Source organism: Desmodus rotundus, chromosome 6, assembly GCF_022682495.2.
Source record: "Desmodus rotundus isolate HL8 chromosome 6, HLdesRot8A.1, whole genome shotgun sequence".
Lineage (NCBI taxonomy): Eukaryota > Metazoa > Chordata > Mammalia > Chiroptera > Phyllostomidae > Desmodus > Desmodus rotundus.
This window is the reverse complement of record NC_071392.1, coordinates 81272669-81561026: the sequence shown is the minus strand read 5'-3', so window position 1 is coordinate 81561026 and position 288358 is coordinate 81272669. Positions and strand designations below refer to the sequence as shown.

The following is a 288358-nucleotide window of genomic DNA, read 5'->3' as shown; positions in this document are numbered from 1 at the left end:
GAAGAGCATCTTACTCCCCTCCAACACACACACACTTATCATGTAGCTCGTTCAAGTCTCCCGACCCTCAGTTCAAGTGTCAGTTTTACTGACCAGTATTTCTTTAGAGTCTAGCTGCATTTTCAGGTCCCCTTACATGCTCCCATGAAAATACAGTGATGCTTTCCCCAGGCTAGTTTTCCATGAAAAGCATTGATTTGCATCTTTGTCTCCTCTAGAAAGACTCCAGAGACTCTCTGTGTCTTATTCAACTTATATCCCCAGTGCCTGGAGCCTAGTAGGTGTCCAATAAATACCTTTAAGTGAATGAGTCAGTTTGTTTTATTAAATGTTGTAAAGTGTCCAAAAAAAGGAAAACACATTGTTCCCTTTAATAATTCAGAGCCATTTCAACCAAAGGCCTGAGCCAAATGGTAAATTATAGAAACCAGAGAAGCAAGCAAAGACTCTGCCTTCATTAATGTCTGCTACAGCTGGATGCAGCAAGAGTGAATTCATGGCCAAAAGGAACCTCTTTCCAAAGGGAAAACATATTTTAAAGAGGGATGCCTGGTGAAGGGTAGTGGGAACAATGCACATTTAATGATTTTAGTTTACTTTTTTCTTTGCGTGATTGGCCCCTGAAGACAGAATTTGGAGCTTGGAGCAGAGACTATCAGTTTGATGGACGTTTTCTCCCCTTAGGGAGCACAGAGGGGTTTTGGACATGAGAGGCAGCGGAATGGGCCTTACGGAATAGAACAGCCCCTATGTGGCCTTGGCCACAGGGATTTGTGCTATAATCATTTATTAAAATAATGAAGTTTTACATCGGAAAAGAACCCCCAAGACATAAAAATCCAAGTGCTGCATCTGCATCCGAGCAGTTGTACCCCCAGATGGTTTCTGACCCTGCGAACACAATTCTTTCCGGCGAAAACATTTCAGTCCACACTCCATGCTTGAGAGTGTTCTGAACTATGAAGCCACAGCAGCAAGGGCAACCAAGTCCCTTCCTTCTTTGAAATTACAGAGTGCTGTGTGCTCTGCCTCCTCTGGGTGCTCTCACATAGTAGGTCTGCAATGGAATTACGTGATTCCAGGGCCACCCCAAGTTGGGAACCCCTGTGTCACGGAACTGGACGTGCATACTAGTGACTGCAGGTGACATCATTTTTAACAAAATAAAGTGCTGGTGTTTGAACAGTTACTTTCTCTCTCAGATGATTTAAACCTCCACAGACACTAAAATGGTGATGGTCAGTGAAGTAGCATTGGAAGAGGAGCTAAGGAAAGAATTCCTATGCATTGTTGGTAGCAGTTCTATTCTACAGATGAAAACCTGGGTGAACACCGGCTGGTGATGTGAGAAGCTGTTGCTTTTGTATCGCCTTTGCATTTAATGGATAGTACATGTAATTTTTTAAAAGATTTTATTTATTTAGAGAGATAGAAAGGGAGAGAAAAACAGAAGGAGAGAAATATTGATGTGAGAGAGAAACCGATGGGTTGCCTCTAGTACGCACCCCGACCAGGGACTGAACCGGCAACCCAGGCGTGTGCCCTGACTGGGAATCACACTGGAGACCTTTTGCTTTGCGGTACAATGCCCACTGAGCCATACGGTCAGGGCAGTATATACACGACTTTGATCATCCCCCATCGTACCCAAATAGTCAGACATACAGATGACTGGCATCTAGTTCAGTAGCGAAATTTTAGTGTCTGATCCATCAGGGCATAATGGTATGCCGAGTTTTGTATGTGTTCCTCTCTCTGCCTTATTTAAAGAGCCATTAAATCATTAACTCATTAAGGGACATATAAATCATACCAATGATGTCATGCTTTTTCCCGCATATGTGAGTGCCTTTATCCTTGGCTGACTGGCAATCAATCTCTCTCTCTCTCTCTGTTTCTCTCTCACACACACACACACACATAAACTGTGCATGCACACACAGAGACTCACAAATAACCTCTCTTTAGATTTTTGTTGGACTCTTTTCTCTCTTTGTAAAACAATCAGGATGACAACTGAAAAGAGAATTTGAAAAAAAAATATTTTTCTTCCTTTTCTCTTCTCTGGCCGCCTCCCAACAAACTCAGCTATGCAGCTCTGGGCTCTGTCTGACACATCTTAACTACTGACATTTAGCAGATGCTTCTCCAAGAAATGGGGGAGGGCAAAGGCGAAGCCAGGGTGTGATATAAGTAATTAGATGAATGATTTCTCAATTAAGATGTTCTCACAGTGTCCCCCTTCTGCCAGCTAACCTGCAACAGAAAAGCTGTCTTTTGGGAAGGGCAGGTTGAATAAAAAGATGTGTTGGTTTCGGTCTACAACAAGATGAAGTCAGAAAGTTAAAAAAATATACAAGTCTAGTTTTCATACCAAACAATAAGCAGATAAATCCAAGCCTTAATCTCTCTAAGATCACTGGACTGGCAAAACCAGACTGATAGAGACAGTTTCGCTTTGACATTCCTTCCGGACTGGTAGCCCATTGCCACGGCTGACTTGATCGTGCAATTCTCCCCATTAACTTTAATAATAATTCGCCTTCTCCTCTCTCTATGCGTCTTGCACATCGGTTTCTCTCTGGTGGAGGACAAAGAAGTCTAGGTTTTGTTGCTCAGCTCAAAAGTCGAATTTATCCAGTTCATCTAAGAGTAGCTGCACATGTTTGTAGGTTCCTGTCTGCATTCCCTCGGACTATAAATGTGTGGTATTTTGAGTTCCTTTTGGACAAGTTGCAATGTCTACTGTTTCCCTCATTAATTCATGAGTTAAATAAAAGTCTCTGACAAATGTTTATTGTGCATCTGTGTATGAGTCATATTTTTGTCCCTTTTAAAGAATTATCCTTTTCTATCCTTTCAAAGAATGCCCCCCTTTGGCTTATTATTTTAGTACTTTCTGTCACTTGCCCCAGGGTTCTAGTGCACAGAATCTCTCTCTTTTGTTTTTTCAACAAAGAATCTACTTGAGAAAACAAACTATAATGAGAAGGTTATTTTGAGGCTTTAAGGGTAGAATAAATAAAAAATATTTCAATGCAATAATGAAATGCTCTTTTTGAAAGTACCGTATAATAGTGCCTATTGCTAATAAATGGAATTGCGTGGTATTAAGAGAACTGTCATTGAAGCTCTGGTGATACTCCTCCCTATAGCAGATATAACCACCAAAAGCAAAGACTTTTCTAAGGCAATAATTTGGAGCGTTAACTGTAAGTAGTAGTACAGGCAGGACAAAAAAGTCTCATTTTTAATGACTTCTTCAGCATTGCTTATCAGTGTCCAAAATGTTCTCTCATTATAACATTACCTCATGACAGAACTGTTGTGATGCCCATGATTGCAGCTGATTTTATGCTCATTTTTTGGTAGGTTTTGGTCCCGTTGCTTCACAAGTCATCTCTCTCCAAAGCCCGTCTGCGGGCTGAGTCCCAGATGCTGTCATGCCTCGTGGTTTTGTGTTGATTCTCCTAGTCCCACAGCCTGATTTGTCCTGACCTTGTCCTAACATTTGTGCTCTCTTCCATTCGCAGTCCCAAAGTCTCATAACTATTGTCTGTAATGAATATAATTCCAGCAATCTGGCAGAGCCGCACTGGAAAATGTTGAGGAGTTTGGCTCTGCTGCGCGAAGGCATGAGAGACCTCTCTGCCTTGGTTGTGGAAGGTCAAAATATCTCACAGGACAGATGGGGCCCCCTGCCTTGCAACTGAGGGCTCAGGCAGGCATGGAGCCCATGTAATTCAACATTAATGGAGGCTTGCACCTCTTAATTGATAGAATTTTCAGGGACACTATTTAACGAGAATAGTAAGACCCATAGTAATGCACTTTCCTAATGTCAGTTTAATCATGCGACCCCTGTGACTGTCAGAATTCTAAGACACCCCCACCCCACATTCTCACTGCTGGGGTACGTGCCCTGTGTAATTCTCTCCTCTTTAGCAGGGGGTTGGGGACAGGATATCAATCCAGTGGTTAGGTCACTAGTCAATTGACTGAGTTAATCAGAAGGGAGTTTGTCTTAGGGGCCTGAACTAGCCGGTGACCCCTTTAAAAGCAGGTCAGAATCCTTGTCCTGGTGCTTTGGAAGCAAACAAGCAAACACGTGGTGAGGGACCTGTGGATGAGGTGCCTGTGTCTAAGACAGGACAGCAGCCTCTAGGAGCTGAGAGTGCCCCCCACTGCCGGCCAGCCAAGAAGCAGGAAGCCCCGTAAGAATATGAATTCTGCAGACAAGCTGAAGGAGCTCAGGGGAGCCCCTCCCACTCCAGATGAGCAGCATCGTGCCAATGCTTTGACATCAGCCTCCTGAGACCCTGACCAAAGACACTTTCGCCATGCTCAGCCCTCTGACCCACCGAGACGGTGGGATAATAAATGGGTGTTGTTTCAAGCCACTGCACTTTTGGTGATTTGTTACTTAGCAATAGAAAATGAAGGCAACCACTCTTCAACACGGGGCATTCCAGACCCTGAAGGACATGCTTATAGAAACAGGTTTCTTCAGAAAACAGTGAAAAAGGGACCCTTCAAGAGAGTCCACAGTAAGTCAATTCAACAGAGCGGAGTGGAGCCAGCCAAAGGGCGGCCTGGTGAATGTGAGCACAGGCCTGCTGTCCAGCAGGGCTCAGTGAGCTTTCCCTAAAGCAGGGCTTCTCCTGCAAAATTTGCAGAGGGACTATTTCCCTCCCCCCAGCCCCCAATCTGTTGTGTCCACCCGATCCTTTTGCAAAATGCGATGAACATAAATAAGTAGAAAAAATAACACTTTTTAAAAGGACATACAAAATAAAAGCCTTGTTTTTTTATTATCCAACACACATAAAATTCCCGTCAAGCTGCCCTGAAATTTTCCATATGCTTATTCTCCATTTTGGTCCTTGTCACACCGCCGACGAGTTACAAAGAGCAGACCAGCAGCTGCTTGTGAGCCACGTTCTGAGGATTGCGGCTGTAAGAGACGTCACAGGCTCCAGCGCCTTCTGCGTCTGTGCCTGGAATGGATATCCAGTGTTCAGCAGAGATAACGGGAGACGTCCAGAGAGGGCTGTGCCTAAAAATAGAGGGGCGTTTTCCAGTTGTGGAGCTGATTGGTCATTTTTAAGTTTGGTGTGGAACCTCCCCTGAACTTGTGATCGAGCATACACATCGCAGCTCCTGCTCCACTGTTTAAAAGCCAGTTACTGCCCTGGCCGGGTGGCTCCGTTGGTTGGAGCGTCGTGCCCTACACCAGAAGGTCATGGGTTTGATTCTAGTCAGGGCACATACCTAGGTTGCAGGTTTGATCCCTGGTTGGGACATGTACAGGAAGCAGCTGGTCGATGTTTCTCTCTCACATGGATGCCTCTCTCTCTCCCCCTTCCTGTCTCTCTAAAATCAATAAAACATATCTTTGGGTGAGGGTTAAAAAATAAACAAACAAATAAATAAAACTGGTTACTTTTGAGTGCTAGACCGCATTTCTGCTATTTAAAAACATGACAATAATATTAGGAATCTGTCTCCTGTGGCTGTGAAGACGAATGAGGTAATGCGCATGGATGTGTTTTACCAACTGTGAAGCACTCTACACGTGTACGAATGACTGGTATTGCTGTTCCTGAATTCTCCCTCGATTAACTCATTCCAGCACGTTCTGCACAGATGATGGAAGATGAGAAAAATCTGACCGTGTTCTGAACAAGATGATTTCACTGCTGCTCTCTGTTCCTGGGAATGACTGGGAGCCGATGTGTGTGTGTAAATCGCAGAAAGTGAAAGGATTGCTTTGTTACATCAGTTCCAGGCCCCTCTGTGCATCGTGTTAGGAACATAGGCAGGGACCATGATCATGGATTCCCGCCCTCTGATCGTGGCCTGCAGGCCCTCGTTGTTCTCAGGGCTGTGTGAGGTAGGACCCCCACCGTACCATCTAGTACCATCTGTGGGCACTGTGGCATCAGAACAGCACGACTTCCAGAAATGGAATTGGGGACAAGGACAGCAACCCCGGCCTTACCGCAGGAACCGCAGCCCCAGAAAGGAGCATTGCTCCGGGAGACTGCCCAGCAATGCAGTTTTTTACACATAAAAAGAACAATAATATTAGAGTCCTGGAAGTGTTTTGGCTTTGCTCTCATGAGGTTAAAATAGTCCCCTCTGTGGTTTTCTCCTACCTTCTCCTTTAAAAGAATCATTTTAAGATAGAATTATCATAAAATAGATTTGTTGTCTGATGGTCTCATTCCATTTTGGAATTAAAGGGCAACAGAAATTTTGTGGCCTCCTGGCTTTTTGCCCCTTGATAGAAAACAAGGTATTCCTTTAAATATGTTTCCCAGTTCACTGTTCCACGGCATTTACTTTTTATTTTTATAGTAGAACTACAAAAAACATCCATAGAAAGAGGAGGCAGAGTCTCTTGTGACTAATACACCATGAGTCACTCTGCATATTCATAGGGCCTGAGGATTGTACCACTGGCTTACCCAAACATTGTCTTACAGAATCGCTCTGAAAACGGAGTGCGTTTGGGGTGCTGGGGAGACCAAGACCTAGTATCTTTTACCGAATGAGAAAGCACACTCCTTAGACACAGGGGCTGCAATTCGTGGGTGGTCTACAGTTCCCCAAACAGGCATAACAGACACGTTCCTCTGCAAAGACCAAAGGAATATTCCCTATTGGTCCATCTGCCGAGCTTCAGCTGCTGACAGTGACCTCAATTAAGAACATACCTGCAAGGAAATATCCTTCCAAATTACAATCTAATAGCCAATGGATCCTGTAATAGGATTAAGTGTGAACAGAACCCATAAAAATGTCAAAATAGTGAAACTATTAAGGATAAGAACGATGAGCAATGGCGTTTTAAGGTAAGTGTTGGTATTCATTGTGGAGAGGGAGAAGAAAGAACTCAGAGATTCCCTGGGTTTTCTCAACTCTGTACAACTCAAATCAGAGTTTCTCTTCCGGTCCTAATTCCTATTCTTCTATTTTACTCAGGATTTAAAGGTACTGGAGTGAATTAAGGGGCAACTGTAATTAGAGGTGTAATTTTAGCTCTGGCTCTCAATGCTCAGGTCAACAAGGGCTCTTTGCCCTGTTCCTGAGATGCATTCATTTGGATCCTGGGACACTATTCAAACTCTATTCCTGTCTTTATAGTAATATTAACAATCAGGACATACCCTTACCAAGCACTTTCTGTAGGGCTTAGAAAGGTCTTCCAAACAATACTTCTTGTTAATATGTGATGTCGCTGCCACTGTGAACTTGGGACTGGGCGGAGTAAGGAGACGAGGATACCCAAGATTCTAGCCACACCCTTAAGGAGGCTACAACTTCAGTTCACCATCCATGGGGCTGAATCGGCGGTGAGCAAGTGAAACCAATAACAGGGTTTTACAACGTGGAATCAGGAACACACCAAGGGGGTAAGAAAAGTTACAACACAGAATAGAAACAAATTTAAAATTAAGAAAGATAGCTGGTTTTGACAGGGTGGCCTGAGAATTCAGGTGGAAGTATTATTATTATTACTTAAATATTTTACTTATTTATTTTTAGAGAGAGGGGAAGGGAGGGAGAAAAACAGGGAGAGAAGCATCAATGTGCGGTTGCCTCTTGCTCACCCCCTACTGCGGACCTGGCCTGCAACCCAGGCGTGTGCCCTGACTGGGAATCGATCCTGTGACCTTTTGGTTCACAGGCTGGAACTCAATCCACTGAGCCACACCAGCCAACTGGAAGTATTATTTTAATTATATTGTCTGTCCTGGCTCTCCACCCCTCTATTCAATAACCCTGTACCTGTTTTCTGGCCCGAAGGCTTCCCGGGTCAGCAGCACATAAGTGGATTCAAGCATATAGGAGGAACAGTCAGTAAAAACTAGTGATTGTGGACAGAAACCTGGTTGGAATTATCTGCACATAACGTCTTTATCCAGGCCTGCTTCCTCAGGTTCAGTCTCTGTAAACGCATCCTCTCCATTTCGTGGGATTCGGAAGGTTCCAGCGATTCATTGACTTCCTAGCCCCGAGTCCCTCTGCTTTTGTAGACACTGCTCTCTGACTCCTGGCCTGGCCTGAGTCGCGTGCCTCCGTTCTCAGGTTGGCCCCCCGCCGGCTTTCATGTCCCTGGCTCCGATTTCCTTGTTTTAATTTTTTTGTGCCCTGTGACTACGCTCCTGACTCTTTTCATCTGTGTTGCATGAACAAGTCCAGCTGGTCCTCCTGTTAGCACTTCATGCTGACACCTCTCTGTGGTCTCACCTGCAGCTGGATAAAAATGTCAATAGACTTTCCCTGTTGTAGTGCCAGTGGGACGGCAGCTACTTAGTGATTAGACATTTTTGCTAATCATGTTGTTGGGACAGTAGAAATAAAGTGTACAAATCTCTGCAGGAGAAAAGCAGTTTGAAGGAACTGAGGCATTTGTTTATTGAGTGGAAGAAATGAAATAATTAGGAAGAAATGTTTGGATTATGTATGGAAATGCATTAGTATAAAACCATTGATGCCAAAAAGAATTTAAATGCTGTGAAAGGCCTTAAAACCACGAAGTATAATGCGTCCTGGCTGGGTAGTTCTGTTGGTTGGAGCATCATTCACTACACCGAAAGATTGCAGGTTCGATTCCAGGTCAGGGCACATACCTTGGCTGTGGGTTTGATCCTTAGTTGGGGTGCATACAGGAAGCAACTGATCGATGTCTGTCTCTCTCTCTCTCTCAAATTAATAAACATATCCTCAGATGAGGATTAAAACAACAACAACAATAAAACCAATAAATATGATGAATTATTGAAAAGACAACGTCACTGAAGACAGAAGACGAGCTGAAGCCCCTGTGAGCCCAGTAAGCGGTGTGATAGATTTTCTCTGTGCTTCGTATTTCAGTTGGGAGTGAACATAAGGAGGAGCCAGACTGGAAAGTCCTCCTGATTATAAAAAAGGCCTGTTATTATTATAGCATGCAGCTCCTGTTGTATTTCCCAAGGCCCAAATGTAATCATGCCCATTCTTCCTTCATTAAAACGTGTTGTTGTCTCATCTCCAAAGATTCTGGACAGAGAGTAATAAGAAAAATAATAAGCCCGGCTTCGATGTTTGTAAAAACAAACACATTTAAATGTCCAGAGAAAACATGATATATGTCCAATAATTTTCCCTTTAAAATTTCCTGAAGCATCTTCTGTTCCTCGGGGTTGTTTTGGCTAAAGTCTTAAACATGTATTTGTACTATAGCATAAAAGAAGAAACAAAATTACATACCTTTGATCTTACAGCACCTGATTTGACTATTGCACATACTGTCAAACCTATTCGTACGTTTTTATGTAACTGAAATTTCAAGAACATAAACATTTTAGGCCTTTAAAATTTATAATTATATTTTAAATATTTTCCATACAGTTATGTACTGTTGCAAGTCTTCGTAATATAATTTTTAATGAATGTATTAACCAGTTATATATATTGTATTCATAGTCATTGGCTTATTTTTCAAATTTTTACTATCACATACAACATTACAATGAATATCTTCATATCAATTAATTATTTTCCTCAGATTAGTTCCAGGGATTCCCGTGCATTATATAATCAGAAGGCCATTAAAATCATAATGGCTTTTGTAGTTGTTGTAATTGTGCTACTTACGGTCCTCAAGAATTCAGGCATTTATTCATTGACTTTTCATTTTACCCAACATTTATAAAAGGTGATGTGTCAACCACAAAGAAGTCAATATAGGAGGGGGGACTCCCAAGCCCCCAGAATTTATTTATAAAAAAACTGTGTTCTTACACGTTTAAACTCCAGTCACCCTCGAAGCACACTCTCCATTTGACGCAGTACACCTGGGAGATGTTGTTTCCATCACTCTAAACAGGTTTCGAGCTTGTCGATTTTGATGCCTTTTAGTGCTTCTGACATTTTTTGTTTCACCTCTTCCCCATCAGCAAACTGTTTCCCTTTGAGGACTTTTTTCATCCAGGGAAACAAAAAGTAGTTGCTCAGGGCAAGATCTGGTGAACAGGGAGGGTGGGGCACGGGAGTCATGCCAGTTTTGGTCAAAAACTGTTGAAAACTCAGCATGGGGTGGGCAGGTGCACTCATAAATCACTCAACGTGAAATGGGCAAACACACTGAGAGAATTTTCAAAAAAATTCACTGGAGCTGGGCACAGCCTCTCACAACAACGCCAGCTGGTACACTGGTATAGATGGTTTTCTAGAATATGTACCTAGTAGGGAAAGCTTGTACTATAAGGGGCCTACCCTCTAGAAGATAATTCCTTTTTCTTGGGGTCTCCCCATCATGATAGGTACAAGATAAAATTTAATGGGGAGTTAAATAAACCAATAATATTAACAACACACTGTGATAATACAATAGTACAATCACAGAAGTATCTACCAAGGACTGCAGTTGTATAACCAACTCTGCTCGGAGTAATCAGAGAGATCTCTTCCAAGGATGTAGCACCTGTAGCAGCCCCTAAGGATGAGAAGGGGCATTTCTGGGTAAAAAGTTGGAGGAAACATATACCTGAGGAATGCATCGCCTTTGCAGTGGTTTTAATTTTGATGGATAGAAAATAAAACCTGACTCCTCACATGACACATTTTTGTCTCGCACCTGCTACGATGCTTGTTTGTTTTTCCTATATCACCCTTTACAAATATTTGGTGAACGGAATAGTCAATGAGGAAATGTACACATTTCGAAGGACAGTAACTTAGTATAACATCATCATCATCATCTGCAACAAAGAGCCGTTACATTAAACATTGAACTGTCGCAAACTGTTCTTAGTTGACCTTTCCAGCTTGATCTTCTAGACTGGTCTCCCTTGACCTCGTGTTCCATTTACAACACACCCTTCGCTCTTCCCTGACCACCGCTCTGCACCTTGTAAATGCATGCGGTGTGATACCATGCGTTAGTGGGAAACAGCACAAATCTCTCTGTCTAATGCAAAAAGGGATAATGCTGACAGAGAAAAATATAATGAATTCACGGATTCATGGTCCATACCATTTGTGTAAATTAAATAGTATTTGGAGATTACTTTTTATCACAAGGGAAGATTAAGGAAGATTTTCCTAAACAGAAATGAAGCAAAGGGATGACACCATGACCTTCATTGCTAGTAAAGCTGCCTAAGGACGTGCTGACTCTAGCGACTCATGCCCAGGTTTGAGTTACCTTTCATTAGCAGGAGACATCTTACGGTTCTTTAAAGTCAGATGTTAATTGGGAGGAAACGAGTTAGATGCAAATGATTTTGTACAGATCAACCTAAAAGTTATTTTAAAAAGTTATATGAAAAAGTGATGTAAAAAAGATAAACTTGAAAGTTATACCTTTCCCCCCGTACGATGAACCACTTTGGATGTAGTTAAGTAATCTTATTCTAGCGAAGAAATCACTGTGTGGAAACTAACTCTTGAAAACAGCTGTTTAATTTTGTGTCGTAAATCATTTAAAAAATAATTTAGTTAGGAATTTTGTTTGTTCGTTTGTTTTAATTCAACATTCTTTTCCACTCATTTTGCTCTTCTTCAAGATGACCATTCACAGTATACTAGTCTGAGGCACAGGTGACACCTTGCATGTGTGATTGGCACCTGAGGTGAAGGAGGGGTCAGTCTTGTGGGACGGAACCCTTACCATGTGGATTCTGATATTCTCTCTGGGTAGATATCAGTTTTGACATGAAATGCTGTTGGCCCTGTGGGATTGGTGTTTTATTACACTGTGTGTAGGACCCATTTCTGTTGTTTCCATGTGGATGGCCAGCAGATCAATTGATTAACTAGGCACTGCTTCTTGTCTGCCAGGTATCTGTGAACCTGCCTCATCTCCACTCACACAGGAGTCTGAGAGTGCCTTACTCTTAGGTCAGCCAGTCTTCCTATCCGTGCAGTGATACCCAATCTCTTCTCTATTCTCACTGTGTTATTATAAATATGTGTGTGTGTGTATGCAATTCTTCCCTCTTTATTCTTTTTCTGGTTACCTTAGCTATTGAGGTCCTTTGTGCACCCCTGAACATTTGATGCTCCATGGTCAGTTTTCACAAAACCTCTTGAGATTTTCACTGGACTTGTATATGACCCCCGGTGGCATTTAGGAGTGCCCCGAGAGCCGGTCTGTCCTGTCATCTATGAGCTCACATCATGAATGAGGATTAAATACAGCTACTTTTCCAAAAGGAAAGTTGATTCCATCTTTCCATCTCCGCAGAGTTTCATACATAGACATTTTCTCCCTTCTCACATGGTTGTCAACCCTAGAGCATGCCAAGCTGTGCCTTCTTGCTGTATTCTCCATAAATATGACCGTATCTGTGCCTGTCTGTCTAGCTGTCTGTCTATCTATCTATCTATCTATCTATCTATCTATCTATCTATCTATCTATCATCTATCTATCCATCCTTCTATGTAAAGTAGTTTTGTTCTGCTCTTAGATAGATTTGAAGAAACTACCACCATCACAATACCACGTTTTCTTAGGCATTAATATATGCTATCTTTCCTTCCATTTAAGTATTTTTAATGCTCTTCAGTAAAGTTTTGTAATTTTTTAAAAGGGCTTTATTTATTTTTAGAGAGAGGGGGAGGGAGGGAGAAAGAGAGGAAGAGCAACATCAATGAGGGGCGTTGCCTCTCTAGTGCCCCCTAGTGGGGACTTGGCCGGCAACCCAGACATGTGCCCTGACTGGGAATCGAAGCAGCGACCCTTTGGTTTGCAGCCTGTGCTCAATCCACTGAGCTACACCAGCCAGGGCAGGCTTGGTAATTTTAATATGTATGTCTTGAACGTCCTTTGTTGGATTTATTCCTAGATAGTTCATAATTTTTATTGCTATTATAAGTGATGGTATACTTTGATTGGGTAAGTTGTTGCTTTCTTACTGTTGGTGGCTGGTGACAGATATGAGTCGATATGTGTATATTTTGATCTCACTTCTAGCAGCTTTGCTCGGAGTCTATCGATTCTCTCCAGGTAATTTTACATTGCCTACGAAGCAAGTAACATATGAGATAATAACACATATTTATTCTTTTCCAACCTTTAAGTCCTTAATTTATTTTACTTACTTTAGGCTTGGATTTCTAATACAGTGTTAAATAAAGATAGTAAAAGTGGAAGTCCTTGTCTTGTTCCTAAATCTAAAGGGAATAATTCCAGTGTTTACCTATTTATAATTGTGCATATTGTAGGAGGTTTTGTTGTTATCTTGTATCAAGTTAAGTTAGTTTCCTTCTAATTTTAGCTTATTAAGTGGATCTTGAGTTTTATTAAAAATGTTTTTTTATCTGTTGAGATGAGTATATGACTTTTTCTACAATCTGTTAATGCAGTGAACTACATTTATACATTTTTAATATTAAAATATTGTTGCATTCCTGGGGTGTATCAAAATTGTTTATGGTGCATTTTTGAGAGTATTGTTAATATTTTATTTAGGATTCTTGCCATCATGAGGAAAATGGGCTACAATGTTCCTTATATTTATTTTATTTAATCTAGTTTGGGGTTGTATCAGTCAGGGTACATTGTGCTGTGCCACAGTAAAAACACACCCAAAATTTAAGTGACTGAAACATCACAGTTCTATTTATTGCTCATGCTACATGCTCATTTCACATCAGTCACATGGGGACTCGGTGACAGATCTTTCACCATCTGGAACATCACCAGTCACCAGGGAGACAGGGACACACCAAAGGATGTGCTACGTATTAAAGACTTTCTTTCTAGAAGTCACTGAAATCATAGCTGCTCATATTTCCTTCTCCAGCACCAAGTTAAATGGCCAGGGCTCTCCCTGGAGGTTTGGGCAATGGCAGCCTCGGGTTTGCAGATGGGGGATGATGACTCGAAGACTGGCTTATAGCTCTAGGGACCACCATTGGCCACACTTCTGATAAAAAACCAGCTAGCTTTCTTCCCTACCCCTGACATCAATTCCACAATCCAGGACCCCTAGGGAATATGGTGGTTTTATACAGTATCTTTTTTTTTATTTACTGAATTCATTGGGGTGCCATTGGTTGATAAAATTATATAGCTTTCAGGTGTACAATTCTATAATATGTCATCTGTGTATTGCAGTGTGTGTTCAGCACCCCAAGTCAAGTATCCTTCCATCGACGTTTATCCCCCCTTTATTCTTTTCTACCTCCCCCCACCCTTCCTTCCCTGTGTTAATCACCACACTGTTGTCTGTGTTTGAGGAGTTTGTTAGTTTTGTGCAGTATCTTGATACTGGGTCTGTTTGTGGCTCTTCCCGATTTGAGGGGCTTTGAACCTCCCCCAAATCCAGTGCACACTAATGGGCAGATAACTTTAGTAAACACTTTGGCAGAGGAAGGACTGGAGTCACAGAGCACACACTAGTTGGCCCCAGAACACAGAGATTTATCTGTAGCGATTCTGAAAAGCTTTCTGAAAGATGTTAAAGATTGCCCTCAAAAGAATGAGTTTTGAATAGGTGCTGTTTCTTCTTTCTGGCTAGCTCACTTGTCTGGGGTTCTCCCTGGATCCACGCTGATTTCTCTCTCTTCATTCTCCTCCTTGGTGGCTGTGTCTGATTTGAACATGAGCAAGATGGTTTTGGAACCTGAACAACTGTCTCAGCTCATTTCTTGCCTACGGATGACTGGGAATCCCAGGATCTTTTTAAGTATCCAACAGTCATGGTCTAACGTAGTCCAATATTGATTTTTTGACAGCACAATTTTCTAAAACATATTTTTGCCTTATCTATTTTATTGCGGTCAGCCCTTTGGGCAAGTACCACACCCACGTTTCTTTGGAGTCACAATTTTCACTTTGGGTAATGTTTTGCTCTCTCTTCTCCTTGCCTCTCTCTCTTTTTCTACTTACCTATGGATACCTAGAGCCTGCAGGAAGCCTCAGATTGCCTGCGAAGTTACTGTCATTGGCCCTTTGACCAAGTCTTTAGCTACCACATAATAAGGATGCTCATTCCTCTAGTCTGTAATAAAAATTGCCCTCATGGTCTATAACCACGAAGCCAGTACCAGGTGTTTCAGTTTATTTTACAGCACGTATGCCGAGGTACCTGTAGCCTCATCAGTCAGCGGGAGCCTGATTTTTGCCATGTGTGATATTATGGTTTATGATAAGAAATATATATTTGGTTTTCATCCACAGCCCAAGAGAGGTTTGAGAGCCTCTGGGCTGGTGAACTGTGGAGGTGCTGGGAGGTGGCCTGCTAGGGCCCGGCCGCTTTGTGCCCTTTCCCCATGTCCTGACGTAGGCGTGCCTCCCATCGGGCTGCTCCCGAGCTGTGTCCTTTCGTAACAAACCAGCGATCTAGCGAGTAAAATGTTCCCGTGAGTTCCGTGAGCTGCTCTGACAAATCCATCGAACCAGAGGAGGGGTTCATGGAAACCGCCCACGTCTCCACGGACATGAATGGAGGGAGAGCACAGCGTTATGACCCACTGTGAAAAAGGAATTTGTATTCCCTTTTAAGGTTGAACATTCACGTATCCTGCGTCCCAGCATTTCTGTTCTTACCAATCTGCTGGAGAGAACGTTAGCGTGTGTGTACGAGGGTACGTGTACACGGGCCCTGTGCATAGTGGCAAACACCTGGGAAAAACGTCAATCGAGAGGACACGAATATGTGTGATATAGTCACCCCTAGGAATATTATGCAGGGTTGAAATTAATAAGCCCCATTTGCATAGAGCAGCACAGATGAATTTTAATTATATTATGCTGAACAAAAAGGCAAGCCTTAGAAGAAACATATAATGTCCTTTATGTAAAGTTCCAACTCTAGCAATAATATATATAATATATATAATATATAATTATGATATAAAAAGTTTCAAAGGTGATAAACTCAAAATTTGGTTGAAGGTTATAGGAGAAGATATGTTGTGAAAAGAGCATATAAGTACATATAAATTATTGATAATATTTTAGTTCTTAGTTGGGCAATGTATTCATAGGTGTTCATTATTAATAAATAAAAAAATACCAATAAATTCAGACATCTATGCATGGACTGTTGATGATACACATGGAGAAAGGGCTGTACTGATCTTAGTGTGTGCATCTATGTTAAACATGTAATGACATATGTAATTTCAATATCAAATGCTATGAGGCTTAAACCAGCAGGATCCTGCCCAGCTCTCCTCACATCCTCATCTGCTGTGCAGCTACCCAGAAGCGGCACCCAATTCTCCTTGCTGGAAGTCTTTTACTCAATATCCATCTTCTTTCCTGCTTTCAAAATGGTGTGACAATCTCTCACTCTTTGGCCTTGAAGGTTGTTCTTATGGGACTTTTTCGAAAAGTCCCTCTGCTATCCTTTCACCGGGGTTTTTGGAAGAAAGTAAAGCAATCCTCCTCTATCTCTAATCTGATTTTCGACCATATAAACCTAAATAATATTCAGGTAGCCCCGATCTAGTCCCTGCCTTGAGGGAGCTTGGGATATATCCTCCAGAGACTTTTCTGGTCATATGTATGTATGTTAAATATAAATAATAGCATAAATGACAGAATAATCTTGTATCTCTAGGTTTTTTAAATTCTATAAGAAAAAAAAGAGAGCCAATGTCTTATCTGAAGCATTTTGCAAATATTGAGAATAGATTTCAAATTCTATCAGATTTGAGGGTTGTGTTAAAATAAGTACAAAAATACTAAGTAAATCATAGGGAAATATAAAGCTACACTTGAAAAAGAAGAAAGAAATAATAAACCACCTGGTTCAACTATGGCGAGCATTGGCTGAGTCACGATGTCATCAATCATGGATATTTATGAATAATGTCACATGGACTATATTTGGATGTGATACAATCATATTTTTATATGTAACAATATTTGATATAGGCATATTTAAAAAATAATCATATATTTTAACTGGCTAGTGTGAATGTAGATGTAGTAGTGGTTGATATGAAAGAAAGAAACTCCATTCTTCATTATAGGAGGTGAATGGAAAATAAGACCTAGTCATGTGAGTTATTTGAAAATAAGGAGATACATACTAGAAGGTCTTAAAAGTCTTTTCGAGATGTAGAATAAATGAGCAGGTGAGGAAAGCAGGAGAAATTGAAACTCCTTTTAGTAAGTCCTATATTTATAAGTTTATTTTATTAAAATCTTCACTATTCTCTGGCAATGGCTTGAGAGCTGGTCTTTTAGAGATTTTACAGTTTAGCTCTCAGATGACCCCTTTGTCACGGTTCTGAAAAACTCTCAGTCCCCCAACACATAGTCCAGAGTGCCCAGACCTTTACTTCCTGGGTGCATGCACCCAGTTTCAGCAGCTATTTACTGACCACCTGGGAATGAGTAGCACTGCAAAGTGTACATTCTGAGAGTGCATACAAGCTAGATATGAGATGTGGATATGAAATATAGAAATGATCGTGAGTAAACTTCAAGCAAAGTTAGACATACCGGCTTACCACGAATAGGCAAAAATACACAATGGATATACAGAAATAGAATGTTAAAGCCTAATGAAACAGCTAAATGTTATAAAATGTAGTGTTTGGCTAACATTTTGTGTGCAGCTGTGTAAACTGTATATAACTCGTATAGATGAATGTACAAAGACCCTAAAGAGAAGTTCAAAAATCATAAAGGACTTACATATATTATATATAATATGTATATATACATATACGTACAGATTGATCAAAACATTCATATATGCTGATGTTTATACATACATGCATCTGTACATATGCATTTCTACAAGGCCCACATACCACATGCAAACAGATGAATATTTTATATGCATTGCTAGTCAGTATAATGAAAAAATATAGTTACATAATCACAGAGAAATATGTAGATTTGTAGACAGTTATTTTTGACTCACACAATACATTGCATTGAATATACTATGTATAAATGCCAAGAAGTTAACAGACACGAACGCAGGAACATATACACCCAAAACCACACACACAACTTAGGTACAGAAATGGAAAATAGCTAATGTATTAAAATATGAATATTCATGGGTTTGGAATGAAAACTAAGCATGAGTAATTAATGAAGAATAAAATGAGGAAATATCTATACATAAGAGCAATAGAGTAGGAGGGAATAAAATTAGAATGATGTTCAAATAGTAACAGTAATTTGTTAAAATAATTAAGGTAACATTAGAAATTAGAAGTCTTCTGTGTAGAAAATAATCATCATCTCTAGACATATTAATGTATTCCATTTTCTCTACTTCTGTTCAGCTTACAAAAATGTGTGACTCTTTCCCATCCAACCTGGGTACTTGTGAAGTAGCAGTCATCACTTCAAGAATATTTGATATCAGAAAAGTGTGTTCCAGCACTGGGATTTCCTTCAAAAGAATTAACAGTGCAGAACTTAGAAACACTGAAGTGTGAATTTTCAGCACCAGAGGTTTCGCCTAGTATGTAAGGCCTACAGTAGAAATAATCAGAAATCTCCAGAGAGCACATTTCATTGTTGTTACTTACAGTGAATTCTCACTGACTCTTGTTAACATACTGTTTTTGTCTCCTTTTGCTCTCTTGGAAAAAAAATATCTGCCATCCTTTGAAATATGGGCATTTCCCAGCAGGCAAGATTTGGCTTACAAACCCATACAAACAGTACTGTCCCATAGTTTTACAATAACAAATGTTTTTTGTCTCTTAATCATAATATTTGAGGAGAAATTGACCTTACTATGTGACTTTTAAACTTAGCATAAAAAATTTCATGAAGTATTGGGGCCCTCAAGTGTCTGGACCACTTTCTTAAACACTTTCGGAGAGAGAATAGCAATGAACCCGGCCCCCATGTTATGAATCATAATGCTTTCTCCCCAAGAATAGTATTACAACTGCAGTTAGTTGTTGTTTAAATTAAACTAATACGTGCATTTCAGACAGAACAGCAGCTTTCAGGGGGGAAGAATGTCAATCGCTGACAGTCTTTTGTGGAGGTTATTTTGGTCATCGTAATATTTTAGGTGCTACTGGCATTCAGTAGAGCTGAGGATATTTGGCTGTTAGATAGACATGTATATAACTTCAAAAAATCTCTCTGAGGGAACAGAAATTGGCTTCATGTAAATAGGGGAAATTTTATAAGGTGTGTTCTCTATTTAGAAAAATAGCATCGTTGACAGAAATACAACTTACTGTGTTTGGTTCATTAACTCACACTCCTGTATCACTGTACATTTTAAATTCGTGAATTTGGTGATTCCATCTACAACTGCAAATCTCTGACCACTATGTGTTCCAGGGTAGTTCATTTTAACTATTTACATTGTGAAATACAAATTATTTTATTCTAAATGACTTTCCTTTGGAAAGATTCCCATTCCCAAAAGAGGATATTAGCTTTCAAAGGATTTTAAAAATCACTTTATTAAGACCCACAAAATATATTTACATACATGACTTAATAACAAAAATTGTACAAATATAGTTGATTACTTTTGGAGGATAATAGGAAACCAATTCATTGTCTCAAAGATGATAAATGAAGCAAAATTAAATATTTATCTTCCTTCTCTGTATGACTGCTTCATCTAGTAATCAAATAGTGGATTTGGGTAAACATCTTTTCTAACAAGTATTTCAATTGGTAAATAAAACAAAGTATCCAATTATGGTGTCACTATTTTGCAACTTCAATGAATTACTGGAGCTAAGCATTGAAACGCAGTATCTGCTAATGCCATAAACACAGAACAATCAGACATTATGTGTTTCTTGATGAAGAAACAAAGGAACTCAACACGTATCGTCCTGCCAAAGAGACTGAACGTGAGAATGAGCAAGCCTCCGTATCTCACTGCCAAATTCTCAGAAACTTGGAGGATGAGAACATGCGGAAGTGCACCATGATTCAACGCAATCTTAATTAAAAACTCAGTAGAACTTTCCTAGGAGTCCACCTGATTATTACAGTATTTATATGTAAATTCAAAGGATAAGGAAAAACAATTCTTTTTTTAAAAAACAAAGTTGGAAAATTTATACTATCTGAGTTCAAGATTTACAATAAGACTAGAACATTCAACATACATGCACTAATAAAATAGAGTTGATATTTGAAGAGTAAAATCTCTCATAGACTTTCAATTTGTGCACAAAGTTTGCAATGGGGCAAAACTGTCTTTTCAGCAAGTCATGCTGTAAGTACTGGGTATCCATAAAGAAATGTGAAAGAGCATTGTATAACATATATACCATGTAGGAAAAAGTACTCAAACAGATCATGGACATACATGTAAAATCTAAAACTATCAAATTTCTAGAAATAAACATAGAGAGGAAATCTTTGCTCTCTTGAATTCAAAAGCACAAATCATTAAAAATTGGATAAACTAGACTTCAACAAAATTAGAACCTCTAAATTTCCAAAAGCATTGTTAAGCAATTGAATTTAAGTCACAGACTGGGAGAAAAATATCCATAACAGTTATATCTGACTCGTATCCAGAATATGTAAAGAAGTTTTGCAATTCAATAAGGAGAATACAGATACTCAACAACAACAAAAACCTGGACAAAGATTTTCCCAAATGCTGTAAAGATACAAATAGCTAAACACAAAAGAGGCTTACGGCCTTTAGAATGAGACAATTGCAAGTTCCAGCCACAATATGATTGCACACTCAGTAGAAAGGCCCTGATTTAAAAGGCTGATGGTGTCAAGTCTTGAAGAGGACCTGGTGCTTGTGACACTCCAACTTTTCTGGTGGCAAATTTCTGGTGCAAAGCACTACAGCCATGGTGCAAAGCAGTTGACAGTTTGTTATAAAATAGAGCGTATAGTTAACATGCTATCTGTAGAATCCTATTCCCAGATATCTGCCCAAGTGAAACAAAAGCATATAACCAATCAAAGACTTGAACGCAAATATTCATCACCTTTTATGTGAATTGACCCAAACTAGAAGCAAACCAACTTTGCACGAGCAAGTAAATAATAAATAAATTTTAGTATATCCATACAATCTATTATTATTCAATAGTGGATAACAGGGTACCAGTGAAATACTATATTCCTTGGCCATAAAAAGGAAGAAAATTTTACTTTTTGCAACAGTATAGATGGATCTGGAGAACATTGTACTAAGTGAAATAAGCCAGTCAGAGAAAGACAAGTACCGTGTGATTTCACTCATATGTGGAATTTAATGAACAAACTGAAGTGACAAGCAAAAGAGAGACAGACTCAGAGTGAGAGAGCAGGCTGGCAGCTCTGCGGAGAGGGGTGGGTGGAGGTGGAAGAAGGTATGGGGGAATAAATGGTAATGGAATACATACGTACATACATACATACATACATACAGAATGAAACAAATTACCAATACATACATTACTTAGCTGAGTCTCAAAAACTAGGACCAATGAAAGAAGCTAGGCACAAAAAGAGTTCAAATTGTTCCCATTTATATGAAATAATTGAAAAGCCAAAACTCATTTACAGTGATAGGAGGCTGGTTAGCGATTCCGAAGGGTGTGGGTGGGGACGGGGGAGAAAGGAGAGACATGTTGGAACCTCAGTACATTTGATTTTAAAATAATGGAGCTTTAAAACCATGAAGGCAGAAAATGCTTCAGCACTTTTATCTGGCTGTAACCGATAACTTTTGATTGTAGAGCTCCTTTAAAAAATAATAATAACTAATGATGGTGGATTGTTTAATATTTATCAGATACTGAGCTATGTGACTTGTATCCCTTTATTTTGTCCTCATAATTACCTTTTGGGTTTGGTACTATTGTTCGCAATGTACAATTAAGGAAACTGTGGCCCATCAATATTAAATATTGTAGCTTGGCCAACTTCCCTTAGTTAGTAATCATAAGAGCCAGTAGTCAGCTTTATATCTGTGTGGTCGCAGAGAGCCTAATTTTAGTTAATTGCCATCTTCTTGGTCTTCTGAATCTTAGCATTAAGTGTCTACAGTTTATTTTCTTGCACAGGCCTTAAAGAAGCACGCTGGGGTTGGTACAGTTCTTATTTTTTTCTACACACTCATTCAGTAAAAGATTCTGTGAGGGGGTTAAGAAATCCCAGAAAGGAAAAGAGAATATACAAAAAAGTAACTATATAAGGATGCTGGATACATAAGTTATTTTATGTATTTCTATACTTTTTACATTTATAGCAATATTGCTACATAAATTCTATAGTTTGTTTTTAAAAGCACCACACGGTGGACCCCACAAAATCTAAAATTATCTTCTGGAGGGCGGGCCCCTTGTAGTGCAGGCTTCCCCTGCTAGGCGAGTGTTCTAGGAACCCATCTGCATCAGTGCACCAGCTGGTGTTTTTGTGAGAGGCTGCATTCAGCCTCAGTGAATTCATTTGGAAGACGCTTGCAACATGTTTGCCCGTTTCATGATGGGTGATTTACGAGTGCACCTGTCCACCAGCAGTTTTTGACCCCAAACGGCATGACCCCCCATGCCCCACCCTGCTTATTCACATGCTCTCGCCCCGAACTGTGGATGAAAAAGTCCTCAAAGGGAAACATTTTGCCAACGTGGAAGAGGTGAAACAAAAAACGGCAGCCAGGAGGAGTCACTTACCACTTAAAGGTAGCTCAGCGACCACACTGTGTTTGCGAATGGGGATAACCACGTACCAGAGCTTCCTGTTGTGGACTTGCCTTCATATGCTCAATCCACAGTCAACTGTATCTTTAAAATACCACTCCAAACTCACCTCCTTCCAAAAGATTTTTTTTTCAGTTAACCTCTTCCTTCTGAATACTTTATTCCACATGACTCAGGATTTAAGAAATCATTCTTAATTTACATGGTAACTTTTTGCCAGACTTTTGCCTATTGGTATCACTGTTTCATGTTCCCAAGAAAGCCGTGCTGACATCTGTCACTATTAACTATTCTGCTAGTATCCAATAAGCAATTAACTCAATCATTGCTACATAGCATCTATCTTTTCTCTCTCTCTCTCTCTCTCTCCACCTGTCCAATCTATCTATCTTGTTTGGAAGGAGTGGGTACAGCATTTTGTCTCTGTGTCCCTGAAGTGTATAAAATGAAATTGCATGTTTTGCCAACCTCGGACTATGCCCAGAGAGTTTGATTCCTTCTGCCGCATTGTCTAATTTTCTTGTGTTTCTTTTGTCACCTCTCAATCTCTGATGGATGGTTGAGTATTGCTTTCTTAAATCTCAATTCACAACAGAAAGTATTGCTTCACTTCACTGCCAAAGACCTCAATATCTTAATGCCATTATAAATGTTTCATAGCTACCTCTGTGTACATAGTCCTACTCCTTATCTTATTTTAGTAACCTCCAAAATGTCTGCATGGTCCTCTTTGGGGCAATTTTTCTCCAATTTTCAATTTTCTTTCCTACTGTCTACCTACATATTATGAGATGTTTTTCCCCCGGAAAATTGCTTCTGTGTGGAAGATCTTGCTATTTTGGGCAATATGGTCAGAAAGTACAAACTGCAATCTGGTCCTTTCTAAGGGGAGATCTAATTACCCAGCTGGTACTGAAGAATACAAACATTTTTACTCTGGACAGTATTTATCTGTTTTTTGCAAGGACATCACTTTAAAGAGCTACTTGCTCAGCTAATCTGTAACTGTCATGAAAATGTAATTTTTCCCTCCTCCAAACCAATAGCAGGCACCTGATAAGACTGCCATGTGCTCCCATGCCTGCAAGTCTAGCTGTTTCCATGGAAACATAGAACCCCCCCCCTGTGCAAGGTCCCCAGCATCCCGTCACATTGTCCTTTCCTCTGTGCTGCTTTATCTCTCCACTCCTCCAGCACTCTGGGTGAGATCACAGTGCTTCGCAGCAACTCTGTAAGAAACTTCTTCTCCATTCTTGCCCTTGTCAGTGACTCATTCTTGTGGCTGGGTCTTAACTCAGAAGCGTACCCTTCTTATTACTGAGTGCAGTGCCTTAGGCTTAAGGGACACTCAAAGTGTATTTCTTGAATTGCATTGGTCTTATTGTCTTAGACAGTTTTACTTTTGCGATCATCTAAAACCTGCTCATTAGGTGCTTCCTCAGCAGGATAATTGGAAAAATAGAAAGAGCCTGCTGACTGAAGACAGGGTTTAAGTCACCAGTTTCTATATTTCTAAACTAAACATGAATTTTCAGTCCTCTCTCATATCTTGACAGAGTTAAAGCATATAAAATTTAGAAATGAAGAAAAGCGCATTAATATTATTGAGCAACTGCTACCAGATTTTCAATTTCCTGGGAACTCAACGTTTATAACATTTCCACTTAGTTTTTCTTTACAGCTTGCATTTCTTTGCAGAGACCACCTTTTTTTGTTAATTTGTCTCAAATATGCTTATAATTTCTCATTTAAACATTTTCATGATGGCTGCTATAAAATCCTCGTTAATAAATCTATCATCTCTGTCACCTACATGGGATCCAAGGATTAAAAACTTAGGAGGTATAGCACGTGCAATTTATAATTACTTACTTAATTCTACAATCTCCTTAAATATCCATGCTAGCATAGAATTTGTGATCATGCATTTGTGAGTGGTTGGGGTTAACAATTTTAGGGAAAAAGTAGTGAATATAAAACTTAGGACCTTAATGTAAGGAAAAAGATGGACAGGCTGAGAAGATGTCCTTTAAAACTTTTTGAAAAATGTACCGATGGCAGACTCTATCAGGTGAAACTGGAACATTTAGGAAGGCGTACCTTAAATTGGAGCCACACCAACATATAAGAATAATATGATCTCACCTTTAACAGGAACCTAATCGGCAAAACAAACAAACAAGCAAAGTATAACCAAAGACACTGAAATTGGGAACAGGCTGACAGTGACCAGAGGGGAGAGGGGAGGGAATTCAGGGGAAAAGCATGAAGGGTTTGTAGGAACAATTATAAAGGGCACGGGGACAATAACGGGGGGGGCGTGGAAATGGGAGGGAGGTGGGGAGGGCTCGGGTTTGGGCTGGGGTGGAGTGGGGAGGCAGAGAATTGAACTCGAACAACAATAAAATTAAAAAAAAAAAGAATAATAAGCGCTAACGTGAAGTGTCAAATAGCAGCACACAGGAATGAAATACTATTGGCCGAAGGTGACCAGGGTTGAAACATTGCGAACCTCCGTCTTTGGGACACAAGGCACGAAACATTGTATTGTACTTATAATGACAAGTGAACATAACTTGAGAGCTGCAACCCGACTGTGTTAGTGGAGATCCCGTTGGGAGTTTCGCCTGTACTTACTGTACAATGACAAGGCCCCGCCTCCCCTTCCTGGTCAGTGTGCTGTCAGAGACCCACTGGAGGGGTCGCACACTCTGTTCAGGGGGAACCAGGCCATTGTCCCTGAGCGCTATCAGCAGGCCTACACGGAGAGGCTGCGCTTTCATTCCATCCTGGGTAATGAGGGGTCCTTCTCCTCCTTCGCGGGAGGGGTATCGGAGGAGACCTAGAGGAGAGTCAAGACTTTCATCACCGCTCAGCAGCAACGAGGACACGCCCATGGTGTTACTGGAGGTCAGGTAGTGGGGACTAATGAGGCATGTCCTCCTAGGCAGATTGGCATTAGTGGAAACCTCGGGCGGAGGCGGAACTCCGACCCCCAACCAGAAATAAGGAGACCCTTGACCTCAGGCCCTCAGACGTCAACAGAGGCTGAGGGGGAAACCTGGACTTCCATTTCCACCTGGCAGGCACGAGGGGGCGCCTGCCTTCCGCCACAGGTGCACTGTTAGCGGAAGCACGCTAAAACAGGAGCTTTCTATCAAATCCAGGGCCTTATAACATAGTGCCCAAAATGTCCAAGTATCAGCTAAAAACCATTTGCTATACCAAGGACTGGGACCATCTCAAACTGAACGAGAAAAAAATGGAGATGACAGAGATGTTAGGTTTATTAATGAGGATTTTATAGCAGCCATCATAAAAATGTTTCAACAAGAAATTATAAGCATATTTGAAATATATTTTTAAAAAGGTGGTCTCTGCAAAGAAATGCAAGCTGTGAAGAAAAACTAAGTGGGAATTTTATAAATAAAAATGTCTAAAATGAAAAACTGACCATACCAAGTGTTGACAAGTAGAGGACCTGGAACTCTGGGTCACACACTGTTTTGGGGCATATCGAATGGCAAAACCACTTTAGACAAATAAAATCAAAACATATATGCATACAAAGATTTGAACTAGGAGCTTTATTTACACCAGCTAATACTGAAAACAACTAGAAATGTTCATCGACACATGGACGCATAAATAAATTGTGTCGTTTCCACACGGCAGAACACGCTCGGCAATGACAATGAGCTGTTGCTGTACTGGACCACAGCGTGGATGAAAGTTAAGATAACTTTCTGGAGTGAAAGCAGCTTGACAGAAATAGACAACCTACAGTTTCCGTTTATATACAATCTAGAAAATACACCTTAATATACGATGACAGAAAACAGATGCACGGCTGTCTGGCGGGCGGAGGTGGGGGGATGGGAAGATACGGCTGGACGGATTAAAAAGCGGCACAGAGAGAGGCTCTGGGCGCGCGCGTGAAGTGCTCCGCGGAGTGTGCTGTCTGCCTAGGAAGGAGGAGGCGGTTGTCTGTCTGTCACTGACTACAGCGCCGGCTCGCGCGCAAGTCCTTTGCAAGGGACGCTTTTTGGGTCATTCCTGAAAGTGGACCAGACGGGCTGATCCCCGGGCTCCCTGTGGCTCTCTCGATGTCCGTGTGACCTCCCGGCCCACCGCGGGGATGTGGCGGCCGCATCCGACTGCTGTGGCTTGCGAGGTCTGCCAGGCCTTAGTGAGACAGAGCCCTGGGATACAGGGAAGCTGACTGCTACAGAAACTGCCTCTGGTTTCACGAAGTCTCTGTATCATTCGAATCCTCCTCCCATAAAGCTTCAGAGATCGCACCAGTTCCGGATGTCATTTAGCAGTTCTGCTCTGCGACTGCTCTTCTCCTGCGTACGCTGAAACTTTCTCAGGTTCAGCACGGCTCCCAGCCCCGCAGGAATTTGTTGGCCGGCGAGGTCTGCTGCAAGATTGTAAAATTGTCTCACGCTAGGATGTGTTGTTGGGGGTGGCTACACACTCCAAAAGTCTTGGTCGGTGGAAATCGGTGATGCCTGACCTCGGTGACCAAACACGGATTGTGCCTGATGGTGTGTGGGACCTGGAAGTGTATCGACTTAGAGAAAATTCGAAAAGCCTTTCCGACCTCAGAGGACCTCGCAACGTTGGCACCCGACCGTGGCGCGGTTGCCGAAAGCCTTGGCTTGTTGAAGGACATTTTCACCTGGAAAACAGCATGTAGAGCAAGAGATCGCGGATCTGCAAGTGGCAACATTATAGAAAGCGCCTGCTTGGTGAGCTCACTGTCTTGCAACAGGAAATCCCAGAGCAGGGGGGGAAGCGCCTGGAGCCGCTGGGCCTGCACCGCGTGAGCTGCGCCCCACAGCAGCACAAGGTGTCAGGGAGAAAACTGAGCAGCTTCGAGAACTGCACACTCGGTTCGGGTACCAGAGAATCTCAGGACCGTCGGAAAAAAGAACAAAGAATTAAGAAAATTACTACTGCAGAAGGATGGCACAGACATCCGTCCATCACAGAAAGCTTAAGAAGTCTTTGACATGTATTCCGAAGTTCTTGTTGTCCTCTGATTGTGCAGCCAGTTCTAACGCCCAAGTTCACGTGCGAGGCCTGCTGGGTTGGACTCAGGAGCGGCAGCATCGCCTGAGCGCGGGGCTTGCAGGCTGCAGCGCGCCGTGCAGACCCCGTGTCCGCATTAGTTTCGGCGTCAGTACGGTGACTTACCCGGAGCTGAGGACCCCCTGGTCCCGAAGGAAGGGTGAAAAGGCCCAGGTCAGGAACAGAGCGGGTCAAACTCCCGCGCTGGTTAGTGGGACAGCGCCTTTGAATATAGACCCACTTCAATCTAGCTTGAGTCAAACTTTAAAAATAAATGTTAAAAAGAGGGATATGAGGAAACTTTGAGGGGTGATGGACATATCCACTGTGTTGATTATGGTGATGGTTTCATGGCTGTTTACATATATCAAAACATTACATTGGAAGCTTTAAATATATGCAGTCGATATGTCCATATAACTTAATAAAGCTATAGATTTATGTCTATTAAAAGTCCCAGTTTTTCAACTCAATTGCCTAAGTTTTGATGATGTCAATTTCTATTCTCTCCTTCATCTAGCTTTGTTAAAAGATGTCTGGAGGGACAGTAATTTGGAAGGATTCCGTTGTGTAGATACTTGGAGCCAAACAAAGAAAGCTGATTTTGTTTTCATTCTAGTGGTTACCTTCCATTTCTAATCCAATGCCCCACTTACGTGTAACACTTTGCCGAAGCGAAAAGTTCAAAAAGGAAAGTATGACATAATCTTAAAAGTTGAAAGGCAAGCTCACTACAGAAATACCGTAGGGCTGCAGAGAATTTCCAAATAAAGAGCAGTATTTTTTAATCAGGTAAAATACAATTTTTATTCTTAATTTTATTGTGAAATGTGTATTATTGCCAGGCAGGTTAATTCCTGCTTTTATTATTCACAATGTTTTAATTCCTGTGGTAGGAATTTCCTCTCAGCTTTCCTCCCTTCTTCTCCTGCAAACTTCTTTGTACACGGTCCTTGCCCTGTGACCCCCTCTTTGTCGCGCTGTGTGGTTGTCCTGAGTCAGCCTTCTGCACTCTCCTTTATACCGACTCTTTCAGACAAATGTTCTACAATCATGAGTTCTCCTTCTGCCTTCCTCTTCCTGTTAATGGGAAATTGTATTTAGGACGTATTATAGATGATTGGCAAATGATTAACATTCGAACAGGACTAAAATGTGTGCAAGAAATGTAAGTCTTCTCGCCTTGGGCTTCGATTCTGCCCGCTGGTATTTGTGCCTTACTATCGTCCCCCAAATAAGCCAGGAGCGTGTACCTACCAGGACACGTGTGTGTGTGTGTGTGTCTGAATACAAATATTCCTCTTTATAACACACATCTAGCATACCATACATAATGTTCGGTACACTGCACTTTTCATTTAGAAGTCTATGTAAGCCTTCCTCATAGCATAATGAGTAGGTTACAAAATTCAATCTGATAAAATTCAAGATTGCTTTATTTAGGGGGTTAATGAAATAACTAGGGTGAGACTATACATATTAGCTTTGAGGAAACAAGAGCCTAATCTTCCCTGGTTCAGTTTTACCCCCGCCCTGATGGCAGTTTTCTGCTTCCATTTAAATCTCTAAGGGAAAATTCTGGCCCCTGATGCTGGCTAAATTATTCAGTAAAATGGCAGGGATGCCAGCCATCCGTTTGTCTCTTACTCTGTCAAACTGGTCCAGAGGGGTAGGTACTGACCCTCAGCTTCCCAAATCGGAATCACCTGCCACTTCTGTACCTACACTCTGTTCTCACATCTTCCTTCCTCAAATAAGGGCTCCAGCCCACCTACATTTGGGCTGGCTCGAAGCCAATCACAGCTAATGACGTTATATCCAAATTATGTTTTCCTCGGTCTGTTTAGTATTGTCATTGCTATTCCTAGGTTATCGGGGTTGTTATTGGCTATCAGTAAATACAGATACACCTCATTTTTTTGATGGTCCCATAGTCTAGATGCGGCACGGGCAGTCGGCCAGATAAATTTATGTCACATTCCAGACAACATTTCTGAGGCTGATCAATAATGTAGATGCTTTATAATGGTGCCAAGTTCTTCAGGGCAGGTCTGGGCTCTTACTATGCCATGTGTATCGTGGCCGGAAATTTATGGATGGGCTTCTGGAGTATTTAATTTAGAGCATCTACAGTCTGCATTTTGTCAATAGCCACAATTATTTTCCTTCATCTCCCGGTTCCTATCTAGGCTGGTTTTTCTCTGGGCTTGTCACACAGCTGCCATCTTTGGACCTGTCCTCCACCGCCACCCTCTCGAATTGGATTTATTTCTTCCCGCATTCATCTTCTCTGCCTCTTCCGGTGTGGTAAATGCATCCTCTAGGGTCTTCTAGGCAAGATTCATGGGAAGGTGATTTGATAAATACCTCAATGTCTAAGAGGATCTTTATTCTGTCCTTACACTTCATTAGTAGTTTGACTAGATATAGGAATCTAGGTTGAAAGTTTTCTCCCAGAATAGCTAAAATATGGGCCTCGTCTTTGTTGTCAAATGCGGTCAACGGGCAGGTTTATTTTATATTTTTGTTGTCTTTTTAATTCCACTTTTATTTTTATCCAAGCATTACCTGTGCTATAATGATTTAAAATGTATAATTTTCCAAGTCTCATAAAAAAAAGAGTATTTCCCTACCCCATTCCTGCCCTACCCACCCGATTCCAACTCTTTACAGTCGACTACTTTCAATTCTGTTAGTCCTTTCTTCTCCTGGTTTTTATAGACGCGTTCCCTGCCCTGGGTGGTCTCAGGCTTCTTTTGTGTCCACAGGGACCATGGAGAGCAGCTCAGTTAGGACTGCTACCATCATTAGAAGCATGTCAGGCCTTGCCAAGGGAGTGAACTTCAATAACTCCTAATTAAAGAACGAGTTTCCACCTAGATCTTAGCTGGTGAAGAAATACAAGAGGCAAAGTAACACAAGCAGGCCTATACTGATTTATTTAAACACACAGGGAACTGTGCTAGAGAAACAGACTGGAGCATGCTAGAAATAATCAAATTTGCATGCTTAGAGTTTCATCTTTATTAAAACAACAGCAGCAATAACAGAAAGCTCCCCTCTCCCCCATTACTCCTTGCATCTTCTCCTCTTTGATGTCACTGCTGCTCGATGGTCTCATGGTCCTGCTCACTTTCATGACTAAATTAGGTTCATTAATGTCCTTTCTCGTGTTATTATTTCTTTGGATTTTTTTTTTTTTGGCGTGTGCTAACTGGTTTTCTTCCAAGCTTGTGCAGCCCAAATATATTTCTATAATCTAAATTATGCAAAGAACCAATTGTTTGTCTTCTGTGGTGGCCTATATACAGTGGTTGGTTTTAAATTACCTTATATATTTTCCCACTGCTTTTGTGTGTGTGAGCAAATCTTTCCCTCCTCAGTTGTTCTACGGACAATTTTACCAAACCACCATTTAATTACCCAACGCTTACACTAATATTTCTTATTTTTCAGGTTTTATTTATCTCTTCATGTCTTAATATGAAAAAAGAGAATTTAGACTCCTGCTCCCCATCTTCGGAATACAGTTAATAGACCCTTTAGTTAAATCAATATTTACTGTTTATATTTGAGTAACATACAGCCTTCAGCTTTCTCTGGTCAGCTATGTTAGTTCCCAGTCCTAGATCTTTTAATTTTTCATTTCTATTTTTACCTTCTAAAAGGACAGGGAGCTTATGCAAGGCAGCAGAGCCACGCCAGTGATGGGGACTCGCCCTTTCCCAGGCGATTCTGCCTGAAACCATCACAGGAGCCGGTGAGGGGCTCCGCGGTGGCGGGCTGCTGCGTCCGCATCTCGTGGGAGTGCTGCGCTGCTGCAGGTCAGAGGGCGGCAGGGTGTGGGGGGGGGGGGGAGGAAAAGCTGAACGAGAAGCAGATGACACAAAGACAAACCAGAACCCAGGAGGAAGAAGACTAACCTGACTCTAATTACCTCCTCGCTCCATGATCCACCCTCGGCAGGAAGCCGGTACTTCTTGCAGCGTGCTGCGGCTGCCGCTGGCCCAGGGCTTAGTATGAAAGAAAAATCTGCCAGAAGCTAGTGGTCCTGAGGCCCCGCTACCAAGAGGAGCCAGCACATCAGTGACCACATTTGTGAGCCGCACGTGGTGCTCTCCACTGATCAACTCTAACCTGGGACAGCCGAAGAAAGGGGACTCTGGGAACCAGATCCAACTAAAACAACACACTCAGAGAGACCAACACAGACAGAGGGACATTGAATCCATGAAATGAAACAGTGTTGTAAAAAAGAATTTATTTTTAAAAAACTTTGGAAAAATAAAAGTACGGTGGCAAAATTTTATAATTCAATAGAATATTTCTAAATATCTATACATATCCTTCCAATAGAATGGAATCATAGGACAGAGAGAAGAAAAATGAGCAAGGAAAACTAAGATACTCATAGTACCAAACTAAGATATCCAAACACGTGGGATCCACAGGAGAGAAGAGAGAAAATTAGGAGGAGAACATTCTTTGATGTGCAGACAAGGAGGAGGCATCGATGGCTCTGATGTTCAAGGCCTGACTTAATTCCTCTGCAGAGAGAGGGAACTTTGAGTATGAGGAATGTGAAAAATCACAGTAACACAACACAAACATTCCCAGTTAGTCTAACCTCGTGAAAGTCCAAAGAGCCGAACCTTACGCCTGTTTCTCTCTTAGGTCACACGATATTCTGATCTGTAGAATAGACGCTTCCCCTTAAAACAGACACCATCTGTCAGAGTCACAGTATGAGGGGTTCCGGGAACATAGGACGAAGCTACAGAAATAAGGAAAACATGGGCAGTCTCGGGTGGAGAGCTATGCAGGGGCCCGTGTGTAAGCCAGTTAGGACCCTCTCTGATCAACCTTTGCTTTTGATCTTCGTAGTACATTCTTATGAACGAGCTGCTCTTTAGTAACCTCAGGATGTCTGAGGCTTCCTGTCACCTGCTGAGTTCCATGTATGTCACAGCAATCACTCATCTTTTGATTCTGGTGTTCTTGGAGGATATTCTTATTAGACGGTGTTTTTTTCAGGCTGACTTCCCAGTTTGTCTCCTCCCGAAGGCCCCTTGGGGCCCCGTCACCCACCTGCCCTCTCCCAGTCCTTAGAGCATGTGATGATCAGTCTTCAGAAATTGACCCCTTGACTCCTTGCTAGAAATTTATGTGAACTTTTGGTATTGAGTTATGAGTCAATATGTAGGATATAATCTTATAAGTTTCTCATCTGCATTCTTATGGAATGCTACTTATGTTGATGGCTAACAAATCCTGGCTCCTTGGCCAATAGAGACTATATCCTGGGAAATGAGAAGGGAAATGAGACAAATAATGACATTTAATTCATCTGTCATAAAATTAAATGTATCCAAGTTAAAGACTTTTAAATCATTCCTTTACTGATTATTGTTGTAAAATTTCCCTTTGTTTTATAAAATGATAAAAATAGTAGTTGGTTGTTATTTTTTGAAGTGATCTTATTTGGTCAAATACAAACTCCACTGACAAAAGAGAAAAATAAATTAGCCACCATATATCATATTTCAAATATCAAATTCAAAGCCCTGGAGACAACTAATCCACCTCACTATGACAGGAAGAGGCACTTCTCCCAGCATGATATATATTTTCAAGCTGACTGTATTTCTTTCCAAATCCACAGATTAATTCTAAGTATAAATCAAAGCCTGAAATGTAATTGATTAGAGGGTATGTATAGAGCAACCAGGATTTGGATGAAACCTCATTTTTGTAGCTTGAAAAATTCTGTAGAAGTTTCTATCTTGATTAACAGGTTATACTTTGTCTCACTAGTGGCATGTGTGACAGGTTGGGAAAGCCACACAGAAATCCAGCTGTTAGAGTCTGGCCCTGCCTCTCTGCCAGTCTTACGCTGTGACAACCTTGACTGTCTTCACGAAGCAGCACCAGCATGGGACTGCTTTCGTGAATATACCGAGCTCCGTCCCCCTTCAGGCCTGCCCAGTGCCTTCACTGTGCTTGAACCAATTTTTTTTTTTTGTCAAAACTGTTCACTCAATTTTTAGCAGTTTGCCTGTTTCATGCTAGGCATGGCATAAGTGTTTCTTAAGTGAATAAATGAATTTGTGGCATCATCAATATACAAGCTAGACAGCTGATTAGAGGAAAAGGAAGGTTGGAGTTTCAGTAGGGTAAAATAGGAAGGGATAAAGCAATAGGATGATTTCCCCCCGGTAAATAAAGCTACGAGGCATTGTTTACTTGCCTAAGATAGATATTGCTATTCATAGGTAATTCGAAGATATCCTGCAGATGGACTATTTCTTGCCTATTTACATATTCTGCCCAGAACCTTTTTAGCACGTTGGAATTTCGTTTAAGAATTCCAGTTTTCGAGCAATGATTTTCCAAGCCCACAGTTTCTGCTAACACACGTTATAAATACTTTAATGCCAAGTTCTAATCCTGAGCTAGATGACAATTTTACATCTCTAATTCTGAGTCACACGGCGGCATTTCACACGCCTGTGTGGAGGCAGTGGGTGTCCAAGCTGTTGAGCTTACTGATCCCTCAGCATTTATCTTCTTATGGAAATTTTGAGAAGCATAAAAACACTGATAAAGGCTAACCTTTAGGTCTAGCACGGCGATTCTAACCCCAGCTCTCACAGTCATTCATGGGAAAGATTATGGGATGAATTGCTAAAGGCTTTAAGAAGATTTGAAACTTGACAAGTCCTTAATTTCCGCCCCCTAGTTTCATGATAAGAAAGACAAGAGGGCACTTTTCTAGGAAAAATGTCACAGCACCCATAACATGCCAACACTTTAATTAGAACAATATTTCAAGTGTTAGTGGATAAGGCTACTAAATAAAGCAGAAGGATAAGCTGGTAGAGGTGAGCAAGTCCTTGAAGGCACTTGAAATTCTATGGAGAAATGTATGATATACATCATAGAAGAGAATGATTTAATATGTATCCCTAGGTCTTGGTATAATCAAATGCTGTCTTATTTTTCTCACTAGTGGACTTTTCTGTTGGGTTTTCAATGATTTTATTGACAATGCATTACATTTTTTTACAGAGAGTGAATTGTTTGGCTTATTTCTGTTTGCATCACCTCTTTCTCCATTGAATCTATGACCGAAGTTAGATCCAGTCTGCACACATGCCGGAGGTATGCCATTCGCTCCACCCGGGATGCCTTTGCCTTCTTCCCTGCTGCTCCTTCACCAGTCTTGCATTTTTTTAAAATCCTCACCCCAGGATATGTTTACTGGTTTTGGAGAGAGAGGGGGAACGAGAGAAAAAGAAGCATCAATGTGAGAGAGAAACATCAATCAGTTGCCTCCCATAAGCATCCGGAAAGGGGATCTAACCAGCAACCTTTTCATGTACGTACAACGTTCCAACCAACTGAGCCACCAGCCAGGGCAGTCTTGCACATGCTTTGGGACTCGGCTTAAATCTCCCCTACAAAGTCTTTTCATGTTACTCAAATTGCCCTCCCTCGAAACGCTGTGAACCCCCAGGTTTCTTCCTGTTTAACCACTTGATGAATTGTACCTCTGCTTTTTTCTGAGTTTCTACCAGGAAGCTGTAAGTCTCTATACTGTCGTAGCGAGAAGCCTGAACTCCAGGCTCAAAATATACTTGCATTGTTGTCATCTTTGCAAAACATCTAGCTCTGGGACCTTGGAAAAGTCGGTCAGCTTCTCTATGCATTAATTTTTCACCTGTTAAATAGAAATGATTACAGTGACTGTTTAATGGGCTCACCATCCGATAAAATGAGGAGGCCCTGCACGTAAAGCACTTGGTACAGTGCGTGGCCAAGTGAATATTCCAAAATGTTTTTATTATTATTATTTTCCATGATAACAGGAATTGTGTTTTACACACTAGTTCAACAAAGGCCTACAGACATTGAGTAAAGAAATAAAATATTTATTTTTTCTCTTCCTATTCACTAGCCAGGAAAAAATAATTTTACACAACAAAAAAGAAACTAATAGAAAAGCGAACAAAACCATTAAACCATTTCTTCTAATCCTAGTGCACATGAGAATAAGGCGGATAATACCTTTACGGAGGGAAAGATGCTCAAGTGAAATAGATGCACTTCGCATTAATATCATTGCAATAAAGGTCATTATCACTCAAATTTATCCAGGTAGCAGAGGTCTGTTTTTAGGTTATTACAGGGCAATATCTGTGTCTGGTTTGATTTCTAAAATATCATGTATACCGACATTCAAATATACAATTAGCATTTTAAAGGGTTCAATATTTTAGATTTTCCATCTTCTGCTCTTGTTGCACGAGAATCTGCCTGTTCATGACACGTGAGAAATCCCGAAGTTCCGAGTCATTACCTTAGAGGTTGTTTGTGAACCGGTGACTGCTCTCCCAGTTTGGACTCCACTGTGCAAGAATCATACTTACTTGGGAGGAAAGTTGTTTCCCAGCCAAACAGAAACAAAAGGAAAGTAACATTTCCTATAACTTTCTTTTTTGTCAGTATTTTAGATTTCCTATTTCTCATTGCATTCAGTCTCAAGTTCAATACCTGGCTTTCAAGCCAGAATGATAATGAAAAGTATTATACTTTGCATTTAAATACTGGTTTGCAACGTACAATGGGGTTTTCACAGTAGTCAATCCATTTTCTCCAGGCATTTCCGGTCTGTATGGAGATAAAGCAGCCGAGACCGCAAACCTGATGTGTATTGGGGGCCCTGCCAAAATTGCTTTGGATGTAACACAACGTGGCACAACCACACTATGAAAATGTTGAAGAGAGTAGGCTGTTCACTATAACGAAGGGTGTTCTGGAGCGGAAGGCCCGCAGAAGGAACGTCTCAATAGCATAATCTGGGGAACGATTGTGCTTCTCTTGAGCAATTGAACCGTAGGGTCATTGTGTAGTATGGAAGTGACCGGACGTCCTTCTATGCGTTAACTGGTAAAATTATTAAATGCAATTTTGTTGACAACCAGCAGCAAGGAATAGGGCTTCCATTACCCTCATTCTCAGTTACCTTACGTTTCTCTGTGCTTTTTTCTCATCTACTTCACATTTATGGTATCTTGCCATATTTTATGTGTCACCATAAGCTACCTTATATCCTTTTTTAAAGAGGCAGGGCGTAGATCATTCAAGGGTTTTCATATGCAATATTCTATTTGGTTCTCACATCAGCCGGGCAAGAAAAGCATATTGCTAACCCAATTTTAACTCTCCACCCATGTAGCTCGCTATATTCCCCCCAAACAGACATGTTCTGCAAAGTTTGGGATCTGTCTGCAGCTCTGGATCCTGCTTTGTATAACAGATACCAAATGTGGGCTTACGCAAGCAGGCGGCTCAAAATCCCTGCCAGGAGCTTGTCTCTCCAGTGCCGACTAATTTCTGTGTCTAAGAGCCATGTGTTCGTTGTGGATGATAAGCTTGTTGCGCAAACACAGGCTAACCACACTGAGGAAGTCTGGCATTAGCTCTGCACAAACCCAGCAAAGAGGATATTTGCCAAAAGGAAGGAGAAAAATTCCTGCCAATCTAGCCATGAATGAAATGTTTTGAGGCGTCTGTAGACTTTTGCATACTAAATAGAGGAAACATACATCACTAAAGCTGCTCTGAAATGTGTCCCATCAAATTTGTTGCACTGAGAAATCCTAGATTCCGGGCTTGGGAAGTGGTCTAGACTTGTTCTGAGAGACAGGTGCACAAAAACACAGGTAGATACAAAATCACTAAAAAGTCAGAACGTCTTACTGTATTAATACTGCTCCCGATATTTATGTTCACAGAGAAATAATGACACTATTTTGCTATGTACTAAATGTGATCTGTGTGGATGTAATTCCAGAAGCCTAAAAAATTCCAAAATTTCAGGTCAATTTTCTCCTCCTACATGAGGAAGGGAGGGAGGGGGAGGAAGGGAGAAAGTCTGTGGAAAAGCACAAACCACCAAGTGAATGATGCCATCAGAATCACGCTGTTCTACTTTTACTTTTTGTTTTAACTTTGGAAAAATTCTACCTCTTTATTTTCACAAAAATTTATCTTCACATTGCTGAAATAGAAAGATGAAGCTAGGCGACATAAGTGTGACCCAGTTAGAGGCACAGAGTTTAGAGTCAGAAGGACAGGTGGGGATTCCTTACTGGACCATCTCACCTGGTGCAGGACGTGGAAGGGAAGCTGCGTTTGCCATCGCAAATATGCCGTTTGGGATGTTGATTTTAAGCTAGTTGTTTAGGAACAGAAGACTGAGAAAAAAGCCTTTGACCTCCTCACAGCTAAATACCTAAAAGGAATTTAGATAGAGGACATACTCCGGGAAGGGCGATACCTTAGCAGTGTAATGTAAAGTGGTGGGAGGGACTGTGAAACCCAGCAAGGCCATTTGCTGAAAGTCCTCTCTGTCCCTTTGTTGAAGATGGCCCAGCAAATGTTTGTCCATCACACATTAGCTTTTCCATCTCCGTCTGAACTGCCTTCCTGCCCTTTGAAGTCCCAAACTGCAGCGGGGCTTTCTCCTTAGCTCCAGATAGCATGTAAATCTCAACTGCCCCACACCTCCTCAGTTCTCGCTTCTTAAGGCACCCCTGAATGAACTCCTGTAATCAGTCTTGGATATTTTCTCCTGTCCATCTGTCTCATGTTAATTTGCTTATCTAGCCCAGCTAGAAGAACTGAGAAGGTGGGAGGAAAAATTATTTATTGCACCCTGACCGACTCCCAGGGCCGCATCTTTAACATGTATCGTCACCAGGTCCCTGCTGGAAAACCCCAGACATGGAGGCTCCGCACAGGGCGACCAGCGCCACCATGAGGAAGGGGGCTTGTTCTACAGGACACCGTCATTCATAGCCTGTTTTTCACACGCATACAAGTTTTTACTCCTGTCACTTCCACACATTCTTGCTTTTGGAGCATCAAAGCACAGGCATATTCTTTCCGTTGTATGACAATCCTTCAAATAAATGGAAGAGATTTAGCAACTGTGCTACTGTGGTCCTAAGATGAACCCACGTGTTCTTCCTCATCTGTTCCACAGGTGGTATGGGTTCCAGAACTTTCAGCAGGCTGGCCACTCTCCTCTGAAGAGAACCCACCTGTTCATGTTTCCCCTAAACTCTACTTCTCCAGGTAGGGGTGGGTCAGGCCAGGCTTCAGGGGGACTGTGACACTTCTATTGGCATGGCCTAAGGCTGCATTGTTTTCAAATGGCTTTCCTCAACATGATTTGCTTGTGTGAGAATTAGAGTTGCAAAAACTCTCTAAAATGTCTAAAAACTTTCCATATAGATGTTTCTAGCCCATTATAGTTATTTGTTTTTTACCAAATACCGATGCCAAGATTTCATCCTCAATCAAACACGATTTCTCAGAACTGGGTGTAAACCAACCCCCAACATGCTTAACTTTGAGCTACAGATAAATTACCGAAGTTCTGTAGATATGTTTTATTTTGAATTGTCTGTGTGTGTCCAAATAAGTCTGTGTAACTGGGGAATCTGAAACCGGTTTGTTATTCCCGCATGGTAGCGATAGTCACCCCAAGCTGTAAAATGTGCATAACAAGGATATTGAGCAAGGATATTGATATGAAAAAGTTTTCTTTTCCTTTTTCCTCATTATTATCTTTTGAACTTGCTCTAGTAAGTATCCCTCTTTCGGGTCCTTGAGAACTCCATCGGTAGCTTCTATAGCTTTCCTGTCATTTTCAGTTAATACACATTCTGTTTAAAACCCCCTTCATCCTGCTTCTTAAATGTCATCTTCCCTCCCACTAGTGCCAGGTCGGCCTTGACCCAGGGACTTGGAGAGGGCAGCATGCTTCAGTCCTTGGGAGGGGAAGGGACAGGAGAGGTGGGGCTGCATAAGGCTTGGTCTGGTTTGGGACACCGATTATCCTCCTGTGTCTGTGCCTAACTTCTCTGGTACTGAAGGCTGTGATAGGGAATAATTAGAGGGGGCGTGAGGCCACTTACCTGATTTCCCGTGCTTGTCATCTCTCCCCTTAACATAGACTGCCATCCAAGGGCCCTGGGACACAAGTGTCTACGTGCTGAATTTTTCACGGGACACTGTACAATTCCTACATGTCATTTGGGAGACCTCTGTCTTGCCGGACCCACTTCACCATGACTTCCCACGATTGGCAGAAAATCCCATGACCTCTTCGCTGTGCGCATGCCCTTAGCTGGCGGGCTGTCTTCTTGGTTGTGTTTACAGTATGGTAACTCACTACCCAGTTGACCCTTAGAAATGTCATATACCCTTCATGTGCCAAAGAGCAAGCAAGCAGGCCATCCCATGCTGCTCTCTCCAATTACCTTCTAAGCCCTGTGTCTAAGGCAGTTCACCAGGAATGCTGCCTGACTGGTCTACCTGGAGAATGAAAGGCTAGTTTCACCTGCTTGTTGACACCTCCAATCTTGATGAGTGATTTTTTGAAATCTCTTTTCCTTGCGTTTGGGAAGGGAAAAGACTTCCTCACCCCATTTTCCATTGGAAAATGAGAGAATTGTGTCTTAATGCAAGTACTGCAGTTATTGAAAGGGCTGTGAACTCATGCTTTCTCCTTTGATTCTCTTTGGTTGTCCACGTGCATAGTGGAGGAAGTTGGTTGGAAGAATGGAGGTTATTTCAATTCTGTGTATGTGCGTTTTTAGGCTGTGTCTTCCTTAATCATGGAACTTTCTCTTTGGGATGTAGAATGCCTGTCTTTAATCATCTGTTAGTTCTTATTCATTCCAGGGATATGGAAATGGGATAATAGAAACCAACCAAACCTTCCTGCTTCCCTGCTCCTAAGAATCTCTCATTGCATTTCTTAAAGAAATATAAGTTGACAGTGATTCTGATTCTATGGTTTTGAGTGTGTCCTAGCACTATATAAGGGTGCTTGCACTCTCCACCCCATACTTGTGAGGAAACCTAAGAATGAATAAGTCGAGCCATTTATGCTCTGTATCCCATGCTTTGGGGATGTAGCTACAGGGCAGCTGCACTCCCTGCAGTCTCCTCTGCTGTATCCAGAGAGTACAGACTTTTTCTGTGCTAGAATTCTCTCAGTATTTCAAAGACTACTATTGGTGGGACATATTTAGGCTGTCTAACCCCGCATTATTCATACTGATTTTATTTTGCTTAATTTCTAAGACCTTATATGGGCATAAAACCTCCTCTTTAATTAAAAAAAGTTAAGATTCAATTTTTTATTGTTGTTCAAGTACAGTTGTCTCCATTTTCACCCCTCCCACCCCCCCACCCCCCCATTCCCTGCCTCCCACCCTCGAACCTACACCCTCTGGCTTTGTACATGTGTCCTTTATACATGTTCCTTGAAGGTCCTTCCCCTACTATCCCCAATTATCCCTCTTCCCCCTCCTCTCTGGTTACTGTCAGTTTGTTCTTTATTTCAATGTCTCTGGTTGTATTTGGCTTGTTTGTTTGTTTTGTTGATTAGATTCCACTTATCCTAAGAATCCTGAAACACTAATTCAAAAGAACCTATGCACCCCAATGCTCAAAGCAACACAATTTACAATAGCCAAGTGCCAGAAGCAACCAATTGTATTTTTGAATAGTCACAACCAACAGTAAATTCCTGATTCCATTATTATTTATTTTATTCATTTTTTCATAGATTGCATCCCTCCTACTCACTGCCACATTCCCCACAAATGGCAGTATGGGAGGAGGGCATATATGTGAACATTTGCTGGGCTGTGCCGTATAAATAACAATTTAGCAGTGTGGAGTGTTCTTGTTCACCCTGAAAAGTCGGCAGACTCCTCCTTATTTTCCTCTGACATCTGGCACTGTGGGGGAAAGTTCTGATCCTTACTCAGAGCTCTCTGGTATTGCTCCTCTGGTAAGAGAGTCCTTCTCTGTTTAGACCTTAACAATTCTAAAACTATTGACTATTCGGAATAAAAAAGACAACATAGCCAGAGATACAGAAGAAGTCATAGGTTTAGTTGTACCTAAAAATATTATATGCAACTCTGTTACAGCCCATAGGAAGACCTAAAGAATATTCTCTTAGGAAATTATCATTTAGCAAAATTGACCCAGGAGGCTTAAATAGGTCAATTTCATACAAGAGATTGGAAAGGAGATTACAGTTAGGATACCATGCCAAGGGAGACTCCCTGCCAGGACTATCTCTTCCTTGTACAATGTGGAAGGTACTACTCAGAATCACGGCTGCAATAAGGTCAATGCTTATATACAGAGAGGCTCTTTGAAATGGACCACGCAGGACTGCAGAAACCTGGTATTCATTTGTGAGCCTTAGCTGCAGAGACATGTGAATGCAGGAAGCAACTGAGATAACCAAAGTTCAAAGTATTTTAATCCCCATATTTAAGTGAAAAACCAAGAAAATAAACTAAGTGTTCCCCTTTCTGGAATTTTGAAGGAAAAGGAGAAAACTAGGAGTGTTTACAGTTTGGAATTAGAGAGAAATTATTACATGCTGTTGTTTCCTCTAAGAGTTTTCCCTAGATTATTTTAAGCTAAATGATATTAAATTCAATTGTTTTAATAAATATTGTCAATTTCTAGGTGATTTTGCACATTCCCCAAAGTAGTTACTTCTTTCTTTTTTTAAAAAAAGATTTTATTTAGAGAGAGGGTAAGGGAGGGAGAAAGAGAGGGAACGAAACATCAGTGTGTGGTTGCCTCTCACGTGGTCCCCATTGGGGACTTGGCTGGCAACCCAAGTATGTGCCCTGACTGGGAATCGAACCGGCGACCCTTTGGTTCCTAGCCCGCACTCAATCCACTGAGCTCAATACACTAAGCCAGGGCAGTAGCCATTCCTTGAGGACATAACAATGCCATTTCACTTTAAAAAGTTGCACAGAAGGATAACAAAACAGACAGTGTGGATTTTGGATTTGTAGAGCTATGCTTTTCCAGGTTCTGCTAAATGAAGGTATGTGGTAGAGAAGGCCAGGGCATTCCTCAACTGTCCTTTCATGGGGAAATAATCTGACCTCAGTTGCTACTTTTGCAATCCAACCTTTAAGTTAATCATGAAATACTTGGCATGATCCCAAGCAGGCTACTGAATCATTTCTGCCTGGACACACCTGCAGAAGCACCCTAGTTCTGAGCCACCTGGGGCCCCACTAGCAGCCCAGAAGAGATCCGGGCTCCGGTGTGTGCGGAGAATGTAATGCTGGTTTGCTCAGGGAGCACCCTGCCGGCAGGGCTGTTTGCAGTTTTACCCACGCCAACCTCCTGTTTTTCTCATAAACCTGTATCTCAGGTATCAACACAGAAAATGTGGTGGAAAACAGATACCACTTACAGGAGTAAAACATTTGCAAAGTACCCAGGAATTAATTTAGCAAAAAAACTGCAGGACTTATTTACAAGTCAGCCCACCAAAAATAGCAGAGGAATTAAGGTAACTTGGTTGCATGTAATAACAGAAATGACTTTAAAAGGGAAACCTTACTACCCTAAAGATAACATTTAGACTCAGATTTGTATGTACATTTATGTGATCCTAATCTAAATATGCACAGGCTTTGGGGGAGGGCTTTTTGAAAAATGATGTTAAATATTATGATGACATGTAAGTGAATAAAAATAATAAAAAAAATTTTGAGCAATAAGAAGAATGAAGAGGGACATATTCTACTAAACATTCCCATATATTGCAACCAGTAAAATCACATGATTTAAAAGACAGGTTTGTGGAGCAAATGTGCAGGAAAAAAATCACTGTACATTATGCGGGGCCCTTAGTCACACTTTCCACCTAGAAACATACCGATTAACTCGGGGAAATTCTCCTGAACTTTTTTGTTAATAATTTTATCACCTTCACTTTTTTTTCTACTTGCCTTAGAAGTGCTTGTAGCCATATGTTGGGTCTCCTGGACCCTTCCTCTCACTTCCTTATATTTTCTCTCTTTTCCTACCCAGACTTTTTTCCTCACTCTGATTCCTAGGTGATCACCTCAATTTTATTTCCCATACCTTCTACTGACTTTTGAATATCTGCTATGATGCTTTTATTTTTAGAGAGCTACAATCTGATTTTGTCAATCTTCTTCAATGTTTGTAAAGCATTTTCTTATTTTATAGTTGCAAAATCTTTTTGCCTCTTTTATGATGTTAATTGTGGCTTCTTTCCCCCAGATTTCTGGTCTTGGATCTGGTTAACCACCTTAACCAACTGACGGAATTCAGCATCATCCAGTATTCTCATTGTCGGGCTCTTCTAACGTGAGCGCAGAGTAACATCACTGATAGAGTGGAGCTAGTTTTAGAAAATACAAGAGAGAGAGAAACATGCTAAAGAACATTATGATGAAACAGTCGGTCAAGTCCAGAACATAGGATGCTCTATTTACAAGGCAACAGACCTGGACTCCTCAAAATTCAAAATATCACGAAAAACAAAAGACAGAGGGACTATTCTATAGTAAAGGGTCTAAAAAATCTGCAAAAAAAATGTAATTCATGAAATTTGATTGCATCATGGAATAAAAATGAGGCATCAATAAAAGTCACTTGTGAGATAATGTGGAAGGTAAATGATAAAAAACGTTAGTAATTTTCTTCGATGTGAAAATGATAATTTATAGGAAAGTCCTCATTTTTAGGAGCTATATGCTGAATTATTCAGGAGTGAAATTTCATTATTCAGTGGGAGCAGAAATGTGATAAAATATTTATTGCACTCTTCATTCAGCTTATCTTTAGGTTTGACGTTTTTAAGATAGAAGTTGAGGAAAGGTGTTTTTTTTTTTTCCCTGTAGAGTCTTTTGTCTAAGTACCCCTTTTGTTCTGCTTTCTGTCTCTGATTTTGTAGGATTTCCTCAGATGGCAGGTGATCCTTGGTTGTCTGCTCAGTCACGTTTAAGAGCAGAACTGGATCAAAATGTGGGTTCTGTGCTAGGAATGTAGGTGGGACTTGTTTACGGTGGTTTAACTGTTATATTACCTGTCTGGGCTGACAGTTTTTTGTTTGTTTGTTTTTGTGGGGTTTTTTTACCTTGTTGTAAACATTGTTATATATCTCCTCATGGGCTGTTCAGAGTCTCTAGCACATAGTTTCTCAACAATCTCTTATCCAGAGTGTTAAGGCTTCAGTGCTTAGGGGCTGATAGGGAAAAAAGGAGCCAGGAATCTCAACATTCATTACATAAATTTACACTTAGTTCTCCATTTTCGCTTTGTCATGGACCTCAACTATCTGTACCCCACCCCACTGGGGCAGAGACCCTCCAATTACCCTCTTCAGAGCACAGATCTTAAAGGTAAGGAAGCCATGGCTATCTGGTTGGGGAAGAGGGGAGCAGCTGAGGGGGGGAACAGACTTTGATCAAAGCCTCTGGCTTCAGTTCCTCTTCACTTCTGGTCCCGGGTGGCTGGCTTTGTCAATCCCTCTGCCCGTCAGGGATTCCCTGTTGCCAGTTTAGGATTCCGCTTTCTGTCTGGTATTTGCAAAATCAGTTACCGCTCACTCATCTGCTTTCTTCTTCCAAATGTTTGCTGCATTTGCCTCTTTTCCAGCTATTTCTGTTCTGCTAGATTTCAGGTCGGTTTTCTTCCCCACCCCTTCACTCTCAGCTTAGTAGAATTTTGTGGGTAGGCCTGAGTGTATATGTGTGTATAACCAATTATTTGTGACCAACTTTCCCAAGAATGTATATTGATAAAGGAAAGCACTGAAGATCCATTGCTACAAAAACAATGTATCTTTTTAGTTTTAAAAGCATGCATTCAGTAATCCCAGTTTTATGATATTAGCTTATATAATCATCAAAGAGTATGGAAAGGACCCAGATCAAAATTATATGGATAAAAAGTACTTGGGTAGGACTTCAATTGAATTTTTGTTTGTTTCTCTTGCTTACACCTGTGGCTCATTTTTGTAATGATGGATATTAATTTTTTTAATTTAAACTATGCATAAAAGCTACATCATAGAAAATAACAAAAAGCCCACATATTTTGACTATATTTTTAGTAGGTGACCAGAATGCCAGAATCTAAAAAAATTACTAACAATATGAAATGGAGTTCATATAATTTCAAATAATGTTCCCAGTTTTAACTCTTTGTATGCTGCTTTTGAATGACGAGTTCCTCCCTTGCTAGGGGATGTAGGCTGTGACCACAACAGAGAACTCCAAATCCTCGGTAACCGCACTCTGAGGAAGAAATCCCCTCCCCCACCACGACAACAGCCCGCAGGTCTGCTCTCACTAGGAAAGCAAGTTCACTGTCTGTTGCTTCATGGGCAAAAAGCTTTTTGTCTTATGCAAACTGCCAGGTAGATGAGATGAAAGCAGTGGCAGCTTAAGCCCGTCAGGCATAGCAATCTGCTTTTGAATATATCTCCATCCATAATGAATTCGACAACAGGCTTGGAAGGAGGCAGGAAATCGTGAGACTTTGTTTTAAAAGCTTGCGGAGAGCCTCATGACACCCGGTTCTGCTCTCTGCTTGTCTGCCAACAAGAGGCCAGTCCCAGGGGGCTGAGAAAGCCCTGTTCATTTGCCCTCTCTCTTGAACAGAGGCAGGCCGACAGGACAAGCAGCTTCAAGGACTGGCTACTGTATTTCATTATTTCAAATCTACATCAGAATCTGATAATTATATGACCTTTGGTGAAATGCAAATTTTCGAGAGGAAAAGGTGCCAGAAAATTGAACTTTGAGGGAGCTGGGAGTATAGATTGTGTAGACCTGTGTCAAGAACTACCTTGCTTCTTACCCCATGGCCCTTCAAAGTTAAGGTCAGGTGTACCTCGGATCTCCTTTTTCAGGCAATCTGATCTTCAATGAGGGAGGAAAACTCTGACTCAGAGACTATTCAATTTAGCGTCAATGTCCATTTTTTTTTCCTTCCAGAATTTTCTGCTGAATCCTCTTAACTAGCTAGTCTTTCAGTTTCCATTCTCCTCCTGTGGTTCCCAACCCAGACCAGTATTTTTTTATACTCTGAAAGCCTTGAAGATGTAAACCCATTCCCTCTACTTGTTACCCTCTCCTAGCTGCCTGCTTTGAACATAATTCTAGAGCTATGTTGCTCACTGAACTACTGCTACCAGTGACTTTCCAATCCAGTCCAGAGTCCTAGTTCTTTTTGTACATCCTATGTAAATCCTCCGTTGTAAACTCAAAAGAGAGAAAGCGAGCATCTTTTCTTCTTAAGGCAAATACTCTGGAATAATCCTTATTGTGCTTGAATTTCTTTCCATCCCTGGTTTCTGAATCACTCACATCTTAGAGGGTGGTCTTTGTAGTCTGTGTCTAATCTCTCTTCAGTCTGGAGTAGGATGAAGGCTACAAACGGAACCCGCTGCAGATGGGCTCCATGCAGATCCCTGAGACCTCAACTCCATTAAGTTTCCAGATAAGCTATTCCCCCCAGCTTATTCTCAAGGGATATTTTCCACCCCTTTACTTTCAGCCCACACTGCCTTTGATTTTAAGTGCATCTCTTATAGACAGGATATAGTTTGTTCTTGCTTTTTAAAAAAATTCAGTTGAACAGTCTCTTTTTGATTAGAATATTTAGGTCAGTTACATTTAGTATTACTTGTAGTATTATTGTAGTTATATTTCTATTTAATTCTGCTACTTTGCTATTTGTTTGATTCGTCTGCGTAGAACATCCTAAATGTACTTAGCAAGGACACAAGATACAAGGTCAATATAAAAATAAGTAGGTCCATATTATATACTTTAAGGAATAAGTTGCATTATTAACACAGCTCATTGCTTTTATAAATTTAAACACTTAGTAATAATTAAAGCTTTGCTTCTTAGTTTTCAAAAAAATGTTTAAATCCATAGTAGTCAGGGAAATAAAAATATAGGTGACCTCACTTCTGGCAGCTTGATGAAGCTGTGTGATTCTTTTCTGTAGAGGAAACGCATCCAACAAAAAAATATTACTAAAAAGCACCATCGGAGGACCCGGGAAAATGGTCAAAGATGGACAACAGTGCGAGGAGTATTTGCTCATTTTTAAAAATGAACCCACAACTTGGCATTATGTAACCCTGTGATTTGTGACCTCTTTGCCTTGGGGTGTTCTCTTCACTCCCAGCTTGAGCTGCAGGAGGCACACTCCATTCCTGACGAAGCCAGTGGAGTGGCTACTGTAAGAGGGTCGATTTTCGAAGCTGAGATACCAGCTACTCCACATTTCTGGCTGACTGATAAATTACATACTCAGTTAGGAGATCCCACAGAGCCCTCCAAATCCCCAAAAGTCTAGGGAATCTTACGGACTTTCTATGTTATTGAATCTATTTCTTATCCAGGCAGTAGAGATAGATACTATAAATAGCTTCAGGCATCTGAACTATAAAGTCACAGGGAGAAAGGAAGAAAAAAACAAGATAGAAATAGCTACACAGGAGACAGACTTCACAGGTTGAATTAAGTCAAGTTAATGGTCTATTACCGCAATGACAAAAAAAAAATTCGCAGAAAAACAAAACAGTACTTAAGAGCCAGTGGAATACATTATATACATTTACTTGTAGTTTCAATCAAAAATTACTAGGTATGCAAAGAAATGGCGATCTCTGACCCATACATCAGATTTGGAGGGAAGCACTGCATCCCTCACAACATAGGGGAGTAATATCTTCCTGCATTACTTGGAAGGAATTAAATGTAAAAAAATTTTTTTGGTTCTCTTTTCTCAAATTATTTCTGTTTCCTCCGAGTATTTATTTTTCTTGTTTGCTCAGCTTAGTCTTTCTAGTCCATGTTATCGACTTTACTACACCGGTTCACATTTCTTCTTTATCCAATCACGTTCAAGAATGAGGCAATGCAGTACTGACCTTGGGCTCTCCCACAGAAATGCTGCTCTTCGCGCTCAACCCCGCCGCCCTCGTTGAGGCGGAAGTTCATAAGAGTCTTTCTGGACTTCAGATGCATGATAATAGTCAGTGCTGTGGTCTGAATGTTTGTGTGCCCCCAAAATTAGCATATTGGGATCCGAATGCCCAATGTGATGGTGTTGGGAAGTGGGGCCTTTGGAGGTGATTATATCATGAGGACATAGCCCTCGTAAGTGGGATTAGAGCCCTTGGAAGAGGCCCAAGAATGTTCCCATGTCCCTTCTGTCACTTGGACACAGTGAGAAGTCTGCAAGCTGCAACCCTGAAGAAGACCTTCACCAGCATTGGACCACGCTGGCACCCTGACCTTGGACTTCCAGCCTCCAGAACCGTGAGAAACAAAGTTCTGCTGTTTATAAGCCACCTGAGTCTGCTGTGGTCTCTGGTTATTGTAGCCTGAATGGATGAAGACAGTCGTGTAATAGTTAAATGATGAGCGCAGCTGGAAATTCTTTTTTTCTAGACTCTCAGATAACAGAGAAATTGAAGTATTAAAGACCAGGGACTCTCACACCTGACATGGATCCTCAGAATCAATCTGTTCTCTTTTGAAGGATATTTCAGTTTTGTTGGGAATGAAGGAAGTTTTCCTGCAAAACAGGTTATTGTTAAATGACCAAACTAAAATACTATAAGGTATTTAGACAATTTGTAATTTGTCAGTTTTGAAAAGGAAATGAATTTTCCAGTAAATCAACCAATGAATTTTTTCTAACTGTATCCCATGAACACTTTTTGCAGTGTATGCATGTTTAATACAGTTAAATTTTTTAAATGGAGGAAGTATCTAGGCAAGTAATTCTTTAAAACTGTTTTGCAGAATAGTAATCCCAGGAGATAATCCTTGAAAGGAAAAGTTCCCCAAGCAATTTACTTTGTTTTCCTCTGCGGACTCACAGCGCGTACTAACACACTCCACGAAGTCGTTAGTAAACAAACTCACATCACTTTTATACTCCATTCCGAACAGTTTGCCGAGATAATCATTTCACATTAAAACCCATGAATATGTTTTAAGACCTTGATATTGAACAGAACATATTTTAGGAAATGCAGATCTAAATTCACACTCTATCCTAGTAAATTAGAAATCTGTGGAACTATGAAAGAAAGCATAGTTATTAATTATAGTATATTTTTGCCAAACACAAGTCATGTGGGAAAGATTATCGCAGCCTCGAGCCAAAACTTTTTGTATTCACACCCTGAATGACTCAGGACCTTACTCCCATCATTGAAAAAAAAAGGGGGGGGGACACTATTTAAGTAATATTTGAAAATCCTCAGAAGAAAACAATTTCTTGCTAAAATACATAAGCAAATGGACCTTTATCTCCTTAGGAGATAAACATTTCACTGTCAAAGTAGCTGTCTGAAGTTTTTCCATTTCGGAAATCACAGACATCTTTCATTAAAACATGTGTCTCGGTAAACATGTCTAAAAAAGCGTTAACAGTGAAAAAAACGCCGAGTGCTCTAACGAGATATAGGACATGGAGCAGGATGGTTGGGAAAAATCTCGCTTGAGTAGATCCTGGCAATTCCAGTCTCAGTACAGGAAGAGGGTCTCTAGAGCTGGAAATAAAATTAAAATCAAAATGTCCACACATGTCTGCACTTATTTCTAAGCAACAACACTGCTATTTTCAAAAGAAATATTACCTGGAATTCTAATCTTTAAAACTGATCAAATGTGTGCGAGGCTGATTGGGGTCCAGTGCCTTCCAGGCTCCCTGAGCCCCACTAGCTCCTGCTTCTCCCAGGTAATGATTCAACCGAATCATCTAGAGAAACCTATTAAAAGTGTAGAATTCTGTACCTCTTGGGAAATGGCCCTAGGAGTCTGAAGGAAAACCCTGATAGTGTTAGTGTCACTTAATCTAATTTCAGAAATCGCCTTGGGCTCAAGCATTTCCAGTATTTGGAAACCCACCTTCATAAATAATATAATTCTAAGATGTGTCTTTTAGCGCTATCTCGTATCCCGCCCAGTTGTGTGTCTCCCCGCCCCTCCCCTGGTGGTTTGCCGAGGGAGGCCTTCCTTTAAATGCCAGACTTCTAGCTTTTCAAGGCCGATTGTTCTGTGCCTCCATGCTGTCATTGTGGCTAACACTTGTGATTCACTAAGAAAAAAAGAAGGTAATCAATAGCTATGCTGAGACCTACCAGATTCTAGCCTCACCTTCAAACCAGCTTTTGCTAGCCCCTCTGCCAGAGCCAAGTTTAATCACTACTCTTTTTCTATTTTGTCCTGTTATAATTTATGGGCTACATGTTTTGTTTTCAGACTGATGGGCTGAAGTGCTTGATATTCCCATCAGACCCGGGGCATTCTTGAATATGGAGACAGACTTTCTATTTCTTTTATGTTTTCCAGAGCACAGATTGGAAAAATAGCTATCCTGATTAATTGACCTCACATCACAATTAACCCGGTATCTTAAGTGGTTCCATTAACATGAAGGAGATCACATAGTGGGAACCACAGGACTAGAAAGCTTTAAGTTCCAAGGAAATAGTTTTTAAATGGAATGTTCCTGAAAAAGTTCCTGTTAATTAATTTGGAACATCAAATTCTTCCAAGAGCACTAGGGGATTCAACTCGGTAGAAAATCCTTGTGAAAAGTAACCAAGTCCTTCTGTTTTATTTTTATTATTTCGCATTTTTATTTATCAGGATTTTGTTAAAGCAAAACCCATCTTTTCGTGGCAACGTGAAGGAAATAAACAGAAAAAAAAGGGACTAGCAATGGACTGTTCTTTCTGGTAATAGCATAATGAGATTAGTGATTTTCTTTTTGTTTTCTTTTAAATGAGGGCATTTTGATTCTGGACAAAAAGATTCTTCATGACACTAATTGTCTCCTCAGCAGGAGAAGATAAATTACTTTCATAAGTGTGTGTGTGTGTGTTTAATTGTTCCTGATTGTCACGCCCCAGTAAAGACTTAAAAACCACAAGTAAAGTCTTGAAAACAATTCCAGTAAATAATTAGGAAGTGCCTCTGTTTGCCTGGCAAGGAACAAGTTTTTCCAGAGCACCTAGAGACTGCAGATGAAGATGAATTAAAAATCTGAAATTTGCCCTGGCCGGTGTGGCTCAGTTTGGTCGTCATCCCTCAGTTCCATTCCTGGTCAGGGCGCAGACCTAGGCTGTGGGTTCAGTCCCCAGTCAGGGAAACCAACTGATATGTCTCTCTCACATCAATGTTACCCTGATAAATTTAGTGTTTTTTTTTAATCTGATGTTTTACCATTTTTTTTTGTTTTCAGTGTTTTATATTTCCAAGATCGAAGTTCTCTTTTGATGAAATGATTGAACATTGGTGTTCTATTCCGTTCATTTTGTTTGCACTTTTTCCATGTCCATTCATTTCCGAACACTCAGTTTTGTTGCTAGCAGTCCTTTTTGAACTTTCCAGGCAGACTTGTGCAGCTCTGTCTCACAGGTGCACAGATCTGTAAATGCTTCCAGCAAAGCATTTCATATCATATTGTGATAATTTGGCTTTCCCCGAACAACCAAAACAAAGATCATTGAATAACTTATTTTTTTTGAGAATTATTGGAGTATGCAATTGACCCTGGGTTGAACGGCCGAAGCCCACTTACAGGCTGATTTTTCAGTAAGTTACAGTGAGCCCGCCACATCCCCGGGTTGCGCATGCGCAGATTCACGCAGTCGTTGTACGTCGCACAGGAAGAAAAGAGGCCCTTTATCTTCAGACATCTGGTCTTCCTGAAAGTTTGGACACCACATTCATACCCAATCTACTTTCCATGTGGTGTCACTGGGAAGAGGGGAAGTGGGCACAGTGGCTCCAGAGCAGGGGGCCCATCAGTCTCCCCTATTTTGTGTGATTCTTACATTTAAGTTGCTATGAATATTGAGTGAGGTTCCCTGATAGCACAACCCCATGGGACCTGAATACTTCTCCCTTGTCTTGTCTTCCTTTTCTCTGAAGCATTTCCATCCTTAATACTGCGGTGGGATGTAATGACCAGGATTTCACACCAATTCCTGCTAGTGAGTCCTACTCACTGTTGGCGTGTAAGCTAACCCACATCCAAATCTGTCACGTCTCCTATAAAAGCCTTAACTAGAAACAGCTGCTGTTTGTTGAATGCTTTAGGCTTTTGAAACAAACAGAAAAGGAACACAGGATTAAGACAAAAAAAAAACATAACCACTAAAATGTGGTGCTTAACAGATGGGAGAGGTGTGGTATTTTAGCCATCAGCTGTTAGATGCTTCAGAAATTCGAGGTTGCTCAACTTTGAGAACCTCAGAAAGAACCAAATAAGATCATTCACATATACAATATTTTACTTGGGCTATAATATTAAGTATCATTTTCAAGTAAAGCTATTAGGCAGCATCCACTGTGTCTGGCAAAAACCGCAGAGCTCATGATATCTTTATTAAACCAGTAACAAAAATATCTAGAAAAGGAACACCAAGATTATGAAAATGTTCAGGTACCTAGCATCAGTTTAAGAAACAGAATTTATGTCTCACAATTACAGTGGATCTTATTTTTATGTGAATGTGTAGATTCTTAGAAATTTTAGAGTTCTTCTCAAGGCAGGATTTAGATATGAATGCCGAGTAAAAAAGAAACCAATTTTTAAAAAGACTCACCATAGTGACACTCCAGTAATAATGAACACCCCCAGCGCTCAGATTTTGGCTTCTAAACAATATATTCCAGTAAAAGACACAAGAGTTTCTTAGAGTAATGGATGATTTTAGGACTGGGGCAAGGAAATATAAGGTGAGCCCAGAAATTCTTGAAATGCCAGAAAGTAAGAAAATGCTTAAACAAAACGAACAAAAATGGGGCATGTCCAATTGACACAGCAGCCGGCTTCAAAGTGTTTCCCATGGCTCAAGCCGAAACGATTTGAGTAGCAGAATAAGTGAGTACTGTGTTTTATTCCAAAGAATAAAATAAATATTCACGAGTCCAGACTGATATAAATAAACAATAGAATGAATGACTGACTGACTGAATGAATGAGGAGCAGAGAAAGAACTAATTATCCTTAAGATGAATTGTAAATAATAGTTCATTTATCTCCTCCTGAGTGTGGACTGATCTTAGTGACTCGCTTACAAAGAATAGTGTATGAAAAGAAGTCAAAAACAGTGGAGAAAGCTGACAGATATCAGTCACCTTCACCAAGCAACCAAGTCAGCACAGTCGGTGGTTAAGCATGGTGCTGTCTCACAGCCTCTGATTTCATGCAGTGAGAGGACCCCTCACCTCTGCGGTTTTCTTCCTTCAAATCCATAACCTCGGTCTAATCATGAGAGAGCATCAAGCAGATCAAAATTGAGGCTTTTCTACCAAATACTAGGAGGACTCTTCTAAAGTGTCAAAGTCACACTAAACAAGAAAAGATAAATTTGCACAGAGGAGACTCAGGGACATGTCGAATAAATGCAAAGTGGTATTGTAGATTCCATCCCGGAACATTAAGGGGACACTAGTGGAAAAGTTGGGGAAACCCAATTAGTTCTGTGGTTTAAAAGCATTGGAACAATGTTAAGATTTGAGTTTTGACGGATGTTAACAATAGAATAAGCTGGGTGAAGGATATCATGGAATTGTCTCTATTATCTTTGTAACGTTCTGTTAAATAAAGTTATTTCAAAATAAACAGTTTTTTAAAGGCTTAAGATGGTATTGTTATACAGATTACATTTTGGTTTCTATATTAGAATAAGTGCTGTTCCCATTATGCAGTCACTTTTATTCCTACTTGCCCCATGTGCGGAAAGACATGTATTCCAAGGACAAGGCTGATGCTCACAGTCTTGAAAAAGTTCACAAGTGTAATTAGGTCTACAAAGGTAGAACCAATAACCACAGTCAATAGTTCTCAGTTCTTGCTGTTCATCAAGCACCCAGGGTGCTTAAAAAAATAGTGAGGCTGAGGCCACATCCTCAGATTCCATTGTTCTGAGGTGAAACCAAGTTATCAACATTATTTTAAGGTCCTCATAGGAGATTTTATTAAGTTGTCAGGCTTGAGACCTAATGTATGTAATCTATTGAGGCATTTAGGAATTGGGTTCCCCAAAAGGGGAATGAATAAAAAAGATAAATGAGAGCTTAAATCCCTAAGAAAGCTATTAGTTCATTTCCAGGAGGAAAAAAAGCCAAGTACAGTTGTCCTACTGATAGACTAATTATTCGTGTATCAATTATAGGGTAGATACGTGAAGTATCAGGAATATCAGAATTGAATATGCAATTGTCTTCATAGACCGATGCTGATTTTTCTACTTTGAATGGGATATAAGGAAAGCAGGAGAGGTGAATCAAGGCAGGGTGGGGGAGCTGCACGAAAATAAGAATCTGTCACTTATTTTGCCCGAGGATCCCTTATTAGCCTTATCGGATCAAAGCAGCAGTCCTTCCTTATGGCTGGTGTCCTTTCAATTAGTATGCAAAGATTGCATTGTTATTGGTAAGTGACTTTCATAGAATACTAGCTGCTATGAATACTAATTGCGAGTGATGGAAAAGCGTTAGTGTCAGAAAGAATTTGCACTTGAGTTCTTGTTATTTCCAGCGGACATGAGGGCAACTCTGAATACCAAGGACAAGAGAGACAACTGTGTTTTCCCTGTATTTGACAATTCAGAATTTATTCATTGGTCAACAGGGACTGGAAACCCTTACAGCTCATGAAGTACTTTGGTTTCTACCACTGATCTGATGACTTGATATTAGAACTTGGTGATAGAGTATTTTTTAATGTATTTTGATTTACTGTCCTGCATGCATTTTATAACTATCCAATGAATATTTTTGAGCACCTGCTATGTGCCAGGCCCTATTCTAAGTTTATGGGGTTCAGCAATGCACTGAATAGACAAATTATTTGTTATTGTGGGTTCTGATAATCAGTAGTTATTTACATTTATAAACCAAATCAAAAATGAGAATATTTAATTCACACAATGGTTATCAATAATTTCAGAGATACTGTCTAAACTTTTGCAATGATCTTTCTGTATAAAGGATTTCTTATAGAATGTTGATCAATTTGCTCATTCATTAATTCATTCATTCCTTTATGAATAATTTGTGTTTATTAAATATTTATGGAGCTGCTACCAGTGGAATGAAAGCTTTGGGAGAGCCTGGAGTATGGTATATTTTTCCTTCTATACCAGTGCTTGTCAAAATGTCCTATATATCGCACGATGCTGAGTAAACATGAAAGTATTTGTGAACAAAATAAAGGGGCTATACAATAAACCTGACAAGCCTGGGGTGGGGGCGGGGCACGTGGCAGGCCCGAAATGCTCAATGACCTGAAGTAACCACACAACATGGTCTGATCACAAATTCCTAGCTGGGCAGGTCACAGCATGTAGCCATGTCCCAGAGTCCTGACTGCAGCTTCCTCAGCTAAGGTCAAACTCAACCGTAAGTGAGCCCTGTCCTTTGTCCTTATGCATCCAGGATAACATACCTTTGAAATGTCAGAGTAACTCTGTTTTCCAGACTGCTCGGAGGCACAACCGGGGCAGCAGAGCGCCAACCACAGAGGCCCTCGTTGTCCTGACCCCGCATACTACCTCTCCGTGCTGTAATGCTTCATTATTAGCTCTCCTGTACCCACCAATGTGAAGGGAGTATGTGTTTCTCCAGTTTGCTTTTTATCCTAGAGATTTTCCTGCTTTGCTTTCTCCATCCTGCCTCCTTAAACTACCACCAACGGATTTCAGGACCCTCCCTTACATTTCCTCCTTTGATTCTAAATGCATAAAAGGAACAATTGCCATTCTCTGGAGCTTTCTCTCAAACTGCTGAGATCTGCCTTCTGGGCATGTCCTCAAAAGTTGGGCTTGAAGAAACTCATAAAACTGTTCTACAGTTTTGGATGTTCTTTCATCAATAGATTGAATATTTAGTAAATGCTGGATTAACAAATCTGAAGGCAGGGCCCCAGTCTCTGTTACATGTTTGGGTTTCTTGTCTTAGCTCATTATTCTTTGCCTTGTTTTTAATAGTTGTTTGAATTTTTTTGTCTCATATTTTTTGTGAGTAGTCATATTTCCCTTCAATTATATATATATTTTCTGCAGTAGTATCTCCAAACACCCTTCCAAGGAATTTGCCCCAATCCTGTGAATTATGAAACACATTGAAATTGTTTTACTGGGAATTTAATAAATCAACTACTTATAGTCTATATTATATAGTCTAATAATATATTATGATGTGTTTTGATTTGTTTATTATTGTCATTTTTTCCTGAGATTTTATTAAAAATCATTTTTTCAATTGGGTTGAAATTAATATTTCTTACAGGTATGTGCAGAAATATAGTATGAAACACCCTGTAGTATAAGAGGTTACCGTTTTAATGACTGGCTTTTTTTTCAGAATCTAAAGATGAGGAATGCTGTCTTTGGCCTTTGATGAAGAGGTAAAGGAAAGCAGCACTTAGCATAACTTTAAATTATAGTATCATTGCCCTGGTTTTGTTCCTTAAACAGTACAGCCACGTACAATTAATTTTTTTAAGAAGATGTTATTTATTTTTAGAGAGAGGGGAAGGGAAGGAGAAAGAGAGGGAGAGATACATTGTCTGGTTGCCTCTCGCACGCCCCCTACTGGGGACCTGGCATGCAACACAGGCATGTGCCCTGACTGGGAATCGAATGAGCAACCTTTTGGTTCCCAGGTTAGTGTTCAGTCCACTGAGCCACACCACCCAGGGCTTAATTTTTAATTATAGCTAAAGGGTTTGCTATCAGACTAAAGAAAAATGCTTAAAATGTGAGGTTATCCCATGATAGATGATGACATTTATTTGAAAAACCTGGGTGCAATTTTCATCCAGGAACACAGGCCTGTAGGAAATGGAGCTTTCCTTCACAGAGTGGACAAAGTCAGGTCCACTTTCAGAGTGTGGAAGAAAGGCGGAATTAGATATTTCTTATTATTTCCATAATTTATAGAAAAATTTTGAGGGAGGCACTTAACAGTCCCGGCTACTTTTGTTTGAAGTAAACTTTTTCAGATGGACATTGTAAGTGCCTTTGAGAAACGAATTTACTCAACAAGCTGTTGAGGCTCACTTGTCATTCTATCCAAACATGACTTGTATGTTTAATTATGTAATTTTTCTAGGACATTATGCTTCTGAATTACTGGTAAAGACTGGGCATTTGACGTTATTTGGGTGAAATTATATGCCGTATTCCTTACAAAAGTGGTAGAGACGATTCTGTCATAAATGGTGTCCCAAACTCTGCAACCTGACTGTGAATGGTGAACTGACTAGCTAAGCAGCTGCAGTCACAAAAGTAACTCATGAAACAAGGACCTCGGAGTCGTGAAGTATGAATTGCATGAGAGCAGCCACGAGTGCGGCTGAGTAGCCCTTGTCGGTTAGACCTCGTGCGCAGATGGCTCCTCCCGCTTGCCCTTGGCCTGGCACACTTGACCGTCCCCAGTTTCAGCCAGAAAGGAAAGAACTCCCAGAAGGCAACCAGGCACAGTCCCTTTATCGGTGACAAAACAGCACCAGTGTTAGCCCTTGGGTCAGCAACCTCTGAACTTGAGTTCTGGCTAAGAAAGAATTCAGAGCCAACACTCAAACTATAGGAGAACGTTTATTTGGAAAGTCACAGAGGTAGAAAATGTGAGTCATGGAAGAAATGGGCCCAGGAAACGAGTTACAGAGGCAAAAATGGGCCCTTGGAGCTTAGGAGCGAGAGGTACAGGCCTTGAAAGATGACAGTGAGAGGAATGTTGTAGGTACACTGCAGAAAAGGGGTGAGGCTGACATGGCCCCCGGTGAAAATGAGTTTGACAGCCCTGCTGTATGGGGACCCTGTCTGAAAGGCTTTTATCTGGAATCTCAGAGGAGCATCTCAATAGAGTATGCATCAGCTTTCCAGGTGTGCCTCCTCGGGTTCTGGTCTCCACTGATTGGTTGGGGATCATTATTCAATGCAGCTGGTCTTAATGTTAGCTGTGGTGTTGCTTCTCCTGATTCTGCAGCTTCTCTGGACCGAATGCGAAAACACAGCTGAGGCCCAGAGGTCATCTTCAGAGGTTAACGCTTAAGGGAGTGGTCGTGCAAGGACTTGTAGTTTGCCTGTTGCTAGGCACCCAGGGCTCTCCATCCTGGTGAGCCTCTGTACCTGGCCCATCCTCCCCACTCTGCTTATGCCTACCTACCTATCTACGACACCTTGATTCAGAGCTGAAATACGAAGGTGCCATGGCTATGGAGTAGTTCATATAGTGAATAATTTTGAGGGAAACTGCACATCATAGGGAATAGATATATTCTGACAACACTAAATGCCAGTCAGGACGTGGAAAAATTGGGTTACTCATGTGTTACTGATGGGAATCAAAAAATGGTATAACCATGCTGGAAAACAGATTGGCACTTTCTTTTTCTTTTTAAAAAGATTTTATTTATTTATTTTTAGAGAGAGGGAAACGGAGGGAGAAAGAGAGGGAGAGAAACATCAATATGTGGTCGCCTCTTGTGAGCCTCCAGGTGGGGACTGCCTGAAACCCAGGCATGTGCCCCGACTGGGAATCCAATCCACAACCCTTTGGTTCACAGGCCAGCACTCAATCCACTGAGCCACACCAGCCAGGGCCAGATAGGAAATTTCTTAAAAACCAAACATTTATGTACCATCCAGCCCAGCAATTATACTTCTGAGCATTTATCCCCAGGACAACAAAGACAAGTTCACACAAAATTCTGTACTATGTGAGTGTTTATAGCAGCTTTGTAATCACCCCAAAATGGAAGCAACCCAGAAGTTCTTTAACAGGGGAATGGTTAAACTGTAGTGTATCCATACTATGGGATATTACTCAGCAGTATATTGAATAAACAATTCAGACACACAGAAACTTGGGTGAATCCCCAGAGACTAAAAATATCCAACCCCAAAAGGTTATATGCTGTGAAATATTATCAAATGCTTTTTTTCTGCATCACATAATCATGAGAATTTTTTCTTTTTCAGCTTGTTAATATGATGGACTATATTGAGTGATTTTCAAATATTGAATCAGCCTTTCATCCCTGGAATAAAGCACAATTAATTACAGTGAATAATTCTTCCATATTTAATGAATGTTATTAACTCATATGTTGCCAAAAATTTTTGCATCTAGATTCATGATGGATATTGGTCTGCAGCCTTTTTCTCTTTTTTTATGTTTTTTTTTCTGGTTTTAGAAGTAAGACTTCAGAGAATGTGCTGGAAAGTGCTCCCATTTCTTCTTGTTTGTAGTAGAGATTGCATATAATTGGTGTTAATTCATATTTAAATATTTTGCTGAATTTTCCAGGGAAAACATCTGGGCCTGGAGATTTTCCTTTTTCTTTTTGAATATTTAAAAATTATGACTTCAATTCCTTAATATGAAGATAAAAATTATCTCTTTCATATTGAGTGAGTTGTTATTTTTGTTTCTAGGAGGTGATTATTTCATCTAAGTTATCAAATTTATATGAGAGGGACCTCAAAAAATGGAATTTATTTATAAAAATTGTGTATTTATTCTAACATGTTTAAATATCAGTCACCTTCAAAGTACTCTCCATCTGATGCAGTACACCTATGGAGGTGTTTTTTTTCACAGCTCAAAACAGTTTCTTAACTTGTTGATTTTGATGCCTTTCAGTGCTTCTGCCATTTTTTTGTTTCACCTCTTCCACATCGGCAAAACTTCCCTTTGAGGACTTTTTTGCATAGGGAAACAAAAGAAAGTCATTCAAGGAGAGATCGGGTGAATAGAGAAGGTGGGGCACAGGGGTCAAGCCACTTTTGGTCAAGAACTGCTGAACATTCAGTGTGGTGCAGGCAGGTGCGCTCGTAAATCACTCATCATGAAATGGGCAAATGTGTTGATCGAGTCCACAAAAAAAATTCACTGAAGCCAAACACAGCCTCTCACAACAACGCCAGCTGGTATACTGATACAGATGGGTTCCTAGAACACTCACCTAGCGGGGGAAGCCTGTTCTACAAGGGGCCCGCCCTCCAGAAGATAATTTCGGTTTTCTTTGGGTCCCTCCTTGTATGTGTAGTATTGTTTATTGCCTTCCCCAATTATCCTTTGAATGTCTGCAGGATCTCTAGTGATATATCTATCCTGTTTAATTCTTAATATTGGCCATTTACATCTTTTGTCTTTTTTTGGTCCATCTTGCTAAAGATTTGCCTGCTTTATCAATGTTTTCATACAAACTATTCGTTTCAATAGTTTGCTCTGTTGGGTGGGGGTAAATGCTCATTTGTGGGGTTTTATTGTAAATTGTCAAATTTCTAACAAAATTTACTAACAAGCTCACCAGTAGCCTGGAAATAATTAATGTTTTTGTTCGGACTAGATATTATTTTTTTACATAAAAATGGAACCTCTATTGTTTTAACTGGTTTTTTATTAAGAATGAGAATGAAAAATTTTATATATTTAATGGCCTTTAATTTACATTTTTGTTTTTGGAGAGTTGCCTTTCTTTTGCCAATCTTTTGTAAAGCTCAACTTACTGTTATTGATTGTCAAATTCTATTCATATATTAAGGATATATATGTGACAAAGAGTTTACTGTTCGGTTTTAGATTTGTTTAAGAAGTTCTGTGTAACATAGATTTATTTTTTTAATCCTCATCTGAGGATATGTTCATTGATTTTAGAGAAAGGGGAAGGGAGGAAGAGAGAGGGAGAGAAACATTGATGTTAGAGGGAAACATCTATCGGTTGCTTCTCCCACGCACCCCGACCAGACCAAACCTGCAATCTAGGCATGCTGCTCTGGCTGGGCATTGAACCTGCGACCTTCTGTTTATGGAATGATGCTCCAAGCAACTGAGCCACATGGGCCAGGGCAGATTTAAAAATAATTCCCACAAACGAACATGAAAATCTTTTCCTTTACGACTTGTGCCTTGGATATTGAAGCCTCAAGTTAAAAGCATCTTTCTCAGATATGTGAGATGACAAGAGGCAGTGGGTAATAATAGTCAGCCACTCCACAGGGCATTCTATAACTGGCAGTGTTTGCAAAGACGCTTTCTTGAGATGAAATGGACATTATAATGTGATTTTAGCCTCAAACCTTTGATCAGTTATAACCAAACGGAATAAGACAAAAAATAAACCAGACACACTATTATGTTTGATTCAGAAAGGAACATATTGAAATGGACACCTTTTCCCCCGACAGTGGGTCAGAAATAGCAGAAACAGGAGGTATGAGAAATCCAAGAATATTAGCTATGTCTTCTCACAGATGATTCGGCATCTCAATAATGTAAGAGACTTCCCCAAACTTAGATAAATATTTCCAAACACTCTAAAATGTTAAGATTATTGCTTCTTACTTCAGAAAAGAGAATAAATTCACCCCTGCTTTCCTACGAGAACTAGTTCTGTTGCCTCTCTAGTACAGCAACTCCAAAGTCTCAAATATGAATTTATTACTGATTTCTTCTAATGGCTTTTATTGTTCTAGTCAACATTTCAAAACAATCGATATGATTTTTTAGATCACTAGTAAATATTTTAGGAAAATTTGGATGATAGTTCACTCGTTTCATTTTATTCATTGTTTATTCATTTATGATTTATGTTGAGCTTCTTTATCTTTTGTTTTAGGGAAAATATGTTAATCTTACATGATTGCAGTTGTAATGATGAATGGGTATTTCAAAATACTCACATAAATAACCACGGAGACTTTGCTTAAATTTTTCTATAGATTCCTTTTAAGATTGTTCACAGAAAACAACATCAGAAACAAATATTTCATTTCTTTTAAACACTATATTTCTGGCACAAGCCAGAGAGTTGAAGCCACCATGGTTAAATGGTTACATTTTAGATGTTTCTGAAAATCAAACAGTCAAAAGAAAGAATGTTAACTATGTCAGCAAATAACATAGTCAATCACTCCCTATTCAAGGCAGAAATCTTGACTACTGTAATAATCTCTTCGCTGGTCTCTCTGTGTCTACCACCACCCATTGGGTACACACTATAAGAGTGGTACTTAAAAATTTCAATCTGCCCTGGCTGGTGTGGCTCAGTGGATAGAGCATTGGCCTGTGAACCAAAGGGTCACTGGTTTGATTCCCAGTCAGGGCACATGCCTGGATTGTGGGCCAGGTCCCCAGTAGGAGGTGCACAAGAGGCAATCACACATTGATGTTTCTTTCCCTCTCTTTCTCCCTCCCTTCCCCTCTGTCTAAAAACAAAATAAATAAAACTTGGTGTAAAGTTGGAAATCTTTAACATGGTCTCACCAAGGTCTCCATTGACAGGGACCTCCATAAACTGTCTCCCAGACTTCTATCCTCTTACTCTCCTTTAGACACACAGGTCCCACGATGGAGAGACCCAGGTGCCTCTTTCCTGTGCAGTCCTGGTGTGGAGTCAGGCACAGAATTCCCGCTCAGCAAGGATTAGCCGAGTGACTGATCTTATGAAGAAATGGAAGCGTTAATAATAACTGCCTCCTACTTCATTTGGCCAACTTATCAAAGTAGACCATAGTTCTAAAAAACAATGGATGCTTAACAGTTCTCCCATTCCTACTTAGTCTCTGTCCTGATATTTCTGCCTCTTTTAAATTCATCGTGTAAGAACTGGAGTCCTAAATTACTTGTTAAAACATTTTTTGGAAAGTATGGATGTTCATTCTGCTTCTGCTTTCATGAGTATCCCTTGCTTATCACTTAGGGACACAGCAGGTAACAGACAGACAGTCCATTAAAAATAGGTACTTTGAGGAAATTTTAACAAAGATAGTGCGCCTAAAAATGAAGGCAGTATTTAGAAAATTTAACAGAGAATAGTGCAAGACCCCAGGGCTAGTAATGGAGAAGAGTCATTACCACCCATCAGCCTGACTGCCTAGGGAAGGGGCGAGTTGTGGCATCTTGAAAGACCTCGTGAACAGGTCTCTTGTAGAAGGACACAGTCAAGTTATGGTGGACCAAAAGAAAGTTAGACCAGCAAAATAAATATGGTGACCTCATTCTCCTTCTCTCATTTGCCATCCTGCAAAGTCCCCTGGTGGACTCCAGCTAGAAACTAGGGGGCAAAGGAGCAGGTTACGGCTGTGCCCATAGATCAGCTTGCCAGAACTGACAGATCAGGACTGAGAAGATAATGCATTGGGAGGGGCTAAAGAAAAGTATCTGGCATAACTTCAACATGTTGTCAGGGGCCTTGGAGTTAGGACTTGGCTGAATGAGTAGTGATAAAGTCCCATTCTTACTGTGCTCCCTGTACGAGGCTAACCTCTTACTAGGCAGGTCTCCATCCATCATTCCCCTCAACCCTCTGCTCTAACTATGTGTCATTTGTTAATGAGATCACCTTGGATGCTTTGCTACTGTCCTTAGTGCTGATCTATCTCTTCATCTGCATGTTCCATGCAGGTCTGACTTTAGTTTGAATTGAAAAATTGTTTCTGACTCCTGAGGCAGTGAGTGGAAGATATATGATTAGAGCTCTTGGGAACGAATAAGGGAAAATAGAAAACCACAGTCTCAGCTTTCATAGTCAATAATTTAGTTTGAAAACCCCAAGCAGCTTCACCAGAGTTTATCCTAGAATATGTGTAGAGATGACTATGATTTTTTTACACTCTTCCTCTTACCAAAACAACAACAAAAAAAACCCGAAAAGATTTTAATAGTAGCAAGTAGAACAGATCTTGGTGATTCTTTAACTAGTTTGAAAAACAAAGATAGTCATTGAATGGGTATGCTATTTTGAAATCCGTTATGAAAATTAAATCATTGGATCCTATAGCCGGCCCAACAAGCACCATTTGGGGATGGCATAGCCAACTGGTGTGTACCGACATTCTGCTTACCTGTGACAAAATCCTGAAATCCTCGCCTGAGGGTAGCCCCTCAATGTTAACTTATGAACTTGAACTTAGTAGGGAGGGATTGTCCAATATCCTCTCCTGTAAGCACATGTGAAATCTATCATCTATTCATTTTCTACAGCCTGAATACGCTCTTTTCAAATGTGAAAGAACAATTTATTTTCTTACGGGCAATAAAACTGGCAAAGTTCAAATAGTTTAACTTCGTAAATAACATATACGCTTGTGTTCTTTATCTGAAAAAGGGTATGATAATGGCTACTTCTGAGAGTAGGTATAGGGATTGACTTGAGTTAGACCGTAAAATAACATGTCAAGTTCACTGTAATAGTCAGTAGCCATTTTCTTCCACTAATGTCATCACTGTTCTGTTTGCAGACAAATGTCAGAGTATCTGACAATCTTAATAAAAGTTCCAAACATCCTAATAACTGTAAGAAACTTGGGGGGCGGGTTAAGGGCAGAGAAGCTGTTCTGCCTTATCAACAGCTTCCAACTCCAAACAGCTGCACTTGGGGGTTGGTATAGGAAGCATAGTTAATTATATCAGGTCAGCCAGGGTTATCCAAGCCTGGACCCAAGAAACCAGGTCAAGCTGCTTCTATATACTTCCTGCTTGTGATAAACCGCTTTCAGGGTCTGAGTTCTGGCTGTGACCTTGAGCAATGACTTGGTCTCACAGAGGCTCCAATTCCTCATTTTATAATGGGTATAATAACAACTTCTCATATGGTTGTGCCCAGATCTAAGTAATTAAGTGCCTGGCATAAAAAAATGAGTTAGAGCCACATAAGACGCCACTCCTCTTATTACTGTGATATATGTGATTATTTAGAAAAAACTAAACTAGGGAATTTGAGCCATGCCACTAAAGGAAACGATGATTCATTCTGGGTGTTTCAAAGCCAACGCTCTGTTCTGAGGAAGCGGTGCTGGGTGTCCAGAAGCCTCACATCTTCCCGTGAAGTATTGGGCGGGTTAATGGGTTACTTAGGGCTCTGCAAAGTACAGCCGGGAAAGCCCCGTAACCTTCATTCGCTATCACAGTTTTCCGCTATGATAAGTGTTATAAACACACAGATTTTATTGAGTACCTTCTTTGTTAGGCACTGTGCTAGGAACTTTTCAAACTATATAGTTACTTCTAATCTTCAAAACATTGCTTACATAGATATATATATATATAAAATTTATAGCAATACCATGTATATATATAAATGGCTTATCTTTACATATGAAGGAATTAAATGATTTTCTCAAGGTCAAATAACTAGTAAGTGGGGAAACAATGTTAGAGAGAGACAATGGTGACCCACTGTCTCAGGTGGCCATCTGCAGACGTTGTCTTTGTACTTACAAAGCTTACAGTCTCCAGGCAGAGACAAAAATGGATACAAATAACCCTGCACCCATAAATAAAAAGACCATTGTGAAAAATGCCGTGGGAACTTGCTGGAGGATCTGATGTACTCAGAAAAGTCAGGGCCACATTCCTGAAATGGCCTGACAGTGAAAGGATTGTTAGGAATTAACCAGGTAACAAAGGGCGAGGAGAGCTTTCCAGGAAAACATGGGGTGAGTTGGCAAATGCTATTTCAATCAACTCGGAGATTCAAAGGATCGACGTTTACCGTAAGCCCGAGCGAATGAGTATGACAGAATGAACCGGGCGGAGTTGGCGCCCTCGCCTTGGCAAGGACACCGCCATCTCTAAGCCCACTCGCCGTGGTGCTTCTGGGCCTGTGTACACTTGAGAACATTTGGTGTTAGTTTGCGTGTGTTTTGCTCTGCTTCTCTTTGTTTGGAATAGGGAAATGAACTCCCGATCAATATGTCAAAGTTGATTATTTGGGGAAAGCACACACAAGCAAGGAAAGCTTCCGTACTCACCTCACCCACCAAGTACTTCTAGGAACCTGAGCAAATCCGGAACCCCTCTGTCCAATACTTTAAATATTGAAACCTGGAGAGTAGAGGAGATACAGAGGGTCCTCGGGGCAGTTTTCACCTGGCAGATAGGAGAAGTGAAATCAAAGCTTCAAGGGTAGAGCCAGAGCTCCCGCTAATTTGCACTGAAATTAGGGCTTTGTCATATAGGAAACTTGCACTAAGTCGTATTTTTTCTTAAAGAGGACTCAGGAGTCCTGACTGCCAAGATGTCTACAGATGTTTCTAAAACATGATGAATCGTTTCAAAAAGAATCTTATTGTTGAACTTTTGGACTAGTTGAATGCTTCATTTAGGAGCACAGTTTGGCAGAAAGACATCCAAGGTCATGGCGTGTAATTGCTGTCATCTTCCGACTATTTTGGGGATCTGGCACCATTTCTCCCTGCTGCATTTGGAAGTTGGAATGGCTTTGCGCACATGCATCAGCGACACTTAAGCAACACTCTTCGGGTCTGTGGACTATTTTCCACTGGTACGTGACCTCATTCCTTGTATTTGTGAATCACTTTCCACCACATTCCTTTCATAAATAAAATGCATGTAAATTATACAGACTTGTATCAATATATGTCATTTATAGCATTTATGTATATATATCTAATCCAGTTTACATATACGTTGGATTATCTTTAAAGATGCTATCAAAAAGTATACTCATACAATTTATAGAATATTAATTGCTTTGTTTAAGAATATACAGTCCTCCATTATTCTAGTGTGTACGTTTCCTTTATTAAATAATCTCACTATGTGTTTTGAAATTCAAATGCATTTAAGGAACGGTCTTTTAATAAAGGATTTTAAAAGACTAGTACTCTCCACTATGTGTTTCTTTTGAATGAACATTCTATTTCTTACTTTTAAATAAAAAGAAAACAATGGAAACAAGAAAGATAATGGGTTCCGTTGTCCTGACAGGTTTGTAGGAATTACAGCTACTGTAAGCTTATAATCCCAGTTTGCCAGTTACATAAAGTACTTCACCTGCGCGTGTGCTAGCAACACGGTTGTATTTGCTTCCTAACAGATAGGTGCACACTGAGCATAAGCTTCGGTTCCCTTTTTCATCGTATCTGAAACTTTCCATAATTTGATTTTCCTTCAGTTCTCCCAATCTTGTGATAACGTTGAGTTTCTCACACACTCTGCTCAACAGAGGGCTTGGCAGGCTTTAACTTCCTGATACGGGCCTGAGAGTTAATTACTGCATGCTCCCCTTTGGGGATCGTGCTCACTCCTGTCTCCACAAGGCCTGGTTTAAAACAGCGTGTCGGTGTGTTTGGAGCTCTTCTCCGGGTGACGGAGGGTCGGGTCCAGGACACCGTGAACGGCTGTGTGACCACAGAGGAAACTGAGGCGTGTTGCTCAGAAATGATTACATACAGACACCATCATTACACAGAATTCTTTTTTCACTTAAAGCTGTAATTCTGTCCTTTGTCCATACTTTGGCTGTGGTATTTTGTTTAGATATTTAAAACACATGTGACATGAAAAGTGGTTAATTTTTATTTATTTATGTTTTTGCTTCCTGGAGTGACAGCGTGAACTAAAATGAAAACGACAAGCTTTAATGAAACAGCAACGTTTGTGTTTGCCTCGCAAAACATTTATAAAAGTTACTTTTAAAACAACGTTAGTTAAGGAACTTTGCAAAAGTACTAAAAAGAGATGAGGAAAGTAAACATAGCAATCGTAAAAATAAAATGCAAAGACCTTGGAAAAAAAAGAAGTGCTATTACATATTTATTGTTATTCCTTTGAAAGAACTTAGAGATAAGTCGTTACTGCCTCTCCCCAGGATGTCAAATTTTTATTGCTCCTGTTTTATTCTTAATTTTATTCTTTATAGTATTTTTCTGTGTAAGTGCAAAGTTGCTCAGATTATATCTTTTACGTAGGCTAAATTACATCCAATAAGGTTGAGAAAAAAATAAAATGGTGTTATTCAGGCATTTAATATCTAGTCCTTACATGACCCCTTGTCCTTTTTTTTTAAGTAACAAGGTGAAATAGTGAGAATCCCAAGAAAAGCAAACATAATATTGTTACTAATCTTACTTGTTTTGCAGAATGGGACACCCATGCCTGACTTCTTGTTTATTAATTCGAGATCCCAGACATTCTGACCCTTTGAATATCTGTTGCACATTCAGAGTAAATACCACTCCTACGTCTGCCTATCACCCATAAGGCATAAAGAGCTATCGACCTCAAAAGAATGTCTAAGAGGGGTTTCAAAGGAATGTGCTGAGAAATCCTTACTTCTTTCATCTCAGCTTTCTAGACGGTAATGTTGATATTACGAGAGTTGATACTATATTGTAGAGTTGCATAGTGTTTGTTCAGGGGTCCTCATAATGAAGGTATGTATTTGTAGATGTGTTTTCTAGGTGTCGTGATGGATTTCTCAAGTCCAGGCATGTTTTCGCCCCATGACTCCATATAATCACTGTCATGCAGTAGAATATTTTTTTTCAAGATCACTTAGCTGAGCTCCAAATGCTGGGCGTAATAGGAAGGTTATATATACACAGCAGTGGAATTGAATAGAAGAAGACATTTGCCCATGGTACACCCAATAAGGGGTTAATATCCAAAACATATATGGAACTTATACAGCCTAACAGCAAAAAAAAAAAATTGATTAAAAATAATCCGATTAAAAAATGGCAGAAGACCTCAATAGACATTTCTCCAAAGAGGACATACAGATGGGCAATACACATATGAACGGATGCTTAACACCACTAATCATCAGAAAAATGCAAATTAAAACCACAATGAGATATCACCTAACACCTGTCAGAATGGCCACCATCAATAAATCAACGAACAACAAGTGTTGGAGAGGATGTGGAGAAAGGGGAACCGTGGTGCATTGTTGGTGGGAATGCAAATTGGTGCAGCCACTGTGGAAAACAGTATGGAATTTCCTCAAAAAATTAAAAATAGGATATTCATTTTTCATTTGACAAAACCTCTAAAGTTGTGCACAATTCCAGTACAGATATAGTTTAAGGATTCAGATAACTACTGGGTATACTGTTCAAATAGAGAAGATGGTGCCTTTTTTTTTTTTTTTTGCAGTTTTTCATGACTTACTATATGAGTGTGTGTTTAGGAAGCCAAAGAGCTGGTTTTCCCCAATGTCACCTGTTTAATAAATATCTATGTTACACGACATACCACATTCTGCTCCTTCCATTTCTTTTGGTTGAGAAAGAGTGATACATGTTATAAAATGGAAAATTCTTCCTTTATGATGGGCAGATGTTTTTCCTGTCCCATTATTTGCAACCACCTAGTCAGAAATAGCATTTGACAATTCATCAGCACAAGATTCAATTCAAATTCTAAAAAATGAAATGAGAACATCTCACTGGAACAATAAGAAACTAATGAGAATTGATAGAAAACTCCATTTTTTCCTTCATTTTTTTCCCCAGAAATGATTTTGGTTCAGATAAAGGACAACGATTCACAAGGGTGGATTGTGGCATGAAAGGAGAAATTTAGGAAGTGAATAAACATTGAAATATGTCACAAAATTTGGGGAAAAAAGTTAGAATTTACTGGAAAAAAAGTCTCTTCCACTGCATGCATTTGTATCTAAAGAGTACTAGAAATCTTTCAAATGTTCAGTGTTTATGATTTTTCTGTTAAAACATAAGCACCTCTTAGGATTGCAAGCCCAGTATCAACTAAAATTGTAACGATATTTGCTCACTAAGAAGTCAGGCTAGTATAGGCTGAAGAAAATGTTCTCAGGATGTGGGCAGTTCAGTGGGCATCAAAGGTGGAAAGACAATTGCTGTGGAGGAAATGTAGGGCACTCTGAACCAGTCTATCTCTTTTGTAATTTCTTGGGGAAGCTTGCAACCTCATACGACACTGAAAGTCACCGATATTTAATGTGCGGGAGGCTGTATTGGACCCAAACTGAAAAGGGCAGTTTATAAAATGCAGTGCTGGCACAACTTTTACTTTGGTTTTCAGAACGAAAAACCTTCTGAAGGTCATTCTTTCCTTCCAGAACGATTATTTTTTATTCGACAAAAATCAGTTAATTGGGAGACGAGCGAGCCAAGCTGTGTGCCAACGAATCGGTCGCAATCTCATCAGGCAATCAGATGAGAGATCAACACAGCTGTTGGAACCGGAACATCCGGGAAGGTTCTAGTCAGAGGCCGGGCAGAAGAGCAGGGAGCAAAAAGCATGGTCGTCCCATGGGGTGACGTTGGCAAAGATTTATTAATATATTCTTTCAGGAGATACTTAAAATCAAACGCCATGTTTTCAAAGAGGATGAAACAGTCGAGTAGTAACGTGGGTAGGATTTTGGACTTTCTCACACCTCTTCCTGCAAAACCCAATTCTCTTTTCTTTGAAAAGTGGACACGTAAAATCGCATTGTGTACTCTGAAGCAACATATACCATATTGCATGTGAAGATTTTGTGTATAATATATTTATTTGCATACAGAAATATGTATTTCTATTATACATTTTGTTACTTTATTTATAGAATATGTATAGGAAGCATACAGCATACTCCAGGAAGATACATTGAATATGCACACAGTTCATGCTGCAGCGTGCACCCTTTTAAGAGAAGCATATTGGAGAGGCATGGTATTGTATATACATGCTGAAAATACACTTTTCACAATTCATCCAGCCTTGGGTGCTTCCTCACTCTGCTTGTGACATCAGTGCTGTGGTTGTTGGAAGGGGTTTTATCGAACTGGGGAGAGGGCAACTGTCAATGAACTAAGGAGGGGAAAATAACAGTAGATCGTGTCTCCACCTGTACGTTGTCCTCAGTTTGAACCCCCATCCCTCCCAGTGTCAGATCTGACAAGAAAGCAGTGAGTGGGCAAAGAGCAGGAGCAGGTGGGACTTCCAGCTTCCGCATCCACACTGGCAAGCTTACGTCGCGTGACTTGTTTATTACTTGGATTTTACTTTTTATTATTACTTTTGCAAAGACTTTATTTTTTTAGAGCACTTTTAGGTTCACAGCAAAATGGAGCTAATGGGACAGAGAGTTGCCGTATACCCCCTGGTCCCCGACACAAGCACAGCCGCCCCCTTCTGTCAACACCCCACCTTTGAGTGGGATGTGTGTTCCAATGGATGTGTCTACTTCGACACATCATTTTTCACCCAACATCCATAGTTGACATTAGGGTTCATTCGTGGTGTTGTGCATTCTATGCATTTTGCCAAATGTAAAATGACTTATGACATATTGTCCTCACGCTTGGGATTGGCCATTGAATTAATGATGAACCAGTAAAAGGATAACCATTTCTTTTTTTTTTTTAAGGAATGACCTGGCTTTATCATATTTTGAATTGCTTCCTCTTCAAGACCATTCTGTGATATTTACATTATTGCTATGAGAAGAAATTCTTGACAGATATTCACCTTTCCAGTGAAAACAAAGGACATGAATGATACGGTTTCTGAACGATATGGTGTCATGGTTTTCAAAGGACAAAGGTCAGCTCCAATAGAGACTGACCACATCAATGCGACCATTTTAATGGCCAACGACTGCAATCTCAATTGACCAGACTCTGTGAAAGTCATGACTGGACAGTAAGGTGCTGGGAACAAGGGGCAGCGTGTCTGTTCTGGTGAATCTGGGTGTGTAGGTGGGGCCTGTGTTCCCGGTCTATGAAGTACAGACACACCAGCCTGGGTGGATGGCAGTGTGTCTGATACCTGACTGGCGAGCAGGACCTTTTTTGAACAGGTGAGCAATTTGCATTGATATTCCAACAGTGAGGCAGGATTATTTTTTCACTCATACAAAGCAAGCTCTAGAATCCCCGGAAACTGACCAGGGTTTCTCAACTTCAACACTACTGACATTTTGAGCCAAATAATTTTTTGTTTGGGCATGGGGGGGGCGGTTACCCTGTGCATTGCAAGATTTTTAGCTGCATCTCTGGCCTCTATCCACCAGATGCCAATAGCTCCCCCACCGATTACGATGACCAAAAACTTCTCCACATATTGTTAAACATCCCCCGGGGGGCAAAACCATCCCTGGTTGAGAGCCACTGAGACAAATCCAGCAGTAGTTAATGCAAACCATTGACTACAGTCTCCGTATCTTTCTAATCATCTACAGTGTTCAGTATTTTTCCATTTTTTGATTCAGTTTGACAAAGCTTCCCTGATGTGCCAGTCTATCTTCAGTTCCTTTCTTGAATCCTTGATGGTTTCTCTTTCAATAAGGCTGTGGTTGCTATGGCAAAGGGCAGACATAAAAGGAACAAAAGAAAGTTGCAACAGCAATGGAGAGGAACAGGCAAGTTGACTCAAAGTGAGTGGGATTGTTACGTAGAAGAGACTCAAATCCGGAAGCCACAATCCTTGAATCCAATGAGTTCATTCGACTAAAGCTGAATCCACGTCATCAGAGTACAAGTCAATAAGTGAAGTATTCAGCCAATCAACTGTTTTGTTTACAGGGAACCACACAGTCCATTAATATGAGGTTCCTTCCACTCAATTTATTCATCTATTTGAAGAAAGAAAATAAAAATAAACATGGATTTAAAACATAAAAGTTTACATTGATGTAATTGTAGTGTAAAGGAATCCATCTGAATGGAGGCTATATGTTTATACAAGAAAGATTTGGGGAGAAAAATGACTGGTTATTCAAGGAGGAAGTTGTTGTTCTAACGGGTAAGTTAAGTACAAATACTGTGGGCAATTTGCTTCTTCCTGACTGTGTAACATTGTGCTTTTGTTGGACTCTCAAAATTGTTGACATGCCACCGATGAGGCAAGTCACACAAAGTAACTGAAGTGCTAAGGTCTAATACTGACAAATTCATCGTCCACCTCACATAGGCCTTACTGGTCAAGATAAAATTCCTAAGTCTAAAAGGCAAAATATGAAATTTGAAAAGGCATTTAGAACTTTTATTTCTATCGATTGGGCCATCATTTAGAAAGTCCGACTGGAAGATGACAGCAAATATAGTAAAACAAGAGAGGAATAAAGATAGCTAGTTAAATGTGAATAACAGAATCATACATTTATTTGGGGTATGAAATGAAAAGTCTACGTGGACGAGATTCTTTAAAGCCACTACTCGGGTCTTAGTTCCGGACACGACCTTGTTATGGTCTAGAACTAGAGAAATGCAACCACCTACATCTTGTCTCAGATTCTTCTGGGCTCCCCTGGCCTCTGTTTAAGTTATCTTCTTTATCTTCTACATAGTCACAAGGATTACTACGCTTCTACTGATAGGATTTTGCAGTTAAAAAATTTTAGGGAGAATTGACAATTTGAGGAATGGGGAACATGTGGTTTCAGTAAATGATTTTGAATTAGTTTTTTTTTTCTTTATTGGATCATAGGATGGTTATAAACAGCCTTAGAGGACTGTGAAGATTGGCTTTCAGAAGGCATTGAGGAGAAAGTCTTAATCTCTCCGCACTGACCCAGATGTCCCTGGGGGCCAGGTGAGTATGTTAATCCTATTCAGAATTCCAAATGAAAAAAGCAACATCTTCTTCCTGCTGACAAAGGCCAGGAATTCATGTTTTACAAGTTAGCATTTCCTAAGTGGGTCAGGCAGATTCATGTTGAAACAGAATGCCCTTTCAACCTTCCACTTTCTTAGCTCAAAATTCGTCCGGCCTTGGTGAACTTTCTCCAACTGGAATGACTATTATTGAACTTGATGAAACCTCAATTTAATAAAATCACTTTGGCTTCTCAAGTATGTTTATGTATTAGGGAGGCTAGTCTATCAGTCTATGAAAATAAGAGGGTAGTTGGGAGAAAACTGCATTGGAGAAACCATTTCTCATTAAGGATCATACGTAAACTACATCTTTATAGGCTTGTATCCCCCCAAAGAATGCAAATCACACAATGTACAGGGGTGAAATGCCCCTTTTCTTGGCTGTCTCTGGTTGGATTTAGTGAAAATCCTCTATAATCTGTCCTTACACAGTGTAGAACAATATAAAAGCAAATCCTGTAACAAGAAAAATAATGATGTGATCTAGTTCGGGTTTTGTTTGTCTGCTTGCTTTTGAAGGGGGCAAAGGGTGAGGTAAAAAAATAAGCATTTATTACATTGCAATCCTCCAAGTAAAACCATAACAAAAAAATAATATATGCTTAGCACTCCGGAGATTGTTCCTACACCCGTTTTTCCTTTTTCCTTCCCCATTGTACTATGTGTCTATTTCTTGAAGTCTCCGTGTGAGCTTCTAACCGTGGCCTTTCATCCTCACGTAAACACGGAACAACCACAGAAAGGAGCGAGGTTATTCTTCTTCTTGTGCAGAGACGGATGAAATTGTAGATTCGGAAGCCCTTCTCAAGAGACTGAGAAAATGCAGATCATTCCTTAAATCCACAATTCCAACGTGTCGCCTTCATGGTCGCCTGCTCCTGCACTGACAGGGTGTCTAAGGTGCCCGTTCCCCAGACCGGAGCCTAGGCACAATACGAGTGTCGCTGTCGGGCTTCTCAATCGCACGTCCACGATAAGACTATAAAGTGCAACGGCAGAGAGTTTGCAACGAGCTCTTTTACTCCTTTTCTTCTTCCCACGCTCCCCTTGACCACATTCCTTCGTCCCAAAGAGGTTTTACCTCGTCGCGCCGATGTTCTTGTAATGACACATGAGAAGGTGTTTAAAGGTCTTCTTGAAGGTGGCGTTGCAAAGTGCATAGCAGGCAGGGTTGATAGTGCTGTTGATGTAACAAAGCCAGTAGCCAATGGTCCACACTGTGTTGGGGATGCAGGGTGCGCAGAAGGTGTTAATAAGCACCATGACGTTGTATGGGGCCCACGTGATGATGAAAGCCAGCAGAATAGCCAGGATCGTCCTGGTCACTTTCTTTTCCCTGGAGGGGGGAGGTTTCTTTTTTGCAGGCTGCTTGGTCATCTTCACAATCTTGCGAGCGACGATGTTCTGTTTCTCATCTCCATTCTGACCCGACGGGCCAACTAGCTCCACGGTGGTATTGGTCGGGGTACCCGAGTCCCCTTTTTGGATCTTGGTGACAATTTTGATGCATGTTTGCTTCGAGTTCTCCTCTTTGGAATGGCCCAGGGAAGTGGAGACCGTGTTTTCATCCTGGGTTATTTCATCATCTCTCAGGTTAGAGGCCACAGCACTGACGGAGGTGGAGTCGTTGGAGCTTTCTTTCTCCTCCCCCTGGACACAGTTCTCGGTCCCAGCATCTCTGAGGGCCTTGCCATTCTGGATCTTGTTGTGCCCCAGGCCGTCATCGCTGCCGGGCGTGTTGTTGTTGTTCGGCTTCACTATCCGCCCTTGGACCAGACTTGGAGACACGGGGTCTTGGTTGGCCACAGGCTCCTTTTTGTCTTTCTTGATCCTGCTCTTGCTGGCTCGGGAAATGTGCCAGTATAAGACGGTCATGATGACCACTGGCAGGTAGAAGGCTGCAATGGCAGTGCCAAAGGTGACAGCAGCGTTGGAAAAAAACTGAATGTAGCATTCCCCGTCCTCCACCGTTCTCACGCCTACAATGAACTGCCAGAAGAGAATGGCCGGAGCCCAGAGGATGAAGGAGAGGACCCAGGCTGCTGCAATCATCATACCTGCCATTTTCGTGGTCCGCTTGACAGGGTAGGTGAGCGGTTTTGTGACACAGAAGTACCTGTCAAAGCTGATGATGAGCAGATTCATCACTGAGGCGTTGCTGACCACATAGTCCAGGGCGAGCCAGAGGTCACACACTACAGGTCCCAAAGGCCAGTAGCCAATCACAGTGTAGAGGGTATACAAGTTCATGGAGAAAACACCAATGATGAGGTCGGCACAGGCCAAGCTGAACAAAAAGTAATTGTTGACTGTCTGCAGGTGGCGGTTGACTTTGATGGAGACCATGACCAGAATGTTCCCGATAATGGTCACCAGACTGAGGGATCCAGCCACAAGGACAATAAACACCACTTCAAATGTCTTATACGGGCTGGTCAGAGCCAGGCCACTGTTAGAGGAGTTTGTCGAGTTATTCATTTTGTGTTCTGTAATCAGTAGCCAAGGAGTCAAATAAACATTTAAACCTGCAGGGAAGAAGAACAAAATTAACGCGTGTAATTTAAACAGTGCTTTCAAATATGTCAGACTTCTTCCTCTGGAAGCACATTGGCCCAGACCTTCCTTCCTTCTCCTCCACGGGTATTGTACCTACCTGCCCCAATTAAAAGGCTAATAAGGATGATTCAAAAGATCCTTTCAGGCTGGTAATCTGTCTAAAGTCTGATAACGTTTGGAATGTGACCACGTCTTGATAAGAATATGCGTCTGCCTATCCATTTATCCATCTGTCTATCTACAGTCTATTATCAAGCAAGTACTGAGCATAATTTTGATGATTTGAACTTAATAAACCAAAATTATACATAAGACCTTCCAAAGCATCAAGAAGTTTCTGATACAAACAAATAAATAAACCAACGGGAAGACAGAATTATGGGAAACATCCTAAGACATAGTACTGAGTTGTGACTTTCAGTCAGTAACACCTTTTCACCTGGAAGCTCCAAGTCTTTCCTAATACTAATCACAATAATACAGTGACATAACACTTTCTTAGCCAATACACTTCACACAAGGAGTATTATTTTGCCTGACGTCTGTTTTACACTTGTAGCCAGTATCATATATGAGCATTTCCAACATTCCACATCTTTTTTAAAATATATTTTATTGATTATGCTATTGCAGTTTTTCCATTTTTTTCTCCCTTTGTATCCCTCCGTCCTATATCCCCCTCCCACCATCATTCCCCCACCTTAGTGCATGTCCATGGGTCATACATGTAAGTCCTTTGCCATCTCCATTTCCCATACTATTCCACCTCCCCCTGTCTATTTCGTATATACCATTTATGCTTCTTATTCCCTTTCCTTTTCCCCCATTCTCCCTCCACCCCCTCCCTGCTGATAACCCTCTATGTGATCTCCATTTCTGTGACTCTGTTCCTGTTCTAGTTGTTCGCTTTTTTTTTTTTTAGGTTTGGTTGTTGATTGTTGTGAGTTTGTTGTCATTTTACTGTTCATATTTTTGATCTTTTTCTTAGATAAGCCCCTTTAATATTTCATGTAATAAGGGCTTGGTAGTGATGAACTCCTTTAAATTTACCTCATCTGGGAAGCACTTTATCTGCCCTTCCATTCTAAATGATAGCTTTGCTGGATAGAGTAATCCTGGCTGTAGGTCCTTGCCTTTCATGACTTTGAATACTTCTTTCCAGCCCCTTCTTGCACTTAAGGTTTCTTTGGAGAAATCAGCTGGTAGTCTTATGGGTACTCCTTTGTAGGTAACTGTCTCCTTTTCTCTTGTTGCTTTTAAGATTCTCTCCTTATCTTTAATCTTGGGTAATGTAATTATGATGTGCCTTGGTGTGTGTTTCCTTGGGTCCAACTTCTTTGGGATTCTCTGAGCTTCCTGGACTTCCTGGAAGTCTATTTCCCTTGCCAGATTGGGGAAGTTCTCTTTCATTATTTGTTCAAGTTTTTGATTTCTTGCTCTTCCTCTTTTCCTTCTGGCACTCCTATGATTTAGGTATTGGAATGTTTAAAGTTGTCCAAGAGGTTCCTAAGCCTCTCCTCATTTATTTGAATTCTTGTTTCTTCTTTCTGTTCTGGTCGAATGTTTATTTCTTCCTTCTGATACAAGGTGTTTACTTGAGTCCCGGTTTCCTTCCCGTCACTGTTGGTTCCCTGTGCATTTTCCTTTATTTCACTTTGCATAGCCTTCAGTTCTTCCTCTGTTTTGTGACCATACTCAACCACTTCTGTGAGCATCTTGACTACCAGTGTTTTAAACTCTGCATCTGATAGGTTGGCTATCTCTTAACCACTTCATTGCACTTTTTCTGGAGCTTTGATTTGTTCTTTCACTTGGGCCACATTTTTTCATCTCAGCATGCCTGTTATGTAGTAGGGGGTGGAGCCTTAGGTGTTCACCAGGGTGGGGCAACCCACTTAGCTGTGTTGTGGTGCTGTATGTGGGGGAGGGGTTCGAGAGGGAACAATGCTGCTTGCTCAACTCTCTGCCAATTTTCAGTCACTTCCCCAGCTACCCACAAGCAAATTGGGCCCTTCTGGTTCCCAGGTGGGTAGTTTTGTGTACATTCTAGGACCCTGTGGGTCTATCCAACAAACTCTCCTCTGAGACTCAGAGTTTCTCCCACTGCCACAACCCCCACAGGTTTTTTTTCAGTCAGAGGTTTTGAGGCTTTATTTTCCTGTGCTAGAACCCTGGGTTGTATGGCCTGTCTCACTCCCCAGTTGTTTCTCCCGGTTTATCCACATGCAAATGTGGGATCATTGGGTCCTGCAGCCGCTGCCTTGCTGCCAGTCTTCTCTGCCCTGGCTGCCCATCTCTGCCCCAGCTGCCCGCCTCTGCCCCTCCTACTGGTCTGGATGAATGCTTCTTCTTTAAGTCCTTGGTTGTCGGTCTTCCATACAATTTGATTTTCTGGCAGTTCTGGTTATTTTTTGTTTTTAAGTTTGTCATCCTTCTTTTGGTTGTGCAAGGAGGCAAAGTGTATCTATCTACATCTCCATCTTGGCCAGAAGTCCCTGAAGTCCCAACATTCCACGTCTTGCAAAGGAAATTATTTATTAAATGTATATTGATATGATTGTATCAATTTTTTCAATGTTTTATTTTCAAATCACTATCAAGTTATTGTTTTACTGTTATCCCTGTTGGTAATCAGCCTTTATATTCGTTTAGCAGAAGAAGGAACTGAAGCCTAAAAAGGTTAAGGAATTTTCACACACATGAAATCAATGATAGAGATAAGACTGTGGCCCTCGGTTTGTTCAATCATTCTTTCATTCATTTTTGCCTTCCCCTACCTATTGAGCACCTTCTCTGTATTGTGATATATGCCGGGTGTCCAGTGGGGATTGTAAGACGAAGTTCCTGTCTGGGAGAGGCATATGTGCTGGTGTCAGTGATTGATTGGTTGAGCAGCAATTATTCAATAAAATAGAAAAAAAATGAAGAAGCCATCATGTAAGAAAAAACAGCAAAATTATAATTATGTTTATAAAAGTTTTCCTCTATGATAGCTTAATTAGAAAACGGGTCTTGAGACAGAAGGCTAAACATTCCAATATTGTCATTCAATATGATTTCAACTGAGTATTTTTACTGCTCCATGCTGTCCAAGAAACATGTTCAGATATAAAACCCAGATTATTTTCTTAAGGTATTTTCTTTTCTTTTTTAAAAAAGATTTTATTTATTTACTTTTAGAGAGGGAGAAGGAGAGGGAGAGAAACATCAATAATGTGTGGTTGCCTCTCGCACGCCCCCTACTGGGGACCTGGCCCACAACTCAGGCATGTGCCCTGACTGGGAATCAAACTGATGGCCTTTTGGTTCGCAGGCCCATGCTCAATCCACTGAGCTGCATCAGCCAGGGCAAAATCCAGATTATTTTCATAAATATAATGCAGGTAATTATAGAAGAACAATAGTTAGTGAACAATACAAATGGAATTTTTATATAACTATAGGACGTTCATAGGACTACCTCAAATGTCAAGAATTACACTTCTTAACACATGTACAGAAACACTGGCATTTGTTCTTACTTAATTTTTTAAAAACTAAGTAGACCATCAAGACTATTTTTACACACATTTTACAGCAAAAATCTGGCTTCAAAATAAGTCATAATTCACTGAGCAACTCTTTCTTAACTCATACATCTAAAATGGTAAAGAAAGATTAAATACATATGTATGCAAGAATGTTATTTATTATTCCTATTTCAGGAATATACCCATGCTTTCAAAATATATTCTAGCAAACTGCAGACATTATGCTGCCTGACAATTTAATTTTTACTTTGGCTTGATGCTTGTGTTTGGTTGATCTTTGGGAAAAACGTATATTGTGGTTTATTTGCGTTGGAAGTTATTCCAGAGTGAGGAGTGGCCTCCAGATATAGCTTGTTCTAGCCGCACATAATATTTTCCCCAGAAGTGCCTATAAAGTCCACTGAAATAAGAAAGAGCTCATTATTTTTGATAAATGGTAAAGCCTGGAAATTCATTTTTCATTTTAGTACCAGAAGTATGGAATTGAGACACAGTAGAGTTCTTTTTCTGGGTGATGTAATGGCCTATTATTTTATGAATTTCTATTTACTTTGTGTCTGTAGCTTAGCTGTGAGTAAATTCTACCTTTCTTCTCTTGCTAGCTAAGTGGGGAAAAATTACATCACACCCTACCAACCGTCAAAGCTGCCTTAAAATATTGGCATTTAAAGGAGGTATAATACCAATCAGTCTGAGACTATTAAGTGTCTGAGTGAGGGTATACAGGCTGTGTCTTGTAGTTTGTGAAGGAAATCTTGAAATAGTAAGGCAACACGGATGGCGTAACTTCCCTACAGACTAGAGAAGAAAAGTGTTGTCCAACTCTTACCCTGTGGTAATGGCATTTAGTACGTATCGGTCAAATAAAGAGGCAAAGAGTACATGATGATCTCCAATTCTGACTTTTTTTTGGTCAGAATTTTGAAGTTGTTAAAACTTTGTTCTCTTCCTCTCTTCCAGACCAATAGAAAGAATTATTAATCCTTCCTCTCAAAAAGAAGCAATTATTAAACCTGAGTGTGCTTCCTGCTGCCCAACCTTGTTGCGTTTAAGTAAACACATAGTCGCCATTTTTAGATAATACCACCAAGTCTGCCGACAATTGGGTGATTGTTCATGAGGGAAAATACATGTTGGAGACATAAGAAAGAAAGCTAAGGGTTCATCAGATGAGCTTTGACATAGTTCTGGAGACACGCACCTGAAAGAAAAACTAGCCCAAGTTGACAAAATTGATGTGAGTTGTGAGTACCAGAAAGTAAGTATTGAGAAATTATTAGCATTTCAACATTCAGAAATCTCTATTAATTCACATTCCACTAACTACAAATGATATAAGATGCAGGTGGGGCAGTGATTTTCCCTTGAAATCCATGTAGAAAATAATTTGCTAAGCACCTTCCTAGCACAAATAACATTTAAACAAACGGTTTATTCTGCTTAGAAATGCAGTGATCTTCAAACATCTACCAAAAAACATTTGCCCTGGCTGGGCAGCTGACCCGGCTAGAGCGTGGTCCCGATACGCCAAGGCTGCGGGTTGGATCTCTGGTCAGGGCACATTCAAGATCTCTCTCTCTCTCTCTCTCTCTCTCTCTCCCCTCTTCCCCCTTTTCACTCTAAAATTAATAAATAAAAAATTTCAAAAAACAACTTAATATCTTAGAGTGGTTTGGTCTTAATAAATAAGATCCCCACGTATAGTAAGTACTACATAATTATTGCAAATTTTTGCCTAGAAAATATAAAAATAAAAATTGGGAAACAATATTTGTGAGGCACATGATAGAAAGTGACCTAATGTCCCCAGACTCCCTGAGTCAGAATCTGTACGTCATGTTAGGATACACTTCTGAAGCCTCTTGTCTCCCACCTCGTTTAAAATCTGGTCCGTTCTGAATTGTCCCACGCTCATATGCCACAACTCGACCGTCGGCCCAGTCCTCACCCATCACGTAAGCATTCCCCAGGCAGCGCCAACTCTGTGAAACCTGCTTGTTTGCTCTTGGCTGGCTGTTCTTCTTTCCCACCTCTGCTTCCATGGCACAACTCTTATTTTATTCTGCTCTGTTGCTCTTAGTCGCTTGTTTGTTTGGGTTAGGGTTATTGGAATGTCAAGTGTAAAGCCAAGTTAATCATACTTCTCAGACTATAGCCAACATCCTCATCAGTGTCTGCAAGGTTTTTATTTTTATTTATTTTATCAATATATTCTTTCTTTCCTTTTTAATTCTCACATCTCATTGTCCCTTCTGTCCTTTAGAACTTGCTGGAATTGCTTAGACTATTTTCTTTGGCTAGATCTACAACTCTGGAAAATACAAGGTTTTTGTTTTCTTATGAGCTTAATTTACTAAACAATACCGTGTTCTAGCTTTTCTTTTTCACTTTTCACTTAGTACCATGTTTTTTGTCATTCTGTCCATTTCAATCATAGTGCTTCTTATTCCATAGTGAGCAAATGATGACATTGTTCTTACACATTTCTCTAGTAATGGACATGGAGGTTATTTCAAACTCCTTGAAATGGGGCCGGAATGAAAATTTTCACGTTGTGTCACGGACTTGCCTATGAACTTCCCTATCGTATGTGCCCGGGAGTGAGAGCGCTGGATGGAACAAGGTGTGACTGTAAGCTTTCTTCTGACAGCTGCCACATTGTTTTCCCGGAGCGCGGCGGCAGACCCTACCCTGGTCAAGTCGGCCAGTCCCGTTTCTCAATAACCTTCAAACAGCTGTTATGCATCTTCCTGACGTCTGCCAAACCGAGAGAAGTAAAGTGTAGCTTTTGGTTTTAATTTGTATTTTTCTGATTGCTAGCGAGGCTGGGCACTTTTTCCATATAGTTAGTAGCCTGTCAGGCTTCCATCGTTGTAGATCCCCTATGCGTATCTTTGACACACAGGACACGGTTAATACGCCCGTTTATATGTTTTCATCCTTCACTAGAAAACAGTGAAGTTTGACTTCTTGGTCTCTGTTGATCTACCACCCATCTCACAGGCTGAAATGTATCTGGTGCTCAAAAATGTTCCTTAATATTATGAATTCAACCCCTATTTACCTGATTACTGGAACTGTTTCAAGAGCACTTTACTGTAACAACACTCACCTGTGGTTGTTAGTTATACAATTGTTTATTCATGCAATTTACTTGAACAAAATCATTTCGCTAATTCAATCATTATTCCAATGATTCCTCACTAGCTAAGGCAACTTAGGATCAAAATTATGATTTGTTTATAAGCTTGCTTGTCTTCTTCATTAGAAAACCTCATGAACAGTTTTTGGAATTAAATTATATGTATATGTATTTCACAACATGTTAATTTTAATAAACTTTGATTGAAAAATGCCAGACATTTATTTTCTCAGTGTTCTGCTTGTCACTTTAATACATTTATTCTTTGCATTCATTTTAATAAAACAGAGCTAAAACATATTTCAGTTTTATAAAGCTTTCTGGTGACTTTCTCTGGAGAAGAATGTGTAAATATCACATGTATGTGAAAAAATAAAACCAGTTTGATCTCTTATTTTATAGATTAAGAAACCGTGATTTTCCCATGGCCTTCCGGTTCTCGCCGTCACGTGTACTAATGGTGGTGGTTATTCTAAAACTTGAACATAACAAAGAGCTGCGTGATTCTCACTCCACCCCTTTTATGGCGTTTATTTGTTAATTTGTTGTCTCTCCCTCCTCTTCCTTTCTCTTGTTTCCCATGAGCATACCTTACCTTTTCCACAAAAAAAAAACACATCTAAAAGAAAACACAATCTCAGGGCTCACACACGTGTTAACTCACTTAACGCTGACAACTCTTTAAAATACATTCTGTTCTGAAGAAGGAAGCTGAGGCCATAAGACCAGATTAAGCACATTCTCCTCGGTTTCAAGGCTAGTGAATAAATATCTGCAACTAAAACCAACACCCTTACCGTTCAGCAGGGTCCTTTTTGTCTCCTTTCCCAATCTGAGGACTGTATTTTATCCAGTAACATGGAAACTTGTTAGGCATCTGTGCAATAATGAACTACACCCAGAGACAGATTCCTTTTGAGGGACCTGGAATTCTTACCCTGGTAGAACATAGTAAATGTTTATAACGTTAACAGAGCTGCTATCGTATCCTCTAAGTTTTTGGTTATAATATCCACTCATTTCTATTAACGCTATCTGTAAAAATGGAAAGCATTTCACTTAGAGGCAAGCACAGTGTGAGGGCGATGGCATTCCTCTCTCCCCACGTGATGCACAGACTGTGTGGAGACTGTGCCTCTCCTGGTTAAAGGAAAAGTTTCCTGTTGTCAACCTCTTGCCACCTCTGCTGTTTACATTTCTCTGAAAGTCATTACCTCTGGTGTGGCACCACAGGGCCTTATTCAAACAATAACTGTGGCATCGTTGATGAAACACAGGACCCGCAGAAGGCGCAACATCTTGCTGTGGCCAGTGTGTAATTGTCGGTTTGGTATTTGACAATGTTAGTTTATGACTCAGTCCTGAAAGTACTATGGAAACTTATGAGAAAAAAACTCTCTGCCCTTTGCTTTCCGCTACTTGAGTTCCTATATGTAGCGGCGAGGACTGTATCATGGTTTAATAGCATCCTTGCAAAGTTGTGGCTACTAATCTCTATTCCAAATTATTAGCTGTGGGGGTCTGATCATGTCACTTAACTTCCATTAACCTTAATTTTCTTTTTTTCTCAAATAGGAATAATAATAGCTCTATTTTTGCTTCTAGAGGTAAGGATGAAAGTGAGATGATGTCTCTGAACCATGATTTATAAATGTTAAGCATTGAATAAATGTTAATATTCACACATGTTAAATGTCTATAAATAAATTGCCTTTCTTAACAGTTAACAGAAAATTGTGTGTGCATGCGTGTGTATGAAGTAGATTCAGAGTAAGGAGGTGTGGGGTGTAGCAGCAGAGGTGATACTATTGTAAATTATCAATGGTATTGAACTGTGAATGATAATATTGATAATAATTAAATGTATTCAGCGTGACAACTCTTCACAACAACTCCTGAGGTGATTTACATTATTGTTATATACTTTTTTACAAGCTTTGAACTGAAAACCTAAGAATTAAGTTATTTGAGACTCGAACCCTGCGTGCCTGACACCAGATGCTGCTACAAGTATGTATTGTTTGTCTGAGGGGCAGTGGTACCGAGCAGCAAGTGTGTGCCTCAAATATTCACCCCCCTGACTTGCCGTGACTAAGCCCTTTGCTCCAACGTCAGGTTGGGTCCATGGTTTAGACGACACAGGATCGTTGTGTCCAAGCTAAAATTGTGACTTTCGGCAGCAGGTAGTCACAATAAGATACAGAGTTAGTAAGTGGTGTTCTACACATGAAAATATATAACAATATAAACATTTCTCTAAAGCAATCATCATAAAAAATACATCACCCTGTGAATTGATATATAACCTCTCACAGAAGTATTCATATCAATTACATAGAAGTTCTAAACATTTACAGTAACATTTTTATAAAGTTATAGAGAGGATACTAATTAAAATAATTAAAAAATAAATTTAGATATGTATTTAGATACATAATGGAAATGAAATAAAATAAATGGGATTTTCTCTGAGGCAGGATGCCTGGTATATCATGATCACTTCATAGGTGCATCTACAACATAATAAGCTCATAAACATGTATCAATACATGAATAACCTAAGTGATAGAATCTTTCTGCACATGAATTTACTGAAGTCTCACAATAACCCTGAAAAGAAGTATCTTCTTCAGGTTTATGGATGACGAGGATCGAAGAGCTGGCAAGTAGCATCTAATTCTAGGACCAGGTCCCTTCACTACAGCAAACCATGACACAAAACCGGATCTATTTAAAAAACCATTTTTTGGAGGATAAGAAAAGTCAGGAAAAAAAAAAGGAATCTGATTGATAACCCCTAGAACCCACAGAGAGAAGATACGTAATTGTACAACAAAATCTCAGAACAAGTCATCAAGAGGGATTCCCATAAAGTTGAATTTATGATTGTTTTATTTATTTACCTTTTGTTTTTAAAAGGCAATCTTGGTGTATATACTTTTTACAGCCTTTTGACTTCTGCTGTTCCTTGTACACAGTACCGAAAATGGCATGGTCTTCTGGGTGTTCTGCGTCTGCCTCTCTCAGACCTTCATCTCTAAGAAGCAGCCCAAACACTAGGGATCAAATTACCAGTCTTTCCCGGGTTGCCTGAAATTCCAGCTGATAGAACAACGCCCATGTGAGCTTTTCAAACTGTACCCATAAGGGCCGAACACCACACTCTGTCCTGAGATACTTAAAAGTTTACTTCAACAATATTATGTCTAGCTATCTAGCTTTCAGTATAAACTACAACTATCAGAGAACATGTAAAATGGGGTTGACACAGCAAAATCTCAGACTGTCATTGGACACGAGATGATACCCACTCGGGAGCTAGCAGGTTGAGAGTCTAGGAGCCTGACCCTTCATCTCTTCTCCACCTCGAGAGTGAGCTGGGGTCAGTGTGCGTGGTATCGTCGCCAGTTAGAGAGCAAATGAAGCTTCTGTATTTTTAATTTTACACCGTGGAAGAGATGACCACGGAGGTATACAGTCTGTATTCTGGTTTAGAGTTCCTAAACATTCAAATCATCCCTCTAATTGACATACAGCTTTGCTACCAGTATTTACTAGGCTTTGAGAGTGTTCTTCCATCAAGGATGAGTTACGCCTGCCATCAGTGATGCTGGAGAGAAGAGGAAAGAAAGCAAAGAGGCTTGGGGAGAGACAGCTTAAGGAAGTCTTGGGGAACCAAGGCCCCTGCTCTGAAGAAAGGTTTCAGCCTACAGTTTTGGCATTGTTGCAGATGATAACACGGTTTGCTTGTATTTGATGACCCATATGAGTGACTTCCACTTTTACTCACAGATCCCACAGGCTTCTGGCCTGGGGCTGGGAAGAGAGTGCAGCTCTGACAGCTGACAGTAGTGGGAGTCCATCCTGTCGCTTTGACAACATCAGGTGGAAATGGAGTCAATTTCCACTAACAACACCTAATGAATCCCCGGACGTACGGGGACACACAGAGCTTTTCCATGAGCTCCTGAATCTCATCCAAGGGCAGCTGTGGTGGGTGGGGGTGGGGGGGGGGCACAGGGAGCAGGAGAGAAACTGCTTGAAAATCAGGGCTTTTTCTGTTACTTCCTTCATCCTAAAACATCCTTTTGGACTTCTTTCTGTGCCTTCAAGGGCTGTGGAAGATGGAAATAAAGGAGGAAGGACTGACCAAATAAAATGGTGTACAATCTTGCCCACAGGAAGCTGATAATCTAAAGGAGACACTCGTTGCTAGGAAATTCCCAGCTTCTCAAGACAACTCTGGACTAATATGATGCCAAGTGCCAAGGAAGAATCCAGAGAGGAAGGCAGGTCAGATTGGGGTGGAATAGATGTAGAAGGGTTCCTAATACATCTATCTCCCTTCTCTGTCTCTTTTCTCCTTCCTCCCAACATGTTCTTGCATGTGACGTATGTGTGTGTCTATCCGTCTATCTGTCTATCTATAGATAGATGTAGATGTAGATATAGATATATAGATATAGACATAGTCCCCAAATGGAATTATCTTCTGGAGGGCAGGCCCCTTGTGGTACAACTGCCCCCACTAGGTGAGTGTTCTAGGAACCCATTTGTGTCAGTGTTCCAGCTGGCGTTGTTGTGAGAGGCTGTGTTCATCTTCAGTGAATTTTTTTAAGACTCTTTCAATGTGTTTGCCCATTTCATGATGGGTGATTTACGAGTGCACCTGCCCACATCGCGCTGACTGTTCAGCAGTTTTTGACCCAAAACGGCATGAATCCTGTGCCCCACCCTCCCTATTTACCCACTCTTGCCCCAAGTGGCTTTTTTGTGTTTCCCCAGATTAAAAAACTCCTCGAAAGGAAACATTTTGCTGACCTGGAACAGTTGAAACAAAAAAAGGCAGAAGCACTAAATGTCATCAGAGTGAAGAGTTCAAAAACTGTTTTGAGCAATGGAAAAAAAGTCTTGATAAGTGTATCGTATCACATGGAAAGTACTTTGAAGGTGACTGAAGTTTAAACATGTAAGGATAAATACAAAACTTTTTATAAACAAATTCTGGTTTGGGGAGGTCTCCCCCTCTCTGTATACTCTGTTTTCAAGCTTCTGAGTTAGAATTTGTTCTCAGGAAAATCTCATATACTGATGGTGGGCGTCTTACTCTAGTACATCGAGCCTGACAACCTGTAGGTGCAGAAACACAGAATGAGACCTAGCTATTGAGTCAGCTCCACTGAGTTCTTAATTATATCTGAAAAGATGTGGCCAAGCTACTGTGGAGGCAACGGGGAGTTTTTCTCATGTAGGAAACGGCAGCGCAGTCCTGCAGGCGTTACCAGATATGCATGCAAAGTATCTGAGAAAAGAAAGCCACAGTAACAACATATCACATCGATCAAGCTGCCCCCATAAGGTTGATGTGCTTTACTGTGAGTTATACTTTTTGTAAAAGGAGAAAAAATATGAAAGCAAATGGTAGATAGAGTGAAAGTGGCTGAAACAGTGATTTGTCCCCCACATTAATACAGATAAAAGAGAATTTATGCCCTGGTCAGGTTGCTCAGTTAGTTGGAGCATTGTCCAGGGCACCAAAAGGTTGTGGGTTTGATTCCTGGTCAGGGCACATGGCTAGGCTGCAGGTTCAATCCCCAGCTGGGGTGTGTGTGGAGGCAACTGATGGATGTTTCTCGATCAATGTTTCTCTCTCACATCAATGTTTCTCTCCCCCTCCTTCTGTCTCTCTAAAATCAATAAACATATTCTATGGTGAAGATTAAAAAGTGAGAGAGAGAAAATCCATGCACTTTTCCACGTGAAGACCTTAATGAATTGCTAAGCCCTGATTACGATGTAAATGTGTTTGCAGTATTGGCTGCCCATCATTACGAAACTGACCCTCGCTGACCCTCAACAAACTTCCTCCCCACGCCCACCATGTCCTAAACACCACTTCCTGGAGAAAAAAAATCATGACTAGGAGGGAAAGAGACCTCAAGATGATTTAACTGGCATTTTTGTCTTTTTCTCCACGTCCGTGGTGCATTTTAGTTGCTACTTTTCCACACACTGCATCTCACGCCCGAAAGGAAAAGAAGTCTGGACAATTATAAACAAAGCACAATCTGGAATAAACCATTTTTTTGACGTTTAAGAATGAAATGCATTTGAGCAAGCATCACAGGGCGCTTCCTTTCCTGTATCGGAATTCTGACGGAGCTCTGATGTTGATGGTGAATATAATCTGCCCCACGGTGCCGACTGGCTAGGGAGCTCTGACCACAGAGAGCAAAGCCAGGACAAGCCCTGTGTCTAAAGGTGGGGAGTACCTGAGGGAGCGGGGGGCGGCCCGGGTGGAGGGGGCACAGGGTGGAAAATTGGGATAACTGTAATAGCATAAACAATAAAATATTGTTTTTTAAAAAGATTGTTATGTCTTCACGGGGAAGAGACATGGAAGGAAATTGAAAGCCGAGCTTGGAGAAGTGCTGAAAGCTGATATGATTAGGCAGCTGTATTTGAGTTGATGTCTGCGTCTTTCTTACTGTCTTGAGAAGTTGGAAATTGGAAGAGTCGGCTTTTTTTAAAATATATTTTGTTTTATTTCTTCCTCAAGCCAGCAGGCTGCTGGTTTAATAACTCTAAATTAGTTAATTCATTGCTTTGAATTAAACATGTGAATCAAATTTGCAGAGGGATTGAGGCTTGTTATGACTCTGAGAGAAAATTCTGGAATAAAAGCTGTTGTTCTAGAGAAACTGAGCAATTGCAAAGAATGCATCCCTTTAGGAGTCCTTTTCAATGGTGCACGTGCCTTCCAGTGGGAGCGGAGACAGAGCACAAGGCCACATGGGACTTTGGGGAGTAGATCCAGGACACTTCTGAAGAGAGGGATGAAGATCATCTGAGACCCAGAGATAAGCCAAAAAGAGTAAGTTAATATTATTCCTCCAAAGAGTAGACTGGAATAGTTAAGACTACATGGGACCAGAAGTTGTAAAAAGATTAGGAAGTGCCCGTAAAAGTGAAATTCCTGCTTCTGAGTATAAAGAAAATACAAGGTCAGAGAACACATTTATAACGGATAAGTAAAGAAAAGGACACTTAGTTGTACTTAAGAATCTATGTTTATTTGACGCATGTCTCTACTCAAAGTTGCGTGGCTTATGGAAAGGAAACATTAATCAATGCGTGTGTTGCTCTTGTCATAACATACACCTATGAAAAGTGAAGGTAAGTGGGTCGTGTTTTATAGACATAATATTCTGGGTTATCACTTCTTAAAACAAATGCACCCGTAAGGATAGGCTGAACAGACACCATCATTCTTCCAGGAACAATTCCTAGAATGTAGGTATAGAAAGGCCTTCACCTGCATGAGGCTAAATCTTGGCTCCTCTGACTTTTCAATGACAGAAACGACACAGGCCTCATGTACTTATGATTCATACCAGATCCAATGAGACTGTAAAAACAAAATAGTGATGAAGTGTGGAGAGTAATAGGCGGCAACTATTTTTATTGTCTCCAATTGAAAGACAAAATGATTGTTTCCTTGGTGCCTGATTGCAGCCTATTTCTAGAACCGTGCAAAATGACCACAGCATTACCCCACGAAAACTTGAAACACGAGAGCACGGAGAAGATTAAAGTCTTTACTAAATGATCTGATGGCAGTTGCGATGAGGGAACATAAAAAGCTGCATCAACTCAGCAAAGATTTTTGTATCTAGAGCACTAATTTAGAGTTAAAATAAAGCAAGTTGGTTGGAAAGAATGATGAGCTTAATGCGGTAAATTTGGAAGGCCGGTTCTCCTACCTGCTTGAGATACAACTTTCTTGGTGATAACCACTGGGGAAGCACGGCGTAATTTAGTATGTGTAATATATGCCATTGCATGCTACCCCGACCCTCTCTTCCTCCACCCCTTCCCCTTTCCTATCCCAACACCGTTGCTCCAAACCTAATTAAATATTTCAACAGTCCACCTCCTCCTCACCTTCGGACTCTCCAAACACGTTGGAAATCAGATCTCTGACTCAGACTGAGCAAGAATTAAACCCCCTCATCTTCCTCTTTCCTTAGGAGGGAGGCTCCACATTGACTAGATCCCAATGGGAAAGGCAAAGAAATAATGCTTCTCTTCCTGAATTATTCCCTGTTGGCTACTAAATATCCCCAGCACAGTTCAGATGCTCCACCATGTCATCTAGTAAGAAGTAGCTAAACTTTGAGCAGTTCACATTCTAGATGTATTTCAATACAATGTCTTTACTTAAACAAAGCATGGTAAGTGAAGCCTTTCAAATAGATAGACTGCAAGTGGATTGGGAGTTGAGCACAAATTTGCTAGGCAGCACGGTTTTTTTCCTTCAAGCACAGCTGTACCATCAGCAAATCAGTTTTAGTTTGTGTTATCTGCAGGGACAGGAATGTGCATAGCTAGACCTCTGAGAACTCGTTAGGGTAGGATTCTATAAATAATTAAGTAATCTACCAAACAATGAAAAATGAAAAGAAATAGGAAGCTGAGAGAATTCGCCCTGGATCCCTTCACCTAATCATTTCTGTGTGCAAGTATGTGCCAAGTGTGTTAGCTGAGGAAGCAGGGATGATTATCACACTGAATGGGAGAAGAAGAATGTCACTGTTCATACAAAGATAGCAATCTGCAGAAAATTTCTCATGAAGAATCCCTTCCACTTGAGGGAGAGAACAGCAAAGGCCCAGTGGGCTTCAGAGCCGTCTATGAGACTCACCAGCAGACCGTCCACCTTGCTCCATAAGGGTGGTCTAGGTCTACTTTCTGTAATCTTGACACACAGATAACTCTGACGGGTCCCTGGATGTAACGGATAAAGCGTTGGAGTTAAACCTGAGACTGAAACCTTTCTCTGCTACTTTCTAGTTGTGTGAAGTTAAATCAGTTGGCCCATTTTCTACATCTAAAAAATTGTGGAAAATAAATTTTTTAATATACACAATACACAAGGCCCCTCGTAACAGGTGCTCATTAAGTAGTCACTATTATTAACTTCATTATCATTTGGCAAATGGTTTCAACCAGTAAGTAGAAGATTAAAATTCAAAAAAGGAAGAAAGAAAAGGGAATCAAGCACACACTCTGTATTCCTCCCAAGAAAACAGGGAAGTAATTTGAAGCAATTTTTATTTTGTATGGATTTATTCTATACCACTTTTCTTATCTGCTTCCATTCATCTTAAGGATTCAGAACATCCCACGATATTCTATGATATCCTGATTCTTAGGCTGGGATGCTAAGAATTTTCAATCTAAACCTCAAAAAAAACTTCTATCCAAAAATTAGTAACTAATTTTCTTCCTAACCACAAGGTCAAAAGGTTACAGACAAGTAAACTTCCATTTAAAATTCCTACTGTACATCTAAGAAAGATTATGTAGTGGTTCTATACTTATATTTTAACTGAAATATCAGTATACTTTGGTGGAGTATATCAACTTTTAGAGGGACTAAGAACAATTTCTGTCCTACATAAACTTAGAACAAACAATGAAACTGAGGGACCCAACTGTTAATAGAAGTACAGCAAAATTCCATTCTGTGTCAAATTGTGAATGCTCAGAGGAACATGGTCCCATTGTCCATGAAATGAACGTGATTCCCTTTTACCATATCACTCCAAGTGAAGTTTTCAAAGAAACAACTATTTTTTAATTTTATCCTGGCAGTTCTGCTAATTGGAAGTAAATGCCTTATGACAACAACAGACAATATGGAGCACTCTTTATGCCAGACTCTAGTTTTCCTGAGTGAGCCGTTGGAGGCTTTTTCTTGCTTGCCCATGCTCGTTTCTCTTCACCTCTCCAATCTATTTATGCAAATCCTTGTCTTTTCCGTATTTATTCACTCTCTTTCTCACTCCTCCTGTTTTCAGTGAGGGTACTGTGTAGGAGGTGACATAGCTTGTCTGGGGAACCAGGACAAGAGGCCAATTTCTCAGTCTCTAATGTCATGTTGCTCTTTGGCCCTGACTGGCTAGAGGTAAGGGACTGAACTTTATGACATGGTTGGACTACAACACATTTATCTGGAAATACAGTCCCACAGACAGCAGGCATAGCCTTGCCGTTGAGAATCTTGGGGTCAGGACCAGGGTACAGCTGACCTTCAGTAGTAAGAAAAGGGATTTGGACCTGATGTACTGATAGTCCTTTGGGGGTCAGATGGCCCCCACAACCTGCTGAGCAGGCTTCTCCAAGTCTCAACCTAAGCCTGGATATGAGGTCTATGCATCTCTCGATCACTCTTCACTCTGGTTTATGTGTGGCTACTGGGATGGGAACACTTAGCCAAAATGTTCCCAGGACAGACTTATTTGTAGGCCGCCTCTTAGGCTCTGTTCTTCTTGATAAAACATCCTCAGCTCTGTGTCTGTGTTGAGAAATGTAACTTGTGAGCCGCCTGCTTCTGACTCTTCCCTTGTTTGGTTGCCTTCAAAGCCTACTGTAAAGCAGGGAAGTGATAGCTTGACTCCCTTTGCTCCATGTTATGGTTTCTTTCTGGTGCTGTTATTAAAACAACAAATGACAGTGTGCACACAGCAGTAAGTCACAGTGGTGCGGCCCTGATTCCGGAGAGAGCGGCTGGACTACAGAAGCAGGGACGAGAGGCAGGGTAGGGGCAGGGACAGCAAGGCGGGGTGGGCAACTTTTCATTATGTTTGGCCCAATGCCCAGTATACCCTCACATTTCCAAACTGTGTTTTAAAAATAAAGATAAGAAGTCACTTGAATAAAGCTTTAATTTCTGTTTAGATATAATTCCAAGTTTTATAACCAAGTTTTTAACACCCAACCTACAGCTAGCATTATCTGCACATTCCTTCTCATATAAAAACAAACTTTAAAATGGCTAAAGAGACTCAGTGGATTTACAGAACCCAAACAATATTTTCACCCATTGAGCTTAAATGAATTAGAAAGTTAAGAATTACTTTCAATAAATGGAAATAAGCTGGAAATTTTCTAATATAAAAGCCCACGAGTATGAAATCATCAAGTGTGGTTTTGTACATGCTCAGAGATAGGATGGGGAATGAGCAACAAGGTAGACAGACAGTCCCCTGTTTTGTAACTTTAGGGTAAAACAAAGTAGGGAAAAAAGATAATTTGAAGGAAAAATAGGTAAATAGGTTACAGAAAGCCTTTAAAAATATGTAGCTTAGTAAGAACTACTTAAGCTGAAGAGGCAAAAACCCTGGTGAGTGACCTAAATATTTGAAAGCAGTAAACATCATTGGTGAGGCAAGAGCTTAAGAGAGCAGGAAAAAGTGGTATCTGAGGGACGTAGGGGTGCGACGGCCCCAGAGGTAATCTTGCAAACAAGATAATCTTGCAGAGTGTGTTAAGGATGAGATTCAGTTAGTTTTGGAGATGTGAAGGAACAGGGTGCTTAGGGAACTTCCTAAATGCCATTTGCTGAGTATGAGGAAGGCAGGGTGTGGCAAAGGGCTGAAGGAGGGATGGAGATTAAGAATTCCATGGCAGTGAAGGAACTGTAATAAACTATCAACATCGCCAGCCAAGCTGGCCTCAAGAGTCATCTCATAGACTAGGATTTTTTAAAAATCCTCACCCAAGGATGTATTCACTGAGTTTGGAGAGAGAGGAAGGGAGAGATAGAGAGAGAGAGAGACATTGATGTGAGAGAGAAACACAGATCAGTTGCCTCCTGTATGTGACCCAAATGGGGATTGAACCTGCAACCTTTTGGTGCACAGGATGACGCTTCAACCAACTGAGCCAGCCAGCCTGGGCTCATAGACCAGGATCTTTAAGTGGATCTCAATCCAAATCAACCCTCCTCATTGCCTGAATCATTGTCCCTCTGTGGATTCAGTCCTGGCTTGACCCAATGTTCCAAACAGTAGTTATTTGAGTATCTTCCTTTTGACAACCCCAAACTCCAGTCTGGGTACATAAACTCACTCCAAATTTTTAGTAAGTTTCTAAATTCTCCAAGAATATGTTTTCTCACTGTAGTGATAACACCTGCCCAGCAGATCTATTTCAAGAGTTAAAATGAGACAATAATCAGAGAGGGATTTAAACCAAGCCTCCCAGGCCAGGCTCGTCAGCAATTATTCATGAACTTAAGTTACAGTGTGAAGTTATCTCTGGCTAGGGTGGGAGCAGAAGTGGAAAGAAAATTACTTTCGCAGTTTGCAAAATTGTCAAAGGTACAATAGCCCTGTTTGAACTGTTGTTTGACTACTTTCTGTTATTTAGAAAGTACATTCTTGAATTTCTTAGGCTCATGGGAACCCCATAGATTTCTTCTCTTTATCTCATCAACAATTTTCATGAAGCCAAAACCTCTCACATTCAAATAATCACCATTTATTACTGGACTCAGTACAAGTTTATGATAAATTTGCTAATAAGTGTTTCCTGTTCACTAACATTAATCGCAAATGAATCAACCCCACGTTGCCAGACAGTGGCAGTGGGCATATCAGGAAGGGAGCAGGTGCTAGGTGTTCTTTTTACATATCCTGTTACATAAAACAGCATCAGACTCTAAGTGTCCAGAGCAAAACGCATCCTTGTATGACTGCTGTTTAACTGCTAATACATTTTGGAAGGATGAGAAATGGTAAGTGGCATTATAAATGATGACTCAGATGCTTTGCGCATCTAGGCTATTTGGTGAAAAACAAATAAATGAAAAAGAAAGGAGCTTATGAATGTAAAATAATGTTCATGGGACAATTTCATGACTAAATGAAACAACGCTACCCTATGAAACAAGCCTCAGCTTCCAAATTATCAATTTATCAAAGTGAAGGTTTCCCTCTAATATTAGGATGTGATACTGTGTGACATCAGCAGCTGAATGAGTCATGCAAATCACCTAATTAATCTCCTTGAGCTGACCAGTGGCGGGTCCTACTGTTTTTCCTCTTGAGCCACTGTATATGTGTTTTTTTTAAAATTTTTAATCCTCATTAGAGGATATATTCATTAATTATTAGAGAGGGGAAAGGAGAGAGAGAAACATCGATGTGAGAGAGAAACAGAGATTGGTCCACGCCCCAACCAGGGATCACACCAGCACCCTAGGTAGGTGCCCTGACCCTGAATCGAGCCAGAGACCTTTCCGATACCAAGTGATGCTCCAGCTAACTGAGCCAGGCTGGCCAGGGCTCGTGTCTTCTTTGTTTAGTTCAGGAACTTGGGGTCGCTATCTGGGAGGGGTTTTTATTTTGACTTTGTTTCAACTCCCAAACAAAATGGTGTCTTCTTCGGGCTTTCGAGCTGAGTGGTAGACGCATCCCACTCTACCCGCTCCGTTGCCCAAGCAGATCTGTTTGCTGGGCAACCACCGTGCTGGTCGGCAGTCACGCAAGAGCGGGGTCTGCGATGTGCGATTATCTGCATCTCATCCAGGAGATGGTATTTAACCTCCCCGAGTCTGATTGCTGTCCTCTGGCAGTGAGGACATGTGACTCCAACGTCTCTTTTAGCTCCAAAAGCGTTCCAGGATTCTAATTTTAATTCTCGTAGGCTCCACATAATGCTGATTAAGATGCCCTCATTGACTTCGGCCTTAGATCTTCCTATTTTCCTAACTGCTCCCTCTCTTTTGAATTTATACTCTTCACGTTTGCCGGTCCCACTGAAGAAGGAAGAATTGCAAGAAGGAATTTCTGGAGAGGGTGTGTTTGAGAGGTGAGCAATTTGCAAAGGGTATAAGGAAGGGTATTTTGATGATTTCCATTGGAGGCCCAGAATCTAAACAAAATTACAAAATCGGATGAGAGTAAATTGGCTCTTATATTAGTTTTTGTTGTTGTTATAGAGCAGAATTCTATGCCAGGGATTTTGTATGAAGTCTCAATTAAGCATGGTGTGTTTTTCTTTTTTCTTTTTTATTTCAAAAGTACATGAGATTTATCTCTTTTTTTTTCTTGCCCCTCAGACCCCTGGGTGTCAAAGGTCCTGGGGGACACTGTCCTCACAGGTGATTGGAGCCCAGTGCTGAACATCATGGGAGGTGAGATTTATTTATGATGTATTTTGCTCTGTCTTTGGACATTAAAGAAGTAAAATTCATTGTGAATTTTCTTTCTGATCTTTCAATTAGAACATTAGAAAGCAAACTGGGAAAAAACCCCAGGATTTTGGATCATTTCTACCTGACCAAGAAGAGCTGCTATCCTCCTCACCTGACCATTCAACGGATAGTCTTCTTTTAGTTGCCTTCAAAGTGAGGCACGAGGTTAACTATGTCCCATTGTCAAAGCCCCTACAGTATAGTGGGAAGCACTGGGGAACTTTGCTGGTGTTGAAATCGTGTCATGTATCTTCCTGTATACATATAGGAGCAGGCAATGACTACGCTCACCTATGTAGACACACAAACTTTAAATGTTTTAGATTGCGTGGTATACATCGAGTCACTGTCTCCCTGGGGCCAGACGAGGGATGGGCGGGGGGAAGGGGGCTGGGTGTCAGTGCAGTGTGCGCATGCTGTGGCTGGGGGGCCCTGCACAGGCGGCGACCTGGGGCAGCTGCTCAGCTCCAGCTGAGGTGGGAATGCAGATGCGGAGCTGGCAGATACTTGGAATTGTAAAGGCACATTGGAAATCCGGAGTTTTATGGGTATTCTCCCAATTTTTAAATCTTGGCTCAACGTGATACTACACTGACAAGTGAGCGGAACACATCTGTGTATGGGCGGATTTGGCCAGCGGGCCCCCACTTTTACGACTTTTGGCATTTACTATCTTAAAACAATTTCAAATAAAGATAAACATGGACATTTTTCTATGACATTAGGTAAGCTTCTAATGCATCATTTTAATGGGACTTTAGATTTCGTTTTGGGGCCATACTATGATTTCATTAAACAGGCCTATATCTGTGATACAGGTCCTTTCCAGTTTTTCACTGTAACAGACAATGGTATAATGAATGTCCTTTCATACGTGAAACAGTAATTTATATGGAGTATATTATAGAATAAAGTATAAACAAATTCAATATTTATTTTTCCAAATGGTTAAAAAAATACCCCCAAGAACATTTATTGAACAATACTTACACTTTCTTACAAATTTGAAAATCTAAGTCTATCATCTATTAAATATTTTTGTTAACATAGGTCTATTTTGAGCTTTCCATTTTAATTTATTGTTTTATCCTTGTACCAGTAACATTATTTTCCCTATTGTAATTTTATAATATATTCAGAAGCTCTAATTATACATCCCATTTATTACTGTGCTGTTTTTAATTATCTTCAATTTACTTCATCCTATTTTAATATAAACTTCAGAATATTTTGTGAACCCCTTTATCCTCATGGAATTTTTCTTGAACTGTTAAAAATTAACTCAGGAAAAATTAGTTAAGTGTCTAGTAACAAGTCTTCCCATACAGAAATGTTTTCCACTCATTCAGATTTTCTCTTTTGTCCTTCTATGATGCCTTACAGTTTTCTTTATACCTAGCTAACATGGAATTTTTATAGACCTGTGTTTGTGTATTTATATTTGTATATTATCTCACAAGATTGACCTTACTTATTTCTAGTTGCACAACAAATAGAATCTGTCACTATATTTCTAATTATGATATATGCCTATATCCATAATTCATATAGACTATACAGGAAATGTTAATAAAATAAAATTATTAATTTGCATTTGGCCACCTCTACATAGTGTATATAAGATACAATCATATATGAAAGCTATTATTTAACATCTGGCCACTTTCCATGTACAAATAATTAGTATATTAGTTAAAATTATTCTTATTGATTTACTCTAAACTATGCTCCAAATGTATCCTGTGTAGAACTGAAAGTTTTCCAAAATAATGAAGACGGCTGATCAATCCACAAAGCCCTCCTTCCCAATTAAAACAGCGCTCTCTCTGTATAAGTTAGCTGAGATTATACAGGATCTAGTCTCACTCATAAGTTGTCGTCTTATCACTCAATTTAAGATACTTATAAATAAAAATTCGTATCTAAAATATTTCATATAACCCATGTTTTGTGTGCATCCTACATGGGATTATTATACCCATTACTATACCCATGGTATGTAATCATTATACCTACGTATAACACGCATCCTTATTTTTCCCACAAAAATTTGGGCAAAAAAAGTGCACATTATACATGACAAAATGCGGCATTTGTTTAATCACGTATAACTTGTAAAATAACCTACTGCTTATGACAATGATTTGAATAAAGACAAGAAAGCTAAATGTGTCTGTTTGTCGCAAAGGAGCAGAAGGCACATTGGTGACTATTGCAGAGTCACATAAATACCTCTGTACTAAATAAGGAATTGATGCAGCTTATCTAGTGTGGCCCAGACAGGTTGAAATAGTATTTTTAAGCCAAAGATATAATACTGATAAGATTAAAATGCAATAACAACTTGAAAATAACTTTGTTACATAAAATAACCACTAAAGGTCGGTAAGTGCAGACACGAAATACATTACCGACTCTTCTGAATCACCATTGATGGTTGAGCTCTGACACTTTGACTATAAAAAGGACAGCTTTATTTTTGTTTTAGAATGTCTCCTCATTCTGCGCAAGGTCTGTCACTCTGTGATGGGGAGGTCAGGGAAGGGGTTGGTGCCTGCAGCAGGTACACCAGGGGGCCAGAGAGAGCACTTGGAATAGCAAGGTCCTGATTTCCCCTTTCATTATTGAGCCTTCTGTGTGGACATGGCATTGCAATGGCCACACGGAAGCAAGCAACCTTTAAAGAAAACAGTGGAAACATGGTCCCAAGTTTAATCTTCACGTGAGGTTATATCTATTGACTTTAGAGAGAGGAAGAGGGAGGGAGAAAGAGAGAGAGAAACATTGATGTGAGAGACAGGTTACCTCCTGCATGTTCAAGTCCCAACGAGGGATCAAACCCACAACCTAAATATGTACCCAGACTGAGAATCGAACCCACAACCTTTTGGTAGATGGAACAATGCTCCAACGAACCGAGGCACCCAGCAAGGGGCGGTCACACTGTTTTGTAGCACTCTGTGTATGTGCTAACTGCGTGAATTTTTCACTTTTCAGGTGGTGGCTGTGACTTCTATGTGGACTTATGTTGTGAGTGCTTTCTTCATTCGGAAAAAGAAATCAGGTGTGGAAAGCCTCTGGGATCTGCATTTTTCTCCTTCAGACTTATTGCCCTCTGCTTTGGGATTGTGCTTCCTTCATCCTAGAACTTTAAAATAAGAATTCCATGTATGATTTATGTGAAGCTGTTCTTCATTGGTGAAATAGGATCAATGCCTTGCATCCACCTCATTTCCATGTTTTTCTTAGAGTGGGTTTATTTAGGTGACAAACAGAAGCTTTGGGCTGGAGTTGGCTGCTTTCCCATGGACGGTCATCCCTAGCACTTCTCCATACGTCTCCAAGGGGCTTTGGCTTCCTCTCTTGTGGCCCTCCATTACTCTCCAGTCCCCTCAGGGAGCTAGGGCTGACAGGAGCTAACATTTTTTAATATATACAAAGAATAGGCCCACTGTCATGGGTGGTACTACTGCTATCATTTTTTTAGAGATAAGAAAACTAAGGCACATAAAGGTTAAGTAAGTTTTTCAGTGCCAGCTAGTGGTGGTGTTTAAACTTGAAACCAAGTTTAACAGCAAAGCTTCTGTTCCTGCTTATTTCAACTTCCCACTTGTTGGAGCATGGTGTGCCTCTCTCTCTCTGTTTCTCTCTCTCTCTCTGTGTCTCTGACTCTCAATTCACTTATAACTTACATCCGTAAATAAAAACATTACACAGTAAACCAGGCACACTATAAGCTCATCAATATCTCTCATAACTGTGATGGTTGATTTTACATGTCAACTTGGTTAGGCCATAATACCCAGTTCTTTAATCAAATACAAATGTAGGTGTTGCTCTGAAGGTATTTTGTACAATAGATGTGGTTAACAGCTATGACCAGTTGAACTTAAGCAAAGGAGAGTTCTCTCAAAAGTGCAGGGGGGCCCATGCCATTAGCTGAAGCCGTAAGAGCAAAACATGAGGTTTCCTGGAGAAGAAAACGTTGAAAACTGCAGCATTAGCTTCTGTCAGAGTTTCTAGCCTGCTGGCCTGCTCTACGGACTTTGGACTGGCCGATGCCCACAACTGCATGAGCCAATTCTTTAAAATTAATCTCTTTAGGTAGATGGATGGATATGCAGATGATGGATAGATGGAAATGCATTCTGTCAATTCCTGTTATTTGTGGTATGTTCTATAAAGCCCACACGAATGCTGATTAGTGATACTGAACCACTGTTCCTAGCTGACAAGCAATGTTAGGTTCCTGCAAGTCTCCGGTCACAACATGTCTTCAACTAATCAACACAGAACTTTGTTTTAATAGGATATGTGTGTGGTTCTGTTTAAAGATATCTTACTAACATACATTGTTGATTCATTAACATTGGACTCACCACCATAGCACTATAACTCACGCCTGAACGACACCTATCACCCATATTTTTCCGTATGAAACTTCACAGCTTTCTTGCATGTAGGAACATTAGACAGCACTTCAGCACAATGCTTGGGGACCATTTTAAACATAAAATACACCCCCCCCCAAAAAGACAAAAATATGAAAAAAACATGGCACCAAATGACCACAGAAAGGACACAAGAAGGCAGAGCATCACCTCTTTTGACCTGGGAACAGGTATGCCAGGTGGCTCACATTTGTCACCGTTCTATGCATACCTGGAAATGACCAGGAAAACACAAGTATTCATTTGGGGGTTACAAACACATTTTAGCAAGTAGGCAAATTTGCAAATATGAAATCCACAAATAATGAGTATCAACTATACATGCATATCCATATATTCTCTCAGTTCTGTTTCTCTGGAGAATCCTGATTCTCCACATCAATATAACTCCAAATAAAATGATATTTTTATTAATTATGAATAAGCAAGTCCACACAGAAAATTAAACTAAAAGCTTGTGAAAATGTCAATGGCATCATTGACAATTGATTATGCATATAATTCTGTCAGGTAGACACAGCAGAGGATGAATTTCTATCAGAGAATAAGAAAACCAAGTGTGAAAATATCCCTGAAAAACACGCCCCCCCTCTTGACCTCTAGAGGGTAGCTTTAGAAAGCCAACCCACGCCTGGCAATGCCCTGAAATGAATGACTGTGGTACCCACTTCAACAGTGTGTTGTAAAAATGAAACATGACCATGATAATGTGGTAGGGAGCAGTCTACAAATTTAGAGCTAAGATATTACAGTGCACATAAGTTCCACGGTGGGAATGCAAAATCGAGTCTGGGAAAGGTGGAAGGAGGAAGCTGAGTGTCTGAAGGAAGTTCAGTGGTGAAATACTCATGTGCCTTGCTTAAGAAACTCCAACTTTATTCTGTGATGGATAGAGACCCAATAAAGTTTCTAAAAAAGGAAGTACAATGAATAATTTGCATTTTAAGTAGATGGCTGAGACTGTTGTGCAGGGGATGGACTTGAAGGGACTAGACCAGGAGCAGGGAGATCAGCACCCAGGTCACGGTGCTCCAGAGCAAGTGACAGGCATGGGGCAGGAATGATACGGTCGAGGAAAAGCTGCTGGGCTGTAAAATGTGTGATTGAATGTGATGGATGGAAGAGGAGTCAAAGATAACACACATCTCTATTTTTAGTGTGAACTCTAAATGCAGACACACTTGAACTCCTTACAAAAGGCTAATGGGACCACGGTGGATATCACTGATGCATATCTTTTGCTGGGAGCTTGAGGACAAGATAGATTTTATTGTCACTAAGTCAACTGCTTCTCCATTAGGCATTGGGCTTTGTACAGGCCTGATTTCACCACGTATTGCACGGCATAGGAAGAGCCCTGAGGTCCTGATGACTGAAGTTGGAATTCCACTTCCCTCATTCATTGTTGTATGCCCTTGACTAAGTTAAGTAACTACTTTAACCCCCCCCTCTTTAACTATTCAATAAAAATAAAGATCGATTACATGGGAGGAGATGCGTGAGTGCAAGATGCAAAAAGTAAAATCTAAAAAATTAAACATCATTGAGTTGTTAATAATTAACTTACTCCGGAATGGATTTTCCCCTAACATGTATAGAAATGAAGATGTAAAGTGTGAAGTCAGTGTAGGAGTCAAGAGAATCAGGTCTCACGAGAGACTAAGGAAAACCTTAGTTACTTATGATTTCTCTTAGTTACTTATTATTTAGTTATTTAAGTTACTTAGTTACTTATTATTTAGTTACTTTATTATCTCTCTTTTGCTGGCCTTCTCAGGCAAACAATGGCTTCAGGTCAGAGTTGACTTGGGGCAAATGATACCATTCGGTTCTAACTCACACCTGTGTAACCTTGGACAAGTCACTTAACCTTTCTAAATCTCAGTTACCTCCTTTACAAAGTGAAGAAACTACAAAATTGGTGTACGTGTTAAATGAGATAATATATGTAGACTGTATACCAGACAGTTTAGCAGATGGTGGGAACTCAGTAGATGAGTGGATAAAACAACTATGGTACATTTACACAATGGAATATTACTCAGCTATAAAAAAAGAAGAAAATTTTACCCTCTGCAACAGCATGGATGGACCTGGAGAACATTATGCTAAGTGAAATAAGCCAGTCAGAGAAAGACAAATACCATATGATTTCATTCACATGTAGAATCTAATGAACAGACTGAACTAACAAACAAAATAGACACAGACTCATAGACAGAGAGCAGGCTGACAACTCTGGAGGAGGGGTTAAGGGGAGGAGGGAATGAGCAAAAATGAAAAAGGACTCATGGACACGGACAACAGTGTGGTGATTGTGGGGGACAGAGGGCGGGTGGAGGTGGAGGAGGGTATAAGGGGAATAAATGGTAATGGAAAAAATACAGTGAAAATAAAGGTAAAAATATTAGTATTAGTACACAAATTGTTAACTATTTCCTTAAATTCCATTTTCTACAGATGATCCCATTATATATTGTCATGTGATACTTCCTTGCCTTCTCTTCCCTCTACTTCCTCCCCTGACCTCACCTTCTTTCTCTTCTGTCTCCTCCCCTATTTTCCCTTCCCTTCAATTTCCTTTCCTTTTCCGTGAGAAACACTTTGATTGACTACATATGAATTTTTTTGATATATCCATATATTAAAGAACCCTTCCTAGAAGATAATACATTGTTGTATATACATATTTTTTTTAATTTGGGGGGAGATATCTGTGTCTATTTGTGTAAAGAGGACTTATATATACAATATCCCTTCTCATTCTAGAAGATAAAGATACTACTACAATACTAACCTATGTGCCCTTGTTTTTTTTCCCTATTCACTTATAAAAATATGTAATAAAATAAGGATATTTGAATTCTTGCGACCTGTAGGGTGTTATACACAGTGCGAAGGAGAGAAGGACTTAACTGAAGTCTGAATGTGTTTAAGAGAATACGTAAGTGGCCTCAGAGAGGCAGTTAGGTTACGTGACTGAAAAAAGAGGGATGCAAATTTAAGAGGCTGGAAATAGCCATCCCAGCACTAACCAATGCGTCCTTGCTTTTGTGTAGTTTATTCATTTGCACCGCCCCCCCGCCCCAACCCCAGTACACAGGCACAGCCGTGGTCACTGTGGAGCACAGTGGCAAAAGTACTCACTTGAGAGGCCCAGAGGGTTTGTATCTTCAACGGCCAAGACCATGGTAGGTAAACTTTGGGCGTGCAATAAATGGTGCGAAGCTACTCAAATGACTAAAAGGGAGACTGGGCAGAGTTTTGAGAGAAGTTTTCTCCAGACCCATCTTCTGTCCTCTAATTCTGAATGCAAGGGGAGGTCTCTGGTTTGCAGGTGTGCAAATGGCCACAATGGGTAGGCCGCAGAGCAGCCCCTGGCCATGAAGGAAGAAGCGGAGGCCTGGGGATGATGGGGCTGGGATGTGTCTGAAGTAACCAAGGGCCCTCTAAATGGCCATCTGTGACAAAAGGGAGAAGTTTTCAGTGTGGATGCTGCTGTTCTAACACAGCCCCCTGACACTCCTCTAGAAGGGGACCGTGAACCTGCACTTCAGGGAAAGAAGTAAAGGAGAAAGGAGGAAAAAAAGGGACAGAAAAAAAATCCCTGTAGACAGTAAGAAATTGTGTCAAGGACATCCAAGGTACATTTTCTTAAGTAGAAGAGTAAACCATTTTTGTTTGGTTTGTTCTTGTTTCGGTTTTGCTCAGTACAAGGGTGTGCGATATTTTGTGTAAAATTACAGGTGGAACTTAAGTTAGCAGGTGAATGTATGAATGAATGTACTAACAGACATTCATAAACTGAGTGCAGCATAGAATGGGTATATTTCCTATACAAGGAGAGTGATTTTGAATAACCAAAAAACCTCTACTCACCCTGCAACGAGAAAGGGCTCCTCTGGGTAAGGGAGGACCAGATACATTTTATATTATGCAAGGTCTCCTTATTGAAAGTGTTTGAGAGCAGACCTTCCCCAAGGATGAAGGGAAAAATTATTTGGCATTTTATGAGCTGAATATCCCTGGACACTCACACGAATTTTTAGCAAGATAAACAGTGTCAAAATTATCACCAGGCAGATCATGGAAGGGCAAAAATAGCTGAGTCTACTCAGCCGAAAGTATGTCAATGTCTTAACCAGAGACATGAGAAAACAGGGGGCCTGTGTCTGGCAGGAGTTGAACAGTTGACACTAAATTGAGCTATCCGTCATAAGGACTTTGCAAAATGGGTAAATACACTGTGCTTTCCTTTGCTCTACATTAAAGTGCGAGCTTGTGGCTTAGCATCTGTTGACAATTGGATTGAGCCTATATGCACATTGCTTAGAGTTTTTTATAGAATAAATTAGGAGGTAGGAAATTATCAATATAAATAATTTAGTCTTTGAGGGGCAAATGGAGTGCCTAGAACAATTTAATGAGTAAGATAATTCATAGTTATTTAAAAGGAAACCGCCAGATTCTTTTGGAATAAGGAAGTGTTTGACACTTCCACAAACATAAGTTCAACATAAGAAATAGTTAGGAGGTTGGCTCAGGGCTTGCTTAAAAGAATGATCCTCTCCATTTCCATCACCATCTAAATATGGGCCATAAATCAGTTGATTATAGTTCCATGCATTTTTAGAATGGTGTCGGGGGGGATGGGCCACCTGGTGTAGTTATTAAGGATGGATCCATTTATGTCAAAGAATAGAAATAAGAGGTGTCATCTGTCCTCAAGATGCCCCCTTCTAACCCTTTGTTACATAATAGCCATGTGGTCTGTGTGTTATATAACCCTGTAGAATAGTAATGGAAAGCTATTAGAATGTATATATTTTTTTGCCTCACTCACTGGTTAAAAAATTACCTCAGTGTGAAAGCCGGTCTTTGCCAAATGAATACGGAAGATATCAATGCAACTGTACATGTCCTTCATTTAAACAAGTTTGCAGGGAAACTGAGTTCCACGTAACTCAGCAAATCTACCTTAATATTGGCCCTCTCCAGTGGAATACTGGAGAACTTCAGGAAATACTCACAATACAATATGCCCCGAATATAAGATAAACAAAATTAGGCTATGCTGGAACTGTCCCGAAGATGCTGATCTAGGGCCTTTCTTAGAAACATTCTCAGAAGACTAAAATGTCATCTTGTCTAAGGATGATATAAACTCTGTTGGCTTTTTCAATGTCATGAAAAAGAGGCTTTCAAACTTAATTCTGGAAATCTCTAAAATCCTGGTAGCTGGTCAAAGGTAATATGGTTGAAATGGACATGTTTTAACACCTGCATATTCCTTCCCAGTGCCGCCTGCTGAAAACCTGGAATCGGGGTTTCCTACGCTTTACCTTGATGCCAGTCACAGGGCTGCCCAACCCGTGGCCTGTGGGCCACATGAGGCCCAGGACGGCTATGAATGTGGCCCGACACAAAATCGTAAATTTTCTTAAAACATTATGAGACTTTTTTGTGATTACATATTGCAATGTATTTAACGTGTGGCCCAAGACAACTCTTCTTCTTCCAGTGTGACCCAGAGATGCCAAAAGGTCAGACACCCCCAGTCCAGCATTTACAAAGTTTGTTCCCTAGGACACTAGTTCCACGAGTTGTTAAAAGCTGTTCGGTGGAATAAAACATTTCATTGTCAAATAAGCTTGGACCAAGCTGTCCCCTCAATTCTTTTGCTGAGTCATTGTTTACACCGGTATATAAAAACTGCTGCAGTAAGGAAATCATTGACTTAGATTATTTCAGTATTTCAACTGTTGGAACAGAGAACATTTCTTCTCACAGGATATGCACTAATACCTTATAAAAATGTGTCACGGAACACACTTTGGGGACATGGTGTACACGCGTCAATACATCGATGCACCCGTAGAGTTGAAACAACTGAAGTCCCGGGCAGTCTGTAGTTACTTTACGTTCTTACCGGGGCACATACTGTTCCTTCTCCCTGCAATGACAATCTATCATTAGCAACCCCCGCACTGCCCTGCCTTGTCCCTGTGTTGGATGAGACCTTTCAAGTCCCAGCTTAAAAGTCATTTCCTGTGAGAAGCCTTTCCTGGTCCCGCCAGACTGCCGGGGGTGCCCCTCCCCGACCTTCCTCAGCACTGTGCACTAGCCGTGTAGGAGCACTTACAACCACTTCACTTCTTTTTTTATCTGGAGGAACTGGCTGACGCCGTCTATGGGAAATGGTAAGCAAATGTTTGCCAAATGAATGAGTGGGAAAACCAAAACGGTCTGGGGAGGCGTGTCCCCGGATAGGTTTGGCTGATCAGGAAGAGACACAATAAGATCCTAAAGGAGAGAGATTTACAGAATCAGAGGAAACCACAGCTTCCCTTTACCAATAAAAATCTATCCCAGAAAGAATGGATGTCATGGAACCATTAAAATAATAACATGTGTTCTAGGAGACATTAAACTCTTAGTCATGTGGACAAAAAAGCTCTTGGGATAATTTCTTCATAAATTGCTTACTAATCTGCTTCAGAGGGAAGCCATGTGGAGAGTGTCTCTCCTCCTAAAAGCAAACAGATGTTCCGTCTCCCAAAATGATGCTGAGCTACTTACATTTTTTTAGACTTAAGAGCCAATAGTTGTACACGTAGTATAATAGGAATTTTATGAATTTTCCTGGGAAAGCAACTGCATCATTTGCATAGTCAATAGACTGCAACAATTCCAGAAACAAAACTCTATGAATGGAATTGAGAAAATGACCGTCCTTGAGGGAAAGACACTATTGCTAGCGGCTGCCCGTAGAGAGCCAGGGCCATTGTTCCAGGGACCTCGCTGATTCAGGCCGGGGTGCGAGATCCACCTCTGCAGCAGGGAGAAGAGTCCCTCTCTCTAAATGAGCTGCAGTTGGACCCGAATAGGCAGCATGCTCTGGGCAACAATAAAACCAACGGCTCACGTGTGGACCTCCTCTGCTGTCACTAATGCACGGTCCCTCATGATCTCAGACCTGCACAGGAAAACAGAGCCCTAAGGAGCTGCTCAGCTTCTCTTTGCCCCTTCATTTTTGTCTTCAAAATAATAAACTCAATGCAGAGATTTAGAGGCCAGACTGCTTGCTCATGTGCTACCTGTATTTCTTGCGCAGGTTGCCTGGCCTCTTACTCAGTTTACAAATCTGAAAAATAAGGATGATGATATCATCTACATCAGGGGTGTCAAACTCATTTTCACCAGGGACCACATCAGCCTCACGGCTGCCTTCGAAGGGCCGAATGTAATTTTAGGACTGTATAAATGTAACTACTCCTTAACTAGGGGCAAGGAGGTTGGCACTGCCGCCAGGTAGAAACAAGGTGCCGGGCCGGATAAAACAAGGTGGAGGGCTGGATTCAGCCCTCGGGCCTAGTGTTTGCCACCTGTGATCTACATCAAGTATGATCAGGATTGAATTAATTATTAAGTGCCTGGCTCTTATAATAATAAGCACTCACTAAGTGTTGCTACTATTAATTTTCTTAGTGTTAATAATGTTATGATTTTATCATTCATTAAACAGTGATACCAATTGCTCTTCTATTAAAAATCATCTAAGACATTCTTAAGTCCAAACTGCTAAGCTTGAAAATATTTAATCACATATTATATTTTATATCCCACTATTTTTGATAGTCTAAAGTACAGCCTAGAGGTTCCTCAGTATACCCCAAACATGCTTAGCCCTTAGTTTGATCTTGAAGTGTTGTATATATGGTTCTCTTTTCATAATATATTTTTTTCTTTTTTCTAGCTAGTCAATTTCTAATCACTCTTCAGGGTCTAGTTCCAAAGGCACTTCATTGGAAAGGTCATTCTCCCATCTCTGTAAATACGATACTTTATTTTCTGAAGCAAACGAAAACCACACTGGGTCACACAGAGGCACTGATGTTTGTTTCACATAGAAATATCTCAATACATTCATTTCGAAGATACGGACAGGAGCACCATTATTTTCAAGAGTGATGGAATTCCCTGATGTACCCACAGTGTGGTTGGAGGCGGTGATAAACCTCCCTACACTATCTTCTCGTCTTGTCTCTGTCGGCTGGCTCTTGTATTATGGACACTGATCTTACATGCTTTTTTCCCAAACACTGTACCCACTTGCAAAAATGAAGACAATAGGAAAAAACCAAGTAAGTGGAAATATTATAGCACTCCCAATAAAGGAGCAAATATGTGCCCTTTGATGTCACATACCTTGTTTGATGGCAGTGAGAAGTGACGTTTTGATATTTGGGAATGCCAATGTGATTATTTTATTGTTGAATCTTCTTTTGTTTTATCGGGGCATTGTAGATTAGTTTTTCCCAACTTAAACGGTAAAATCTTACTCTCTGATCCCTCCTCCATCTTCTGTGCAAATTATTACTAATTAGCTCCTTTCTTCTTCCTTTCTCTCTCCTCTGCGCTTCTCTACTGAGATCTGTGATAAAGAATTTACGCATTTCTCTGATTAAAATATGTTTCGATTTAGGAAAGGGCTGGGGACCTCGTCTAAACTCATTTACCTTCTTTTTCAGAGTAAAGGGGATGGGGAGAGTGTCTTCTGTGGGTGTCAAGTGACTCTTCAGGACACAAGAAGGGAACAAGAAATTGAGCTCTAAGTCACTCAGGAAGATTGCTTTCTTACAGAGTGCTGCACGAACCACTTCTCTGAATCTCCGCTTACATCCTGACACCTTCTGCAGAGTGATCTTCAAGTATTGCTCACTCCTGTGAGCCTTCAAGTACTTACTTTTGAAACTATGTAGTTATCAACTAGTTATACAATGCATTGTCTTGCATTGTTCCACCCCGTGTCGTAAGCCAGAAACCTGGAAACCGCCCTTAAACTTTTCCATATTTAAAATGTTTTAATGCCTAATATACTTCTAATTTTATGTCTTGTGTACTACCCATCCCCTTTGTATTTTTACCATCGCTGTATTAGTGGAGAATCTCATCAGTGCTCACCCTCAAAGGCCATCCAACGGGTCTTCCTGCCTCCAGGCTTATTTATTCAAATATGCTCTCTACTCTGATATTTCAATGGTCCTTCTTTTTTTTGATATATTTATTGATTATGCTATTACAGTTGTCCTTTTTCCGCCCCTTCACTCAACTCCATCCTGCCTACCCCCTCCCTCCCACATTCCCCCCCTATAGTTCATGTCCATGGGTCATACTTATAAGTTCTTTGGCTTCTACATTTCCTACACTATTCTTACCCTCCCCCTGTCTATTTTCCACCTATCATTTATGCTATTTATTCTCTGTACCTTTCCCCCCTCTCTCCCCTTCCCAATCCCCTATTGATAACCCTCCATGTGATCTCCATTTCTGTGGTTCTGTTTCTGTTCAAGGGACTTACCTAAGAAAAAGAAGATAAAAAATATGAACAGTAAAAATGACAGCAAACTCACAGTTATAAACAACCACACCTAAAACCAAAACAAAAGAAAACTAAGCAAACAACTAGAACAGAAACAGAATCAATGGTCCTTCTAACGTACAGACTTAAATAGATCAATCTGCTCTGAAAATTACTCAGTGGAGAATAAAATCCCACCATGCAATGTCCTGCAAGACATTTCCGGCCAAGGCTTCTGCCTGGCTGCCACGCCCCCTCTCTCAGCTCTCTCGCAGCACATCTCCCCGAGTGACGGACCACAGAGCCCCGGGTTCATTGCAGCAAGACAGATGCACTCAGGTCAGTGTGGTTTTATGCATTCTGTTCCTCCTACTGACTGCCTCCTTGCTTAAATTTTCCCTCCAACTCTTGGCTAACATGTTCCCTCCTCAGATTGAGCCTCCCCTGAACTTTCCATGAAACTTAGATATCTGTTTTTTCCCTCTGATTTCTAGTACACTTTATAGATCTCCATCCTAACAAACTTCTTGCTGCTACCCAACAGTGTCTGCACTTCTATGTTCTCAGTGAAGGCACGGGGCAAGCATTGTAGTTTTTCTTCTTAGCATAGGGTCTAGGACAGAGAAGATGTGATTCCTTAATTAGTTATAGGAAAATTAATATCACATCTTCTGACTTAAAAGCTATTGACCTGAAAACAAAAATGATAACACTCTCAGTGCCAGAATCAGTGTTGAGTGCCTGGGAGAAGATTAAGTACATGCTGGTAATTGGACTGATTTATTCAGGTGACATAACCATAATACAAAATAAAACCTTAGCAATTATTAATTTTATTTTATTCCCTATATTTATCATGGAATCTCCCATATAAAAATTAATAAAAATATGATACTGCAGCCAGAGACAGAAGTGAGACAATATAAAAAGAAAAATAATTTATTTTCCATTCTGAGAATCAAATAGTATAATACTGATTATAAATTATGTGCTGTCATGTTAGACTATGAAGTTATTGTTATTTTTTTCTCTGTCATTCTACAGTGGGATCAAATCATCCCCCAAACCACCTGAATCTTTAGTAGAAAAGGCAGACCATCAAATAGGCACCACCATCATCACTAACATTATCAACACTGCCAACACCACCATCACTACCAAAATCACCACCACCGCCACCATTACTATTATCACCATGATCACCCCCAACACCACCACCTCCTCCATTACCACCTCCACCTCCACCTCCACCATCACCACCACCTCCATCTCCACCTCTACCATCACCACCACCTCCACCTCCACCACCACCACCACTTCCCCCATCACCACCACTTCCATCTCCACCTCCACCATCACCACCTCCATCACCATCATCACCACCTCCACCTCCATCACCACCTCCACCTCCATCACCACCTCCACCTCCATCATCACCACTATCACCACTATCACCACCTCCACCACCACCACCTCCACCACCATCACCACTTCCACCATCACCACCGCTTCCATCTCTACCTCCACCACCTCCACCTCCATCACCACCACCACCTCCATCTACACCATCACCACCACCTCCATCACCACCACCACCTCTACCTCCACCACCACCACCACCACCATCTCCACTTCCACCATCTCCACCAACTCCACCACAAGCACCACCATGCCTCCACCATCATGGCAACCGTCACTATCACTATAACAACAATGACCACTACACTCTTATCAACAATTCAAATGCTGGTCATGAGCATATGTTCAAGTCCAGCCCAATTCATTCAAAACTGAGTTCCCACTTAATAGGGTGATCAGCCATAATGTTCATGTTTTGTCCTTCACACACACACACACACACACACACACACACACAATCTGAGAAAATCTACAGGGAATGGAATCGCTGGCCTGGAAAAGCTGAGTTCTTGGCAAGTGGCAGACTATTCTGTCACTGACAGAAGGAGAGAGAGTAAGTAATGGGAGCACCGCAGGGCATTGTTTCTGGAAACAAGATATATAAAGTCACAGATGCTGTTATTCTCCAAGTCGGACCAAACACGGCAGAGACTCAGAGATGGAGGAGAGACAAGACAGGCTTCAAATGGACACAGAAAACTTCCCCCAAGGTGGAAGGTAGAAGAGGCATTTAAGAAAAAAATGATGATTTTTCTCTCACATAAAGAAAATAAATCATTTGGCTTTGTTTTATCTGTAAGTGGATTTCTCTGCTTCTGAAAGATGGCCTTTACTGAACTTTAAGAGAGAAAAAAAAGAGTTAGGCTCACATTCCCCAAAGTGCCTGCATTTCTATTCCTCTACAGCTCAGTACGCATAACGTCCAAATACCAGATCAATCAGAAACAAGACAGACAAACCGGTTTGCCCTTTTTAGAATCGTGTGAAAAAAGCAGTGGTTTTCAAAGAGTCAAACAGGAAGTTCAGCGGTTTTACCACTCTCTCCTCCTTTTGGAGATTAACATCAAAGGTACAAGTGCAAGTAGTGAATGCAAAATGAAAGGAAAAACTACCCTGTAGCTTGTAAGGAACACACAATTCTTTCAGTTTGTCTTTTGGTTCTGATGAAGAACTTTACCAAAGTTGTGAACAAAAAGTAGAAATCATCATTAAAAAAATACATCTGTCCTCTTCCCTCTTATATGTTTTACTTCCTGAGTCTTTTTTTTTTTTGTAATGTTTTTTTTCCCAAAGTCCTTCAACATACCTTTGAGTTCTCCACCAAAATCCCTGACGTAGGTTAGTCTAAGGGGTGCCCAGCCCGCAGCCCGTGGGCATCATGTGGCCCAGGATGGCTATGAATGCGGCTCAACACAGAATCACAAATTTACTTAAAACCTCTTTTTTTTTTGCTCATCAGTTTTCATTAGTGCTTGTGTATTTAATTGGTGGCCCAAGACAACTCTTCTTCTTCCAGTGTGGCCCAGAGACACCAAAAGTTTGCACACCCTGCTAGGTCAGTCTGAGTTCTCCTCCCGGGTGGCAACCCTGTGTGTGACTTTGGTGCAAACATTTAGCTTCTGTGGACCTCTATTCCATCATCTAGGAAAAGACCAAGTTGATCTAGATGATCTCTGAGATCCAGTCCTAATTGGAATATTTCTGGTTTTCATGCCGGCAGATTTTAGCAATTGTCTTCAGAATTATTTCATTCAACATTCAATCTATTTTTTTTTCAGTGCCTAAGATTGCCAGGCACTGGACTAAATTTAGTATTAATCAAAGGGGATGGAGAAGAAGAAGACTTAAGTTCTTTCCTCACTTCTTCCAATTATTTTCTTCAGATGTTTTGAAATGTGAGGAAGTTAAAAAGACATTGTATGGACCATCTCTCTCTTTTCTAATGAGAAAAACGGTGATTTTGAATTTATGGCACAAGCCAAATCTCCGAGAACCACCAGTGAGGCAGGTGAGCGAGGCGGTGTAACTGTGTAAGTTATAAAGAAAAAGGTGAAAAGAGAAATGGCCTTTCTCCTCAAAGGCATTGGCATGGAAGTTTTAGGGAGAATAAAACAATTTGAAAATAAGGCCACCTGGTAGAGAATTATAGTTACCCTGCCAGGACAAAGTAGGAGGTCATTAAAGGTTGTTGACTGAATGAAGGACTAAAGGTGAATCAAAGCAAAAATTATTTTTTTTCAAGACCCATGTGCTCAGTGCAATGAAGTCTAACTTGGTGTCTGCACTCAACAAGAACGACAGTGTATTTGTGGAATAATTACAGCCCTCTGCCTGCTGTGTAGTCATGTGAAAGTTAAATAAAATGTACAACTGAGACTTTTAAAGAGGATAATAGAGGAAATATAATGAGCTAAAGATGAGTAGGACTGAAAAAATCAGGGGTGTATATCCTGCAAGGGAGTTGTGAGTGCAAAATTAGTGTCATGAAGAGTCAATACACAGATTTCACTGGAGTGATATAAAGGAATGCGAAAAATAAAGCTAGAAATACGATTTAGAACCAGACCATAGAGATACTTTTTGTTATGGGCTGGATGTTTGTAACCCCCTCCCCAAATTCGTGTTGAAGCCCTAGGCCCCTAGCGATGGTATTTAAGATGGGGTCTTGGAGGTGATTAGGGTTAGATGAGGCTATGAGGGTAGAGCCCCCTGTGATGGGATTAATGCCCCTATCTGAAGAGACAGCACATATCTTGCTCTGTCTTTCTCTCTGCCCTGTGAGGACACAGTGGGAAAGTAAGAAGGCAGCTGTCTGCAAGCTGGGAAGAGAATGCTCATCAGTAACTGCATCAGCTGGCACCTTGGTCTTGGATCTCCCAGCCTCCAGCACTGTGAGAAAAACATACATTTATATTGTTTAAGCCACTCAGCCTCTGGTGTTTTGTTATGGCAGCCTGAGTTGACTAACGTACACTTCATCCTGTATCTAGTGGGAAACTTTGATTTTGAGACAGGGATTTTGGGGAAGATATGCAATAATTAAAGTTGTGTTTTGAAAGATTAATGTGCTGAAAAGGTGCATGCTAATTTATGGGAAATGAGGAGGCCACAAGCTGAAGGAAGACAGCAGTGACGGTACCCAGTTAAAAGGCTCTTGGAATAATGAAGCATCGTGATGTGATTGATATTCGTGGGTACCAGGGCACGAGGGAGGGAGAGGAGCAGAGGAGAAGCACAAGGGCGAGGCTGGGTCAAAAGGATGCATCAAACCTGATAGGTGGTTTGGGGAGGGAGTTTGGAAGTCAACTAGAAAATGTGAGATGATGCTTTCTGGGTGTCGAGGTGAGCAAGGCACAGGGTTAAAGTTGGCCAAGCAGGGAGTCAAGAATGTGGAGGCACAATGATAACAGAGTTCAAGGCAAGGCGGTGATCAGGCTGACAGTTAGGAGTCAGATGGATCCTGAGAAGCAAAACAAACTTCACACAAGGACTAGATGGCACCCAAAGAACAAACAACTTGGGATTGGATGTTTAGGAGGTCCAATTTGGTAAATAAGTGTTTTTATTCTTTAGAATATTCATCTAAAGAAGTTATACCTCAGTCTTTGTTTTAACATTTCTTGTGCTGGGAAACTTGCAACTGTGAAAACGGCTCATTCTACTTTTGCACATGCTTGAGTATTAAGAAGTTATTCTGTATTCTAAAATGAAGTCCACCACCTCGTCCTTTAAAAATAATGGATCGTAGGTCTGTTATCGACAGATACCTAAAATATGTATGACTTCTGCATAACATCCCCTAAGTAATTGAAGCTGATTCCCCTTGCCCCTTCCTAAGCAAAATAACTTCCTTCAAACAATCCTAGTGTAACTTAGTTTCTATGTCATTACACATAGAACTGAATACAATACTACAATAGGTTCTCATGGGTGGAATTATGACAGTTCTTTCCCTGAGCAACACAGTGTTTCCATCAATGTTCATATGATCGTATAACACATTTGGTGTTATTGGTTGATGGTAATGGATATCAGATTAAGACAGACCAGTGAACACAATGTTTATCCTTCTCACCCCTCCAACTCCCGTGATGTGGCATAAATGTGTGTGCGTGCATGTGTGTGTGTGGGTGTGAAGGAAATCCACAACAGAGCTAGAAAGCTATCAGTAGTTCGGGCATTTAAAAAGATTCTTAAACACTAGACATATTTGGGATTGTATCATGAAAGAATGGAAACTCCGGGATAGGACTGCTGAGAGCACAAAAATTGTGGGTTCAGGGAACTCTAAGTGTGTAGCGTGGATGCAGGAATTTAAAAGGCACCAAGGAATAGCAGGGATGGTGGTTACTGGTGGGAATCTAATAGAAATGATAGAAACAGAACGGAAATAATGCAAGGGAGAAATAATAAAAGAAAAAAGATTTGTAGGTCTAAATAGAGTTCCAATCTTCAAGTTGGAAGAGCCGGATGTGTGTTAAAAATCATGTATTTGCTGTTAAGTTATAAAATACCCAGCTTTCCTTTACATGAATTATTAAGGTAGAACTACTTTCCTCTACTTGGATGGTGGTCATTTTGAACCCCTTTAAAACTGAAGTTCAGTTTAATTTGTTTATTGTTCTATAATGCCAAGGTCTTCTTGAGCTCTGACTCCAATATGACACCAATTCACTTTTCCTCCCATCTTGATATCATGTATAAATTTGCTAATCATGCTCAATTTGTCATCGATGCAATGATAAAATGCTAATTGGCAAAGCCTTGCAATACTCTGATCGGGCAAGTTAACCTTTTAAGTCTCTCCAGGAAGTAATTAATTAATCTTCTCTGGATAAAACTGTTCAATCAGTTTTGAGCTACACTTCATCTTCCCTACTCTACATAGTCTGGCTCACAGACCCTGAAAAATATTGTCAGATGGCTACTTCAATCAAAATGTACAAGACATATGACATTCGTCTTCATATAACTTCAGAAGCCATATTTTATTTATACTGTCTCATGAATTCCCAGTCACACCAGACCCTAATTTTCAATATGCGCCTAAGACAGCAGTCTGAACACAGTTTGTTCATATCTGATATCAAGTCCACCAATGTCTATATACTTAAATTACCTTTTTTCTGCTTTGGGAAATATCGACTCAACATTTTCCTTTCTTTTTGCTTATTTTATTTATTTTAATTGAATGTGTTGGGGTGACATTGGTTGATAAAATTATATAGGTTTCAGGTGCACAGTTCTCTAACACATCACCTATACACTTGTGTGTATAGAGCATGTGTTATAGATGATGTGTATTGTGTGTTCCCCAGCACAAGTCCCCTTCCATCACCACTTACCCCACCTTTACCCTCTTCCCCCTCCTCCCACCCCTCTTTCCCCCTGGTAATCATCCTACTGTTGTGTCTAGGAGGTTTGTTTCTTTTTTTCTTTTGCTTAATCCCTTCACCTTTTCCAACCCCCAACCCCCTGACCTGTCGGTCTGTTCTCTGTATCTATGAGTCTGTTTCTATTTTCTGTGTTAAGTTAGTTGGTTCATTAGATTCCATATACAAGTGAAATCATATGGTACTTGTTTTTCACTGACTGGCTTATTTCACTTAGCATAATACTCTCCATGTCCATCCTTGCTGTTGCAAAAGGCACAATTTCCCTCTTTTTTATGACTGAGTAATATTCCATTCTGTAAAGGTACCACAGTATTTTTTAATCCATTCATCTACTGATTGGCACTTGGGCTGCTTCCAAATCTTGGGTATTGTAAATAATGCTACAATGAACATAGGGATGCATATACGAGGTGTATCCAGAAAAAGTTCAGCCATTGTTAATATAATGAGAACACTTTGGCAACATCAGTGTAACCTGGCAGCCAAAGAGAGTGGAGTGGAATAAGCATGCGTGAACAATGATGACTTCACTGTACTCGTCAGTGGGGGAAGCAGACGCCATTGAGTGAGCACATGTACTGCGTGGCCATCGCTTCAAAATGACTGAGCGAGTAGAGCAAAATCTGCATCAAATTCTGTGTTAAGCTTCATCACTCCTCTGTGGAAACTATTCGGATGATTCAGAAGGCCGCAGCTATGGGCAACTGGTGATTGGCAGCTTCATCACAACAACATGTCCATTCATGTATCACGTCTCATGAAGAGTTTTTTGGTAAAACATCAAATCACCCAGCTCCCCTACATCTATTGCATCTATTCAGCATCCCTACAGCCCAGACTTGGTGCCCTGTAACTTCTGGCTTTTCCCAAAACTAAAATGACCTTTGAAAGGGAAGAGATTTCAGACTGTCAATGAGATTCAGGGGAATACGACAGGGCAGCTGATGGCATTTGGGAGAACTGTGTGAGGTCCCAAGGTGCCTACTTTGAAGGGGACTGAGGTGTCATTGTCCTATGTACAGTGTTTCTTGTATCTTCTTCAATAAATGGATAGACCTTTCTGGATAGACCTTGTATTCTTTAGAATTAATGTTTTGGGTTTCTCTGGATATAGTTCCAGAAGTGGAATCACTGGGTCATAAGGCAGTTCCATTTTTAATTTTCTGAAGAAACTCCATATTGTTTCCCACAGTGGCTACATCAATCCAAATTCCCACCAATAGTGCACAAGGGTTCTCTTTTCTCCACATCCTCACCAACACTTGTTTGTTGATTTACTGGTGATAGACATTCTGACAGGTATGAAGTTATATCTCATTATGGTTTTAATTTGCATCTCTCTGAAGATTAGTGATGTCAAACATCTTTTCATATGTCTATGGGCCATCTGTATGTCCTCTTTGAAGTGTCTATTCAGGTCCTTTGCCTATTTTTTAATTAAATTGTTTGGCGTGTGTGTTGAGTTGTATAAATTCTTTATAAATCTTGGATATTGACTATTCATCTGATGTATGATTGGCGAATATGTTCTCCCATTCAGTGGTTGTATTTTCATTTTGTTGATGGTTTCCTTTGTTGTGAAAAGTATTTTAGTTTTATGTAGTCCATTTGTTTTTTTTTCCTTTTGTTTCCTTTGCCTGAGGAGATATAGCAGAAAAAAATATTGCTATGAGAAATGTCTAGATTTTACTGCCTATGTTTTCCTCTAGAATTTTTATGGTTTTGAGTCTAACATTTAAGTGTTCAATACATTTGAGTTTGTTCTTGTGTGTGGTGTGAGAAGGTGGTCTCGTTTAATTATTTTTTTTTTGCACACATCTGTTTACCTTCCCAACATCCTTTACTGAATAGACTATCTTTACCTCATTGTATGTTCTTGCCTCCTTTGTCACAGATTAATGGACTATAAAGGGGTGGGTTTATTTCTGGGCTTTCTATTCTGTTCCATTGGTCTAAATGTCCATTTTCAGGCTAGTACCATTTGTTTTGATTACTATGTCCTTGTACCATAGTTTTATATCAAGTAGCATGAGTCCTTCAACTATGTTCTTCTTTTTTCAAGATTGCTGTGGCTATTCCAGGTCTTTTGTAGTTCCATATAAGTTTTTGGAACATTTGTTCTAGTTCTGTGAGATACGCCATTGGTATCTTGAGAGAAATTGCATTGAATCTATTGATTGCTTTGGGTAGAATGGACATTTTAATGGTGTTAATTCTTCCTATCCATGAACACGGTATATACTTCCACCTATTTATACCTTTTTCAATTTCTTTCTTTACTGTCTTATAATTTTCCAAGTACAGATCTTTTATAACCTTAGTTAAATTTATTCCTAGGTATTAAAAATATATATTTTAAATTTATTTTTAGAGAGAGGGGTAAGGTGGGAGAAAGAGGGGGAGCAAAACATCAATGCGTGAGAGAAACATCAATCAGCCTCTTTTCGCATGCACCCCAACCGGGGACCGGCCCACAACCCAGGCATGTTTCCGGACTGGGAATCGAACCAGCGACACTTCACTTTGCAGGAGGAAGCTCAACCAACTTTGCCATGCTGGTCAGGGCCCTAGGAATTTTTCTGATGCAGTTGTAAATGGGATTGTCTTTTTAGCTTTCCTTTCTGATAGTGCATTATTGGTGCATATATGACATGGCATTTCTCAAGAACTTTTGACACTGATTCTATAATTTTAATTTTAATAGATATATTTAGTTTCAACTCAGTGGCTTTCGGGTTTGGAGATATACATCATCTGTGGGAAGAAAGCAAGGTATAGATCAGTTGCGCATGCTGCTGTTTGTGTAAAAAGCACAGGTAATTTTTATGCATATTTTATAGCTTGTACAGAATCATGTACAGAATTAATGACAACAGTTGCCTTTCTGGAGGGAAACCAAGAGGATGAGAGGCTGGAGGACAAGTGCAGGCAAAATACCGAGCAACTGTAAGTACCTTTTCAATTTCCAGCATGTGCCTCTATTCCTGATGGAAAGGAATTCCAAAAATGGAAAATAAATCTAGTAACCGCCAGCTTTTTAGATGTTTGTGAACCAATACAACTGAAAAGTAACAACTAATATAACATGACTTATTTTTTGTTTTATTATATAAAGACATTGTAATGACTTACAAGCCCGCAAAAACAAATGACAAAAATGATATCAGAATAAAGGACACTCTTTTTAAATTGAGTTTCATAAAATAAAACTCAACTAAATTGTTTTTCTGTGTCTTCTGTGGCAGAAGACAAATGGTTAGGATCTGGTGACTCAACCACACAGACTCTTCCATGCTCACCTTCCCTTTTTGGCTTCGATTATTATTCTGCTTTTTTCCAGTTTACCGTATATTCTTTTTCGTAGAAAAGTGTAGAAGCAAAACAATATTTTCTGAGCTCTATTTCACCTTGGTAATGTTAAAATTATGCCATTTTTTTTGTTTATTCATATCACTTTTAATTTGTATTTTTGTTTATGCTTTACAAGTACTCATAATATAATATGGTGGTATATTACATACTTAATATTAAATTATCAAACACAATTTGTCCATTCATGCTCAGTGTTTTTTTATTAAACTTTTTTTTTGTTGTTGTTCAATTACAGTTGTCTGCATTTTCTCCCCACCCCTCCACCCCACCCCAGCCAAACCCACCTCCCTCCCCCGCCTCCCCTGCAAAGGCAGGAGATCCAGCTTTTCTTCGCGCTCTCTTTCTGAATGAAGGCTTCAGGTTATTTTTGACACCGACTTTAGCTTTTCTTATTTTCAACACATCTTAACTTATTAAGGTATTTTTTCTCCACATATCATTCCTACATTACCAATGTTTTTATTTGGTGTTTGTTATTGTCTGTGTGCTTCACATCCCAACTTGTAAATGTAACCCTTCAATACGTAAACGCATCATAAAAGGTGGCTTCCATAGCTGGCCCCTGGGAGGCCAGTTTTTGCAGGCAGCACTGCAGTGTCAGCTCAGAAGGAAGCTCTTTTTAGTTCATTTTTTGTATCTATAGGAGCTTCTCTTTCTTTTTCATCGTGACTGTTTAAATTGTGTTGCTCTCATTTTATTGTTTTGGACCCTTCTATTTTGAGCTTTTTTTTTTTTTTAGAGTATCTGGCATTTTTACTTATGCCTCCTGTTCTGTTTTGAAATTCCCTTTGCAAACTGTAATTATTATTATGCACAATGAAAAGACACGGCCACTCTGTCTGACAAGTTCTTTTTGCTTTAATTTCAGCCGTCAGTGTGCTTTTGTCAATGAGGAGTGAATCGCAGTGGCAATCCCATTTGCTATTTCCTCCTTGAGCACGGATGACAAAGTGGATGCAATTAACAAATTAGTGAATGATGCAAATATGAGAAAATGAATTATGGAAATGACAATAAAACAAGACGTTCCCTTTGAGATTGTTTCTCTTTGGCAAAAATTGATTCCTAACCAATAGGTAGATGTTTGAATTCCCTCACCCTTAGTGTACGCTATTTCTCTATCAGCTGGTATACTGGATTAAGAACGCACTTTGATGAGGCAATCTGTCATGAACCACCCTAAACACCATTGCTTCTATTTCTCTATTAATTTGTCATAATTGAAAAGTGCATCACAATGCTTCTCTGCATTAATTTATAGATTTCTAAATTTTAATTTTCGCAGATATTAGTTTCAGGTGTACAACCTAGTGATTCAGTATTTGCATACATTTTGATATACTGTTTGACAGAGAATTGCCACCATGTATATTACATCTGTTGTATTTAAACAAAGTATAACTTCTGTGGCACTGTGTCAGCAAAGTGTCCTTGTCAACAAGTGTTCGAGTGTCTGCAAGACTAACACCCGGAAAATAATTTGTTCAAGTTGTGTTTAAGAATTTCAGAAAGGAAAGAGGCTTAACTCCTTTTCAGGTAAGTAGGGAGTTGCCGTTAGTTTAGGCCCATTACTCGGAAAGGGGAGGTAAGAAAGCGGAATCGATGTCACAGGGAGAGGAGAGACTAGGTACGTTGCTGCCTGTGCTCCAGACCCTTGTGGACAGCGTCCTCTGATGGACTCTAGGAAGGCAGGGCAGTTCTGCTTTTGTGTGTGTAACATTCGTTTCAAGTACAAAAGTAAAATTATATCTCTGTAAACATCTTGGAAAACAGAGAAAGCACAAAGAAAAAAATAAAGATCACATCTACATTTCACCACCCGGAGACAACTACTCATAACATTTTGTCTTTCAACGTGTCTTTCTAGTCTTTTCCTACACACCCCTCCTTCACACACACACACACACACACACCCCTCCTTCACACACACATATGCACACACCTTCCTTTACACACATACACCTTCCTTCACACACACACGTACAACCCTATTTTATTAAAACAACTTAACTACCAACAAAACGTAGGTTATAAAATTATGGGACAATTCTGTCTTAACAGACTTCTCAGCTCCTTCCCATCTAACTGCAAAGGGAAAAAAATGTAGGAATTCAATGTTTCCTGCGGAGATTGGACAGAGAAAGAAGAAAGCATTTGGACAAGCCGCACTAGTCTCGTGCCGTTTTCTGATATTCTGGAGGCAGGTAACTCGAAACTTTTGCTCTCAGCCGTTAAACTGCAAAGGCCAATTGAGGTCTAGGCAGCATCCAAAAGGCTTACAGAGGTCATAGAAGGTCAAGATTTGTGTTAGTCTTCATTGCCTATAAAATCTATTGGAGATCAAGAATTAAAATCTGCATTAGAACCAGCTGAAGTAGAAGTTTTGTGCTACATAGTGATAACATATAAATATATTTCTTATAAAAGTTCTTAATTTGTTCCTAATTCTCTTTTGAAAGCTATACTGATATGGAAGTGTATTTACCTGTTTCTTAGAGATTGCAATGAACTAGTACTAATAAATTATTTGAATATTATATTCTCACAAATAAATGTAAACTGTCAGAATTTACCTTTTTTTTTTGTCATTAGAGGCACCTGAGAAAAATCATTTGCTTAGCTACATTTTGACCCACCTATGGCCCGGCAGCAAATAACCAACTTTCAAAGCAAAGTTGAAGTGCCTCTGTCACCTCTCAGTGGAGACATCAGCAAGCAATCACGTGTGCGTTTTGGAGACCAAAAGAGGGTCTTGACTAAATATAAAAGTGTATTGATCGAAGGTGTTCATGATTATTGATCGAAGGTGTTCGTGATGGTGCCTGGTCAATACTCAGCTACATTTCTATTATGTTCATTGTTTCTTTTAAAATATAATCACAAAAGCGCTGAGGTATCTTCATATTTTGCCAAGCTCTCATATGCCTTGCTGATCTATATATTTCTAATTTCATATGTTTCCTTTTTGTTGATAGCACACATTAAAGATCCCCCAAATACAGTGCCATATCCTGAATGCCTCTTACAAACACACTTAATAGTTTAACCTAACATTTTACTACGGCTTCCTCCTCATCAGCGCTAGCCCTCATATATCAGGAAGACAGCCAACTGGTTAAAACCAAAGACAGGCAACAGTTAAAATTGCTTGATTTCAGTTTTCTAGAAAATTAATGTTATTTAATATTTCACTTACTTGAAAAAAATAGACTACAATGCTACTCTACTCAGAAGGATGAAATAATAAGAAATACATTCATGAGACAATGAGATGGCAGAGTTAGTATTTAAACGCTCGATATGTTAAATGCCTTTTTCTTAGAAAATTCTTTTTGCTTTTCCTATTTCACAAAAGGTAGCCATTTTATATTTAGTAAAAAGGAAAAAAAATCACATTGTTTTAAGACCCAATGCTGTTATTTTCTATTTTAAAATCCCGGCGGAAAGATAGAAAATAAATTACCAGCATGCGATTACCGAAGGTAGACATGTGCTGTCACCAGGAAATGGGATGGTGGCAGGGGAAATGCACGGATGATACGGTGCTATTTGTAACCCAGAACTTGGTTCCCAGTAAATCATCAACTGTATAATTAAGACAACAAAAATATGCACCTTGAGAGATAGCCTTGTTTAATATTTATCACATCAGGATGAATATTAATTGTTTCCTCCTGTCTTTACTAAAAAATTAAACTATTTCAGTTCTCAAAAACAACGCTCCACCAATAAAATCTATTTCAGCAAGACCGAATGTCACATGGACTCAACCAAACGGTGTGGCCTGGAAATGGGAAGTACAAGGAGAGGATACAAGAGCAGGAGGAGAAGAGGCTGTTTTTGTTACAATGTCTGGAACCACGCCAGAGACTTTGATAAACTTCTGCTGCCGCAGAAGTCTGTCCCAGTCTATTTACAGGCTGGTGGTTCTCAACTCCAAAAGCACGTCAGAATCCTCTGGGGAAGTTTTTTAATAAATGTCTTTGCCCCCAGACTCCCCCGAAGTGTTCCAGGTAGGATTCCTGGGTGATTCCACTGTGAAATCAGGCCTGAGATTCCTGGTTAACAACCACGTCCCTGGGTGGGAACAGACAAAGTTCATCTCTCTAAACCACATGAGTGGGGAAGTGTTTCTTGAATAAAGAAAAATCAATGTCACACATTAATTTCAGCATATTACTGCCTTCGATTTTCATCTTTGAAAACAAAACATCTGACATCCTGGGGCAGGCAGATCTCGTAGGTAATTTAACTTCCTCCTGAGTTCCCACGAACACCTTTTTGAGACAAAGCATTCCTCACCCCTGCCAGGTAAACGATGCTTTACCGATTGCTCCCCCTGAAGTGCCAGTTCTGCCAGGGCAAGGATGTGGCTTCTTTAACTGTCTCTTCATTGCTCATCACCTTGCCTGGTGCTTGTGAGAAAAATGCCTGCTCAATGAATGTATTATTAGTGGAAAATATACAGGAAGGGGCAAGCATTCAGGCAATAGCATCTCCATTACTCTGGCTATTCTTATTTCATCTCTTATTATTTTTCTTCTGGTCTAAACTTCTTACCATCTTCCCTGCTGTTTATTTTTTGTTTTGCTCCTCTTGAACTCTGGGACAATATTTTGCCTTAAAAGTCATCCCCCCGCCCCGCCCCCACCACTCCCTTTCGCTCCATTCTCTCATTCTTCCATATAGTATCACAAGTCCAGTTCTATTAAGTTTGGACAGCGTTCTCTCTTTGTAAATATAACATAAGTGTTCGGTCATAACTGTATCAAACCCATATTGCAATTTCTATCTTCGGTTTACCTGCAAGGAGATACATTCTTTGAAAGCAAGAACTATAATTTTATACCCACCGTAATTCCTACTACACTAGAGAGGACATGTTAAGCCCTGAATAAATATTTGTTGACTTTCAGAGGTTATTTTTCTGTGAGTAAGCTCTGAGTCACTTTGAGGCGGTGTAGTACAGAAAGTACTTTGCACAAATGAATGTTTTCATTAGACATCTACAGGCTCTTGTAAGGAGACGCTCCCATTTACTTCCAGCACAGTGCTGTTCTCCAGCAGGGGAAGCGTGTCTTTTGAGCATGGACTGTTTTTGTTTTTGTTTTTTTTGCAAACCAATTTTAAGTAAGTAAAGTTCTCACTCTTTCTAAAAATTGTACTTCGCTGTTAACAGGGAACGAAAAGGATGTTTTCACATTTGAATATGAAAAGCCTCAGACAACCTGGAGACCAGGCGGTGCCTTTCTGTGCTTCTGCAGAGTTTACCTGACTGAGGTCTCCTCTCCTCCCCTCCCCCACCACTCCACCCTCTACCTCCCAGTCAGTGGACAATAATACTGTTACTCCGGAGTTGTAAAAGTCCGGCTGTGTGCCCCTCGGTGTCGTCAGTCTGACACCCTCCACTTGTTCCATTCCCTCTTATGGATGTCTGGGAAAGGTCGCTGAGAAGCTACTTTTATGTTCTTGTCCTGGACCCTGAACATCTTCTGGGATAGGCGCGGATGTGCCCTGGACAATGGTGACCAAGTGCTGGTGCCTGTCTGTGCCTCATTCCCTTCCTTTTTGCAGGCTCCACGGACGGGTGGCCAGCCCTCCTCTGGCTCCTGTCCCTTCCCTTCCCTTCCCAGGCAGCCGTAAGGAGTGATTGTCGTTTTTCCAAAATAAGTAATCAAGTATTTAGTTACTAAACTTCTAGCTTGTTTTAAAAAAGGATCAAAAGTTAATTTGGCCTGGCCGGTGTGGCCCAGTCGGTTGGAGCATCTTCGTGTACACCAAAAGGTCGTGGGTTCAATCCCCAGTCAGGGCACGTACAGGAGGCAACCAATTGATGTTTCTCTCTCACATCAATGTTCTTCTCTCTCTCTGAGCAATGAAAAAATGTCCTTGGGTGAGGACTTTTAAAAGACGTTAATTTGATTTTCCTAGTGAAGTGATAAAAAAAATTTCTGAATTGAGAAAATATTTTGACTAATTAGAGATATGGCAACCGAAGTCACTGCACAGTCATAATATTTAAAAACGGGTTCAAGAACTCCACAAAACATCTCATATGTTCAATAAAAAACTTTTCCACTGCCTGAAAGGTAACTGGATACTAGACGTTTAATACAATGTAGAGACGGGCTCCTCCCTGGTGTATGCCTCGTGGCTTTCTCAGTTACAGAGATCTTCCCATAGTCTCTCTTTGTCTGTCAGAGATCTTACCTCACTTCTCAGGTGTCACTAAGCAACAGTCAAAAAATAATATGCTATTTTCATAACATTAAGGGTGTCCCTGCCCAGCATACAAATGTTCTTTCCCTGACTTATGTGGTTGTCAGCTTGTTTAACTAACGCTTTTGGATCCTCGGCAGGAGCATCTAATCAGTACACCAGCAGCCAGTCAACAACTCAGAAATTAGAACCCACTGAATACTTCACCAATAATGAAGCTACCTGGTTCCTTTTGTGCTGACAGCCGTGGGCGGCCTCCAAAAGCTGTGCCAGATGAGGCACAGAAATAGCAAAGCCTGGCTCCCTGCCCCGGTTCGGTTCCTGGCCTGTGGAGCTGCCCGCCCAGCACAAATCGAAGTGGAATTCTGGCACTTGATCTGCCAAGATGGTTGCCATCCAGGCCACACTACCTAGTTCTTCCTTTAGGTGCTCCCGAGGAGACGTGGGGGAGGGAGAGGGCCTGGGCTTTCCCAAGCTCGGGGTCCCAGGACTAACCTCCCGTCATCTGAAATGCAGCCTCCAGTAGTGCCTGCTGTGTCTTTGCTGAGGGGTCAGTGCAAAAAGAGGCCATCCTTGCAGCTCTGGCACACAGCCTCAGGTAAAGTGGGTATTATAATAACAAAAGCAAAAGGAAAAAGCTTTCTGCAGCCCCATTCCCTCTCTCTGTTCCCTGTCTGCATTGATTTGTTACCTGGTTTACATTAAACAGCCCTCTTGGCCACTGACTACATAGCCACAGGCGAAGGGATAAGAGTCGAGGCTCCGGTGTATTCATGTAATAATGAAGGATCAAGTGAGGAGGCTGTAGCAGTGGAGAAGAAAGAAGTGACTAGTAATTTCAAACTGGGAAGGTGGGTAGAGGCTTCCCGCCGTCTCCTTTGGTGACCGGTAAGCTCCACGTATATCACTGTTTACATTGTGTCCTGTGGCGGAGAACTCAGAAACCAGATCTAGTTGCAATCTGGGCTTCCTGTTACTAACTATACCTGTTAATCATAGGTTAGAGTACAGCAGCTTTTCTACATGACTAGGAGTTGGCGTTTCCCCTTACACAGTATTTATATTAAGGCTCATCTAGAAAAGAACACAAAAAGAAATAATACATAAAAAAAGAATGCCTAAAAACCAAGGAACAATCAAAACAAAAACACCACTTTGCCTTTCTCCTCTTGTAAGGCCATAGGCTACAGTCTCCGCCCATCCAGATTCCGGAAATAGACGGCATCCTTTCAGGAGCTCGCCCTCCCTGTTCAAAATTCTCCTTAAATTCTACTCTCTATGATGACAGCTACAGGATCTCTCTTTTTCCCACCAAAATTCTGCTTTGTGGGTCGGGGCAGTGGGGACAAAGAATCGAAACATTTTTCCTTTGGAGTTACTTCTAACACCAAGAATGGGATGAAGATGAGAGATCGTGCTCAAATAAATACCAGTTGATGCATTGCCCCCACTGATCCAAGTAAAAGAAAATACGTAACAAAGAAGCTACAATAAAAACTCTAGCTATGCAGACAACAAACGCAGCTGGCATTCGGGTGGTGATTTATGGCACTTTGCACAGGTAACCTATGCTGAATGTGTGGCGTAGGGAAGAGAACAAGTCTTCATTAATTGCTGCACCTTAGTTTTAGGATCGCATTGAAAAAACTAGCACCCGGGGGCATAGTCACTTCCCCAAACGTCACTGTTTGAAGAGTAGTTTATTTAAAATTGTGCAAAAGCAACTGCCCAGACCAAAGACCATACTTTCTAGGACTCCAACACTGACCCGGCCAAATGGGCCTCCATGAGAACTTAGAAAGAAAAAGGCCCAGGCACCCCTCCTGGGAACGAAGGGGTATAATTACACTGGGGTCCATCATGGCTGGGGGCGTACAACTCCCAGGTGGACTTTGATGAGTAAGACGCTGGCACTCCGCACAGCAGAACATCTCCCACTGCATTCTGCTATCAAACGTGAGCCTTTGCCGTCAGAGAAATACTAAGGAGTCAGGAGGTAGGAGTCTGTGGACAGGAATATTCCAAGGAAGCAAACCTGTACCGAGTTGAAACATCAAAGGAATCATTACCGAAAGAGCCGTTTTCACTCCTATTATTATTTGGATAGCAACATAGTTTTTAAAAGCAGAATTAATTCATGCCTTGGTAGGACTGGAGTGTTAAATATCTTGGCTAGGGGAGGAAGGGGTCAGGACATATTTTAGAATTCAGTGATGAGAAATGGAGAGGAGAGGTGAACGTTTTTCTCAAAAAGTTGTTGCCCAGCTATTAAAGAAAGAACATGTGTTTAAAACTCTTTTAAGGCTAAGTGGAAATTGGGACTCCTGGAGCACTAAGAACTACAAAAATGGTTTATCCTGGGGTTCCTCTACCTGGGAGAATAATTAGCATCCAACTAAATGAACATTATAATAGAGATCAAGACCTGCTCCATTTCAATTAATGTGCTGTAAAGAGGGCAAAATAATAGAAGCTGCTGGTGAGAAATGTTATTAGTGAGAAGGAAGTCTAGCCAAAGTGTCTCTTTCTACAAATACATAGCGCATGTTAAAATCTTCATGATAAAACTTGTTATTATACAGATTCAAATATGCCCTGACTTACGGTGACACATTAGAATTTTTTTAATTTTTCCTTATGATTTTGCCCATTAAGATATTACTCCTAGAAGTGGAATTGCTGGGTCATAAACCAGTTCCCCTTTAAAATTTTTGAGAGAACTCCATACTGCTTTCCGTAGCGGCTGCACCAGTCTCCATTCCCACGAACAGTGCAGGAGGGTTCCCTTTTCTCTGCATCCTTGCTAGCACTTGGTGTCTGTTGATCTACTGATAGGGAAAGGGGGGGATAAATGATGATAGAAAAAGACCTCACTTGGGGTGGTGAACACACAATACAATATACAGAAAATGTATTCTAGAATTGTAACCTGAAACTTACATAATTTTATTAATCAGTGTCACCCCAATGAATTCAATTAAAAAAAAGAAATCACTCTTATTTTTTTCATGGCTATAACTTAACCACTATATATTCTTGAATGAAGGACAGACTCATGGATAAGGAGAAGAGGAGGAGATAATATGGCAAGGACACCATGACAAAATTCCCTTAGGGCCCGTATAAGCGCTCTCTCAGCTTCTCTGCTCAGCCATTTTTCTTCCTTGTTCTGTACATTATTTCCAACTTCAACTACCCATCTATACCTTCATCCTGGAACTTCTATTCTGAGCCCCAGGCTCCTATATCCGACCACCTACAACACCGATCTATGAGAAAGCTCCAAGGGAACTAAGAAAGGAAAGTGCAGTCTCTAGCGCACAGTACCAGCCAGGGTCATTAATACCCTCCAGCCTGAAGGGGAAGGAGAAGAGAGAGATTCCTGGAGCCAGGATGCAACCTTGTGGTGAGGGCTGCCTAACAGCCCTCTGGTCTTCAGTAGAAGGGCACAGCAATCTGTAGTGATCTCGCTGAAGGAGAGATAAAGTAATAAATACCCTAATCTAACTCTCCCTTATCTTCTGATCATCTCCTGGTGCTCCCATTGGATGAACCCAACTGGCAGCTAATGGGGAAGAGAACCTACGGATGGAGTGCACAGGGCCAGCTTCCTGGCACTAAGCAAAATGAAAGGGGAGAATAGAATACCTCCAGCACTCCTACTTTTTCAAAAGTCTTTCCTGTTTTTCCTATATTCTGGTCCACCAATCCATTGTTCCACAGGGGAGAAATAGCCAGAAAGGGAATCCATGGAAAATGAAGAGGAGAATGCATGAGGGCTAGTCAAAAGAAATCAAGTAAATTGAATTAAGAAGGGTGGAAGATAATCTACAAATCCGTGGGACCTTATGGGAAGACAGGTAATATGGAGGAAGACATTGATGGGATCGTGGATTGATTTCTACTCTGTTGACTCTAGTAGTAACATGAACAATAAGCAAAAGAGAGCATGGTGAAAGTTTGAGATTTCACACAAAGCTAACCACCTGTACCCGGTTATTTGCTCAGACAACAGGTCACCGACCTTTAACAATGATCTTGTGGGGTTACAATAAAAATGTGTGTATAATAAAGTGAAGAATAGGAGAGACAGACTGGTTGGCCTTGGATCACTTCCTCCTCCGTTTTGGTAGCTTATCAAGGTGCCACTCACAGTCCATGGTACCACAAAGGAAGAACCCAAAGCTTTGACTGATACAAGTAGCCAAGCTCTGGACGTTCTCCCCACATTCAAAAGGCCATTGCATGGCTCAGATTCCTTTCTTGTTACATAGTTGACTGGTTCAGCTTTGGCCCAAGCTCCCCTCTCATTGTCACGGTGGATGGATGGAAGCCACGTGGGACAGGAAAATGACGCAATGCATGTGCCTCTCTGAGGCAGTACCCTGCTGCTTACATAAGTCTTCCTGCCTCCAGTATCAGTCTGCAGTGTTGACAGATCCACACTGAGGGGAAAATAAGGGCACAGCCCTGAGCCAACAGGCACTACCTCTCTGCTGTTGCACACCTACCCCCCTGGCTTGTTTTGTCTTCTTGAAATAAAATGGTTCATTCTTTAGGGTAAGCAATGCCTGCTCTCTCCTAGAATTAAAATTTTGGTTTTATAGGTCTGTTCCTGCCACGGCCTATGAGCTCTGTCAGGGCAAGAATCACATTTGTCCTCTCTATTTTCAGTGCGTGTCAGCTGAATGCACATGACAGGCATTCAGCGAATGTTTGTTGAATGAATCATCATTCCTGTGGCACATTGAAATGTCTCATTTGATGTGAGATTTTTATTAAATATGGGATTAATAGGTAAAATAAACCACTCAAGATATTTGTGATCCTGGAGAATCCCGGAAAACAAGGGCACCAGGACACCCATCTCTGTATCGAACAGCACTTTGGTAAGCGGTTGCAGAGGATAGCGACGCTAGGCGGACTCTGCTGGGCTCGCTTGTGAATTCTGCAGCGTCAGTGGCATCAATATTCATAACTAACCTAGGAGGGAATGAAATTATTGCTCCAAAAAGAATGTGCTGCACTCTGTAGTGCTAGAACATGGTGCGGTTACAATTATATTTCATATTGTCGTATTAGAAGCAAAGAAGTGTTGGTCCTGTACCAAATATCGGTGATTGTTGAATGTCTTCAAAGGTTCACTCGTGGCTTGTCCGCCCTTTTCACATTCCACAAGCCCTCCCGTCTGCTATGCCCTTGTCATGGTATTCCCCCCCCCCCCCCCCGTAGAGTTCATCCCAAAGAACACATGCTGAGACCAACCAATGATCATGTTCTGCTCCCATCCACTCTGGGATCTACGAATTCAGTCTGGTGTTTAAGGGGCAAGTAGCCAGATGCTGTGTGTCTGACAGGGAGAGATCTCAGTTGCACACACACAGCTCTGGGGATACTGTTTCCTCCTCAGTCTGAGAGTCACTAAAGAAGGGGGAGAAAGAAAAGAGCAAGAAGCAAAGATGAGGAGGCAAAACCCGGGAACTGACCACTGGGGGAAAGGCAAAGGAAGCAAAATGGATCACAGGATCGCATTTCAGTAGAAAAACATGATGTCCCTCTAGTTCAACTCAGCCTACTGTTCAAAGAAAATGACTCGCTGCTTAAAATGATGAATTCGGGATGGGAAGGATTGAGAGAATGAATGAATCAATAAATGCATAAATTCGCTGAATTATTGCTCTTAGACAGTGTTCTTCCACTTCAGATCTCAAGTTATTATTTGAGGATATCATTAGGAAATGACACAAAATCACTTTTCTCTGTCCTCTCATATGTCAGTCCCCACCCCCTGTTTTCTCATATGCCATCGGAGGGGAAGAATGACGAACTAGCAAGTGCATTAGAAATACCATGAAACAAACCAGACGTAAGCTGCAGTAATAAACCTCCTAACAGGACCAGCCAGCCAGCCTCTTCAGCAAGTCCCATTTTACTATTTTCTGCTCCAACTGCCATTCTTCGTATGTCCACCATATATCATACACAAGGCATCACACCATAGCTACATTGCCCCCCTGCCTTTCTCCAGACTGAGAGCTCCGTGCTGGCGGCTGCTTACAACAGATTCCATGCATCATCAAAATCGACAGGGTTCCCTTGTCATTGATGTGTCTGGCACACTTTGTTTCACTTCTGTTGGAAGAACTGAGCTTAAGAACCAAGAACCATGCTAGCTGGATATTCCACGTGGTCCCCTGCCAATGGACTCACTCAGGGGCCCCGTCTGTTGCGGAAGGATGAGTGTTGTGGAAAGGGAGCCCTGACAGAGTCAAAAGCACTGGACCAATTCAGTCCAAGTCCTGGCTCTTCTACCAATTCAGTGTGTGACGCTGTGCACCTTGCTTCATCTTCTTGATGCAAACTCAATATTTCTATAAAACGCGAGGGTCTCAACACAAAAGGGCAATAACCCCAAGAGAAAAAAGAGCAAAAAAATATTAACAGACATTTCATGGAAGAGGAAGCATTAATGACCAATAAACAAATAAAGAGATGCTCAGCCTCATAGTGATCAGAGAAACGCAAGTGACGACCACCACAAAATACATTTTTCTTGCACTAGATTGGCAACAACAAAGAAATATTACAATAGCAAGTGATGAAGAGAATACGATGCGTGGGATCCCTTCCACATTGCTGGAGAAATTTTCCCTTGGAGAAAACAATTTGGTCTTCTCCTACAAAGGTGAGTTATTTCTATTCCAGTCATTCACATTAGTACAGGTTTATACTCTAGAAACATGAATATATTTAAAGTTAATGAATAAATGAGTAATTTATTTGTAGAGATTTAAGGGTACAAAAAGACTCAAAATGAATAAGATATGTGTGCATATTTTTATATGTTTCTCTAAAATTGGTTCAACAAACATCGCACTTGATCATTTAAAAAGTCAACTAGTGCTAGACAAAGTTGGTACTATCACTATTTTTTTAAGATAAAAATCAGACTTAGAAATGAACTGACTTACCTAGAACAAGCGTGGATCCAGAGCTAGATGCTGCTTCTGGTAAACTGGTACAAGAGAAAGAATGTTCTCACAGACCTTGGTTTGTATTTTTGTACTAAGCACTTGCTGGCATTAATAACCTTGAAAGAATTATTTTACCTCTCTGAGTGTCTGTGTCTTCATCTCTTAAAAAAATGAGGATAATTTTGTCTATATTCTGGAGATGTTATGAAGATTAAATGAAATAATTTATTTAGGGTACAATAAATACCAGTTTCTGACTTCTTCACTTCCTCTAATATAAGCTATTTTGCAATGAGCCATAGACAGTAAATGCCATCCTGTTGGGGACACCACCCAGAATCTGTGTGACTAAGCACAGACACATCTTTAAATCGTTCCGGTTGGCTAATTCTACTCTGCCACTTGTTCTTGACGTTCTCCACTGTTGTCCCACATCATAGCCTCTCGGGTTTCTGCCCTCCTTCATCCCACCTTGGGTTCCTTCCACGGCTTGGCTGCCCTCCCTCCCCTGCCCTGCAATCTACGTGAATCCCCCATGAACTGCCTTGCCTTTCCTTCCCAGCCCAGGAACGCTGCCTCCCTGGGTCAGTCACTGGAGATGCACATTTTATCACATTCTGTGCACCCCAGGGCCTGTGGAGGGAGAATCTTCTCACCCCGTTTTATTGTTCAAACTTTCTTCTCTTAACCAAGTAAAAACTTGACATTCTTGCCCTTTAATCCGATGTCCTCTGCTGCTTTGCCAAATCCCTGCTCACCCAATCACTTTCCCAAAAGGATTGGATCTTGACTCGTATTGTTTTTCTGTACTTCTGATCCCACTGTGTGGGCGATTCCAATGTCCACATGGTGAACCCAATGGATGCCCTCCACTGACATTTTCTTGGTCTCTTCAATGCCATTTGCCCTCACTTCCACTCGACTTTGGTGTTGTACTCCCGTTGGCACAAGTTTGGCCTTGTTATAACTCAGAATTATTCCATCTTTGAAATCCCAAACTTTATTATTCTACTCTCTAATTCCAGCTTCATATTCTTGCTTGCTGCTTTTCTTCCTTCCAGCACACTATCTTCTTAGCTGCAGGAAGACCACTTACGGGGTACTCTATCTTCCTTCCAGCCAATAATTTGTACCCTAACCTCATTTCGATTCCATCTAGACAACACTCCATTGCCAGTCAATCACTTTACTCATTTGCTGCTGTGGATCCCTTGCTCCTTCCTTGCTCTTCTGTGAAATCCTTCCTGGGAGCTGCACCAGCCCAGTTGTTTCAGTGGCAATGTTAACCTTGGCCTGCTGTTGCAGAAAATCACGCAGCCGTGAGGACCGGGACCATGTTTAGGACAAGACCCCAGCTTCACCAGGGTGCTCCTTGGTCATGTCTCCATCCAAACTCCCTCAACAGTTATCTCAACTGCTCTCTCAGCTGGCCCCAACTCTCACAACTATCTCATCTCCAACAGTATGGAAGTGGAGGCTATCAAGAGAGAAAGCCCTAGTCATCCCTGCCACCTATGAACTTGTCTCCAGTTGTGCCTCAACTTTCCTCCCGTCTCTGTGGAACGCAACCTTCTAGCTGTTTTCGACCTCAGCACCGGACCCCATCAACTCCAGTCTCTCCCAGATCGTTAATCTCTGTGTCTTGATCTGTAAATTGTAAATGATAATAATATCACTGGGGAGAATTATTTTTATGTAAAGGGGCAGAGCTTCTTAGCAGCAATCCAAGACAGGGAGAATCCCTGTCATGTTTGCAAGCACATCACACGACAGAAGACACCTTCTAGGCAGGTGCCCAAAGCAGCCATGATGAAGAGTTCTGAAATTTTTCCATGGAGAAGGCTGTGCTGTTACTTAAGTTGATAAAAATCCAAAACAATCACTTTACTGCTTGTCTACACTGACCTTTGTCATATCAAAGTAGGAAAAAAACCCAAATCACAATTATATTGTTCTGTCCTCAGTTTCACATTCCAGCTATTATTTCTATTGTTCTAATACTCTCCATCTCTAGATCTTAAGAAAATGGAAGAACTTAAATAAAAGAGACACACAGTAAAGCCACTGTAGGTTTAATATCTGCCTGATATTAATATCTGATAGTAAAACTAATATCTGATATTATGTTTTCCTTTCTCAGCCACCTTTGCATCTGGAAAAAAACAACTCGTTCCATACCGCTTTTAAAGTTCATAATGTCACCGTGTTCCAGATACTTACTGGCCTTGGACGAGACAGGCCAAATCCCTCCTCAGTCTGCTGAGACAACAATAATTTGGTTGAGTTCATCATTGAGGATGAGAAACAAGAACAATTTGGCATAAAAGAAAAGATTTTTAAAAATTAAATGTATTGGGGTGACATTGGTGAATAAAATTATGTAGGTTTCAAGCGTGCCATTCAATAACACATCATCTGTGTATTGCACTTGGGTGTTTGCCACCCAGAGTCGAGTGTCCTTCTGTCACCATATATTTGACCCCTTTTACCCTTTGCTACCTGCCCCTTACCCCGTTCTCCCTCTGGTAACCACCATACTGTTGTCTGTGTCTGTGAGTTTTTGTTGGTTTATTCGTCTTGTCCATTCATGTGTTGTTTTCAGTATAAAATGGAAGGTTTTATTATGGCAGATATTTGAATAGAATGAATTCAGTGATTCAACCTCATGGGCAAAGAGTCCATTTCGGAAAACAACTGCAATGATTTTGTCGATTGCCGTCCTCTCTGTATCCAAGAGTCCAGAAGCAGCCAGAGTGAAGCAGGTGGGCCCTGCAGAGCCGAGAGGTGGCCCTGGGGGTCTCTCCTTCCTTCTTGGAGGAAAACGCTTCCTCCCAAAAGATCTTCATACCTTTCTGCCTTTCCTTTGGAAACAGATCATTACATATGTTAAATCGCTACACCTCTCCAGATTCAAGTGATCGATTAGTATATTCACAAGTGAGTGGCATGATTCTACTTATAATAAATTTAAACATAACGCAGAAAAGAAAATAGAGGTACCAAGCTAAAATATATGCTCTGCTTTGAGAATGGATAAAAACAAAATAAACCAAAACCAAAAATCTCAGTTTCCTCCACTGTGCTCTCAGCCACAAGAAATCCAAAAGCAGCCCTATCTGGTGTGGCTCAGTGGATTGAGTGCTGGCCTGTGAACCAAAGGGTTGCTGGTTCAATTCCCAGTCAGGGCACAAGCCTGGGTTGTGGGCCAGGCTCCCCAGGGGGGTGGGTGCATGAGAGGCAACCACACATTGATGTTTCTCTCCCTCCCTTCCCTTCTCTCTAAAAATAAATAGAGTCTTTTAAAAAAGAAAAAAAAAATCCAAAACCAGTAATATAGTTTTTTGTCACAGAATGAGCATATGCTGAAGATAAAATTGTATTTTCTGAAATATAGCAACTAATACCAGTAAAAACTTTTTAGATTGTAAACCTTTCCAGGGAAGAGCTATATCTCACATATCCTTGCATCTCCTACTGCTCTGCACAATGTCTGACTTGTAGGCACCCCATAAAACCCCATAAATACTTCTGAAATTATTACATAAATGATTTAATATAATTTGATCTGTTTGTATTATGGATTTTGATATTTTCCCAATATCAAAGTCCCTGAAGGTCTTTTGGTTATATGATCTAAATGCTTTGCATTCATACATTTCTTTTTACTTTCAGAATATTTTTATAAGCATTATATAACTTCATTTACAGAATGATCCTTGAGATAGGTTGCTATTCCCACTGGTCAGCTGAACCAACTGATTCTAAAAGTTAAATAGTTTGCACGACATGGACTTAGCTGAGAGCAGAGCCAGGACAAGACTCTCTGCCTCAAAGCCCCCAGTCTGGTTCTTTCCATTTCAACATACCGCTATTTTTCATTCCGTACAATGCAATCTATGCGGGATTGGAAGGATTGAGCTGACTCTTGAAGGTCATCTGGGTCAATAGGGAAGAAGAACCACACACCATCCTGCCGTGGTGCTTAAACCCTTTGACCTTATATCCAGCTGAATCTCGAATTACTGGAAACGTAATCTTCAACAGTCATTTAACTTTTCTGATCTTTGTTTTCTTCTTCACTGGCAAAAGAGTAACTTTATCTACCTTATCAAATTATGAGGATTCGCTGATGACATACTATGAGAAATGCTTAGCATTTAGCCAGACACATAGTAAGTTTCCAATAAATGGTTGCTGAAATGTTATAGTTGATATTAGCAAAAATAAGGAAACACGTTCCCAGATGTTGATGTGAGAAAGTCTCCAGAATATTTTCCCTGTAATGCATATGATTGATAACCAGGTCAAGGTTTGATCCCTCTACCCCAATTCTCCCCTTTCTTCTAGTTGACCTCTCTCTACCCAGCCCCCCACAGCCACTCAAACTCCATTTCCTGCACTTTCTACTCCATGCATCTTTGTCTTAAGGCTTCTCTCTGGGTGCTACTCTGCACCTGGATATGCATACCTATACATAACTCTCAATGCATAGCCTTCTTAGTGGCCTGCAAGATGTAGCTGCTTCTTCCTTCATCCCTACTGACAGAGTCCCTGTTTCTGTGGAAGCTCATGCTGGTCCTATTACTGTAGCCATGCTGGGAAGTGCACCCTGGCATGTCTGAGAGTCCTTCTGTCTGCCACGGAGTTGTGCCTTACTTTGAGTTTGGCTCTGTGTTAATGTCTGAATGTGTCCAGATATCCCTTTTTGTATATACGGGAAGGCATTATCTAATGTGCTCAACTCTCTGAAAGTTTACTAGCCAGTGTTTGGTGTGTATTTATCAGGAAGCATATTTCCTCCTTCTGTGCCATTTAGTCTGAGATACTTCGTGTTCTCCGTGAGTTTATGGACCATCATCATCCTGTGGCCGAGTTCCTATGAGATCCCCTGACATTGTGTTGGTGTCAAATGCCATCCTACCTTCAAAGGTATTGTCTCCATTTCTTGGTGTTTGCAAGAACCTCCTTTTCTCTTGTCCTAAAATGCTTTCAGATGATAACACCAAATTAAAGACTCACCCATTCAGTAACAGACTTTTGGTCCATAAAATACTAGCTTGGCATCTGTTACCAGCCTAATAAGAACAGTATATATCTCAGGTGCATAAACTAGCATAATTGAAGAATTCACATTATTATGCAAAGTGTTTTAGGTTGCATTAGTAAAAGAAACAAAAATGCTATTCCAGCCACAGAAAGTTATGTTGCTACTGGGCTCTTTGTTTTCCATTTGGGGGAGAAAACAGCAGTTGTAAGCTAAATTGTTTCCACCAGACGTTCCAGAAACCAATCAGACAGCCGCACTGTAGCAGGGATAGTTGAAGGCACAGATAGAATACGAAGAGCACAGGAGAAGAGAGAGCAAGTCTAAGAGGTGAGAGATTTAGTCACTCCAGCTCTAAAGACACATCCTCAGTGACAGTTAGATATCACCAGGAAACAGGTCCCCGATGATGGGCGTGCTCCCACAGGGAGCTTCTGGACAACAAAGTGTCCCCCCAATGTGTAAATGGCTGTCTGTTCCCTGAGCTGAAGCCAGGGCCCTTGTGAGTGGGGCGTGGTGACCTGTAAGTTCCCTTCTGACCCTCAAAGCTATGATTACAATGGTCTTTGTAAAAAGGTCATAAAAATGGAAATGTAAAGTGAATACATCGCACCCCAAGTGTGGAATGAAGATTCTGACAGTAAGAGGTTAGACAATGGTGTGAAGGACAAAGACAGATTTTGAAGGGAGGAGGAAAAAAAAGGAGAAGAAAAGAACTAAATAATAATAATAAAAAGGTCTCCAGTGCATTGTCTGTGGCTACCCCAGTGAGCACCGGCAAACCAGCAAAGCATGAGAAAAATCAAAGAGGATAAAGAGATTTGAAGAGAAACAAAACTTTTTCTCTGCAATTCCTCTTCACCACTGAGGATGATGAGCAAACGGCCTGCCCTGGGGTCATTCCTCCCCGACAGTGACGGTGAGCCTCTGTCAGGGAGTGATGTGTTAAAAAGGAAAGGGTAAAGGGCCAAGAGAACTAAAAATGCCAGACATCACAGAGAAAGGAGGCGAGTTCTGAAAGAAGGAGACAGCAGCACTTTGGGTCTCTGAAAAAAATGTGATTTCACTTTCAAAATAGGCACCTTGAAAACTGAGTCATGCAGGGCAGCCCTGTTGGCTGGGGGGTTTTGTAACGGGGCTGCCATCAGGCCTCTAGGATTGCTGATGTGGGGCACTTCCTAAGGGATGGAGGGCGATGAGCTTCTAGAAGCTCTCAGGGCACAAAAGCCTGCTTTTCCCATAGAATGAAGCCAAAGTTAAAACATTCTTGCTGCCCTGGCCAGGGTGGCTCAGCTGGTTGGATCGTTGTCCCATAACCAGAGGGTTGTGGTTTGATACCTGGTCAGGGCACATGCCTAGGTTGCAGGTTCGATCCCTGGTCCAGACACATGCAGGAGGCAACCAATTGATGTTTCTCTTTCCCATTGATGTGCTATTTCTCTCTTTGAAAGCAATGAAAAAATGTTCCTGGATGAGGATAAAAAAAGAAATAAAAAGAAATGCTTCCTGTGGTTTGCTTGGATGGGGCCTTCTCATGGAAGTTTCTAGTTCCATCAGAAGTCAGTGAGATGACAGTATGCCCCAATGAGAGAAATACAGTAGACCATAAATACTGTATTTGTTATTTCCTTAGTCTATTAGATTAGTGTGTGAAAACCTATGCCAGGTGTTCAAAAGAAAGACCATTACTGAGAATAACTGAACTCCTTGTAGCTCTATCTCCTCCAGAGACTCGGTTCAACCTCTACAGGCTGAACAGGCATTTTCAATTCATTATTTCAACAAAACCTCACAAGCATCAAAAAGGTAAGATTCAAAAGTCCCTAATTAGGCCTAGGAAGCCGAGGCTCAAAGAGGTGGACTTGTTAGCTCAAAGTCACAGAGCTAGAAAGGGGGAGAGCCAAGGTATTAAACCTGGCCTGTTGGACTCCAGAACCAGCCCTCTTCTTGGGAAACTAGGAAGGTACTTTGACTACGCAGGAGCATTCTCCACTACCAGGATCCCTCTTTGCCTTCACCCGGGGCTCAAAGTTAACAATGAGAACAGATTCAAACAAAAACGAAAAGCACAAAAACCTCAGTGACTATAACACAGCACCTCACTTGACTTTGTTTGCAGTTACATTTATACGTTTTCAGCAGGAAAATACTTAGAACAGGCTGTAAAAAAGATATAAACATTTCATGCCATAAAAAAAAAGAGGACACATAAGTGCATTCATTACTAGCTGAAAGAAGCCAACCTGCAAAGGCAGCCTACTATGGGGTTCCAACTATATGGCATTCTAGAAAAGGCAAAACTGTGGAGACAGCTAGGAAACGTGTGGTTTCCAGGGGTGGGGGTTGAGGCATGGATGGACAGGTGGAAAAGAGAGGATTTGGGGGGCGGGGGAAACACTATAGGTGATACTGCTGTGGTGAATACATGTCATTATTCGTTTATCCAAACCCACAGAATAAATGACAAGAGTGAACCCTAACGTGAACCGTGGCGTTTCGGGGGACGACGGTGTGCCAGTGCAGATCCAGCTGTAAACAACCCACCACTCTAGACAGGGATGTCGATACCGGGGAAGCTCTGTATGTAAGGGGTTGGGGGAATGTGGGAAATCTCTGTAGCTTCCCCCCAATCAGGGGCAAAACAACATAAACTTCTCTGGGCTGCATGGAAGCAATGGTTGGAAAAGCTACCATGTTGTCCAGGATGCACCCTGCTTTGCTTTAGTTATTGCCATTGTTTCTGAATATTTTATTTGCAATAATAAGATAGAGACCTGGGTAGTCATCTGCCTTCTTCTCCTAATTAGCTGTAGGTTCTTGGTAAATCACGTGACTCTTCAGAGATGATGTTAATGGGACGTAACAACTACATTATGTCTGAGGCATCTTTTGGTCTTAAAAGTAAATGATTCTAGAGATCGGTGGCAACCAGGTGGTGAACAAATTTGAAGGCCAAGTTTAGGCATCTGGACTTCATCCTGCCTACCACAGAAGAAGCACGGAAGGGTTTTGAGCTGGAGGCTGATATCATAGTGGTAGTATTTTTGGAAGATTTAATTTCACAGCAGGATGCGAGATAAATTGTACTAAGAAAAGCTCAGTGGTATGAAGTTCAGAGGAGAGGTTAATGCAGAAACCCAGGCCTGAACAGATACGCAGACGAACTAGAGCCCTGCCCTGGGATCTTTACTGTTAGGACTGTACTATATTAGCTGAGCAGAGCCAAACCCTTACTCTACAGGACAGCCCTTCCGATGTTATGGGACACTGCTTCTACTTGGTCCCTGCTTGTCCAGGTTAAACTTCCTCGGTTGTGTCAGCTGGTCCTCAAATGAATATCACTTAACCAGTACAGGTATTTCAAAGTCAGTCGATCATTTATTACTGATTGGTTGTGTCACATAAGCCTTCTAATTTATGGTTTATTCATATGCAATATGAAAATCATAGGACCTAATGCCTGGAGTTTCTGAAAGGATTACATAAAAATGCTTAAGTTCGTGGTTTGGAGTTTAATAAACATTTGGTAAATAGGGATGTATTATTATCTTTATGCCATCCTACTTGCTTCCTCTGGAAATATTCCAAATTGCAAGTGCCTTTCTTAGTTTGTGATTCAGAATTAATAGTAAGAATCATAAGGGTTACCTGAGTCTGTGCCAGGTCTCGTTTGGAGCACCTGGGCTATGTTAGTAAGCCTGCAATCACTCTATAGCCATGTACCGCTGTTAACTTCACTTTATAGTTGAAGAAACGGAGACACACGATGATGAAGTAACTCTCTCAAAGTCGCAGAACCAGAAGGCAGTCACAAAGCCAGGATTTAACCAGACAATCTAACACCAGAGTCTATGCCTTTGGCCACTCTAGAAGGATCGCTCCTGAGGAGCGGTCCATCAGAGAGAGCGGTACTGTTAACCGCCTCTCACTCGGGTCACTGCCTAGGATTGTGTTTGTGGCTTTACAGCATCTGAATCACCCCACAGCTATAGTGATTTTGTCATCAAATTAAGTGATTCTTTTTTAAAAACTACAGTCTTCTTCCTGTTTGATTTATTTTTCAAACCTTAAGGTATAATATTGTCCTTATCATCATAAATATCATCTAATTAATTTTGGCTCCTTACGTGAACTTACCAACAATGGTGCGTAGATTTCTGATTCTAAATTGCGAAGCTATCCTGTTTAGCTAATATCTACAATACCTTAGGTTGGGGTTTTTTTTCCTGGGCTTTATCTGAGCTGTTCATAAACATGTTAGAAAGCATAAGAACCAAGAACAGAACAAAACCCCACTGGTGACCTGTTCCTAGGCAAACACTGACAGTCAACATTCCCTGCATGGAACTGCATGACTGGCTATGAACTCATTTAAATAAACCCTCTTGCACTTCACAATACTTCGTCTTCATTGCAAGTACAGTTTCTCCTGTGAAACTTCATCAAATGTCAATTTAAAATACACTAAAATGTGACTTTTTTCCACTGTGCCAGTGAAAAAGTTATGTGACCTTTCCTTAATTTATTTAATTTAAAGGAAGCTCTGTCTCCTCCTTGAAAAATGTAGATAGTAATTCTTGCTATACTTATTTTGATTACTTTTGTTAGAGTCAAATGAAAGAACAACAAACATTATTTAGTTGACATTTCAATCACATTTTACTTTAAAAAGGAAAACATAATACCATTTACATCTTGCTAACATATAAAAGTTGTTTGGTATATTTATTTCTCATTTAATCTTCACAACAAAACCATTAGTTAGGTAGAAGAGATATTATTCTTACTTTACAGATTTTTTAAAAATGAAGCTCAAGTGGTTGATCTTCCAAAGGTACAGAACTTGAAATGGGCACAACTTGAACTTGAGCGCAAGTTTGTGTAACTCGAGTACATGCTATTTTCATCAAAACCAGTAAAACCCTGAAATCATAAGTTGAACAGACTCCACACCTGTGTAAACCCATAAAAGGAGATGAAATGGACATTTTTTTTTTCTAAAAGGAAACAAAACTATTTCTCTTAGAGGGAAAGAGTAGGTTGATGTTGGCAGTGGTTAAGTGGGGGCAAAATTAGGAGTGTGAAAAGAGATCAACAAAGAAGTGTCCCTAAACTAAAATTATTGTCTCTAGTGACCCTGCCTCCTGGAATTGGGATTATTTAAACATTAAACTGCTTCACAAGTGTTCTTCTTTAAAAGTTTCTCAGGCATTAGCCAAAGGCCCAATAACATGGTTACTCTGAGGGAGAAGCAACCTTCCGAGCAATGGACTATTCCAGAATAATGTGCAGAGGTAGCATTCAGATCTTGACAAGAAGAGGAAGCAAGGCCTAGGTCACCTAACTCCGCTCCACCTAGCAAACCATTTCCCCTCTCCCAAAGCGCCTTCCAGTCCCCTCTCATCAAGAGTGGAGCCCAGGGGTCCAGGTGCACTCATAGCTCCGCCCATCACAACGCTGATGCTGTTGCACACACCATTGCAAAACCCTCACACTCCATTTCTCTTTACTTCTGGGACAAATGCTCAATTAAAAAAACAACCACAGGGGCCCCTCGCCCATTGCGCTTCATGCAAGAAATGCCGTTATTGACCATGTATTTCCCGATGAAAGACAACTTGACTCTCTCTCCCTTCCTAAGTAATATGTAAGGGCCATGTGTGCTACCAGAAGTGTGATTTCAAGACCCAATTCTCTATTTTTTTAACTCAACTCATATATTTACATCAATCAAAAGAAACTTCTCCATGCTTCTCCATTTGGATAAGTGCATAAGGCTCATTTTCTCATCAACTTACTTGAAAACCTAATTAGACTCAACCAGATGTTGTGTTTAACAGCAATGGCTGTGGCAAGCGGTTGTTGACAAGGACACAAATGTCAATTCAAACTGCTCAGGCTCTCTACCCGGGGACCCGGAGGCCCATGCAATCAGCCAGCACGTTGCCTCTTATTTTTAGCTTATTAAATAAAAAGAGTGACCCAGGAGTGAATGTACTATAATATAGTGAATCTGCAGGCAAGAGAGTTCTTAGAAAAATTACTGACATTTAAAAAAAATCATTGAGAAAACATTAGTTTCACTAAACTGTGAAGTTAATTTTTATATTCAGTTTGACTTTTTTTTCACATATAGGAGTTAAAGGGGAAAAAAAGAAATTTTTATAAGAGCCCAAATTCGCCCTAACTGTAAAGTCATTCTCACCATCCTGAGCCCGTAGGTCTGAGTCCACGAGAATGGTAATTCCATTTATGCGGCCACTGAAAACTCATCATTCTTCAGATCACTGAATAAATCAGAAAAAAACATACCAAAATCTACCTATTTGCCTTCCAGTCAAAACCTGTGTCTTTGGGCCGGACAGAAAGGCTGAAGTATATTAGTTAGTATTCAGAATGTAACGGACCGCGATGTACTCCTAGTTTAAATCACTGGGCGCATAAGAAACCCTTCTGCTGTTGACTGGTCTGCTCGAAGTGATGTGATCTCAGGACTTGAAGGCATGTGTGACCTTGATTTGTTTGAAATAGATTATAAGAGAGAGTTACACAAAGTATCCAGTCATCCAGACTCCTTGATTGAGAGCCTTTTGACTTATAATACAAGCAAGTAGAGACATAAAGAGGAAACGTGAGAGAAAATGCTCAATGTACTATTAAAACCTATATAAAAATGTTGCAGCTGATTTTGACCCTGATTACAAGGTAGCACACGGTACCTGTGGACAATGTAGAAAATGCATAAAAACAAAGAGAATAATAATTACACACTTAAGGTTTTCTGTATTACTTCAGCTCATTTTGATGTATACACAATACTCAGAGAGAGAAAAAAGGCTCTTAAATGATTTAGCTATGACTGATCTGTACTCTGTGATGGTTGTTATTGTTTAGATTACGTCATTCATTTTTAAGTAATTTCTACATTAACATTCAACAAACCTATCAGTAGGTGCCTATTGACCACCTATTACATCCAGCCACAGCACAAGGTGGTGTAACATTTGTAGCTTCCACCTTTGTTCCTGACTATGAGAAATCCAGAGATCGAGTGGCATTTAAAATAGTCCCTCTTTTCTTTAGTTGTCTCCATGTGAATACATACCTAACTTCATCCAAAGTGTGTCATGGGCAAGGACACCGTTCAGTTCATCAACAACAATGTTTAATCACTTAACTGACCTTGGGGGTATGCCCGCCATTGGAAAGGGATATCACTTCACACATGTTGGTATATTAGTCAATCATTTGTACCACGGGGCTAGGCTGGTGATGAAGAATCCTCACCCAACCCAAACCCAGTTTGGAATCTTGAAAACAGTATTTTTTTGTCAAGAGTTCAGAATGAGTCACCTGTACAAAGATGCAATATACATGCCCCTCCCAGTGGTAGAGGTGGGGGTGTCACCGGTATGGCAGTGACAGAAGGAACAACCCAACCCTAGGGTATTTTTCATGTAAATATCATTGAGGGTTAAAGGTGGAAGCGCTGGCTTGGGTTAGGCCCTTTGTGTTTTCTCAGGAAAGGCAGGTTCCAGAGGACTGATGTTGGGGTAAGGAGGAAATGAGCTATGCCCTGTCCTAATCCAGCCAAGTCTCTCATATTCTCCAAGAATATGAACACGCACGTGAATTCCTGAGCCCATCGTAAAGGTGTAGCGCTCCTTTTTGATACAAATAGCAATCGCTGCTATGAGCTTCCAGATAACTCCCTGCCTCCAATGAAACCGAAGCTGATCAACGTAAGAGAATTGCAGGGTAGGGTGATCTTGGCAACCAGCATGTTCTGGAAAAGCTCCCAAAAGGACTTCAGACTCAATGGGCACAGCTGCTCCCTGAGAGGATGACTCCGAGTTCAAGAGAGAGTCAATATATTGATCTTGGTCCCTGTAGCTGAGTTTCCTCTTTATATTGTACTTGTTTACATCTCACCATTAGGTTTTCCGTTGCCCGATATTACCCACTAGTTTAATCAAATCCAGCTGGATTTCAAATTATCATCTAATCTACTGTTCACATCAGGGCTACCGTGTACACACCCCCATTCTAGTTCCTGGTTTAACCCCTGGCTTACCCGACGTCTTTTGTAACTAATATCGCATGCCATCTATAAGAGAACAGTTTTCCATGAACACACAGGTCTGTTTCTGAGGCCTCTGTTTTATTCTTTTGGCCAATGTGTTTACGTGTATCCTTGCAAAGAAGTATAGTGCCTTAATATAAATTCATAAGTCTTAATATCTGGTAAAGCAGAAATCTTTAGTTTCCCCAGCTCTTTATTCCTTCATAGAAGTTTTAGAACTTGCTTATAAAGTTGCATGAAAATTCCTACTAGAGATTCTAATTAGAATTTCACTGAATGGAAAGCACAGCTAAGGGAGAATTGATACCTTGAAAATATTTTCTCCCTACCTGAAATAGAAATCTAATCTTCATTTATTTTAATGCCTCTTACAGTTTTATGATTGATTTATCTGACTTGTGTCTTGAAATTATTTCTTATAATTATTTCTAGATTTTTGGTAATTTCTGATATGCTAGTAAGTAATATCCACTTTGCAATTATATTTTCAATTTATTTGTTGCTGGAGCATAGAACAGCAATTTCTTGTTTGTGTATTAATCTTTTCCTCAGCCATCTTACTAAAAATGATTGCATTATTTCCAATAGTTTATTTGGGTGTCGTATTGGTTTTTCTATGTAAAGAAATCACCTTATTTGTGTTATAATGACAGTTTTACTTACTCCTTTCTAAACCTTACTCTCCTAATTTTGGTTTTCTTGTTCAATATGCTGGTCAAGACCTCCAGGCATTGTCAAATAACTGTGATTACGGTGGGCTTCTGGTTTCATTCCTGATACTAAAGAAAACATTTCCCGCATGAAGTACATCATTTCTGAAATACACTGTCCCCAGATACCTGGCTCATTGAGTTCTATCTCTTTTACTGAACTGCAAGTTCTTTAAAGACGGGTGCTATTTCTTGTGGGATCTTATTTCTAAGTTGCACAGCACAGGGGAAACAGTGTAGAGAATCACGCATAGCCACTCCGCCAGTTGTGCCCAGGAATGGTGATGGTGTCTCTGGCTGAATCGCGGTTGACGCCTGTAAGGGGTGTCTCCAGTGTTGACACACAGTGGCTCTCCAGTTCTTCCTAGGAATGGACCCAGGAGAGTAATACAGGGCCAAACATTGACTTTACTTTTATGTCGACACAACTCTTTTCAACTTTAAGTCGGATTGTGTTTATTTCTTTAAGAAATGAATATGGGCCCTGACTGGTGTGGCTCAATGGATTGAGCGCTGGCCTGGGAACTGAAAGGTTGCCAGTGAGATTCCCGATCAGGGCACATGCCTGGGTCGCGGGCCAGGTCCCTGGCTGCGGGTGTGCAAGAGGCAACTGATCGATATATCTCTCAGGCATTGCTGTTTCTCTCCCTCTTTTTATCCCTCCCTTCCCCTCTCTCTAAAAGTAAATAAATAAGATCTTAAAAAAAATGAATACAGGATAACATAAGATAAAGACTTATAGTAAAAGAGGGCTTGCTCAGTAATTATAGACACTAATTTTTTTTAAATTTAGGTATTATACTAAGTGCTGGAGCTATCATAAAGCAAGTCTTAGTTATAAGGAATTCATTATTCACTTAGGGTAACTTTCTTAAACTTGACTGCATATTAAAACTACCTGTAAAATTTTCAAAATCTTTAGGTGCTTAGGCTGCACCCCATACCAACGAAATCAGAAGCTCTGAGTGTGAGGCCCAAGGAGTATTTTTCTGAAGCCCCACTCGCTCCCCCACTTCCCCGACATGGTCCCCACGCCCCGGGCCAGTGATTCCAATGTGCAGGCAACATTGAAAACCACTGTGTTAGGGAGGCTGGGCGTCTGAACACAAGACATTTCCCAACTTTAGACTATAGAACTTAAGTATAGTGGGATAACAGAGACGAAGCTTGGGGCTTGAGAAAGTGGTAAAGTGGATCGTGTGTGTTACATGTAAGAAACTGCTCTCTAACCCAAAGTGAGTTTGTACAGACGCATTCCCATTGCTCTGTGGGTCTGTCCTAATGCCAGCACCAGGCTGTAGTGGTTGCTTAGCTTTCTAGCAGATTCTGAAATTGGAGAGAGTGAGCCCTTCCGCTTCGATTTTCTTTTTCAATATTATTTGGCTATTGTAGGTCTCCTTGCATTTCCATATAAATGTTAGGATTGCCTTGTTATTTTCTGTAAAAACACATCAGGAACGTTGATAGAGAGCATGTTGAATCTGTAGATCAATTTCAGGAGTGCTGTCATGTGAAGAATTTCAGGCTTCTGGTGCATGAACTTGGCTTATTTTATTTATTTAGGTCTTCTTTCATTTTTCAACTGTGTCTTCTAGTTTTCATCGTCCAAATTTTGCACTTTTGTTGAATTGATTTTGCGGTGTCTTACTATGCTGGATGTTATTGTGAATGGATTATTTGCTGAATTTCACCCCGGGTTTTTCTTTGCCAGGGTAGAGAACTACAGTTTTGTGTGCATCAATGTTGTACTCTGACGCCTGGCTGAAGTCGATGAGTACATTCAATAGTTGTTAACTGGGTTCCTTAGGCTTTTCTATATAAGGGTCATGTCATTTCTAAATAGAGATAATTTTCCTTCTTCTTTGATAGTTGAATACCCCCTTCCCCCTTGCCTAATTGCCCTTGCCAAAACTTCCCATGGATAGAACTGGACATCATTGTCTTGTTCCTGATCTTAGGGGAAAACATTCTGTCTTTCCCAATTAAATTTGATGTTACCTGTGTTTTTCTCGGAGATGCCTTTTATCAGCTTGAGGACATTCCCTTGTATTCCACTTTGTTAAGTGTTGGGTTTTGTTGTTGTTGTTGGTTTTTAATCTTGAAGTCCTGTTGGACTTTGTCAAATGGACTTTTGGTTAACGAGATTAGCAGGCTTTTTTGTGTGTTATTTTATCACTTTGATAAGGCATATTACCTACACTGGTTTTTCAGATGTTAACATTAATCTGCTAATTCCGAGTCCAGTCTCACATCTCACTTGATTGTTATGTGTGATCATCTTTACATGTTGTTCGATCCCATTGTTAGTATTTGGTGAAGAATTTTGATGTATATTTTTATAGGAGACATCGGTCTATCTTTTTCTCGTGATGTGTTTGTCTGGTTTCAGTGTTGGGGTAATACTGAGGCTGTCTGGGGCTGGATTTTCTCTCTCTCTGGGGAGTTTTAAAATGACGAGCTCAGTCTCTCTACTTGTTATACAGGATGTCTATTCAAAATTTATATTTCTTTTTCAGTCAGTTTCATTAGTTTGTGTGTTTCTAGGACTTTGTCCTTTTTATCTTTCATATCTAACATACTAACATATAATTGTTTAGAGTGCTCCTTCATAGCCCTTTTTATTTCTATAATGTCAATAACGTCAATTTTAAAGCAACTCATTATTATTCTTTTACCAAAACAACCTATATAGATTACCAATAAATAAAATTGATGAAAAAGAAAGCACCTCCAAAACTCTCAGCAGCTCGGTCCCCTCGTTCTCTGTGGGAGCTCCCAGGCAACCTTAGTAAAACTCTGTGATGCTACACAACACAATTTGCAAGTCTTGTCCACAGGGCTAAGCACTGTAAGTTTGTTTTCTGTGTCGTTCTGATCAGCCTGGTGAGTTTGAGGTGTATTCAGGATATTCTGTTTTGGGATATAGACATCTGGACTCAAAATATGTTTTTCAATCACTTCGCCGGAAGTGAACATCGAAGCAAGGCATCTAAGTGGTCAAGAAAAAAAGGGCAGCTGCCAAAGAATCAGGCCAAGGGGACAACTCTGGACAGGGCACATCAGGCTTTCAAAGTCAGAGGGGAGAGGCAGGAGTGCCTAGGAGTGCACGGCATTGCAGAGCAACCAGGAAATAATTTCAAAAGACCTTTGGACTTGGCATCTTAGTACAATATGATGCTTTGTATGATCTACAGTCAATGTTCCCCATTGTCAGGATCTGCCCCTTTAGGAGGCACCTCACTGTGGCCTCCTCTCTCCTATCAGTACCCAAACACATCCTCACAGCTCCAGGGGATTCTTACCATGTCCATTTGCTGCCTTAAGCTGCTCCCGCTGCTTTGATGCTTGGAGTTTGCCACTTTAGGAATCCAAATCTTTATCACTTAACTGCTATACTTAGTGCGTTATCTCTCCCTGGGCTTCAGCTGTTCCTGCTGTGCGTTTGCTGGACCAGAAATCCCGTTCTGTCTTTGTGCCCCATGTGCTTCAACTGAGCAGAAAGCTGTCGTGTCATCACTTCTCAACATAAATTCTCTTATCAGAAATGACAAATTCTTGAGTTATTTTCTGTTACTTATACTCACTGCCAAATAGGTTCTAAAGATGTTTATAAACATTAATCACACACATATTTAAGCCATCAAAACCAAGAATTAATTAAAGTGGCCCTAGCAATGTAAGTAAAGAGTGAATTGTACCAGAAAACTTAGGATAACTCCTGGGGCTGAACACCTATTAAATTCCAAGACTCCTGCAGATAAAGCAAGCTGGGAATATGGGATAAAAAACCTTCCTGGTCATTATTTTCTACTGAGTAAACAATGATATTTTTAATTGCGGAATTCATGTAGCAACTGAAAAGATCTCTTAAAGAAGTGTTTCTAACCAGGTGCCAACCAACCAGGTGTGAATCTCATTAAAAGGCAGATTGTGTTTCAGTAGGTTTAGGGCCTGAGTATCTGCATTTCCAACTAGACCCCAGATGAAGTTGAAGCACAATATGATCCTTTTGAAACCGCTACTGCTGACACAAGAGGAAAATTTCTTATTCCTTTTTAATAGAAAAGGGAAATTATAGCCCTACAGTGAAAGATGACAAATAGAAGCAACTAGCAAATCACCTGGAATTTTAATTACTGAATTAATAATGTCCTTTTCCCTTCAAAATGGATTTCAGACACTTCACGTACATTTAACATTAGATTTTCTGGTATGGCTAGTACAAAAGAAGAACAGAATAGAAATGCCACATAAGAAACCGTATCAGCTCATACAGATAAATTGCAGCTCCACCTATCAGCCGGAGTAGTAGACGAAGAGGCAAGTGCAGCGATTTGAGAGTCTAAAGCAATCACAAGTATCTTCTGACTGACAAATAGAATTCTCAACGAGCCACCAGAGGCTGTTTTGTCACTGCATGGAAGGAGTCACTATTTATTTGTTGAATGAAAGAATAAGTATATCAGTGCAAAATATAAAACATACAGTTCAGAAATCTATAGTCCCAATACTCTTTGGTTATAGTCCTTTGAATTTAGAAGAACAAAAAAAAACTTTTACAGAATTAAATTCAGCTAGATTATCACTGCTACTCGTGTCCATTCCTTATCATCTACATTTATTTCTTTGCTCTAATTATCTCTCATACATAATATATATTAAGTCTTCTTTTTAAAATGCAATCTGGCCATCTCTGTCATTTAATGTAAAATTCAGCCCGTTTACACTTAGTGTAATTGCTAACAGACTTGATAGTAATCTTCTTATTTAATATGATGATTTATTTTCCTTTGTGGTTTCTTCTTTGTTCTCCTATTTTTGCTGGTTTGATAAATATTTTATTCATTCTGTTTATGTCTTTGTTAGCTTGGAGGTTCCTTACATCTCTCTAATTAGTAACCGTTTTGCTCAATAAACACACATGTATTTTTCCACTATTGTTTGAAATACCACATATTTCACTCTTCCTATAATTTGCTCTGGTCTTCGTTCCACAATCACTTTCATTGTCTGTGTAAACAATTTCTTCTCTTTATGATTCAGGGATTCCTTGTTCAATTAACCCAAAGTTATCTTCTCCCTTTCACTTGAAAGCTCTTGCCTGGGAGGGTTGAGACTCAGTGTGGCAAAAAGGAGGGAGGAAAAGAAGGGTCTAGAAAAAGCAGGAGTGTTCAGAAGTAGAAATCTCTTTTTTTCTGAGGGCCTGAACTCCTTGAAGGAGGCTATCCTGCAACCTGGTAGAGGTGAAGCGGTGGCTACTATGTATCTTTATCTGCCCCAGCTCCCTTGCTTTGGCAGTAAACACATGAGTGAGTTGGATCAGAATGTATAACCTCTTTCTCAGATAAATAGGTGTGTCTACCAAAACTGAGAGGCAAGATACACATTTCTTCTTGCTCTATTCAGAAAAACTATTACACTTTTGGAGACCAAGAGTTTCAAAGTTTTTGATTTGGTTCAAAATAAAGAAGCTTAGAACCTCCACACTGTTTTCCATAGAGGCTGGACCAACTGCATTCCCAGCAGCAGTGAGCGAGGCTTCCCTGTGTGCTTGCCAACACTTGCCATCTCTCGTCTTTGTGACAACAGCCCTTCCTCCAGGTCTGAGGTGACATCTCATTGTGGTTTTGATTTTCATCTCAATTAAGCTGAAAAAATTAAGAAGTTTGGCTTAATTCAATTAATATATTTGAAGCTGTTTCCACAGAACAAGTAGGAAGGGGAAATGTAAATTCACTAAAGGTTCTATACTTCTGTCTATTAATCCTGGAGAAAAGATATGCTATTGTGCTACATAACAAGAAACATAATTTTGGTATTTGTCCCTGGTTCATGGCATAAGGACTTGTAAAAACCTTGGAAATTTCTAAAGGGTACAGGCAATAGGAGCATCTTTTGTTCAAATGAGGCAACTCTTGGCGGGTCCCTAGAGAGCTTTGGGCAGTTGGCTGGTACCCAGAAGCCCAGATGTTGATTAGATGCTTGGAAATTTCAACCCCACCCCCAACGTCCAGGGAGAGGAGAGGGACTGGGGGTTAAGTTAACATGTAATCATGACTATGTAATGAAACACACACACACACACACAACAAAAAATGCTAAAAGACAGAGGTTGGGGAGCTTCTGGGTTGATGAATGCACTCACACGCTGGGAGCGGGGCACACTTCAACGCTTCAGGAATAGAAGCTCCTGTGGTTGGGACCCCCTGGCTCCCGCCCTAGGTACCTCTTCATCTGACTTTTTGTTTGTGTCCTTTATAATACACTGTGCAATAAACCAGTAAGTACAGTGTTTCCCTGAGCTCTAGGAGTTGCCATAGTAAATTACTGAACCCGAGGCAGGCGCCATGGGAACACCCTCCATTCAGTGACAAAATGACTAACTGAGAACCATATTTGTTGATCTAAAAGATACTAGTGATTGGTGTGGACTCTCAAATCACTTTATAGGCAGCTGGTCAGAGGTACAGGAGGCCCAGGACTTATGATTGGCATCAGAAGTGGGGGAAAGTCCTATGAGACGGAGCCCTTATCCTGTGGGGTCTGCCCCAACTCTGGGTGGTTACTATGTATCAGAACTGAATGGAATTGCAGGACACGCATTGATATCCAGAGCGTTGGAGGATTGGTTGGTATGGGGGAAAAAGCCTACATGTATCTGGTGTTAGAAGTATTGGGAGTAAAACCAGTTCATAAAGGAGAAAGAGGTGTTTTTTTCCCTCCTCCTGTGTTCACGCACACAAAAGGATCTGGGTGGAGGGAGAGCTCTTTTCCTTGTGGTTGTGGATCAGACACAGCTGATAATCAATATTAACACTGACTGAGCTTCACACCCTCAAGAAATACATCCACATACATCTGTGTTTTGTCCTCACCACAGCCCTTTGAGATAGGTGCTATTTTTGTTTCCCTTTCCACTTCCAGTTACATAATCTCATTCTCAAAGGTCAAATGCTTTACCCCTGAAACAGAAGTCATTCAAACAAAACATCTGATTCAATATGTAACCTCGTCAGCGATGGTTTAGCTGTAGCCCCTTTGCTTTACAGTCTTGAAATCATGAGTGAATTCTTCTCTGCAGAATATTTACCAACTAATCTCGTTTAGAGAGAAAGAGCAGCTGGAATAGCCACACTGTTAACTCAGTCAATCAGTTCCATTATTTACAATGAATACAAGTAAAGTGGGTGAATATCAGAAACATTGTTTCTTCTGATGTGTTGAAGCATTATGGAGCACGTGACCAGGCGCCAGGATCAACATCGGAGAGCATGTGCAAGCCTCCCACTGTCATTCAGAAAATAATCCCTCCAAGCTATGGAGTGTCTACCACTTTCCCGTCTCTCCCTGCTAGGTACTTTACAAATCTCACTTACTTTATTTTTTTCACCAAACTACAGACATATCCAGGTTGCAGCAATTTTTCCACTAAAATACAATTTTTTTTAATAAGCACTCCAGCAGATTCTGATAAATTGGGCCAAGATTTTAGAATCATTGATTTTTTTTTTTAGGGGAACATTTTTCAGTATTTGATTTTTTTTTTTGCATTTTCATTGAATTGATGGGGTGATGGTGGTTAACATAATTACACAGGTTGCAGGTGCACAGTCCCACAACACATCATCTGTACATTGTACCATGTGCTCACCACCCCAAGTCAGGTCTCCTTCCATCACCATTTATCCCCCTTTACCTCCACCTCCTCCCCCCAGCAATCCCCTCACTGTTGTCCATGATCATAAGTTTTTCTCTTTTTCTTTTTTCCCCTCAATCCCCCCACACCCCAGGTCCCCTTACTTCCCGCGATAACTGCCAACCTGCTCTCAGTCTATGGGTCTGTCTCTGTTTTGCTTGATAGTTCATTTTGTTCATTAGATTCTACACATGAGTGAAATCATATGGTATTTGCCTTTCTCTCACTGGCTTATTTCACTTAGCATAATGCTTTCCAGGTCCATCCATGCTGTCACAAACAAAGAACACATTACTTTCTTTCTACTCAAATATTATTATTGTCTATTAAAATATTATTATTTTCTCAACCGATTCATGGGAGCCATGAGGCTCAGAGAGGTTAAACAAGTTGCCCAAGGTCACAGTCAGAAAGCTGGAAAGTTACCCCAGGTTTGACCATTAAAGCGACTTGGAGCACCTTTGTCTTTCTCCTCCTCTCGTGCCCCGTCTCCTTCTTCTTTGGACTAATATTTTCTTATTCTCGCACATTCACCTTCCCATTTCCCGATCCACTTTGTGCAGGGTTCTGTCCAGCAATACCAAGAACAAGAAACACTCCTGTTCCTGGGGAAAGATCTGGGGTATGAAGAGTAAAGCCTGATTTCTCCTCAAAGTAATGCCAACCCTGTGTACCCCAGCCACGACAGCCTGCCAGAGAAATCCCCCAAACTTATAAGTCTGTTTGCAGGTCTATAGCCTCCTTCCTAGGAGTAATCAGCTGAAAGCAAGATCCAGTTCTCTGCACAGAATTGAAGAACTTCCACCCTGACACCTAGGTTTAAATTTCTGCTAAGGGTGCGAACGACAATGGGTATACTTGATTTCTCTGAGAAACAGAACTCTATCCACCTTGTTTCCACAGGGAGCCCACACAGTTTGCCACTTGAGTGAAAGAACTATTTTGAAATGTTGCCCACAGGTACAGCATTGTAGGGTTATTTACTCTACAATTTGTATATTTTGGCATAAGTGGTATTTCCTCTAGGCATTCATGTTTCCATAAAGAGTGTTTAAGAACATCATTTCCTCAGGGATATGTACCTCCCCTTTGAAAGCTGTACCTCCCCTTTTAAAGCCTCAGATCCATCAACTGATGGTGCAACTCTGGGTGCTAAAAGAAGTCTCAACAATGACTTGTCCAAGGCCATGTAGTCATAGTTTGCTAGTGGCAGGTACACCTGAGATTGTGACCCAGGGGCTTTAGCTCCTGGTCCAGAGCACGTTCTGCCCACCCTGCTTTCCTCTGTCTTCACTATAAGTAAAGTAACAGCGAGAATCAAAACAACAACGAAGTCTGAGTGCTGACTGTGTTTGTAGGCACTGTTTCAAGAGCATAAGACAGCATGGTTTATTTAGTCCTCACGACAACACTGTAAAGTGGATGCTTTATTACTCTCATACTACTGGTGAAGCCGTGGGTAAGCTTGCTCGAGATCATACTCTGGAATCGATCCAGGCCTTCTGACATCGGAAGCTGCACTCCTGTTACATATTAACATATCCAAAGGTGTGAACCAGCTAGTGACTTTAAGGCAAACAGAAAATGTGTATTGTTGTCATTGGGGATGGTAGAAACTGCAGCACGGGGACCCACTGAGTATGCTAGTTTGGGCCGCACGGCTTGGTTTTCTAAGTTTATCCCTGGGTATAAATAGACTGTCATTAATTATGTCTCCATCCATCTGACAGCTGCAGCAGAAACACCATCAGGAGGCCTCGCAAACGCGATAACTGTCTTGTTCCTAGAGGCTCACAGCAGAGCGCAGACTGAAGTCTGCGGGCGAACAGACACACACGAAACAGACTGCTTGGACTTAGTTCTCTTCCACGAATAGCTCATTGCTTTCATACCATCCGTTCCCATCACCTCCTTAGAAATGTGTTCACGCTACAATTTTCGTAAGCAATTGGAACTCCACTGCCTCACTTAAGAGGCATGTAAGAATGGGGCTCCTTATTTAACGTATTTACCTTAATGTCTGGTTAGAAGGACTCAAATGCACAAAGTCTGAGATCCGACTGTCATAGACTGATGTAAGGGGACAGAGAGCACAAAATTTCCACGCCAAGATAGCTTTGCTCAATATTCCACCCCAAATACTGGTACCAAAGTGCATATGACCTGAGCTGTCCATGAGCGGGGATCTATTCCTGCCTGACACATAGTAGGTGCTCCAAAATGAGTCTCGAATAGACAGGTCTGAGTTGCATGATAAGAACAGGCTAGAAGAATCAGATCGAAGCCTGGAATCAGAATCGAAAGATTGCTGTCAGCTTCCTCCGGGAGGCAAATAGCAGGTGTATCTACATCTGCCAGGAAGTCAGGAAAGGTTTGAGGTCACAGGAATGAAATAGCGAATGTCAGGCATGCAATCAGGGGCGGAAAGGGAGATGCAATGAGCCAACAGCGAGGAGACCAGACAGTGAAGCCAGAGCTGCCTCAGATAAAAAGTCCTGAGTGTCTTCGCAGGGAGTGATCGGCTTTCCATCATCCCACCAGTGCAGGGAGTGAACGGTACTTAGGAGATGTTAGAGGGTCGTGAAAGCTTCTTTCTCAAAACAGCCGCATTTTCTATTACAGATCTAGCAGCAATGAACTCTTGAAGTTTTCAGATTGTTTCACTTTGGGGGAAAAAAAATAAAAGAGTCATCCACTAACATACTCATTGGAGGGTTAAACCTCCTCTTACTTATCACTTAATTGTTCGGTGATGTGGAGAATGTTATACAACCTTCCTGAGCCTTCTATCCCTCTAAGAAATACGCGGCTAATAACACCTGAGTAGTTAGGCATAATCTGTGAGTGGCACCTAGATCAGCTGGCTGAGATTAAAACAAGTTTCTATTTGACCAGAAACCCTAACAGCTGACACAGCTATGCCAATGTTACATAGACCTAGACTCATAATAGGACTGTGGAGTTCCGACCATGAGGAGGAGTAGTCCACGGTAGTCTTCATTGCTCAGAACACAGGGGGAGCATCATGTGCCATTCGGCCTGCCACATTTTAAGGGGGACATCAACAACTTGCTGTGTATTAGCTACGTGAAGGAAGCAGGGATCACGTCTTACGCACCATCCTATCACTTACAGCACCACACACAATATCCTATATTTAGTAAAACTTGATCGACGCTTGCTGAATGGATGACTATATCAATGATTATAATAAAACTATGACACAGTAGGTACGAGTACAGAAGATAGCTTTGGGGAAAAATAAGTGAAAAAATTTTAATTTAAATTTTCTTTTTCAATTAGCGTTTACAGTCAATATTATTTTGTATTAGTCTCAGGGGTACAGCATAGTGGTGACACAATCCCACACTTTACACAGTGCTCACGCCAATATTTCAAGTATCCACCACATACTATATATGGCATTACAGTACGATTGACTATATTCCCTATGCTCTACTGTATATCCTGAGTAAGTGAAATAGTAGTACTTTTTCTCAGATACTCTGTGTTTCTCTAGAGTGTAGAACCATAACAAATGAATGAAAGCGATCAAAACCAAAATTTGGCATTCCATAAAAAGGAGCTTCATAAATAACAATTAGTGCTGTCTGGACTGGAAAGGGGGCAAAGGTGGAGCTACATGGGAGGTGTCGAGCATGATGTGAATAGCTGCAGGTCACAGCTGGCAGAGGGAATCTCCATATGGTGTAGAGAGTCCGCCAACGTAACTATTTGTGTTGATGCCATTAATCAAGCTGGGATGTTATTGTAACTGATCCCAACATGTAAAAGGCATTTGCAACACTGGCGAAAATATCGTTAGGGTCCGTGGTATATGCTCTTTGAGATAATGTCTCATAGGTCTTACCAGGTAGCTCTGAGAGTTCCGTCATGCAATGAAAGTCTCTGTGCTAGGTCTATGTTCACGACCAGTTTTTTCCCAGCCACTCATCTCTCACTGCTTAACTTTGGCTGAATGTGGTTAAACAGCAGGTTAGATTGAAACAACTCATCAATTGCTTGATTGAGAAGGAAACTCATTCCGTCCGTGTAGCCAAAGCAAAGAGAACGTTCCCAGGACAGTGTGCGGAGCTTACACAGTCCATGCTGTGCCTGGTGTGGTCACTACAGTTCAAAATCCGGCTTGAAAATTTCCCATCTTTACTGATCAGAGTAGAAGAAAATAGTAACTTGCTTGAGTGTTATTATTATTATTACTGATGTTTTATCATTCGTGAGCTCTGTGTTTATAAGAAGCATTAGTATTTTCCCTGTGGCTGCCTGACGTGTGGGCAGATCAGTGAAAGGATGCATCTTAGATAAAATCTGGTCAGCTTTGCAATAATGACTTAAAAACCCTCTGCAAGACTAAACCTTACAAAATGACATTGCAATTAAAGTTTATTTGAGGCTTAATATTTCCCAGGCATTTAACATGTGATAGTTCATTTAATCAGTTGCTCATAACAGTGTAAATATGTACATCCTATTAGAATCTGAAGTCAGCACATATCGAAAGCTCAGGACTGGGCACGGATATGAGAGTCAGTTTCTCTGATCTCTTTGTAAAGTGCATTTTTCTCTGAAAAAAACAAAGGTCTCCTGTCAAGCTGTATGTCAGCATAAAAATGCAAGGAAAAAGAAATAATTCAACATATAGGATCTTTGGTAATAAAATCTGAGTGCCAGTAAAACTAATTTATCTCAGATGCCAAGGAAAGAGTCAAGGATTGCATTCCAGAGAAATAACATCAAATTCAACAACTGAAAGATAAATTGCCATTATCCCAGCCTGTCAAAAGGAGTAATGACGAGAAGCCAGGATACCGAGAGAAGCTGAACTTGATCACTGCAGAGTTCCAGGGCAGGCGTGTGAAGAAGCTGTAGATGAAAAGTGGGGAGATGTAGAAAGGGTGAAAAAACATAAACTGGGAGAATAAGAATATCCCACAGAATGTTCAATGTTCTATAAGAGACTTTGGATTTTTTCTAAGAAGTACCAAAAGAACATCTTTAAACCAGGGGATGGATTTTTAATTGTCAACTGATCACACTAGTTACTCTGTGGAGAAGAACAGGTAACCTGGTAAAAAAAAAAATGTTCTTGCCATAATCTAGAGAAAATATGATGTGAAACTAAAGTGTGGTCCTGGCAGTGCAAATGCAGATATAATTGAGAAGTAAAATTGTGCTTAGTTCACAGGGTTTCTGATTGATGAGATGTGCTTCACGAAAGAAAGCAAAGAGTCAAAGGTGATACCCGAGTTTCTGCCTGAGCAAGTGAGATGAGGCGATGATAGGACAGATAGCACTGACCACGGACACAAGACCCTGAGCATCTCCCAGGACCCACGTGAGCCTGGACACCTGACTTTGTAGGGTCCCCATCTTCATGGAAGGGACATTTCTACAGCACCACTCGGGAGGGGGGGGCAGGAGATAGCACCAGAGAAGGCAGATTTGATTATTTTTCTTTTTAGGAAAGGAGATTTTCTGCACAGGTGTGACTAATTTGAATTAATAACTAGAGCATTGAAGTGCTGGGTTGTGGGATGTAAAGGAGTTAGAGAAAGAAGTGAAGAGAGAAGGAAGCTGACAATGCCGTTAGCTTAGAGACGCAGCGTTGCTGAAGGCTTTCTGTGGAGGAGTGCTTGTAATTGGCAAAAGAGAGGCGTAAAGAGAGGAAGTTGTAGACAGAGAGTGGAAGGTTTGAATCTAGGATTTTGAGAGGTAGTGGAGTTTTCCAGATGAAGCTCTGGGTTTGGGTAACTAAAATGGGTGGAGGTGAGTTTCATTTTGAAGGGACTGGGAAAATAAGTTAGTAGATGAGGGGACATGAAAGCCATCCAGGTGGACCAGAAGACTTGAAGCGGAGCGTAAGGAGTGTGGGCCTACTGCCGAAGCTTCCGTGGAGGAGACCGGGTACCCTCAAGGTTGGTAGGTAAGAGAAATGAAAAGGTGGAGGGGTGGCGTAGCAGCAGCCTGAGCCACAGGAGAGCAGGCTCATCCTGGAATCCTTTGTCGGGAGATTGGAGGATTTCAATATCCACACCTAGACCCTGAGGTCCTTGGGCTGTGAAGAAGCAGGCATCCTTCATCGGAGATGCCTGTACGAAAGCGGTGCCCTCAAGGGATAGTAAGGTGCCAGGTTAGATCGGGAGGTATTCAGGGAAGGAGCTGTGAGCTGAGGGAAATAAAAATGGTTCAGGACAGAAATGAGGAGTGTGGAGGGCATGGTGGCAAGTTGGTAGGCATTGGTGTCGACAGGGAGGAAGCACAGAGTCACGGGTTTGATTACGGGGACAGCTGAGTCAGGAAGGGAGGTCCGGCGTGGGCTTCAAGAAGATGTGCTAGGCATGTAAGGTGTGGTGGATTCAAGGTGACTGTAATTTTCCTCCTCAAACGATTAATATGCAAATCTAGTTTGTACATGCTTAGTGGTTAGGGTATGAAGGGAGTGCATCCTAGTGTATAAGGGCAAAAGGCACCTTAACACTTCCCCCAGAACCGATGGAAGCTGAAGTCTGGAAACTCTGCTGAGCCTCCCGGATGCGGTCAGTGTGAATTTAGTGTGCAGTTGATGAGCTCCACTCCTCATCGTGATGAATATATGATCTTGGCAAGCTCTGGAAATAGATAGGAGGTCACATTCAAAGTCTGAGTCACGTGCACCATCGGTGGTCAACCATGTCATCACTTAGTCACGCGCCCCCAATTTATCTCACTAATAACTATAAAAGGAACTGAGGTGCAGAAGGTTTCAGTGCCTTAGCTAAGGGGACACAGCTGCTTAGCTAAGAGTGCACATTGACAGCAGCAAAGGACAAGGGCCTGATTCAGTGGGAAGGGATGAAAAGAGAACCTAAAAATCAGTCACAAAATGCACAGTTATCAGAAGAGCTGAGGTCATTTAGTTACAGGAAAGGGTCCCACGTGTCTCTGAACCGCCAGGCGCTTCTCTGCATTGCATTTACTGGCCAGTAAGTATGTAGGAAGCATTAGAAAACCTAGTTATTAATAAACAAAATACAACCAGAGGCATGGAGGCGTGGGGCAGACTGACGAATGTCAGAGGAGAGGGTTGGGAGCACTGGATGAAAGAAGGTGAAGGGATTAGCTAAAGAATGTGTATGCACAACCCGTGGGCATGGATGATAGCATGGGGAAGGCCAGGGAAATGGGGGTGGGGTCCGGGTGGGGATGGGCAAAGGCTTAGGGGTATTGCGGTCATCTATAATAGTGTTAATAATAAAAAAATTAAACAAAACAGTTATTAAGGAACACTCGTGAGTGGACTAGACAAATAAGCAATCCAAACATTGATGATAACTGTGATGGGAATGTATGTGGGACAGAATGGTCCTGGAAGGAACAAGTTGTGAGAATGGGAGTGGAGTACGGGTCAGGGAACACTTAGTCCAACCAGAAATAGAGAGAGAGCTTTCGGGCAAAGTGGAGCGTCAGGCGCAGGGCTGTGTGTCACTGTGGCCCAGGAGGGGGACTGTGGATAGTTCCATAAGGGTACAGAGTTAAGGGAGAGGAGAGAGAGATAACAAACTGGGCAGGTAAGAAGAGACATGACTTGGAAGCACTTCCTAGAATATGGACTTATTCTACAGGGGATGGAGGTTGCTGAAGGGTTCTAAGCAGGAGGATGCTTGACTGGATTTACACGTTAGAGCACACCAACTTCGTTATAAATATAAATGCAAGGTTTGAAATAATCTCTTTACTACTACTTGATATTTCTAGTAATGATTTTTAATTAGGATAACCGCATCCATTAGAGCCTTAGAATATGTGGGAATGTAAACATTTAAAGAAGTACTTCTAGCCAATTGCAAGTTTTAATAAAAGCATCTTGATCCTAATATAATCTGATTTCAAAATTTTGAAGTTAGCAGAGTATACTACCATTGTTTGGAAATTCAGTTACAGAAACATGCTTTTCCCCCCCATAATGCTGGACAAATTATTGTTTTCACACAGTGCTTTGAACAGAGAACAGGCCAAATAAACTGTTGTGACTTGTGCTAGGGGTTCTTCAAAAGGTTGTGCACTCAGCATAATATAGAGGAAATGGCCAATTGTTTTCTGTTACATTGCACTTTAGAAATAGCTAGCTACACACAAGTTACAAATGTGCATTGCCTGGGAAAAGCATGCAAACCATTAGTAATAGCTATTTCTCCAGATACCCCCAGAGCTCCACTTTGTTAGGAAGGCATTCAGCATAATTTTCTCGTATTCATACCTCATTGTGCAATGATATTAGAGGACCTCAGCATGTGGTTCTCCCCACCCAAGGGGAACGAGCAATAAAAACTATCCATCATAGAGAGCGAGCATCAACGAAGTGGGCTGCAACTGTTGCCTGGGATACTTATCCCAGGGCACCTGCTTTCCGTTGCGAGTTTCGCACTGGCAGGAAGGAAGCGCAGGGTCGTAAGGGCCCCACAGGGAGATATATCACTGAGCTGCTGGGAGTTTCCCTCTGACACCAGCCTTGAGAATCCACAGTCCTGTTGACCACGTCAAAAGTGTCACTTCAGGGGAACATTTTCCTCAAGTGACTGTCCAGCCCACTTCACGAGCATGCAAGTTTGAGGAGGGCAACAGTGAGACAAATGGACGTGGGGGTATGAATCCTAAAAGGTAGCATGCAAACCTTAGAATTTCAGTATAAACTTAAAGCTCAATCATCCACCTTGGCTGGCGTGGCTCAGTGGATTGAGCACCAGCCTGCGAATCCATGGGTCACGGGTTCCATTCCCAGTCAGGGCACATGCCAGGGTTACTGCCCAGGTCAGGTCGCCAGTAGGGGACGCACGAGAGGCAACCACACATGGATGTTTCTCTCCCTCTCTTTCACCCTCCCTTCCCCTCTGTCTAAAATAAATAAATATAATCTTTAAAAAAACTCAATCGTCCAAGTTTTTACTATTTTACAATAATATTAAAAAGAATAAAACAAAACACTAGTTGTTAGCAGCTGGTAATGTATCGGTAAGCATTTCATCCAATATCTGTATGTCATGCAGAAGGCCTGATGCGTGAAGCGAAGTGGTGAATTTGGACTTTCGGCCCCTCCTGGGTGTTAGTGACTGTTATCTAAGTTACTCGCTCGGCAAACCCTGCCTAGGCGCTGAAGGACACAGAACTTGCAGGTGAGCGGTGCCCAGCTCCAGTGGTTTGTAACCTGGTTGAAGAGACTGGACATTTTGTTCCACGTCACATGTGGGATCTTTCTATTTCCTGCTCCCTTCATTCATTCCCCTGCTTTTTTCTCAGCAGGAATCACAGTTATTCTAAAAGAAAGACCTTATATATTATAGGTCTACTTGTGGAAATTTTCAAGTTGACTTCCTCTGCTCCATGATGGGATTGTCCATTAGGCAGATTAGGTGCATGTTTAAGGCCCCAGGAAAACCACCCAAAATATCCATGTCCAATGTGACTCCACCTCCACCAGGTTTTTTAGGCTGGGTATCACCTGCTACTCCCTAAGGCTAACAACCCTGATCTTATCAGCTAACTTAGTTATTATGAAGGGAGAAAGGCTCTAAATAGAAAGATGGGTTGTAATTTTAAAAGGCGAAAGATTTGTGTGTTTTGAAGAGAAGCCAGAGTATGGGGTTGTAATTTAAAAAAAAATCCTACATCACAGCTTTTTCTAAACTGGTTCTATATTTCTAGGAAAAATCATGACATTGATTCATGGATTGGGGTCTTTGCTTAAGATTGTAGTTAGTGTTGGTCAAGGCTATCAGCACTCCACCACTCATGCCTGAGAAAGGTAGTAAATGTGTACAGAACAGCTCTGGGGGTTTAGTAACACAGAATGGAAGCACAGAAGACATAACCAACCGATCTGTCTGGACCCCTTCATGATTTCGAGCCTGTGCTCAGCCAGCAGTCAGCCTTTCCTTTCGATGGGGGAAGCAGTAACACCTTCTCACATTATGAACCGATAGGAGGTGAAGAGATACAAAGTATATTATTCACACATTATTTCCCCATGTCAGATCATGGGAAAAGATAAGAAAATCAAGTATATGCTGACTAATTTTGAACAGAGAAAAGATTTGAACTTTCAAGGAGGGAAGAGAGGATAAAAGGGATGTAAAGAAAGGAAGACAGGCAGATACTAGGTGTACAAGCCTAAAAAAAAATTCTTTGCAGAGTAGAGCAAAGAAAAATAAGGAAAAATAAAAATAGTGAATGTGATTGAGTTGTATGTGGAAGGTATCATGCCTTCTTTTTAAATCCGTAATATAACTATTCTGAAAAGGACTTAGTAACATGTTATAATAAACTAAAAGCATGTTCTAGAGCCATCAATACAAGGATTAAAGGAATGGGAATCATAAAAAAGTAAGAGGGAGAAGTTGATACATAAGAAATATCTACAAAGAAAACTTCTACAGTGGAAATCAAAATAGGCTCTAAATTTGAGCTTCCTAATAGCTGAAGAACTATATTCACATACATCTACTGAGAGAGAGAGAAAGACACAATACAATTAATTTGCAATTTCCCTTAATCCTGAATCGTGATAGGAATTTAGCTTTTGTTTCTTTATATGAAGATCTTCATATAATATAGTAAATAGTATTTTCAGTGGTTGTTTTAAAAAACACAGGTACATTATGCACTGTACTACTAAAAATACAGAAAAGTCTTAAAACATGAACACATAAGGAGAAAGGATATAAGTAAATAAAAAGGAAAAATGTGAGAAAAAGATTAAAGTGAAATGTGCATAGAGAAGAAAAAATAGAAAGATATGAAAAAAAACATGTTGTGAGAACTGAAAATGTAGTAATACCCACTCAAAGAAAAGAACAGAAAGAGAAGAGGCATAAAATAAATCTTCAACTGAGCTAAGTAATATGGTCCTCAGAATCCATATCACGGGGGCACCTTATACTTAAGATGAGGTTCTTTAAACACTTTAAAAACCAAACTTCAGTGAAATCCAAGGCAGACCAGTGAAAGGGTGAAGTCCTCTCTGTAGAGAATATCATATAGTCTTTAAAACGTGGATTAGAAAACAGAGAAAGTGACATAAACAAAAGGCTAGTAAGATGTGTTATTTTCATTTATTCTTTTTTCTGAGATAAAATTCGACTTTAATGTAATGCAGCTATTTCTCAACCTGAGATACTAATGAAGGCAGAGCAGATTTAATTGTATGCTGACATAGCTCCCAATAATAAGAATTTGGATACGGAAGCCAAGATGGCTCAGCAGCGATGGTGTGAAAGGGAAGATGAACGGCACAGGTACCAATAAGAGGTACCTAGTCCTGATGAGCAGAGAGAATTACACAGTGATGCTTCTTGTAAATAGGACCTACCATTGAGTTAGATCATCGCTACTCTGTTTCTTAAGTCACTACTCTATTAATTCATCAACAATATGTAGCACCTACAATGGGGCAGGCTTAGAGACAGACAGACTTACATAAAGAAGAATATGGCACAGTCATTCAGACATACGTAATTCCTCCTGGCTTCTGTTTTAGGTGAACAAGTGTGATTTTTCCAATACACATTTTAGACTATGCACAGGACCAGAAACAGAGAGAGAGAGAGAGATTGATTCTTCTTTCCAAATGTATCCCGAGCCGGAAAACACACTTGTGCTTGCCGCGGTGTCTTCTCTTTGGTACCCCTGCTGTACTGAACTCGCTGAGGGTAGTCACTGGCAGTGTGAACGAGAATTCTGTCACAAAGAGTAATAGCAGGCATTCTCTGCCATCCTTTCTCCCCGCGTCCCTGAGAATTTTGCATATCACTAACAACATAATCCTCTCTCTTAATTTATCAACTGTGACAAGAAGCTGGAACTTGTTGATGTATATGGGCTAAAGAAGAAATTGCAGTTGAAAGTTGTGAGATTCCTGAATCTCCCTATACAGAAACAGTTGTTCACGGACAATGGTGTGGGGATTGCGGACCGAGAGGGGTGAGTAGAAGTAGAAGAGGGTATGGGGGGGATAAATGGTGATGGAAAAATAAATAAATACATTTTTAGAACTACAGGCAATATATATCTGAATCAAAACTGGAAGGGCCCACAACGAAAGTTAATTAAGTAAAATTAAATGCAATGTTTGACTACTGGGACCAAAAAGAAAAGAGAAAAACATGTTCTAGTCCTTCAGAAGTCTTGGTATTTCCTAATAATTTGGTGATATGGAGTCAGATCAATATGCCCAAATTACTGATCACTTCAATTTAAAACTTATCAGTCAATTCGGGGAAGGTAAATTAGTCATGTCAATGGTTCATTATAGGCTCCACACTTTAAAATTGAACAGACTTTTCTTAGTGAATTATTCAGTAAATTAATCTTGTGGTGCATGCACAGCCTTAATTAATCCTGTTGAGCCTGAGATCGATGATGCATGAATATGCTCTGTGACTTTAAGCAAGTAGTGTAACTTTAGTGAGGCATTCCTCCTTGTGTGCTGTTTCTCCAAACGGCCAAAAAGCAGCCTGGCAATAACTGTACATCTCTCTTCCCAAATATATCTCTTTTCTCTCCATGTACATTTCTACCAGGAAGATTTGAGCATTGTGGTAGATGTCTGTAAGTTAATAATGCTAACTCTTAAAAGGTCTGTGAGTCATACTCTAGATACAGTGTGGACACTTTGGTGGGTGTGTCAATCCATCCTTTTAGTCCCCTCGGGTATCGCATGGGATCTCAAGTCTTTCTATTATGAAAAGAAACCAAGAGTCATCTAAAAGACCTAAAAGTACCCAAGGACTTCATTGGCCCTTCACTCAGCAGAGCCAACTCCATCATACTAACTAACATGTAACTAACAAGTTCCCCAAACATGTCATTTACATTATCTCATTCATTCCCCTACCATAGTTGTATCTGAGAGATAAGATGGATTTGATTAATATTTGTACTTTACAGATGAGGAAATGGAGGCTCAAAATCCCTCTGCTTGTTAGAACTACCCCAGATCATCAAGGTAGCACTTGGAGCCGCCGACAGCATGTTCCTTCTGTCTAATTTTTCTCTCTCTGTGTCTTTAAGGGGCTTGCCCTAAATCCCCTCACAGGCTGCTCCAAGCATGGGTCGTGATGCTTCCGCGTATTCCTGCTTTCAGAAGTGGGAGAGATGAAGTCATTCGCAGTGGGAAAGCCCTGTAGCACCCTCCAAAGAGCCCTGCTCTGTCTTTCTGAAATTATCAGGCTGATAGGGTTTATTCTCCTACCAACCACTATAATGAGCAATAACAAATGAAAGCTGTAATTGTTTTTCTTCCAAATGCATCCTTTCTTTAGATGCAGTTGAACAAACTGGAGAGTAGGTGAGTCTGGGGTTGCCACTTCCATGATTGCATAATCAATCGAGAAAAGTTGCAAGAAAGGGAAAAGAGATGCACAATTGGAACAATAATGAAATGAAATAAAAGGAGGCAGAGGTAAGCAATTGCAGGTGTATTTTTGGAATCCTGATGCAAGGTAGTGGATTGAGTGAGTCATGAGAGAAGAGGAGTTCAAGCGAGGTTGTACCAGTTGCATCCAGCAACAAGGTACAGGCTTTTCAGTCAATGCATTAAAATGGCATTTGATGATGACAAGCTGGCAGTGGCACTGTTCTTGGCACAACGTGCTGCCAACCCAGATAGATGTAGTTCCTGCATTCGGAAGCGGGTTTGGGGAAACAAGCCAAAAGTGGGCAGTTAACTGGAGCGGGAAAAGAGAGGTGTTTGCAGTCAGACTCCCAGACTGGCTGTCTACACGTCTTGTGATGTCTCTGGGTTTCAGCCTCATTCTCTTTAAAAAGTAATCCCCACTCCACGGCCTTGTTTTAGGAATGGAATGGCACCGAAGTGATAGGCACTTGGTCCACATCAGAAATGGTGGTTGGTTAGTAGGTCTCCAGCCTTTGAGGGCAGAGCAACTCAGCTGTATATGCTGTGGGCAGAAGCTGAGAAGAAATACTTCAAAAATAGATGAATGTACTCCAGAGGCTTCCTTCAGAAACTGAGAGACGACTCCAGCCAGATTTTAAAGATTCCTTTTTCTCCTGAAAAAGAATTCCTCTAAACAACTCCTGGTAGAAATAGAAATCACATTCTTCCATCTTGAGTAATGAATAAACTAATCCATGATTTGTTTTACTTTTAGTCTAAATATTTCAATCAGAAAATCCGAGTCATGAAGAAGATGCTCAAAAACATCACGTAAATTAACAGAATCATCAGTTTTCTGTCATCAAAGCTTTTGCATAGATACTGAATATTCATGAAGTTAGAAATTTAGTCATGAGCTTAATGTATTAAAAGCTATTAATTACAAATTTATTTATTATAAATTAATATGTTACGTAGGGTTTCCACGTGCATTCCAGGTTTCCCCCTGTCTTTTCTTTTGCACATAATAGTAATAAGCTAAATAAAACTATAACATTATAATGCTTATTGATGCTTATCTTGTGGCAAACATCACAGCAAGCTGTTTGGTGGCTTATCTCACTTAGCCTGTCCAGCAAGCCTGGGAGATCAATATCCTTATTACCTCATTTCACGGAGGATGCAGCGAAGGCAATAGATATGTTACTGTTATGTATGTTGGTATTAAGTTTATTTAAAGTCAATTAGTGGCTTCTTGGCGGGAATGACATACTTTACTCAGTTATCCTTTTAGAAGTAACATGGCAGTTCCATGGGATAGTGTGGATTCTAGTGCTATTTCTCATTAAAAATAGCACTATTGTAGAACGCCTTTACCACCTAGTAAGACATGCCAAGAGCCAGAAGTTCTGAGCTCCAGTCTTGGCTTCGCTGCCCAGTGATGAGAAAGAGGAGACCTTCTTTCTACAGGTACCGGAGAGTTGCTCACGCCCACATGCAGGGACGGCATCGCTGCACGCGGTCAGTTGCGCACATTGGAAGAACGGGAAGGGACCGTGGTGTCGGGACGAGAAGCAGGATTTGTTATTTTCTTTACTTCCCTCAAAGCAGTATTTCCCCCTGCTATGATCCACGTGGGGCCGCGAGGCAACAGTCCCTTGGGCATGCTCAGAAATTAATAAGCAATAAATATAATTCCTCTTCTTTTTCTCTCATGCAAGCAAGTGCACCAAGTTGCAAGTGATCTGCTCTTATCTGTTAAGGAAGGAAACCATTCACATACGTTGCCTCTTAAATATTGTTGTCAATGAATTACTTGTGATTTATTGACAATAATATTAACTGAGTAAATTATCGATGAAATTACTTCTCATCAATAAGAGTTGATGAAAACACTAGAAATCTAAGATAAATTACAGTGTGTGCTCAATAAATATCCGTTTGAATAAATAAATAATGTATTTATTTATAAATTAAATAAATTAGCATCATAAAGTAGCAGCAATAATTTAATTTTCATTTAAAAGGAGGAAAGAAGTCAAACAACTACTTTATTTCCTGATAACATCCCATATTAAAGAAGTAAATATTTAAGCATGTCTTGCTTTAAGAAAACCATAATATTATTGAGGGAGGAGGGGTCAGAAACATTTAATTATCTTTTTCCTGATATTAAAAAATTCCTTTTCCTATAAAGAGCCTCTCATAGGAAGTTTTAAAAATTAAGATTTATGTTTTAATCACATTGTAATTGCAAAGACAAAATTGTAACAAAATAATTAATATAAAGAAAATGCGAAATTACTATTAGCCCATTCTTCACTTATCTTATTTTTTGAAAGTATTATCTATACTATTTAATATGGTTGTGATATGTAAAAAGGAAATGGAAGAATTTTATGGGTGGCCTTTTGAGAATTCAGTGGAATCTATTGAAAAAGCAGGACACCCCCTCCACAAAATATTTAAAAAGCTGCTTGACTTGTTCTAATCCATATTTATAAGAATATCATAATATGTATAGAAGAGAAAAGCAAAGATATATATATATGCACACACACAAAGATATACATATATGTATATATGTGTGTATGTATACACACACCGTATTTTCCGGACTATAAGATACACCGGACCATAAGACGCACATAGGTTTTAGAGGAGGAAAATAGGGGGAAAAAACCCCACTCCATTGCTGCCCCCCACCCCCCATGAGCCAGGTAAGCTACATTTGGACTATAAGATGCACCCCCATCTTCCTCCCAAATTTGGGGGGAAGTACGTGTCTTATAGTCCAAACAATATGGCATATTGCATAAAAAGGACAAGAAAATTCATACATAAACTTGTTTGAAAAAGAGAAATTGATTGAACTGAGACATTTTGTAACTAGGTTGTAATTAGTCACTGTGTTATTTGTAAGCAAATACAATTGTTCCACTCCCTCCTGCCTTCCTCCAGACCAGAGTTTACATGAAGATGCCATCCGAGGCTCCAAATCAATTAGCTCAGCTCAGGATAGTGGGGAGGAAAGTGGCTTTGGATCCCAGCCCTGCCAGAAACGAGTTGTCTGACGTTGGGCAAGTTACTTGATAAGTATTCTGACCCTTATCTTCCACAAACGTAAATTGGGAAAGAAATAATGGCATGTGATTTACAGAGGGGTTACACTTGCAGAACACTTAGGCGAGTACGAAACGTACAGTAAGCACTAAATAAATGTTACCTTTGTTTTTTGTCGAGAATTTTGCTGTTCTTATGTTGAGGAAGCTATCAACCTAAGACATATATTAGAGATATTGTTAGGTATTGTATGTTTAACTATGACATTAGTTATGTGAAGGGCCAAGATGTTCATTTAGAATCCTTATCATTGCTGGAACCCAACATTTTGTTTGCTGAATAAAAACCATTTACTTCTCAACAGAATAATTCAGCATCATTTTACAGTGGGGTTGTTGGTTCTGGTATTCTTAAACTAAGGCTATTTGGATGGGATTGTCCGGAAATGGCTAATTTTCTATGGAAGTTACAGAAACCATGAAATGTCAGCTCCGCTAATGAGGAATACAATCTGTTTATTGGAACAACTAAATTATGCAGCAAAAACTAAATTAAAAACACACCACTGGGAATGACAACTGAGTGGCTACAATTTGAATGATTTAATGGACATTCTCTCTCTCTCTCTCTCTCTCACCACCACACTTAATTTTAATTACTGAAACCTAACAATGGTAAGGCCAGGAGTTAGACGCTACTCATCAGTAACACTGAAAAACGTAACGATAATAAAAAGCCAGGTTCAGGTTTTCAAAGATGGCAGCCTGCTGGGTGACGGCAGGATGTGCTGTGCAGAAGCATCAACACACCTCCAATCACATCCCTTTTCACGTTCTCCCTTAGCAAACACGGGAGGCTTTATTCTGGAAATCTCAGGGCTGAAAAGGGATTCGCAGACTTCACATCTCACAAAGGTGACAGGTGTAGTAGCAAAGCCAACAGAACAACATTTGGTGCTTTCATATAAGGAGCTCAAAAGTTCTCAAAGAGGATTCAGAATCCTGTCAGAGGATCTATTTTATTGCAGCAATAATTACTTGGCTTCAATTCCAACTCCCAGAAACTAAGGCAGCATTAAGGTCATGAGGTCATAGGATGGGACTGAAGGAAGCAATCTGTATATATTTACTATGCTAAACAAAATCATAGCTAATTCATATCTGCTGAGTATTTATAAAGTTATGACACTATATACAGAACTGGGGGGCCATACTTTAAGTAGTAAGAACAAAATAATTAGCGAGGCAGCTCTCCATCTGCTTGAATTACCTAAATAATCTGAATGCAATATTGTCTTTGCTCTTTCCTACTTACCTTCTCCCTTAGCCCCAACCCAACCCCTTCACTTCGCTAAAAATCACACTTACCATTACTCACCTAACCGGCTCTTGGAGTGAGTGAGTGAGTGAGTGTATAGAATTTTATCCTGGAGGGAGTTTATTCTACCAATAACACTTCTTTCACCCACTGTTGGTTATTCTCTGCAAATGATCTAGCCTAAGATGACTCTATTAGTTTAAAGTCAGTGCTTCTCTGACAAAAATGGTTGTTTATCCATGCCTATCTGTGTAGATTTAGGGCACCTATGTGATAAACAGGTGTGCGAGTGTGTGTCAGTTGAAGAGGAAAGTGCACCTATAGCTGTACGCTCAGGGTGGGCTGTGTGTGAGTCTACAGACACGTGGGAAGAGTATGAGTTTCAGGAACATGTTTTTTGTGCATGTGTACATATGTACGTGCATGCATGGATGTGCATATGGAAGTCTTAGGATGCAATTTAGCATCATCGTGAACCTGAACTCGACAGATCAATTTTTTTTGTATTGAGATCCTAGGACCAACACTTACCAGCTGTGTGACCTTGAGTAAGTTATTTGAACTCTCTTTGCCTTAGTTTCTTCTGCTATAAAGTGGTCATAAGATTTTACCTACCCTATGGAGTTGTAATAGAGATTAAATAAAAGAATCTGTTAATAGGCTTAGCCCTGGTACATAGTAATCAGGAAATATTGTTAATATTATCTCTTCCAGAAACAATATTTCCTGATTACTATGCAAAGGATGCATGCTTGGAAAAATACGACCACACTTGCTATGTGTGCGTGTCAGAAAACAGCACTGTCTGTGTCCTCTGTGCGTTGGTGATGTTCTCCTTTCCCCCCATAAATGATGGCACCTGCTCTGTCATTAGAATAAACTGAAAGTAAGAAGAGTTGGAAGCATACCTGTGGGTTGGCTTCAGAAACATTAAATTCACTAAATCTAAAGGAAGTATTTAAACCATTTGCAAGAGAGTGAATCAGAACAAAGAGTTTAGAGATGGAGAGATCCTCTTAAGCAAGGATTTGTAATCCCAGAAACCAGTGAAACAAGAGGTAGACAAGCAATGTTATACAGGCCAAGGCGACTGGAACTACTGGAATGAAAGGAAACACGTACAGATGTATACGCATGCATACTGTAGATACAAAACTTTAATAGTAGTAATTTCACTCTAAATCCTCTCGTTATATCACAGAAGATCTGAAATGGTGTGAAATAAACAAATGCCAATTCAATAAAGTAGTACATCTTATTCTTGGCTTTTATAATCACTATAAAATAATGATAAAACACAGTTTTTCAAAGTAAAACTAAAAGCTAATTAAAATTTGAAAACAGATATAATACCCCAAGTCACTAATTGAGAGAGAAACAGTTCATAAAGCAAAAGATGAAGAAGAAATGAAATATAGAGTATAAAATGAAAGCAGGAAAATGAAATAAAAGAAAATATGAGAGGATTAAACTATGAATTTAAAAGCAAACACTCTAAGATCAAAAAATAAATAAAATCCAATTATACACTAAAAAGAAAGTAAATGGAATAAATGGCCCAAAGAAATTAAAAATAAAAGGATATCAAACACTTTCAAGACAAAGCAAAAAAAAAAAAAGCAGGGAAAAACATTAGTTTCATATAAATTAGAATTACAAGCAAAACGTTTTAAACAGAACAGAGAATATAGTAATAATTAATTAGGTATAAAATTTAAAATGTGTTTAAAAAAAGTATTAGAGTTTGACCAAAACACAACAGGTGAAAGAATTGCAAATACAGCTACAGGTCAGGTAGTTGAAAAAAAATAAGAACAAAGGAAATGAATAATGTAATAAATAAGGGGAATGAATATAAATGAAATGTGTGTATGAGTGTGTAACTAGCCCTTTTCAATAAAGAAGAAAATCTTCATTTCAATTATCCAAGTAACTCAAAAATTAAAAGACTGAAAAATTTTATCAAACAGACATTACAAGGCCACATTTCTAGCAAAAACGCAACAAAATTTGAAATTTATAAGAAAATTTTAAACAAGAACAAAAGCAACAAGTATTCAACACTTGAGATATTAAAAATTAAAGTGATTATTGAGTTCAAAGAAAAACCAAACTAAAATTTTCAGCAAATATTACTATTGGTGTTGAGCATTTGATTTTTCTGTCATTGTATTATATTCTTACAAATATATTATCTCATTCAATCTTGCAAAGCACTATAAGGTAAGTATCTTTACTATAAATTACAAGTGAAGAAAATGAGTTACAATTCATTTCACAATATTTACAGAAATCAGACCTAAGCTTGCCTCATTCTAGGCCCATGTTCTCATTAATGAGACCGTATTTTAAATTTTTATATGATACCAAAGCAATTGCTAGAGATAAATCCAGAGTTACAAATGTTCTCAGTACCAAATGAGCAGGACTTTTTTTTTAAAGGAGTTAAGAGTTTAACTTAAGAAGTTACTAAAAGAAGGGGAAAAAAATCCTCAAGAAATTAGGGAGAAGTAACTACAAAAAAAATAAGTAATAAATTATAAAATCAAAAGCAGTAGAATTAGTCTAATGGAAATTCACATAATTCTGGCAAAGCTTACCAAAAAAGCATGAGAAAAATGCAACTAAAATTAGAAAAGGGAAGTAACACATTTGGAGAATCATCAAATTTAACAGAATCATATATACAAATTGTGTGATAAAATTTGGAAACATTTTCATTAAATAGATAATAGGGAATTCATAATTTATCAAAATTAATGAGTGAAGTTATATAAAATATGGATGAGCAAACAGCTTAGAAATGTTATAGTAGATTTTTAAACATTTTTTTAAAAAGGGATTTCAGCTTTTTACTAAAAATGGTGAGTCATTCATATATTTAAAGACCTGATAATTCTCATGCTCTATAAACTCTTCAACAGCATAAATCAAAAGGGGAAACCACAATTAATTTTATACAATTAGTGTTACTGATACAAGTATGAGTCAAATATAACTCAAACATATTTTTAAACTTTAACTCAATCTCAGTTATTAATGCAAATGCACAAAGTTTTAGTAAAATACTAGCAAATGCAATTCAACAGAATGTTTAATAGAGTAATATATCATTACAAACCCGTTGAATTTGGAAATGTGTTAATATTAGGAAGCTAAAATTTGATATATCACATAACAGTTCCAATAAGTATGTGTATATATATTAAAAACAAAATATTTGATAAAACTCAATTTCTTCATATAATGTATGATACTTACCTTAAACCAATCCCCAGTTCAATATTACTGGTAAAAATAGAATTTTTATTAAAATATAACAAAAATTACTGCTACAACATTATTATCATCTTATAACAATAGTATAGCTATATTAACAGTTTAATAGCAATATAAACATCTACCCAATTCAAAAAGGTGTTAAATAAAAACAAAGAACATGTTTATTGCAAAGCAAGGAACATTATTTCATTGCTATGAATTATATACTTTTATAACAACTAAGCCAAATAAACCCAAATTTTAGAAAAGATGCATTGTTTTATATGATAGACTCACCTATTACTAAAACTCCTGCTATACATAACTAAAGTCCCCAACTGAATATTTTACTCAGACCCTTGTAATTTTAACTAGCTTTTAAAAAGATAAATCATTTTATAGTATTTCCATCCTAACAGTACATTGCGACACCAGCTTTAATAATATTCACAAAAATAACATATTTTGATGCAGAAGTGGGAAGTCTGTCCTCATATTTGAAAAAAAAAATGTTTTCTTTTTGACGACGATTTGCATGTATTTTCTGGAAGACACCCATTTAACTCCTGGGAAGGTGGGGTTAGAAGTGTCCGCTGCTCGTGAACAGCTCAACAGCATGGAGTCCTCCAGGTTGGTGTATTTCAAAACGTGACCCACCTGGAGATCCATGGTGTCGAACAATGAACGTTGCAAACCAGCCAGGCCTCCATAAATGGGGAAGCTCCTCTTCGCCATCGTGGGGTGGAGAACACACAAACTATGTCTACACTAGCCGGAATTAGTTTCTACCCTCGTCTTCTCTGTCAGAATTTCCTCCCTCCATTCTCCATTTCTGGCCCATTTGTAACCTCCTGGCCCCAATATATGCATCCGGATTCCAGATTAAAACCCGGCTTGAACAGTTTACCTTTGATAAAGAAATGTGAACAAGGAAACTAGCAAGAAATGGTAGGTTGTATCTATCTTATCGTAATGATCCAGAACGTATCACAGTTTGGTTGCTGTATGACAAATACAGTAAACAGTGTTTCATGGCCAAATATTTACATCTTGCTATGGAATTTCAAAGTTCAAGTACTGTGCTTCTAATTGCAGTTATTTTCTGTACTTACACAGCAGAGAAAGGATGCTCAGCTAAATGTCATGTATAAAAACTCACTGAGGGTGGAGACTACAACCAACTTTCAAGGGCCTAGTTGCTTGTGATTTTCCCTTTCACATTCAGGGTTGTCTTACAGCCATTTGATTCTTGCTGTAGTCTGTTCCTGGGGTCCCTGGAGCTGCATTTCATGGGATCTTTGAAGTCTTTTGGTTTTCCTCTGCTTACTCCTGCTCTTCTCCTCTGATCCTTATCAATGGGTCCACTGGCTGCCCGAGAGTCCTACGGTTTTTTCTCTCTTAAACATAGCCACTGACCCTAGGCTGGACTAAGGTGTATGGAGAGAAAGTGCCTGCATATATGGCATGAGTTCAAAGGTCCAGGGAAGGAGTGTGCTTAAATACATGTAACCACAAAAGACCATGGATAGCCAAAGCAATCAAGAGAAACAAGAACGAGGTTCGTAGTATCATGCTTTCTGATTCAAAGTATACTACAAAGGTATAGTAATCAAAACAATATGGCACTAGCACAAAAAAACACACACAGGCCAATAGAACAGTTAGAGAGCTCAGAAGTAAACCTTTGCTTATACAGTCAATTAACCCTATGACAAAGGAGGCAAGAACATGCAATAGAGAAGAAAAAGTCTCTGCAACAAGTAGTGTTAGGAAAACTGCAGATACCAAAAAAAAAAAAAGAAAAAAAAAAGAAAGAAAAAGAAAAAGAAAATAAACTGGATCATTCTCTTATGCCAAAATGGGTTAGACCTGAAACCATGAAACTCCTAGATAGGAAGCTACTTGATATCAGTCTAAGTAATATATTTTTGGATACATCCCTTTGAGCAAGGGAAACAAAAGCAAAAAGAAATAAATGGGACTTCCTGAAACTGAAATGCCTCTGCACAGCAAAGGAAACCATCAACAAAACAAAAGGAAAACCTACTGAATAGGAGAAGGTATTTGATAAGGGGTTGATATCCAAAATATATAAGAAACTCAATAACAAAAACCCCCCAAAAACCAAAAAGCAATTCAATCCAAAAATGGGCAGAGAACATGAAAAGACACTTCTCTGCAGAAGACAGTCATACAGGTGGACAACAGACATGAAAAAGTACTCAACATCACTAATCATCAGGGAATGCAAATTAAAACCACAGTGAGACATCTCACACCTGTCAGAACGGCGATCATCAAAAAGCCAACAATCAACATGTGCTGGTGAGGGTGTGCAGACAAGGGAACCCTACTGCACTGTGGGTGGACGGCACACCAGTGCAGCCCCTGTGGGAAACAGTGTAAAGATTCCTCAGAGGACTGAAAGTAAATCTACCTTATGACCCAGCAATTTCATCTGAGTATCTAAAGGAAATGAAACACTAATTCAAAAAGATCTATGCACCCCTATGATCATTGCAGCATTATTTACAATTATATATATTATGTATAATGTGTATATATATATATATATACACTATACAATAAAAAAGAATGAAATCTTACCATTTAGGACAATATGGATGGATGACAGGGTATTATGCTGAGTGAAATAAGTCAGAGAAAGACAAATATCGTATGGTTTCACTTACATGTGGAATCTAAAAACAAACAAAAAAACAAATGAACTAAGAAAACAAAACAAAAACAGACTCACAGAAACAGAGACCAAAAGGATGGCTACCAGAGGAGGGATTAAAAAGACAGGTGAAAATGGGGAAGGGGAATTGCATCAATAATATTGTGATAAGTACAGGGCCACAGATAATTGCAAGAATTAGTAGGGTGATCACACTGTGATGCATAAAAATGTTGAATCATTATGTTAAACACCTGAAGTAATATAATAAGGCGTATCAACTATAATATATAGATATAAAAATAAAGTGTATCCCAGTTGCTTCTGATATTTAGATATGTTAACTATTTTTCAATTAGAAAGACAGAGATAGAAATTAAAATGTACACACCCCTGGAAGATGCACTAAGTTCACATCTCACTTCTTGTGACATTGCTATTGAAATCCAAACTCTTCTGAAATGTACACCAATGATGAATTGTGAAAATAAATTCTAGTTGTCTTCACTACTGGCAGCTAACTGCAGAAATAGATGGATAGACAAAGAGTTGAGTTTAAAAGATTGTAGTGTGAATATGAGTAGTTGTAAATAATTACTTTCATATTTTGATGTGAAAGTAGGTTTGATGGCCCTGGGAGTCTGTTGAAAGATGGGAAGAACAATGATCTGGTAAAGACAGCTCTTCATTGATCTAATCTAGTTTAACTTAAGAATGCCACTCCAATATGTATAGGAATAAAGAATGATTGGGGGGACTTCCAGCCAAGATGGAGGTGCAGGTAGATACACTGTGCCTCCTTGCACAACCAAAAGAAGGACAACAACAAATTTAAAAGCAAAAACAAGCAGAAATCCCAGAAAATTGACCTGTATGGAAGTCTGACAACCAAGGAGTTAAAGAAGAAACATTCATCCAGACCTGTAGGAGGGAAGTACATGGGCAACCAAGGCAGAAAGGACATGTGGCAAGGTGGCGGCTGGAGGACCAGGTGGTCCCACATTGCATGCAGATAAACCAGGAGGAACAACTGGGGAGTGAGAAACAGCACAACCCAGAGTTCCACTGCGGGGAAATAAAGCCTCAAACCACTGACTGAAAACACCTGTGGGGGTTGAGGAGGCAGGAGAAACTCCCAGCCTCACAGGAGAGTTTGTTGCAGAGACCCACATGGTCCTAGAATGTACACAAACCCACCCACCCAGGAATCAGCACCAGAAGGGCCTAATTTGCTTGTGGGAAGTGGAGGAAGTGACTGAAGGCTGGCTGAGAGCCAAACGAATGGCATTGTGCCCTCTCAGACTCCTCACCCACATACAGTGTCACAACACAGGGACATGGGTTGCCCTGTCCTGGTGAACACCTAAGGCTCCACCCCTTACTACATAACAGGCGCACCTAGACAAAAAAATATGGCCCAAATGAAAGAACAGATCAAAACTACAGAAAAATACAATTAAGCAATGAAGAGATAGCCAACCTATCAGATGCAGAGTTCAAAACACTGGTCATCAGGAAGCTCACAGAAATGGCTGAGTATGGTCACAAAATAGAGGAAAAAGTGAAGGATATGAAAAGTGAAATAAAGGAAAATGCACAAGGAACCAACATTGACAGGAAGGAAACTGGGACTCAAATCAACAGTTTGGACCAAAAGGAAGAAGTAAATATTTAACCAGAGCTGAATGAAGAAACAAGAATTCAAAAAATGAGGAGAGGCTTGGGAATCTCCAGGACAATTTTAAACATTCCAACATCCGAATCATAGGGGTGCCAGAAGGAGAAGAGGAAGAACAAGAAATTGAAAACTTATTTGAACAAATAATGAAGGAGAACTTCCCCAATCTGGCAAAGGAAATAGATTTCCAGGAAGTCTAGGAAGCTCAGAGAGTCCCAAAGAAGTTGGACCCGAGGAAGCACACACTAAGGCACATCATAATTACATTACCCAAGATTAAAGATAAGTAGGGAATCTTAAAAACAGCAAGAGAAAAAGACACAGTTACCTACAAAGGAGTGCCCCTAAGACTATCAGCTGATTTCTCAAAAGAAACCTTATAGGCAAGAAGGGGCTGGAAAGAAGTATTCCAAGTCATGAAAGGCAAGGACCTACATCCAAGATTACTCTATCCAGCAAAGCTACCATTCAGAATGGAAGGGCAGATAAAGTGCTTCCCAGATAAGGTCAAGTTAAAGGAGTTCACCATCACCAAACCCTTATTATATGAAATGTTAAAGGGACTTATCTAAGAAAAAGAAGATCAAGAATATGAACAGTAAAATGACAACAAACTCACAACTATCAGCAACCAAACCTAAAAACACAAAAACAAACTAAGCAAACAAGTAGAACAGGAACAGATTCACAGAAATGGAGATGACATGGAGGGTTATCAGTGGGGAGGTGAGTGGGGAGAATGGGAAAAAAGGTACAGGAAAGAAGAAGCATAAATGGAAGGTAGAAAATAGACAGGGGGAGTTTAACAATAGTATAGGAAATGTAGAAGCCAAAGAACTCATAGGTATGACCCATGGACATGAGCTAAGGCATGGAATGCGCGAGAGAGGCGGTGCAGCATGGAGGGGAATAAAGGGGGGGAAAATGGGACAACTGTAATAGCATAATCAATAAAATATATTTAAAATAAAAAACCAGAGGGAAATAGGGAAATCTCTGTATTGTATCTGCAATTTTTCTGTAAATCTAAAATATTCTAAAATAAACTATTTTTTAAAAAGGAAAAGGAAAAGAATGATTGGATTACTGCCAGGTCTCATGTGGCCACGCAGTAGATTAGCCTAATCAGATATGCACACAGTTCTGTGTTAGAAAACCTGGATTTCACTCTTCACCTCGGAGCCTCAACAATTGATAACCTGCAGCGTCTTGGCAAGTCACTTAGCCCCTGAGTTCATGCTTCTTCTTGTCTTATGTGAAAATAATAGGAGTTTTGTGGACAAGATAATGTGTGCACAAGTTCTCTGTAAATTGCAAAGCTTACACATTTAAGGCATTTCTAATATTGTTATTTTAATAAATGCAACTGGTCAGGAAGCTAAGAGGGCTATGTCCTTACCACGAATGGGATCAAACAGCATCTGTATGTCCCCAGCAACAGTAATAGAAAGAAGGCGGAAGCGAAAAGGCCAAAGTGGGTTCACTGACATTCAGAGATCAACGATATGTGTATCACTGAACTACAGGCGCACGTGAGCAGCAGCTGGTCTGCTCGGTTCCCTCCAGCACGGCACAGGAGAGATGCTACGTAAATACCAGGCGGATGAAGCCACCCCTGTTCTCCGTCTCTGTTGGTCCATATTCGGGATGTCTGTTGTCCTTTCCGCCTAGATGGCAAAACCCCAGTGACATCAGACACTTGCCATTCAAGTGCCTGTGTGTCTGAATCACCTCAATCCGTTTCACCGGAACGCGGAGGTGAGCCCACTGTATGTCTCTACTTTTCCAAGAACCAGGGGTCACCGCCCTGTGTATGTCCTTAATTTTGTGCAATTCAGAATTGCCCGGGTCCTGAAATATGTTTTCCCTTTGCTGGTACAGTGGTCTCCATATAGGCGGGCCCACACTCCATGGGGCGAAGCAAGAGAATCACCTGCCTTGCAGGAAGACTATTTCTGTCTCATCCTTTAAAAAAAATGTACATATTGAGTATAATGTACTTAATCAAATGGTCTCCCATTCATCTAGCTAACTGATAAATAAATAAATATCCATTTATTGATCAGGGCTCAAAATATTGTTGTGATTAGAGGTACATAACTGACATTCTCCGTACCCACCGGTGTCACTCGTGGCCTCAGTGGCCTCCCAGTGGCCTCCCAGTGGCCTCCTGCTGACTTTCAGATGCCTGCATCTGCTCCTCCGTGTATGAGAGCTATTTCAAGGAAGCTAGGAAGTCTGCTCTACCCGCCCTGCCCTGTGGGGAAGCTGGAAATACCCCAGGAATTTATAGCCCCTAGAAACAGCGTTCAAATAATGATGCCCCGCCTCCCTCAATCCTCAGGCAAGATAATTATGAGGCTTGTGATTTTTGCATCATTTCTTAGAATTTTCCAAGAGTTTGAGCTCCAGTCACCCTCTGAGGTGCCGACTTGATAGAAAACCTCTCATTGGCTGTCTCTCCTTTCCTGTTTCACGGCTCCTTTTCTCTATTTAGCTCCCTGCACTTATTCCCAGGTGAAAGTAGGGGCTTGTTTCTGGGAGAACCTCAAATCAAAACAGGAGTGAAGTCCCAATCATTCAGATGCAACTGCTCCAAACCATGGCCCCATTTTACTGATTTCCAGGGCAGGGTGTTCCATCACTGACGGAAAAAACCAGTCCAGTTTTAAGTCTCTATGGTGTAGGGTGGTTGCAATGTGGTAGAATACCAAAAACCAACAAACCAGTAAACTTAGCAGCAAAACTTTAGGTTTGTCCTTAGATTTCTTTATGATCCTTTTTTTCCCTTTCACCAGTATCTCCCAAGTCCGCACTGGGCTGCTCTCTGAGGGGAAGGACTGGTTTTGTTCTGATGGAGTTACTTTTATCCTACTGAGTCATGCAGACAAAATCAGCACTCACTAGGTTTCTGTGTCTGTTTTTGTTTATTTCAACAGTCTTCAATGGTTCCTGGGAAATGGGGAAAAAATAAGGATGATAATAAAAACTAAGCACTCTCGATGAAAGGAGAGTCTTCTTCTTGAATCAGATACTTTTCTGTATGTGTCTTCCCCCAGGAATTTGCTAGTGGCATTTGCATAAACACTCTCTTTCTAAGTGCTGAGTGCATCTAATTCTACTGTTTGTCACCTGATCCAGGATACTGTCTTTGTATCATTCCTCCCCAATATTATCTCTGAAGAAGGTTTCTATGTTCTCAAAAACAGGTCTTTGAGTTCAAGGAACTGTGAAACAGGAGATGGATTACTATGTCATATTTTACAACGCACAGAAACACATTAGGAAGGAGGATGCAGAGTTTTATATTCTCTACATGTATTTGCTGTGTTGTTTCTAGAGGGAGTAGTAGTGGAATACTTCTCCAGCCTTTTCAATCAATGCCTTTCTAATTGCTTAATGTGATTGAACGACATATTCTGGCTCTCAGTGACATGCATTAGATGCATAAATGTCACCCTTCTTACCAACAGATATGCAAAGATGTGACATATCTTAGAAAATTTTTCATATTGGGTATCTCATTTCTGTAGTAGATGGAGATCAGGCAGGTCAGTAGGGATCTCCTGAGAGCCCCGCTGCAAAACACTGAGTTCAGAATCCGTGGTTTAGATTCTTCTGGGGGTGAAGCTGCTTATTCACATTAAAAAGTTAACGAGCGGTCACTTGCCCTAGGCTGTAACACAAAGTGCTCTTGAGTGCCCAACTGAGGGGTCATTTCAGTTTGCCTTGTGGTGGAATTTCAGTACAGAATCAGCTTTTTTTTTTGAATAATAAAAGCATATATGTAAGAGCCCCCTGAAACAAAATTGTTCATTTTTTGAGAGCGATGGTCTAGACCATTTGGCCTAGTAAAATGACACAAAATTTGTGTCATTTTAATAATTTGTGTATTAAAATTACACAAAGTATAAAGTATGAAAGATTACAAAGCATATAATCAAAATATTGAAATTCAGAATTGCATAATATTCCTTAGTGGTACTTTTCATGAGAATAATAATTACAATATTGTGGATTTGTGTAGCGCAGCAAATGCACAATATGCCACCTAGCAGCCAACACAACGTTATCCCCTAAAAATTTGCTCTGTGTCAAGCAACATTTTTAGAATTTTCTACTCTTCTGTAATTGTTTTCTGTCTGTTCCTATGTTAGCAACCAGATTTAAAGCTCTCTGAAATCTTCTACTGCGGTGTCCATCTTGAGAGTTAACAGCATTCAGTTTTTTAACAAATAAAAGCAAATTAATTTACCACTTTGTGTAGACATATCACACCAACAATCTGTCTACCTTCGGGGTCGGCTGTGCTCAACGCACACTGAATAAACCCTTCATCGGACTTTCCATTTACCACGTGTCAGCGTGTGTCTTGTCCTTTCTGGTCGGTTACTTCTTTCTCTAACCTTGAATGTGAGTTAGTCACCGGAACTGATCCTTTATCAGAAGCACAGAACAACCGCCACATAATGTATTAATTAACACACACACACACACACACACAGCAACACATAGTCTTACAGATTTAACAATGTGAAATAATGAACTTCATGAGTGATAAAAATCAACATACCAAAAAATCGGTTATTGATATGAACTAAACAATCTCTTCCACTGGTTGGATTTAGTGCTGGTCAATGGAGACAGCCTGTCATCAGATTGAGAGTATTTTCTAGACTTAACACTACACTGAGCATATTTAAAAAATGGTAAGTTTTTAATTCTGTAAGTGCATGAAGCTAAAGATGAACTTATCACATAAGTATTCCTCCCCTCCAAAAATCCTTGGGGAAAAATACATAATCATTAATAAGAGATACATAAACCGTGAGAAAAATATTTCGTATTTTTCAATGTTAATTCTAACGTTCTATTCGTCTGTTAAATTCATTTTCAACTCTTCGGGTCAAATATCTAATGACCAGAAATAAGATCATTTCTGCCACATGAGGTGGCCATTGCTGACAGCAGCAACAATCCCAAAGTATTTAAGAAGAGACCACGTGTCCCAGTATATGCCAGCCTTTGTGTTTTTACTGTAGAAGGGGACACAGAATGAGAAAAGATGTTGGTTTTAGATAGAGATGATATTTCAAATTTTCTTTTCTTTTTGCTTGCATTCTTATTTTTTTTTAAAAAAACCTGCTGAAAACACTTTGAAGGGAGATATAAATGAAGGACAAAGAGTGGGGAGAAATTGTGATTTGGTTTACACAAAAGTAAAAATGAGGAGCTATGCAAATAGAGGCTCTCCCTTGTAAAATATGCAAATATGCAATTTTGCAGATATGGAAATAGGAGCGCTCCCTTGTAAAATACCACAAAAGCCCAGCCTGTTTTACTTTTCATGACTATTGTTAATGAGTGCTAAAAATGGCTCTCACAGAGGTGCCACCCCCACCCTTTAATTATACTCTGAGTTACACCTAGGTATTCAGAAGGCACACACAGAAAACAAAAGCAGGGAAATGCATCAAAGATAAACTGTTTTCAATTAAGAAAAATGGCCTAGCACTGCTTTCCAGCACAGGCGCTCACTTATTACAAATCTACCCTTTTTTGTTACCACTTGGAAATGTTACTTCCTAAAAGGGCTTTGGCGGGAGAGGCATCGAGTTGGGAGCAAATGTGAGTTGCAAATATACTGTGTATAGATGAAGATACAAATGCAGTAGCAGTTTGCCAGGCATATGCTGGTAAATACAAAATGTGTGTCTCCAATCCAGATCTCTCTACAAAGACCTGTATAACCAACAGCACACTCTAACTCTGAGCATGCACCATGCTTCTCAAATTCAAATGTGCACAACTGAGCTAATCCTCCTTAGGAGACTGGCCCCATCTCCAGTCACCCCACTGCTCGTCCTAGAAACCTGACTGCTCTTCTGGTCTCATTTTCGGGGCTAACCTACCACCACTGCCGTGACCAGGGCCACATATACCCAGTCTCCCAGGTCAACCAATCCTGTATATTGATTTGTTTTATTGAATTGGAGAATTTAATCCATTTACATGTAAAGTAACTATGGATAGGCAGTTACTATTAGCATTTTGTTCATCTTTTTCTGATTGTTTTGTAGATTCGTTTTTCCTAATTTCTTATCTGCTATTTGCCTCTGGGTGTGTTTTTATGTTTTTTGGTATTAGTATGGCTTGACTTCCTTACCCTGTCTCTTTAATAGTTTTCCAACCCATCTCCTGGCCACTTGGATTGGAAGCCATCTTCCTTTCTTATCTTGTTTACTTATCTGGTTTCCCCCTTTTCAGTCTTCTTGCTAAATCATTTTGCATTCTTCAGTCATGGTCATTTCTCTCAAACACAAATCAATCATTTCTACTTCTTGATTAACTGTTTGTTTAATGATGGCTCACATCCCTATACTCAACCTTGGTAAGGCAATGTAAATCTTAATAGCCTGTCAGTGCGAACTTATGAAGCTACATCTTCACCAATTACTCCCCCATCAATTTAGTCGAGTTGTTCTGAACTACTTTCATTTAGCGAACACATCATGTTCACCCCTCTGGTGATTCTTCAACCTCATCTGAGATTCCGTAACCCTAAAGATATTCCTATGTACTTTTATTTCTAGCTGGAACCACTCTGAATACACAGATATGTACACACACGAAAGGTAGCAGAATTACTAAATCTAAAAGCACGCAGCCCTACAATGCTGTAGGAGGTATGGGCTTACAATTTACTGAATAACCTTCCAGCCTGGAGAATACCACATTCTACCTAGAAAAATAACACATCCTAATGAGAAAATTAATGTTGCCTGTAGGTACACTGGAAGATTTCACTACAATGTTTTCCTGCACCTAGGGAATTCAGAGACTTCATGAGAACTCAGAAAATCAGCACTTACTTTAACCTTTCCTCATCTCTGAGAAATCGTGCTGCATCTCTGAGAGAGCCGTGGGACAGAACTTCTCTTTGTAATAGCTAACTGAGACTGACGTTCTGATGGCCTCTGATGAATATAATCTCAGAGGTCTTTTAGAGGTCATCCAGTTCAATCCCTTTGTTTTCATATGAGGAGACATAAGTTCAGATGAGGGTGGCCCCCTTTCTGAACAGGTCTACTATTATTATTTTTATTTTCTTTTAGAACCACTTAGAGATGATTTTCCCATGGCTCAAATGTTGTCATTTCCCTCTTGCATTATCTGTGAAAAGATAGAAAGATAAGTCCTGGGCTATCTGAAGCATGAACAGGTGACAGAAATTTTATGATCAAGGAAACAGTCCACTCGGGAAGTTCCCCCAACCTGACGCAAACACGCCTTCCCCCAGATCCCTAAAAGGTGTATGCAATTCACTGATCTCCCTGGTGATCTATAGCTTCAAGACTTGCATGGCCAGAAGCAAAAGTCTGTGTTCCTAAAATTACTGGAACCCTACCCATGCTTTAAGTGATGGTGGCTCCAGCTTTTTTCACTTATTCTTTAGTTGAGCATTGAATCAATAGAGAATTTTGTTTACAGATGCTTGAGCATCCTATTGGATTCTTTCCTTTTTAAAGGTACAAAGGAGGTTTTTTTTTTTTTTCTTTCCAATCAGGATGGTTTTATTTTGGTGGGGCGTGGGGTTTATTCCACCGACTAGAACCTTCAGTACCATTTTGAGCAGAATAGGCAAAAGTGGATATCTTGCATCTTCCCAATATTAAGGAGAACATTCATTCTTTCACCATTAACTGTTATGCACACTGCGAATTTATGTAGACACTATCGGGTTGAGGAAATTCCCTTCCATCCCCTATCTCTTGAAAATTTTTATCACAGATGGGTTTTGGGTTTTGTCAGGTCCTTTTCTGGGCAACTATTATAGTGCTCATCTCCCATGCCCGCCTTGTACTATTAACATGGTGTATAACAATTGATTTTCAGATGTTAAACCAATTTTGCATTCCTGCAGTAAATCCCACTTGGTCATAGTATGTCTCTCTAGGGTGTTTGTATGAGGCCTTGCCTAGTCTCCCTACTTTGCATTGAGAAGAGGTCATCCATGAGGCAGAAAAAACCAGAATCCTAGCGTTGGTAGTGTGGAGCCGCCAGCCTCTTCTAGGGCTGGAGCCCTGCTCAGAAAGCCACATCTTCCATGCCAGGCTCCCATCCTCCCAGGGACCTCAGAGAGGAGCCCCTCTATCCCCTGAAGCACACACACGGCCCAGAGTCCAGCCCATTTCCCTATGACAAAGGAGGTTTTATAAGTGTGTTTCAAACAACGCCAAGCTGCAACAAAACAGAATTGCATCAATAATAGTATGTGTCAACAAAAAGGCCTATTAATCCATCAAGCACAATTTGGCATTTGCCGCTTCTGCCATTAAAAGAAAGAAAGTGATTTATTACAAGAATATCATTTTAGGGGGTGGGGGGCAGGGTGAGGGGGCAGGGTGAGGAGGGTATCGTAGCAGAAAAGTTTAAGCTGGGTGAATCTTGCTGTTGCAACCAAAGGCAACAGAGGACAACGAGCAAATTAAGACCCAAACTCCACTCGTTTCCTAACGGAGTTATTAAATGTATTTCAGAGAATCCATCTAAGAAGAGTAGACTGAGTTGTAGACAGAACAGCATGGCCAGAAAAGCAGGGACATCAGAAGACATCAGAACATCAGAATTGCCTGTCGGTTCTGCATATTAAAGATAACTCCTGCGCTAATGGAGAGACAGCGACAGGATGAGGCAAGAGCTCCAAGCTCACATCAAGGAGACAATTTGGAGGATTAAACTGCTAAAAATCAGAGGGTTACAAATTATATTTTATTTTAAGTGGCTTCTGCAAAGTTGTTAGGATGTACATTTTCATTATACATGTTCAAAATGTTCATTATTCATTATAGGATACGTACATTTTGTCAAACTGGGAAGGAGACCAATTGTAAGCACACAGTTTGAAATTTCTACCCACAGGCATGAACTGGAGATCAAATGAGGAATAATACTGTGAAAAAAATGTGCATAATTATATAACATTGTGAGAATACACTATTATTATTTCCAGGAATATTCGAATCCATACAGATAAAATATTCTGCTCTAATTTCCTTAGCTGACTCTAGAAAAAATTTTCTACTCTAGGATAAAAAGTGATGCCTAGATATTCCATAGCACTGAGAGTTAATACTGAATCAGGAAAAAATAACGTAATTAGCTGACATGCAGATGACACGTCAAATGTGAAGCCCATTCAATAACAGACTTCAGTTTGTTACTCTCCTTCTGTCCATACTTGACAACAATAACAACCAGGCAACCAGGACCCGTGGGAAAAATGCTCTTCTTTCTGAATAATTCTTGGGAACTAATGGATGGCCAGAATAAAGTGTTGGATGTTTATAAAATATAACAGCTTACATATTGCTTATAGTTTGAAAACATTAAGAATATTTTCCTGATGGAGAAGTAAATGCACACACATTGTAAAAATTAAAATAAAACTCCAAAATATAAAGAGCAAAAGATCACTATGTTTTTCTCTGAGAAATAACTAATATTATATTTTCTGTATATCTTTTGTGGTTGTTTTTATTCACATGCTATCCTTTATGTATCTATTATAATGATCATTATGTTATCATTAGTATTGTTCCATACAGAGTCATTAGAGAGGATATAATGAGATCAGATACTTTTGTTTGTATTATTATAATATACTTTGTAATCGCCCGTGGCTTTATGTAACAACAATCCACAGGAAGAGGTCACCTCCAGCTGAGCACAATTGGATGACGACAGAACCAAGAAGAGCTAAGGTGGCTTTTTGGTGGGGAACCCTATGGCTTTAGGGTGAAGGAAAAGATAGTCTTAACTTCATCAGGAGTCAAGAGCTGAGGAGGCATATAGCCAAAAAAAGAAAAAAAGAAAATTTGAGGACTTAGATATAAAAAAGGCAGAATAACATGTGAGGATTATTTACAGAAAAGAGTTTTTTTGTGTTCATGAATCAATTACAACTACCCAAGAATCCCTTTCCTCCCCATCTACCAACTTCCTTCTTTTCAGCTTTCAGGGCAACGCCCCCTCAGCTAAGCTCCTATTTGCCTCAGGTAGGAGAATGTTTTCTCAGTATCACAACAGTTAGAAATTAAGCCAAGATGGTTCAATTATCAGGTAGAAAGCTTCTTTGAATGCCTGCACCTCCTCCTGTGTTGGACTGCAGGACTGCAGGACTGCCGAGATCAGCCTACCTGGAATCAAGGTCGGAGCCAGGAACCATGACCTTCAGTGGTCTCAGTAAGCTTGACTGAGAAGCACAACCTCTTAATGAAGCAAAAACCCAGTCAGGGAGCAACCCAGAAAAGGAAAGATGGACCCAGGTAATCTTGGCCTAGCTGGTGACTCCATGTTCTAAATGATGAACCGGTGGTAGAAGGAAAGAAAGAATTTTCCCAGTATTTTGACTCTACGCCTTTATGGTCAGCTGGTGGGAAGATTATTTTAACTCAGGCAACTGCCTGTAGTGCTGGGTACTTCCAGAAGTGCTGGGGAAGAGCAGCATTCGCTTCCTGCTTCCTCAGACAAACCTTTACTGCAGGTCTTTGCAGCATGAGTCTAAAAGGATCAGCACTAGAAAGACCACAGGATTAGAGAAACGTGGGGGCCGCTGTCAGTAAAGTGCAGGAAGGCGGAGGTCGGAGAGAAAGGGACGGTGAGCAGAGAGGAGGACTGTTCCCAGATGTCTGGGGACAATTTCAAGGAGGTCAGTGGATTGGCAGCTTTAAAAAGAGAGAAGAGCAGGATAAAGGGGCTTTCGTTTGTTTCATAGGACAGAGTGCAGAAGAGACACGATCTCTTAATTTCACTTAGCTGTAAAAGAACTTTAGTAAGAATACCGTATTATTTCCCCTTCCTTTAGTAAGAATACCTCATTATTTTCTCTTCCATCCCCCTTAGACACCTTCAAATAGTTACAACTTTTCTCTATTTTGGTGCTTAGCCCTTATTATTTTGGGGCCCAGATTAACTTCCTGACACCTCTGACACCTGTTTGTTTGCTTGCCTGCTTTTAGGGTGAGGCCATGACTCTCCTCTTGCTCATGCCGTGGACCTTTTTTTTTTGTTTCCCTAGAGGTTTGTCCATTAGTTTGCACCATCTTGATATTCAGGGACCATCAAGTATGAGGGTCTCATAAGACCAATATCAGCTCACTGAAGAGTTAGATGATAGTTTTCCTTTATTTGTCACAAAAAAGAAATCTTGTCTATTCAATTTATTTTTTAAAGATTTTACTTATTGATTTTTAGAGAGAGGAAGAGAGGGAGAGAAACATTGGTCAGTTGCCTCTCATACATGCCCCAAGCAGAGACTGAACCTGCAGCCCAGGCAAGTGCCCCGATTGGGAATCAAACTGGCAACTCTCACTTTACAAGACAACACCCAACCAACTGAGCCACACTGGACAGGGTCATTCTATCTTCTTAAGCATATTCTTGATTCATATATCAAAGCAAAGAAGTGATATTAAATAAAATAAGTAAAACTCAATTTGCCAACTATCAATAATTTAAGAAAAAGGACTTCTCGAAATATAAAAACAATTATCCAATGCATGTGCCTTCCCCCCCATCTTTCAAAGTCAAGCTTGGTATTTATCTAAGACAATGTGATTCATTTATTTATTCAACCAGTGTTAAGCTCTACTGTATCCCCGATACCATTTTAGGCCCTGGTGATTCAGTGGTAAATTAGGGAGCGCTTGTTCCTGTCTTCTTGTGGAATAATGACAAAAAGCATAAGTTACGTAAGTGACTGCATTACATTCTAGCAAGGCAATAGACAAGGTGCTACCATGCCTCCTAAGCCATTGTGTTAGAGGCTAAGCCAGAACAAGCCATTACGTTAGAATGGGTTCACAGGGAAAAGCTTTCTGCGGGGTGGCAGGTGGACAGTCTGAATGATGAGAAGCTGCTTCCCAGGCTGAGCACGAGAAGGTTCTCTATGCAGGGAACAGTATACGGCATAGACTCTAGGCAGAAGCCTCAAGGCAGAAAAAGGCCCACCATTAAAAAAAAACCCCAAAACCTGAAAGGCAAACAAGTACGGGCTAGAACCTGATTGGACCAGCTCAAGACAAGCCTGGAAAAGTAGGGAGCTCTGCATCGTGCACTGAAGACCATGATAAGGAGGCTAATGAGGAAAAGGAGTGGAGAATAAATAATAAGTCACCACAAACATTCCCTCCGTCAGGTGATCGAGCTTAGATGCTCATCATCGGTAAGTCATGTTGATGGTGTTGCAGCCCAATGCAGGCTGCCCCCAAATGTCCACCGTGGCAGACCGGTTATTCTGACGGACACTCACTTGAAAAGCAAGCAGTGATGGAAGGGCACAATGACCCTCCAATGTCCCCTTGAAGCAGGATTTGAAAGGTGGTCTCCTTGCTACAAGGGGGTTGAGAGAGACAGTCTTATCACCAGAGGTAAGGAATTCAGGGCCCCAAAGCCTATGTAAACCAGCCTTGTTCCTTCCAATATACTACCCCAAACTCATTCTCTGTTGAGACTTGTCACTGATGAGCACTCAGACACACGTTTCTTTGTTTTATCAGTTCCTCACAAATTTCTTGTTTGTCTAAAAGTTATAAATAGCTGCCTGCTTGCATCCTTCCTCTGAGCATCATTTGTGGTCTCCCATGTGCACGTATTAAATTGGTTTTCCTCCCGTTAATTTGGTCTGGTGTCAATTTTATTAGCCCAGCAATAAGCACTCAGGAGGGGCAGAGGGGGAATGACCCTCTGTCCTGCAGTAGCCTGCACCCCTGATGTTCTGTGGCCTTCCTCCCCAGAAAACCGTAGCCTCAGCCCAACCATGAGACAACAGACAAGCCAAATCCAGGAGTATTCCACAGACTCTCTGGCCAGGGCTCCTCAAAGCTGTTAAAATCACCAAAAACAAGGGAAGTCTGAGAAACTGTCTCCGCGTCAGGAGACTACAGAGAGAGAAAGAACAAGCACATTTATCACGGGGTCCGGAAGGGATCTCGGGAAAAGGATACTGGGTGAGAAGTAAAACAATCCCCATCAAGTATGGGCCTTCATTAATAATAAACAAGGAAACAAAACAGAACTGGACTCATAGATACAGAGAACAAAAGGAAGGTGGCTAGACAGGGTGGGGGTTGGGGGCTGGCTGAAAAAGGCAAAGGGATCAAAAAGTAAAAGCAGGCAGTTACAGAATGGCCGTGGGGATGCAAAGTCATGGCATATACACCATGAGCTCACCGATGTCGTCCCAGCTGTGTCCGGTGCCAGGTGGGCACTAGCATTACCAGGGGCACCACTTCATAAATTACATAGTTGTCTGACCACTCTGCCGCACACTTCACAGTAATATAAAATAATACATTTTAACCGTAACTGAAAACTAAAAGTAAGTGGGAGAGTAGAAAGGTGGGCGCAGGAGCTGGGGAAGTTGAAGCGGGGGTCGGTGTTCACGGTGCAGAGTCGCAGTTTGAGAGGATGCGGTCCTGGGGGGTGGATGATGGTGGCACTTACGCAGCGATGTGGGTGTGTTTAGTGCCGCCGAACTGTACGTTTTAAAATGGTGCATTTTATGTTATATATTTTTTACTTCAATAAACACAGTAAATGGCTCTGGGTAGCTGGAACACAGTGCTCATTTGCTACATGACAAATGTAGTGACAAAGAACACCGAAATCTGCCCAAAAAACCGAGACGTGCTAAAAGGAACAATGAAGGTCGAGAGGGACAGCTGGTCTAGACGGAGGTCAAGGAATGTGTCCCTGAAGTAGTGACTTTCAGCGTCTTTCCCAGAATGCCTTTTAAACACCTCTGACCTCTCCCTTCTAGGACCCCTCTGAGGATGACAATGTGCCATAAAGACAAAGACGCTGACGTGCATTCGAATCCTGCCTCCAGCTCTTACTGGCTCTGTGATCTTGTTCCTGGTGCTCAACCTTTCTCTGCCTCAGTTTCCTTATCTATGACATGGAAATAATATTTATCTTGCAGGTTTGGTGAAGACTGATTAAGGTAGAGACATGGATGTATGGATGTGTGTGTGTGTGTGTGTGTGTATATATATATACACACACACACATGTACATATATAAAAAATGTTTGGACCTTAAGATATACTCAACGAAGGCAGATCTAATTACCATAAACAGTGTCTTTGGATAGAGACACCTGTCATAGTCTCTTCTGGGGGCCAAAGTCCATCGCAAACCCTGCACCCTCTTTAGGCTGGAAGCTTCCACCACTCAGTGCAGCACAGCCCATGTCCCTGGCTCTCGGGATGAAGGCAGCCCTCTGGGCTTCTCCCTGGAACTCCCACCCCGCTGAACAGAGTGTTTCTCTCTGCCTCTGAGTCACAAGCTCTCACCACTGCAGAACATGGCAATTTTCTTTTTCGAGGCTGAACATCCTTTGGGGATTCTGCAAAGGAAAACTACTTAATTTGAGAGGTAGCTAATGGTCACAAAATATACTGTTCAGAACCTTCTTTTTTCTCGGAATATTGTGATCAATACCAACAGTTCGTTACTCTCAGCTGGGCGCACACGGCCTTGCCTTAGCAGCAGCGACATGAAAAGCGCCGAGGTGCCACCGGCTCCGGTTCCACGTGCCCATGTCTCTCCTTCGATTCCACTTCTGCCACCTCCCTCCCCGTGCATCTCTGCAAGATCCAAGCCAGAACTTCCAGAAATTATACGTAAGCGCGAACTAGACATTTCATAGTTCTCCAAAAGATTAGGAATGTATCATCTCAGTTTCCAATGGATTTCCTTGAAAATCTGACCGGAACTTTAACCTATGACCCAAGGTTAGAAAAAAATACCTATGGGAATATTAATTGTAAGGTTCGCGGGCTGGACTTTGATAGAAAACAGTTAGGGACGTCGGCATCTAATGTATGTCAGGTCAGGGAGAATTCTTTATTCCTCATGGGTGCTCCTAGTCAACTGAGGACCGGTGGCCAAGGTGTCATGTCTGCTTTATGCCTGTGAAATACCACTGGGCCCAACAGGGGTCCGCCAGTCAGTCTAACAAGACAAGAAAGGTAACTTAAAAATACATTCAACATACATGCAGCAACCCTGTAACTGTACTATGTTGCTAAACAAACCAAATAAAAAGGGTTGGAGGTTTTATCTGAATCTAAGTTACTGTGAATGGTAAGAATGATTTTATCACACTCAACCTGATTAGCATTTTAAGTGCTTCCAAATTGTTTCCAAATGTATTATCTACTGACTCTGAATAAGCATATGAAGACAGAAGCATAGGTGCTGGTCATATCCATCACAGAAACGAAGACGCTGTAGGGTAAAGCAATGCCCCAGGGGCCACCTCTTAGGGAAAAGGTGCTGCGCACTTGAATTGGAAAAAACGATGTTTTGTGATTCTGTCATACACTTAAAGTTGAGATTGTGCAAACTCTCCAATTCTCACATTCCTCCCCTAGATCTCAGTAATAACACCTGCCCGACAGGACTGCACAGGGAATAATAGATGCAAAAACCAGTGTGAAAGCAGTAAATATTCAACAAGTATAAAATGGTTATTATCTTCCTTAGCTCAAGAAGAGCTAGGCAGGCTTCAATATCAAGTTGCCTCTCTGTATAAAGAAGCGGCCACCCAGGACATGCAAAGCTACCTGCCACAGCCTCGAATTCGGTGATAGCTGAGCACACAACCTCACCCCACCAGCCCTTCTTCTCAGGACAGATCCACTGGTCAGTACTGAATGTTGTGACAACATTCAAGAGCACCAGTTCTGAAGGAAAGGAGGACAGCATGAATTGGGCTTGAGGCAGAAAAGCTCTTTCCTTGAATAGGTGATCACTTTTAATTAGAACAATCACATCAACATTTCTTTGAAGCTCCCAAGTCACTTTGTTAACAAGAAAAAGTATTCTTATGACTTTCCCATCGGAGGAAATAAAAGAGATCGCAGCCCCATTTTAAATTAAGAGGAACTGTGAGGGGCTCCTCAAACCACAGTCTGAGGAGGAAATGCCAATCCCTTCTGTCTCAGAACGTTTTCCCTAGCAGAGACCTTGGCCCAGGAGACTGGAGGCACATGATTGGTGTGACTTGAAAAACGTGACTCCTGCTTATATATATATATGGAATATATATATATATGGAATTCCTTTCCGAAAACATGCTAAAATATTTCTCACTGAATTCCCCCTCCTGCCAACACCACAGGTCCACATTTCACTGTAGGCTGATTTGAGGATTAAACCAGGAAGGTTCTCAGAGGTATGACATCCCTCCTCTCACCCCCCTTCCCCTCCCTCCACCCCGGGCAGGTGTGGGCACAACCCTATGCATTTAAATAGAACATCAGAGAAAAGAAGGGGATTCAACCCCTGTCCATTTAAAAAAAAAAAGTGAAGCCTTTCTTAGGTTCCATGTTAGGGATGCACAGACCAAGACAAGACTGGATGGTCTAGTATTCTGTGGGTGACAACAGTACTTCAAGTTCAACTGCTTGTTGAAAGCAACATGTCCAGCAGAGCCACAGCAAGGAAGAGAAAGGGGATGGAGATTGTTCATCTTAATTTGGTCCTGAGGGAATTTTATGTATCAGGGGGTCCTAGAGAGCTCTCCTCAAGGCTCCCCGGAGATACCTTATCCTCCACCCAGAGGATTTTCAAATCCTATAGGTAGCTGTCCTTCAGATCTGCCTTCCCCAAACTTCCAGAGCTGGGGTTGTCTCAGGGAGTCAAGGGTGGCCATCGAAGCACCTCCCAAAACAGGGAGATTGCCCACTCCACGTCTGCTTCTTCAAATGTAAAATGGGGCCACAGTCAGAGCACCAGATATTTCCGAGTAAAATGAAATATCTATAGATATCCTAAGTGTTTCCCAAAGGGGAGAGGTCTGGCAGAGATCAAGCACCAGAGACTCTTTCCTCACCTCCCCTGACTGGGTGCTCAGCTTCCTCGGGAGGGGGACAGACTCCTCGTGAGGTTTGGAGTTCCACAAGGAATTCCCTACTCTTGGAGGGGTGAGTTCATTCAAGAGAAAAGTTTGGACCCGTCATTCTTAATTCACTGCTCTGTAAGCCACCTAGAGGATTCATCAGAGACAAATTTGCAGCTGACTTCCGTCACATGCTCACGAGCACCTCTGGCAAGAACACGGTGGGTATCAGTGAGGAAGGATGGAAAACACAGCCGAATGGCGTGCAGCTCTCTGAATTCTCGTTCAAGCCCGATCACCCGGGACGAGGCATCTGACACCACTAATTCTGAATTCCCTCCGTTTGTTACTACCAACCTTTTGGAGTTTTTGTTGAAATAAAATGAGGTGACCAATCTGATACTATACTACAAATTGTACAAGTTTTTTTTTTTTTACAAAGTGTTGTTTATTTTAAGTCATTATCAACTAACCCACAATTAGGACTTCAAGAAAGTGGGAACCAAGCCCAAAGAAGAGATGGACGTGTGTTCTGAGACACCTGACCCACCAGGTACATTTGTGGACGATGTAGTGCAGACCTGTCGGAGCGCCCACAGCAGATCGAGTGTTAGGAACTTAACCCAACCTACACGTGGTTGGGCCTCAGTCCTTCCCACATCTTGCCTTAGTTTCATCAGAACTAAGTCGAACTAGTTACACTTTGAGAACTACAAGCGTCTGTGAAGCGTCTGAAAGAGGGGTCAGAAAACTTTCTTGCAAAGCAGCAGATAGTAAATACTCTACACATCGAAGGCCGTATTTGGTCTCTATTGTGTGTTCCTTTTTCTTTTTCTGTTTCCTTCACTTTCAGTATTTATACACCTGTGTCTCAAGAACTTGAGATGACTTTGAAGATGTGGCATCAAAAAGAAGAAAAACACATAAATTGAGAAAACCAGAGGAATGCAAAACAAGAGCAGGAACATATTACAATTAGCAGGTGGAATCTCTAGGATGTTCTACCCGTATATCATTCTGGGCATTTTTTGTTGTTGTTGTTAAAGCCCTTTAATAAGGCAAAAACCTTCTTGGCTAGAGGCCATGCAGGAACAGGTCGGAGGTGGTGTGCGCTTGGCCCCAGTCCCACTCTAAAACGATGTGGTGATGAGCTCTGGGAACTCTAAAGCCGCTTGCGAATATAAGGGGTTATTTGCTCAAACACATGCTATTCTATTTCTGACCTACTAAAGTGTACTTTACATATTTTGGCACTTTTTTTTGCTCTGTTGTGATAGTCATTGCTTGATAATTATAGTACAGTTATTCCTTTCCTATCTTACACACAACTATAGTTAGAATTGTTTTATGTAAGTGTCTGCCTTCCAAATACCTTATATACAATAAATACTCAATTACGTTTGTTGTCGAAGCTACCTAATCTATGGTATATTCGTTATGCGGCCGCGAGCTGACAGACATCCCCATCTGTCCAGTGACATCCCACTCACCCTTCACGAGCTCTAGTAAAGCAAGCCTCAACTGGGTTAGTCCCCCTCCCCGCTCCGAATGCAGGAGTCCTGATGCCTCAGGCACGGGCACTTGCGCCCTGGGACCGTGGTTTATTCCGCACCTTACCCACCAGGACAGACTGTAGGGGCCAGGGCTATGACTAATTAACATCAGCACCTTTATATCCTAAAGGTCTAGCAGGGGACCCGGCTGTACCTAATTTTGCAGCAATAGATCTTGATGAATAAATGAATAAACACATATTTCCAGTGTATTGGCATCTGTCCCTTAGAAAGCACTTATAAGTGCTTTTGATACACAAAAAGCTGACTGGATGCTGCAGGGAGACGGAAAGATGAGGTGAGGGTGATACTGACATGAGTGATGGATTTCTTTTAGAGTTTTAAATACAAATAACGTCCCCTTCACATTGTACAGATGATCCCTCTAGAACTTGAGCTCTTCCTCAGATGGGGGTGCAGTTGAAGGGTGTTCCTCCATCTCTCCTGGCTCATCTTGTGAGCAAGCTCTGCGCCAGCTCTCTGGGAATCTCCAGGGTGCCACAGACAAAAAATGTGGGAAACTTTGGGGTCGGATTTCTGTCTCCATCCTTAAGATGCTACCATCTGCCAAAGAAGGATCATCATTCTTATCCAAATCTCTTCTCTTTGAGCCTATTTAAAAGATGAATGAAGCATTTTCTACAAAGGGGAAAGCAACTTCGCTTCCAGTCCCCTCAAACACAGTTTCTCCAAAGTCCAATACCTGTCTGTCCTCTCAGGGTTGCTTACTGTACCAACTGATGGCACCGGCTGGCTGATCAGCCTGCGGAGCTCATGTCAGAGACACAGAGACAAACCAACACACAAAACAATTTCCGGTGATTTTGGTGGAAATATTCCCATTTTAATTTTAGGTTTTGATTTAGTGTGAAATTCTCCTCTAGTGAGGCAAGATAAGCAGCTTTACTCCCTGCCAAAACATCCTTTGATTTTGTCACTGAATAGCCCCTGAAGAGAATACAGTATTTACAGACAAGGCCTTCTGGCCTGTTCCCCCCACTTCCTTGTCCTCCTGCAGTTCCAAACACCTCTTAAAATAGCTTTGCAAGTGCCCTCCCAACATTCCCCATGGGCACATCACGTTCCAGTGTGAGTGACAGTGGCCTGAGAGAGCATTCTGTCACCTCCCTGTGACTTTCTCTGGACCATGAAATGCCCCCTGTCCCAGACAATAGCAGCTCCTCCACTCTCTACTGATTGCTTCTCCTTTTCACCTTCTTCTGATAGAAAAGCAAGCAAGAAGACAACTACAAAAAATGGACATTTCCTTTTGAAATATTTGTGGCAAAGCTGATTATGTTTATGGTCATCAGGACTCCAGATGAAGTCATCTGCTATTTGGGAGAAAAGCACACGGACAGAATTGGGAGAGAAGACATCAAAGTACAGCTTTCCAATGTGTCCCGTTTTCTTACTCTGAAGATACTGCGTGGACAATTTTTTTGCCAAATTGGCAGGAGCTGTGGCAATGGTTTCCTGATGCCCTCATGAAATGGGGAAGCAGCAGAAAGAAGTGGGCTTGAATGCTGTTTTCTAAAAGGCTTCATCTGTCGCATTTCCCTTTGCTTTTTATTTATTTATTTTTAAAGATTTTATTTATTTACTTTTAGAGAAAGGGGAAGAGAGGGAGAAAGAGAGAGAGAGAAACATCAATGCTTGGTTGCCGCTTGTGTGCCCCCTCACTGGGAACCTGGCCCCACAACCCAGGCATGTGCCCTGCCTGGGAATCGAACCAGCAACCCTTTACCTTACAGTCTGGCACTCAGTCCACTGAGCCACGCCAGCTAGGGCTCCCTTTGCTTTTTAAAAGTTGTGATACATCTTCAGAGAAAAATACAATGGGTAATTTTTTTCAATTCTTCTTTATTATGTAAAGTTAAAAGGCTGAGTTGATATCTTTTTGTAAGAATCAACAGTTTTAAAAGTATTGGTCTAAATAGATCCTGACTAGTGGCATAAAATCGTCATTTAAAAAAACACTTAATTGGGTTCTGCAGTGTGACCAGAGTAGAGCCAGCCCCAAGATTCAATGGTGAGAAGAATTTAAAAAATGTGAATCTTGCCCAAACAGAGCAGGTGTATTCTAATGAAGCCAGAGCATATCAATAATGATGTCATTGTATAAAGGAGTTAAATACTATATATAAAGTACCTGTGTAAGCTGAAGAGTGGGCCTGAGCAAAGATGTTGCAAGCCAAGTAAAAAATGTAGGTACCACTAGATGCCCAGCAGAAAGAGCCTGTAGCTGGAGCGACTAGACCGATATATTCAACAGCATGGATCTTCCCAAGGGCAGACGACAGAGGAAAGGGCACAGCTGGGAGGGGTCCTGAATAAACCTCTCAGGGGGTCTCTTACCTCTCGATGGGAGCACTTGCTACTGGTGAAACAGGTTAAGACTTAGAGTGCACCATTCAGGGGCAGGGAGAAGAATCTTGGGTACATTTTTGACTTTTTGACGTGGTTTCATCAGGAGTGTGACGGCTGGGGCTTGGGAGATCAGATGGGAAAGAGAAATGGAAAAAGCACCAGCTCTGGGATGTCCTTTCTTCCCTCTTCTTGTATTTACAGACTCAGGGGAGCAGAGGAGTTGCTGAAACTGGATACACTAACCATTTAACGGGGGGTGTGTGTGACAATTTTTCTGCCTGAATTCCAAACATAAAAAGTAAATGTTGTGAAAACTATAACAACTGGAAAGTAAAAATAGCTGAATAAGAACCATAAGATGCCAAGTAACCGTGCTCTTATCTTGCTAAGGGTTGAAATAGGGGCAGGGTGGGCTAAAGTAAAAAAAAAAAAAAGATAGAATTAAAATATTCAGAACATAATGAATTCTGTGCCTATTATTGCAAAGTGCCAAAATTTAAGGAAATGAAAATGTGAGATTAGAGAAAATCAAATACCGGACAAAAATAAATAATAGAGTATACACGATGAAGTGGAAAAAGCATTTCTGTCATGTATAGCTAAACTTTATCTTCAAGCAGTCAGGGAAAACATTTACTAATTGAATGAAAATACCAAAGAAAAACCAGTGCGAGGAAATGTTATTCAACACTAAAAAGAAATGAGCTCTCGAGCTATGAGGAGACATGGAGGAAACTTACATGCATGTTACTAAGTGAAAGAAGCCCATGTGAACAAGCGGCCTGCTGTGGGATTCCACCTGCCTGATGTTCCGGAAGGAGCAAAATTGTGAAGACAGTAAAATGATGAGTCGTTGCCATAGGCTAGGAGGAAGGGGGGGGGGGGATAGTTAGGGCAGTCCCGAGGACTTTTAGAGCAACGAAACTACTTTTTGGGACCCTGTAGTGGTGCATACATGTCCTTGCATCTGTCAAAACCCAGAGGACGTACAACACAGCAATGAACACTCGTGAACTGATTCAGGTGGTTGTGATGCGTGGGTGCAGGTTGGTTCATTGTAACAAATGCACTGCTGTGGCGCAAGATGTTGTTAGTGGGGGGAGGCTGTTGGTGTACGGGAAGGAGGGTCTATGGAAACTTTCTGTGCTTTCTACACAGTTTTGCTGTGAATGTAAAACTACTCTAAAAACTACTCAACATTTAAAAAGGTCAAGGCAGCAAGAAAAGTCATCATTCAATAATTATACACAACTTGAATTTTAGATACGTAAGTAATTGATATGGCTTCATTTTCAAATATATTGGAAAAATAAAATAAGAGCATTTAGGAGTTGGGAAGAAAAAATAATTTTAAAAAGTAAGCAAGTATTTGCTGCAAGTGGAATGAATAAGTCGCACAAATTAATTTAAGAGAGCAAACAAGGATAACGACCTGTAGAAAAGCTGACCAATGTACGGTGTAGTGATTACGAAGATCTGAAATTCCTAAGTCTTAGGAAAATCAGCTAGTGGATTTAGCCCCCATCAATTATTTTCGAAAATGCATCTCACACCAAGAGGTGCTGAAAAATAGGAACGAAAGCAGTATCTCTTAAAGGAGAAGAGAGCAAGGCTGCCAATTATAGCCAGCTCTCTAGCTTCGATGTCTACTAAAATAATGGCACTAAACCAGAGGGAAAACATAACAAACCTTAGGCAGTGAAAAAGCCACAGAGAGGCAGGAGCAATTAAGTAGCTGAGGATAGAGAACCAGAAGGAAGAGCCCAAGAGGAACGGATCATGGGAACTTGCACTGCGATAAAGAGGCTACAATAAGCCAGGAAGCATCAAAGGAGAGACATTTGACAATCCGTCTGCCATGCAGACCACCCCAGGGATTCTATCTGAACATTCCAATGATAGAAACATGTCACTTTATTGTGTCTGAATATGGAAACATGCTGGGAAATAAGTATGACCTCCTTTCTATACCCCTGCTTGAAAATAAAATTAATTTGGATTTTCAGTAAATTCTTTCAGAGATAGAAGCCAAGGAATCTCCTTATAAATGGGTGTGTGGGGGGGAGGATTGTAAAGAGGAATGCCAAGGATGTGAGTTTCCTGAGAATGTGTTATGTAACTAACAAACTGCAAGGGAGAGGAGCAATTACCATTTTAATTAATTAGGGCCCGTTGTAGCTCCCTTGCGAAAGATTGCCCTTGATTAAAAGTGTCGGGATGTAAAAATATTGACTGATATTGAATTGTAAAAGTGTGAAATTTCAATTAATTGTAAAAAAAAATTAGCTGGTATTATCATTTAGCAATAGACACTAGTGATTCTCGGGTGACTCGGGACCCACACAGAGTTGCCCGTGGACATGTAAACAGTAAACAGACTTAATCCACTGAGGGCTCATCTCTGAGGACAATTAGCTCCTTTGGCCTCTTGTGTTATATCTGCAATGCAGAAGTTAATGTTAAGTCATTGCCACTGTTTTGCAGAGAAATGGAACCGATAGAACTGTATAAAATAGAGATCAAATATTTGTACTAGCACATAGCGTTCTTTGTAGTCAACAGACACATTCCAACACATAGACATTGTATTAATATTCATAAAGTTTCATTTTGTGCCTTAGAATGTCCATAGCTGGAAGTCTTACTAAGACTCTTTCCCCCTCTGTGCCTAGAAAGGGCCCCCCAGGGTCTGTGAAGGAATAAGCATCTCCCAATGGGAAGACCGTAATGAGACTAGGCTGGGAGGTGAGTCCAGTCAAGACAGAGTCCTGGTCCATGTGCCGCTGACCCTCTAACATGAACCCTGTTGTCTTGGCACCGCTCTCTGAACTCGGAGTCAGAGCAGGGCATGCTTCTCTTTCTTCTTCTCCCCTCTCTCTCCTTCCTTGGCTTTCTCAGAATTAGATGCTGAATAATATAATGGGATACTCTTTCAGAGGAACTGCTTATGGAGTAGTAAAACAAAACCACCCAAAACCGAGTTTGTTCAACGTACGTTTGAGGTTAGACTGGAGAGGGACACCCAAAGCAACAAACTTACTCTTAGACCCAGAACAAGCTATTTAGTGTCCACCAACGCCAATTTCTTCCCTTACGAGAATACATAACAAACATCGACCACACAGGGTTGGTCTGAGGTACAGGCATAGTATCTACAAAGAAATGGTCCCAGACTGTGGTAGATGCTCAAGGAAGAGCGGTGGCCATTTCTTCGTTTCTGCTGTCATTATTGCCACAGAAGAGAAGTTCACCCAACACTTCTGAAATCCTCCCTCACCTGAAAACATCCAGCCATGCAAAACTCTAGTCATGCTCACTTTAAAATAAAAGCAGAAAAGAAAAAAGAGAGAGAGAAAGAACTCATGGGCATGGACAACGGCATGGCAGTCACGGGGGGTGGGTGGAGGTGGGAGAAGGTATGGGGGGGATAAATAATAATGGGAAACATCCAATAAATTAAAAAAATAAAATAAAAGCAAAATTGTGACTTCTTGTTTACATTTGAGGGACACCCAAGACAACAGAAATTAAACCTACGTCATCCACTGCTCCCCGGCCTTCAGTGCCCCCAGCACACAAATCAGAGGGAGGAGAAAAGTCTGTGGTATTGGGTTTACACGTAGATGCCCACACCACTGATAAGATCTGATAGAAAGGTAATTGTGAGGATGAAACAAGAAAACAACAGGCAGGTCTGGGGAACACTTGGGCCTTGGGGCTGCTCTTTATCTGCTCCCTAAAAGGAAACCAAAAGCCCCGGAGCTCTGCAAAGAACACAATTCCATAGAGTTGCCCTATCACTTTCCATGTTCATGCTTCTTAAACGGGAGAAGCCTCTTCCCTCTGGAGCAGTGCCAAGGAAAGCACCAAGTATTAGAAAAATCAGCACCGTGTTCGATAGTATGGCCCATCAAATTATTTCATTCTCAGCTTTTATGAAGAGTGGCGAAAATGAGCCTTCAGGTGATTCGTTAGCTCCCCATCTCACTCCTCCTAAAGACCTCCTTAGTAGTTAATTAAATAATCAAGAAATAATAGGCTCGTCTTCCTATATTATTCTGTCTTGTTTATTGGCTTGGCAGAGCTGGGGAGGCAAGGGAAAGCTTCTTTGCTTTATTAAAGGGGAAGAATTATCTTCAGGGCCAAGGGTGAGCAATAACATCAGGGAACATCATTAGCGCTTCCTATTCCTACAGGAGATGCTCTGTGATATCAGTTACTGGGGTCAGTCATCACAGTACACCAACATTTTGCAACCATAACAGCAAAATGTGTCCCCGTGAATATCGTAGAAGATTCCCTCATTCTCACGAACCCCTCCACCTGGGAGAGAGGAATGGGAAGGTGCCAGGTGCCAGGTTGAGCTAGATTAGGTCATGATAACCTAGGCAGAATATGAGATTCGAGAGAGCAGAGAGGAACTTTGGTTTCAAGCAGAAGTCTATGGAAGATACGGCTTGGCAAAAAACAAAAAAAAGCCCCAAAAACCTTTGATCACTTCTGGGAGATCTCATGGGGGTATGACTTTAGTGTCTCTGAGACTGTTCAGAAGCCCGGAAGAACTTTCTGTGAGAGAGTGGCGTGTTCGGACCTGCACCGCAGAAAGGTTGTGCTGGCAGTGTGAGGCGCAGATTGTACTGGGGAAAGGCTGGAGGTGGAAGGTCAAACCAAATTCAAGGCTCTCTCTGGCGGCAGTTCCTGTGAGAGACGCTAAAGGTCCAGAAAAGGGGTGTGGACAGAGAAGGGGGTGAATTCTAGACGAGTCTCGGGGACAGGGTTGGCTCGGCAATATCATTAGAGCGTGACGGCCGAATTTGGAGTGAGGAAGAAAGAAGACGTGTTTATGGCATTACCAAACTCACTTCCGATTTGTCATGTAATTTATGATTAATAATGAGATGAAGAGTGATGCTACTGTCCACAGAATACTGGAGAGTAAAACCTCCAAGTTTCTCCCGTAACAAAACAACAAAAATTGTATGTATAACATAATGTAAAATTATATTACATATAAAATATAAATAATATATAGGAGATAGAAGAAAAACATTCTCATTGGAAGCCAAAAAGACTTCCATTTTAAAGTTTTAAAGATTTAAAGATATAAAAGATTTTGTTAGATTCTTCCTCCAGAAATGTCTCAATGGAATCTTTTTGTCTACTACAGAAATATTTTCACAACCATGTTTAACACCTGAGGGTATAAATAGTCCCCCTTTCCTGTAACTTTCTAGAACTCTTCGCAGTAAACAACCCTTAATATGCCCAGGCAATAAATGTCTTCTATTAATCTATTTGCTTAAAATATACTAATTAAAAGTCTTCTTGCTTTTGTCTATTTCATATATATAATAATTGAAATTCAAAGTTTTAAAAACGATGTTCTCGCCCTATCCAAAGTAGTGTGCTTCCTGTTACTGAACACCAGAGGGCATCATTCAGTGAAAGCCAGGACTTAGGAGAGAGGGAGAGAAGAAAATTGCTAATGAAAGAAACTGATTTTTTAGTGTGTACCCTTATCTACCGTGAACGATTACCATGGTAACAGCACCAGTTAAGATGATTGTATATTTAGGTCACAGTATAAAAGGAGAATCTGGAACATGTTGGGGTGGGGGGGAAATAAAGTAAGACAAGAGTATATAAAATATAGGAGCAGGCAAACCAGCCAGAACCTCTCACCCTTTGCTAATAGCAATTTCCCAAAGTTACATTATGCCTTTCAAAGCGAAGGAGGATAATACACCCTAACTAAAATTAAAAGCTGCCCTTGAAATTCAGACCCTTATGCACCTGCAGTATTAACGAAGAAAGAAGAGTTTGTTCAGCATGACAAAACGGGGGGATGAGTAGACTGGAGGCTGAGCCTTGGCCGAGTGTAGTTCTTGATTAGACGTTGCGTTGCAAAGCCTCTTGTCCACTTCAACAGCATGTACTATGAGTTAAACAGGAAGATATCAAAATTCCCTTTCATCCTTTTGCACCTGACAAAGGAAATTTAGTATAGCTATAGGTAGAAACAGCATCTGCCAAAATATAAGGCAACTTTGGTGCCCTCCTTTTCCTCTGCCAGAGGCGATTGCTGATTAATCCGAACAAGCATGTTGTGCCACCTGAGAACCTAGCTGGCTCTGAACCTTCCTTCCTTAGGGTCTAGGGATCCAACACGATTATGCAGAACTGAAGTAAAAGGAGAAGAACATCGTCAGACTCTGAACACCAGTTCTGATTTCCCAAACACAGAATGAACAGCGCTCCAACAGTCCATGGAGCCAATCAGCACGCAGGAGACAGATGGGAGTCCAACAGGCTTGAATCCAGCGTCTGCAGCTTCCTCGCTGCGTGACTTGGGGCCTTCCCTGACCCTCTGAACTCTGCTTTCCTCATTTGTAAAATGGGAAAAATAACATCTACTTCACAGGGTTGTTGCATTGAGAAAGTTGATTCACCTTTTCACATACCTAACAAACACTTAATAAGCTCCTAGGAGGTGCCAGGTACTGTTTTAAACAGTGGGGACAAAGCTCTGAGAGAACAGAGAACTTAGCACAGGTAAGGTGCTTAGGACAGTGGCTGGGACTAAGAACACACCCTCTAAAAATGCATTTCTAAGGGACAATGACCCGTTCCCTTTGCACCATCCAAAACGCACAGAACTAAAATTACCGCCTCCATCACCACCACACGATCCACTGAGCTTTGGGGTTGGCAGTGAGTCCCCTTGCTCCGACACCCTGGAATCGAAGCAGTCCCGACACCTGCTCCATGACCCGAAGGTAGACCAAGTAGGGACAGGTGATAGGGACTGCAAGCCAGGTGTTAACAGCCACAGGGAGCGTACTGACAGTGTCCCCTGAGGAAACTCACACGGAGAGTCCACACCATAAAACAGCTAGCCACGTCCAATACAAGTTCCAATGAAGCTACCCCCGGGGACTGGGTAACACAATGCTTCTCTCGGGTTCTTGATCCTACTGAGTAAAGGGGAGAAATAATAAGATAAGATGAAGAGTGGGGCGTGAGTGGTCAGGTTCAGGCAATCACGATAGGCATTTTCTCCCAGGCGTACCCCATACGGACGGAGGCAGGGGACAGAGGCTGTCTGTGGCTGTTAATAGCATACGCACAGGTTCCTACCCTTTGTTTTTTTTCCTCTTTCTCCCATTTCCTCCTCCTTTCCCTTTATCCCACTCTCCCCTCTTCCTCCTTTACACTTGCTTTAACTTGGTTCATTGCCTTGGGTCGGAGAGCCACGTGCCTCCTAACTGGCCCACCAATCCCCCTCCCCGGATGTGGGTGCCCTGCCAGCCAGCAGGCTGTGGAATGCTGTTTTCTTCCCGCCTCTGAAGCTGCTTCGCTCCCTTCTGTGCCCTTGAACCTGGGGGTTGGCTGCCCTCAAAGTGGAGTTAGAAAATTCCTACTGAATGTACACCCACCTGCCTGCGGCAGGGGGTTATCTGGCAAAGCGGGACATAGGATCACATTTGGAGCCATAGAGATTTTAATGTTAAGATAGCAATCTCTGTTCCCCCAAACTGAGAAACTGTGGGGACCATTCCAAAGGGTCCCCCCTGAATTTTGGGTCCGAGGACTCTCCCCACTCCCACCTCATTGAGATTTTACAACAGTAAATGGACTTGGCTGGCATTTCTAAAGCCTTTTTTAGGGGCAAGTGTTATTTTTCAGTTGGCATTGGCATAATTGTTTCACTCAGTGAAGCATAGAGAGCCCACAGAGTTTTCTTATCTCTGCCACAACTGGAACACATTACTAATAATAGTGATAACAATAAAATTCACCTGGCATCAACTCACTTGAGTCCTTGGCTGCCAAAGAGCCTGCAAAGCTGCGACACTGTCAGCACAAAATTCCCCCATTCACCGGACCAGAGTCTCCAAAGTCCACCTTCTGAACTGCAGCCTAATGCAGTTCCCGGTGTGAACCTCTCTTGGCCAAACAAAACAACTGGTCCACTTCCATGTTTATCAGTGCCCTTGTTGTTGGGCCCAAAGGTCTCTCTCTCTGTCTCTGTCTCTGTCTCTGTCTCTCTCTCTCTCTCTCTCTCTCACACACACACACACACACACACACACCCCTAATTGTAGTTTCTAAAGTGTACCATCACCCTAATTTCCGCGCTCTACCAACACCAGCGTGCTTTACCCTGCCATATGCTCTTCAATACTATGTATGCACATATGCCCATTGCCAACAAAATGCCAGTGCCGGTCCTCTGCCCAGCTGAGCACCAGGCGTTTAAGAGATGCCTCCCTGACACAGCCCTCTTCACCTGGTAAAGCAGGACCGCCTGGAGTGAAGTCAAGGGTTGGTCCCCCAAGACCCAGCCTTCTGGACTTGCCTGAGTGGCTGGAGAGGGGCTGCCCACAGCGGGTGGGCTCTGGCCTGAGGCCGGGGGAAGAGAGGTTAGAGGCGGGGAACCACAGCCAGAGCTGGAGGACCATTTCCCCCAGAGCTTACCCCGCCCCCCGTCCCACCCCCCACCCAAATTCGAGTTGTTCCCAGGCCTTCCCTGTCCGCCACGTTTTCTTCGGGAATGGTTTGGCTCCATTCCCCTCTGCTCTGTCCTCTGCGGAGCCAAGGCCACGGCTATGACCCTGACCAGCCCTGGCCGCGGGCGCTCGGGGCTGTGGAGCCCGGGCTGCGTAAAGGAGCGCAGGCGGTGTGCGGTGGAGCGTGGGGACGCGTGTTTGTGCTGCTGGCTGCGTGCACTGGGGGACTGACGCGCCACAGGGCTGGCTGCCAGGTACCCACTGCCACCCAGCGCTAAGAAAAAGAGCAAAAAAAGCAAAACAAACAAGAAAAAGAAAAGAGAAGATGAACGGGAAATAGAAAGTCAGCGTGGGGGATTCCGGAGCTCGAGGACCGGGAAGCACCACCGCGCTTTTGCTGGGCTGGCCACGCCTGGGCTGGCGGACGCGTAGCGCTTGGTGGCCTCCGTCACAGACGTGTCGGGGCGGTGAACTAAGAGAAGGACACCTGAGGGCGACTCGGGTGAGATGTCAACGGGCAGTTCCGCTTGCTTTGGGTGTCTACCCCATTTCTCCTCCCTCCTCTCTGCGCCGGGAGGATATTCCCACACAAGCAACAGTCCTGGTCTCGTGACCTGGAACTGACTGGTGAGCTAGCTCGGGCGGTTTTGTGGCTCGAGAAAGCCTGGAGGACGGCGACCGCAGGAGGGTAGAGAAAGAAAGAGGGACCCAGGAGGGGGGCTGAGGCAGAGGTGTGTGCCTCCCCCGGGTCAGTAATTCCGGGGGACATTGACCTCCTGAGAACTCCCCTGGGCGAGCCTCCTTCTATCCCGCTGGGGGCGCCCAGGGTCTCGAGCTCACAGGTGGGATTTCTGCGTGATCCACCCTGCGAGGGCTCCGACCGCACCTCGGGGGAGCTGCGAGGTCTAAGTTATTCGTGACCGCCCAGGTCGGCAGGTGCGGGCAGCCAGGTACACGGGGGAGCGGGCAGTGACCCCTACTACGACCCGAGCCCTGCCAGGGTGACCAAGGAGCCACCGTGGAGTGGGCGTTGTCGAAGCCCAGGCATAGTCTGGGACCTTGTGGGCTCTGTCCGGGCTGAGAGCCTGTCCCTAAGCCGAGGCGGACAGCCGACCTTGGGTATGGAGCTGATACAGGATGGGGTGGCAGAAGGCTACCCCCACCTCTGTCCTGGAACCACTAACCCATTCTTACCCAGCTCCCTGCTCCTTGGTCGTGGTCCACGAACCGCAGCACCAAAAAGCGGAACCGGGGCGAGCCGGGCCTCCACTCCGCACGCCTGGAAGACGTGGCCAGACTCCAGGCGGAAAGAAGCGTGAGGGGTAGGAGAGGGCGAAGCTCTCCTTGTCTTTTCCCTGGCATCTCGGGGTTAGGGAGAGGGTCGGGTGACAGAGGGTGGGGTGAAGAACTGGAAGAGGGAGCGATGCCCCTGCAAGGCGCGGCTCCCAGGCTGCTTTCCACCTTCCGCGGGACTCAGTGACCCGCGGAATCACACCCCTGCCCCGCGCAGTGCCTCATTTGCCCCTTCCAGCCAGACCCGCCATCGCTGCCCTCAGTTCTCCAAGCCCCAGGAGCCAAAGTTTCCGTTTGAGAATCTGCGCTTGTGGGGAAACAGCGTCCTGTTTCCCAACCCCCGGGCTCTCGCCGGGTGCTGGAGATTTGGAGGGCGCCGGCTGTGCCAGGGACCCTGGCGCGGAGGAGCCCAGAGCTGGGCAGAGCAGTGCTCTCTTACCTGCTGCCCGTTTGGCTCCAGCTGCCTCCCCGGACTGCGATTTCCCTGATGCAGGATGGCAGGAGCGACGAGTGCTTCGCCGGTTCGGGGCTGACCTGCTCGGGCGCGAGCTGCGCAGGGCTCAGAGTCCTAAGCCAGCCGCTCGCTGGCTTTCTCCCTTGATCTTGAGAGAGAAAAGGAAAAGATTAGTTGGTGCCGCGACACCCGGAGGGGTGGGGCGGGGGAGGCGGGGAGAGAGCCGACCCAAAGATTCTTGAGAGCTGCGGGGCTCTGGCGCTCGCAACCAGAGTCGCGCACCTCTTTCGGGCCCCAGTCATTTGGCGAGCCGGGAACCCCTTGTCGGTTTAAACTGAAATGACACTAACGCTGCCCCCCCGCCCCCCGACGCACACACCAAACCACCCAAAGAGAAGCAAAAAGGACTTCCAAACCTGGCTTTCACGGAGATGAGTCTGGAGAACGAAACAGAACCAAGCCCTGGGTGGACCGGCGAGCTGGGCGGGATTCATTTCTTCACCAAAGTGCTTGGGAAAGTAGTAATTAGAGTAGCGCCAACACCTACTTCAGTGCCTGTGGCTATTTCCTTCTGGGATTTGCGGTTGTCAGACTCTAGCCAACCCGCAGGCTGGCGCGTGTGCGCGCGTGTGTGCATGTGTGTGCGCGCGCGCGCGTGCGCTCCCTGGAGTGAGTGAGTCCCTGCACCTGGAGCCTTTGGTAAAACAGGAGAGCGGGTCTCTGTTCGGGCGTGTGCGTTCGATTAGCTGCAATGGGCGGACAATTTCTGGAGAGAACATTTACAATTTTCTTGCAATATGCCAGGATTAATTGCTGTGGAAGGCGCTCCTCCAATGAAATCGTCTCTGCTCTCTGATTTGGCGGTTTTTTCTGAGCAAATATGACAGCCTTTTCTCCAGGCTCCTTTCCGCTCCCCTCCACGTCCATCCCCAGAGCCCTGCTCTCCATCTGCAATTTCTACATCAGAACCTTTACAGTTACCTCCACCACCACCCAGTCCCATCCCCGCAAGTACAGGATCGCTGGAAAAGTGGCACCACAGACTGGGAGGAACGCAGTGCTGCTTTTCAATCGCCGAAGATGCTCCAACCCAGTTTTTCCAGGTGGGAAAAGGTTTAGGATAAATCCGCTATGCTTCTTAAACACAGAATTGTGCTAAACTATTCACAGATTGTTTATTTCCTTGGGACATTGACGAGCGTGTTAGAGGGAGAGGTTTTGTTTTGTTTTGTTTTGTTTTTTTCTCTTCTTGTTTTAAACACGGGTCAATGCCCATGTTTTTGATAGGCATTCAATTTCAATGAATTTACGGTGCTTCATGGAATTTGGAATCTCCATAAAAAATTAGGATGCAAACTTTTTGTGCTCAGATCAGCCTTAGAGTTTTATTTCTTCGTTTTGATGAGAAATTCAAAAGAGCACTCATTATATTTGGGCACTAACCCATTCGATAAAGGCACAATGACAGTTCTCTGAAGCCGAGGACAAGACTTGCTTTTATGAAAGTGCGTGTGACTATGAAGGTAACACCAATGTATGACATGTTCTACACCCTGCGTTCTCTCTCACCTGCCCTTGGCAATCCAATGAAAAAGTCGAAACCTTATACTGAATGACACAAAATTAGATCCATTCTTTTTTCGATCACAAAGACAGACAACGAGCAGGTTAAAGATGCATTGGTTTAATATAGTTAATTAAATTCAGTTCCATTCCTGATGCCCAGGCCTTTGCTAAGTGTCTAAGAGCATAGAGAATAGCAAGTGTCTCCCATATATAGTGCCAAGGAAAGCCACTCATATGAAACACCTGTATAGCCATTGACAATCAGGATAATGAATTGTACAGCAATGTAAGTTCACTAATAAATGGAAACCCTGTAGCTCAAAATTTCTGCCCTTTCTGTTAACTCAGAACTAACACCAAGCAGGACTTGGCACAAACTTGATTTTGCTAGATTGAAGTCACCCTGAAATAATGCATTATTATCCTGTGGCTCTACCTTCAGCCTCCACACCCTCACATCCTTCGATCACTGGGAGATGCTAAGATACCTGTTAGCCAATCAAGGCATCTCTGTTCGGTCCTGATCTTAGCCTCCCCCAGCAGTTGGTCCATTGCATTAAACATATGATTTTATCATTTCTTCTTTAGGTGGTCCTTTGAAAATGAATGCGTATTTTCCCTCCTTACCCTATTATTTCTGTCTGTTAAACCTCCACAAATCTATGGAGTTGCTTGACTGCAGAAAAGGAAAGGGGAACGGATCCCTGGCCAGCAATTGAGAAGAGGAAAACTCAGTGATCCGCTGCTATTTTATTCTCTCATACCATTAATGCTTTCTTACCAACAGGGCTACACATTCCAAAAATAGCAATAAAGCAAAAAGTCAATGAAAACCAGGAAATATCTCCTGAAACTTGAATCAAACTGAGTCTGTGAGTAAGTACTACTATGTCCAATAGAAGTCACTCTACTACGGCCTTTTACAGAGCAGACGAGCTGCAAATGGAAGCAGCATTTTTAGCAAACAATCAGCGAGGATGCCCATTTGCTTGTTCTAGAGCATCAATGAAAACACTTTTTCCTATATATACATGTAGCTGTGCCACTAAATGTGTGATTTTAAGGAGATCATTTAATTGCTCTGTGCCTCTGTTTCTTAATATGTACCAGGGACATCGTAATGTCTCCTGGGGTGGTTATAAGGAAGAATAGGCTTAACTCACGCAGTTTTTAGTGGAGTGCATCGTTATAAGACTGTCAGCCAGGAATTTAAAGCGCAGATTCCTGGGTCATGTGTCTGACCTGCCGAATGGAAACATTTAGGAGTGAGTCTTGACAATGGAAAGCATATAATATCATGCAATAAACATGTTCAACATTATCCATTGTCACAGTAATCCCAAGAAACCCAATTCTTTTTCCCTTCTAGTTTTTTTTTTCTCTACTGGCAAAGATCATACATATTCTGAGCATTTTATTTTTATCTCTTATGCCAGTTCATTTTCTCAGATAAAAGAGTACTCCCCCATCCTAGGAATATAGGTTTTACATTTATTAGTAACCCCTGGTGTGGAACATTTCAAAAGCTCTTTTTAACGATTTTGTAGAGTCCATCTATGGGTTTCCCTTTATCTATATGCCTATTTTCCACCTCAAAGAACACTAGTAAATTAGTCATTTCCACTTGTGGAGCCAAATTCATTACCTGCAACGTCACAAGGCTGGTTTCAGGAGTGGGCTGAAAAGGTCAGGTACCTGAAAGGGGTGGCTTTGAATCTCTTGAATAAGACTGGAAATAAGCTCACCACTAAGGTCAGGAGAAGGGGAACGACCGGCGGCTCTCGTTCCCGGGAAGGTGATGCATATTTTATTGTGCCACATTGATTTCGGTGCAGCAGTAATTAGGCTTCAGTAATTAGATGCACAAATCAGCACTCTGTCATCATAAGTGGATTAAGAGGGTGACAGGTTCACCTCGAGTGATTTCCCGCCAGGTGTGGTGGCCAGAACATTTTCGGAATTTTCTGCTTTCAAAGAACCAAGAGGATGGAGGTGAGGATGTTGCCCGTGTGGAGAAAATGAGCCAAGAACAGGAGATGTTGCCTCGCTCTTGGTTCCCCAATCACACAAACTGTTCAGGAGCTGAACGGGGGACACACAGCATTTACCAGCAGGGGGTTTGGGAAAGGCAGGCGGATTTATCTGATGCACCTGAAGGGGCTCAGAGCAGGCCTCCCCAGGATGTGTCACCTGGGCCTCCCCAGGATGTGTTACCTGAGGATTATTTGGAGCTAAAGGCACTCCAGCCCCTCAAGCTCAAGAAATGCTTTTGCCTCTCAAAGAATTTAAATCCTGGCCTTCCCCCAAATGAAGTATTATCAGGAATAAAGTTTCACGTCCTGTCTGTATGTCAGGGGGAACATCTAATTACTGAACATCTGCTCTTCTCATCATCTCGTGCATCACCCTCCTCCCCTCTAAAGCCCCAGGCCCCTCTTCCATTTGGCTCAAGATGGCATATGTACCTTATTTTACCTGTCTGTCTTGGAACCTCTTGTGTGTGGGGGGGGGGGGGAGTCACGTATGTATGAAATGAAATGAAATTTTCTCCTGTTAATTTGTCTCACGTCCGTTTGATTATTAGACCAGCCAAAGAACCTTTGGGGGACATAGGGAAATTTTTCCTCCCCAACATATGCTAAAGAAACCTTTCTCTTCCTTAACCTCCGTTTGAAAGAGAACAATCCTGTGTTAAAAGTGCCCAGCCTCTCAATGGCAGTCGCTTCCCCAAACGGGTTCTTTAGTCTCCCTTGCTGTTGCGAAATCTCAATAACAGCCCCATAATAGACACGCTATTCTTCTTAGAGTTATTTATTTTCCCCACATACCTCCTCAGAAAGTAATTGAAATGCTTCTATTCTTTAGCTAGAAAAGACGATCTCCTTTCCTCCTAGAAAATCCTAAACGTTCCTCTTTCAGACCCAGCAATGGGAGTTTGCATGTACAAGTGGGACAGACTCCGAGTGATACCTGGCGACGGCCTAACAAACAATGACTTGCTGCTTTGTTCTTTTCCTGTTTTTCTTAGGTTGGGCATCATAGCTGCCTTAAACTCTTCCTCTCCTTGCACTGGTGGTGTTATCCAAAGCCTGAAACCATTTACTGCTGCGGTGTCTACAATATCTAAAACACAGAGTTATCTTTCCAACAGGGAATGTGAAGGAGGGGCGTAGAGTGAAACACCGCCCCGCGGAACGTGAAGCAGCTGCATCAGTGATAAGTCAGTGTGAAGCACGCAGGAGGAAAAGGCCATCGGGGACGCGCGCTTACTTGGGGAAGCATGTCGTGTGTGTGTGTGTGTGTGTGTGTGTGTGCATCCCTCTCCTGGAGGTGATGCCGAGTTCCTCTTCAGAGGCAAACCTCCATGGAGAACTGAAACATTTCAACCACAGACACCTCAGGGTGTAGTGTGATGGACGGCTTTAGCATCCCCTTTTCAGGGCTTAAGTTAGAGGCTGGACTCTCAGATGGAGATAAGATTGTAGCAACTGCCCTGGCTGGTGTGGCTCAGTGAACCAAAGGGTCGCCCGCTCAATTCCCAGTCAGGGCACGTGCCTGGGTTGCTGGGCCAGGTCCCCAGTAGGTGGCGTGTGAGAGGCAACCACACATTGATGTTTCTCTCCCTTCCCCTCTCTAAAAATAAATAAATAAAATCTTAAAAAAAAATTGTAGCAATTTCTACATGAAGGTCTTGTGAGACTCTTCCCTGTGCATGGGGCCCCACATGATTTGAATCAGTGGCTCTTTGTGGAGGAAGGAGTAGCGTCTAGGAATGCTCAAGATCGCCCTCTATAGGGAGGCCTGGTGTCTTAGAATTTAGAGGGAACTCCGTCCTTATTTAAGGGAATTCACATAATTTCTCACATCATAGACTTCCCTGGTTCTGATGCTAACTAAAAATGGCACTGCAAGAGGCAGGGGGGAATTGTAACACATCTCAAGAAAGCATACTGGGAGACACCACAACATAGCACAGCCTTGTCATTCAATTTCATCTGCCCCTTATTTCTTGAGAGTGACTGAGATAACAGCGACGCAGAAAGAAGTGTGTTGCCAAACAAGACTCAGTGGAGTGTGTCTGATGATATCACTCTGTGTAGACCTTTTCATTTTATCTTTTGCGACAGCATGGATGGACCTGGAGAATTATGCTAAGTGAAACAAGCCAGTCAGAGAAAGACAAATACCCTACGATCTCACTTACATGTGGAATCTAGTGAACAAAATAAACTGATGAACCAAACAGAAGCAGAAGCAAAACAGGAACAGAAGACTGATAGCTGTCAGAGGAAAGGGGGAGGGAGGCTGAACGAAAGGAGGGAGAAAGGGATGAGCCAAAGAACATATATGCATAATCCATGGACACAGACAACAGTGTGGTGAAGGCCAGAGGGAAGGGAGGGTGGAGGCTGGGAGAAGGTGAGCAAAGGCAGGAGGGGGGGATGATACCATCTACAATAGTGTCAACCATAAAAAAAAAAAACTAGTGCATCCAACCGGTGCACCCAAGAAGCCTTCCTTAAAGCATTCCTTGTTTTTCCATGCCTAATAAGATGGATCCTGGGGACTTTGTCCTTTCCTTCTCATTTACTCGGCAAGGTGACTGGGTTTTGACTGGAGGGCCTCATTTACAAAACCTCACAGACAATATTCTATAACTAAGTCCCTGCAGAAAGGAATGAGGTCAGGCCCTGGGCAAAATGCATGTACCTGCTGTATTCCTACAAGGCTTTTATTGACAAACATGTTCCTAGAAAGGGAGTTAATTTAAAAAGAAGGCCCGACAAGCATGGGTGGGTAATTATTGAATGTCTTCAATGACAGCCACTGGAAACCTACCCTCAGAGTGCCGCAGCCCACACAATGCCCTCTCCTCTTACTGATGCCACGATAGAGAGTCCAGATTCTCCCGCTTGATAGTAACCCCCAGGAATGTTTCTCACGCAGGTCTCATGGAGACAGGCCGCCTTGGCTTCGCTTCCTTCTGTGGGGTCACTTCGGACAATGCCGGCGTGCATCTCTGAGAGTTGAGTGTTCTCAGAAGCCTGCCATAAACTGAACTGAAGTCTGTATTGAGATTGATTCAACACATATTTATATATCACTCAGTCTTCTCTTAGATATTAGGGCAAGAACAACAAACAAGAAATTATGAGAAAAGGCTCCTGCCCTCCAGAAGCTTAACCCAGTTGGAGGGAACAATATAAGCAGAACTTCTGTTCCTAGTCACCCAGGACAAAGTCTTTGATGTCAAAACCCAGGGGGGATTCAGGCAAGGGCCTGGACACGTGTCTATCAGGGAGAAGGTTCCAGAAGTGGATTCTGCCTACCGCATACTCTCTCTGGGATTTGGGAGCTAGAGGTTAGATCTTGGGAGTAAGATACTCTGGAGGATGAAACAATACTTAAAATATTTAAAGCAATCACCAAGAAGGTACAGTTACAGCTGAAAACATCTGTTAATGACCATAGAAGTGGGGGCAGAATGTGCCATGCCAAAATATGCCTCTTCGGCATGTTGATTATTTTGAGCTGGTTATTTTTAAGAGGCAGCAGACACAGGAGAAGTTCTGAAAACTAAGTAGAAGTTACCTTTGTGGTCTGGACAAAACTACTAGCTAAATCGCTCTCCTAAGACCTTTGGGGCATTAGCTTTTGCTGCAGTAAGGTTAACTCTTTGGCCAGCAGTGGTGAAAATCATGCAGGGACCCCATGAAGGAGAACATCTTGCCTGGCAGCACTGGCACCACAGTTCCCTAGCAACATGCTCCAGCAACAAAGGACTTTTACTTTGTGCTTGTAGCTGGATTTTAGCTTTCAGTTGGCTAAGCAGTCTCTCCCTAGTCCCAACTCTTATAAAGGTATGCTTCAACAAAATTTGGAATTAATTCTTTTTACTTCCCTTGCCTGGAACTATAGTGCAATTAATTAATCATCACTTTGGAGTTTATTATTCCTTTTGGCTTCTTAAGAGACATTATCTTGTGTGCTATTGGTTTGTGAAGTTATTATACTTCCCGCCATGAACCTGTGCTAAATAAATTATTGATGAAGAGAATCTCAGTCTGAGTATAATTTTATCTCCCAAACCAAAACAGTGTCTCTGGCACATGGATACTTTTATAATTTCTTGAGAAGAAAATTCCAGGTCAGGGCTGACACAGGTCATTCTAATTATAAACTAGTGGCATTGGGGAAGAAAGCAATATTATTAAGAATGGGAATGCAGTCCCTGTTTGTGGAATGGACTTAACGGAATGGAAACCTGTTTTGAGCCATCATTTATACTTTCGGTGAGCAGAATAATATTAGGGAATGTCCTTTATATGTCTTGCTCCAGTGCTGGCCCAGAGTGATGAATGAGAGAATGAAAATGGGGGAAAGATGTAAATTTTCAAGATGAAAGTGGGACTGTGCCACTCAGCATCTAAAAAGAGCAGAGCTTTGCAGAAAGCTTCTTTATCATCATCTCCAAAGCAGGATGACCTGGGTTAGGAGAGCGAAGAGGAAGGAACATCACTGACGTACAAACAGCAGACTTGCTTGTAGAGCCAAAACCTGAGAAAGATGGGATCCAGCGCTCCCCACACAGCAAAGCAAGGTTCAGGTTCCAACTTTGCCACTCATCAGATATGTGGTCTTGGACCAAATGCCTCACCCCTCTACAGCTCAGTCCCCCTGTACAATGATGTGGAGATTCTGTCCCAGAGCCATCAGGATGGTTGAACAAAATACTTGTGGAGGACATTTTGAAAAATGTGAATTATTAACTGTGGGTATGTGATGAAATTGTGTTGTGAATGACTGATTTCTTTTCTCCTTGCCCAATTCCATCTGTTTCCCCCACCCCAGATAGGTGTTTCTTTTTAATTAAATATAATGATGACTTAGGAGAATATGAGCCAACATGTGGCTGGGGACAGGGAAATTTTGGACAGGTTGTTAATCTTGTTCACTCAAATCATACCAGAAAAAAAAAATACATGTGTATCCTTAGCAGAAAGATGAAAGAATCATTGGTGTCTCCTTTTCTTGACTTTCTTAGTCTCTTCAGCTCCTGGTATTGAATATCAAGCCTAGGTGCCCCTTGTCCTTATGTGGCTCTCAATGAAGAAAGGTGAAATTCCTCTTCTAAAACAAAGATGCCTGTCCTGTCCTCTGCCAAACATAGAACACCCAACACTTGCTTTGGTCTGGCCTCTAAAACTACGGCTAGTGATACCTGTTAACTAGAGAAACTAGCACCTACCCTCAGGGCGTAGGTACGCTCTGATAGTAAAATGATATAGGAAAATTCCTGATGAATCTATACATTTATACCAGAAACTCAGATTTTATTTATGACCCAACTAAACTTACACATGTTCTCCCATTCCAGCCTTTTAGCTCTTAAACATTCTCCCAGGTCCAATTGCTACTCTGTCCTTATGCGTCCTACCCACTGGCTTGAGATTCACCAGATAATCAACTCTCTACTTCCTAGTGTTTCTGTGAAAGTTTAGACCTGGACCTCTTAAAATAAAAAAAAAATCTGGTCTGAACAATGTTCCTGCTGTCTCTTTTAAACCTAAAAACCTTTCTTGTAAATTGTGGGGTGATCACTGCGGCTGGGCTGTAAGCATAGTAAACCCTTTCCCCAATCACCAAGTCCATTTGGGTTAAGTATATTCCACCTGAAATTTATTTTGATGTGGTTAATTGCTCACAACATGAACAACTATGGGGAACATTTCTCAGGATATTATTACATGAAAATGATGATTCTCGCAAAGAAATGTTAAACTCATGTTCCAATTTGAGTTGTCTTTGGCACTGGGCTTGTTATCTTGGTCAGAACACTAATATACATATTAATATAAATCCATTATTTATATATTATTAAAATTAATTCCAAGACATTAAAAACATTTTTACTATGATTGCTTAGAGACAATGATTTACTTATTCTACATTGTTAGAATTAGCAAAATTTCTTATCTTATTCTCTCTCCTCTCTAGAACTTTTGATTCTTATTTTTGATTCTCAGCTTAATTTGTGACCTAAAAGGGAAGCATTGAAGCAACAGTCTAATGAAGACAGAAGAATAGGTCTGAACATGATGGCAGTGGATGAAAGGAGATGAGGGTGGATAGAGGAAATGTGGGAAGAGACACGGAGACCAATGGCACAGAATTGAGAAGCCAGAAATAAACCCACGTGTATATGAGCAAATAAATTTCAACAAAGGGGCCAAAAACATACCATAGAGAAAATCGGAAAGCCACATGCAAAAGAATGAAACTAGACTATAGTTTATCCCCATGTACAAAAATTAACTGAAAATGGATCAAAGACCTAGATATAAGACCTGAAACAATAAATTACATAGAAGAAAACATAGGTACTAAACTTATGGACCTTCCTCTTAGAGAGGATTTTATGAATTTGACCCCAAAGTCAAAGGAAGTAAAAGCAAAAATAAATGAGTGGGACTATATCAAACTAAAAATCTTCTGCACAGCAAAAGAAACTGTCAACAAAACAAAAAGGCCACCAACCAAATGGGAGAAGATATTTGCGAACAACGCCTCTAACAAGAGGTTAATATCCAAAATACATAAAGACTCATAGAACTCAACATTAATAAAACAAACAACCCAATTAAAAAATGCACAGAGAACCTGAACAAACACTCCTCCCTAGAAGACATACACATGATCAACAGATATAAGAAACGATGCTCATCTTCACTAGCCAGCAGGGAAATGTAAATCAAAACCACAATGAGATACCACCTCACACCTGCTAGAATGGCTATCATCTACAAGACAAGCAATAACAAGTGTTGGAGAGGTTGTGGAGAAAAAAGAACCCTCATTCACTGCTGGTGGGAATGTAAACTGGTACAGCCACTATGGAAAACAGTATGGAGGTTCCTCAAACAATTAAGAACAGAATTACCATATGACCCAGCAATATGTCTTCTGGGTATCTACCCCCAAAATATGAAACTATTTATTCACAAAAAGGTCTGCATCCCTATGTTCATTACAGCATTATTCATGGTGGCCAAGACATGAAAACAGCCAGAGAGCACCCCAATGGATGAGAGGGTAAAGAAGATGTGGTACATCCATACAGTGGAATACTACTCAGCCACAAGAAAAGATAAAATGCTGCCATCTGTGACAACACGGCTGGATCTTGAGAATATCAAGTGAAATAAGTCAGAGAGAAAGAGTCAAGAACCATGTGATTTTACTCTTGTGGGATGTAAAACTGAAAGCAACAAATGAACAAATAAGACAAACAAAGACTCGTGGACACAGGCAGCAGCATGGTGGTGCCCCGAGGGAAAGGAGTAGATGGCGTGGGGAGGTATTAAAGGTGAGGGAGTTGAATGTATGGTGATGGAGGGAGACTTGACTTGGGGTGATACACACACAGTGCAATATTCAGATCACGTATCATAGAAATGTACACTTGAAACCTATATCATTAATTATATTAACCAATGTCCCCCCAATACATTTAATTTAAAAGAAATAAGGCCCTTACTAACTGAAGTCCAATGTCCTAATGGAGCCACTACTCATGATCTTAAAGGAGACAACGGGGAACCACCTCCCTGTGTCCACCACAAACACACCCATGGGAGGTGGGAAACTGAAAGAAGCCCTACCTGGACAAGGCGATGGCGTTGTTTTCTGCTCCTTTGCTGAACTGCGACAGCTCAGCCCTCATGCCAACCTGGAAGACCTCAGCGCCTCAGATGGAGCTTATCAACCCATTCCATGGAGATTGCTGTAGGGGGTAAACAAGGAGCAAAACCAAGAATAGTCCCCCAAAAGCTCTTCTTTTCTTTGTTTTTGCTCGCATTCTCCCTTGTGTGGTGACAGTTTTCTCTGTGAGCCTCTTTAGAAACCGGAGGGCAGAGAGGAAAAGAAGTTATTGAAGAGAGACTGGGGGGTTGATGACAGAGAGGAGGAAAGAAGTGAAATGGGTAGTGACCTGGTGACAAGGACAAGGGTTGGAATCTAGACCCCGAGCCAGCATGCCACAGTGTTTCTCAAAATGGACCCACGGCAAACCAGAACATTTAATCTAAATGTTTTATTAAAGATATAAATAGCATCTTCAATGCCAGTTTTACAAAGCACAGCAGTACCAGGCAGACAGCATTTTTAAAGCATTTCTATGGGAATCTGTAAACAGGCAGAGTATTTATTTAGTTTTCAATTAGCCCTGAGGAATAAAAGTGACTTTTTGGTATAGATAATGCTTCATAATACAATCCCAAACAACATAAATTCATAGACGAATGGTTTTTTGGAGCAGATCTCAAGTCTCCATTCACCTTCTCCTTAGTTGGCTTCCAGCATTGCTAATGTTTATATTTCTCCTTAATAGTGACCATCTCCACTCACTTTAAAAATAACTCACCAAACATTTGTCGATTTATGTGCATACTTCTGTGAGGTGAGATCAGCCAGTGATGAAGTTCAGCTTCTGGGGGAAAGAATGTACCCTGTGCACAGTATCTCCCTGTTGAAGTGGGATGAGCTGCGGGAGTGTGTACCTGGCCACATCTGGGAACATCGGCCCCTTGTAACTAGGTCATTTGACACATGGAAAGCAGGTACTCAGAGGAATGATCGCTTGGCCAATACCAAAGGATGAACTCATTCTATATTTTTGAACTACCCTAGTATTGTAAATTTATGACTATGGGCTTCATGAGTTTAAAACAAATGTTGACTACTAGATAGACTTGTTCTAAAATGAATTGCAAAATGGCTTGACTTCCAAATGGGAGTTCTCAGTGATACCTTAGTGGAAAGTGCCCTGAAGCCTAATCCCAGTCCTCCCGAGTCAGATAGCCTTGGTATGCAATTTAACTCACCCATGCTCTCTCTCTTTACCTGGAAAAGAAGGCAATGTATCTGTCCTAAGTGATTCCAGATTATTTTAAAGATATTTTACTACCTTAAGATTTATTACATTTTGAGAAATCCAGTAGTCACAGTACTCTTTTGCCCAGTGTTATGATGATTTTTATAATCTTTAATGTTAATATGTAGTAAGGGTGTTAGGCACAATATACCCCCCCCCCAAAGATGTTCATATCCTAAGCCCTGGAACCTCTGAATATATGGCCAAACGTGGGGGATAAAAAGGAATTTAGATGGTAAATGTAATTAAAGTTACTAATCAGCTGACCTTATGATAATATTATCTAACCCTGCATTATTCGATTGGGCCCAATGCAACACCAAGGTCCTTGAAGGTGGGTGACTGAGGCGGAAGACTCAGTATCAGAGTAATGGGATGTGAAAAGGATGTTACTGGCCATTGGCAGCTTTGTGGATGGAAGAGACCATGAGTCAAGAGACAGGCAGGCTGCAGAACCTGGAGAATGTTAGAGAAAACAACCTCTCCTGGAGCCTCCAGGGGCAATGCAGCCCTACGGACACCTTGGTTTTAGCCCAATGAGATCTGCATTGAACTTCTAAACTACCAAATTTTGAGATCAAAAACTTGAATTGTTTTAAGCAACCAAGTTGATGGTAATTTGCTAGAGCACTCATATGAAACTAACACACCAAGTTTCCACTAGTGTCATAGAAAGTGACGTAGGTATTGTAGGCTTAACGTTACTTTAGCTTGTCCAAATTTCCAGGTGAGTACTTATGTTAGTTGCAATAGAATTGTGCCAAGTATTGTGCCCAAAAGTTTCAGTCAAGTATTATGGCTACAATAACCTTCCTAGCGTGGGGGTGGGGGAGGGGGTACAAAAACTTTAAGGAGGCAGTTTATTGATACTAAATGTTCAGCACTTAGGACAGTTCAGTGATATTTACCAGTTTTCAATCAGTACCTTGGAGAGAGAACAGGACACATTGTTTCACAGGAGAGTATCAAAATAGGCCTAAGTAGTCAATTATTCTGAGGTGTCAGCCCCTGAGATTTGGAGAATAATTGGGCTTATCATAACCTCAAAAGGAAGTATAAAGTCACCTCACTTTGGGGTGACTCTTGCCTTTCCATCAAATTCCCTCACCCAAGTTTTGACCAAACCAGTTGGAGCAAAAGCCACGTTCTCTCCAACCCAATGCTACATCCTACATACAGCCTCTCTAAACTTTCTTGGCCTGAGTTTTCTTCCTTATGTCTCCCCGTGTGCAAATCTCAAACTCTTCCTTCAGTCTTGTAGCCCTTGCTCATAATCCGTCTTTGCCGTCCAGCAATGCTCTTGATTTAGAATAAAGGCAAACTGAGCTCATTAATGCAAAGCTTAGATAAGAGAAGGTACAGATTCAAAAGAAGCCCCTGTGCCTTATTCACTCATTCACTTAATAAACAATATTCTTATTGCCTACCATAGCCCAGGCATGTCTCTACTCACTAGAGATAAAGACAACCTTGTTTGTGTGGCCATGTTGTGGGGGTACGCAAGCAGTAAACAGCCAGATAGACAGAAAGAAAGATAGATAGATGATGCATAGATAGATAGATAGAATAGTATCACACAATGACAATCACTACAAAATGCAAAAGCAAGAGAAGAGACTAGTGTAGATTAGATATGGTGCTGTCTGAGAAATATTTATAATTCTCATTTCTCATGGGCACAAAATCAGACTGAAGTTGTGGTGGGATAGGGTCCTGTGGTTAGTTCTACTTATAAAATGTGAATGGCACAGACATGATTCAAGGCTGAGTGCTTAATTACCAGCGTGAGAACCTCAGGGGCTCCCCTTCCTTCTGATACAGCAACTGGCAATCGTCACAATAGAAGCTCCAGTCTGGACCCCTGAGACACTTCTGCTAACCACAGTGAATGTCTAGTGGGATTGTGAAATACAACTTTGTTGTCCTTCTCTCCACACCATAATCTACCCATTCTGACTGATAAAGATAGTCAGGGAAAACAAGGTACCAAGGGGCTGAAATTCCATCAGAGGCTTAAATGACGATACTGCGTGAGCCATGTTAAGTTCTGGGGTAAGACTATTTCAGACGGAGCGAATAGCTAGAGTGAAGGCTTTGAGACAGGCCTGAGCCAGGCTCTGAGAAAGTACTGCATAAGTCTGAACCAAACTTGGACATGAATCATAGCTGTGGCCATTGCTTAGGATCCCAGGTAGTCTGAATCACAGCAATGCCATCATTTTTACCCATTCATTTATTAAATAAACATTTATTAAGCAACTACAGTATACCAGGATCTGGACAAACCATTTGGGATAAAAATGGTGAATAAAGATAAAACTTTTGGAGTAGTGGAGGAGACAAATATTGAGCAAGTAAGTACACAAATTCAATGGAAATGACAACTATGATAAGTGTAATGGAATAAAAGGTCGTGTTGCTCTGAGAATACAGAATAGGGGGATTTAAATCTCCCAGAGAGGTCAGAGAAGGGTTGCCTAAGGAAGGGAAGCCTGACTTTTCATAGAGGAGGAGAAATTAATCCGATAAAGAGTGGGAGGAAATGTTTGCTAAGAAAAGGGAACCACAGGTCAAATCTTCTCTTGTGGGAGAGAGCATGCAGGGTAGAAAAGCCTGGAAAAGATCCAGTGTGAATGAGAGGAGACGACCAGGCAAACGGGGAGGACAGAACCCAGGCCTAAAATATGGCCACGTTTGGGAACCCTGTCTTCATAATCGAAGTGGTGGGAAGACATTGGTGGATTTCAGTGGGTGTGAGGAAAGATGACTATAATCAAGTGTGGTTAAAACAAATGTTCTGGTCACAGTGAGGAGAGTGAGTTGGAGGAAGGCAAGGGCCAATGAGGATAGGTTGTGTGGCCGCTGGCTAAGACCAATGGACAAAGGATGGCATCTTTCATTGAGACATTATGTTGGCAATACAGAAAAGTGGTGAATTCCAAAGTATTGTATGATGCAAATTTTGTGAAATTTGGTGAAGCATGGGTGGGGTGGAGGAAGAGGGAGATGATGAGGGTGATGCCATGCAATCTGTGCATGTGGCAACGCTATAAACACAGGAAGGGAACAAAGCTCTCAGAGGGGCTTCGTGTTGGATGTATTGAATGGGAAGGAGCTTTCAGACCAACAAGAGAGGATGACCAACATGGAAAATACAGATCTGGAACTCAAAGGTCTGAGTTAGGTATGTAACTTTATTTGCTCCCAGGTGGTAATTGAAGCCACGGGCAAGTAGAGATTGCAGAATGAGGAGGAATGAGGACAGGGAGCCAGGGCACGGATGGGAGGTTGTTAGAGCAAGCAGAGAAGGAGCAGAAGGAGCAGAAAAGGGCTTGCAATTAGAGCTGGACCAAGACAAATACCAAGAATTTTTGCAAGAGAGGGGGTTGTGGGGGAGAGAGAAATGTCAATGTGAAGGAAACATCTATTGGTTGCCTTCTCACACACGCCCTGACCAGGGAACAAACCAGCAACCTGGGTATGTGCCCCAGCCAGGAATCTAACCCACAACCTTTTGGTCTATGGCCAATGCTCCAACCAAGTAGGCCATCCTGGCGAGGGCCAAGGACAAGTTCTCCACAAGAGAATTTACTTCACAACTAGTCATTCAGATTACCTGAACTAGAGGATAAAGGACAGTTCTCGTCTTCAAAATGGGCCACTTCTGTTTTTCCCAAAGTCGAGTGTTTATTCCAAGCCCATGACCGTGGCAATGCAGTGCACTCAGAGATATGCAGGTGGTCAGCATACCTGTGGGAACAGGACACCAGCTAGTCCTAGGTTTTAGGACTAAAGTAAATCAATAATTTGAAGACAGACTTCTACCACATGCAGTGCTTGGAACACATCTATGTTCCAAGCAAACAGACCTCTCCTTTGCTTTAAAAACAGATGTCTAAAAAAGACCATAAGGTATGTTTTCTGGGGAGATCCAAATTTTTTAAAATATGGAATTCTTATAGACTTTGTTACCTGATTTCCCAACCTATTGAAGATGAATTGCATCCAATTATAAAAATTAAGGAACAGGCATATAGACACCACGGACAAGGGATAACTAGAAACCTGGCGGGAAGCAGGCAGGGGGAAGACAAAGAGAAATTGTCCCAAAGCCTCAAGAAGCAGTGCTGTCTGGGGCCAGAGCCAGGACACACGAGCATTCTCACCCCAATGTCCCTCAGCGCCTTTTCCATATTACAAGTTGGCTAAATGCTTTCGGGTCATCTTAATGATCCTGTGGTAGAATTAGGTTAACTCTATTCTTTAAAATGGCAGATGAGCTCATACCCCTGTTAGACTAACTTCTTTAAGGAAAAAAGTGACAGCTCTTGAGGGAGTAAACTTGAAAATTAAACTTTTCCAAACTTCTCATTAGTGTGTGAGCTAGCTAAATACATAAAGCATTGATTAATCAGTGCCTTAGACAATAGTCTTTCCTGCCTTTAAATATTAGTTGGGAGCATATTCAAACTTAGTGTATTAAGTTTAGTGTCTCAACTTGGTTTGCCAGGGCTGCCAAAGCAGAGTATCATGGACATGGTGGCTTAAAGAACAGCAAATACTGTCTCATGGTTCTGGAGTCCGGACGTCTGAAATCACAGTGTCAGTAGGGTTGGTTCCTTCTGAGGGCCACAAGGGAAGGCTCGCTTCCAGCTTTCTCTCCTTGGCTTGTGAAAGTTGCCTTCATGTTCACGTGGCATTCCCCAAATTTGGCAAGTCTCTCTCCAAATTTACTGTTTTCATGAGGGTGCCAGGCATATTGGGTTAGGGCTCACCCCAATGACCTCATTTTACCTTGTAAAGGCCCTATTTCTCAAGAACGACCAATGGACTGGGGTTAGGGTTTCAGCATCATGAATCTGGGCGGGGGATGCAATACAATCTGTAGAACGTGACAACTCCGCAAAATGAGTAAGTGAGTAAATGTTGGTCAAAGTCACGGTCTTTAAAGTTTATTTTAGTATTGCTGATGGGTCGCTTTAAGTTCACGTGCCTCATCTGCTTCATGATCAAAAGCAGCGTTGAATAACTAGTGATTCGCCACTATACTTCCATTATACTTACCAGAGCCATCCCTCATAAGTACGCTCTCTTCTTCCATAAATATCACCTCCTCTAATCCTCTTGTGACCTTGGGAACATGGAACCTGTATTGGTCATCTACATATACTTGTTGCATCTAGCATTGTACTTGGTACATGATTAGTCATTAACAAGCATTCCTTGAGGTGGATTGAATTGCAATGTTAGTTGAGATAATAAATTGGCTAAGTGACTATGGAACTGTGCACAGTTAATGACTCACAGAGGAGGTGGTTTTGGTCTCATTCACCAAGTTCTAATTAAATAAGGTAATGAAAAATTGACAAATGGTGGCTCCATTAGACCAAGCCTATCTATACTGTCCCTGGACATTCATTGGCCTTGCATTCCAGAAGTGATTTTAATGAGCTGAAATAAATCAGGACTCTGATCCCATCTCTAAAACGATGAACTGAAGGGTTTGGCGGTCATACTGTCTTCAAGAGTCAGTCCAGTAGCTTCTTGTGCCTAGCCAGTGAGGTTGGCGCAATTAGAGTCAACCATACGTGATAGAATTTTCCTGAAGGCCACATGCTATTAACTGAAATGAAAGAAAAAGCATAACTACATGTAAATTATACACAGTTTCTGCACTGTTCACTCATTTACCTATAGGTTCTGATATCATTTTAGGTGATTCCGGTCTCAGTTTTAACATCACCCTTCGAAGGAAGGCACTTTCCTGAAACATACAATGTAAAGCTACTTCTCTTACTTCATTCATTTCCTAACACTGTATTCTTTCAGGAATTTCCTTTTTGTGTGCTGACCACTATTAAATACAACCCTTTACATTTTTGTTTACTATGTACTGCTCCATGCTCCCCAGCCCTTCATTCTTGCTCACGGATAGTTTGCTCATCAGGCCTGTCTATGGAAGAAATCCAATATTTGACTGGTGTGACTCTAAGACTCGTCGGTCCCCCCACACCAGCTCTCTGACTCATCTCTTACCAGTCCTGCCCACCCCACTATTCATCCCACTGAAGATGCAGCGTTTTTCTCGCTCTTCCTCAAACACCTCAACCACCACTTCCTGTCTCAGAGTGTTGACATTACTCACCCACGCTCCCCCAACCCGCTGGGAAAGTTCTGACAGCCGAAATCTGCCTGCCTCATGCTTTCACTTCTTTTAGGTCTGTTTCCAGTATACCCTGTAGCGTTTTATTTCCTTCTTGATATTAAAAGTCTTTTTTTTAATTGTTGACACTATTACAGATATTCCTCATATCTCCCACCTCGGCCCACCTCCACCCAGGCCCCCACCTCCCTCCCACCCTGGCCTTCACCACACTGTTGTCTGTGGCCTGCATATATATTCTTTGACTTGTCTTCACTTTCTTTCACTCAGTTCCCTTCACCTCCCTCTCCTCTTCCAGCCCTGAAGCTCCAATGTCTTGTTTTGTCTTATTTTTCTCCACGGTGCCACTCACCACCTGACATGACATGCATTTACTTGTTGTACTGGATGCTGTCATGCGCCTCTCAGACACTGGATGTTCATTCTCCATGATGCAGAGTGTGCTGTCTGCTCACAGATCCCAGGTAATAAACCTGCTCCACTTGACACGGTCCTTGGCTAAAAGAATCCACCTCACTCAAGGTTCTGTCCCTCCCCAGAGGCAACTACATCAAGTACATTGTCAGTGAAAATGCCATCTCAACTCCAGACCACCTCGGGGGTTTTCTAGGCACCTTGTTAAACTAAGGTTAAGTTTAGCCTTTCCTTCTGCCCAAAGTTGCTTCATTCTCTCTGACATGTGTTGGTCTCTCTTAAATTTCCTGTTCACAATACCCATCTCAGAGTCTGTTTTCTCGGAAACAGAAGATAATTCCTATGTGGAGTATTAGCTCCATGAGAACAGTGTCTTCATCTATCGGATTCACTCTTATTCACTGTCGTGTCCCCCAGTGTCCAAAATGGTGCCTAAAACGAGCTTGATTAATATTTGAACAAATACACGGACAAGAAGACAGTATGCCTCCTCCCAGAGGAGAATTGATGGACATGGATGGATGGTATAGTTTTTACTGGGGGTCACTAGCGCGCTTCTCTCAGGGGTTGTATTCAACTCCTTTGGAGAAAATGCTGCCACACTATGGAAAACCCCTATGGATAATGTATCTTGCATAACACAGTTCTAGTTTTTAGCATCTCCACAGAAACATCCAGAGTTGCTCCAGTGTGACCTCATTGCTCACTTGGCCTTCCTAAGAACTACATGAAGAAGACCTGTCAGCAATTACCTCTGTTTTTTTAAGTGATGAAACTGAAGGTTAGAAAGTTTAAATGGACTCATCGAAGGCTGCATGTCCTTAGCACATGCCAAGACTAACACTGCAACTCAAGTCTTCTGAATTTTGTGCCACATTCTTTTTCATTATTTTGTTAAGAATAAATCTACCTATTAATGACTGTGTCATTTCGTATAAATATTTACAACCCCCTACATACGTTTGACTTGCCCAAGCTTCATTTAAAACTTATATACTCTGGTTTCTCTTCAGATCGCATAAATCTTTCGCCTTTTTAAAACTTAATATCCTTGTTTCAGTGACCAGGCATCCCTCCTTGATTAAGACTCACAAAATCCTCTGTAGAGTTGAAACAACTTTAAATTAAATAAAAAAGAGTTTACTGCTTTTTAGATTCATTTGTGAAGTCCTTCATACCTACTGCAGGGATAGGAATCATTAAGCCATTGATCTTCACAAGTCTTCCTTCTAAGAGCCACCAATTAGTCCTGTTACTATAGAGATGCCAATATGGCTTGTCAATAGAATGCTCTTACATAAAGTCTAAATTTGAATAGAAGATATGAACAAAGTATTTAATATACAAATGACACATTTTATATTGATATAGAGATCTGTCTTTACGCACTTGTGTATAAATACACAAAATAAGAAATAATTTCAATCAAGACATGTATAATAACCCTGACTGGTGTGGCTCAGTTGATTGGGCATCATCCTGCAAAGCAAAAGGTCGCTGGTTCGATTCCCAGTCAGGGCACATGCCTGGGTTGCAGGATCAGTCCTCGGTAGGGACACGTGTGTAAGGCAACTGATTGATGTTTCTCCTTCACATCAATGTTTCCCTCCCTCTCTTTCCCCCTGCATTCTCCTCTCTCTAAAAATAAATACATAAAAATCTTTAAAAGACATGTATAATTATTCTTGCTAAGTGGTTTTTAAAAAGCATGTTACATTCCATATTTTTGACTTCATAAGAGGTCGCTTGCATCTCATGAGAAGTCACTAAGAACATCGTAACATACGGTGACCGCAAAGCTGTTGGAGAGAAGCATTTGTCAGAGGAAGGAGTGCCAATACGTAGCAGTCATGGAAAGGCACTGCTTGGCTCTCCTGCTGTGGTGAACATAGTCAGCAGGTGAGCCTCATTGCTGTTCCTCCAAACCTATAAGACCACGATTCCCACAGACAAACCTGTCAGAGGTGCAAGGGCAGGCCAGGATGGCGAGATGCGGGACTGCTCCAGCTGGTGGCTTTGGCTCAAGGATTCTGCATCCACCTGACTGAATCTTTTTTGGAACTGTGCTACAGACCAAGATTCCTTTTACCCAACCCTCCTTCCTTGCCTCTCACCTTCCATAAATGTTAGATCTGTATTGCTGTCTCAGGGATCTCCTGCCTCTTCCCCCAGTAAATAAGTCCCACGTCAACATCTGCTTCTCAGTAGACCCAAATTAATGCCAAATAATTAAGACTTCATGGACGGCAGAGTCTCCCGCCTTACCTCTCCTCCTGTTGCAGTCCACACAAGATTCAACATAACTTTCAAAATAACCCAAGTGTTTTTTTTCAATTACAGTTGACACTGAGTATAATATTGGTTTTAGGTGTACAGCATAGTGGTTAGATATTTGTATAACTTATAAAGTGATCCCTCCGGAAGTTCCAGTACCACCTGGCACCATCCATAGTTATTACAGTATTATTGACTATATAACTTATGCTGACCTTTACATCCCCATGCCTGTTTTGGAGCTGCCAATCGGGACTACTGAATCCTTTCACCTTTGTTACCCTGCCCTCCCATCCCCCTCCCATCAGGCAACCATCACTTTGTTCTCTGAGCATCTGTGAGTTTGTTTCTATGTTGTTTTTGTGTTTATTTTTTAGATTCCACATATAAATAAAACCATATGGCATTTGTCTTTCTCTTTCTGACTCATTTCATTTGCATAACACACTCTAGGTCTACCCATACTATTGCAAATGGTAAGATTTCATTCTTTTTAGGGCCAAGTACAGGTAATATTCCAAACCATGAACTTGAAAAGGTATATGCATCCCTATGTTCCTTAGAGTATTATTTAAAAGAACCCAAGTTTTGACTATTCATCAGCAAGTTTCCAAGAGACATCCCGAAATCACTCTGGGGCAATTTCATAGGCTACGTTCATCCCTGGAATGTGCAAAAGGATGCTTTTCTTAATGTGACAATTCTTCATCATTAATTTTTGGAATGGTTGCAAGTAGAAAAAACAACTGTGGTTGAGAGTTTTAGAAATTGTTGCATGTAATAGATTCAATAGAGAAACATAATCTTTCTTGGTTAGAGAGGAATGAATGACAGCGAGCTGTAGATAAATGAGGGAAGATACAGAAGAACATTGCAGCCACGCCCTCCATGAGAACCTACAAAAACTGTCACGACCACCAGGCAGCTGTCCTTGTTGCCCATAATGGAGGGAGGAATGTACCTTCTGAGTGACAATCTTCTTCTGCAGTGATGCATGCATGAAACTGCTTTTTTCTTTGACATATAACTAGTTATATTACAAACGTTACAATTCAATCGTAAATGAACCTTTTTTTTTTCTGGAAAGCATCTGTGTTTATTCTGATGTCCTATGTGAGACGTATGACAGACTACCCTTTGGTAGCCATTGCATCTCGGGATACACTGTTATCAGGGTAAGTACACTGAAAGAGATCTCGGCACTAACGCCAGCTCCCCCAGTAATCAGCCACCAGCCTTTGGGTAAATCACCATAGGCTCTCTGAGTTCAAGTCCCATCGTGCAAAACAGTATTGTAATACCCAGCATCCTTAGCTCAAAACGTTACGCATATTCAGTGGAGGTGAAGTGTTTACAAGGGTCATGGAGATTAGAAAGACTGCACAAGAATAAAAAATGTTTTCTCTTTACAAAAAATGTCTATGTCATGAAATTGGCAAAATTTAAACCTCCTAGTATTTCACTTGTTAGAACAAAATCTTCACAATTTGAATATGGGGGGGGGTGTAAGGGGCTCCTTATGACCTTTCCTGTCTGTTGCAACTGTCCTTTGTGGTTTTCAACTCTTAATGCAATGTGTTTTGTTGGGTAATGCTGGGTAGATCAGCTCATTTCCATTTACAGGCACGGATATAGATTTTTAAATGTATCCCCTGTAATTTATAAATCAGTGACCAAGGCGCTAGTAAATATGAGCTGGAGTTTAAATTTGAATCACTTTTCTCTCCCCGGTAACAGGACCCTATAGTGGCATTTACATTTCTGTTTAATAGTTTTATTCCTCAAACTAAAATATCAGCAACAAAATTACATCTTCCAGCCCCCAGGCTTCCACTATTGATTCTAACACCAGGTCCAAGATTCTCCTTTTGTCTAACCCCTGGCCACTGTGCAATGCGAGTATTCTTATCTCACATTTTTTGCTGACGGGGCCTCCAACTTATCCTCCCCACATGTCCAGTTCCTTATTTCTTCATTTCACTGCAAATTACAGTTCTTAAAGCATTAGTGTGGCAACGTAAGTCTCCCGCTCTGAAATCATCGGGCGGTTTCCCATCAGATAAAGCTCATCCCGTTTAGCCCGACACTAAAAGCCATCTCCAATTGAATTCAAATCTTTTCAGCAATATTGGTCATTCTTCTTCTCTATCCGCCTTTTTCTATGGGGGGAAGAATGGTTTACACTCACTAATATCAGAACCAACTTTGCATTTTTCCACCTTCATGGTCCTCTTCTCCCAGAAATGCTCACTCCTCCCCAAAGACCACTAATTCTTGAACTCGAACAGCCTTCAGAGATAGCTAAAGCCCTTCATTTTAAACGGAGATACAGAAAGAGCAGGCAGACCCTAATGTGTGTGCGATTTCTACCGTGCCCACCAGCTTGCAGTGAGTTGGCAGTGACCTAAGGCTAATAATCCCCAGATGCTGTGGGTTCTAAGGCAGGACCCTCTGACATCTAACTTAAATGGGACCCTGTCAGCCATCCTTCATGATGAAGCCAGCTGGGAACTGGCTCTCTCTTTTCCGAATCCCTACACCACTTCTACTGTCTCTACACCTCATGTGACTATTAATCACTGGGGTGCTTTGTGATGTCTCTTCATTTTTCCTACTGATTTTTAAATTATGAAAGTACTAACCACTTGCTACAATAAATTGAAACTGCATGGAGATGTGCAAAGGAAAAATGGAAAGTTGACTAACTGCTACTCTACAAGTGCTCCTCCCAGAGTAAGAACTACTAATGACCTATTATTACTTAGAATTATTTTTCTCTGCATCTCGCAATGTACGCAGTTAGTGTACCCAAAAAAGAGCCGGGCTGTTCTTCGCTGAGCTCACACTTAATCTTCGGCTTGCCTTCTCTCTCTTTTGTTCTCTCCCCCAGTGTGCACATGTTCATGTGTGTTCACACACATGGATTTCAATGTTCACACGCATGCATACATATAAATATATGTATTATATATAATTATATATAAATATATAATTTTGTATGCATAATATAATTTTATTTGGATGGTTCCCATGTTCTGCTATGACAAGCGATTTGATGATAAACTGAATATTTCTTCTCTTGTATAGAACACTTATATAACATTTACAGGAGAGATTTATGAAGAAGGAATATTTATGTCAGATGCATATACACTTAAAATTTAGACACATTTTACACATTTCCCTCCAATATTCACAGGAGGGTTTACTTTTCCTTATACTCACCAATTTGATGTTTCCAGTTTTAACCAATCTGACAAAAATGCTATCATGTATTTATCTATCTTTTCAGCTCTTTAAAACCATGTTTCTTTTCCTGTATATATTTCCTATTTTTCCCTATTTTCAACATTTCTTCCATTTTTTTCCCCTGAGCTTTCTTTGTACATGTTTTTCTGTGAATTGGCTTCGTTGAATGATTTTTCCCTTATTGAAGTGAGAATGAGAACTTCACGTAGAGACTTTCTCATTACCTTTGTTTTCTCCAAAGCTTTTAGTACTGAACTTGTATAGAGTAGGTGTTCAGTAATGCTTATAGTTTGCCTTTCCGTGACAGACTGTCAATCTGTCGGTTTGGAAAGCTGAGTTAAATAGAAAAGGATACCTGAGGACAGGTACATCTGAATTATTGGGTGGAGAGGATTCACTACCAGGAGTTCAGCGCCTACTGCCCAGATACTAAGTTTGTACAGACAATGGACTGTAGAAGGTCAGCTTTAAAAAATACCGTATAATTTCACTTATATGTGGTATCTAATGAACAAACTGGACTAACAAGCAAAATAGAGGCAGATCCATAGATAGAGAGCAGGCTGATAGCTAAGGGGTAGGGGGAGGTTAGGGGTGGAGGAACTGAACAAAAAGGAAAAAGGACTCATGGACACGGACAACAGTGTGGTGATTGTGGGTGGTGGGGGGGACAGAGGGGGCGTATGGGGACTAAATGGTAATGGAAAAAATACAATAAAAAATAAAAAGATATAAAAAATAAAAAGATCAGGACATTAGGGATATTCATCTTCTTCAGTGACCCATTGGACCATGCTACTTAGAAAACAATCCCCTTTGTTATTTCTTCCACTGCCTACATCCCCTCCATGCCACAATCACACACATTTTAAACTCCTTCCTCTTCTTTGCCTTCACACTTTAAATGTGCGCCATATTTTTGGTAGAAACATCAACTATGCGACATCAATGAGTAAGAGTTAAAGAGATAGGCCTGATCTGTTTCCTTTCTCTTAATCAGATTAGAAAGTACCCCATTCTTTACTTGCAGGTGAATAAAGAACTAAATGAAGAGTCATCATGGGTGGAAAGAGAGGGAGAGAGTATCATCTGCATCCTTTTGCTGTGACACCTGTGTGTATCTCAAGGAAAGACTTAGGCTCACCAAGCCTGTGTAGCTCAGGGACAACCTACTTGCATATGTCACCCGAGGAAGCAGCAACCCATCAGCTGCCCAGGGAAAGAAACCATGAAATCTAACTCAAGTGTCTGTCACATCAAATACTCTTTCTATTCTGTCACTGAATTATATATTTTCAATGAAAAGTACAGGAGGAATCTTGAGAAATGCCTATCTTTCCTTAAGTGTTCTGTAGCCAGAGCTCTGTCTCCGGCCTTGTCAAGAAAGAGCTCCTGAGTACTTGCATTTCTCAGCGCCCCCAGGGAGTGCAGCCACGCATGGCTGTCTTCTCCCCGGTCGTTTCCTCTGCATCCCACCCCCACACGACTCATTTCTTCCATTCTGTCCAATGAACCGCTCCCCAATTACCCCGCCCCACTCATGGCCTTGTCTCTCTGTCCCCTTTCTGTCACACAGCCTAGCAACCCAAGCACAGACGATGGTAGTCACATATGTGATTCCACATGTTTTATTTATTTCTCAAGAATATTGAGGGAAAGTTGATAGTTCTGTTCACCAGAAGAATGAACACAATGCTACTTCTGCAGCTGAACTTGCTCCTTTCTTGGCCTTAGAGTCTCTTTCACTCTTTCCCCATGTAACATCTTAACCACCCCCTGGAAACAAGAGCAACTCATTCTAACCACGTACTGCTCTACTGCTTCTCCGTGTTTCCTTCCTGCTCATCCTTTCGTCCAACTATGTGAATATTCCCCCCTGATACACTTCCCCTGTCTTTTCTCACTTATACTTCAACGCTTTGGTCGTTTTTCTTCCTTCCTTCCTGCTTTCCTTCCTTCTCCTCCCTCCCTCCCTCCCTCCCTCCCTCCCTCCCTCCCTTCCTTCCTTCCTTCCTTCCTTCCTTCCTTCCTTCCTTCCTTCCTTCCTTCCTTCCTTCCTTCCCAGAGGCTCTCTAGGGGGCAGCCCTTAATATTTCCTCAGCTGGTTCGTTATGTAAAAGTTTCTAAAAGAGTTGTTAGAGAGCCAGAAAGCTCTGTGATTTATGACTGTTGCCCAAGCAGCCACAGAGCTAGAAGAATTGAACACAACAAGAATCTCCAGGGAAACAAAAAGCTAATGTAAAATGCCATAAACCTCTGGTTTCAAAAAGGATATTTACAATCATCTAGTCAAGCTCCAGTATTTTTCATAAGAGCATACTGCAGCTCACAGACAACAAGTAACTTACCTAAGGTCACATGACTACTGGGGTGGCCAAATGGAGAAAAAGGTAAGTGGAACCAAATCTGCTTGCCACGTAGGTCACTTCCTCCAGTTCTCCCATGAGGGTCACCTCACTATTTTGCAATGTCTAGAATTACGCACAAGTGATGCGAACCCTCCCTCCTTAATCTAAGGGTACACAGATCTGGTACCCGTCAAGGGAGTTACTTTCCATGGAAGGGAAGTCAGTCTGACAACAGCTCAGGAGCTCACAATTGCATTGTTCTAAGAGCACACTGCCTCTCTGTTCTGCCTTCTAAATTATAGGGGAGGGAAAACCCAAGCTCCTAATGAAGTCTTAAATAGACTGCTTCGGATGGCACGCTCACTTTGAATCACCGTGCCGTCCAAGAGAGACTCATCTCCCTTCTGGCAGACAAGGGCTTGGGGCTAATGCCAGCACAGTGCTGATCACCCTCACGGTCTCTGACCAGCTCCAAGCCAAGGGGGAAGGTAACGTTGTCTCAAATTGCCTTCATTTAATATCTTTACCAGTGTTACACAGGGTCCAGCACAAATAATGCCTCCTTTTTTAACATAAAAATCTTTTATTACAAAAACGTAAGCATGAAATTCTGTAATATAACAACATCCCACTCAAGCACGCCGTATGACATTTAAGGTGAAATGTTCAAATTGCTGTCCATCTCGTGCGAGACATTCACGTCCCCCACCCACCACACTCAATGAATGGCGTTATTTCTGCCAGACCTGGTATTTGGAAAAAGGAGAAGCCCTCCCTATTCTGGTGGCTCATGATAGCAGCTTGCAAGCAGTTTTATTGGATTTTCAAAGCTGCGGCCTCCAGATTTGTTTCAAGATTTCAAATCAGTGGGAAGGCAGAGTACCCCCACTCCCAACTAATTATGCCCATTTCAGAAAGGTTGGCTCATATTTATGATTGCTTACTTCCCTGAGGATACCCTTCCTTGGACAAAAAGTAGACCTTGTTAACTGAAGGTATCTTATGTACACACTTGGCTCCTTGTCCTTTCCCCCCTCAGAGTGTTTGGGAGGGGTCTAGCATAGAGGGTTTCTGGAGGAGAAAGGAAGCAGTTTTAACTGTAGACTTCCGATGTTCTTTTTATCTGAAGAAACTCAGGCAGCAACATCTGTGATAAGGTTGTATATTTTTATTTGCCTGGAACACACAGGATTCTCTCTAATCAGGGGGAAAATCTCAGAAACCATACTGCTTTAGCTTAGATAGGACTTGTCAAATAAAATACACCACACCCAGTTAAATTTGAATTTCAAACAAACAACATGTAATTTTTTAGTATAAATTGTCCTCAAAATTTCACAGAGGCATAGGAGCATTTTAAAAGATTTACTTGTTTATCTGAAATTCCTGTTTAACCGGGTATCCTTGTATTTTTATTTACCGGCTCTGGCAACCCCTTTTTAGATATCAATATTAACCCAAGTCTGGATTTTTCTTTCTTGGGGATTTTATAGAAGTCCAGCGTTGTAAGAAGCAAGGAGCTCCTGATACAAACAGTCAGAGAAAAGGAAAAGAGAAGAAAAAGAGACTAAAGTACTATGGAAATGATACCAAGAATTTTTAAATGGTTTAAATGCTTTTTGAATATACTCCCAAATGTGACTTTACTCTATAGATTGAAATTACGATATTTGCTATCAATGTAAGCTTTGATAGGACAAATAGAGCAGGTGAATTTTAAAAAATCATTTGTTACCACAGAGGTGGCTAATGTAGAAGGAAACAGTTTTACACACCTTTGGAGGTGGATGAAGAAGGAATATTTCATGGTTGTCAAGATTTGGGGCATTGAAAAAATACAGTAAATGTTCAAATCCAAGATTAGTCACTCATTAGCAATATGATACTGGCTAAGTATTTTATATGTTCTGTGCCTCATTTCTTTTATTTGTAAATATGGGATAGCAATAGTGCCTATTTCAGATGTTCCTTGTGAGAATTAATTGGCGTAATGAATGTAAGTAGCTAAGTACCTTGCTGGACAAATGAATGCTCAATAAATAGCAAAGACTTTTCCTCCACCTTCCTCTTTGTCTTTCAGGCTAATTATTAAAATATTCAATGTCACATAAAAGTTGTGGCATAAGAAAAATGGACTCTACTCATCAATGAGAAGACATTAACTCTGGTATACACAACTGCGTGATTGAATCTCCCAAATACACTTCTGAGCAAAAGCAGCCAGATAAGTGAGAATACATCATACATCAGTGGCGTACTTGACATTGGGAGTGGGTGAGTTTGAACACATCTCCGGCATACAAAAAGCCTTTTCAGTAATATGGGTGGAATATTTTACAGTGTGCTTGATAATCTATCATTGTTCCCCATCACTTCATCTTCACTGATTTTCTATTTCCTTGATGTGTCAATTTTTGAAAGAGAGAACTACTGCAATCTCCAAACATACTTATGGATATGCCAATTTCTTCACATTTATTCATTTTGCTTCATGTGTTTTAAAGGTTTTTTATTAGATGAACAAACATTTGAATTGGTATGTCCTCCTGATGAATTGATGGCTTTATTATTATAAAATGATATCCTTTATCACTGGCAATATTCCTTGTTCTAAGTTACTTTTTTTTTGAAATTTACAAAACTAAACTAGCTCTTCTAGAGTTAATATTAGCATAACATATATTTTCATCATTTTATTTTAAATAAAATATTATATTTAGATTTATTTTTTAATTATGTTTTAGGCAATTGCATTTTTATCTAAAAATAATTGTAATTATAATTAATTGTTTAAATACACTTGTTAAATACAATTATTTAAAAATAATTGTAATTATGTTTAAATTGTATTTTAGACAACTAAAATACAATTGTATTTTAAAATTTATATTTAAGTGGACTTTTTGTAAATTATGGTGAGGTGTAGCTTATTTACCCAGTCTGAAAATCTTTACCTTTTGATTGGTGAGTTTAGACAATTTATATTAATGTATTTTTTTAAGGTTCAATTCTACCAACTTGATAGTTGGTTTCCATTTTTCCATCTGTTCCTTCTTCCCCTTTTCCTCTTTTTATGCTTTCTTTTTATTTGACTATCTTTTGTTTTATTCCATATCTTTTATTGGCCACATATATAATACATTCCTCAGGTACAGTGCAGACATACTACAATAGCATATTTCTACTGTTCATTCATCTGTCATTGTACAATAATCATATATTTTTAAAATGAAAACAGTTTTAATTTGAGTTACCTATAGATTTATATGCCATTATAAGAAATACTACAGAGAGATCCCATGTAAAATTCACCCAGCTTCCCCACATGGTCTTGCAACTGTAAAGTTGGTGACAATATCTCAACCAGGTCATTGAGGTTGACACAGTTGGAGTACAGAACAATCTGTCACCACACGGATACCTCATGTTGCCCTTTTAGAGCTACACCCGCTTTCCATCCCCACATGTTAGCAAGTCAAAACCAGCAATATGTAAAAAGGCTAATGTGTCCAAACAAGAGGATTCCCTCTCAGAAATGCAGGCTTCACTGTTTCTGGTTCAATGTTTCTCGTGACACTTTCCCACGAGAGGGGAAGAGAATGCTTCCCTTTCCATCTAACATGTTAGGAGGTAAGACAACCTAGTTATAAATATGGCATGGAGAAATAATTTAAAGTGGAGAGCTTCTAAGAACTCTGAGAGTCCTCATAACAAGTGGAAGTGTGACAGCTGCCCTACGTTCCTCTCTGTTCAGTCCTCACCCCAGAAAAACTTCAAGCTACTCTGCCATGCAGTGTGAAATCTTATGGCTCCTTCAATACCTACTTTCGTTCCTTCAATGAATCAAGAACCAGGAGATTCATACAGGCCTGCAGTGCAAGCTGAACCAGCCTTGTCTCCCTCTCTATTCTTTCTTCTTTGTTGTTGTTCATTGAATGAAATTAAACCCATTTTGGGATTTGCTGTTTATCAGGTGAATAACTGAGGCAATCCCCAGCGGGACCCACTTTACATTTTGTGGACGTTCTGGTTCCATGACAGCAGGTGGAACACCCTAGTTGAAATTTTAAGAAGAGAGCCAATGAAATGAGTTCCAGGAAGACAACACGGCGGCAGTTGCATGGGCAAAGAATCAATGAGATAATAAATACAGGAGAGAGAGGTTGCTGTTTGGGACTAACACCCGCACCCAGAGAACTGGGAGATGGGGACTGCGAAGAGAAGAGAGCGGAAACTTTCTCGGTGGATTTTGAAGTACTGCTTGTGAGGGAACTCCCTTGCTGAGAATGGAAATCCTCTACATTGGTTTGATTTCTTGTGGTATCTAATGTTCCTTTTTGGGGGGTGGGGAAGGAATAAGAAGAACTCAATTCCTTCTGGCACTCAGAATAGATGCTCCATATGCTCATTATATTTATTATTTGACTCTGCAGAATTGTTACTGGACATGAGTTGCTGTAAATAGAGAACAAAATAATCAGTTTTTTAATTGAAAGGCTATCAGTTTCAATGAGCCAATAGGAAAAATTTCAGATGACAAATATTCCCCTGAATTGTAAAGCTCAACTCTTTCCTCGTATGACTAATTTTGGCTCATTTTATCATTCCTGTTAGTCAAATAGATTATGAAAAGCCCATGATCAGGAATTTATCAGCAATAAACATTTTTAAAAGACAAAAAAAATATTTATGCGTGCATTCTGTTAATGTTTAGAAATCAGGTAAAGAGAATAAACATCATTCACCTATAACCACACCTTCCAGAGATAATGCCTGTTCCCCCTGCATATTTTTAAGTTATAATCACATAGAACAATTATCACACTGTTTTTGTTCATTTACTAAATCCTTAATTTTCTTATATAATGAGTCTTCCTAAATCAAATGGAACTGGGTGGACAGTATTACATCAGCCAAATGTGCAAAAACACAAACCAACCGTAAGACCCACACCTCCAGCACGTCCCTCTCTAAGCACCGTCTGAAGTGTGTGCTAAGTGGGGACTGGGAGCGTCACCTAACGAGACCTAGTTTTTATCTCACATCATATGCAAAGCTTAACAGCTGAACACACTGCCACATACACAGTTTGTATAAACCTACAAATATATTTACTGGCAAGAGTTAACTTTACCAAAGTCTCTGCCATTCCAGCTGTGGGATTACCACATGTTTCTGTTAGAGAAAGGTGAAGAGGCCTTCCTCCACTTGGGATGTGGTTTTATGGGCGCTGCCAAATGACTGTTTGCCCTCAAATCACTCCAACATTCTCCTACAGTTTTGTCTGGGATTCTTGCTCTTTCCATGATGTTTTGGATTAGACAGCAATTGTTCTGGGAAGTCCTTGTGAATGCAAATGCCACTGCCTGAGTCCTTGAAGGGAAGAGGTCACAGGAATGATGCATTTTCGTGGGGGTGGGAAGGTGGAATAACAGATGTGAAGTTATAAAGTTCATAATGGAGTTCGGAATCTCCGAGCCCCAGCCACGAGGAGGGGGCCCGGAAAGTGGGACCACTGGGTGGTCCCTTGGAAACTGAATATATGAGGCAGAAGGAGTAGGTGTGGCATGAAGAGAGGAAGATGCAGACAGGAGAACTTGGAGGTAGCAGCTGCTTGAAGATTGCTGGACATGGGAAATCATAGGAGTTATGAAGTTTAATAAGGTCAAGGTCAGGGTATTTACCTATATACTTATTTATTCATTCATTTATTATTTGCCACTCCTACATATCACGACTACCATTACTTACACATTAAACAGCTGGCACTACCTGGCTTTTTCATCTTGCTGAGTACTTTTGTTATTTAAGATAATTTTTCATATTTACGATCATTGTTTGTTCGTGTGATGGAAGAGGAAACACTGAGTGAGAGAGTGTAGATATAAAATCAGCTGTCTGAGGATGCTTCCACCACAGTCTTCATTGTGTGTCCCCTTCTGCTGGTGACAGTGACATGTTCTTACAAAGTAATACAATCCTGCATCATGTATTTTCCTCTGGAAATGAATCCCGACGCTACTCAGGAAGACAGATAGCATTTATCCATCATGTACTGAAACAATTTCTTAAATTACCTAAACATATTTCCACGTTGACAACTAAAGGAATAAAAATAGCGCTTAAAAAAACAAAACTTTGCTTCCTCGAATGTAGGTTGGACAAAGATGAAAGCTGGATGCTAATTAGTAAAGGTGAACTGTTCAGAGGAACCTTATGAAGTCTAATAACTTGAAAAACACCTACAGGACATTTTTACCTTTATTGTGAAGAATAAACTGTAGAGATCTCCATGAGCAAACATATGGTTTATTACGATGAACTTTGGTTCATGTTTCCCCTTTCTGTACTTCTAAAAAATCTTATTGAGAGGGTAATTTCTATCAAGATTGTTGAGGAAAGGAACCATTCAATAGCAAAGGCTTCTATTTTTGCCCCAAACTTCAAGAATAAGGACAAAGTCTGAGAAGCACCTTTTTATCACTTCCATCCAGTGCTTTGTGGGAAACTGTCTGACAGCTGGTTCTCTGTGGGGGGAGTAAGGAGCCCTGGCTTGTAGCATTTGCTGATTTCTATGGTGTAAATATTCCCATCATGGCCAATTTCAATGTGACAAGAACTGGCTCCCCAAATTCCCGAAAACATTATAGTTGTCTCTCCTCAGCTGGCATGACCTGGGTCCAGCTTACATCTGCTTTTTTATGGTTCGGTCATGAAAGGCATTTGTATTCCATTAGCAAAAGCTCTGAAAGATTCATCTAGCTTCCACTCCGTCTCTTCTGTAGGAATCAAAAGCAAATCTGCAGGAGGAAAGACAGATACACCAGGAGCCAGGTAGCTGGGCTCCTTCCCTGTCTGTCCACCCACAGTTAAGTGTTTTACTGAATGATGACCCCAGCTGGGTTGGGGAGGTCAAGAGAAGAAGCAGAACCACTTAAGAGAGAAGTATCTTATCCTTCCGGGTGTATGGATACACAATGCCTGAATGTAGACCAGCTCTAAGGGGCATCCCAGCTTTTTGAGCTTACAGCAGCTCTTACCCCCAAATGTGTACCAGAATCAGCAGGGGAGCTTTTAACCATGCAGGCCCCAGAGGTTCTGCTCTAACTGGTCTAGGGTGGGGCCTGGGCTTTGCATATTTTAAAAGCCCCCCAGGTAATAGACCCAGGTTTGAGAACTACTGGTTTAGAGGTTGCTTACAGTTGTGTTTCTAGATAGATGGTAATGAGCAGAAGCAAATGTGTGGAGAGGCAGCGGTGATGTGTGAATAGTTAGAGATGTAGCACATTTATGCTTTAAAAGTTATTCACATTATTTTACTGCAACACCCACGAATGTTAAATAGGGTCATTTTGACAAGTCGATGCAAAAGGAACCAGGTTAACATTTTTCTGTTTTGTTGAGAATTGTCTTTTGAGTTGACTGCTTTCCCTGGGGTAGTTTCTAAAAATTCTGAGCTAGAACCCCAGGGCTGCTAACATCTTTAAGCATCCAGTTGACTTCTAGATAGATAGACAGACAGACAGACAGATGATAGATAGAGATTAGATAGGTAGATAAACAGATGAATGATAGATAAGATTAGATAGATAGAGGACAGATATAGAAATGATGTAGATATAGATTAAATATAGGTATAGATTAGATATAGATACAGATAGATATAGATACAGGTATAGATTAGATGTAGGTATAGATTAGATATAGATATAGATATAGATATAGATTAGATACAGATATAGCCAGGACTTTTTTCTCTAGGTTTTGTGATAGTCTCATAGTCAGAAAGAAGTCAGTAAGGACCAGTTAATTACGTAATTCCAAAGAAGCATTAGACCACCTATGCAGGACTTCCAGGAGCAATGTGCAAGTCAATTCTGAGACAGTCACCTACCCCCGGGTGATGGAGGAGAAGTTGTGATTCTCCTCACGGGTGGTTTTTCAGGGGTCAAAATTCCCAGAGAGTTGTGGTATTTTTCCCACCACCCCCATAATGGAAAAAGTTAAGGGTTACTTCATTCTCTCTCCAAGTCAAGTGAGAACGCTTTCAAGAGATACACCCAGATAGCTTGAGATATATCCCTAGCAATTTGGAGAAACATAAGGGACAGATTTTTGTCCTGTGTTTCAGAACTTTAAAAGCCAAAAACTTAAGGCTGGAGCTGACGAGAGGAAAAGAGAAGTCTCTGTGGGTGTCAGCAAAGCTTCCACTAGCAGCAAGATGGGACAAGTCTTTGCTCTGGGTAGGGTGAGAGCCAGGGGAGGGGAGCAGGTCTGCAGGTCGTGTTCATGGAGGCTCCACTGAGAGGGCTCCTTCCAGGGAAAGGCTAGCCCCATAGGAACAGGCTGAAGAGTCCCTGCAGACAGAGAAGCAGAGGGGACTGTCTTCAAGTGGCCACATCAGTGTCTGGCTGGAGGAGGGGGCTCAGCCCATACGAAGAGAGGAAACACCAGATATTTCTAATAGAGAATCTCTCAGGTATTCATAAAGCACCATGCAGGAAAGTCAGCTTTAAAGACACACTAAACCCAGAGAACACCAACGGCAGATCATAGCCTGACACATTGAGCAAGATATTTTCTGTCCCCATTTTACTCTGTACTGTCCCACTTATACCTCCAACCAGGGGTCAGCCAACTTCTCAGTATGTAAAAGATTCTGTCAACATCACACCCCCTGTGGGGAGGGGATCTTCCCCTGCGGACTCCAGTGCACCACCATTTTAATTGGCATCCAAGACCTATAGACAGGGAACCATCAACCAATGTTTTGTCACAAGATCTAAACACCCTTGGGGGGAAAGGACAGTGCTACCGGGGCATTTCTCACGTGGGCACCCATATCCATTCACTTCAGCCCCCTTTCTAAAAGCAACAGCAAAAGCAGAGCCAGCTGATGGAAAATGCCAGCTCTGAGGCACAATTCTCCCACCTGTGTGTGGCTGTCATCAGCACAAGGGAGAAGGAGTCTGTCAGAGCCACATGGTCACGGTCACGTGGATCTGTACTGCACCTTCTGGGCTGCAGGGCTGGTTCTGAGAGCCTTTATGCTGTCCAAGGCCTTGTTGACATTTACATCTTTTCAGAAAACACCACATTCAAGTGGAACTCTTGGGCTGCTTGTACCCTAGTGAGGGCTTTATTCAACATACCGTTGGGCATTATGATGGAACTGGACCATTTTAAAATATGGTAACGCAGACTTTTCTTGTGATTAATGGGACTCAAGGACCTTTTTTTAATATCCAAGAGAGAGTAAACGAGTTATTAGATCTGCCCAAGGGCAGTGAAAACAAAAACTTGAGCCTAAGCAGTGGGTTTAGAAGAACAAAGTTCTATTTCACTAAACCCTATTATAACCTGGTCTTTCAATGTACTAGTGGTTCTATTCCACCAAAACTCAGGGACTCTGAGAGCCCGTTTGAAGTCTAAAAACCCATTAGAATGTAATTCCTAACACAGTAACTGTAATTTTCCCCAAAGTAGTATAATCAAGATGAATGATAACAAAGGCCAGTCACACTCCAGGGTACACTCTGCGCGGTGGAAAAAGAATGATAGGAAGTCAGAAAAACTAAGGCTCGAGCCTGGGCTGTGCCATTTTGAAAGCGTGTGACTGGGGGAGAGTCACTTAACTTCTCTTAACCTGTGATGTCTCTGCTAAGTAGAAATAATCACATTCGCGCTGCCTGCCTCCCAACGTGGCGGGGAGAATGATAGAAGGAGATGCTTTGAAAGCCAGCAAAGTTCTAGGAATGTATAGTGTTCCAGGGACGATCACAGGACGCCGGATGTGGTGTGTGGTTCAGAAGCCACACTTTTCTTCTTAAACTATTTTCATTTTCTTCTTGTATCAGAGGAATAAAATCTTTGCTTCACAGGATGCCATTCTCTCTGTTGATTTCATCCAAGAAAAAAAAAGTTAGTTCTCTGGCGTTTGTTACCCCTTAGTGCTTTTCCTTTGAGAGGTAGAAATCAGAGAGACCTATTTCTTATATTTTAAACTAACACTGATGTATGGGAAAGACAAACATGTATTACAGAAAATGTGGAAATATATAAAGAAGTATAAACAGAAGTCTCTCAAAATCCCAACATTTAAAGAACAGTTACTGTCAGAATGCCAGCATAAGGCAAGGGCTAGGAAGGCAGGTGTGTGGTTCACACCCCTGCGTACCCGTGCTTGGGACAGTGTGAGGTGCATAGTAAGTGCTTGATACATGTTTGAATAAATAGGTGCTAAATGTGGGTGTATTTCCTTCTAGTTTATCTTCAGTGTGTGGGCAGATGTGTGCACACAGATGTACCATCCCTACACAGGCAATTGCAACACTGGGGCAGTACAGCCCTGCATCTGTTGGGCTTTGTAGTTACAGGGAACAAAATAATTTTGGTAATGCAGGATTTAGCATAAGAATATATACATATATTCTCATATGTTGCAAATACACACACACACACACACACACATATATGCAATGGCTTGCAGGTACTTGGTAACATTCATGTAATTTGTCCTTATGGGGACAGGAATATAGGTCGGAAATGAGAAAGTCATCCAGGGTAACCCCGCAGGTTTTAGTAGCAAAATATCGTGGCTTCACGACCTCCAGCTCTCCCACCGCTATGACTTAGGTGTCTTCCACGTCAGTACTGTTCTCCAGGTGTGTTTGTTTGCTTGTTTGCTTGTTTGTGTTCACTTACATAGCTATTTCAAACTACTCAACTCTCTCTCTGTTTAAAAATCCCAATTACCTAATAGAGTAAATCCCATTGATCTGAACAGTCTCCAGCAGACATGAGTGGCCAAAATTTGTACTCAACTGGCTCCTAGGCCACTGGCTGGAGTAGAGCTTGGGGAGGTCAAACGACTACTGCAGCCTCATCTGCTGTATCCAGGTCATCATGGGAACTTGGGGGAAAACGGCCTTTAAAGTCGCAGGTCAGAGATTCTGGGGCCATACTGGTGCAGAAGTTATACTGTCTATTATGCAAGAACCTGCTGTTTAATTAAATATGTAATTATCACATTTAACCAATAATGTCATAAAACTTGATTAATGATAGCAGAACAAACAGTGCCTCAGAGCCAGCATGTAGTGAAATTTTTAAAACCATTTTCACATCACTGAATATTTAGGTTGCTTTCATATTCCCACTCGTATGAAATAAAACAACAGTGTTTGAAGATCTTTTGTCACATTTTTTATTATTGCTTGGGATGAAGACTCTTTTTTCCTGACTGTGACAGTTTTTGAGACATTCTTTGTCCTTGATGACCCAGACAGTTTTGAGGAGTAACTGATCACATGGCAATCTTATTTTTAGGGCACCGATGACATTTCTGGTATGGATATAGCCAAATCCAACAATTCTCCTGTTATTGATCATTTGAATTGCTTCCATTTTTCACTATTAAAATTTTAATTCTGCTTTTACAAATGCTCTGTTTTTTTCCTGATTTTATTATTGCAGAGGATATTTCTGAAGCCAGCCTGCTGTTTCTGTCAGTAACTTGTCACACCCCTCACTCATTCATTTTCCTGCCTTGGCGTGTGAGGTTACACATGGAGCCCTCTCTCCCTCACTTCGTGTGAGCTCAGAAGTAAAAATTATGTTCTATCCAGAATCTACTTCATTCTTTGTAAGTAACCTATGTGTTTGTTTACTCTTGTTCTGGTCTGTTTTCCTTTTCTGGTTTCATTGTTTCTGTGATTGTTTACTGGTTCACATTTTAAGAGGAAAAAACATCACCAAATTTTACTTTCAATGATTTTAAGTGACTCAAGTCTTCTTCAGCTCTGATGTTTTTCCTTTTCTATTGTTGTTACTTCTTTACTTCCATTTGTTGTTTTCTGTTCTTTAGAAAGTCAAACAATCAGTAGTTTATATCCAAAAGGAAACAGATTTTTGAACTCTTTTTTTTTTAATGCAAATTGTTTTCACTAATTTCTCCCTGTGCCTGGAAGGCATCTCTTATTCTGTCTCACTCAGCTAGAGAAGAAAGTGTTTTGTTTTGTTTTAATCCTCACCCTAGTATATGTTTATTGATTTTGGAGAGAGACGAAGGGGGAGAGAGAGAGACATCAGTGTGACAGAAACATCGATTGGTTACTTCCTATATGTGCCCTGACTGACCGGGGATTGAACCCACAACCTTTTGGCGTAAGGGATGATGCTCCAACCAACTGAGCCACCCAACCAGAGCAAGGCAAGTTTTCTATTTGTTATTCTTCTAACTCTGATTTGTCAACTCTTTTTCTAATATTTATTTTTTGTTACATTTTAACATAATAGTTGGCATGCAAAATACTATAGATGCCATGTATAAAATATAATACAAAATACTAGCAAAGTCCTGCTACTCCACACCTAAAACATCATCAACACTCCCATCCCATTGGTTCTCCCTGTGTGCAGCCCAATCCCATCCTGTCTCTGTGTGAGGAGGAGCCAGTCTCGTTTTGTCTCTGTCATTCTTCTGCATTTTAAAATAGATCTTTTTAAAAATTACAAGTGTATATAGATCCCTTCATATTCATGATAGTTTATTGATTATTTTTGCTTAATTTTACAATTTATAAAACAGGTATCAAGCTGCTGATAGATTTCTGGGAACTTCATGTTTCCCCAACCATCTAATACGATGTTTCCAAATTCTTCCTGTTACATGTACTAGATTTCTTTCGTTTTCACTGCACTATACTGACCCATTGTGTGATACACTATTTTTCCTTATCCTTTGTGACAATGGACAGAGTGTATTGACTCCAGGGCTGCAAGGAACATTCTGTATATGTGTTCGGGTGCATGTTTCAATGTTTCTCTAGGGTTTGGTCCAAGATAGTAACAGCTGTGTCAGAGGTAATGTGAATATCGGTGTTTACAAAGTAATGCCAACGTGTTTGCAATCTGCTTTCGCACATTCATACTCCTACGATCAGTCTATAAAAACTCTTTGATATTCTCAGATGTTGTCATTGTCAACTGTCAACTTAATTGCTTTAAAATTCTATCTGCTCATGCTCAGAATTTGCATAATCTCAGATGTAATTTTGAGTGTCTTTTCACGTGTGTGCCCTTATCCGCCAAAAGTCTGCTTGTGTTTTGGCCCATTTTTCTGTTGGATTTCTCCTTATTGATATTGATATCAATAGTTCCTTTAGAGAAGTCCCATGACTTGGTAAATGCTCTCATTTTTGTTTCACTTAAAATGCCTTCATTCCTCCTTTGTTCTTGAAAGGCCGTGTTGCTGGGGTCGCAATTATACCTGACAGTCACTTTCTTTAAACACTATGAACTATTAATTTACGGTCAACTGCCTTCCATTGCTGCTTTTGAGTCTGTCTAACTGGCATTTTTTTTTTATGTCTATCATTTCTCTTTGCCTGCTTCAAAGATCTTCTTCCTGCCTTTTTGTTATGTATTTTATCACAATATACAAAACATCTTAAAATGTTTAACCTCTTAGGTGTGTGTACATGTACATTGTGTGTGTGTACCTGGTGTTCAAACCATCGATCGAGTTTCAGATATCAAATGATAGTCCATGTTCTGAAGTGCCATTTGCTTAGAGACCTGTCTTCTTATTCTCTTGTTACTTGTGCATGATTGCTTTTGCCCTTTATTTCTTGAAATGTTTCACATACCACTAGTCTATAATTTATATCTGATCACTACAGTATCTTCAGTTCTTGGTATCTACTGTGTATCTGTTTCTTGGTTTTGCTGTCACTTTGACGGTTTTAGATCTTTGATTGGATGTCGCTGTTTGATTCTAATTGGTGGGACTCCTGTAGGCATCAATTCAGGATGCTTTCCCTCCAGAGAAAGTTGGCCTTGGTTTCTGCCAGGAGCCAGAGTCTGCCACCTGGGAAGTCTGGGCTTAGAACTGGATCCTTGGCTCCTGCCTATGCCACGCAGCAGGCTCTGGGCTCAGCATCCCAATGGTAATGCTGCTGAAGGCGATGATCCTCAGCTCAAACCTGGCTCTTGACCATTCTATTGTTTATCATTCCCAACAAAATCCGCCTTACTCTTGGAAGAGCTGAGTAGAATTGTGAACTCAGAAATAAATGTTTCAAATGTGTCCTATCCAAAATATATTTTTTTGGGGGGGGGGGCAGTGGAGAGAGAGAGGTTCTCTGTGTACCCAGTTGGTCATACTGTGAAAGGTGGAAGTATCTCAACTTTTATGTAATATGTTTCATCTCTTCCATTTCCTCGGCCTTTCCTTAAGGAGTACCTCAAATTCATCTTGCTCACCACTAATTTCATTGTCTGTAGTGCCTCTCTGTCCTTATTTGTTCTCATACATATTTTACTTCTGCTCTTTTATTTTTAATTTTATTACAAGCTAGTATGTCATTTTTTATCAGTTTTTTAATTTATATCTGCCTCATAGCTTTTTCTCATCTCAGACTCTAGTCTTATCAATTCATCATTCATTTCTTAGAGGTCATATTTTCTTAAATGTTACAGAGAATCCCATTACTGATACATTCCACAATAAATTTTATGTCTATTTCCTGAAAAACTTTCTCAAAAGTATATTAACCCTACATACCATTTTTTCTTATGCTGCAGATATTATTATAGGTATCCATCTATTAGCTGTCCTTGGAATAAGAGCTGCCTTCTCGCAAAGCATACTATTTATTCAGAGAGAGATAAAAATGAAGATAAAAATAGAGCTTATTCTTAATTATTAACACTGCACCTCAGTTATTGTCAGAATCCTCTTGGCAGATATCTAACTAGAGAACTAATAGATGAAAACTATTCCCAAACAGAATGTCCTGGGCCTGATGTCTCTTAGAGTTTCCCAGAGGAGATTTATTATGGGAGTTGGCTCACAAGATTATGGAGGCTGAAAAATCCCACCATCTGCTGATATGTCACTTGCCAGTTCAAGAACCAGGAAAGCCAGTGGTACAACTCACTACAAGTCCAAAGGCTTAAAAACCAGTGGAACCTGTGGTGTAACTCCCAGTCTGAGGCCTGAAAACGAGGAGAAGGGGTGGCAATGGTGGAAGTCCCAGAGTCCAGAGTCCAGGAGCTCCAATGCCAAAGGGCAGGAAAAAATGGATGTTTCCAGAAGAGAGAAATAATTAATCACCTTTCCTATATGTCTTTGTTCTATTCCAGCCCTCAGTGGATTGGATGCTGTCCGCCTACATTGGTGGGGGCCATACTTCTCCTTTACTCAGTCTACTGATTGAAATGCTAGTCTCTCCTGGAAACACCCTCACAGTTGCCCCAGAAACAATGTCTGGCCAGCTATCTGGGCGTCCCTTATTCCCATCAAGTTGACAAATAAAATTACCCATCCCATGGCACATGTAAAGAAAAGGCTTTACCCAGAATTAACTGTTGTTTTGTCACAACCGCCAAAGGGGCATCGCTTGCCCAGCTCCTCCAGTTCTAATCCCATTCTGCCCCTTTGATGCTGACTTTGATGTCTTGAGGCAATGCAGCAATTGCCCGTGTTGACATTCCTCTGTGCTCCAGTACTGGAAACTGTCATATCAGAATGCCTGCGGGAAGAGAGGATGATGGGAGATAGATGGTGGGGGACGAAATTAACTCAGTAGAGGGACCAGGGCCACTGCTCAGATTTTTGGCTGCTGTGACCTCTAATCCAGATGGACAACGATACAGCCGGGGAACAGGCATCTCTACGCGGCCCTTGGTGCCACTCAGGTTTGCTCAGAGCAGCATTGCTGTCGACATCAACCACAGATTAATCCTTTCTCACTACAGTTTATAGGTCTTAAATCCATGGAAATTCCTCTCAGAGCCTACCAACAACTTTTTTTTTTATGGTTTACTTTCAGTCTTCAATGTTATAGGTTGTCTTTTCATTTTAAAGTCTTCATAGGTATTTTATTGAAATCTCAGAGAGACTAAGTCATGAAATATGACTTTAACACCATCGTAATCCAGAAGTCTGCCTCATTTTATGAGACATATTCCAGCTGCACTCAAGCATCGTAATGTATTTATTATTTTCCAAAGAGAAGAAAATCAGAGGAGAGCCTCAAAAGCCTTATTTCCACCCCTTAGCCTTTGGTTTCCTGCAATGTCTGCTCCTTCCCGGAGCGTTGGCTGGACAGGACTGTGGGCTGTCTCTGCAGGGTGCTGACCAGGACTTGAGGCTGGGAGTAAACTCAGCCTATGTCATAACGTGAGTGTGTAATCTTGGGAAAGCCATTTCAGGTTTACAGCTCCCTTGTTTCTCAAGTGAGGAAACCACTTGCCTTTCCTGCCTCAAGCACGTGCAATAAATTCCACGTGGAAGTCAGTGGTGAAGAGGAGCTGATGTTACGTTGTATCTGAAGCAGAGGAGACAAGCGATGGGAGAGTAATGAATAGCATAGGAACGTAACAGAGAATGTGGAGGGGAGAAGAGTCTGAGCGTCACCAGCAGAAGCAACTTTTCACAGTTTTCTATGGAGGGTGGTTCTCCATAGCGTGGTCCCTGCAAGCAGCAGCACCGGGAACTTTCTTAGACCTGTAAATTCTTGGATGATACTACTGACCCACTGAGTCAGGAACTCTGAGGGTGGGACCTAGCTACTTTTTGATAAGACTTCGAGGTAATTTCCAATGTTTGCTAAATTCTGATAACCACTGATGTAGAGAAATCTGTAAGTATATGTCCTCACCTCTCTTCACCTTGAAGGTGAAGATTATCATATTCAATTTTAAATACTGTGCGATTAGTTTTCTGAAAACCCAGGCATCTGTTCTTCATTTCACCAAAAAGCATGCAGTCGTCTTGTCTTCTTGTCTCCCTGCAATAAATCCATACGACATTATACAGAAATGAATCATCGAAAGAGGGACTTGGTCAACGAAGACACAAATTCAGTGAAGAAGTGAAAAGGAATAATTATAGACGTGGCACTAGAATCCTACGCAAACGAAGCTGTAGAAGAAACAAATCGCTGGCCGTGGGAATGTTGACTGTGCTCCCGTTCGAGGTCACTTAGTGAAGGCAGAAAGTGGTTATGACAAAAAGGATGACAATGTCCCCGAGGAAGTGAGACCGACAGAACACTCTCCATTAAATGATCTCTCAGATATATTTTGCAACAATGAGAGCGTAAAGGATAAAATTGTATAAGTTGATCCAAACTTAGAATGGCAATTTGTCAGGGTATAAAAAAGATACTTGCTCTATACTGAAATTACATAATAAAAAAGGAAAAGGCAAGCACTGTTCAAATTACTCTTAATAAATTTTTTTACAAAGAAATAAAACACTTTAATTCTCAAGGCTTCTAATGTTTTAAATTACAGTGTAGTAAATATATACATTTAGTATAATATATAAATAATGAACATTTAAAATTTATTAATTATCAATTGTGTAATTTAATATAGCAATATATCATAATTATGTAATTATAATGATACATTGTTTAATTGTTTTAAATTATTAAAATTCTACAGTTTTTAAAGTTATAAAAATTGAATGCATATTTATTAAATAAATTGTTTTATGATGTTTTCATTTCACTACGTGTTTATAGTTGAGAGTTTTGAATGCTTGGACAGATATTTGTTAAGTACGGTTGTGATCTATCTCGTTGCACTTGAACTTGCACTACCACGCAGCCCGAAGTTGCCTGTATTTAAAATTGTGATCAGCTGCCTCACCTTCTTATCCATTAGTTCTGATTTGTTCAGGCAACTCTATTTGTCTCTTCTAGCTGTGTCTTGTGGTTTTTGTCTCCACTTTAAAATAATGTGCTATAAAGGTCTTTGGGGTTCTTTTTATAGCAGTATAGTATTTCACTGTTGTACGCTATTTCACTGACTAAAGAGAATACAATTTGTTTATCCGTTCCACTGTTGATGGGCAATTGGGTTTTTGCCCGTGTCAGCAAAGCTGCTAAGAACCTCCTTGCACGGGTCTTTTGGTGGACATGACACCTGAAACATCAATAATGGGCTTCAGGCTGAGTTCACTTCCTCATGTTTCCATTCTCTTTCTGGTTCACGGAAATGCTCACCTTAAATGTGAGCGTGTGTGTATCTTTTTATTAGTTTTAACCATATCTATCATTGCAATAAATTATAAATGTAGAGGAAAGCCATGTCCTTATTAACTCTTTATGCCATTTTGAAATGTGCCTATCATCATTTTAGAGACATTTAAACACACACAGAGACACATACACACCCCGCACCCAAAGCATTGATCTTTAAATTCAGCACCTTTGCAATAAGGCTAATTAGGGGCTGCTATGTAAGTACACCCTTACCATTGAGCCTTCCAGCAAATACACAGGCAAAGGGGTGTTAGTGGAAATTTTGGTCTTAAAGAGTTTTGTTAAATTTTAATACTTAAACATAATTTGTCATTAGTATAGTGCATATTGATCTTTATCTTACTTGATATTGTGTTTCACAAAAGCTGTTAGCTAATTGCATCAATAGTGTAAATAAGAATATGAGGTGCGATCTACTCTAAAAAACGGGACAAGCCATTTTCAAGCTCTTTTGGAAACTAATTTTGTAGCAGATGTTTGCATATAATGTGCTAATTTAAATGGTGCTTATTTAATTCTTGGAGGGAAAAATATCCAATTATCCCCCATTTGGAATAACTTTGCATTCCCCAGAATAACCCCCTATATTTTAGAGAATTTTTTCCCACAATCTCTTATATTTTAAAGATATTTATATGATGTTTTCTGGGCTTGTTTAACTTGAAAGCAGTAGTTTAGTAGAGAGAGAAAAGATTTTAATGTTAGACAAATGTGAGACCTAAAACTCACTCTATTATTTCCTAATTGTGTGAACGGGGGCAAAACTAGCTTCTCCAAACTTTGGGTTTTATTTATTTGTTAAACGAAGATGATGATGAATATCTAATTTCTAGTCCTTTGAGCGATTCAATTGAGATAATGAATGTAAACTTCGTAAGATGGGACTGGTGCAGAGCTGATGTTCAGTACGCGTTAGTTTTGGCGCATATTTATCCCACATCTGTGAGATTTATCCTAAAATGTAAATGCGACAATTATTGTGCTTCTCCCTCCAGTTATTTTAATGAGCGAGATTATGCTCACCAACTCCTGTAGCCCTTCACGTCGGAATAACAAAACCTGGATCAAAACTAAATGTTACTCCTTCATGCGCACATGTGTGCTTCCATTTCCCAGTGCAGCTTGAAAAAGAGAGGGGGTATTTCAAAGATAAGGGCTTGTGGGAAGCGATGCTGTTTTTCACTATTCCGAACGATGTTCCAGGAGCCTCTGCTCTACTTGCAGAGACTACCGACACATAGTGTGCCATCATGAGCTTGGATTCTAAGGGGATATTTCATACCTCTACCAGATTCAATACAACAAGTGCCAAATGAAATTAAAGAGGTGGAACGAAACTCAGTACATTTGTTTCCAATCTAATTGCACCCTTGAGGTGCGTTAGGACAGAACCTGAGGTATTCTGCCAAAAGATTTCCTTCTCTGTGTCCCTTGAACACCACGTCGTATTATGTGAATCCGCACCTCTCTGTGAGCAGGTCACTCATTCGTTTTGCAAATAAAAATCAGGTAGAGAATGCTTGAGCAGGAAATGCTGAGGGTGCTATGTGATGCTAATTATTTAGTGTGGGAGGTTACAGAAATGTCTTATACAAACACACACACACACAAACACATGTGTGTGCGCCCACATGCATGCACTTGAAGCAAGATGACCTGAATTCAAATCACACCTTTAACTCTTTCTACTCATCTGCCCGTGAACAAGTTAGTCTTTCCAAAGTTCAGTTTCATCACTTCTAAAATACATAATTTTTGACTGACGAGTATTATGTGCTTCATAGATATTAGATTCTGGAACATATAGGTTACCTACCACTCCTGCTTATGTAGGTAACATTATACATCCTAAAGAAAACTCTTAGGCAGTTTCTGTGATGGATGGAAGAATTCAAGTTTTAAAATGCCAGTGATAGCCCTGGCTGGTGTAGCTCAGTGGGTTGAGCATGGGCTGCAGACCACAGAGTCACTGGTTCAATTCCCAGTCAGGGCATATGCCTCGGTTGTGGGCCAGGTCCCCATTGGAGGCCATGTGAGAGGCAACCACACATTGATATTTCTCTCCCTCTCTTTATCCCTTCCTTTCCCTCTCTCTAAAAAATAAATAAATAAATCTTTTTAAAAAATACCAGCGATAGGTTTTTGTTCACACACATTACTCCTGCCACTAATATTTATGTTATCAACAGTCAGGTCAATTTATAGATTCCTCTTATATGTTTTGGAATACAGAATGGGAGTTAATTAAGAGTAGGGGGTTCGGAATCAGATGGAGATGGGAGTGAACACATATATCATCGATTAGAAATCTGTGCCTTAAGGACATTCTTTGTAAGTGTGAATTACCTCACCTATGGCAGAAGAAAAGAAATGGCCGCCTAAGGTTGTTTTGAGGATTTTGAATGACATCTTGTATAAAAAGCACCAGGACCACTCTATGTGTTCCATAAATGAATGCTATTGTTTAAGTGATCTGGACTAAATGTATTCATTTCATATAAAGTAGCCCACTTAGCATCTTTGGCATTATAATCCTCTTAAATGCAGTTTCCATGAGATATGCTATAACATCATATTTCCCTAATATGCTATCCAGGCATCTCTAGCATGTGATGGCCAGAAACAGCTTCTAAGCTCTAGGCCAATCTCTGAGTCAATGATTGCTCTGAACACATGGCCTCTATCTCCCCTCTGTGGCATTCTGGCGAAGACGCCTGCATTGACAATGTGGAAAGATCATGGCTGAAGTAGGATGGAGGGGGAGAGAAGGAGGTAGCAAGTTATGTAAAGAAGACTGGCCTAAAAGTTAGAAGAGTTTTTTAAAGACAAAGAAAAGGGATAGTATAAAAAGGCTGTAATTTGAATTTTTATATTTTTGTGTTTTCCAAGTCTCTTACAGAGAACAAGTAATACTTTTAGAAGAGGGGAAAAATGATGTAACGTATACAAGGAAAAATATATCTTGTATGGAAACAGTACTTTAACAATTCAAAATAGCTCTTGAAGAGAGAAGAGCAGAGGTTAAGTGGATGTCCTCGCCCTTGTCTGAAATCGGCCTAAGGCCGTCACAGGCAGATGCTGTAAGGTGCACTTCCACGGTCCTCCACAAACTGACAGGTCTGCTTCCTGGACAAAGCGCGTCTCTGCTTCTATTTACGGCTGAACATAGGTTCGTATTCACTAAACATAGAGATCTGTTTCATCAAACAGACACATACACAAACTTCTATTTGTATTCATCCAACTACCAGGCAGGCAAACACTGACACCCACACTCAGAGGAAGCAGCTATACCAGCTGAGACTAATTCTTCCGTTCAACCAAAGGAAGAGTGGGTTTTCCCACAACAGCCTCTTAAAGCTTTGTTTAAGCCTTTCTGTTAAACTCTCTGCTAATATTGATTAGAAGTTTTATAGTCTCGGCCAATTAACTCCATTTCCGTACCACAGTAAGTAAAGGGAGATAGTGAGGGTCTTAGCAGAGAGAAGGCAGAGAGAAAATTAGCAAAATGTCCAAAGGACAGTGTAGTGTTTTCCCTTTAAGAGGCAAGAGAAAGAAATATTGAGAGGGCAAGCATATGCTTCAGCTTCTGAAATTAGGGAAAACGATTTTAGCTCTCAAAACTGCAGCTATGGAGCAGCTCGTCCTCTGGGCACTGAGTTTAATGATCTGGCTGATTGCTTCTACGCACAGAGTCATTATAACTGATACCGGGCAAGTGGCTTAACCTCTTTTGGTCCCAGTTTCCTCATCTGTAAAATGAGGACATTGGAGTCGATAGCTTCTGAAGCCCCTTCCAGCACTAACATTTTATGATCTAGTGCCTGGCTGGCGACACAGCCCCTTTAAAGAGGGTCACCATGCACAGCCGTGTGTGACTAAAAGCACTCCTGTGCAGGGTGCCGGCTTGTCTTCCCCATCCAAAGTGAAGAGAGCTAGCTTTAGGCAAAGCAGGGCAGTCATCCACATTTCATTTAACCTTCTTTAAGTTTTGTTTAAGCCCCACTCTCATGCCTTTCTGGATTCCCTTTCGGGCATCAAGGGTTTCCTTGTATTTCTTCATTCTGTTCTCTTTGCATGTCACGTTCAAAAGCTTATGCAGGATTGATAAGTACGGAGCCATAGTTATTGGGTTATGAATAAGCTCTCTAAGGTACGTATGGTTGAAGGTTGATTTGAAAAATGTAATTTGGATTTTTATATTTTTGTGTGATGAATTTTATATTTATGGTGATGATCACATCAAGACATAGTACAAACAACAGTTATAGAATCCAAAGGAAAAGCCGAGTTATAAGGATCAGAAATCCAAGCAAATTATTGGCAATGAATTTGACCACTCACCCAAGAGGGCTGAGGAAGCTTGGTGAGCCTGAATGAATGAGAACCTTGATCCTTAACACATTCTCATACAATCCAGGAGAATATCAAAGCGTGTTGTCACAAAGGGCTAAAAAGGCCCCAGCTTAGTTGGTTTGGGCCCCCCCCCAAAAAAGGTTGAAGCAATTGTAACTGCACTGTCAAGAGGGGTATGTAGGCAAATAACCTGATAGAATTCTTCCCACTGCTCCCGAAAATGTACCACACCTTCCTCTAAGGCCAACTCCTGAGGCAAAACAGATCACTTGGTCTAGAGTTGCTGAAAGCTGGCCATGTTTTTCCAACAGTTGTCCAAACTCCTTTCCACTTCCTAGGGAGGCAGGAAGGACCCTGAGCCAGTGAGGAGAGATGGAGAAGCACCTGTCCAGGAGTCATGTGGTCCAGGTTTCTAATCAGGACACCTGAAATTGAAGCTTTCTCTCCTGAGCACTGGCTTGTCTCCATACCAGGTCACTTTGCTGCAGCTCTTCCTGTTCCCCCCAATTTTGCAATCGCCCAAGGTCAAGCACACGATCCTGTTCTTATGATGTTGACTATCCACTCAAAGCCAAGTGACTCAGAGTTACTGCCACCCCGGTCCTTCTGTCGCCTAGAACGTTTAGTACCAGATCTTCCAGAGAGGAAATAGCTGAGAAGGCTCCCAGAGAAGTCAGGGAAGAGGCAGAGACAGATGAATAGGAAAGGGCAGCGAGACCTCAGTGCCGGGCTGTCACAGATAAAATGAGGGGACCCAAAATTTAGAATCAGAACATCGCCTCTGAGTAAATAAGTCTCAGTGCATGCATGTAAATACAAAGAAAAGTGTTAATTGATATAGTTTAAAGAAAATGTAAGTAATACAAAGAAAAGAGATTTTAAAAACCTGAGTTCACTATGAAAAAGCAGTACTAACTTCAAAATTTTACATAAATTAATTTTGCCTATGCCTAATTATTACATAGAATAATAATATGCAGTAATTACTCTATTAGTAACAGAAAACAGTTTAAGTTTTGTATGATTACTGCACTAAATTCTGGTCAAATATGCTATGATTCTATTTCTCTATAGTTCAGTTTTAGAAGGAGTATAGTTATTTGTTCATAACCAAAAAAAGAAATTAGAGGAAAGGGTGAACAATTGAACTGTTTATAGATTCAGTCCTAAAGATAAATGAATATTGGTCGCTTTAAGATCTCCATTTAGAAGAAAAGATAAAACTCCTGCTTTTATCCATTTTTAAAACATTAACACGAGCTATTCTTATATGAACTGAGATGCAACTCAGCAGCCCAGATTTTGCTCTTTAATTATTCCCTTCCTACAGACGTGGCTTGGCAGAGAACCAACAATCCAATCCTTTTATTTCTATATCCACTGGCTGGAATAAACTCAGGTTGAGTATTTTAAAATAATCACAACCAACTTTGCTTTACTCTTCAAAGATTTCACATTGAATACAGAATTCAAGAGTCCCTTATAAAAATTATCAAGGGGCCTTCTAAGAAATTCAGATGAAGTATTTTATTAAGTTTAATTCTAATTCACTCTTCATATTTAAGCCCAGTGTAGAAACCCAGACTGTTTACCAGGAGTCCTTGGCTCTTCATAAACTAGCTGCTGGCCCAGAGGTAAGGGCAGCGTGTCCAGATGTGTTGGGATACAGCAGGAAGAGGGTCATGGCATGTTTGACTTAACTAATGCAGGCACCAGTCAGAGAACAGCACTTTACTGCAACGCACAGGATAAGCCACACATCCTCCCCCCCAAATCCCACTATGTCAGGTGGCAGGGGCCATAGGAGCTACGAATGAGAATTTACGGAGATAATGCTGACGGGATGGTATCAGAGTGAAATACGAGAGGATAGAAAAATTATCATTGAACTTTAACAAATTGGGTTATACTTCATACTTTTGCCATATCCATATACCACCTATAATAATGTTACTTAAATGTGTTGAAATAGACTTATTTAGATAATTTTTACAAGTAGCCTCTTTCTGACTTAAAATATGTGGAAATTTGAGTTTTCATTAGTTACTCTTTCTATACTTGTGTATATATAAATACATATGCATATATTGTGTGAGGAGAGATATAAAAAGTGGAATTTATTTATTAAATATTGTGTACTTGTTCTTACATGTTTAAACTTCAGTCACCTTCAAAGTACTCTCCATTTCATGCAATACACCTATTGAGATGTTTTTTCCACTGCTCAAAACAGTTTTTGAACTCGTTGATTTTGATGCCTTTTGATGTCATTTTTTGTTTCACCTCTTCCACATCAGACCAGTTTCCTTTTGGGGAATTTTTTTCATCCAGAAAAACAACAACAACAAAAAAAGTTACTTGGGGTGAGATTGGGTAAATAGGGAGGGTGAGGCACCAGGGATCATGCTGTTTTCGGTTAAAAACTGCTGAATACTCGGTGTGGTGTGGGCAGGTGTGCTCATAAATCACTCATCATGAAATAGGCAAATGCAATGAAAGAGTCTTTGAAAAAATTCACTGAAGCCAAACTCAGCCTCTCACAACAACGCCAGCTGGTACATGATACAGATGGGTTCTTAGAACACTCGTATAGCAGAGAAGCCTGTACTACAAAGGGCCTGTGCTAGATGATTCCAATTTGGGGGAATATATATCTATATCTATATCTATATCTATATCTATATCTATCTATCTATATATATATATACATACACACACACACATGTATATAGTCATCTTGCATATCCCTGGTCACAATGTTTTGCTTGCCTGTGTCCACTCCACCTCCCATCAAGAGATTGAATCTATTTCTCCATCCTTTGAATCTGGACAAGCCTTTGGACTCACCATGGCCAATAAAATGTGATAAAAGCAGCTAAGAGGGAGTAGAGAAGAGGTCGCAGATGGGGAGGAACATGGGAACGAGACCTCCTGAAGTCCTTTACGAACTCCTGGGCTCATCCCTAAGCTGAGCATGTATGAATCTGGCCCTAAACAGCATACAGAGACCCTGATGAAATAACCATGGGGCGAACCCCTATTCAAGCCCCAGACCAGCCACTGGGAGGTGCAGCTCAGGCATAGACTCCAGCAGTACTGCCCAGGCTATGAGACCTGAACTGGCCCTGGGATCATAACACGCAGGTGGCTGGTGGGGGCTTGCAGCCAGAACCATACCAGTATGATTGCCTGCTCAAAACATAACTCATATTCTCTACAGAAATTGAACCAAAAATAGTCCCATGACACAATACTCGAAATGCCCAGGGCACGACTCAAAAGTGCTCAGCCTATGAAGAACAAGGAAAGTCTAAACTTGTATGAGAAAGAAAAATCAGACTGAAACATTGAAATGGCACAGATGTATCATTTTCTATCTAAGAACAACCAAATGGAAATTTTAGAACTGAAAAATATAATAACCAAAAATAAAAATAAAAATAAAAAACCTCAATGGGTAAGCTCAATAGCAGAATGGTAAAGACAAGGAAAGAGTCAGTGAATTTAAAGATAAATCATCAGAAATTTTCTAATATAAACAATAAAGGTTAAATTGATGGAAAAAAATTAGAGTCTCAGGGGCATGTGGGAAAGTACCAAAATGTCTAATATTCACATTATTAGTATCTGAGAAGGAGAAAAGAAAGAACAGAGTACAAAAGAAAAAAAGAAAGAGAGAAAGGAAATAAAGATTAAAAACTACTCAAACTTGTCAAAAAACACACCACCTTACAGATTCAAGAAGTTCATCGTATCTCCAGGAATATTACCGCCCCCCCAATCCACATCTATACATATAATAATTCAACTGCTTACAACCAATGATAAAGAAAAAAATTTAAAAGTACCCAGGGAAAAATAATGCTTACTTTTATTGGAATAATGATTCAAATGACTATGGATGTCTTGTCAAAAATAAGGAGGCCAGAAAAATGAGCAAAACCATTTCTAAAATATTAAATGAAAAGCATAACACAAAATTTTATATCTAGCCAAAATATCCTCCAGGAATGAAAGTGAAATAAAATATTCTCAAATTACCAAACACAAAGAGAATCTATTGGTAGCAGATATACTATGTCAGAATTGTAAAGAAATTCTTAAAACAGAAGAGAAATGACACAGAAGGGAAAGTTGGAATGGGACATCAAAATGAAGGAATAGCAACAAAAATAGTAGATATCAGAGTGAATGTGATACACTGTTCGTCTCCTACTTAGTTGTGTAAAATGTGTTTTGAGAGTTGAAAGCAAGAATGATAACACTGTCTGTGAAGTTGCAATGTATGTGGGTGTGATGTACAGACAACCTAAAGTGGGAGAGGAGAGAAATTTATATAGTGGTAAAGTTCTACTTGATGTGGCAAAAGCATCAGTAACGTGTATTAAAATACCTAGAGAAACTATAAAAACTGTACAAACGGAAATACAAATTGAAATCCCCACGGTACTTCCGTCAGCCTCTTAAATGGATAAAATAATTGGCAATGCCAAGTGCTTACAAGGAGGAGGAAAAACTGGGACATTGCTGGGGAGAATGAAAACGGACCAGCCCCTTTGGAAAACAATTCGGCAGTGTTTTATAAATGCAAACACCCATTTACCACGTGGACCAACAATCTCATTCTTGGGTGCTCACACTAGCGAAGTGAAAACTTATATGCACACAACTGCATGAACGTGTTCATAGCGGCCAAAATGGCTTCAATGGGCAAAGAGATAAACACATTGTAGTGCCTTCCTGCTCTGGAATACTTCCCAGCGATAAAAAGTGATGAGCTTGTGACGCTTGCAACACCTTGGAAGAATCCCAATGGCATTTTGCTGACCAAGAGAGCCTATCAAAAAGTTACTTTCTATTTACGTAACATCCTTGTCAAGACAGAACTACAGCGTGGATCAGCAGTTGCCAGGTTTCAGGGAGTGCGACTGAAAACAGAAAGCAGAAGTGAGTCTTTTGGGGTGACGGAACTGTTCTGTAACCTGACTGTGGTGATAGCTGTGCAAATTTCTACATGTGTTAAAAGCCACGGAACTGTACCTACCCATCCCATCCACTAGGTGTGTATATGAGTTTGTCCAGGCACCTGCAAAGCCAGATCCATAACATGAGCTTATAACTCATAGGCTTGTAGTGAAGAATATTAAAATAGTTGGTCAATGAATTTGCTTTGATAGGACTTATTATGCCACATTACATATTTTATTTCAATTCCAATATTACATCTGCAGTTCCCACGTCAGTTTTAGTATTAGGTTTGGGATGATGTACCTTGAAATGTATACAGAGTGCTCACAAATACGGTGGGTAGCAAGCATTTCCAAAAAGCGCAAAGAGCCACAAACATGCCTAGTACTGAAAAAAGCAGAATACACTATTTTGGCTTATGTTTACTTGGCCCAATCTATGTCGTGTGAGAAGGAAGTAATGTAACTGACTTAGACAGTTAGTTTATTGGGAAACACCAGGGAAAACAGTCCTGCCAACTCTGTGTCCCCGTCACTAGAAGTCACACCCTGTCTAGTGTCAGTGTTATATACCTGTGTGTGTTCTTGTATTGAAAACTAGGACTCAGATGCGACTTTCAGGACGTCCATTCTTCTGGTAGAAAATGAGAGGTTGATGGATTGCTCTTTTCAGAAGTTATTTTCAGCAGAAACCTGGCACTCTCAACAGCAAAATACGGGCCTACTAAAATGTAACTAATAGCCTTGAAGAAGAAAAAAGTCACAGAACTGTAAACACACAAGTTAATTTTATTGTATGTTAATATACAACGTACGCTTGTAAAAAGTCATTCACAGAGATAAAACCAAGACTGAAAGTGGAGGAGGCAGATGATGTCTGCCCCTCCGTGAGCACCTACAGTAATAATACAGACTACCCTGTTGTCAAAACGTCTTTTGAACTTGAGACGTTGAAAACAGTAATGTCACAGTGCTGAATCCCCAGAAAATTCTTCATCTCTAAGATAAATAAAAGATATCACCGGGCCAGATGGCATTCACACCAAGTGTTTTGAAGAAACCCCTTTTAATAAGAAACTGTTTCCTATTCCCTTGAGCTTTTCCAGTCACAAGCTGTTTCACCTCTGAATTTCCAGCCACCAGAGCACTGACAGCACCTTTCATTTCTGGCACTTTAGTGACAATCATAAGCACTTACACGGGTGAAATATAAATGAATAATATCGGATTCCAAAAAAGAAGGGGTAAATTGAGATTTCCCCTCCAGCATTCAGAGAACGCTTGTCCGTAACAGTTCTGAAATCGTTTCTGCCGGTGTCCCGTGAAGGGACAATGACGCCAGTGCCTCGGCCCCTGTGAAAACTGTCAGGCAGAGGATGAATGAAAACACCTGCAATCATGACGTGAATTCAAGATGTAATATGGTCCACACAGGTAATTGACATAAAAACAGTGGGAGGAAAAGAGAAAGGCATTCTGGGTAAAATAGAATTGAGAAATTGATGAAAATTTTAGACAACTTTCCTTCTGATTATTCCTTACATTCACATTTATTTATTTATTTCAGTGGAGAAAGGAAATGAAAAGAATACATTTAAGATCAGTTCTTTTATTTAGTAGATGCTTTTGCAGCTCTTTTTTGTGTGTGTGTGTAATTATCCAGCAGGGTTGTCGAAAGAACCTGCAAGGATCAGCTCCGATCCCCATTGTTCCCAAAGGCTGACATTTTTATAATTCTCTTTCCTGTCCTCTTTGACACTATTATGAAAATTCCGACATGACCCACCTGGAAGCAAATGGATTACTCAGACTTCAATAAAAGCCATTTTCCAACGTGATTGATTTTCTTCATTTGGTTGAGGATTACAGCTCATATGATAACTGTTTCTCTCTTAAATGTCAGAAGAGTTTGAGAAAAAAAATTGGATCAGGCTACTTCAGTGCATTATTTCAGAAATGAGATATAAAGTTTCTGCATATGGAAATGAGAACAAATGGGAAAGGGAAGGGAGGCATTTCGACAACTCAATCCAAAGAAAGATGGGATTCCTAAACACATGACCCTGCATAAAAAGTGATTGATCACAGACTGAGTTCTCTGCTCCGGCTGCAAAGACAGACACTTTATGCACGTGACTCAAATGAATTGACCCAGCAGCCCTGAGTTCGTTGTAACAGAGCTGAAGGAGCAACTTGCTGCAACACCCAGATGATCTGGGGTTATCAGGTAGAAAATGAGCAGGTGAAATGTTAACAGTCCCTTCGCTGGGTGCCAGACTTGACATGGCAGAGAGAGTCCCTCCCTTTATGAAGCTCTGTTCTATGGGGAAAGGGAAACATTAAAGAAATAATTATGTGTGCGAGTTATCTAAAGGAGCAACCAAATCAAACATGGAGATCAGAGAGAGCCTTTCAAAGACTTGCTATTGGGAGTGGAAACTGGAGAATGAGTATGAGTTGTCTGGGCTGGGTTAGATGTCTCTTCCGCGTGCTGTTGCAGCCCACTCACCTCGTCACTGTGCCTTCTGCTTAATTCCACTGTTTCTGTCCCCAGTGAGCTCACGGTGACATGGGAGACCCGAGGGCACTGAACAAGACCTGAGGTCCTAATAATTAACTCCTCTTCCTGATTAATAATTTGGGAGCTTTAAAAATAATTATGTTGACGGGAAGATGGCGGCAACATAGGTGGGAGCGGAATCCACTTCCCCGCAACGCCAGGGAAATACCTAGCTGATCTGAGGAGCAGAGCGAACAGCCAACAGTATTCCAGCATATACGAAGATCAGAGACCAAAGATAGAGGACATTGAAAGATCTGACGGTGTGACAACAAAACCTGGAGTGCTGAAAAGACTAGAGTTAGACCGTGTTAAACACATAAACGTCAGCTCAAGACCAGTGAGCACAGGAGAGTAAGGAGACAGCACCACCGAATCCCATTGGCATTCTACCATAGAAGTTCATATCATAAACCCAGGGATTCAGAACAAAGCAATTTAAGAAGCAGAGGCCAACAAGAAGAGCCTCACAAACAATGGGAAGACAAAGAAACAATTCCCAAATGAAAAGAAAGGAGGAAGTCTCAGAAAGAATACTAACCGAAAAAGAGGCAAGTCAACTATCAGATACTGAGTTCAAAGCAATGGTCATCAGGAAGCTCACTGAGCTCTCTGAGCTCAAAGAGAACTACCAGAAACTACAAGGAAACTACAATGAACTCACTGCAAACTATATCAACATGAAAAAGGAAATAGAAAATATCAACAAGAGCCAAGAGGAAATGAAGAATACAATTTCTGAATTGAAGAACACAGTAGAAGGAATGAAAAGCAGACTTGATGAAGCAGAGGATCGGATCAGCGAGCTGGAGGATAAAGTAGAAAAAAACACCCAGAAGGAGCAAGAAAAGGAAAAGAGGCTCAGAAAGAATGAAGAGGCAATAAGGGAAATGCAGGACAACATGAAACGTAACAATATCCGTATAATAGGAATACCAGAAGGAGAAGAAGAAGAGCAAGGGATAGAAAACCTGTTTGAAAAAGTAATGATGGAAAATTTCCCTAATCTGAGGAGAGAAAAAGTCACCCAAATCCAGGAATCACAGAGAGTCCCAAACAAGAGGAACCCAAAGAGGCCCACTGCAAGACACATCATAATTAAAATGGCAAATTTCCAAGACAAAGAGAGGATCTTAAAGGCAGCAAGGGAGAAAAAGGAAGTAACATACAAGGGAGCCCCAATAAGGTTAGCAACTGACTTCTCAATGGAAACGCTCCAAGCCAGAAGAGAATGGCAAAAAATATTCCAAGTAATGAGAACCAGAGGCCTCCAACCAAGACTACTTTACCCAGCAAGGCTCTCAATCAAGATAGAAGACCAAATAAAGAGCTTCCCAGACAAAAGAAGTCTAAAAGAATACAGCTCCACCAAACCAGCTCTGCAAGAGATGCTAAAGGGACTGCTTTAAGGAAAGGAAGGAAAAGAGAAAGACAGAGGAACACAGGTAGGAAATAATGGCAATGAATAACTACCTATCGATAATAACCTTAAATGTAAATGGATTAAATGCTCCAATCAAAAGACATAGAACAGCTGAATGGATAAGAAAACATGACCCACACATATGCTGCCTACAAGAAACCCATCTCAGGACAAAAGACTTACACAGACTGAAAATGAAGGGCTGGAAACAAATTTTCCAAGCAAACGGACAGGAAAAAAAAGCAGGGGTAGCAATACTCATATCAGACAAAATAGACTTCCAAAGAAGGGCCATAAAGAGAGACCCAGAAGGTCACTTCATAATACTCAAAGGAAGAATCCACCAAGAAGACATAAGCATTATAAATATATATGCACCCAACATAGGAGCACCCAAATACATAAAGAAAATCTTGGAGGATTTCAAGAAAGATATTGACAGCAACACAATTATAGTAGGGGATTTTAACACCCCACTATCAAAAATGGACAGGTCTTCCAAACAAAAGATTAACAAAGATATTGTGTCACTTAACAATACCCTAGAGGAAATGGACTTAACTGATATATACAGAGCTTTTCATCCCAAAGAAGCAAAATACACATTCTTTTCAAGTGTCCATGGAACTTTTTCAAAGATAGACCACATGATAGGACACAAAGCAACCCTCAACAAAGTCAAGAAAATTGAAATCATATCAAGCATCTTCTCTGACCACAAGGGTCTGAAACTAGAAACCAACCCCAAGGGTAAAAACCCAAAACACTCAAAATCATGGAGACTGAATAGCATGCTATTAAACAATGAATGGGTCAAGAACGAGATTAGGGAAGAAATCAAAAACTTCCTGGAAACAAATGAAAACGAACTCACAACAACCCAAAACCTATGGGACACAGCAAAGGCAGTCCTGAGAGGGAAGTTCATAGCAATACAGGCCTACCTAAAGAAGTTAGAAACAGTTCACACAAACAACCTAACCCTACGCCTACAAGAACTGGAGGAACAACAACAAAGACAGCCCAGAGCAAGCAGAAGGAAGGAAATAACCAAGATCAGAGCAGAACTAAATGACATAGAGACTAAAAGCACAATTGTAAGGATCAATGAATCCAGAAGCTGGTTCTTTGAAAAGATAAACAAAATCGACAAGCCTTTAAGTAGGCTTATCAAGAAGAAAAGAGAGAGGATCCAAATAAACAGAATTAGAAATGAAAGTGGAGAGATTACAACTGATACCACAGAAATACAAAGGATCGTAAGAAAGTACTATGAAGACCTATATGCTAAGAAATTTGAAAACCTAGATGAAATGGACACATTTCTAGAAAAATATAATCTTCCAAAACTGACTGAAGAAGAAGCAGAAAACCTGAACAGACCAATATCAGCAAAGGAAATTGAAGCAGTCATCAAGAAACTCCCATCACACAAAAGCCCTGGACCAGATGGTTTCACAGGAGATTTCTACAAAGCATTTAAGGAAGAACTAACCCCTATCCTTCACAGACTATTCGAAAAAATCCAAACTGATGGAAGACTCCCAAACTCTTTTTACGAAGCCAACATCATCCTAATCCCAAAACCAGATAAAGACACAACGAAGAAAGAAAACCTCAGGCCAATATCGCTGATGAACATAGACGCTAAAATTCTCAACAAAATATTAGCAAACCGCATCCAGCAATATATTAAAAAGATCATCCACCATGACCAAGTGGGATTCATCCCAGGGATGCAAGGATGGTACAATATTCGCAAATCAATAAACATAATACATCACATCAACAACAGCAAAGACAAAAATCACATGATCATATCAATAGATGCGGAAAAAGCGTTCGATAAGATACAGCACCCATTTCTGATAAAAACACTCAGCAAAGTGGGAATAAAGGGAGCAGTCCTCAACATAATTAAGGCCATATATGAGAGACCTACAGCCAACATCACACTCAATGGACAAAAACTTAGAGCTTTCCCACTAAGATCAGGAACAAGACAAGGATGCCCTCTCTCACCACTCCTATTCAACATAGTATTGGAAGTACTAGCCACAGCAATCAGACAAGAAAAAGAAATAAAAGGCATCCAAATTGGAAAGGAGGAAATGAAACTGTCACTGTTTGCAGACGACATGATAGTGTACATGGAAAACCCTATAGACTCCACTCAAAAACTACTCGACCTAATAAATGAATTTGGCAAAATAGCTGGATACAGAGTCAATACCCAGAAATCAAAGGCATTCCTGTACACCAACAACGAAACTGCAGAAACACAAATCAGGAAAAAAATCCCATTTGATATAGCAACAAGAAAAATAAAGTACCTAGGAATAAACCTAACCAAGGAGGTAAAAGACCTGTACTCAGAAAACTACACAACACTGAAGAAAGAAATTAAGGAAGATACAAACAAATGGAAGCATGTACCATGTTCATGGGTTGGAAGAATTAACATCATCAAAATGGCCATACTACCCAAAGCAATTTATAGATTCAATGCAATCCCTATTAGAGTACCCATGACATATTTCACAGATATAGAACAAACATTGCAGAAATTCATATGGAACCATAAACGACCTCGAATAGCAGCAGCAATTTTGAGAAAGAAGGACAAAGCAGGAGGTATCACAATACCTGATATCAAACTGTATTACAAGGCCACGGTAATCAAAACAGCCTGGTACTGGCATAAAAACAGGCACATAGACCAATGGAACAGAATAGAGAGCCCAGAAATAAACTCAAATCTATATGATCAATTAATATTTGACAAAGGAGGCAGGAGCATAAAATGGAGCAAAAACAGTCTCTTCAACAGATGGTGTTGGGAGATCTGGACAGCTACGTGCAAAAAAATGAAACTCGATCACCAACTTACGCCATACACGAAAATAAACTCAAGATGGATAAAAGACTTAAATATAAGCCGTAACACCATAAAAGTCCTTGAGGAAAACATTGGCAGGAAAATCTCAGACATTCCACGCAGCAACATCCTCACAGACACATCCCCTAAAGCAAGGGACATAAAGGAAAGAATAAACAAATGGGACCTCATCAAAATAAAAAGCTTCTGCATGGCTAAAGAAAACAGCACCAAATTACAAAGAGAACCAACAATATGGGAAAACATATTTGCCAATGATACCTCAGACAAGGGCCTGATCTCCAAAATATATAAAGAACTCACACGACTCCACTCCAGGAAGACAAACAACCCAATTAAAAAATGGGCAAAGGACTTGAACAGACACTTCTCCAAGGAAGACATACAGAAGGCCCAGAGACATATGAAAAGATACTCAGCATCACTAGCCATCAGAGAGATGCAAATTAAAACCACAATGAGGTATCATCTCACACCAGTCAGAATGGCCAACATAAACAAATCCACAAACAAATGTTGGAGAGGATGCGGAGAAAAGGGAACCCTCGTGCACTGTTGGTGGGAATGCAGACTGGTGAGGCCACTGTGGAAAACAATATGGAATTTCCTCAGAAAACTAAAAATGGAACTGCCCTTTGACCCAGTAATTCCGCTGCTGGGATTATACCCTAAGAACACTGAAACACCAATCCAAAAGAATCTGTGCACCCCAATGTTCATAGCAGCACAATTTACAATAGCCAAGTACTGGAAGCAACCTAAGTGCCCATCAGCAAACGAGTGGATCCAAAAACTATGGTATATTTACACAATGGAATTCTACGCAGCAGAGAGAAAGAAGGAGCTTATACCCTTTGCAACAGCATGGATGAAACTGGTGAGCATTATGCTAAGTGAAATAAGCCAGGAAGTGAGGGACAAATACCATATGATCTCACCTTTAACTGGAACATAAGCAATAGAAGGAAAAAGCAAACAAAATATAACCAGAGACATTGAAGTTAAGAACAATGTAACAATAGCAAGGGCGGGGGCGGGGGGTGGGGGCGGGGACAGTGGGTAGAGGGGATTACAGGAACTACTATAAAGGACACATGAACAAATCCAAGGGGGAGGGTGGAGAGGGGGGAGGGAAGTGGGTTCACCTGGGGTGGGGTGAAGGGATGGGGAGAAAAGGCATACAACTGTAATTAAATAACAATAAAAAAATATATATATATAAAAAAAAATTATGTTTCGTGAATGAATTATTAAACCCAACTACTCCTAGACTATTACTAATAATAATTAACACGAATATGATGGCTACTTTGTGCCAGGTTCTATTCTAAGGATTTTATATGTATGAATTAAATTCATTTTTATAATCACTCCTGAGGTAGACACTAGCATTATCCACATTATGTAGATGAGGAAGAGTAGGCACAGAGAGGTTAAGACAATCCTTTAAGAATACACAGCATGTAGGTGGTGATTCAGGATTCGAATCCTGCATCACCAGCTACTTAATTTACTCCATTTTTTTAACACCTACTCCATTTACTTAACCCGTTATTCTCTGCGATCACTTACCAACCAGTTAAAAGTAAGACCCTATAATCACAGAACATAAGATGGGTGTCAAGGGGAATTCAGAGGAAGATGGGGAAATAGAGCCATTTCCAGGGAGATGATTCAGCTCTCATAGGAGAGATGAGACAGTTCAACAAAAACTCCCCACTGTTTTTTTTGTAAAAAAAAATACTTCCCCTAAGTACCTGTTTTCACTTATGTTAACAGTTACATCAATTTTGACTAGGTACAGGCAGATGGCCTAATGTAAAACTTTTGGGAGTAAAATTGTCCTATGTTAAAATTTGAAAGCTATGGCCTACTTCCAGAAAAATTCAAACACGCATACTTTTCCACATAGCTTTGAATATTGGCTGTCCCACTGGATGTCACCCAGGGAGCTGGCCATCTCAGGGACCCTCCTCCTACAGTTACTAGCTTACCTGGGTTGAGATGACTTTATCAAAATGCTAAAGCCAGGAAAAGAATCTGTCAGCAGTATTTAGAGTTTACAAGCAAGTGAAGGAGAAGGTTCTAAAGATCCCAGTGAGCTGGGCAGCAATAGAGACGTAGGATAAATCACATATTAACGAATACCTGTTCTCCTTGTGTGGCCCTCACCCCGGTCACCTATAAGCAGATGGTCAGTTACTGTATTCCTCATGTTGTGTTTTCTGGAGTAGGAAGTAAGTTTATATTTAAAACCATTTCTATTGCTTTTCATAAAAGCTTAGGGACTTAGCAACTTTTATGGTAGATTTCTAGAAGGAGAAAGAGAAAGCAGAATGACTTTCACAGAAGAAGGGGAGAGACGTTAAATTCCAGCTGCAGTTAACTCCCCCCCATGCCCATTCCCCAGGATGCGGTCTCAGTGGCAGTGACTTCAGGGTGCGTGTGCACAGGCAGGGCCCCGGGCACTAGCATTCCTAGGCCTGGACAATGCGTATGCCCCGGTCTGTCACTAAATAGGGAGTTGCCAAAGAGCAATGATCATGAACCTTGGAACGAATGTTGCTCAGAGGCAACCAATTTGGACCGAACTCTGAAAGGACCTTCTGAAGTATTTTGTTCAAAACGAGATATCAAGACCACTGTATGAGCAGCCATCGGAGAGGTGACCCCATAAATAACTTCTACCCAAGTTCCTGACGGGTCTTTAAATTCAATTTAATTTGACTTAATGAAAAAAAGTTAAAATGTTGGTATTTTATTTTGACATACTTTATTGCAAAAGAAATACTGATTTGATGCAAGAGGGAGGAAATTTCACATTTGGTGATTGGATATCATATGGAATACTTGAATCAAATGCAGATTCCCATCAGGTAAACCAGATACTAAAGTGACTTCAACCACTGTAGGGAAAAGAAAAAAAAATAAAACCCTCTCACCTCTCCCCTCACCTCAGAAACACCCACTAGCCCTCATGTAACCCCACTGGCGGTAGGAGTGTGGGTAAGAATGCCTTACCACCTTCTAGTAGAACCTGGACCAAGGGAAAGGAACTGACGAGGGCAGGCCTTCCTATTGTCTGGTTTTCCAATTTAATTCTAACTGAGAAACAAGGCCAGCAGCTTGGAACGAAAATGGCATTAGAGAAGCTACGCTGCTTGCTGGACACCCTTTGGTTCCTTCCCGGTTTCTCCACATCTGCTGCTGTCTGACCCTCCACAGCGCACCCAGTGTCTGGGAATGAAGTCCACGGCCATGTTTCCTGAGAGTCTGCTTGTTTTTCTGGGTTGATGTGTCCTTCTCCCTTGATCCCACCTCCAAGCTAATTTTCATTCTGTGTGTAGACAACCCAAAATGACAAATTATTTTGTGCTTTTCTGCAGTGGTAGGATTTAATTGGGTTTCCCTGACTCAGTTCAATTCCTGAGACAAATAAGTCAAATCCTTCAACATGAGGGACAGAAAACAGGTAAGATGGTGAATAATGGGGCCTGAACACTAGGAAATTCTGCTGAAAACCATTATGTTACCCACGTCTCCTTTTACTTTTCTTTCTTTTTTCTTCCTTCTTTCTTTCCTTCTTTCCTCCTTCCTTCCCTTCTTTCTTTCTCTTTTTCTTTCATTTTGGTGAAATATTTCCAGAATTACGTGGGGTAACATTAGGATACAGAACTATTGCAAATAGAATTAATATCAAAAGAAAGTAATGAATATTCTGACTCACACAAAAGGAAACAGTATAAAGCTCTGTGCAACTTTATCTATAAAGAGAGTGTTGACACTCTTTGGTTCTCCCTTCTACTAACCAAAGAAGAGGGAAGGGGAAATGCCAAGTGCACCATCTATGCACTGAAGTGTAACAAACCAGCCTGGTTCTTTGCTGGGGGCAGCTCTCCTGATGGTTCCTCCTGAGCTCATGTGTGGCTGTAGCCTCTTGCCTGGGGCTGCAGGATCCAAGGTGGACTCGGTCCCATGTCCCAGCTTTGGCGCCACCTGTTGCTAAGCTCTCTCTCTACGTGGTCATTCATCATTCACAGGCTAGGTGAATTTCTTACGATTCTGTTGGAAGCATTCAAACTGGTCAGTGATGGAATCTATATATCTTGCCAAGGCCACAGAAACGTCTACAACCCCCTTTTCACCACATTCTACTGGCCAAGGAAGTCATAAGACCACCCGAATTCAGGGAGGAGGGAGATAGATGTCACCTTTGGATTGGAAGAGTTGCAATAAATATGTGATTATATTTTACTTGCCATGCTGAACAAATGAAAATTTATGTCAAAATTATGTATGTCTAAATCCCATATTAGACTTTCTGAAGTCATGGGGTATTTATTATATTCATTTTCATACGCTAAGCTCAGAGTACTGCCACATCGTAGGTCCCATCATCTGACTGTTGGACAACTATCAATGGACTATGAATTGAAAAACTGTAACATAATAAAAGAATGCTAACAATTCTTTATCATTATCTGTAACTTATATTTTTATGGTTGCTTGTGTTAGGTCATTTGCTGTGCAAGATTAATTTGGCCAGACCTAGAAGAATTTAATTTCAAGCCCTTTTGTGGGAGGGAACAAACTTGCTTTGAAAAAAAAAAATGGTGTGAAGTATTTTACACAGGGAGTATGTCAGGTATCAAAATCAAAAAATGGGGAAAGACAAATCATGTGTGGAGGGCTGTCAGCTTGTGACTGAATGAGTAATGAACTAGTGAGTTGAGCTGAGAAGTGGAAACTAGTGGATTTTTTAAAAGGCGAGACAGGTCATATCAGATCCAAAGCAACAGGCTTAAGGGAGATGTGAAAAGAAACTACAGACTTTCAAAAATTGGCTCAACACTTCCCTGCGAGAAGTCTTTACATTCGGACAGTGATTCCTTCCCTCAAACAAAAGTCATCACCAAATGCCAAACTGAAAGGGGCTGCCTGGAACCCTAAGGAAGTCGTCCAGGGCAAACGACAACAGAGGGTACTTCAGGCCTAACCTCTTTGCCTGTAGGCTCCACCCTAAAGCACCTCTCTGAGCTCCTCTCATTTTGGCCCCTCCCACTCTCCAACACCCTCCACCTGTCCGACCAGTGCTACGCAGGCACCTGGGGGTATATTCTCTGGGATTTTCCTTTTGGCATCCACAGATTGCAGGAGATGCCATCTTGCACCTCACAGCCTATAAAATATTGTTCGCTTGTTGACTGTATTCTCAATCGCTATACGTTTCTTAAGGGCAGAAAGTTTGTCTTGTCTTTCTTCCTTTCTCCCCCTCAGTGAGGATGGTAACTTAAAATAGTCTATAGTCTATAATTTAAATTAAACAGAAAAATGTTAAAAAGTGCTCTCCTTGCATAGTAATGACATGCATGTGCTTTGTGTTTTCTTCTTTAAAATGAGTTAAGAAAAATAAAGCATTTATGCCAGAGCCTGACATGGAAGAATTGCTAAATGATAGTTTACAGTTCTTCTCACCATTATCATTGTTACTTATACGTAACTGACAAGCTGATGCATAAAAGGAAGCCATACCTGTCGTTATAGATACTCTGTAACCAAACCATGGGCAAACCAGCCACCTGTACTAATTGATTTAGGTAACGAAGACTCATTGGATGTTAAACACATGCTAAGTTTGCATTTTCAGTGGTAAGCAGAATAGACATGGCTCCTCCCTCCATGGAGCATACCATCTGGGTGAGGGGAGGGAGTGGTACCTTTTAAACTAATAAAGAAGTAAATTGTAAATCTCAACAAGTGCTGTGAATGGGAAGAACAAGGTGCTATGAATAAATACATAGAAGACAGGGCAACCTATTAGACCAGGTGGGCAAGGAATAACTTTCTGAAGAAGTTCTATTTAAGATGCACTAAACTAACAAAGTGGAGACAGACTCATGGATACAGAGAACAGACTGACAGCTGTCAGAGGGAGGAGGTTGGGAGCTGGGTGAGAAGGGAGAAGGGATGAAGCAAAGAAAAACAAAGACTCATTGACACAATAGAAGGAAAGGAAGGTGGAGGGAGCGGACGAGGGTGAAGGGGGAGGGATAAATGGAGATGGAAGGACACTTGACTTGGGGTGGTGAACACACAATATACAGATAATGTACTATAGAATTATATACTTGAAACCTGTGTAATTTTATTACTAATGTCACTCCAGTACATTCAATTTAAAAGGATGCAATAAGAAATAAAATACAATGAATTCAGCCCAGTGAACAGTGTGGACAGAAGGACCAGCATGGGGTCAATGAGTATAATGGGGAAAAAAAAAAAAAAAAGAGTGTGGCAACCTATAGAATAGGAGAATTTCAAGTTCTTGAGCTCTGAAGCTGACTGCCTGGATCCAAATCTTGGCCTTTCCCTTTGCTAGCTCTGTGGTTCCAGGCAGTTTATTCTGTCTCTTATTTTGATAAAAGGAATAATAGTAATTACCTTACAGAGTCTTATGAGGATTAATATGAAAATGCTGAGCACATTGGCGGAGCACTCCACACACGCTTTATCAGTAATGTTGCAGAAAATTGGGATGGATGGCTCACTGATCAACAAGTATGTGCTGAGAATTGACCACCCGCTGACCTGCTGGGGGTGCTCCTGCCATCACCTGGATCTCTGGCCCCTGGGTCTCTGCTACAAACCTCTTTTTTCAGCCTGTAGAATGACATCATTTCCCACACCTGGCATTTTTGGTAAGCATTTCCCCACAGAGCCGTTTGGGTTCCTAATGATAAAGGCTTACATTTTCCATTTATAGCCCTCTCTTCCCCAATGCTTGGAACTCTTTAGACGAATCTTGGACACAGAGAAAGGATATGAGGGGTGGCTCAGTGGGTGGTCACACCATCTCCGGCTTCACAGAACCACACAGATTCATGCATGCTTTGCCACTAGCCTGCCCCTTCATCTTCATGCTCGGCTTCTCTTGGCTTGCCTTTTAACCCTCCAGTCCTCTCCCTGTGTCTCAGAAGTCTCAGTCTCCCCTCAGGGACACAAGCCTCAAGTCTTTCCCCATCTGGCCCCAGGATTTTCTTCTGCGCCTTCGATAGGAGCCTGCTGGGCCCCTTCTCACTGCCGTGTGGATGCAGGAGGGTTAAAGCTCCTGGGTCATCCTCCACCAAAGGTGGGCAGACAGGCCCCTTCATAACAGGAGCCTTCAGACAGAGGCTTCTCTTCCTCCCCCCATACCTCCTTTTGTATTGACTATTCTCATAAGCGTTTCCCACTCGTCTCACTGTGGCCCCAGTAGACACCCCAGTAAATACCGTGGTATCAGTTCACCTGCTTCCCTGACTTGTCAGAACAGTTGCTTCCCGTGATAGCCTCTCAAATGACTACTTACACTCCAGTCCCCCAAATAATGGTCACCTCTGCACTTCACAGTGCTTCTTTGCTTCTCTTTCTTTTTAAAAATACAAATGTTATGTAATTCTAGAAGCTCTTATGAGAGCCATTTGGAAACTTCAAAATAAAAGAGAAGAAAATATTGTTTTATACGTACGAGGTCTGTCCAGAAAAAAAGTGCAGCCACTGTTAATGTAACGAGAACAGTTTGCATGACACTGATGTAACCTGACAGCCGAGGAGAGTGGACTGGAATGCGCATGTGTGAACAATGATGACTTCACTGTATTGAGCCAGTGGGGGCGGTAGATGACACTGAGTGAGCATGTGTACTGTGTGATCGCCACATTCAAAATGACTGGATAAGTAGAGCAATTAATGTGCATCAAATTTCGCATTAAGCTTGAACATCCCTCTGCAGAACTATTCAGATGATTCAGAGGCCACAGCTGTGGACAACTGGTGATTGGCAGCTTCATCCTGACAATGTGCCCACTCATGTATCAGGTCTCGTGCAGTTTTTGGTGAAACATCAAGTCACCCAGGTGACTCAGCCCCCCTACATCCCAGATTTGGTGCCCTGCGACTTCTGGCTTTTCCCAAAACTAAAATCACCTTTAAAAGGGAAGAGATTTCCGATCATTGATGAGATTCAGGAAAATATGATGGGGCAGCTGATAGTGATTGGGAGAACTATGTGAGGTCCCAAGGTGCCTACTTTGAAGGGGACGGAGGCATCATTGTCCTATGTACAATGTTTCTTGTATCTTGTATCTTCTTCAATAAATGTCTCCATTTTTCACATTACATGGATGGATACCTTCTGGACAGACCTTGCATAATCAATAATACTGTACTAACTATGTATAGTGCCAGCTGGGCACTAGACATATTGGGGGGCCCACTTATAAGTACTTTAACTGCCCATATACTATGCTGTATACTTGACACTAATAGAATATTAAATATCAACTGTCATTGAAACATAAGTTAAAAAAAAATAAAATCTTAAAGAAAGAAAAATTGAATTCTTTGGAAGTTTGAAAATACTCATAATGACAAATTTTAGAAGTACAAAGCAGGTAATTTTCTCTCTGTGTAGTACTAACTGTTGTGGACACACTCATAGAAAATGAGAACAGCACCCCAGGATTCTATGAAGTACCAGCGCTCCTGATACACCACCTGAGAATCTAATGCCTCTGCTTCTTCCTTCTTCTTAGTATTTTTGAAAAACATTACAGTCCCCCCTCTGCACCTAATGCTACTTTCCCCCCTTTACTTTTTAAAATGTAAGTATATGCAATTCTTGGAGATATCTTACAAGTCATTTGTAAAACTCAAAATAAGGTTATTTAATCAGAGAACAGCTGTATGTCAGTGACATGGAGAGTCAACTAATTTTCAGCACTTTCTGATTTCAAATAGTTTGGCTTTGTGTTTCCATCAGGGCGTTTATAAAAACACATGTACAGTTAGATACATTCACCATATTAAAAACGTAAACCGCGTTGCCCACTATTGCTCCTTCCCTTCACTACTCTCTTGCTCCAACACCTCCTGTCTGATTTACCAAGGAGATAATATTTTAAGAAAACAGAAACGTGAAGTTTACTGACTTAAAAAAAAACCCAAAACAGGTTATAGAAACACATAGAGTGTGTGATTTGATTTTGGTGGGGAAAAAAAGGGATACATGTATGTGTGTTCACCTAACTCGGAGAAGATGAAGAACAGGAAGAGGAGGAGGGAGGGGCAGCGGAGGAAAAACGCAGAGGGTGTACACTAAGGTGTTAACGTTGAGTACGCATTTTTATTACTTTTATGGTTGTTATCTGTACTTGCTAATTTTCTACAATGCCTATGTAGAGTGCAAATGTAAATATAAATATAACACAACTTGAAGAAAGCACTAATTTAAGGATTGTTTGAGGCAACTATTTCACTCTTCTGAAAAAAGAAACACGTAGTCTGTTGCCAAAGATAAATCACCTCAGATGCCAACAAGAGGGCTGAGGTTTGCCTAGACTTTCCTAGTTCATGAATGTTGAGTGGTCTCTAAATTTGGAAACTGTTTTCCCCGCTGCTAACACTAAGGCCCCTGTACTATCTATCATACGCGAAGCATTGGTTTCCCTAAATAAACTCCACAAAAATAACCTCCTTTATTTACGGTCATGTTGTTTCAGATGCCTGCAGCCAATTGTCTCCTGGCTTCGGAGGCCAGAATTCTTCTTCTCTCGTTTCACTCTTATTGCTCCCAATTCTCTATCTAATTCGGTGAATATTAAAAATACCAGGCAATGTATTGCAAGATGGTAAGCAATAATACACATATCTTACACTCTCAATCAAATCATCTCTAATGTGTTCGTCGAGTTAGTTTTCCTTCTTCATATTTTACAAAATATACTTCCTTAAAAAAGAAAAAAAGATAATTGGGAAACAGGAGTACGTCATTGTTAATGGAATGATGGATAGAGACTAAGAGATGCTTTCCCAAATGGATTCCCAGCAGCCTTTGCAACTTCTCTAGGTCACTTACCTTGAAGACCCCTCCCCTAAAACTTCACTACCCTACTCCCCTCTACAGAAGGCCTTTTATAGGGATATGAAATGTGCTCTTTGTTTTCATACACAGCAAATGGCTTCTATGGTGAATTTTAGTGGAAGGAGGGAAACCCAATAGTTTGTTGTGAAAAAGATTCCCAGAAATAAAGAGAAAAAGGGTAAAGGTTATTTCCATTTCTCTCCTCCTTCCCCTCCCCACCTCTCTTTCTCTCTTTCTCCCTCTCTCTCTCTCTCTCTCTCTCTCTCTCTCTCAATTTTTCTCTTGCTCTCCTCTTTTCAATAGTGAACATAGTTTTCTTTCTGCAATTGAGGAGAGACAGTGAGAGAGCCGAGTTCCCGGGGAATGATGAGTGTGTGGGCATTCAAACTCTATTACTTGTGACGGCTGAGAGCCTTGCCAGACGGCTGTAATGTATTGGTAACTTCAGAGAAGCAAGGAAACAGTGTAAGATTTCATTTGCTTAATGGCTTACAGATTAATTGAGTTCCATACGCTCTGACTGTGGTACAGATTTCCTTATAACATATTGTTCTTTTTTGTAAAACAGTACAAATGATTCTTATATAAAGATAGCATTGTTTTTTCTTTCTTTCTTTTTTTCGAATTAACTAGTTCCAACTGACCCATCACATCAAATTCATATGTAGACATTTTAGACCGAAAGAAATAAAATTATATTATCCCTCTAACTTTAACAAAAAGCAGGATTCCACCCTGTTGAATCCTCCAATGACATGCCCCAAACACAGAGGGCTGATTTATAAGAGTGCCTTTCAAATAGGAGAAGCTTGCAACTATACTTCAATTAAAAAATAGTTCCTTGTTTTTTCCTTTAAGAATGAGGAAAGATAAGCTTGACTCATTTCGGTCCCTAGAAAAGTTTCAAGTCTCCTTCAGTTGTACATTCAATGAATGCTGAAGAGAAAGTCTATATGCTTTTGTCAAGAAACTCCCCCTATAAGGCAAGACCTATGTTGAACAAAGCCATTTCAAAGCACTGCTTATTAAATAAGAGCTTTGACTCATCCACATACTTCTATCAGTTGGAAAACAAAATCATATTAACAATATGATTAATGATAGTCATGTAAGGGCATCAAAATTCAGAGGAGCGAGCAATCCATACAGGTAACAGTAGACAGGGAATTGTCACCCAACAGAAGGACAATGTGCTTTGAATGATGGGCTTAATTTGGATACAGGGAGGTAAAGAATATTCTATGATTAAAGTGCAGGGGAGGGATATCAAGGAATGGCTTGTGTCAAGGAGAAAACCAGCCTGCCTGGAATAGTCATTTCATGTGAAAGGAAGGTGGTGATACTGGAAAGTTTGGGGACATGGGTTGGGGAAGGAGACAGAAGCTGGTAAGACGGAAAGTAGGAGAATTCCTTAAGTCCTCATTTGAGGGGTTTAGATTTGATTCCTCAAGTGCTAAGAAGTTACTGAGGTTTTCTAAAAAATTAAGATCATCATCTCAACAATGGAGGGGGAGAATGGAGATATGAAATACAGGGCATGGAAGGATGAGACAGCTGTTTGTGGTTTTCTCTACTGGTCCATGAAGATGAAAGTGACAGACGTTGAGAGGGAAGCATAGGAAGGACAGTCACAGCAACAGCAGAACCATGAGGCACTGGAGTCGGAACGATGTGCGTATACCTGCCTCTGAGAACAGTTGAGGCTTTTATAGCACTACTAAAAAGTGTGCTTTTGGCAGTAGAGACAATGCAGACGGAAAGGTGCAGGGAAAAGTGGTAAACAGAGAGATCCTCAGAACATGGGATATGCTTTCATTCCTTTTCCTGTTACACATGCGGTGAGGACGAGGGGAAAACATCTTTCTGTTTTAAATTAGCCTGTCAATGTTGAATCAATCAATTTAAGTTGATTTAATGAACTAATTAATTAAATGTGTCTGATTTTAATTCATGTAAGTCGGCTTACCTTATTTCCCCAGTTTCCTAGTTCACTAGTCCTCTTGTTGACAGATTAGAAACCTCCCTTATTCTCCACGATCACTTACCCCTGTTTCCTATAGTCCCCCAGAGGTCTTTTTACTCCAACCTTTCTGGCACCTGCTCTGCTACCCTCCTCTCTCTCCCTCCCTCTCTTTCTCTCCCCTCCTCCCTTCCTCTCTTTCCCTCTCTCCCTCCCTCTCTCTTCCCTCCTCGCTCTCCCACTCTTTCTCTCTTTGCATCGCAGGGTACATAAAATTTTACTGTACTCATAATTCTAATGTTATACAGCTAAATACATTCCTCCAAAAGATAATTTTATATCCTTTCATCTCCAACTTCTCCATTTTTCTCCTCTTAGCTTTTAATTAACAATAAGCTTTTTATTGAGCTGAGAAGAAGAAAACAATCTGTGCCAGCTGTATGATGCACTTTTCTTCACTAAGGCATCTGGTCCACGAAGAATTCACGTCTTCCACTTCTCTAGGCTGAATTTCTCCCCCTAAACGCGGGACCCATCGACTTCTTGCCTTTTCTGAGGTGGCGTTTCCATCACAGATATTCCACCTGCCTTTAAGCATGTTTTAGTTTGCTATTTGTCTTTGGGGAAAATATACACAATTTAATGAGGAAAAACATTTGTTCTATGAATCAGTGGGATTTTAAATGTTTGGTTTCCATTTTCCAAATTCCTATTAGGGGTTCTTATTCAGATGGTTGACTAACCACCCATGACTCCCTCTCCTTCTTCAAATCTCATTAATGTGAAAAAATAAAAAATAAAACCCCCCCCACAAAACTCTGCACCACTAAATCCATGGTACCACTGCCAACACCAACAGGATATGATTATATTATCAGAACCTAGAGGAATTTCATAACAGCAGAAAACACCTCATTTATGAAACCCAATAAAGCTTAGTCTCTTGCAATTCATAAGAAGAAAAGCAAACAAACAAACACCAAACATGAGTTTACTCAGCAATACTTCCATAGTTTCCTCATTCCCACAGTGGCTGGAATGAGGAGTAGCGCCAGCCCTGCCAGGTGGCTAGCAGGTTGATCAATGCACGGACTGTGAAACACTTAGATAAGTCTCTCAATAAGGAATTTTCCCACAAGCTACCACTAAGTAAATAACACTCTAAGTAGAAGGGGAGACTATTGTGTTGACAGGAGGTGTTGTATGCAATCGTGGACACAATGCTGTTGCAGCCGTAAATTCCCTTCTCCTCCTAAGGAAAATCCAGACACACAAACCTTCTCTGCATTTCCCTCTCACACCGTTGCTCTCAGCCAGGGTCCTTCATAACCAGGATCAGCACTCATTGTGGGAGAAAAGCTAACTTGACCTCTGGTTTGGAGACACCTCAGCCTAACATGTTGCTAAATCTGGGCTATTACTTATAACTAGGAACAAACTAAAGCCTCAAACAATTGAGGGAACATGAAGGCAACAAAGAGAGACAACAGAGGCTCTGCAGAACAGCATGCCTCTAAAATAAGAACAGGCTACTAGGAAATAAAAGTAACCAAGTAAACTGAATTCTTAAGAATTAAATTGAAGCTTCCAGTCAAGATGGCAGCATAGGCATGGCCTCTTACAACTAAAATATAAAACAACCATCACTCAGAAACATCAGAAATCGAGTGGAATGGAAGTCTGACACCTACAGAATAAAAGAAACCCCATCCATCGAGACTAGTAGGACAGGTGCAGACACAGAATGGGCTGGACTCTCACTCACATATGGTGGAGAAAAATTCGGGAGGGATATATTGGGAGTAAGGAGTCCCAGCCCAACATCAGGCCCCCAGCCCAGGGTTCCAGTGTCAGGAAGACAAATCCCCACAACTTCTGACTGCAAAAACCAGCCGGGGACTGAGTCTGTGGAAGAAACTTCTGGAGCCCCAAGCAGTTCCTCTTAAAGAACCACACATGGGCTTACTCAGACTCTCTCCCTCTGAGCTCCAGCACCAGGGTGGCAGCTTGAAGGGCACTGGTGGCATACTGGGAGAGGCAGAAGTGTCTGATATCAGTGTGAGCAGAGGTCATTGTCCCTTTTCTGAGCCCTCCCACTGCAGAGCCACACAGGCTGGTGCTGTATCTGAGGCTCCATCAATCTGGCTAACAATGTTTGACCTGCCTTTGAGATCCCCCAAAAGTCCACCCACCCAATTTAAGGGCCCACCCAAGCTGCTTTTCGATATGAATGGCTGATCTTGGCTCATGCTTTACAACTTCCTAAATCCTATTAAACAAGCAACAGCTGGCCTCAAGGAGCTCCAGGCTGGGCACTAGCAGCAGCCAGATTAGTTTCACGGCTGGGCTTCACCTGGGAGTCTCCAAGCCCAGCACAAGTAGCAGCCATCTCAGATTGCTCAGGAAGGGCAGCCCGGGGCAAAACACAGGTGGGGGCTGACCTTGGCCTGCACCACCCAGGAAACCCCAGGGCCAGCACACTCAGTGGACAGCTACAGACCATGTCGGAGCACCTCCACCCTGCCGCTGTACAGATGATCCTCCATGGAGGGAGGACGTTGGTAGTAAGTAGTCACAGTCAGTCCTTGCAGCTCACTGGCCTGGACAAATCCCTCCATTGACCTGCCAACAGCAACCGAGACTCAATTACAAGAGGAGGGTGTACTCAGACCACACAAAAGGCACACTTCAAATACCCAACTTGGGTGATAGGGGAGGCTGTGCCACTGGACCCTATGGGACACCTCCTACGTTAGGCCACACTACCAAGGTACAGAATCAAAGCCGCTCTACTTGATA

General features: G+C 41.0%; 1 protein-coding gene, 1 long non-coding RNA gene and 1 other non-coding gene across 3 annotated transcripts; 1 reads left to right on the top strand and 2 right to left on the bottom strand.

Annotated features, from left to right (window-relative positions):
• Nucleotides 1-70918: 70918 nt before the first annotated feature.
• CHRM2 (cholinergic receptor muscarinic 2) lies at nucleotides 70919-213557 on the bottom strand. Its single transcript, XM_045191197.2, has 3 exons — nucleotides 212904-213557; nucleotides 212473-212635; nucleotides 70919-76540 (listed from the first exon to the last, which is right to left on the bottom strand). The coding sequence occupies exon 3, from the start codon at nucleotides 76491-76493 to the stop codon at nucleotides 75093-75095; it is 1401 nt and encodes a 466-aa protein (XP_045047132.1). The 5' UTR covers nucleotides 76494-76540; nucleotides 212473-212635; nucleotides 212904-213557; the 3' UTR covers nucleotides 70919-75092.
• Nucleotides 97142-97231, bottom strand: LOC112299969 (small nucleolar RNA SNORD88). The gene has a single exon (XR_002974344.1). It is a non-coding gene; the product is annotated as a small nucleolar RNA SNORD88 (small nucleolar RNA).
• LOC123479215 (uncharacterized) lies at nucleotides 213528-217676 on the top strand. Its single transcript, XR_006654752.2, has 3 exons — nucleotides 213528-213590; nucleotides 214841-214929; nucleotides 217082-217676. It is a non-coding gene; the product is annotated as an uncharacterized lncRNA (long non-coding RNA).
• The last annotated feature ends 70682 nt before the right edge of the window (nucleotides 217677-288358 follow it).

Bases quoted from the DNA above. Each gene is read 5' to 3' on its own strand.
- CHRM2 (XM_045191197.2), bottom strand. From the start codon at position 76,493: ATGAATAACTCGACAAACTCCTCTAACAGTGGCCTGGCTCTGACCAGC.